At 39.7% G+C, this 288,358-nt stretch overlaps 4 protein-coding genes across 4 annotated transcripts; 3 read left to right on the forward strand and 1 right to left on the reverse strand.

The window, feature by feature from the left end:
• The first annotated feature begins 24,786 nt into the window (after positions 1-24,786).
• Positions 24,787-26,380, forward strand: LOC149240778 (uncharacterized). Its single transcript, XM_089370310.1, has 2 exons — positions 24,787-25,126; positions 25,269-26,380. The coding sequence occupies exons 1-2, from the start codon at positions 24,787-24,789 to the stop codon at positions 26,378-26,380; spliced, it is 1,452 nt and encodes a 483-aa protein (XP_089226436.1).
• Positions 26,381-26,413: 33 nt separating this feature from the next.
• On the forward strand, positions 26,414-229,336 carry LOC149240779 (pentatricopeptide repeat-containing protein At5g10690-like). The gene is made up of 6 exons (XM_089370311.1): positions 26,414-26,693; positions 49,651-49,751; positions 50,012-50,089; positions 109,164-109,232; positions 109,327-109,503; positions 228,747-229,336. The coding sequence occupies exons 1-6, from the start codon at positions 26,414-26,416 to the stop codon at positions 228,981-228,983; spliced, it is 942 nt and encodes a 313-aa protein (XP_089226437.1). The 3' UTR covers positions 228,984-229,336.
• Positions 125,717-126,875, reverse strand: LOC149240780 (uncharacterized). The gene is made up of 3 exons (XM_089373818.1): positions 126,736-126,875; positions 126,487-126,628; positions 125,717-126,352 (listed from the first exon to the last, which is right to left on the reverse strand). The coding sequence occupies exons 1-3, from the start codon at positions 126,851-126,853 to the stop codon at positions 125,899-125,901; spliced, it is 714 nt and encodes a 237-aa protein (XP_089229944.1). The 5' UTR covers positions 126,854-126,875; the 3' UTR covers positions 125,717-125,898.
• On the forward strand, positions 225,174-226,075 carry LOC149240781 (uncharacterized). The gene is made up of 2 exons (XM_089373819.1): positions 225,174-225,301; positions 225,433-226,075. Exons 1-2 carry the CDS (start codon positions 225,174-225,176, stop codon positions 225,926-225,928), a joined length of 624 nt encoding a protein of 207 aa, XP_089229945.1. The 3' UTR covers positions 225,929-226,075.
• Positions 229,337-288,358: the final 59,022 nt, after the last annotated feature.

A 288,358-nucleotide genomic window follows, 5' to 3' on the forward strand; every position in this document is an offset into this window, starting at 1 on the left:
CAATTATCCAAATCTATTTGAAAGAAATGAGGGGCACACATTCTTACATGTTGCACAAATTCCGAACTCTCTTTTACCGCCTCCTTTTGGTGAACTGGAAGAAATACAGGATAAGTTGAAAGATGTTTATAGATGCTGGGAGGCAATGACCACTAGCCCTGACTACTATTCCGACAGAAAGAAATGTGGGAAGAGCGAGCAACTACTTGTGGTAAGGGTGAACGACCCTGTGATGGGCACATCCAAGATGCTGCCTCCCATCGACGGTCCACACCCAGTGGGACTCAACCAATCTTTGGAGGATTTGGAAAATGAAATTCGGAAACAAAGGAAGACCAGAAGCTTGTCAAAATTAAGCAGTAATTCATCCCATAGCATGTCCCAAAGTTCTGATTGTATAGAGCTAGATGCCCATGCTATTGAAGATGACAAATCACAGGATTTGTCTGATGCAAGTAGGGACAAGCTGGGACAAGAGAATGAACGTTTTAATATGGGAACTACTGTTGTCAATTGTAGTTCTATGTAGAATATCCAACATACAATCCTAATTGGAGAAGATGGTAGGGACATAGAGGGAACGACTTTAAGACAGATTTGATGAATGTTAAAATTAAAGAGGAAATCTAGTCCTGCAAACTCCTAGAGTAAAAGTGATGGCTTTACTACTGTTGACTCAAATTGCCACATTAACATTAACTCTGATAAAAGGGATAACTTCTGTAGTTCAAAATCAGCCAAGAAGAGGAAATGTGATTTTGAAGAAGAAAATGTGACAATAGGAGAGCAAATTCAATATCCCAAAGAAGAGGGGTTTCCAGATCCCAAGCAAGGTCAGGCTTTAGGGAATCACAAACAAAAGAACCCTAATCAAAATATCATATCTTCAGAAAATGTGGTTAGTTCTAATAGTGAATGCGAATTGGGATTAGCTAACATTTCCACAGTGGTGGCTGATTGCCAACAAAATGTTGTCGGAGTGATGGAGTTAGATGCCTCTCCAAACACGAGGCATCGAATAGAAAACGAGTCTACTAAACAGAATATATAGAAGGTGCTACTTTTATTTGATATTTCTGTCACGTTTTTGTCTCGGGCCTCGACACATCAAAGATATAAACATAATTCCCAACACCCATCGCCTTGACAGACGTCATTACAGTGAAGTTGAAAGAGTCCAACGCAATCTGAAGAACGTTGTTATTTCTGACTTGACCACGACAACACCATCTGCGTCCACCTGCAGCGTTGTGACCCAACGGTGCTAGTTCCCACTTCGCTCCCCCCGTCAGCCACTATCCAACGTCCGCCACTGCCCGTGTCCTGACAGGAGCATGCATCGACCGTCATTTTGTTTGAATGTGAGTCAAACAGTGCTAACGTTTGGAAACATTGCTTATATATCATATATATAGTTACAACTATAACATTTAATTGAATTAATTAATTAATTTATATGAATTGATTAATTTAATTATTTATATAGTTACAAACTATATAATTTAATTAATTTATTTATTTAAAAAATGGATATCACTGACAAATTATACATGCGAGATGACAAACATGAAGAAAATTGTGACCTGTTACACTTATAAAAAATGACGAGAGCAAAATGAAGAAAATTGTTCGCAATTATGTTGAAGAAATTTGTCAACGATAAGCTTTGAGGACAAAGCTTTTGAAGGAAAGGGCAATGTTACGAATATAAATTACATGAAATCAAATAAAAATAAATAATGTAAATAATAAATTAATCAAAATAATGATTATGTTAAATAATCATTACTTAAAGTGAAAAGGCATGTCTAAAAGACATGCCCAATCATGAAAGGACACCTGCCTAGGTATATAAGCAGGTCCTCATTGTAACATTTTTCATTATTTGTACATTTTTATATATATAATAAATTATTATTACAAATACCTTTTGTGTATTTTTACATTAAAGTCAACAAGCTATAAGTTTTGTTGCTTCATTCAAAATATATGATGCATGATCAAAGTAACAAGTAAGCATATAATGAGGCAATGTACTCCAAATAACAAAATGTTAAATAAATGAATTAAGCTTGCCACATAAAAACATGAAGTATTTGCTTGCTCCAAGAGTGTGCATGAGATGTAATAGGTTGCAATATACAAATACTTGAGAAATATAAAGCAAGTTGAAAATGAAATTAGATGTGGATGCTATGTGAGTTAGATTAATGAACCAAAAGAACATGTAAATGAACTAAATGAGAAAATTAGAAAATAGAAATGCAAGTCAATCCACCCAAGAAAAGTCCTCCCTCTAAATGAGGAGGGATGCCATGGGTAAATTCCCAAGCTCCCACAAGAAAATTGGAATTTTTATTAGATGTTACAATGAGGAGAAGGCCTTTAGAAGGCTGCCCAAAAATGAAGGAGAAAATTTTACAAAGTAAGAACTATAGAAGCTAGAATCCCCTTCTTAGACAATGTGTAACTTGGTTGTGAAAATTCGAGAATCCCACCCGAATCAACTACTGCAACAACTGATTAAACTTCTCCTATTTGTTAATTACTGAAACAAATTATTTACTGTTTCCTATAGCAAATATCGAAGCTAATACAACTGCAACTTTAACTAAATTAATTAATTTGCCCAAAACAAGAATAGAACAATAGAGAAAAATCGACACAAGTGACAATATTTTTTGGACAAATGTCCCCGGAAAAACCCAATGCGGGAAAACTGGTGCAACAACTCTGAGGGTTTTTATTATTATGCAGTAATTTTCTGAATACAACTCTGGATACCCTCCCGACAATCCAGTTACAGAGAAATAAACTGGCAGAAGAAATCTGTGAGATTACCTCACTCTACCCGGCAAGTCCTGGCTGATCATGCAACTGAACCAATGTGTCCCCAACTATCTCTGCGCTGCCCCTTCATGGGCCCTGCGTCAGCCTCTAGGCTCTGCGTCATCTTTGCGCTGGGTCTATTTGCTCTCTCGGAGCTCTGACGTCAACCATCCCTGCTCAGATGTCAAACCCTCCAACAAATTTTGGACTTTTGCTAGGAGAACTACGCTACCTTTGCATGAGCCTGTCTGGCTCAGTGTCAGCCCCTCCTGGGTCCTGCGCTGCCTTCTCCTAGTGTCTCTCTACCTCTCTGCTGTGTATTCAGGATCAGGAGAAGATTCTCCAACCAAATTATACCTGCCCCCCACTGCACAAGCTCACTATTGAAATTCTCCCAACAGCTGCTCTACTTCAGAAAATCAAACTTCTGAACTCTCTATGTGTCTTTCCAAGTGACCCTTAAGCCACCTTAAATAATCACCTCATTGACATTCAACGACCCAGATTAGAAGCTAATCAATGGCTAAGATCATTTCAGCTTGATCGTCATCTTTTTCTAGAAGTTACATCCAAAATTTATATTAATACCATTTAATTATTTTATTTTCATAAGTTTAGACTTAAGGTCCCTTAAAAATAATTAATTATTTTAATAAAACTGTTTCCGGGTTCTTTGGAATACATGTGCCTAAGCCTCCTTGCAAAATTTGAGACTTAGAGCACATCTGATGCCATCAGAAATCAACACTCCCCCTTAGGGAGGAATGTGCTCTAGTAATGTACCCTGCTGGAGCATCACTCTGTTCTGTAACATCTCCCTCTTACCTTGCTGATGTCTGACATGCTGTCCACCAACCACTGTGCAAATCATGCATCTGTACTGCTGCTGACCCTGCCACTGTCAACATTGCATCCGTACTGTAACTCCCTCTGAAATTTTGCATCCGTGCTACTGCTGGCACTTCCACTGCACTGCAAACTGTTGCTACTATTCCATTAGCAAGGAAACACATCCCAAATTACTGAACTAACTGTGTTTAGTATGATACCATGTGAATGTTGGAACTTCACTGTTACTAGTCTCTGCGCCAACCCTCTGAACTACTGCGTTGCTGCTGACTATTGCTCTGTTCCATCTGCACTACTGCCAACTTTGCTTTGCAACTGTCTCTTCGACACTCCTCGACACCATCTGACACTAGTCCATCCTGCTACTTCTGATCTGGGCTCCTGTAGCAAGGAATTGATCCAAGAGGTGGGCTCCTCAAGAATCCTGCCCATCTGTAGTTGTTTCAAACTACAACTCTAAATCAGCTCGCCTCCCTCTTGGAGGTATCTCGACTGTCATGGCGGACGACTCCTCCTCTATTTGCGTGGGCGCATCCTTCGGATTGTGCTACTCATCTTTGTCTTTCTTCCTGAGAGGACACTGAGTTGCGTAGTGACCCATCTCAGCACACCTGAAGTACTTTATCTTCGAGACGTCCTTCTTACGTCTCCGCTGATCTTGCTGTCCCCTCGATGTGAGGGCTGCATTATCCTCCTCCTTGGGCTTCGACCCACTGCTGCTGCTTCCGTCAAGCTTACACTTAACTAGATCTCTCCTCAGCTCCTCTTGTTTGAGAGTTTCCCACATCTCATCCTAGTTTGGAAAAGTCGCCATGCCCAGGATACTCTGGACAAAGACTTGCCACTCATTTGAGACAGAATTGAGGGCCAGTCTAACCAACTCCGAGTCTTGAGGTGTAGCCCCATAACGGATAACTCATGACGGGTCTCTTGAAGCTTTGTGAAGAATGGATCCACACGCTCCCCCTTCTACATCTGAGTAGATCTCAGCTTATGCTCCAATACATCTTCCGCTATTCGGAAGATCCCTTATATAGCGTAGACAACACATACCACATCTCCTTCGAAGTTCCTATGCTAGTGATGTGACATACAACATGATCCTTCACTCCGTTGAGGATCATTCTTTTTTCCTTTGCCATTTCAGCTTGGTACTTCTTCAACGAATTTACATCTGCAGGCACAGCCACCACGCTGTCGACATTTGTCTTGAGGGCATGCTCATCTAGAAGGAATGGCATTCTAGCCTTCCAGATGACATAGTTGGATGCTCTGTCCAACCTATCTTGATCCATTAAGCCATTGGTTGCCATTTCTGCCACTGAAAAATGTCGAAAATCTCCTCTCTGGTTCTTACTGCTGCTACTCAGCTAATAAGAAAACAAACTTCTTGGCGGGAAATCTTATTGAGGAAGAACTCCCTCTCTGTGCTTCTTCCTTCTCTTATGACGTATTTCTGCCTAGCAAAACGACCTATAGAAAGGAGTGCGTCCCACCAACTTCTCCTCACACTGAGGCTTCAACGCTGCTCCCTCTGCCTCGACAAACTTTTGAACCGGGAGTCCTTCCTCTCTGTTGACTCAGAGAGAGAATTCCTTGAAGATCAGTCCTCCGGCTAGGACTGTGCAAACCCCTCTCTGGATCGAACTGCGTCCTCCTGCAGCTTTTTCGACCTCCTTTTCTGCTTAGCGTTGGGTTCTCTGGCACTGTTCTTGCTTCACCTGCACTTGGTTTGATACCATGTGAAAATTGAGAATCCCACCCGAATCAACTACTGTAACAACTGATTAAACTTCTCCTATCTGTTAATTACTGAAACAAATTATTTATTGTTTCATACAACAAATATTGAAGCGAACACAACTACAACCTTTACTTAATTAATTAATTTTCCAAAAACAAGAATAGAACAATAGAGAAAAATCCACACAGGTGACAATATTTTTTGGACAAATGTCCCTGGAAAAACAAAATGCGGGAAAACCAGTGCAACAACTTTGAGGGTTTTTATTATTATGCAGTAATTTTCTGAATACAACTTCGGATGCCCTCCCGACAATCCAGTTACAGAGAAATAAACTGGCAGAGGAAATTTGTGAGATTACCTCACTTTACCCGGCCAGTCTTGGTTGATTCGACAGCTGAACGAACGTGTCCCCGACTATCTCTGTGCTGCCCCTATGTGGGCCATGCATCGGCCTCTAGGCTTTGCGTTGGGTCTATTTGCTCTCTTGGAGCTCTGACGTCAACCCTCTCGGCTCAAACGTCAAACCCTCTAGCGAATTTTAGACTTCTGCTGGGAGGACTACGCTACCTCTGCGTTGTTGATTTTGGGTAGCATCGGATGTGCTCTAGCTTCAAAATTTTGTGGAGGGGCTAGAATACATGAGATCTCCAAGACCCAGAAATCGTTTGGAGAAATTCCACCCGATTGTGAGTTATTAAAATAATTAATATTTTTAATGGGGTTCTTAAGTCTAAACTTACGAAAATAAAAATATTAATGGGTATTAATAAAAGTATGGGTGAGAAGCTTCTAAGAGACAAGGATCAAGTCTGTTTTAATCTTAGTCGTTGATTAGGGACTTAATCTCAACCGTTGATTCATCAACAAGAAAAGTATAAGAGCAGGCTTGAGGGTCAATTGGAGATACACTAAGTTGATCAGTCAGTTCGATTTTTCTGGGGCGTGGTTTGCTGAGAAAATCGAACAAGTGACCTGAGGTGTAGTGAGAAGGGCAGAAGCAGAGATTTGGATCGGAAAGGAGTTCTGAGCCAAAGAGTACCAAGCAAAGAGGCAACAGTAGCATCAGAGAGGCAACGCAGAGGCCTACGCAACCCAGGAAGGGGCTCACGCAGTGCTGACGCAGGCCAAGAGGGTCTCTTGCAGTGGCAGTGCAAGGTATTCATCAGAAGTTCGAGATTTTGCTGGAGAAGCGAGGTTCTGAGCCTGGAGGGCTGAACAACAGTCTTGCTCTAGCAAATCGATCTAGCAAAAGGAGTGACATAGTCTCCCAGAAGCAAGACGTTGGCCGGAGTCAAGCCACTTAGTGAATCAGTTGCGACTTGGAGAACGAGGTAAACTCTCGTATGTATTTCTTGCTGCTGAGGTTTCTTTGAAAGGTTAGCTGGTGTGAGAGGCAACCTGTTGTACTTAGATTTTGCATGCTTAATAATATAAACCCTCTATATGCTGCACCTGTTTTCTTGCATTGTATTTTTCCGTGGACGTGTTGTCCAAAAATAACGGTGTCACTTGTGTTTTTGTCTCATATATTTTCAATTTATGATTTGTATGTCAGTGTAGTCTGCAATAGTGTTTTTCTTCATTGTTTATAAATTAAATAACTTGTTGAATGTAATAACAAGTAGGAGATGATAAACTCGTGATTGCAGTAGGATTTCTGATGTGTTAGATTCAGAAATTTTCACATGGCTGAGCCCTTCTGGATCAGCATCAACCCCTCCTCGGTCCTGCACTGCCTCCTCCTGCGTATTCAGGGTCAAGAGAAGATTCTCCAACCGAATTATCCCTGCCCTTCACTGCACAATCTCCCTATCAAAATTCTCTCGGTAGCTGCTCTGCTTCAGAAAATCGAACTTCTTAACTCTGTGTATTTTTCCAAGTGAATCTCAAGCCTCCTTAAATAATCTCCTCATTGACATTCAGCGGCCCAGATTAGAAGCTAATTAATGGCTAAGATCATCTCTGCTTGATCCTCGTCTTCTTCTAGAAGTTACACCCACAATTTATATTAATAGCCTTTAATTATTTTATTTTGCTATGTTTAGATTTAGGGTCCCTTTAAAAATAATTAATTATTTTAATAAAATTGTTTCTGGGTGGAATTTCCCAAAATGCTTTCTGGGTTCTTTGGAATACATTTGCCTAAGCCTCCTTGCATAATTTGAGACTTAGAGCACATGTGATGCTAGTAGAAATCAACATTAGCAACAATAATAGCCAATGGAAATTCCTCATATCTGAAAATTACGAAGAGGGAAATCAACCTCAAAGGGCCCATGACCTAGCTATTTTGCTGTTGCCCTCAAGTAAACTCGACCCTTAGAAATTGCTCACAGTGTCCTTGAAATTCAATCCCCACGTGTGTCAAAGGTCTTACAAACACTTGTTAAAAGTTTCAAGCAATTTCCCCTAAAAAGCTATCACAAGATGAGTTAGCAAATACTTCAACTATGGGATGCAAAACAAAAGGAATGTTAGTGGAGAGAGCATGCAAAGAAGACAAATTATAATACACGCTAATATACAAGAAACTAAACCAAGTGATGGGAGTGAAACCCCATACTTGTCTAGTCTAGAAAATTGCTCTTAATTAGCTTATGTAATCTTTGGAAGCTCTAAATTTAAATACAAAAAATATGAAATTTAAATTTATAAATGATTCAAGTAGAATATGGGAAAGAGAACTCCCCTCTTGCTTCTCTTTAGATGAAAGCCTTGAAGTTAAAATCGATGGGTTTTGAGCAATCTTGAATCTGGGAGTGAGTTGATCTATTTGAGACTTCTCCCATGCCCAAAAATGATCCTACACACTTAGGGAAAAATATTAGCTTACAAAAGGAGTTAGAGCAACACAATGGGTGAAATAAAACTAAAGATTCCTCCAAAAATCAATTAGCAATTTCACTCCTAGAATATCACTCTAAATCAAAGATATGTGCAAGATAGCTTGCACATATCAATCCAAAATAAATGGCAATAGAAGCTAATACAATTCAAATGCATAAGAAATTGAAGCACAATAACAATAGTATGGAGATAAATCACCTCAAGATAGCCAAGATAACACCACCAATGATATCCCAAAGTCTTTGTTTTATTAGCAAAATGCAAGTGTACAAAATGGCAGAGTTTCCTCGAGCCCGTTTGCTCATAACATAAATACATAGTGAGAGCGCAATGGTCAATTAAATAGAAATTTGGGAGCAAATCTCAATGAGAGAACCAAGTGACAAGTGGTGTTGGAGAAGATCCCAATAAGAGAAGTCGAATTCCAAGTGGAGAGATGAGATGACATGTGTGGAGCTTCAACCAAATCGAACTCTTTAAGGTGCCTATCGAATTCTTCGTCAAGCAAGTCAAACATCCATAAGTGAAGCAAAGAAATGCCAAATGTGCAACAAGAGGGAGTTAACTCCGCAACCATCAAGCCAAGAAGTGCCACATCAAATTGATGTTCCCAATGTGCCATGCGTTGGAGCTTCTTGAGGAAATGCATGGGCCTTCCTTGGGGAACTTATTGATCCATGATGATGCCAAGTGTAGAAGTAATGGAGTTATGTTGGAGACAAGCCTCCACTAAAATTTCAATCAAAAATCCATCCAAATATTCCCTCATGTGCATTTACTCCAAAAAAATTCGATTTTCCTAGTCAGCACATTGAATTCCCTTTTTGTAGCAAGAAAATCGATTTTCCCATGTGATAAATGCTTTGATGATGTCAGGTGCCAAATCATCTCTCACTTGTCTTTTAACCTAACTCTTGGCTTGGGATAATTTTCAAGTTATTTCCATGTTATCTTCTCACATAGAGTTATTTTTTTCTCTCCATCTATTTAATTTCTGGGCTAATTTATTCCCACATTTTCCACTAAACTTAGGAAATGTGGGTTTTGAGGGTCTAGAACTTATTTTTTACCCCTCAATGTGTGTCATAGTAGAAAGCTGAGGGTGAGAAGTGTGATTTTGAGTACACATACCCCATACAACTTCTTTAGGCATCAATTATAACATTTTACATTCAAAATTTATTCAAATTTTCCCTTGCGGGAAATTTAAAAAATTAAAAAACTGACCCCTAGACGTATTCAAATTCCACGAAATTTTATAAATGATCTAGTATGGTAATATGCAATGACTCTAGACACTAGGATTTACCCAAGGCCTCACCATCAAGCGACACTCCAGCTTTAGGGTTATGCTTGAAGGAAAAAACTCAATTAATTATTAAGTCCTCGAAAGCACCTAATAGTTAACCAAGTAAAAAAAACCTCCCAAAGTAAACTGATTTGGTGACAATGTCTCAAGTTACCTAGGCTTGTTACATGACTCAACTTCTTCACACTAGCATCACTTTACAATGTTACATCATCCTTGCAGCGCTTGTGGAATCTGTGTACATCATGATAAGATGAGAAAAAGAAATAGAATTAAAAAACTTTGATGATATAGTGAACTCTGATGGTACATGAAGCCTCTGACATATCCTCAGGCATGGAGTTGTCAAATTTTTTTTAGTTGCAACTTTAATGGTCAACAACAATGATCACATGACATATGGCATTATCTCTTGTGTATATGACAATATTGGATGGTAGTGTTGGACAGTGTTGGATGCTATTATCTCCATACAACGTGAGACAATATATATGGCCTTGATATGACAATTAAGTATTACAGTTTCTTATGACAATGAAGTGTAATGGTGACTAGGATGCCCATGTCTCTGATATGATAACAACACTCTTGGACTTATCTCGTTCAGTGCACAAATGAAGTGTTGAATTGAATTGGGTTGGCCCCAGGCGGCCGGATGTGATTATCTCATTCTCATTGCAGTTTGTATCTCAGTTGAATATTTGATGAATATCTAATAGAAGAAGAATATGGTTGGGTTTTCCCCCTTTGGGGTTTTGCCCTGGTCTCTGATCTAATTCATGGTGTCCCTATCTGTGCATACTTTCTTTTGTTGTTCTTTATTGTTTCGTTGCATTGTTGATGTTATTGTTCTCTTTACATAATTGCTGATAATGATATAATGTTATGGGATTAATGTAATGTAAAAATGTTGAAAAGTTTTAAATGCAATTATCTACCACACAGAACAATATAGCCCTAAGAAAAATTAACATACGCCAAAATTGATTAGCTTGTTGAGACAAAGAAAACCCAAGTGTCAGAATTTTGAGATCAACAACCAGTGTTGGAGATCAGGGACATGGCAATATGATGTGGCAAAGTGATGATGTGTCAATGTCCTCATAGATATGAGGAAATAGAGATAGACCAAGTATAGATTAGGACATGTAGAGCAAGACCCAGGTTCCAATTTTTCTAGGAGGGCTAAGGCTTTGGAGATATACCACTGTGGGGCCAAGTCGAATTGCTAAGGGAATATTCAATGCCAAGTCAAAGTCAAAAAATAGTTGTTGGGTCAAATCTAGTTAGTAGAGAAAAGTCTACTAGCCGTTGTAACTTGTAACGCAATTGGACTGAGAAGTTAGAAGATGGACATATGTACTAGCCGTTATAACTAATTTTTTCTAAAGGGGCATTTATTTTCTTTTGGTCAATTCACACTCTTTTATGTAGACAAATCAACTCATTCATGGACCAAAAATGCTAGACATTGGGGGGAATCTTGGTACTACTTCACTTTTTGACCATTGAAGACCATTTTCAAAGGGAAATCATGAATTATTTTGGGCTATGTGGAAAATTTCGACCCCCTTAGGGAAATACATGCGATTTTGTAATATTTTAAGAAAATAAAAAATTGCTAAGTCCCAGATTTTAAAGAGTAGCAATATTTTTATGAGGAGAAGTCAACTAGCTATTAACTAGTTGTTAGAAATTTTTCTATAAAAGGGTAGACTCTCCTCCATTGTAATTGTTGTTGATCATTTGTTTGTGTGTCCAAGTGATCAAAAGTTCAATCCCCGGACATGTCTCACCAGCTGACCTTAAGAAATTTTTTTTGCAACAATCGCTATCATAAATAAAGAGTTCATTTTTGCAAACTCCTGTAATTTTTTATAATTGTGGGATGGTTTTCATCTCTGTTATTTTGATGGTTATGATTATTGGGCACAATTTATAACAATTCTAACTTATTTCTGCATATAAGTAAATCTTTCCAAAGACTAATAATCTCTGCCATCGAGGAGCTAATATGTTACATGGAGACAAACAATTAGGGTTTCTTCTACTTATTTAATTTTGCATGTAGGTGAATCAATCCAAGGGTTTTGACTGTTGAGGGAAGGCTTCATTACTCCAAGGATTTTGTATTTCACCAGACACTGAGAATAGAGGTTGGAAACGCCAAAGATAGGCCACTCCTAAGGAGGGTCAAAATTTTTGCGGGTTAAGTAGCAGTGGGGATGATTTCCTCTCGGACCACACCCACTTCCTTGACACAAGCTGAACCTAACAAATTAGAAGGGCTTTGATTTCACATCCCAATAATAAGTAAGTTCGTAAGAGTCTGTTAAAATTATGCAACTGCAGTCAAATTCCACTTTGGACAGCTCATATGATGAAGATAATAATTGCAATAGATTCCTCTTTTCGAGAGGACCAAAATCAACCTAAAGATCACTTCATTTGGACAAGCAAAAGTTGGTTTTTGAATTTATGTTCACACTCATGCATATTGGACTAGGTTGGCCCAATGCATATCTACAATTGGATAGGTCGGCCTCAACATCAATTGGACCTTCATGGAAGCCTATAAATATAAGAGACCTCAAGCTCATTTGGACACATTGAGGAAACCATCTTCTCTCTCTTCTATTGTCTTGGTTCGCATAGGTCTAACTGAGAAAGTTCGCACAAGGGTTCGAATCTACAATGTTGAAGCTCGCACGGATATAGTGTTTATGTTTCTTTGTCGCACGCACGTAACTGAGTATTTTCAAACCCAGACGCACGCACAGAGTAGTCAAGGGTGCGATTGGGAAATCTTTGTCGCCTGCACATAATCCAGAAGGGAGCGACTAGGGTTTCTAAAGCAGATCGGGTAATCTAGTCCACAGACGCACACACATAGTGGTCAAGGGTGCGACTGGGCAACCTCAGTCACTCGCACAGTAGCCTGGAGGGTGCGTCTAGGGGTTTGAGGCAGATCTGAGATAATTTGTCCCCAGTCGCATGCATATAGTTCACCGGGGAGTGTCCCGAACCGCCATAGTCGCTCGCACAACTCCTTCGTGTGACCGGGACGAAAAGATGAAATTTCAATATTTCGAAGACTCCGCTTAGTGACAACAGTATTCAGCAATTGACTAAAGACTATGATGATACATTACAGTCCTTAGGGATCAGGGTTTTGATTATAAGCATGGGTAGGTTCATTTCATGGATGTAATAGTTGTTTGACTGGTTAGCTGCACAGATGAAGGCATGGATCATTGTACTCTCTTTTGTTGAATCATTTGATGATGATATAAGAAGAAGAAGTTGCAAAGGTTTTCCCCATAGTGGGTTTTGCCCTGGTCTTGGACCAATCCTAGTGTCTCTCTGTGTGCATGCTTTTCTTCTATTGTTCCTTTATGTTCTACTGCATTGATGATAATGATGTTGTTTTTTCTACATAGTTGCATATGTTGATAAATAATGATGTAAATTTGAATAATGTAATGATGATATGGGGTGAACTTAATGGGTTAATGAAGAAATGCAATTATCCAAGCAAAGAACAATATAGCCCTAAAAAAAATTAACATGGTATTAGAGCTGGGTTGAAGAAAAGCCATGGAGATCACCCCGATGACGACACCATTGATCGAATCAAGAAGATGATGGTGGAGACCTAAATGAATTCTAGGGTTTGAAGAAAACCTTAGACAAATTGTGTATTAGGGTTTGATGGGTATTATGAGGAGAGGGTTTGAGATAAACGTTAGTTTATGGAAAAAAATATGAGATATGAAACCTAGTATGGTCAATGTAAAGATGCTCAACCACTTGTGAAAACCTTGATGAAGCCCTAGATGGGATAATCGCTAGTAGGCCTGGTTGGTTGATTAAAGGTAACATTGTTATGTGTACTATGGATGGTGATCGCTGGTTCAAGAGGGAGAGGATCACCTCTCTTTGAAGATAAGTATTTATTGACTTATGATGCCTCTTACTTTTGTTTAGATTTGATTATTATGTTTATTGTTTATACTTCGTGCATATGTATTTGAGTATATGGATGTTTCTAACCTCCTTGATGAGATGTGATGAGTGGATCCTTCTTGAGGATCATTTGAAATGCAGGAAGGATGGATAGAATTGGAAAAGGTAAAGAGGCACTATATGAGCACGTGACACAAGTTGCCTATGTCTAATGAGAAGGTGCACATGTATTTGAACACTACAAGGTATTGTTTCAATGTTATGTTTAAGCTATTAAGCCCCTAAGGTATGATGAGAATGTCTCCTTCTCAAATGATCCATGCATATGAAAGTGACTTGGATTTATGTTTCCTATGATGAAATGGTGCACCTGGTGTTGAGCATTTTGATCTTCTTGAATTCTATGAGACCACCTAATGTTGATACATTGATATACTTGATGTTTGGCTAACATCTATTTGTTGAATATCTTGATCCTATAAAGAAGGCTAGTACCTTGACTCTAGTAGATGATACTCTTGATACTTGTCATACATAAGTCATGATGGATTTCATATTAAAGGATAACACATTGACGCTTTATATTGCTTGTGAACATAATGAAAGTATGGGACAAAGAGCTGAAACTCTTGTTATGTTGATGAAGTTCTATTGAATGACATTACTTGATCCTATTGATAATGAAAAGCATGGTAACCTTGATGATAGAGGTATAACTATGAGGTTGATATTCTAGATCATGTCTTGATATGATGAGTAACTATGAAATTGAATGCCCTAACTTGATGGATTGACTTGATAGAAAGTGTTATTGTGTTCATAATCTTTGAGATATGATGTTACATCTGTCTGCTGCCTTGAGTCTAATCACTTGATGAAAGATTGATGTCATGGATATATGTTTGATTTGATGATCTAACAAATCTGCTATTACAAGACATTAGTAGGTTGATGACATGAATGAAGAGGAATGAAGTGGATTCCCATTCAGAGGGAGAATCTCTCCTCAAGATTCTTACTCATATTACCATTTGCATTATATATTCTGTACTGTTGAAGTATGATTGATATGCATCTGACATTGTTGAACTGCAACAAAGTTTTGATCTAATATAATAAGAGTTTTCTCTAACTTAAAGCCTCAGTCACACGGAAGAAAGGCTACAGGTGCGACTATGGCCTCCCAGTTGCACGGATACAAGCTTAAGGGTGCGACCAAGGCTCTGAGATAAGTTCTGGGCTGATTCGACCACAGTTGCTTGCATAGCATCTTGAAGAGTGCGAATGTGGGTCCTAATCGCATAGAGGAAGGCATATGGGTGCGACTATGCTTGCATAACACAAAAAAATGAAGTCTTGTGCAAGAAATCAAATGTTCACCTGGAGGATGTTAGTACTATAGATGTGTTGCAGATAACATAAAGATTTTAAAGAAGGAAAATCTTGAATGATTGCTATAATATGAACATATAAACTGAACTTGTGTTTGTAGGTGATTGGGATACAAATATGTCATTATGTTTATAGTTTGTGTTACAAGAGTTTGACTAGATTTGGTTGATTGATATAGATGAGCAATGTTTGGAGTTTTGACATGATGCTTGACAATGACTTAGAACTTGGACTTGATGATTAAGATATGTTTTGGACTACAAATCTCTCTATATAACAAATTTGGTTTTGATCTGATGATTAATGATTCGATTTGAAGACTGATGATTCTCCTTGATGACAATGATATATGAGCATAATGATTTCCAATGACTTATATGGGTATTCGAAAATGGTTTGGTATTGGCCTCCTTGTTCCTTGCACAATTGATAGTTGTGATTCAATATGGATCTTGCATATGCCTTTGTATCTAGTGACATAAATGACTTGTATTATGATTAATAGAATGAATTGATGAAGTTTGGATTGGAATTGCATGATAGATGACAACTTGTTGGCATGATAATAACTGAAGTCAAAGCTTGATGTGAGCTCTACTTGTCACCTGGTTGAAAGAATTGACACTGTGATATTGATGACTTTGATAATGGTTTTGATCTGGCTTCTAATCTTCGATGAGCTAATGGTACAATATTGATTTATGAAAAGCTAAGCAAGTTGGTTTGGTAAAGTGTTATGTTTGCAGATAGCATTGCATGAAGCAAGCTCCCCAATCCAGATATGTCTGTATTGACTATTATTTAGTCAAGCCAGGATGATGTGTTCCAAGGTATGGCTTTGATTTTGATTATGGTATTGGTTTTATATATTGATGGTCTACTCTTGACAGGTGATGAGCCTCTGATGATGTAAGTAAGAGGGAGATGGCTTCTAAAGCTCGAAATGATGTATCATGGCATGATGAATCGATTTATGAAATTGGGAAAAGATATTCTATATTGCGAAGCTATTGAAGAAGTATTGGAAAGAGGAAATGCAAATCCTTGAACACTCTGATTGAATTGACAATCGATAGTTGATTGAAGCATTGATGTTCCGTTTTGAACATCCGTCTATATATATACATGATGTGCATAGAACTTGAATAAATTCATGATTGAGCCGCTTCATTCACATAGAGTTGCCACTGAGCATCCTTTGAAAATTTTGCATGAGATGTTCTATTTTTGAGTCTGAGATATTTCTCCTATGATATGTGATTGCATGGATGTATTGTTGTTGATAGAGATTATTGTTGATGAGCACATATGAGTGCTGCCTTAATATGAGATATGCCATGATATTATTGATGAAAATTCCATAACTTTACACTCAACCGAGATTGAGTATGATGTTGCTAGCATGACTAGCTGCGAGGAAAGATGTAGAAGCTCCTTAGAGATCTGTCTGATCAGGATTTGAATATGACATGGATACATTGTGATGACAAAGAATCCCATATATATAGTTGGGACTGAGATACTTTCATATATTGAGACAGTGTAGCTATTCGAGACAAGCTTAGGCTTGTGATTGGCACCTCCTTGAGAGGGAGGATGATTATGGTATCCCTTTTGTGATTTATATGATTATTTATGATCTAACATGATATTTGATTTGATATGCTATATGGACAAGAAACAATTGCTATTGAAACAAGCATATACTAGATTTGAGTATGATGAGAGCAACGCTGATCGAGGACACTGAGCCAACTCTTCCTCCCTGTTTGAGCTCCCAGGGTGAAGAATTGAGATAGAGGGCTCTTGGGGTTGAGAGAACTCTAGAAAATAGAGTATGACCCCTATCTGTTACCCATAGGGTTGGAGATATTTCTCCCCTATCTTCGTAGGGTCAGAGAATGCTGCTCCCTTGTCTGGTATTTGCAGAGCATACCCCAGTTGGCATGATACCCACAAGCAGGGCATGTCGAGAATACCGCTCCCCGTTTGGCCAATGGGTTGAGAGTGAACAACCCAAGTTGATTATGATGCAAGTGTTCTACCACATGACTATTCAGGGTCATTGATGGGAAGATCAGTAGGCAATAGGATGGGTTGAGATAACTCTATGTGGTTCTAGGTTGAGATTGAGCTCCCCAATGTGATCCCAGGGTCGAGATGTGCTCTCCTGTGTGTTTGGATATCTTGTTGCTTGACATGGGGTGAGAGTGTCCCATAGGACCTTCCCCACTATCATGGACATGAGGTAAGAGTGTCCATTAGGACCTTCCTCATTGTCATTGGTTTGCAAGTGGAGATGTGCTCCCTGATGATATGCTCTTCGATGATGATTGATGATGAGATTTTGGGTAGTAGCCCATTGATAGAGATTTCGGACCATAGTCCGATGACAAATTCTTCTTCTTTTAGATTCGAGAATGTTTAGCATATGAGCAAGAACAATCAAGAGATAAGTCAGAATAAGCAAGTGATAGATTGAGATGTACATTGATGATTTGTGATGATGAGATACTTGAGATGGTCATGGCATGACGACTACATGACATAGATGATCAGTGACGATGCGTGATGACACTTGAATGGCAACAAATATCGGCGGGTGGAATTCTCCTTAGTTGAGAGGAAGTGTTAAAATTATGCAACTACGGTCAAATTCCACTTTGGACAACTCATATGATGAAGATAATAATTGCAATAGATTCCTCTTTTCGAGAGGACCAAAATCAACCTAAAGATCACCTCATTTGGACAAGCAGAAGTTGGTTTTTGAATTTATGTTCCCACTCATGTATATTGGATCAGGTCAGCCCTATGCATATGTACAATTGGATAGGTCGACCTCAACATCAAGTGGACCCTCATGGAAGCCTATAAATAGAAGAGACCTCAAGCTCATTTGGACACATTGACGAAGCCACCTCTTCTTTTCTATTGTCTTCGTTCGCACAGGTCTAACGGAGAAAGTTCACACAAGGGTCTGAAACTACAGGTTGAAGCTCGCTCGGAACTAGGGTTTCTGTGTTTCGGTCACATGCACGTAATTGAGTATTTTCAACCCCAGATGCATGCAAAGAGTGGTCAAGGGTGCGACTGGGAAGTCTCAGTTGCTTGAACATAAGCCTGAAGGGAGTGTCTAGGGCGTGTGAAGCAAATCGGGCAGTTTGGTCCCCAGACGCACAGACAAAGTGGTTAAGGGTACAACTGGGAAGTCTCAGTCACTCACACATAATCCTGAAGGGAGCCACTAGGGATTCTCAAGCAGATCGGGCAGTTTGGTCCCCAGATGCATGCACATAGTGGTCAAGGGTGCGACTGGGCAGCCTCAGTAGCTCACACAGTAGCATGAAGGGTGTCTAAGGGTTTGAGGCAGATCTGAGTGTATTTGTCCCCAGTCGCACACATATAGTTCATCAGCGAGTGTCCAGGACTGCCATAGTCGCTCGCAAAGCTCCTCTGTGCAACTGAGACTAAAAAGATGAAATTTCAATATTCCGGAGACTCTGCTCAGTGACAACAATGTTCAGTAGTTGAGTACAAACTGTGACAGTACATGACAGTCCTCAGAATCAGGTTTTTGAGTATAAGCATGATTAGGTTCATTTCATGGATGTCCTAGTTCTTTTACTGGTTAGTTTCATAGACGAAGACATAGATCATTGTAATCTATTTTTCTGAATCATTTGATGATGATCTAAGAAGAAGAAGAATTTGCAAGGGTTTTCCCCATAGTGGGTTTTGCCCTGGTCTTGGATCAATCCTAGTGTCTTTTTGTGTGCATGCTTTTCTTCTATTGTTCTTTTATGTTCCGCTGCATTGATGATAATGATGTTGTTCTTGCTACATAGTTGCATATGCTGATGAATAATGATGTAAATCTGAATAATGTAATGATGATATGGGGTGAACTTAATGGGTTAATGAAGAAATGCAATTATCCAAGAAAAAAAATATAGCCTTAAGAAAAATTAACAAAGTCAAGACACAAGTATTCCAGCAACCAAAAAATCTCTAAAAGATATTCAAATTCTCTTTTATTTTCTGCATTAGGGTAGGATTTTTCTTGTTGGTTATTATTGTTAGATCAGTTTTAGCAAGCTATTTAGTAGGAAGAAGTGTCATATTTGTAGGATCTGAGCTTCCACTTGGATGCAAGTTTCATTTCCCATATTGACTTGTATCTAGTCAATTGGGTGCAAATCTATAGGTGGAGAGGGTTTTTCCTTGTTGGAAAAATCGTAATAATCGGGAAAAAATCGTAACATACAAAAATATTCATTTTTTTAAATTTTTTTTAATATCTAAACCATCTACAACATAAAATAAATACATTGACACATAAATATGATAAAAGAACTAATATATAAGATGTTTAATATCATTTCTAGTGCTACATCACACATAACAGTGAATCATGTCCTGAATAGTAAGTCTTGACTCCTGAGTCCCAACTCAGCCTCAAAATATCAACAAAAATATAATAATGTATCTCATGAGTCATAATGTCATATACAATGAAATGAACAAAATAACTAAAGTCTAATACCATTGATTTTCTCTGCCCCTCTTGCGAGAAAATGCCATAGATTTCCCTTTCCCTCTAGATGTAGATGCTGGTGCTGGTGGAGTTGGCATTGGAGTCTGTTGTGCTAGAGAAGCTGAAGAACTAGGAGTAGGAGCTATAGGAGGTAGAAAACATCTTCTACTAGTGGCAGGGGTAGCCCGGGCAGGTGGTGTCACCTCCTCCTCCTGTTGCTCCAACTCCTCCTCCCCCCCTCCACTACATCCTGCACTAATCAATCATCAGTAGACTCCATGAGAGGCCTCTCGGCGTCAACCCTCCATGCAACAGTGGTGTCAATCCCATCCAATGAGATGGCCTCCATATCAAGTGTCCTCTCAATTTGCCTCACCCACAATTGAAGATTGTAGTAGACGTAGACCATGTGATTAAGTCATTGGGACTCCAACCTGTACAAAGATCATGAAATAATAATTATGAAAAAAATATTGTTTAATGAATTCAAAAATTTATTTGGAAATTTGCTATATTTTAAATTTTTAAGTTTTAACCTGTTGCGCTTCTTGTTGTGTATTTTTTCAAATATACTCCAGTTGCGCTCACATCTTGAGGAGCTACATGTTTGGCCGAGGATTCGAATGGTAAGCTTTTGCAGAAGGGGTACCTTGGCACCATACATTCTCCACCATGCATCTCCAACAAAATTACAAATAAAATTTTAGATAAACATAAGAAAAAAATGGAATTTGAAGAGACAATGAAATTTGAAACAAACTAAAAAATACCTGGCATTCTAATCGTCCTATCAGTCACAGCCACGTCAAAGCCAAATGTGCCACCTTCTATCCTATATGTGTCAATTTCGTTAGAGATTTCTGTACATTCTGCTGGAGATCACACCATCCTCTAGACACAGGTTAAGAATCCATCCATGATCTCAGCATCAAATACGAGCCCACATGCGTAAGAAAATGCGGGGTTCAGGAATATCCCAGCAGCATGAATGGGACGATGGAGTGTGTTGTTCCATCGTTCATCAATCACTCCCCATAGAAGGAGTTGTCTTTGAAACCCCTCATCTCCCTTATCACCATAGTAGGCTTGAATGGATTCTTTCGCCCTGTCCATGGCCTCATACAAATAGCCCATTGCGGGCTTCTTACCATCAACTAACCAAAGAACCTTTACCAAAGGTTCAGTAACGATGCAGACCTCCTGCACTCATGCCCAGAAGTCTTCCTGGTATGAAACTAGTCTGCATATGGCCTCTCCCTCTAGTTTGCGACTCATTGGCAAAGCACGCCACTCCTCTGAAAGAAACATTCTCTTCACATCCCACATAGAATTCAAGAGGGATTGAAGAGATATGAAACTGGTGGCAAACGGTGTAATGGCGGGGTGCACCAACTCTTTGTTGTTGGTGAATCTTCTCATCAAGCTAAGCACAGATGTATGATTATATATTAATTTTGTAATGCTTTTGGATGACTCAACAATATCTTTGACAAAGGAAATTTTCCCTATGTCCTCCAACATCAAATCAATATAGTGTGTAGCACAAGGTGTCCAAAATAAAGTAGGATGCCTTTCCATAAGCATCCTGCCAGCAACAACATAATTTGTAGCATTGTCCGTTATGACTTGGAGAACATTTTTGCACCCACCTCCAAAATAAACACATCCAGAAAATCACATAAAGTTCTTGCATCTTTGATTTGTGCAGATGCATCAACAGATTTGATAAACATAGTTCCCTTGGGACAACTAACCAAGAAGTTTATAAGGGTTCTCCCCTTTTGGTCAATCCAACCATCTGACATCACAGTGCATCCTGTTTGTGCCCATGATTCTCTAAAATCCTCCAATCTTTTGGTGCAGTCAAGCTTTTCATTTTGAAGAATCCGGCCTCTAATGTCATGATAAGAAGGGATTTTGTACCTTGGGCCAACAATTGCAATAGCATCAATAGTAGGCTGGAGAAATGGATTATTCCTTACAATGCTGAAAGGAATATCACTCCAAAGGAGAAATTTGGCCAACAACTTGTCAACTTGTTCTTTCTTAGTTTTTTTTAGCATTGAACTTATAGATGGCTGTGAACCAGGTGAGGTTCGAGGAAAAAAAATGATGAGGCAGCGACCGGGTTGGTTGATGCTGCAGTAGAACCACTGGCACTTCCTTGTTCAACTGACTTTTTTAATTGCCTCTTCCTCTCTGCTTTGGCCTCTCTAGTGTGGTCTAAAGTTTCCAATGCTTTCATGGCTCTTCGGATGATTTCAGGATTTGTCTCTGTGCAAGGCTTTACATCAAAACTAGGGATTTGTGCAAGGTGATACTTCAATCTGTACACCCCCCGGACATATGTTGCCGACACAACTTTCAAGTCAAGTTTAGTCTATCATTCGGAGCATCAGGTTCACCAAATTCCCAGAAAGGGTCCAATTTCCTTGGCATGTTTGATTTTGAACTTTGAAGTTGAAAACTTGAATGGTGTTTCGGCGAACCTATGGGAAAATAAGGATTACAATTTACAAGTTACAAACTTACAATTTAGTATTTTACTATTTACATTGTACAAAAAAAAAAAAAATTACATACAATTTAAGAAACTCCATTCCAAACCTAACAAAAAAACTAAAAAAAAAATACATTGGACAAATGTCAAAAACCCCATTCCAAACCCAACCAAAAAACAAAAAAAAATTACATTAGACAAATGTCAAAAACCCCATTCCAAACCCAACCAAAAACCAGTGTTCCACGGGGATTCGACCCCCCCTCCCCCCCAGGGGTCTAGTTTCCTCGCTCCCCCGCGCTCCGGGGACTTGGGGACAAGTAGGGGACATTTCCCCACGCTCCCAAAATGGAGGAAACTCAGGGGGACGTGCCAGGGAAACGTTTCCCTTGAGGGGGCGTTTCCGAAAAGGGGGACGTGGGGGGGCGTGGGGGGATGTGGGGGGTCGAGAGGGGACGTGGGGGGACGTGGCACACCTTTAATGCATTAAAAACCATTTTAAATTTTTAATTAACTAAATGCTGAACTTAATCTTTAATTAAGAGTTAATTAACGTTTAGGGTTTTTGAAAATCGTTGTTTCATGTTATAAAACCGGCACCCTGAACCATGAACAACACACTCACAGCGGCACAACCTTTGCAAGTTCGCTGAGCGCTCCACTCACAGTGTTGGATTTCATTGTTCGGATTCATCATTCTAGAACTCCTCCCTCCCTCTGGTCGAGCGTCCTACAAGCAGCAACTGACAGCTCCCATTAAGCACCGTGCGAGCAGCGCCTCCCTTTAAGTATCGTTCGAGCAGTGTGCGTGCGAGGAGCGGACTGCTACAACTTAACAGGTTAGTAACAGACTACAGTTCATTTCATGAGCTTTTTCCACTACCGCCTGCGTAACTGCGTAAGAAGCAATGAAATGTTGTGCTTGAAATGTCTTATGATTGCTTTTATCTTTTGACTGGTTCCACTGTTGATGGGTGGACAGTTCACTTGAAACTTTGGGCTTAAAAGTTAAAATCTCTTATGCAGTTATATCCAAAAGTCTCGTAGACAATATGTTCAGCTGTGGATATCTGCATACTAATATGATTAAGATATCAGAACTAAATTCCAAATGGGAATTGCCATGAAATTAATGATTTTGTAATTCTTAAAGGTTACATAGTATTATTTAATAAACAGTGCCTGTGTCATTATTGATTCAAGACAACTCATTTCTACGGAAAAGCAGGCCACTAAAAACTAAACATGCCTCGAGATATTTGAACTTTGGTACCCTGTCTTGCTATCTAACCATGTCTAACCACATCCCCGTTGATGCAGCTTTACACTTTACACTTGGCTATGGGCCACGCTTAGGTTTGAAATTTGGTAGTCAGCCTTTCACGTCATCCCAATTAGATCTAGCTTTAGTACCATTGTTGCTCTTCAGTTTTAGTTCGAACGAAAGTATAGCAGCCTCTGTGCAGGCGACTTCTTATTCAAATCTTTCCATGCACAGCGTTCTCTATCGAAACAATTTTTTTTAGAAAATACTTGAGGCAGGTGACTTTATTCAAAATTTTAAGACCCTATTCAACAGCCAATGTGGACGTGCATTCCGTTTGTCAAGTATGGTCGGGGACATTTTAAAGTTTATTTGATTGCCACAAATGACTTGGATTTTCTCTTGAAATAGCTTATGAGGTATTTTGATAGAAATTACAGAAAATTATTTTAATGGACCATGAATAAATTGGATTTCCTGGGAGGTTAATGTGTTTAAAATTTGATTGTATTAGGAATTGTATACAAAAGGTAAATTACCTAAAAAAAGTCAGTGAATTAATACAGTTTGTTGAAAGTGCAAGCTAGGAAAACCAAGACCTTGAATCGGTTCAATATGGGCTCTCCCCGTTCATGGTGATAGTAGGTTTAGGAAAAGAGCCTATTGTCACATGTTCTGAAAAGTGGATCTGACTATTTTGTTTCCAGGAACCAATTAACCACAAGTATGGGTGAAAAATCCGACTTGTAAAAACTTAAAACACTGCCTCCTTGACTACCATGCGTTGTGTTGATGAGACCTGACTGAAATATAATATTGACAATTGTTGATATAATAAGACCTGATTAAAATACAGAATGGCAAATGTTAATATTCCACTAGCCACCCAACTACTTTCCTATATGATTTCTCAAAATTCTGCCCTGACATCTAATCTTGATCCCATGAGAACTTAAAGGGTTCAAAATATACATTCGCTCAAAGAAAGAAACCAGCAGGATCTGTAAAATGGAAACTAACTAAGCAGTCTAACAACATGAAAAGAAGAAAGTAACTTCGACTTACGTGTCTATCATTTAACTTAGCAGTATCTAAAACAGAATTGTGGAGGTATATCAGACCTATATATCAGTTGAAAATCTACGGCCTGCCTAACTAATATGTCAAGAACTTAGAAGTCCAGTTTCTCAAAATCATTATACATAATCCAGTAATCCACTATAGTTCTGAGTTCTCTCTATGTTTAAGTTTTCTTCTAAGAAGGACAGTTTTCTCTTTGTTTAAGTTTTCTTCTAAGAAGGATTGTGTAAAATTGAAACTGTTTTTGTTTATAATTTTTGACTATATTAAAATTTAATTTCTATTTTAATTTTTTTCTTGTGAATTAAAAAAAAATCAGTGTTCAAAACTTGAAAACTTCAATGTGTGTGGCATGTGCTGTAGCTGTAATGTTTCTAAATTTTTTTTTTCATTTCAGGTTGCAACCTACAGGCTGCAACTTACATTTTGACTTGTCATTCAACTTGCAACTTACAAAGTTACAACTATGAGTCAAAGTCAAACTTCTTCTAGGAACAGTGAGAACAGTGACAGTAGCTACCACTGTAGTGAGCCACATGATGCACAAGAAGAAGTTGAAAGCGGTCACAGGGGGGCAAGATACCAGAATAGGCATGGTGTAGATTCTGGAGGCCCGCCAAGAGAGCTGGAAAAATTTGCAAAGGGGACATTTAATCCTTTAAAACCACTTCTAATCTATGCAACTAGACTGCTGAAAAAGAATCCAAAAGTTGGTGGTGGCTCACGTGATTGGGTCTGCAATATTTGTGGGCATCACTTTGTTGGCAGCTATACCAGGGTGAAGCAACACATTTTGGCTATTACAGGTAAATGAGTGAATATGTGTCCCTCAAAGAACCTGGATTCAGCTCTAAGAGAGCAACTTTGGAGGCTAGAAAGGGCAGCCACTGGAAAATGATTGTTCTCTAGTAGACATATTGATCCATCTACAAATATTCCTCCATCCAGTGCTTCATCAAAAAAGACAGGTTTCCACTGGTGCATCTCGTTCTTTTGCAATGGGTGGTACTGGTACAGTGTCTGGGATGTACAACATTCTAGATCGAGATGACACAGATGATGCAATTGGCAAATTTCTTTTTGCTAATGGGATTCCCTTCCATGTTGTTCGTTCTCCTTATTACAAGGAAATGGTCCAAGCAATTGCAAAAATAGGGCCTTCATATGTACCACCCGGAGAACATAAACTACGAACAACAATTTTGGATAGACAAGTGTCCAAAATTAATGTGCAGAAAGAGAGAATGAGACAAACATGGTTGAGGTTTGGTTTCTCTATTGTTATGGATGGATGGACTGACATCCGAAAATGCCCACTAATCAACATCATAGTCACATCTTCAGAAGGTCTATTCTTTCTTAAAGCTGTTGACTGTTCTGGAAAGCGCAAGGATGCATCTTTCCAATTTGAGATTCTTCGAGAAGCTATAGAGGATGTTGGGCCTGATAGTGTGGTGCAGGTTGTGACAGATGCAGCAACAGTTTGTAGATCAGCTGGGTTATTGATTCAAAACAGGTATCAACACATTTTTTGGACTCCTTGTTGTGTGCATGCACTCAATAATGCACTGAAGGACATTGGCAAGATTCAGTGGATATCAGACTTGGTGTCAGCGGCAAGAGATGTGCAGATGTTTATCTGCAACCACCACACCTCCTTGGCTATGTACAGGGCTCACACGAGGAAGGAATTCCTCAAGCCCACTAATACTAGATATGCTAGCTATTTTCTGTTATTGGAGAGGATGATAGAGGTACAAGCACCTCTACAATCCTTGGTTGTGAGTTCAGAGTGGGGAAGGTGGTCAGAATCAAAGACAGACACTGGGAAGAAGGTCAGGCTTCAGGTGTTGGACAATGATTGGTGGGCAGATTGTTCTTATTTGGTGTCATTCTTAGGCCCTATTGTGGAGGTCATTCGTTACACTGATTCAGATGCTCCTAGTCTTGGAGAAATTTATGAGACCTTTGATAGCATGTTGGGTCATGTGAAGGTAGCCATTCAACAGAGGGAGCCCTCATTAGAGTTCTATACTTCCCAGATTCAACCCATCATTTAGCGTAGGTGGGATCGCATGAACACACCTTTGCACATGGCAGCATATGCATTAAACCCAAAATGGTATGTTGAGAGACCTGGGAGGGTGCCTCCTATTGATGATCCAGAGGTAAAGAAAGGCTTCCTAGATGCAATTGCAAAGATGTACAGTGAGGAGGAGGGGTCAAAATTTCGAAGACAATTTGTTCAGTTTGCATCTCTTAGTGGGCCCTTCAACACACGTGGTGCTTGGGCAGATCTAGCCCAAGACGACCCGATTGGTTGGTGGAGGATGCATGGGGATGGTTCTCCAGAGCTCAAAGATCTAGCCATGCGTTTGTTGTCTCAGATTGCTAGTTCCTCTGCAGCAAAAAGGAATTGATCCACATATAGCTTCATCCACTCTATCAAGAGGAACAAGCTTACCTCTAGAAGAGCGGAGAAGTTAGTTGCTGTGCATAGTGCCCTACGTCTTGAGCATAGGAAGACACCTGAGTATTTGAAGGGACCAGCAACACGATGGGATGTTGATCCAGAGGATGATGCACAAGTAGATATGGAGGAGAGACTTGATGAGAGACAGATGGGGTTGGTTGGTGTGCCACTTAGCATGTTTGAGAATGCTAGTGATTCAGATTCAGATGGTGATATGGTTGATCCTGATTTATTCATGCAGCAGCTGGATGCAGAGACTAGCAGGGCATTACCTTGAGGCTTGAGCATTACCTTGGGGCATTACCTTCAGGCATATTTTGCATTATGCTTGTTTATCTTTTGATATGTTGATGTGCTCAGTTCTTATCATTTGTGTTATCAGTTATTCAGATTCTCACTCTATAAAATTTTGACTCTTGATGTATCAGACTTGACTTTAATCTTTTATAATTCTATAAAATTTGGACTCTTGATGTATGATGTATCAGGCTTTACTTTTATAATTTTATGTTAATATTGAATATTCGCTGTTCAATATTCAATGTTCATAGTAGGAAGTGGAACATCAATATGGTTTAAACTTTAAACTTTAATCGTAATGTATGATCATTGATGTATGATTTTAAATTAGAATTTTAAATTTATTAGTTTATATGATATTATAAATTTGGATAATGTCAAATGATATTCATATCAATGATCATGCTTTGCAGCTTTTCAATTCAAACCAAATTGTCATAGTGGACTCAATACATAAATTATATTTATAAATTTTTAAGACCCTGACGCTCCCCCGCGTTTCCTAAAAAATGGTAGGGAGCTTTTGCATAGGCCGCTCCCGTGCCCCCTCGCTCCCTCGCCCCCTCGTCCCGGAACTTTGGTGGAACACTACCAAAAACATAGAAAAAAACAAAAACAAAGTTAGAAAACAGTGAAAACGCAAAACGTTGGTGCCCATACCGGTTTTATGGAGATAATGTGTCTCCTCCTTAGCTCACTCTTCGTTTTTCTCCTCCAGTTAGTTGATTCAACTCCAAAATCTCCAAGTCTCCAAGTCTTCAAACCCCAGTCGCGCTCCTGTCCGTTGTCAAAATGACAAGTTAAATCGTGTTTTTCCCTCTTAAAATTGCGTTGCCCGACGGTCCTGCGATTTTTTGAAAAAATTGGCTATAAAAAAAAACTTGCGATTTTATCGCCCGATTTTCTCGTTGTTTTGAAAAAATCGCGTAGAAAACGATAATATCGCAATAATTTGCCGATTAGTGCAACACTGATCCAAAGTAAGTTCTAAATGCCTACAGGTGAACATCTTAAATTAGGACTTACTATTTTAAGCTCTGTAATTATTTATGGTTATTATCTTTGTGAAAGAGTTGAATTTCCATTATTTTCCAGCTATAAAAATCGACTATTTAAATTCTGGAAAATTTCTATGTAAATAAATATAACCAAAAATTAAAGATACAATTGTGAAAAATCAGCTATCCGATTCCTACTGCAGCAACTGATGTTAATTCTTCTAATTGTTAATTCATTTAACCAATTTACTTGTTGTGTGCTATGACAAATATTGAATTAAATACACTGCAACCTACACAAATAAAAATTGCGGAGACTAAATTTAACACAGGAGAGAAATAAACAACACACACATCTACACAGTTATTTTTGGACAAATGTCCCCGGAAAAACCCAATGTGGGAAAATTGTTGCAACAACTAAGGGTTTGTATTTAAGCTATAGTTTTCTGAATACAATCTCTGGATGCCTTGCTGGCTATCCAGTACAGGGAATGTGACTGACAAAAGATTAATGAGAAATACCTCACACTATCACTGGCGATCTTGACTGATCCAGCCACAGAATGGCGAGTCCCTTGCTGCCTCTACGCAGTCACTGCATAGGCCCAGCGTCATAGCTTCTAGGGATAGCGTCACCGTTTCTGCTGATTGATTTTCCTCTGAGACTTCGATTCTATCAATCCGGTCCCACATGCTGGCTTCTGACTTGAAAAATCGACCTCTCCAGCAAAAGTACGAATCTCCTCAAGGCTTTGCACTGCCTCTGCGTCAACATATGCTGCCTAGTGTAGCCTCTGCGCTGTCTCTCCCAGATCTCTCTCTGCCTCCTTTGCTGAGTATTCCCGGATCAGGAGAAATCTCCAAACGAAACTATCCCTGACCCTCACTGCAAGAAATCACTTCAAACTTCTCTCCGACAACTGTTGCACTGCTCTCTTCAGAAATTCGATCTCTGATTTCCCACTCGATGTGTTTTCCAAATGCCCATCAAGCCTCTTCTTATAATTCTTTTGTTGAGAACCAATGACCCAGATTAGATTATAATCAATGGCTCAGATCATTTTGGCTTGATCCTCATATTCTTCTAGAAGATTCACCCACAATTTGATTAATACCCTTTAAATGTTTTAATTCCCTAATTTTAGACTTGGGTATTCATTAAAAATAATTATTTATTTTAATAAAACTGATTCCGGGTGGAATTTGCCAAAACGATTTCTGGGTATTGTGGAATACATGTGTCCAAGCCTCCCTACAAAATTTGAGGCATAGAGCACATCTGATGCTACTAGAAATCAACAACAATTTCCACTTAGCTGGAAATTACATTTCTAGCAAAAGATTTGATAGAGGGGAGGCCCTAAAGCCTCCAAAGTAGTCTCTAGCTTTCCCTCACTTTAGGGTGACTCCCTAGAGGTGTCTTGCACACTTTGGGTTGGCTGTAATAACAAATAGGCTTTCTGCCCCCACGTTTTACACAAGTTTCACAGTCTGCCCCATAGGACAACAAGCTGTTTTTACTCACAACTCTTAATCCATGTATCTAAATAGAGAAATAACTCTATAATCGTTTAGGATGGATTCCGTAGACCAAAATCCATGGGTTACACTACATAACTTGAATGATTTGGCTACTCATAGTTTGCTGTTAGAAATATGCACTAGTACATATCTTGAATGATTTGGCTACTAATAGTTTGCTGTTAGAAATATGCACTGTTTTATTAGCAGGACAACAAACAAATCTAGAACATTGTCGCCCCATTGACTCCATATAAGGCATTGATCACATACCAGAGTGTTGGGGATATTTTGGGAAGCTTCCCTTGGCTGTTTAAGAGTTGTTCGGCCTATATACCAGGGGCTTGGATCAAGGTGATAGTGGGTTCCTGCCCTATTTGTGACAATCTAGATTGTCAGGACCTTAGGAACCTTGCTAAAAAGATCGGTAGCAACACTAATTATCTTTGATGAAATATCTTGGAGTGAGGAGCTTGTCACCTTGCTTGATGGAGATGCTCATTTATAGAGGATGATATCATGTTTGAGAGATAATTCTCCCACATATGGCATTTTATTATTATTTATTATTTTGTAAAGCTATCTTTAGCTTGGGTAGAGACCTATTAGCCTTGTTGAATGCATTGAGCAAATCTGTAGGGCTTTTGATTGTAAATAAAGGAAAATTGACTTGGTTACCCTCATATAAGTAGAGGCGAGTCAATTTGCTTTGGATCATCATCACACACACTCATCGTTCTTCTCTTTATTGAGTGCGCACTAGTGTTCTATATTTTCTATTGGACACATTGGCCAAGTAGAGTGTGAATTATTTTGGGGAGGATATTTATTACATTGGAGAGGCTTTTTATGGATTGCTGAAGTGATTCTTGCTTGAATGGTGCAAATTTAATGCTTTCTTTTTCCACTTCACCTATAATTTCTGAAATTAGGGTTTATCTTGTGCCATGTTTAAAAGTGTAACATCTTTTATGAACTCTTGTTTCTATGTGTTTATGCAGAATTTGTCTTCAAGAATCCATCAAAGAAACATGTTTCATGCATCCTTTGAACTTAATTCTCTTACGAATGAAAGTTGCTAGGTTTTGAGTGAAACGAATTGTTTTACACCCTTCTTCATCCAAGGTCCTCCTATCTTGACTTCACCCTAATTGACTCCATTGCCCAATTGGATGAAGACACTAGTCTTGTGTTGATCACTCTAAATTTCCTCTTTTCTCTATTTCATGGTAGCTAGGGTTAGGGTTTGGTCGAAATCTGCATTCAATAGCAATTTTGCTCCTATATGTTATTGTCCTTTAGGTAGGAATCACCTTCATTGATGTTCAAAATGGAAAATCCATCATTTATTGCATATTTTACCATTTAAATTAGGGATGACGTCTAGGTATTTGCTGCTGTTTTGTCCATTTTCAGCTATTAAAAACTACTTGTTAACCTATCCCTTGCCTACCTGTTCAGGTGTTCTCAAGCCTTTGTTGGGATTATCTTTTGTAGGTTTTTCTTTGGCTGTTTTATGGTTTTGCATGTTGTAAATATGCATATTATTGAAACCTTAACTTATAGCTGCCCTTTCTGAGTTTACTTGGTCTATAAATCTTGGCCTTCAAGGCTTTGCCAGTACCTTCTTCCATAACTATTAGCCTTTGATCACTTTGGAACCTTCCTTTGTTGAATATATTTCTAGGTGATTTATCTGCATGTTCCTTAGAGAGTCATTTGGCTTGGAACCTTAGTTGCCTAGCCTCTAAATCTGGCAAGGGAAGACTCCTTGCGGGTATAACATCCAACCACAAAACAATAGGAGAGAGGCCGCTGAAATGACAATGGTGGCTAATGCTTTGTTGCTATAAGACCTAGGTTGTCTAGTGAGGCTTTGCACTAGGCCTGCTTGATTTTGTGGTAACAGATCCAATGCCCTTTTTGTGGGGCACCAATTAAAAATATGGCACAAAAGGAATGGAAATCAACACAAAAGAATGCTACAAATAAGAAATCAAACCTATATAAGTTATATTTTTCTCGTTAGAAATTGGGAAGCATGGGCAAATCTAGTGGACACTGCATACTGTATGCCAAATTTTGAACAAAAAGGAAAATGCAAGCATAATGTTTTATACATACCTGGGAATATGGAAATGGTAGATTGGAGTCAATCCCTGCTCCACAATACCTCAGCTAATATAATAAAAACACTGGATATACTCTTGTTACATCGATGAAAGATAATGACAAACTCTTTTGCTCTCAATCCTTTCCTCTTTTCTCCAAAGTAGGGGTCAAGAGGCTAAAAACAGGTCTTAAAGCATAATTCCTGCAGACAGCAATAGTTTCCATTGATTGGTGATAATATCAAAACATATTGTGATATTTAACGGTAATAATACTGGTTCTTTCAAAATCATTTGATATCTCACGATATTCATGATATTATGGTAATATTGGCAACAGTGTTACATTGTTAAATATGTAGGCCAGTATTTATAAACGCATATATGAGCATAAGTATACTAGGCTACAGGAAAGATTCAAAAGATATGCAGGTTCTGTCATTCAATGTCTTAAAGGTCATAAATCAATTCTGTTTTAGCATTGGAAAAGTTCAGTGCCATGATTATAAGCCAAATAAAATAACCTGCCAAACTTTTGCATTTTTGGTCTGTGGTCTACTATACTTAGTCTCATATGCATTTATGGAAAGTGGCCTACACATTTAGAACCCAGACTGCAGCATGGATTCATGTTTATAAAAAAATGAGTCACAAGTGAATGCTGTTTTAGCATATGAGAAGTGCAATGCCAGGAATATAAAAGAAAAAAAAAACAAAAATCAATCCAAATGGAGCTTTTTGCTGTCACAAAAAGGTTGCTAACCTTCTTCCTCAGTACCCTACTAATCATGGAATGAGGCGTATGAGGGTGTGTTTATAATATATGGTACTTGTGGCACATGTGAACAGATTCTCAGCCTATTTACCATTTATTTACCCTTCCCCAAGGGAACCATTTTCTATAGAGGGGTGGACTTTTGGTGGTGTCTAAGTGAAGGGGTTCTTTTCCAGTTTGTGGCCTCTTATACTTGTATCCAACTGCGTATTAATCATGGGCCCTTTTTTTTCTGTTAGTATGTCCGCAAACAGGACTAACTTGTGGCTTGAGAAATCGTGACCAGAGGCATCTAAACCATCAAAATTGCTTGGGGTTTGAACCCAGCCTAGGCCACACCAACCTGTAGTCATGGCTGAATTTGTGCCCATGGGTTTTGAACTTGTAACCTTTTCAATGTAGAGTCCTTAATAGCACACCCTGCCACCAACTGCTCTATGCCCTGGGGACAACTATCGTGGGGCTTTAAAACTATAATTGTGGTTCTTAGTTCAGCTCTATTAAATTATGTTTAACAGTTGATCCATAGTGTTGAGATTTGTTGCTTGGGAGGTACTCCAAGCCCTAGGATTTGGGGTTTTGGAGGAATTGGCACCACAAATGGACTTGTGGGCTAAGAACCCAAGCATGCGGGCCTTGTATGTTGATTTGTGGTAGCATCAGATGTGCTCTAGCCACGAAAATTGGTGGAAAGGTTAACGCACATGAGATCTCCAATACCCAGAAATGGTTTTTGCAGATTCTAAACAGTTTGGGAGATATTAAAATAATTAATATTTTTAATGGAGTCACTAAATCTAAATTTAGGGAAAATAAAATATTAATGTGAATTAATATAAAACTGTGTTAGAATGGTCCAAAAGTCATGGATCAAGCTAGATCTAATCTTAGCTGTTGATTAGGGACTTAATCTCGACCATTGATGTGTCAATGAGAAAAGTATAAGAGGAGGCTTGAGGGTCACTTGGAGAATACATTGAGGGAGACCAGTCAGTTCAATTTTTGGAGCAGGGTTAGTTGTGAAATTGAACCAGTGGTCTGGTGAGCAGTCAGGAGGCAGCAATTACGAAGCAGAGAGGTGGGATCAGCCACTGAAGATCAGCGCTGAGGCATGAGAGGCAGACGCAGGGCTTTTCAGGCAGATGCAGAGGCAGCAGAAGACTGCGCAGTCACTAGTTGGTCCTGCGTGGGTAACGCAGAGAGGCCCAGGGCTAACGCACTCAAGCAAGGGCTGACACAGAGGGTTGGAGAGCCATGCAGAGGTCAGCCGGGCTGATGCTAGGATTGGGAGAAGTGTTGGAGAATTATTTCTCTCTGTGGGTAAGCTAGTTTGGCACCCTGTTGTACTGAAGAATTGCTAAATAATAAAAACCTCCCTTGCTACATCGGTTTTCCCACATTGGGTTTTTCCAGGGATTGTTGTCCAAAATAACTGTGTTAATGTGTTGATTCTTGTGCATATGTTTGTTTCTGTATTACGGTGTGATATCTGCAGCAATATTTATTTTAATGTTTATTGAAGTAATTTCATAAATAACTTATTGTGGAATAAGTAGGAAAAGTAAATCAATTGCTGCAGTGATAGAAATTTCACATGGTATCAGAGCGAGTAATCAGAGACAAGAAGAGAAAATCAGTTATGGGTCGAGACCACGATGCAGAGGCATCCACGTCAGGGGACTCCCACAGATTTTCAGAGGATTGCACAAGAGAAAGAGATGTCGATTTCTCTATATTAGCTTCCAGGCTGGAAGAAGAAGTGGCGTGTATGACTAGTGCTGCATCATTAGAAGTATGGTATATAGATAGTGGAGCCTCATGGCATATGATGGGAATCAGGGAGTGTTTCTCAAAATATTGAGAAGAGAAGATGAACTTTCAGATCACCATGGGGAACAAAGCAAAGTGTATGATTAGTGCTGCATCAGTAGAAGTATGGTATATAGATAGTGGAGCTTCATGGCATATGATGGGAATCAGGGAGTGTTTTTCAAAATATTGAGAAGAGAAGATGAACTTTCAGATCACCATGGAGAACAAGGCAAAGAGTACTTCAGTAGGGAAGGGTACCATAGTCTGTTAGATAGAATCGGTAGAATGGTTCCGTGCTACAAATATGTTGCATGTACCAGGATTGGGGATGAACTTACTTTCCGTGTCGCAACTACAAGGCAAGGGCTATGACGTCTACTTCATCAAAAAGAATGTATACATTAAACACCCAAGCTAGAAAAAGAAAGTGCAGATTGGAATCAAAAGTAATCGGTTGTATAGATTACAACTAAAATCAACAATGGCACTAATAGGCAGTCATGGAGACAAGGACTTGAATGAACTATGGCACAAAAGAATGGGTCACTTGCACCATGGAGCTCTTAGAATTCTCAGGAGCACTATAACAGGAGTTTCGGATCTGAGTACGGAAGGAGATGATGTATGCAGGGGATGTGCTCTAGGAAAGTATGCCAAGGCAACATTTCCTAGGAGAAAACACACAACCAAGAGTGTACTAGGATTGATACACTGAGATATCTGCGGACCTATGTCCGTCAAAGCTCTCAGTGGTGCCGAGTATTTCCTTACCTTCATTGATGACCACTCAAGGAAAACTTGGATTTATTTTCTGAAAACCAAGGATGAGGTTTTCTGTCGATTCAAGGAGTTCAAGGCTCTGGTGGAGAATCTGACTGGGAAGAAAATAAAAGTTTTGTGCTCAGATAATAGTGGAGAATAAGTCGATAAAGACTTCATTGATTTTTGCGCTAAGGAAGACATCAGAAGAGAGTGGACAACTCCCTACAATCCGGAGCATAATGGGGTAGTAGAAAGAAAGAACAGGAATATTGTAGAAGCAGTTAGGGCCATGATGTATGATCAAGATATGCCAAAATTCCTGTGGGCGGAAGCATGCAACACAGTAGTCTATGTTCAAAACAGGACTCCTCATTGGGCATTGGGCAAGATTACTCCAGAGAAAGTCTTCACAGGGAAGACACCTGAAGTCAGTGATTTTAGGATATTTGGGAGTTTAGCATATTGTCGCATACCCGAAGAAAAGAGGAAGAAGCTGGATCAGACTGCGGAAAAGGGATATCTGGTGGGATATAGCGAGAACGCTAAGGCATACAAAATCTATCTTCCAGGGAGCAGGAAGGTAGTAGTACGACGAGCTATAAAGTTCATGGAGGATAGGGCTTTTAGAAGATGTCGTGAGATGCCTTCCGAGGAGCAGTCGAAAGAGGAGCCGTTGGTTAAGCCTCTTCAACCAACAGAAGCAAAGAATTCTTCCTCATGACAGGAAGATTCTCAGGATGAGGAGGAGGAGCGAACTAAAGCACCTACTGGAAGAGGAAGAACTAGTAGGGAACTTCGTCAGATTTTGCGAGATGCAGAGGACTTCATATGTGCGCCAAGAAACAATAAGAGGGAGCAAAAACAACCAGATAGATATCAGGCATTAATAGCTCAGGAAGGAGAGCCCGCCAGTTTCAAGGAGGCAACTCAACATCAGGTTTGGCTTGATGCAATGGTAGAGGAAAACAACTCCATAATGGTAAACGATGTCTGGGAGGTGGTGCCAAGGCCCTAAGACAGATTGGTGGTAGGTTCAAGATGGATCTACAAGATCAAATACGCTGCAGACGACAGTGTTGAGAAATACAAGGCCAGGTTTGTGGCTAAGGGGTATGCTCAAAAGGAAGGGATTGACTATGAGGAGACCTTCACCCCGGTAGCCAGGTATACATCTATTAGGACCGTGATATCTCTTGCAGCCCAGATAGAATGGGACATCTATTGAAGTTTCTAAGTCTACCAATTAGAAACCCTCCATGCACTTTATCTGATTTATTCCTACCTACTTGTTTCGTTTCTTAACAAGTTATTTACAATGTAAATATTGAAAATAAACACTAGTGCATGCTCAACATATTACAGATCAACAACCGAAGGAAACATAAACAATCACACCAAATGACACCGTTATTTTTGGACCATTGTCCCCGGAAAAACCCAATGTGGGAAGACTGGTGCAACTATTTGAGGGTTTTCTTATTAAGCAATATCAGAGTACAATCTGGGTGCCAAAACTAGCCTACCCAATAGAGAATTTCCTTGGTAGTAATACCTCTCAGTTTGAGACAAATATCCTGGCTGAAATGCCGGATAATCCTTCCGGCAGCTCCTCAGCACCAATCTGCCCCGGAAACCCCAACGTCTGCCCTTTCTGGACTGCTTCAGCCCCTCTCTGCCCAACGTTGGCCCTGCGTCACCTTGAATGGGTCTGCGTCAGCCTTCTGGCCCTCTGCGCCAGCAACGCTGGCCTCTCTGAGGCTCTGTGCAGCTCCTGGATGCCTCTGCGTGGCCCTGCCTGAGCCCTGGCGGCTACTACATCACTCTCTCTGGCTACTTGCTGCTCTTCCGAAACTATCTCTGCCTCTCTGTCTCTCTGAACTCAATGCCCCTCAGCTGCAACACCCGATCACTTATTCTATGTCTCTTAGCAAACCCTGCTCTAGAGAATAGAATGACTGATCACTCTGGTGTGTTCTCCAAGTGATCCTCAAGCCTCCTCTTATACTTTTCCTGTTGACATATCAACGGCCGAGATTAAGTCCCTAATCAACGGCTAAGATTAGATCTAGCTTGATCCATTCCTTTTGGACTATTCTAACACAGTTTCATATTAATACACATTAATATTTTATTTTCCCTAAGTTTAGACATAGGGACTTCATTAAAAATATTAGTTATTTTAATATCTCCTGAACTGTTTAGAATTTGCCTGAACCCTTTCTTGGTATTGGAGATCTCATGTGCCCCAACCTTTCCACCAAATTTCGTGGCTAGAGCACATCTGATGCTACCCCAAATCAACAAGATCCATCAGATGGATGTCAAAATGACATTTCTGAACGAGGTAATAGAAGAGGAGGTATACATTGAACAACTAGAGGGCGTTGAAACTCATGAGAAGAAGTCTCATGTATGCAGATTGAAGAACGCCTTGTATGGGCTGAAGCCTGAAACAGGCACTGGGAGCATGGTATGGTCGAATAGATGGCTACTTGCAGAAGATGGGGTTTGTCAAGAGTGATGCGGATCCGAATCTCTACTATGTGGTTGTAGAGAATGAGTTGCTAATCTTAGTATTGTATGTGGATGATCTCTTTCTGACATGATCATCCAGACTCATTGGGGACTGCAAGAAGAATCTAGCCACAGAATTTGATATGAAGTATTTGGGACAAATGCACTACTTCCTAGGGTTGGAAGTTTGGCAGCAGAAGGGAGAAATCTTCCTTGAGCAAGTGAGGTATGCTACAAAAATCCTGAAAATATTTGGGATGGAGGACTATAGATCTGTGGCTATGCCAATGATCACCAATTGGAAGAATATTGATGCATCAGAAGACAAGGATGTCGATCCTATTAGTGTCAGTCTTTCCAGCCTTCCTCCAGTGATCAAATGTGCTCTTACAAAGTGGTCTCAGAGTGTCAAGGTAAAATTTTGTCATTTCAGTGAGTCTTCAAGCAAAATTTGGTCACTAGGCATTAGGTCTAGGCTTTGCCCAAATGTCAGTCCATGTCATCATTCAGCTGAGCCTATCATCATTCAGAGGGTTGTCATTATCATGTCAGTGTCTAATGAGTCATTTTACATCTTGTTCATGCTTCAGTTGTGCCTAGGCAAGCTCATTTCCCTCTCCTAGGGTTTTGAAGGCAATTTCTCTTGGATGGTTAAATCACCGGCAAAACTTGTTTCCTGATGTTCATACACCTTCCCCTATCCTTAAAATACCTTATCAAATACTTCCCATCACTCAGATCCCCCAAAATCCTCATTTTTGCACAAACCCTAGTTTCTAGCTACAACTTGGCAATTTTCTAGGTTTGGCCTGTGTTTTGCCCTTTTGGACCCCTTCCCCTCACTCAATCTCTGAGATTCCACTTTTCTCTGCTTCCTAACATCCCTCCCCACTTCCAAAAATTTCCCCAAGAATTTAGAAGCCCCCTATCCCCTTCATTTCGCTTCATTTCGACAAAATTCCTTGTTTCACACATCGGGACAAGTTTCACTCAAATGATGTTCCAGAGCAATAAAAGATGAATTTTGGGAAACTGAGAGAGGTTTTTGTCCACAACATGCCAAGGAAGAAAAACCTCCTTCACTTTTTGCACAGGTGTCATGGTTTTAGAGAAATGTCAAAATTACAATCGCCGGATCCAAGGCGGTTGGCCAAGGCACAAAAAAGGAGAAAGAGGCCCGATCCCCTCCGTATCTTGGCTGAGGCTTCACTCAAGGATCATGGCACTCATTAGCCTAGCCACAGCTCAAATCCCAATTTTTTTTGAGAATTTTGGGTAATTTTGGTATTTTTGGGAAATTTACAGGTTTTGGCTTCTCAACGGGTCTCACCCCCGGTGAGACCCTTTGTCATCGTAGCTCCGTTTTGCGAAAACTCAGCATTGATGGATTTGTCATGCAAAGTTACATATGCCCATGCATTACCTTGAGTTTTCATGGAGTTTTGGGCCTCCAAAAGGTCAAAATACAGCCAAATTTTGACTTTCTGCCCCTTTTTTGAGCTGCAGAAGTAGTCTTGGGAGAATTGACTTTTGACTGGGAAAATGACCTCCAAATCCAAAAATTCTGGTTGGGTTGGAAAGTAGACTCAGAGACCTTTCCAACGAGCTATCCTGCACCTCATTCTGACACTGGGAAGGCCTCCAAACAGGGCTCCAAAGTGCGCGACCCGTTGAGGATGATGTGCGCGACCCGTTGAGGAATTTGTGCCAGATTTGACTAGTTCAGCCCAGAATTTGCAGTTTAGCTCCAGTTTGACTTGCTGAGGTCGATGGTGGTCCTTTTGACTGTACTTGTGGCACTTTTTGGATGTTTTTACTCTTGTTTTACTCTTCTAGAAGTTTCTCTCATGTAAAAGGGTAAAATTGACTGTATGAACTGGTTTCCAAGTTTTTAGAGGCAAGTTGTTTTGACTGCCTATTTTGTAGTGCTTAGTTTAGAAGTTGTTCAAACAGCTCCTAGGATAGTGAGCTCGACCCATGGAGGCAGGGAAAGAGGTTAGATCATCTATATTATGTACTTTCATGCTCATTTTCATGGTTGGACTCTTGAGGGAGAGGCTATCATTGTATATTTCACTTGTATCTCTGCAATTTTTGGCTAGGGAAGACCAGGGTTTTGCAGTCATCTTTGGGATTCTTGTGGACTCATGTGTTGATGGTGTGTTTCTTCATGTTATTGTAAGCTTTGTTATGTGATTCATTTCCTTTCTATACTGCTGCATATTAAACAAATGAAGTGATAAAGTTAGAATTCATGCCTGCCATGCTCTACTTTTAAATTTGTTTAATTTCTATGTTTTCTGCTGTCTAAAGAGAATTCAAATCCATTGTTTGCTCTCTTTGGCCTTCTTATTTTTCTTCCTAATCATCCCTTTCAGCTAAAGACATCAATACAGCTTCCTACCTTGCCCCAAAGACCCCCCTGCAGAAACTGTGTCCAATCCCCGCACCCTAAATTGCAGTTCCTCAATTTGCCACCAAAAACCCCAAAAACCCCAAATCAATCCTTCAAATCAGTTTACTAGCCTAATATCAGTGTTACCTTAATTGGTCATCTCTTCCTATTGAAAATTTACCGAGATTGACCGGAGAGAGCCTTCTCCTGCCCCGTAGGGCTAGCTACGAGGCTGAATGGTTTGATGTAGCCTTGAGGTTTACCTTTCTCAGCCTGAGGTGAAATTTCAAGCGCTAACAGATCCCACCCTATGCAGGCAGCTCATAGGGTCCCTGATGTATTTGGTCAATACCAGGCTAGACATTTGCTACGCTGTCAACTCCCTCAGTCAGTTCATGGTAGAACCGAAAAGGGCGCACTGGGTAACAGCCAAACATGTTCTTAGGTGTTCACAGGGAACAATCAATTATGGACTCTTGTACACCAGGAGTAAGGATATCAGATTGAGTGGATTTACTGATGCAGATTGGGCAGGAAGTTCAGTGGATCAGAAAAGTACCTCTGGGTACTGTTTCAACATTGGATCGAGATTGACTTCCTAGTGCAGTAGGAAACAAAAGTCCGTGGCTCTGAGCTCATCTGAGGCATAATATATGGCGGCAAGCACAACTTCGTGTGAGCCCATATGGCTTAGAAAATTGTTTGTGAACCTATTAATAAGGAATATGGAGGCGATCAAGATCAGGTGCGATAATTAGAGTTGCATCAAGCTCTCTGAGAATCCAGTGTTTCATGATAGGTCGAAGCATATTGATATTCAGTGTCACTTTGTCAGGGACTGTGCCCAACGAGGAGTTGTACAATTGAGCTACACTCCTACAGGAGAAGAGGTGGCGGACATCCTCACTAAGGCCCTTGGAAAGACAAAATTTGAATACTTCAGGCAAAAGATGGGGATGGTAAAGAACCCATTTCAGTAGCAAAAATAGGAGTGATAACAACAATGATGCAGAGGGAGTTGCAATGCGGATGCAGTGTTGGGAGAAAGGACTAACAACAACACAAATGTAGAGGGAGTTGTCCTACAGATGTAGTAGTGGCAGTAGCAGAGCCATGGAAAATAGTCCAAGATGCAGCAGTGCAGAGGATGTTGGGCAGGGAGGCTTAGCATCAGCACAAGCACTGATGTCGGATGATCAGGGTGATGCTCAGTGAGGAATATTAATAGAGCACAATCCTTGCTAAAAGGGAGTGTTGATTTGGGGTAGCATCGGATGTGCTCTAGCCATGAAAATTGGTGGAAACGCTGAAGCACATGAGATCTCCAATACTTAGAAATGGTTTGGGCAGATTCTAAACAGTTTGGGGGATATTAAAATAATTAATATTTTTAATGGAGTGCCTAAGTCTAAACGTAGGGAAAATAAAATATTAATGTGAATTAATATAAAACTGTGTTAGAATGGTCCAAAAGTCATGGATCAAGCCATATCTAATCTTAGCCGTTGATTAGGAACTTAATCTCGACTGTTGATGTGTCAACGAGAAAAGTATAAGAGGAGGCTTGAGGGTCACTTGGAGAATACACTGAGGGAGACCAGTCAGTTCAATTTCTATAGCGGGGTTAGCTGAGAAATTAAACCAGTGGTTTGGTGAGTAGACAGGATGTAGAAAGTACGGAGTAGAGAGGCGGGATCAGCCACTGAAGATCAGCGCTGAGGCAGGAGAGGCATAGAGACAACAGAACACTGCGCAATCACTAGCTGGGCCTGCGTGGGTGACGCAGAGAGGCCCAGGGTTGACGTAGTCAAGTAGGTGCTGATGCAGAGGGTTGGAGAGCCACACAGAGGTCAGCCGGGTTGATGCTGGAATTGGGAGAAGTGCTGGAGAATTATTTCTCTCTGTGGGTAAGTCAGTTGGCAGCCTATTGTACTAAAGAATTGCTGAATAATAAAAACCTCCCTTATTGCATCGGTTTTCCTACATTGGGTTTTTCCGAGAACTGTTGTCCAAAATAACTATGTCAATGTGTTGATTCTTGTGCATATGTTTGTTTTTGTATTACGGTGTGATATCTGCAACAATATTTATTTTAATGTTTATTGAAGTAATTTCATAAATAATTTGTTGTAGAATAAGTAGGAAAAGTAAATCAGTTGCTGTAGTGATAGAATTTTCACATTGTGCCCAAGGTTGTGGGTGTGAAACCACAAGGAGTTTTGAACACTTAGCACTTGGATGCTGTAGGGCATCCTTAAAGGAGCAAGGAGCTACTTGTAGCACTGAGATAGGCCATGTGTATCACGAGATATTAATTTTATATGTTTATGTGGGTGAAAAAGGCTAGAATATTCAAGATGGCGTTAATTGACGGACCCTCTTAGAAGGGCTAACCCTCATTCTTCATCAACCAAGTGTAAATCATCATAGAGAAGACATTTGAAGCAACCGAGCACAAGGAGGACAAGGACGAAGAATGTTGAGGATTGTTTTGGGTCTATTTCATGTCTATTGTGGTCCAAATGGAGCATAAGGGTAGCCACATTAGTTTTGGTTAGATTTATGCATGAGATAAGGGTAATCTTCCTTAAGGTCAGGGTCGAGACTGTTTAGACTTGTCACAGGTAGGGACGAGCCCTGTTTGTGTTATTAAACAAAGTTTTGAAAGAGTAAACGGATGGCCAAGTATATCTGGAAGGATAGCAAGGTTGGATAAACCTTGTAGAAGGGAGAGTGAAGGGATTTAAGGGTTGGTTTAGGGCTAGTCTGTTGCCCTAACCAGGCCGAAAAGTGCAGACCTGTAGTATGCATAGATAGTGAGCAACAAAAGAAGAAATTGACTTCAATCAAATGTATGTTCTTATAAGTTGATGTGATTGCTATGTGATTGATGGTCCTAGTTTAGGATAGTTGTTGGAGCAGCCAAAAGAGCAGTTTTTAGAGGGATGTAGTGGGTTGCTTCAAGCCTCAAGTACAATCACTTAAGGACTTTAAAGGTTGTTAGAAGGGCAGAAGAAGTGATGCTAAATATTGATCCTTGAAGGACGAAAGAAGGAGGTTAAGGGAGCAATTTGACTAGCCCTAAGTTCATTGTTGAAGTACTTTTAGCAGTGATAGTGGGTAGCCCTCCGTGCCCTAGGTTTGTCTTCATTGGGCAACACAGGAAAGAAATAACAGGAAGAACTCCCTAAGATTTGCGTCCTTGAAGGACTTGGGAGCAACTAGTGGGAAAGAAGTCCCAAAGTATTGACTCCTTGAAGGACAAAGGAGAAGCTAGTGGGAAAGAAGTCCCAAAGTGTTGACTTCTTGAAGGACAAAGCAACAACAAGTGGGCAGATGTGAAGACTTGAGGTGTTGAGTAATTGATGGACGAATGATTAGCTAGAGGGTAGATTGGAGCTGTGTTCAATGACCTAAAGGAGCAGGACTATTGACAAAGGCAGAGAAGTGTTGCTGCAGAGCGGGAAAGGACTAGGCAAATGAGTGCAGCATACAACCAAGGAAGCTGTGATGGTGCACTATATTAGCTAGATGGTCAGTGTATCTTGTTTAGGGTAGATTGGTGATCATAGTTGGTGACATTAAACCCTAGTTTGTATCTTGTATTAGTGGATGTATGAGGGCCATTATCCCTGTTATGGGAGCCCTAGACAATTGTATTACAATTTATTAATATAATGAAGTTGGGTTGAAAATTGTAAAAAGTTGTCTATTTTCTGTACTAGTTAATTTACTGCTATTTACATTCCACTGTGCAAAGTATTTTATTGTGGTATTTGGATTGGTAGTGTTAGAGATTCTAAGACCCTAACCTATATTCCAGTGTCATGGAAAAACAACATGGTATCAAAGCTACTTTGAAGGGCAGTGAATAAGAGTGTGCACAATGAAGCGGCTCAGAGGGAGCTGAGATTGTCTAGAACATGGAGCAGAGGGTTTAGCTGAAGACATGGAGATATGGTCTTGAATGGCTTGGCAATAAGATAGGATGGGAGTTCTGGTGGATTTGTGGTGAACCTGATGAACAATAGTTTATTGTAGGACAGATAGCTGATCATGGACTTCCTTTGATTTGCCATGGATCGTTGAGACAACTTGAGGATTGTTTTGGCATGGATGAGATGGGTATGATCGAGTTAGCTTTATGTGATACGCAGGATGTCGGCAAGCTAGTTTCTTCATTGGACCGTGATGTTGCATATCCAAGATTGGAGGGATGTGCACAAGTTGTGTTTGATCAAAGAGGATGAGTGCTTGTAGGACTGGGTTGCGTGATGATGGCTCATGTTCGACCACAACTTAGACTGACTTATAGGACACGAGATCAGTACCAGGTTGAGCCAGTGGAGATTCTATAGACTCAGAGGGTGTAGCCCTATGGAAGTGTTGAGGTCTTCAGGTTCAAATGTGATGAGGCAGATGCACTACCGAGATAATGTGGTTCATTCTACAGAGTATGCTATAGTGATGGACATCAGATGAGCTAGTGTCTCCGATGACGATGATGGAGACTTCCTAGTGTTGGAAGTACCTCCCTCGCTAAGAGGGAGTATTGAGATTTGTAGCTTGGGAGGTACTGCAAGCCCTAGGGTTTGGGGGTTTTGAGGAATTGGCACCACAAATGGACTTGTGGGCTAAGAACCCAAGCATGTGGGCCTTACACCCAAGGTTGTGGGTATGAAACCACAAGGAGTTTTGAACACTTGGCACTTAGAGATTGTAGGGCATCCATAAAGGAGCAAGGAGCCACTTGTAGCACGAAGATTGGCCATGTGGATCATGAGATATTAATTTTATGTGTTTATGTGGGTGAAAAAGGCTAGAATATTCGAGTCAGCCTTAGTTAAAGGACCCTCTTGGAAGGGCTAGTTGTTTTCCCTAGAGAAAGGTATAAAATGAGGAGAGGAGGAGCCTCATTCCTCATCAACCAAGTGAAAAACATCATAGAGAAGATATCTAAAGCAGTTGAACTCAAGGAGGATAAAGACGAAGAAGGTTGAGGATTGTTTTGTGTGAAAATTTACAACTCTACTGCAGCAACTGGAAATTATTCTTCTAATTGTGGGTGAAACTTCTAGAAGAAGACGAGGATCAAGTCATTATGATCTAGGCCATTGATTATAATCTAATCTGGGCCGTTGAATACTCAACTAGAGGACTATAAGGACTTCGATGGGCATTTGGAAAATACACCAGGCAAATACTCAATTACCCTAGTAAAATCGATTTCCTCACTGGTCGAAGTTCGGCAAGAGGAAATCGGTTCAGAGGGAGAGTTGCGGGTGAGGAGGAGAGAGGTTATTGGCGGCAATCGAGAGGCAGGAGCAGAAGAAGTAGAACAGGGAAGAGACAGTGCATAAGCTGTGACGCAGTGGGACAATGCAGAAGTTGAGACGCTGGGACTGCGTAGTCCTTACGTAGAAGCTGACACTGTGACTAATAGAGGGGGCAACAGGTCCTCTCCCAGATCAGAATCTCGCCAAGGAGTGTGAGAAAGTTGTCTATTAAATTTTTACAGAGATATCTTTTCTATTCTGCTAGTTGCATCTTGTACATGAGATTTTTGCTAAAGATTAATAAAGAAACCCTCATTTGCTGCACCGGTTTTCCCACATTGGGTTTTTCCGGGGACGATTGTCCAAAAATAACTGTCATTGTGATTATCCTTGTGCTAGTATTTTTCTTTGCATTTACTTTTTGCAGTATTTTAATTGTGAAGATTGTAGTAGAATTTATTTCGATATTTGCCGTAGAAACACTGTGAATAACTTATTTCTGAATTAATAAGTAGAAGAAATAATATCAATCACTACAGTTGGATTTCTATTTTGAAATTTTCACAGTAGTAAAGGGTTTTATTATGATGCAACAGTGAGAAATTCTAAGTACAACTGGATGCCCAAAATTGGCAATCCTCTAGAAGATAAACTGACCTCAAACTTAGTGGGACAAATCTAACTCCACGATTGGCACAAACAGGGCACACGAAAGCCCTTGCGTTAGCCTTTGCGTCACCCCTACGCAAGCCCTCAAATGCTCTGCTTGGAAGCTGTAACTTATCTGTCTAGCCAACTCAACCTTTGAGAATGACTCATTGGCCCCTCCGGAAATTCTCTCGGCCTCCAGCAACTAAATCGACCCTCTGTCTGGCCAAATCAAACTCTGCCTTTGAAGCTTCTACGCATGCCCTACGCAGCCCCACTGAGGAAACTCGTCCCTCCTGTAGCTAACTCTTCGGAACTAGAAAACTTCCTTCAGACGCATTGCATTTTCCCCTCACTATCTCTGCATCCCTTCTCTAGATCGAATTATTTCGGCTAAATCCTGCTCTCTGGACAATTGAACTGCCAAGGAAACTCGCTCAGCAAGTGTGTTCTCCATGAACACCATCAACCTCCTCTTATAATCTCCAGTTGAGACTTCTATGACCAAGATTAAAACTTAATTGATGGTTGAGATCATCTCCAAATCGATCCCTTTGAGTTTCTAGAGAATTCTCACATTTCTCAATTAATTACTATTAATTAACCAATTTTCCTAAGTTAGGAAAACTTGAAAAGTTTAAATGATGGTCAATTAATTTACTTGAGCTATCTCTAGTTGGAATTTTGAGAAACGATTTTTGGGTTTTGGAGATCTCCTATGTTTTAGCCTCTCCACAAATTTTGAGACTAGAACACCATCTGATGCTACAAAAACTAACATTTTGGGGCTATTTGATGTCTATTGCTTGTCCGAATGGAGAAGAAGGGTAGCCGCATTAGTTGTGGTGTGATTTGTGCATGAGATAAGGGTAATCTTCCTTAAGGACAGGGCCGAGATTGTTTAGACTTGTCACAGGTAGGGTCGAGCCCTGCTTTTCTTATTAAATAGAGGTTTGAAGGAGTAAAAGTGTGGCTGAGTATATCTGGAAGGATGGCGAGCTAGGACAGACCTTGTGGAGGGAGAGCAAAGGGATTTGAGGGTTGGTTTAGGGCTGGTTTGTTGCCCTAACCAGGCCGAAAAGTTGCAAATTTGTAGTATGCACAGATAGTGAGTAACAAAAGAAGAAAGCAACTTCAACCAGAGGTATGTTCTTCTAAGTTGACGTGTTTGCTAAGTGGTTGATGGTCCTAGTTTAGGACAGTTGTTGGAGTAGCGAAAGGAGCAGTTTTGGTGTTGGAATTTCTAAGTCTAACTGTTAGAAATCCTTCATGTGCTTTTCTGATTTATTTCTACCTACTTGTTCTGATTAATTAACAAGTTACTTACCATGTAAATACTGAAAATAAACACAAGCACATGATCAACACATTACAGATCATCAATTGAAGGAAACAAAACAAGCACACTAGTGACACCTTTTTTTTTGGACCAATGTCCCTAGAAAAACCCAATGCGGGAAAACCGGTGCAGCTATTTGAGGGTTTTATTATTATGCAGTTTCTGAATACAATCTGGGTGCCAAAACCGGCTCACCCAATAGAGAATAATCTCGTTAGTAGTACCTTTCTACTCGGAAGCAGATATTCTGGCTGAAACCCCGAATAAACACTGCTATAGTTCACAACTTCAATATGCCCCATGAAAACCCCAACATCAGCCTCTAGGGACTGCGTCAGCCCTTTCTGGCCCAATGTTTGCCCAATGTCACCCTAGCTCGCCCTGCGTCAGCCCTTAGAGCCTCTGAGTCACCCACGCTGGCTCTCTGAGGCACTGCGCAGCTCTTGACTGGCTCTGCGTGAGCTCTGGTTGGCTCTGGGTGAACCTCTCGCTGGCTCTGCGTCCCTCTCTCCCGGATTTTGCGCTGATCCTCCCCTTACTATCTCTGCCTCTCTGCTTCTGTATTCACTGCCTCTCAGCTGCAACTTTGATCACTCCTTCGATTTCCTTAGCATGCCCAGCGCCAGAAAATCGAATTCTTGATCAACACGGTGTGTTCTCCAAGTGACCCTCAAGCCTCCTCTTATACTCTTCTTGTTGACAATTCAACGATCGAGATTAAGCCCCTAATCAACGGCTAAGATTAACTCTGGCTTGATCCATGACTTTTGGACCCTTTTAACACAGTTTTATATTAATTCACATTAATATTTTATTTTCCATAAGTTTATACTTACTCCATTAAAAATATTAACTATTTTAATATCTCCCAAACTGTTTAGAATCTGCCCAAACCATTTCTGGGTATTGGAGATCTCATGTGCTTTAGCCTCTCCACCAATTTTCGTAGCTAGAGCACATCCGATGCTACCTCAAATCAACATTTGGGAGGGTTGTAGTGGTTTGCTTCATGCCCTAAGTACAATCACTTAAGAAGGACTTTAAGGGCTATTAGAAGGGCAAAAGAAGTGATGCTTAGGACTGATCTTTGAAGGACGAAAGGAGGAGGTCACGGGAACAGTTTGACTAGCCCTAAGTTTGTTGTTGATGAAGGACTTTTAGCAGTGATAGTGGGTAGCCATTCGTGCCCTAAGTTTTTCTTCATCGGGCAACACATGAAGCAAATAGTGGGAAGAAGTCCCTAAGAGTTGTGTCCTTCAAGGATTAGAGAGCAGTAGTGGGCAAGAGGACCCAAAGTATTGAATTCTTGCAAGACAAAGGAGCAGCAAGTGGGCAAATGTGAAGACCTGAGGTGTTGACTGTTGAGACATTGGTGGATGAATAATCAGCTAGAGGGCAGATTGGAGCCGTGTTTAGTGACCTAAAGGAGCCAGGCCATTATTTGAGGCAGAGAAATGTTGCTGCAGAGCAGGAGCCAAAGGATTGGGCAGATGAGTTCAGGATACAACCAAGGCAGCTGTGATGGTGCACTATATTAGCTAGACACTCAGTGTATCTTGTTTAGGTTAGATTGGTGATCACAGTTGGTGACAGTAAACCCTAGTTTGTATCTTGTATCAGTGGATGTATGAGGGCCATTATCCCTAATATGTGAGCCCTAGATAGTTGTATTATAGTTTATTAATATGACGAAGTTGGGTTGCCAATGGTTCTTAGCTCAAGTGGTTGGGATTGTGGCTTGCCACCCCACCCACCTAGGTTCAAGTCTCTGGAGGCATGTTGTAGCCTGTATTGATTAGGCTCAAGGAGTAGGCGGCCCCAGGGAGTTCTCATTCCATTCTTTGGTCAATACGGGATGTCTCGGCTCTCTCTTAGTCATTGGGTTTTTCTTTTTAAAAAAAATATAACGAAGTTGGGTTGTTGAAAATTGTAAAAGTTGTCTATTTTGTACACTAGTTGATTTATTGCTGTTTATATTCTGCTGTGCAAATTAGTTTGTTGTGGTATCTGGATTGGTATTGTTAGAGATTCTACGACCCTAACCTAGATTCCAGTGCTGTGGAAAAACAACACATGGTCAATTTCACATCTAAGCAAAACACTTGCTTGTATATGTGAGCCAATGCCTTATTGTGGACCAATATATTTTCCTATAAGAAAATAATTTGCATTGTACATATGGACTTCTAAAAGTAAGCACAAGGCAAGGACTGCAATTTCATGGACCATAACAACACTCCTCATCTCTGTTGTTTGTCTGTGCTGTTTGTCAATTTTCTACCCTCTATGTCATAAACACACTCCATAAAATTTTGGGCTTTCTGGTTCCTATTTAATAGAAAAAAAATGAATGGTGTTTGCATGCCAAAATAGTAATCCTGCTGTTTCGAGAATCACTTACAGGTTTTGGGCTTTGTGTAACTAAATTGGCACTAGTAGACAGTGCTTCCCATGAACAAGGTTCTCTAAAGGACTGGATTTCTGGAAGCATAAACTTAATCATTGTGAGTCGTGACATCAGTTCTATATGATTTGGATAGATCCTTCCATTTATTGCAATAATTTTGTTCTTTAATTATGATTCATGGAAGTAAAATGTTTTTGTCCTTTTGTAAAGTGTCCTGTATATCAATGGCAATCATATAGTGTTGCTCTGTCAGAAAGAAATAAACTACTGTAAAAAGAAACCAGTACAAAGGCTTCGGAACCCTTCAACTAGTACAAATAAACTGAAGCGATATGTTATATTTAATTCATTTTGCAGGTTGCTCTAGCAAAGCAAGTTCTTGACAAATTGATTAGGCTGAAAAAAGGCATACCCTTGAGTGATCGTGCATTTCTGGTAATCCTTTTATTTATTTTTCGGGTTTGTGTAAATTAACTCTTTTCAGTACCCTTTCTTAAATATAATGTAAATTGTTTCTGTTCTGCTTCTTTACATTAATTTCCTTCGATCAGTGGGATGTTGCATTTTCTGCTTTTTGGTAATGACTAGGAAAGCTATTGCACCAACCAGCACTCATGCGCCTGTGGTAACCAATTTTAAAAGTTCTAGATTGAGTAAATTTGAAACAGCAGAAAGGTAGAATTCAATAAAATTAAAACGTCAGAATGTACCAAATTCATATAGAAGTACAGATTCCTAGTTGGTTGAATAATTACTAGAAGAAACTGTCTGTCTTTATCATGTCGTTTATGATGCCACTGAAATGTTTCACAAGTTGAAAATACACAATTACAAAATTTTATTCAAGATCTCTATTTATCTCACATTACATAAAAGTAACAAGGGTGAAGTTGATCCATTGCTTTCTAATTTTGTGCACATAACTAGGTATTAGAACAAGTAGCATATTAGAAGGTGTGAATGATTAACTCCTGTGTGGATATTATATGACCACTGGCCTTCTAATGGCTTTCCCTTTGCGCAGAAAGGATAATTATTGCAATGTTATATGTTGAAGAAAGTCATAGACTGATCACGAGGTTGTAGGGACAGTATAGGCATGCAAAAATCCTTTAGGATCATATTATCTCAATTCTGGCTGTAGATGTTGTCACTTTCATGCAACAATTCTTCTTGAGGGTATTGTTACCCCATCCGTCAGCAGGGGTACTTATACTTTTCAGTGCAGCATAAATCACCATTGTAAGCCCAAAGTCATTGTTGCCTCGAAATATAGCAGGTCTTGTGAGATGCCTCACAAAGCAAAAGCTAGACTAGGGCACAACAATGACGTGGATGCCACTGTCACCTCAACAATCCTCCTTGTTCTCTTTAGTGGAATTTCACCACATGGGAGGCTTTCCAATTTAGGTCACCTAAAGGATATTCTAGGTCTATGGTTCAAAGGTGGCATTTCAATAAGCTTACCCAAGGTACTTGTTGCCACTCAAACCAGCAGGGGATCTAAAGGGGTTCCTAAGAGGGCAACTGCTAGGTTAAGGGCAACGGTGGAAGTTTAGCCCACTGTCACCATAGCTAAATCTCCCTGCTCTTTACCAACTTTCACCGATGGGAGGAGTCTCGGTAATGTAGGGATCACTTGTAAAGTATATGTCAATGGATAGGTGAGAAGTGACCCTGAAAATACTTTTCGAAGGATGGAACTTGCTTGCTCTTTAAGCAAGGGACTTGGTCCACCAGGGGTAAGGGTTGAGGATTGGAGGGTTGAGGGAGAAAGGATAGGCTTCTAAACAAGGATCCGGGAAAATGATGTGAGTTTCATAAGAGCTCCACTCACAATACAGGTGAGTGCTGGGCCAAGCAGTCATTGATGGCTGAGCTGAAGGCTTCCGAATCAGACGCCAGTTTCGACTCTGAATTAAAACCCGATAAGGGCACTGACAAAGGAAAGCAGATCATTGATGTAGAGCCCAGTGCCACCCTGGCCACCACAAAGATCCAAAAAATTGAGCTTGAAGATCCAGAGGAGGGGAAACGCCTCTTCCACTCACATATGTGGGTGAAGGGTTCTTTGTTGCAGTTCATTATCGACAGCGGGAGCCAAAAGAACCCCATTTCAGCAAAAGTCATGAAGTGGCTGGGCCTAAAGACTACAACACATCCACAACCATACACCATCAGGTGGCTTCACTAAGGACGAGATCTTCGCGTCAGCGAATAGTGTCGCCTTCCCTATAGCATCAAGCTCTTCAAAGATGAGGTATTGTGTGATGTTGCTCTTGATGTTTCTGATGTATTGTTAGGAAAACCATACTTGTGGAAGCGACATGTTGAATATGTGTCTAGACTTTGCTCTGTGATTATTACTTTGGCTAATAAGTTGTACAGAATACTGGAGGTAGCCCCGCCTACCGCCATCTCTTTGATCACCACAAAGCAATGCAATAATATCATTTCCCAGACTAGGAAATTCGTTTTCTTTATGATTCACCCCAAAGGCAAGAAGAAGGTTGTGGCCACAGCTTCCAAGCAGGGCTCCTTTGCACAATAACGACAGATGGACAAGGTTGTGGAGGAGTACAGGGACATTTTTCGCCTCACCAATAAGGGTACCTCTACACTGTCAGGTCAAGCACTACATCGATCTAACCCCAGGCGCGCTGCTGCCCAAAGGACCGATCTATCAATGCTCTGTTCTAGAGAATAATGAGATCAAGAGGTAGATTCAGGAACTATTGCAGAAAGGGCACATCAGTCCAAGCTCATCACCCTGTAGGAGAACGATTGTATTGGTACAGAAAAAGGATGGGACTTGGAGGCTCTGTATTGACTATCGGGCACTGAACAAGATCACTGTCCGGAATAGGTACCCAATCCCGCGGATTGATGACCTTCTGGACCAACTCAAGGGGGCCAAATATTTTAGCAAGATTGACTTGAAATCAGGTTATCACTAGGTGCCTATCGAACCATCTAATGTGTGGAAGACTGCCTTCAAATCCAAGGAGGGCCTTTTTTAATGGTTGGTCATGCCGTTTGGATTGACGAATGCCCTTGCAACCTTCATGAGATTGATGGATGACATCTTGCGGCCCTTCACCAATGCATTCGTGGTGGTGTATTTAGATGACATCTTGATCTTCAGCCAAAGTTGGGAAGAGCACCTCCACCATATTCAACAGGTCCTTCAAACCCTTCGATAACACAAGCTGTGTGCTAACTTGGAGAAATGTACCTTTGGCCTGACCTAGGTTCAATATCTGGGGTACATCATTAATGATCAGGGTGTACATGTGGACCCATCCAAGATACAAATCATTCGAGATTGGCCAGCCCCAACCACTCTAACAGAGCTCTGCAACTTTTTGGGTCTTGCCAATTTCTACCGTAGGTTCGTGTTGGGGTTCTCTCATATCGCTTGGCTTTTAAGTCAAGTCACCAAGGGTGGAGCAAAAGCCAAATTCTTTTGGTCGGAAACCTAGCAGCGAGCATTCTCCGAGTTGAAGAATTGCCTCTGTTCTGCACCAGTGCTCACATTACCAGACCCGCAACAACCATTTGAGATTAAGATAGATGCTTCCGACTATGCTATTGGTGCAGTTCTTACTCAACATGGGCATCAATTGGCTTACCACAGTGAGACACTTTCAAACACAGTCTGATAGTACCCCACTTACGACAAAGAAATGTATTCAAGCATTACATTATGGGGAAGGAAACGGTCATCCACATAGACCACCGACCTCTACAGTTCATACAAATGCAAGGGAAGTTGCAGAATGATTGTCATCAGAAATGGTCCACTTATCTGCAACAACTCCATTTGAACATTAAGTATAAGAAGGGCAACCTAAATAATGTCATTGATTGCCTCAGCCGACCACCGGTCATGGCGCTAATCACTGTGCTCGATTCTTGTGGGCGCGAGACATCGGGGTGGCTGCATCTTTACAAGAGCAATCCAAAATTCGGCAGCATATACCAGACACTCCTGGAAAGGAAGAAAATTCCAAATTTTCAACTTCAGGATGCACTGTTGTGCCACTTGGGACACGTGTTCCTTCAAGTGAGCGTGCCAAGATGATTTGGGAGGCACACTATAGTCGGGTTGTTGGACATTTCGGAGTAGAGAAAACCGTGGCGGTATTGTAGAAGTATTTTTATTGGCCGAAACTTCGTCAAAATGTTGGGAAGTACATTAGATCCTGCACCGCTTGCGTCATTGCCAAACCAACCATCAAGAAGCAAGGCCTGTATATTCCTCTACCTACTCTTAGTCGGCCTTGGGAATCTATCTCCATGGATTATATGTTGGGCCTTCCTTCTACTAAGCACAACACTGATTGCGTTTTTGTGGTCGTTGACAGATTCTTTAAGATGGCCATCATGGCGGCCTGCAAGAAGAGTATCACAACAGAGGCCATTGCTAAGCTCTTCTTTAAGTGAGTGTGGGTACACTTTGGGATCCCACAGTCCATTATCTCAGATTGGGACAGTAGATTCCTGAGTGCATTTTGGTCAAGTCTCTGGTTGATGCTGGATACAAAACTCACTAAGTCCATGGCTTTCCATCCCCAAACTGATGGCCAAATAGAGGTTGTCAACAGGATGATCGTACACATTCTGTGCATGTACAACTCGAAGCATCCACGCACATGGGATGAAAGTTTGCCTTATGTCCAACATAACAACAACATAGCTCTCCACAGCTCAACAGGCCACAACCCCTTTCAAGTAGGGTTGGGATTTCAACCATTATGCCCCATTGATGTGGCCATACCATTTGCAGCCACTTAGGTAGATTCGGCTGACGTCTAGTCTGAAGCTGAAAGGGCTAACAACTTTATTCAACGCATTCAACAAATCCGCCAACAGGTCCATGATATATTGGATAGATCCAATGCTAAGTACAAGTAGCACCATGATCAACATTGAGTGCCGCACAAATTCCAGGTGGGCGACAAAGTTTGGCTACATTTGCAGAAGGAGCACCTTGCTAGACCCCACTGCAAGCTTCGCTCGCTCTGATATGGGCCATACACCATCACCAAGGCCGTCGGGGACAATGCCTTCAAGCTCAACATCCCACTGTTCCTTGGTCTGCACCCAGTGTTCAATGTAGATCGCCTTCGACCATACTTTCCACCATTGTTGGACACATCTGACATTGCAGAACAACTCACACCAACAGAGCTCAACCTAGACTGCATGGAACAGGCCACAACTGATCAAATCATGGACACACAGATCAAGAACACTCGACAATAGAGGATACAACTATATCGAGTTGTCAAAGCAGGTCAACTCCTTCACCAAGGCAAATGGCTCACCAGGGACCAAATTCAGCATAAGTTTCCTCATCTCACGGAGGAACCCAACGCAATGGGGACCATTGCTTCCTAAGGGGGGAGGACTGATGCAGGTGGATATTGGTGGCCACCCGCCTATTCCACTTGGACCCTCACCATTGTTTCTTTCAGTTTTTCAGTTTCCTTAATTGTAGCACAGTTTACTAGTTTTGGCAGTTTTTTGAGTCCTAAACTTTTGAAGAATTTTTGAGGCCCTAAACGACATTTTTTGGCAAAATTCCTCTGGCGATTACTAACGTAATTGCGCCGACAGTTGTAGTTCTCGGAGAGATCTTTCCAACGAGGTATCATATGCATTAAACGGAGAGAATATGACCAAGTTACGACCCCGGGAAGCTGGTTGCCCAACTAACCTCGACGGGGCCCATAAACTCTTGGTGTTACATCTCTTCGGGTTAGGGTTTTGGTTGTTTAGTTTTTTCTCTTATTGTTCAATAATAAAAAGGCCCTTGAGCCTCATTGTAACTCAATTCAGAGGCATGTAGCCGCCACATCTCTCCTCAGAGATAAGCTACCATCACCTGAGCTATCTTATTTCCATTCTATTTGTAAGCATAGTTCAATATTTTTCTAGTAATGAAATGAAGTGTTTTTCAGTTGCATCTTTGTTTTTATGAGTATATCTATAAGTTGTTGCGTTCTTGTTTAAGTTCTGATCAGGCTAGGATATCCTACCTTCTGGATGAGCATAATCTCAAACGCTATGTCGATAGTGTGGTAGTTGAAGCTGGAGATCTAGATCCACTCGAGAATTTCAAGGCTGATTTGGCGAAGGCAAAGCGGTTGATCCTCAATGGAGTGAGGGATCATGTTGTATGTCACATTGCTGGCAAAGGGACTGCCAAGGAGATGTGGGATGCCTTAGCTATGTTGTATCAGGGATCTTCCGAGCAACGAAAGATATACTTGGAGGAGAAAATGAGATCCACGAGGATGCAAAAGGGGGAATGCATTGATCCGTTCCTATTGAAGCTTTAAGAGGTCCGAGACTCATTGGTAGCTGTAGGATCAACCCCTCAGCCCACCTAGATGGTGAGGTTGGCCCTGAATTCAGTCTCAGAAGAATGGAAAGTGTTTGTCTAGAGTCTCTTGGGTAAAGAGATATTGTCGGATTGGGAAGGGATGTGGGTTGCTCTTAAGCAGGAAGAGATGAGACGAGACTTAGTCAAGTGTAAGCTTGATAGCAGCAGCAGTAGTGGGACGAAACCCAAGGAGGAGGAAGAGAATGCAACCCTTGCATCAAAGGGGCAACAAGTGCAGCGAAGGCAGAAGAAGGACGTCTCAAAGATCAAATGTTTTTGGCGTGGTGAATTTGGTCACTACGCTACATAGTGTCCTCTCAAGAAGGAGGACAAGGATGAGAAACATGATCCGCAGGCTGCAGCTGCTAAGATCAAGGAGGAAGAGTTTGCCATGATTGCCCAAATATCTCCAGGGGAGAGGTGGGGTGATCTAGTATTGTAGTTCAAAAGAACTGCAGATGGGCAGGGTCCTTGAGGAGTCCACCTCTTGGATCAATACCTTGCTACAGGAACCCATATCAGAAGTAGCAGGATGGACCAATGTCAGTTGGTGCAGAGGAGTGCCGGAGTGATAGTTGCAGTGGCTAGGAGCGCCAAAGACTGAGCAACGCAGAGCAGAGTTGGCAATAGTGCAGTTGGCACAGTGCAGAGTCAGCAACAACGCAGAGGCTTCAGAGGATCAACGCAGAGACTAGCAGCAGTAAAAACTCCAACAACAGATGCATCATGCTGAACATCTGATCAATATTTTGGATGCTTTTCCGTTGTTGTTGTAGCAACAACAATAGTTGGAGAGAGTTGCAGTGCAGAATCAACGTTGGCCTTGGCTGGGCTAGCATCAACACAAATGCAACATTTTTGTAGTAGTTGGTGGGCAGAGATGTTAGACATCAACAGTGCAGAGGGAGATGTTACAGAGTCAGGGTGATGCTTCAGCGGGTTGCATTACTAGAGCACATTCCTCACTAAGAGGGAGTGTTGATTTCTGGTGGCATCGGATGTGTTCTAAGCGTCAAAATTTGTAGGGAGGCTAGGACACATGTATTCCAGAATACCCAAAAATCGTTTTGGGAAATTCCACCCGGAGACAGTTTTATTAAAATAATTAATTATTTTTAATGGGTGCCTAAGTCTAAGCTTAACAAATTAAAATAATTAAAGGCTATTAATGAAACTAGGTGTGAATTTTCTAGAAGAAGACGAAGATCGAGTCAATATGATCCGAGCCATTGATTAGAATCCAGTATGGGCCGTTGATTACTCAACTGGAAGATTATAGGAAGGACTTTGAAGGGCATTTGAAAAATACATCGTGTGAGAGATTAGAGATCGATTTTCTCAAGAGAGTAGCACAATAGTTGTCGGAGAAGGAGATCAAAGAGATTTCTTGTAGTGAGGGGCAAAGATAGTTTCCGGAGGAAGTTTTCCTGATCTGGAGAGTACAAAGCAAAGAAGGCAGAAAGACGTCCAGAGGGGTTGATGCAGGACCATGCAGAGCTACGCTGTGGCAGCACAGAGCTTCAGAGGGAGTTCAAAATTCTCTTGAGGAACTGTCGGGATCTAGTGACGGAGTCGGGGTGTGAGACCGGGAGGCCAAAGGGCTGAAGTTTCCAGCTAGCAGAGGATAGAGAGGAGGTGCAACATAGTCCCAACTGGCAACAACAGTGACTGCATGGGTGTGACACAATACTATGCAAAGACTGCAGAAAGGCAATGCAGAGGCTCATCTCCAACACAGATCAGTGCCAGATGTTTCAGTGACAAGGTGAGATCATCTCACTATTTTTTTGCCCAGTTAGATCTCTATATAGGATTTCTAGTTTGGGCTTCTGAAGAATCGTATTAAGAAAACTACTACTTAATAATACAAACCCTCAGCTGCTACATCGGTTTTCCCACATTGGGTTTTTCTGGGGACGTTTGTCCAAAAACAATGATGTCACTTGTGTGTGCTATTTCTTTCTTGCTCAGTTCTTGTTTCCGCATATTATTTAAGTTGTGAAGGCTGCAGTTGTATTTATTTCGATGTTTATCGTATAATACTATAAATAACGTGATTGAATAGGAGAAATATAATCAATTGTGGCAATAGTGATTTGGGGATTTTGAATTTTCACAACTCATGCGTCCATGAATGGTCCCTCCTCACATCTATACACTTAGGATGTGGAAACCCCCATTAGTTGGTCCCTTAGACCATGGCACTTGGCCATGCAGTATTCTCCCCTCCTTTACCGCATTATTATTCACTAATACCTATCAATTGAAGGGTCGAACAAATAATTGTTACTTCCCCTAAGGGTTGGAAGCACCTAATAGGGTTGACCATTAGCCACCCCTACCTAGGGAGAAAACACTTTTGCGAGATCTTGGTCCTGATTTTGGAAGGGGATCCTTGTTTGAAGTATTAATATACACTTAGCATTCAATTTTGGTTCACTTAGATGCATTATTGATCTTAGTCTCTAATGGATGGCTAGTTTCACTAGAATCCTTGTTGTTTTTTGTCAAGTGGTTTAGAAACCTAGGTCTTGGGCAACCACTCTATAGGTACCTAGGCCCTTTAGAGAAGCGCATTGGCCCAAGTAGGTGTTGTTGAAATGTGTAACTAGGTCTGGTCTTCATAATGACTTATGTAATCTTCATTTTATGGATTTGATGTAAAAATAAAAAGAAAATTTATTATTGTTATTTTGTAGAATGGGTTTCATGCTCTAGGTCATTTTATTTATAGGTCAAGCACCCGTTGTATGCTTTTAGGGATTTGTCATGAAGAAGTCAAAGAAGTCATTGTCATATGTAAAGACCCTATTGGGCATCATGTATCAAGTCAAAGAAATTTATTATGTGTCAAAAGACTCCCTCCAAGACTAGGCATTGTTCTTGGTTGATAGTACACTAGCTCTGATACAATGTGAAAATTCCTTAAAGCCGAGAATTCCTACTGCAGCACTGATGATATTTCTCCTACTTGTTAGATTTACATAACCAAGTTATTTGCAGTTTCCTACTGCAAACATCAAAATATATACATTGCGGCCTACACCAATTAAATTATATGCGAAAACAAGAACATAACAATAGAAAAAGATACACACAAGTGACACAGTTATTTCTGGACAAATGTCCTTGGAAAAACCCAATGTGGAAAACCGGTGCAGCAGCTCTGAGGGTTTTTATTATTATGCAGTAATTTTTTGAATACAACTCTGGATGCCCTCCTAACAATCCTATTACAGAGAAATAAACAAGCAGAAGAAATTTGTGAGATTACCTCACGCTACTCAGCAAGTTCCGGCAGTGAAACTGTGAGTTCCCCGACTACTTCTGCGTTGCCCATGTGTGGGCCTTGCGTCAGCCTTTAAAGCCCTACGTCAGCTCAACTGGGAATTGATTTGCCTTCTGGAGCAGTTTCTAGCCCTCCCAGCTCAGAAATGTCAGCTCCCTCAGCAAATTCAGACTTCTTCTTGGAGAATTGTGCTGCTTCTGCGTGAGCACTTCTGGCTTAGTGTCAACCCCTCTTGGGTCCTGCATTGCCTTTTTCTGGTGTCTCTTTGCCTCTCTGCTACATGTCTTGGGCTCTGGAGAAGATACTCCAACCCAACTGTCCCTGCCCCTCACTACACAAGCTCACTATCGATATTCTCCCAACAGCTGTGGTGCTTCAGAAAATCTAACTTCTAAACTCACTCTGTGTGTCTTTCCAAATGACCCTCAACCCTCCTTAAATAATCTCCATGTTGACATTCAATGGCCCAGATTAGAAGCTAATCAATGGCTAAGATCATTTCTACTTGATCCTTGTCTTCTTCTAGAAGTTACACCCATAATTTATATTAATACCCTTTACTTATTTTATTTTCCTAAGTTTAGACTCAGTGTCCCATAAAAAATAATTAATTATTTTAATAAAACTGTTTCTGGTTGGAATTTCCAAACCGATTTTTGGGTTCTTTGGAATAAATGCGCCCAAGCCTCCCTGCAAAATTTGAGACTTAGAGCACATCCGATGCTACCAGAAATCAACATGCAACACTGTGAGTTTGAAGGCTGAGATTGAGGTCGTGTCTCTGTGGTATAACTCTATGGTATGGTGCGAGTTCTATTGCTGTCCTAGAGAATGTTTCTTGACCTTGTTGCAGAACTTCTTTGGTGGATGACCATCTTGCTGGTTAGTTGACTTTGATGAATTCTTTGTTGCGTTGACTTTGATGTAATATCGCACGTTCTGTGTGGCTGTCTCTTTATGATCCTATTGTCTTATTTGCTATATGTTTGATGTCTTTTGTGTAATTATTGAGTGATGGAATCAATGAATAAGAATGTGAAAAAGACCATAATCATCAAAGATAATTATCAGTTAAGAAGACCACACAAAAATCAACAACATTGTCAAACATGTTTCAACTTTCACCTAGGTGACATCCAACAAATGTTACAATATCAAGTCATATTACCTAGGGAAATTCCCACCAAGGCAAAATGCATAACCACAAGATATCCATCTAACCAGTTCAACATCATATGAGAAGGGGACAATAGAAATACTAATCCAACCAATCATCAAGAATGTCCCCACCACACTGTTGAAAAGTGTAACTAGGTTCGGTCTTCATAATGACATGTAATTGTAATGATGTGATGGAGCTAAAATTATTTTTGTAAGCCTTGCTTCATGCATTTCATGAGCAAGTGATTTGATTTTAGCTCCCATTGAGAGCCTTAGGATTTGTCATTAAAAATTAATGTCATGTATGAACGACTTTTCTTGAGCATATGTAAAAAGCATATGAGTCTATTTCTATGTCTAAAGAGCCCTCCAATGACAAGCATAGTCCTCCTCCTCATGTCGAGTTCAAGTAAGAATTAGAACTCATGTCGGTTCACAGTTAAAGGGACACATCTCTTCATAGTTCATGTCGGCTTATTATGCAGACAAACTACTATATATACCTTGCTAGATCTTCGCATAAGAACAGTTCAGGAATTCGGATCCTCTGCAATTTTTAGTGGGTAATTATAGTAATCAGAACTCGGACCAAATTACAGAGAACATGTTTCAGATGACCTCAGACAGGAAGCTTAGATATATTATAGTTAAATAATTCGGATTTCAGTTCAAAGTTTAGAGCTTGGATTACTCTGAGTTCATTACTATGAAAATTTCTAATAGAAAATTCTACTACAGTAATTGATTTATTTCACCTACTTATTTCTCACAATAAGTTATTTACGAAAACCCTTAAGTAAACATTAAAATAAATTCTACTGCAATTATCACATATTTACATAGAGAAAATAACAGTGATATACAAGCACAAGAATCAATCACATCAACAGAGTTGTTTTTGGACAATTGTCCCCGGAAAAACCCAGTGTGGGAGAACCGGTGTAGCAGATGAGGGTTTTATTAATCTTAAGCAACAATCGCTTTACAAGGAACGATTTCACAGAGAAACTAAGACTACTAAGAGAAAACACCTGAGACAAAGTTTCTCCTCTTCCTAGAGAAGTTTTGACACCTTGGAGACCCTTCACCCTCCTCCGCGTCACTTCTGTGTTAGTCTGCGTCAGTCTGTGTGATGACTGTGTCTCCAATGGTGTTTTCTGCCTGCTCTTCCCTATGCGCTGTCTCTCGAATGCCCTACGTCACCTCCTCCTTAGTCACTGACTGTTGTTGATGCCCTCCTCTTCTTCCACACTGCAACTCTCCTTCTGAAAATGAACTCCTTCTCCTTGAGAATCGATTTCCCTCGGGGTACTGAGTATTTGCCCAGTATGTCTCCAAATGACTCTCAAGTCTTCTCTTATACTTTTCCTGTTGATGAATCAACGACCGAGATTAAGTCTCTAATCAACAGATAAGATTAAAACAGACTTGATCCTCGTGTCTTAGAAGCTTCTCACCCATACCTGTATTAATACCCATTAATATTTTTATTTTCCTAAGTTTAGACTTAGGAACCCATTAAAAATATTAATTATTTTAATAATTTCTCATCTCGGTGGAATTTCTCCAAATGATTTCTGGGTCTTGGAGATCTCATGTGTTCTAGCCCCTGCACAATATTTCGGAGCTAGAGCACATCTGATGCTACCCAAAATCAACACTCTCTCTTAGCGAGGAATGTGCCCTAACAATACTCCCCAATAGAAGCATCACACTAATCCACGACATTGGTCCTCTGCGCTATTGATGCTCAATGAACTGCCCCTCATCCGCTGCGTTGCTGCAACCTGTACGGCTGCCCATGACAGTGTAACTGTCAGGGCTACATCTGTACCACAACTCCCTCTGAATATGCTGCATGATGCTGCTCATAGCACTGTCATTGCTAACTGCTGCATTGCAACTCCTTATACTATTTGCTTCTGCTACTGAAACAGGTTCTTCACCATCCCCATCTTCTCCCGGAAGTAAACAAACTTTGTTCTTCCTAGGGCCTTGGTGAGAATGTCTGCCACCTATTCTCCTATTGGGGTGTACCTCGAGTGTACTGCCCCTCGTTGGACACAATCTCTAATAAAGTGACACCTGATATCAATGTGCTTCGACTGATCATGAAAGACTGGATTCTCAGAGAGCTTGATGCAACTTTGATTAACACACAAAATACTGGTCGCTTCCATCTTTCTCCTGAATAGATTCACAAGCAATTTCCTAAGCCATATGGCTTTGCACGAAGCTATGCTAGTTGCCATATATTCAACTTTAGTTGAGCTCAGAGCCATGGATTTTGTTTCCTACTACACCAGGAAGTCATTCCTGATCCAATGCTAAAACAGTGCCTAGTGGTACTTTTCCGATCTACTGAACTTCGAACGCAATCTGCGTCAGTGAACCCACTCAACCTGATGTCATTGCCTTGGGTGTACATCAGTCCATGCTCGACTGTTCCTCGTATATATCTAAGAATATGCTTGGCTGCTACCCAGTGCGCTCTCTTTGGTTCTACCATGAACTGACTGAGGGTGTTGATAGTGTAACAAATGTCTGACCTGGTATTAACCAGATACATCAGGGACCCTATAAGATGCCTGTACAAGGTGGGATTGATTTCTTTATCTTCTGATGCATCAATCTTCTTCCAGTTGGTGATCATTGGAGTAGCCATAGTCTACAGTCTTGCATTCTGAACTTTTTCAAAATCTCTGTAGCGTATCTCCCGTGCCCAAGGAAATTTTCACCCTTCTGCTGCCAAAGTTCCAACCCTGGGAAGTAATGCATCCGTCCCAAATCCTTTATGTCAAATTCTGTGGCTAGGTTCTCCTTACAATCTTTGATGAGCTTGGATGATCTTGTCAGAAAGAGATCATCCACATATAAAACCAAGATTAGAGGCTCATTCTCTACAAGCAGATAATAGAGGTTAGGATCTGCGTCACTCTTGAAGAATCCCATCTTTGCAAGTAGCCATCAATTTGATTGTACCATGCTTTAGGTCCTTGTTTAAGCCCATGCAAAACCTTCTGGTTGTTCAATGCATACTTCTTCTATCACCCCGTTCAAGAACATTGTCTTGACATTTATCTGGTGAATCTCCCACCCTGTCTGAACTGCAAGGGTTATCACGGATCTAATAGAAGTATACCTAGCTACTGGGGCGAAGTTTTCTTCGTAGTCTATCCCTTCCTTTTGAGCAAACTCCTTAGCCACAAACCTGGCTTTGTATTTTTCTACATTGCCATCTGTAGTGTATTTGACTTTGTAGAGCCATCTCAACCCTACAACTGACCTGTCCTGAGGCCTTGGTACCACTTCCCAGACATCATTGACCATTATGGAACTGTATTCCTCCACCATAGCATCTACCCATACTTGATGCTGAATGGCCTCCTGAAAACTGGAGGGTTCTCCAACGTGAGCCACCAAGGCTTGGTATCTGTCTGGCTCTCTACACTCCCATTTCTCATTCCCAGGCACCTCGACAAAATCCTCTGCATCTTGTAGTATCTGTCGAAGTTCCCCGCTTGCTCTACCACTAGTAGTGGGTATATCTATCTGCTCCTCTTCCTGAGGCTCCACCTCTGGAGTTTTGTCTTTAGGAGAAATACTAGCGCTAGTTTCTGCTGGTTGAAGTGGTTGTACCAACAGATCATCCTTTGACTGCTCTTCAGAAGGCATTTCTCGGGATTTTTTGAAGGCTCTATCCTCCATGAACTTCACATCCCGTTGAATTACGATCTTCCTATTCCCTGGAAGATAGATTCTATATGCCTTAGCATTCTTGCTATATCCTACAAGATATCCTTTCTCTACAGTCTGATCCAATTTCTTCCTCTTCTCTTCGGGTACACGACAGTATGGAAAACTCCCAAATATCCTGAAATTACTCACCTCAGGCTTCTTACCGGTGAAGATACTCTCCGGAGTAATCTTACCTAATGCCCTGTGAGGAGTCATGTTCTGCATATACACTGCCGTGTTGCATGCTTCTGCCCATAGAAACTTGGGCATATCATGATCATACAATATTGCCCTGGCTGCTTCAACAATAGTCCAGTTCTTCCTTTCTGTTATTCCATTCTGCTCCAGATTATTGGGGGTTGTCCACTCTCTTCTGATGCCTTCCCTTGCGCAAAAATCGGTGAAGTCCTTGTCGATGTATTCTCTACCATTGTTTGAGCGCAATATCTTTATCTTCTTTCTTGTGAGATTCTCAACTATAGCCTTAAACTCTTTGAATCGACCAAAAACCTCATCCTTGGTTTTCAGAAAGTAGATCCAAGACTTTTTGGAATGGTCATCAATGAAGGTGATGAAATATTTAGCACCACTAAGAGCTTTTGTGGACATGGGTCCATAGATATCTGTTAAGATTGGCAACTGGGGCCAAACTCCATGTGTGTCATCTTATCTATGGCAGCTGATAATTTTATTGGATCCCTCTCATCAAGAGGTGTAGGATTGATCTAAAGATCATCCGATTCCAATAAGTATTTATGAAGTTATGAATTTATTTATGTTATGGACAAAATTGTTAAGTGGGCCAGCATCTTACATAGGCTCAGAAGCCCAATAGACATGTCTATTCATCATCTACGTTTTTAGTATAAATAAGTGTGGACTTGAAGTCATTTACACACACATTCTTCATGTGATCTCCTCCTCTCTACGTCTTGGGATTTTGGAAAAGGAGAAGACACAAAAGAATACGTTGGATGCCCTAGCTGTAGATGTTCTAAACGCAATCAAGAGTAGCTGTAGTAGAAAGAGCCGCAGTCATAATCCCACAGGCATAGATGGTGGCCGCAGTAATAAAGAGAACGCTGCAGTCAGGTAAGATAACTGTAGGCATGCATGAAGGAGCCACAGTCAATCTGCTGTCCAAACAACCATTAACTTATCTGCTGTCCTAGCAACTTTACACGCAGTTCTCATTCACAGTCAGCGTGATCTGCTCCATTGTCATATGGAAGAGAAGAAGCCGCAGTTAAAAGGAGACCTGTAGCTGCCAAACGCAGTGTGAAGGTGTCACCATTAAGCTATAGCCATGTGGCCCTAAACGCTGTAATCATACGCAGTCATGGCATTAACATATACACTGTTATGTATACATAAAGACTGATATAGTATACGCAGTAATAATGCAGTCATGGCATTAACATATACGCTGTTATGTATACGCAGAGACTGATATAGTATATGCAGTAATAACTCAACGCTGTTATGTATACGCAGTACTGATATGGTAGAGGCAGTAATAACGCAGTCATGGCATTTCCGTTGTGAAAGGTGACTGATATCTGCACCATGGTATAAGCACAACATGGAGACTCTATACATGATATACACATGGAGAATACAACATAATGCCACTGTCAATGCATGAAGCCGCAGCATGAACAATGCATGGAGCCACAGTAAAGGCATGAAGCTGCTGAGAGCCACAGTCAAGCAAATTACTGTCTTGCTATGACTCAATGATGAGACAAGGATTCAATGAGGAGATCCTTGGCTTATGTATCATCAACGCATTCCTGTGGCAAAGAGGATCTATGAAATCCTTCAGCAGCATTATCATGATCTGGGCAGCATGATAGATGAGATCATGGGTAGCAGCATGATAGATGAGATCATAGGCAGCATGAATTATGGGCAACATGATTCATGGGTAGCATGATGTATGAGATCATGAGTAGCATGATGTATGGGCAGCATGATGAATGGGCAACATGATAGATGAGATCATGGGAAACATGATGCATGGGCAACATGATGTATGAGATTATGGACAACATGATGTATGGGCATCATAGTGATCATGAGCAGCATGATGATGCATGATGCAGAATGATGGTGCTACACGGTAAGGTGCAGCAAATGGACGAGATGCAACACTAAGATAGGTGAAGGAGTCACCTTAGAGAATCAGTTGAAGCAATATGTCTTCAACTGATCTCATGCGATATCAAAAGTCAAGTATGGACATATATTGTAAATGTACTATCTCTCTCGCTTTCTCTGTTGAACTTTGAAGAACATAAAAGAAGAATTGATCAAGGGTTTCCCCACATTGGGGTTTGTCCCTCGCTGGCGCCACATCGTGTCCTCTTGTCTTCTGCAATTTATATTTATGTTCTATCTGCAGTTTACTTTAATGCTAATGTGATTGCTAATCTAGAAAAGATATTGGAAAATTAAAATAAATTGCTCTAGCATAGAACATATCTAAACTTAACATGGTATCAGAGCTGAGGTGAAGACAATGCCCAAGCAAGAGTGAAAGAGCAATCACCAAAGGCAGTTAGGACAAGATAAAAGGATCAATAGGATTCCTCATCCCTCTTCAAATTCACCCTGGGTGAAGTCGAAGCTGAGAATATTATCAGTATGGCACAACGGAAGTTTCTGATGGCCTTCGTGAAGATCACTTCATTGGGAAGTATGGATCTAAGGGTGGAAGGAAAGGCAGATGCCTTGGTTGCAATAAGTTCGGCCATCATGTGAAGGAGTGTCCAAAGGACAGGGGCATATCTCTTGATAAAGATAATAATCATTCCAGGGACATCTTCAATGATCAGAGGAATGATAAGTAATGCAGGTCATCAAGGAAATGGTCGACTCTTCAAAGAAAGCAAGGAACCTTAGAATCTCTTTTATATACCTGATCGCAAGAAGAACCTAATGTCCATCTCGGAAATGGAAGTCAAAGGTTTCAGGGTGGCACCCATCGATGGAAAGGTACATATTTGAAAATAGATTTTTCAAAGATGTTTTTGAGTTTAGGGTTGTATCAAGTTACCGAAAGTCCATTGGGGACCATGTCCATTGACACATCACCGGAGGTCTGTGAATCGGATGGTGACAGGGATGCCTGAATTCAAAAAGAACATGAGGGTACATGTTTGAAATTTACCAAAGGAAAATCTTAAAAGGGGACCATTCCCCTCATGCAGCAGGTCCACAGGTTTGGAACAACCCGAGGAGTTTTGAGATTCATGATCGGGAATCTCATGTATATAGGTGGAAGAAAGCCCTCTATGGCTTGAAGCAAAACACCCCGGGCGTAGTATGAAAGGATTGATAGCTGTTTGATGAAGTTGAGATTCACTAGGAGTGAAACTAGACAAAACCATTACCCGAAGGTTGTGAATGATAGACCTCTCATACCGGCACTTTATGGGGACGGACTATTTCTAACAAGTGCAGACCCTTTCAGTTGCAGAAGTAAGAGGGAGTTGGATTCCGGACATATGTTTTGTAGTTAGCATGGTGAGCTCATATTTGGTTGAGCCTCACTAGATGGGTGCCAAGAATCTTCTGAGATATCTTCGAGGCACAATCTTTCATGGATTGAGATGCACTGTCTGAAATATGAAAATTGCATGATTATTCGAACGCTGACTAGGGCAGGCAGTGTGGAGAATCACTAGAGCACTTTTTAGTGCTGGTTCTTTTTGGATTCTACTTCGGTATCATGGATGAGCAGGAAGCAGAAGTCGGTTGTTATAAGTACCGTCGAGACCGGATACATAACTACGAGTATGACCTCGTAAGTTGTGGAAACTCTTCAGTGAGTACACATGATGAATACCACTGTGATTCTCTGTGACAACCAGAGGTGGGATTCGATTATTGAGGAATCCCGTATTCAATGATTGCTCCAACAGATAGACATCAGATACTGCCTTATCTTGGATATGGTAAGTCGATGAGCAAGGAGGCTCCATTGCACTGAGATGATGTACAGGTCACTACACTTTGTCAGAGCCTCGGGGAAAGATCAAATTTGTGATTTTTCCGAACGACTTGGAGTCGTCGAGAGAGCCTTGTAAAAGGGTCCTGCATGTTGTATACATTGAGCTCTGGCAGCTCTGGGGGCTTGCGGTTCTTATTGGAGCAACATACAACCACAGGGTGACTCACCCTCCCTTGGTGGTGCGAACTGGAACAAGATGATTCGCTCTCTTGTGGGACAGGATGATTCACTCTCCTGTGTAGCAGGATGATTAGTTCTCCTGTGAGGCCTGGATGATGTGTTCTCCATGACAAAATGTAGTAGGATGATTAGTTCTCCTGTGAAGTCTGGATGATGTGTTCTCCATGACAAAATGTAGCAGGATGATTAGTTCTGCTGTGAGGTCTGGATGATGTGTTCTCCATGAAAAAATGTAGCAGGATGATTAGTTCTCCTGTGAGGTCTGGATGATGTGTTCTCCATGACAATTATAGCAGGATGATTAGTTCTCCTGCGAGGACGGGATTGATTAAGTTCTCCCATCGAGGCATCTTACCCATGCAGTCAGGGACTCATGGGAAGTACCTCTTATCTGATAAATGAGCAGGGAAATGAAGATAGGGACCATAGTAGTACCGATGGACGCATCACTGTATCTACCGTACTCCCTACGCTAGGATGACCTTCATTGATCTGGGATCAATGATACTGGTTTGGGACCAGTTGTAGGAGTTGTACATACTATGACACTGACTTCGGGTCGGTTGAGACTGGTCTGGGACCAATGGTACATACTCTGAGGCTGACTTCGGGTCAGTGTAGGACTGGTTTGGGACCAGTGAAAATGGTACATACTATGTCGCTGACTTCGGGTCGGTTGAGACTAGTCTGGGACTAGTGGTACACACTCTGAGATTGATGATACTGGTTTGGGACTAGCGGTAGGAGTGGTACCCCCTATGACGCTGACTTTGGGTTGGTTGAGACTGGTCTGGGACCAGTGGTACGCACTATAAGACTGACTTCGGCTTAGTGGAGAATGGTATGAGACATTCTCGATCAATTCTTCTCCTTCATGGTTTAGCAGAGCCAAGCTGAGCTGAGCAGAGCCAGCAGAGCTGAGCAGAGCAGAGCCGAGTCAGCAGAGTTGAGCAGAGCATAGCAGAGCCAACAGAGTTGAGCATAGCAGAGCAGAGCCAACAGAGCTGAGCAGAGCCAGCAAAGCTGAGAAGAGCTGAGCAGAGCAGAGCAGTGCAGGGTACTGATGGCAGAGATAGTACAGCCGGACATATGGATCAACGGATGGAGTTCTCCCTAGTTGAGAGGGAGTGTTAAAATTGGCAACTAGGGCCAAACTCCATGTGGGTCATCTTATTTATGGCAGCTGATATTTTTATTGGATCCCTCTCATCGAGAGGTGTAGGATTGATCTAAAGATCATCCGATTCCAATAAGTATTTATGAAGTTATGAATTTATTTATGTTATGGACAAATTGTTAAGTCGGCTAGCATCTTACGTAGGCTCAAAAGCCCAATAGACATGTCTATTCATCATCTACGTTTTTAGTATAAAGAAGTGTGGACTTGAAGTCATTTACACACACATTCTTCATGTGATCTCCTCCTCTCCACATCTTGGGTTTTTGGAGAAGGAGAAGACACAAAAGAATACGTTGGATGCCCTAGCTATAGATGTTCTAAACGCAGTCAAGAGTAGCTGTAGTAAAAAGAGTTGCAGTCATAATCCGGGAGGCATAGATGGTGGCCGCAGTAATAAAGAGAAGGCCGCAGTCAGGTAAGATAACTGCAGGCATGCATGAAGGAGCCACAGTCAATCCGCTGTCCAGACAACCATTAACTTATCTGCTGTCCTAGCAACCTTACACGCAGTTCTCATTCACAGTCAGCGTGATCTGCTCCGTTGTCATATGGAAGAGAAGAAGCCACAGTTAAAAGGAGACTTGTAGCTGCCAAACGCAGTGTGAAGGTGTCACCATTACGCTACAACCATGTGGCCCTAAACGCTGTAATCATACGCAGTCATGGCATTAACATATACGCTGTTATGTATACGCAGACACTCATATAGTATACGTAGTAATAACGCAGTCATGGCATTAACATATACGCTGTTACGTATACGCAGAGACTGATATAGTATACACAGTAATAACTCAAGGCTGTTATGTATACGCAATACTGATATAGTATAGGCAGTAATAACACAGTCATGGCATTTCCGTTGTGAAAGGTGACTGATATCTGCACCATGGTATAAGCACAACATGGAGACTCTATACATGATATACACATGGAGAATACAACATAATGCCACTGTCAATGCATGAAGCCGCAGCATGAACAATGCATGGAGCCACAGTAAAGGCATGAAGCTGCTGAGAGCCACAGTCAAGCAAATTACTGTCTTGCTATGACTCAATGATGAGATAAGGATTCAATGAGGAGATCCTTGGCTTATGTATCATCAACGTATTCCTGTGGCAAAGAGGATCTATGAAATCCTTCAGCAACATTATCATGATCTGGGCAGCATGATAGATGAGATCATGGGCAGCAGCATGATAGATGAGATCATGGACAGCATGAATCATGGGTAGCAGCATGATAGATTAGATCATGGGCAACATGAATCATGGGCAACATGATGCATGGGCAGCATGATGTATGAGATTATGGACAGCGTGATGTATGAGATTATGTACAGCAGGATGCATGGGCAGCATAGTGATCATGAGTAGCATGATGATGCATGATGCAACATGATGGTGCTACAAGGTAAGGTGCAGCAAATGGACGAGATGCAGCACTAAGATAGGTGAAGGAGTCACCTTAGGGAATTAGTTGAAGCAATATGTCTTCAACTGATCTCATGCGGTATCAAAAGTCAAGTATGGACTTCTATTGTAAATGTACTATCTCTCTCACTTTCTCTGCTGAACTTTGAAGAACATAAAAGAAGAATTGATCAAGGGTTTCCCCACATTGGGGTTTGTCCCTGGTTTGCGCCACATCTTGTGTCCTCTTGTCTTGACTTGTCTTCTGCAATTTATATTTATGTTCTATCTGCAGTTTATTTTAATGCTGATGTGATTGCTAATCTGGAAAAGATATTGGAAAATTAAAATAAATTGCTCTAGCATAGAACATATTTAAACTTAACAATATTTGAGTGTATCAATCCCAGAACACTCTTAGCCCTATTGTTGCTTTTGGAGAATGCTGCCTTGGCGTACTTGCCTAGTGCGCATCGTATGCATACATCATCTTGTTTGGTACTTAATTCTGGAACTCCTGATACTATTTTCCCAAGAATTCTTAGAGCCCCATGTTGTAAGTGTCCCAGCCTCCTGTGCCGTAGTTCATTCAAATCTTTATCCCCATTGCTGCCTATCAGTGCCATTGGAGATTGTTAAGTTATGGTATGTTCTATGCTTATAACAGTTTACTTCTTTTGCTTATTATATTCCAAAGATTAGCAATTACATGTACATAAAGTAAAGTGCAGATAGAACAGTAAATGATCGACAGAAAACAAGCTAAGACAAGAGACACAAGATGTGGCCGCTAGCCAGGGACAAACCCCACAATGTGTGAGGAAACCCTTTGATCAAATCTTCTTTTATCTTCAATAATTCAGCAGAGAAAAATAGTATAATAAATCTGATTTATATCAGCAGTGGCAAACCGTAGATTTGCAGCATCAACATTAGCGGCTTCATCATCAAACTAGGGCGGATGATATCTCACAAACCGACCATCGCATTGGATTGATTCCACCACCAAAAGTTGCGGCTTCCAGAGGAGGTTCAGATTAACCTACAACACAGTGAAGATGAGGAGATATTCTGGTCCACGTAGGTCAAACTTTACTTCTGCAGTTTCAGCTTCAGTTTCAGCAGCTTCCGGCTTCACATATGTGAGGGAGAGACCCTTTTCTACGTAGTAGAGAAAAGACTCTTTTCTCCGCAGTAGAGAGAGAGATGTGATGAGATGAGTGAGTTCAAATGAGGAAAAGTCCTCCTGTATTTATACACAACGTTGGTGTTTGAATAGATATGACTATTGGGCTTCTGAGCCTACATGAGTTGTAGGTCGGCTTGATAATAATTCCATAATCAAAATAAATTCATATCTCCATGAATACTTATTGGAATCGGTTGATATTTATATCAATCCTACACCTTGCGACGAGAGGAATCTAATAAAAATATTATCAATCATGAATAAGATGACCCACATGAAGTTTGGCCCTAGTTGCCAATTTTAACACTCCCTCTCAACTAGGGAGAACTTCATCTGCAATCTGTCTATTGGTCGTTATTATTCATCCATCAAAGGCATTGCCCTGTACAGCCTGACCCTTGCCCTGCTTTGCTCTATTTTGCCTGTTTTGCTTTGTCTTGTTCTGCCCTGTACTGATCTGTACGACTCTGCTCTGTTATGCTTTGCTCTGCTTTTCTCTGAATTCTGAAGAAGAAGAAATGATCAAGGATGTATCATACTGACTCAAAATCAGTCTTAGAGTATGTATCGCTGGTCCGAGACTAGTCTCAACCAACCTGAAGTCAGCGTCATAGTGAGTACAACTCCTACCACTGGTCCCAGACCAGTAACATCCTCCATTGACTCAAAGTCAGTGTTAGAGTGCGTACCACTGGTCCCAGACTAGTAACAACCGACCCGAAGTCAGTGACACAGAATGTAGCACTCCTACCACTAGTCCCAGACCATAAACATTGATCCCAGATCAATGGAGGTCATCCTAGCGTAGGGAGTATGGTAGATACAACGATGCGTCCATCAGTACTACTATGGTCCCTAACTTCATTTCCCTGCTTATTAATCAGATGAGAGGTACTTCCCATGAGTCCCAGACTGCATGGGTAGGATTCCTCGACATGAGAACTAATCAATCCTGTCCTCACAGGAGAACGCATCAATCCTGCTACAATCGCCATGGAGAACACATCAGTCTAGGCCTCATAGGAGAACACATCAATCCTGCTACAATTGCCATGGAAAATACATCAATCCAGGCCTCATAGGAGAACACATCAATCCTGCTACAATCGCCATGGAGAACACATCAATCTAGGCCTCACAGGAGAACTAATCATCCTACTGCACAGGAGAGCAAATCATCCCGTTCCACAAGAGAGCGAATCATCTTGTCCCACAAGAGAGCGAATCATCTTGTTCCAGAGCGCACCACCAGGGGAGGGTGAGTCGCCCTGTGGTCATATGTTGCTCCAGTAAGAATCGCAAGCCCTCAGAGCTCCCAGAGCTCAATGTATGCAACATGCAGGACCCTTGTACAAGGGTTTCTTGACAACTCCAAGTCGTTTGGGAAAATCACAGATTAGATCTTTCCTCGGGGCTTTGACAAGGTGTATCGACCTGTACGTCATCTTAATGCGATGGAGCCTCCTTGTTCGTCGACTTACCATATCCCAGATGATGTCTATCTGTTGGAGCAATCGACGAATACAGGATTCCTCAATAATTGAATCCCACCTTTGGTTGTTACAGAGAATCACATTGGTCTCCAATGTAAATCCAAACAGCTCACTGAAGAGCTTTCACAACCAGACTGCCTTACAGGAGGCCATGCTAGTAGCAATATATTCTGCTTTGGTGGTGCTCAAAGCCACTGACTTCTGCTTCCTACTTATCCAAGATATCGAAGCAGATCCCAAGGTGAAACAACACCAGGAAGTGCTCTTACGGTCCACCACATTGCCTGCCCAATCAACATCAGTATATCCAAGTAGTCTCACATCTACGACAGTGTATCTTAACCCATTAGTAATTGTGCCACGAAGATATCTCAGAAGATTCTTGGCATCAATCCAGTGAGGCTCAACGAAATATGAGCTCACAATGCTAACTGCAAAACATATGTTCGGATAGAGGTTCACCAAGAACATCAGTGCGAATGAGTTTATGAAACTCAGAGGGATTTCCCAAATCTGGTCCGACATCACTACCATATAACTTCTAAAAGTTAAGGTCCTCGAGGTAGTTACTGGCTTGCAGTGCATCATACCGAATCTTTCCAATATCTTTACCACATATTTTCCTTGAGATAGGAAAATTTCCCTTGGCTTCTACCATACTTCAAGTCCTTGGTCCTTCATTTCAAATTCAGAAGCCAAATCCCTCTTACATTTGAGAATGAGAGGGTCTGCACCTGTTAGAAAGAGGTCATCCACATACAACACCAGTATGAGAGGTTTGTCATCTTCAACCTTAAAGTAAAGGTTAGTATCGACTTCACTCCTAGTGAATCCCAGCTTCATCAAGTAGCTATCGATCCTCTCATACCATGCTCGGGGTGCTTGCTTCAGCCCATAGAGAGCCTTCTTCAACCTGCATACATGAGATTTTCGATCATAAATCTCAAATCCTTCGTGTTGCTCCACGTAGACCTCTTCTTTGATCGAACCGTGCAAGAACACGGTCTTGACATCCATCTGATGTAGGTTCCATCCTTGTGAAGCCACAAGGGCTATGATCGAGCGGATGGTCGTATATCTGGCAACAGGTGCAAATATCACATCATAGTCTATACCTTCCTTCTGGGAGAAACCACGAGCAACAAAACGAGCCTTATACTTTTCTGTACTTTCATCTGCTGCATGCTTTATCTTGTAAAGCCATTTAGAAGTGACAATTGTCTTGTCCTGGGGTCTGGGAACTACTTCCCAGACATCATTCTCCATAATAGACTCATATTCTTTGGTCATAGCATCCTTCCATACTTGATGCTTGACGACATCTGAGAATGATGGAGGCTTATTTTGTATGATCGTGCTCATGATGGTCAGGTATCCCTGATACCTTTTAGGTTTCTTACTTTCACGGAAGGTTACTTGGGGTGCCACATGTCTTTCAGCATCATCAAGTATCCCCCTAAGCCATGAAGGCCTCTTCCTAGAAGAGGGAGGCTCAGGTGGATAAATAAGATCCATGGGTTCCTCCACATCAGGCATTGTTACATCATCTACCCATAGAGACAACTTCCACAATCGTACGGTTCTTCCTTTCTGCCACACCATTTTGCTCAGGAGTATGTGGTGTAGTAGTCTCCCTGTTAATGCCAGCCTCAGATATGCCTGAGTGAACCAACTGTAATATATCAGAGGTCTTGCTTTGGCTTGAGGGGAATGGTCCCCTTTTGAGCTTTCCTTCGGCACATCCTGGACATACACCTTCTTTCTCTACTCGGAATTCGGGCATCCTTGTCACCATTTGTCTTACACCAGGTAGAGCTTTATAATGAAGGTGGGCAAACCTCCGATGCCAAAGTTCGGACTGAAGAGATGTGTCATAATATATGACACCTCGCGGACTTTCATCGACTTGACATAATGAATCGACATGAAACCCAAGAGTAAAGGCATCTTTAACATTATTTTTCCATATACATACCTTGCCATCGCTGAAGGTTATCTTGTAGCCTTTGTCTTCCACTACCGAGATAGACACCAGGTTCTTTCTGAGGTCAGGTGCATTTAATACATCTTGGAATTTCTAGCCTTCTTGAATGGTTGTCCTCTTCCTTGATTCCCAGCTCTCCTCTTACCTTTGCTATTGAATTTGTCATTCTTTTGATTGCCATCAGAGGGATTTTGATCATCGTCCCGGTGTGAGTCTTTTCTATCAGGGCACTCCCTTGCATAGTGACCTGCCTTATCACAGATGTAACATTGTCCTTTTCTTCCACCCTTAGGTCCAGCCTTTTCTTTTGATTTAGTCCCGAAATTATTTATTTTCTTAGCATGAGAAGAAAAGGCAGCAGGAGGACCTTTAGGCATGGGCATTTCTTGCTCTTCTACCCTTGTTTCTTCTTGAATGCATCTGGCCATTAATTCCTCGAAACTAGGAATTACATTATTGTTCAGAAAAGTAGTCCTGAACACGTACCATTCGGATGGTAATCCTCCAAGAGTCGTGAGTGCCATTTCCCTGTCAGTAATAGCCTCCCAATAGATAGGAGATCGTTCCTGATTTCGGTGATCCTTAAGAAGTATGCTTGCATACTCTCATCTTTACCCTTCTTAATTTCCTTCAGCTTATTTCTAAGAAACAAAACTTGATTTGCAGCATTAACTTTAAATAAACTCACCAGTCTATCATAGATTTCCTTGGAGGTGTCCAATTCAGAGATGTAGGCCACCAAGTGCTTGTCGATAGAGTCCCAGATGATCTTCTTTGTTTTTACTTCTCTGGTTTTCCATTTGTTCCAGGCAGCAGCGGATGCATTTGATGGAGGTTCAACAATATTGCCTCTTACATGGTCTAGCACTCCTTGATCTTCTAGGGTTAGATCAATAGACATCTTCCATCCGTGATAGTCAACTTTCTCACGGAGCTTGTCTTCGGCAGGAAAGAGTGTCGAGGACCCCATAGTTCTTTTAGGATAGCTTTGCCAATCTTCTCTTCGGTGATTGCTCTTGCTTTTGCTTGGGTTTTGTCTTCACCTCAGCTCTGATACCATGTTAAGTTATGGTATGTTCTATGCTTATAACAGTTTACTTCTTTTTCTTATTATATTCCACAAATTAACAATCACATGTACATAAAGTAAAGTGTAGATAGAATAGTAAACGATGGACAGAAAACAAGCCAAGACAAGGGACACAAGATGTGGCGGCTAGCTAGGGACAAACCCCACAATGTGTGGGGAAACCCTTTGATAAAATCTTCTTTTATTTTCAATAATTCAACAGAGAAATAGTACAATAAATCTGATTTATATCAACAGTAGCAAACCCTAGATCAGCAGCATCAGCATTAGCGGCTTCATCATCAAACTAGGGCAGACAATATCTCACAAATCGACCGTCGGATCAGCTTGATTCCACCACCAAAAGTTGCGGCTTCCAGAGCAGGTTCAGATGAACCTACAATGCAGTTCAAATGAGGAGATCTTCTGGTCCATGCAAGTCAAACTTTACTTCTGCAGTTTCAGCTTCAGTTTCAACAACGTCTGGCTTCACATGTGTGAGGGAGAGACCCTTTTCTGCGCAATAGAGAAGAGACTCTTTTCTGTAAAGAGAGAGAGAGATGTGATGAGATGAGTGAGTCCAAATGAGGAAAAGTCCTCTTGTATTTATACACAACGTTGGTGTTTGAATAGATGCCACTGTTGGGCTTATGAGCCTACATGAGTTGTAGGTCGGCTTGATAATAATTCCACATTCAAAATAAATTCATATCTCCAGGAATACTTATCGGAATCTGATGATCTTTATATCAATCTTACACCTCTCAACGAGAGGAATGTAATAAAAATATTATCAGCCATGAATAAGATGACCCACATGAAGTTTGGCCCTAGTTGCCAATTTTAACAGAGATTCTAGCTGTAATCTATACAACCTGTTTGTTGATTTAGGGTAGCATCGGATGTGCTCTAGCCACAAAATTTGGTGGAGAGGCTAGGGCACATGAGATCTCCAATACCTAGAAAAGGTTTGGGCAGATTCTAAACAGTTCAGGAGATATTAAAATAATTAATATTTTTAATGGAGTCCCTAAGTCTAAACTTAGGGAAAATAAAATATTAATGTGGATTAATATGAAACTGTGTTAGAATGGTCCAAGATACATGGATCAAGCCAGATCTAATCTTAGTCATTGATTAGGGACTTAATCTCAGTCGTTGATATGTCAACAGGAAAAGTATAAGAGGAGGCTTGAAGGTCACTTGGAGAATACACTAGAGTGATCAGTCATTCTATTTTCTAGAGCGGGCTTTGCTAAGAGAGATAGAATTAGTGTTCAAGAGTTGCAGCTGAGGGGCATTGAGTACAGATAGACAGAGAGGCAGAGATAGTGCCGGGAGAGTAGCGCAGTAGCCAGGGAGAGTGACGCAGAGCCAGCTAGGGCTCATTTAGGGCCAAGCAGAGGTAACTGGGATATGCGCAGAGCCTCATAGAGGCCAGCGTTGCTGATGCAGAGGGCCAGAAGGCTGACATAGGGCCTCCTAAGGCGACGCAGACCCATCCGAGGTGACGTAGGGCCAGCACTGGGTAGAGAGGGGTTGACGCATTCCAGAAAGGGCAGACGCTAGGGTTTCTGGGGCAGATTGGTGCTGAGGAGCTGCCAGAAGGATTATCTGGGGTTTGGGCCGGGAGATTTATCTCAAACTGAGAGGTATTACTGCCAAGGAAATTCTCTGTTGGGTAGGTCAGTTTCGACACCCTGATTGTACACTGATATTGCTTAATAAGAAAACCCTCAGATCGCTGCACCGGTTTTCCCACATTGGGTTTTTCCGGGGACATTTGTCCAAAAATAATTGTGATATGGTGTATGTAGTGGCCAATCTAGGGTGCTAGATTAGACTAGATTTATTATCAACTAGGGTAAGTAAACTTCGAGGCATGTGTCTAAAGTCTATAGACATAAAGGATTCCTAACTAAGTGTTTATTGTGATAGGCTACAATACTCCTTTATAGAAGGTTAAGATATGTTTCCTCTCACCTTAACACTCAGATCACCTAACTTATCTAACTGTCTTAAGGATACAACGTATTGCTAGACTGAGATTTTAATCCTCTTACAAGGATGCTATGCACAAAAGCTCTGTCTAGTTAACACTTAAGCATTCATGAAAAATCAAAAGCACACTAAAGTTTAAATGCATGAAAACATAGTCTATGGAGATGCTTTAAAATATAATGATGGATCAAATCTGTTACAAGATATGGTTCAATGATCTAACAATAAAATCTTCAAGCTATCACCATAAATACCATTTGTGAGAATTTCCAATCAAATCGACAAAGTCATAAACATGGAAATAACACTAAACACTATGCGTTCTATTCAAATTCAAAAACTGCTAAGGAAATGAAATTAACAGTATACCAATCCACATAGGGCCCGTCCACGTTTCAATGGTACACTAAAGTAAACTCAAGCAACGAGAGTATTAACGCATAAACACTGCTGGAGTAAAACCGTGACTATATTTAAGTGCTGAAGATTGCAATCACATACAAGAGTTTTGTTCTCAAACGATGCACAAAGATAATAATCGTAACTGTTCTTGAAAACAAAATAATACGCAGTGTTTATCTGCTTGTCCCTATCTGAATTGAATGTACATTCATTAAGCAGATGTTTCTGCTTTTACAATGGAATGATTTTTGGTCATTTCTAATCTAAACCGATTTCCAAAAAAAAACAAAACGAAACCGGTTTGGGAAACCATGGATTTTATTGCCTTTGTAACCAAAAGGCTGGGGTTTGACCAGCGTGGACCGCATAACTAGGAGCTTTTGATTTGCTGTAGAATCGATTTTTCACCATGCATGTACATTCCAGGTCTCGTTCCTATCCATTGCTTTGGCTTGCCTGTCATGCCACGTGTTAGATGATAAACCATTTATAGGATGTTATGACTTCCTGTAATATTTTTTTATTGAAAATTCCTAATTTTTAACATAAAAATTCATAAATTAACTTTAATGCAAACTAACAACTATAATGCTATTAATTAATCAATTTCGATGGATATAAGGGGTCTATGGAGGAAAAAGGTAGACAAATGGTGGTGTTTCTAGAAGAAAAAGATGGTAATGGAATGGTACCAACATCTCCCCCAAGCTCAATTATTTAGCATGTCCTCATGCTAATCCTGATGTACTTCCCCTATACTCTGTTCCTGCCTTTACCTCTGCTGCTTTTAACAATGTATCTATGTTCTTCTTAGCTTGGGCATCTTTCTGAATGTGGAGCTCATGTTTCAAACTCTTGTATTTCTCCTTGAGGGCTTTCTTTTCGGTATACCATTTGGTTGCCCACTTGCAAATGTTAGTTTGTTCAGCCTTGAGCTCTTTGATTTGCTCCTTAAGCTTCTCATTCTTCTGCTGGGTTTTCTTACTGTGAGTTCTCAACATTTCGTTCTCCCTTTTAATGACTTTCTCCAGCATGTTGACCTCCATCAGTTCTTCTTTTAACTTTTCAATTTGCTTTTCCAGCCTCCTTTGTTTCTTGATTGTAGGTGGTGACTCTTTTCCTTGCCTATTGTTGCTCTCAACCTCCATTTCGGCTTCTGGTCCAGGCTGTGAGTTAGCACTGCTCTCGATGTCCATCGATGCATGTGCATTTAATTCTGGTTGATCTTCTTGTGGCTGGGTCTTTTGTGCTCTCCTGGATCTTCTTGTATATGTAGTGAAAATTTTATCTTGCTCCATTTTCTGGGCATCCTCTTGTCTCATCTTTCTCGTCCTCACACTACTACTGGGTGGAGGGACATTGCTTGATTTGCGCACAGGGATCTCTTCATCAATGTCAAGCATAAATCCTGAGTGCTCTTGTTGTTCTTGCTCATCCTCTCCATCTTTGATTTGATTGGCAACCAGAAATTCCTTCCATGTCTTTCCCTTTTTCTGCACTTCAAATTCAATGAGAATTTTAATTAACCCGAAATGATACAAGCTTTTGTCTCCATTACCTTTTTGCTTTTGGATAGTTTTTGACATCTTGGTCAAGCTTTGTAAGAGGAAATATTGTAAACTGATGGTGCACTGCCCTTTTAAATGTAACAGGAGTTTGATGTGGTATAAATAGACTATGCTGTAACGACCCTCACACGTAACAAATTTTTGAATGATATACACCAATTCGTCCCATGGATGCATCAGCCAGCTCCTAGGGACACCCTTCTTCCAGTTAACAAATGAAACCCTCGACCTGGATATGAATTGGGTCCATGATTTTTCTTTGAATTGTTTTGTTTTGAAGTATTTTTCTCCTTCTAGGCTGATCCCCAAGGATTGTGCTATGGTGTCTTCTGAGATCCTAAATGAGAAATTGCCTATCAATGCTTTCTCCCCATTAAATGTAAAGGCAAACTGTTTAGTTACTTCCTCATTGCTCCCATTAAACTTCTCCAAAAAGGGTAGCCATTGGTTTTCTCTTAAAATTGCAATACAGTCATCGTGGTACTAAGAACTATCAAATGTGTTTGGCTCTACTCTATTAGTCATTTTGACAGAGAAATTCCTGGTCTAACCCTCTTCGTTTATGCTTACTAATTTAACAAGGGTATTTTGGTTTGTTACCTTTGCTTTTCGCTCCACACAACTGACCTGGTGGCGCCCTCTGTTCTTCGAGATCAGCTCCTTCAATGGCTTAAGCAGTGACCGGATGACTGTCCTTGAATTATGGCGGAGGTGGAAACTTGTGAGCCCAATTACTGTGCTTTCCTCTCATAGCACTTGCTGTTCTCGGTCTTTGTTTTTTGAAATCACAACACTTGAATTGCTAGTATGGAACGCCCTTTTTACAACTGAGAATGAAATGGAATTTTAACAACCGACTTGACCCAATTCACTATAATAATAACAGAGCGTATTCATATTTCAATGATAGAGGAGTAGTTGTACTGGGTTGTATGAGTACCATCATGAGAACGTCGTAAGCATGTATGGAGTACTGGAGTATAATAACGGATAGTTGTTTGCATGAGTCGACTTGGTCGAACGATCATGTTATAACTTAGCCGATTCAAAAACAATGAATGAAACCGTGTAACATTTGGCTTTGCAATAGTTCACCACCTGCCCTTTGCTCATTGGTACTTGGCCGAATAGGGAGATGTTGGACCGATAGTAAAGTTTGATGGCCTATAAGGAGTTAATAATAAGGCTGGGAGGGTGGTATAATAGAGGATTTAAAAATCGTAGGAGGAGTACGGGGATAGGCTGGAGTGTTGGGAAATGATAGGAATTAGGGAATATGACAAGGGTGATGGATATGTGGGTGTTTTTGAAATTGATCATAAGTAGTCATAGTCATCACATTTAACACTAAAATAATCTAAGAATTTAAATGTTAAAAATAAAAATTACAACAATACATTACATTTTTATTGGTTGATCAAGAGTTGAGTTGGCATGCATAGGTAGGACTAGTCTTTCTTGTTCAGATATGACTAATCTTTGTTGTCCATAATAGGTCCCTCTGAGATGAATTTGGATACAATAGGTCCCTCTGAGATCTGGAGAATGTTTGTGCAGCGTATTTGAAATCTGGAAAAGAACTATATGTGTGTAGCTTCTTTGATCTTTGGTGTTTGATGGAGCCTCGATGACGAGCAACCTTTGAATCTCTGTTGAAACTTTGTTGAAGCTTTGCTGAAGTAACTTGAGATAGCAGTCTCTAATAGGTCCCTTTTATGTTTGTTGAACAGGTCCCTCTAATGTTGGTGCTGGTAACATGGTCTTCTGAACAGGTCCCACTGCATAGTGCTTAAACAGGTCCTCTGATTAGAACAAAGACAAAAACAACTTCTTTATTGAAATACTGAAGTGCTGAAACAAACTCTTTGAGAATTTACAATGAGGAGATGAGATAAGAAAAAGCAAAAATGCTGATGCTTCCCCCCCACTAAAGCTTTGACTTGTCCTCAAGTCATCGATGAATCAAACAGGAAACAAAAAGAAAAGGAATTCTTACCAGCCAAAGAATTGGTTTTCAAGTAAGAATTCTGGGTTAGAGTGTGCCAGAGTCTGGTTTTCACATCTAAACCATTATTATTTTTATTTTATTTTTTTAATTTTTTTTATTATTATTATTTTTTAACTTTTTTTTTTAATTATTATTATTATTATTATTTTTTTTTTTTAATTTCTAAATTGAAATGAAATGAACTAAGGTAGAGATACTACAGCTGAAGGCTGCAATATCTCAACCTCCCTTTGCTGAGATACAGTTTGAAGAAAATCCTCCTTGGTGATGGGCTTATGATAGAGTTTCAACCTATGGCCATTGACAAGAAAGGGGTGACCTTCTCCATCAATGGTAATAAGCTGGATTGATCCGTTCTCATAAACTTGAACTATTTCATATGGGCCCATCCAATGTGTGGTAAATTTGGCTTTATGATCTCTGAAATTAGAGTCAAAGAGTAAAGCCTAGTCTCCTTCTTTAAACTGTTTCTTTTTGATATGTGTATCATGCCACTGTTTCCTTTGTTTCTGCATGAGGAGTGTTGTCTCCTCTGCTTGCTGCCTCATATCATCCAGCTGGTTCAACTGCTGAATTCTTTCTTGTTGTGGTTCATTAAGATCAATTCCCAAATCTGCAGCCATCTTAAAAGTATGTATTTGAAACTCAATAGGAAGCATTACCTCTTTGCCATACACCAACTGATATGGTATAAATAGACTATGTTGTAACGACCCTCACACGTAACAAATTTTTGAATGATATACACCATTTCGTCCCATGGATGCATCAGCCAGCTCCTAGGGACACCCTTCTTCCAGTTAACAGATGAAACCCTCGACCTGGACATGAATTGGGTCCATGATTTTTCTTTGAATTGTTTTGTTTTGAAGTATTTTTCTCCTTCTGGACTGATCCCCAAGGATTGTGCTATGGTGCGTTCTGAGATCCTAAATGAGAAATTGCCTATCAATGCTTTCTCCCCATTAAATGTAAAGGCAAACTGTTTAGTTACTTCCTCATTGCTCCCATTGAACTTCTCCAAGAAGGGTAGCCATTGTTTTTCTCTTAAAATTGCAATTCATCGTGGTACTGAGAGCTATCAAATGTGTTTGGCTCTACTCTATTGGTCATTTTGACTGTGAAACTCCTGCTCTAACCCTCTTCGTTTATGCTTACTAATTTAACAAGGGTATTTTGGTTTGTTACCTTTGCTTTTCGCTCCACACAACTGACCTGGTGGCGCCCTCTGTTCTTCGAGATCAGCTCCTTCAATGGCTTAAGCAGTGACCGGATGACTGTACTTGAATTATGGCGGAGGTGGAAACTTGTGAGCCCAATTACTGTGCTTTTCATTTCGTAGCACTTGCTGTTCTCGGCCTTTGTTTTTGAAATCACAACACTTGAATTGCTAGTATGGAACACCCTTTTTACAACTGAGAATGAAATGGAATTTTAACAACTGACTTGACTGAATTCACTATAATAATAACAGAGCGTATTCATATTTCAATGACAGAGGAGTCGCTGTACTGGGTTGTATGAGTACCATCATGAGAACGCCGTAAGCATGTATGGAGTACTGGAGTATAATAATGGATAGTTGTTTGCATGAATCGACTTGGTCGAACGATCATGTTATAACTTAGCCGATTCAAAAACAATGAATGAAACCGTGTAACATTTGGCTTTCCAATAGTTCACCACTTGTCCCTTGCTCATTGGTACTTGGCCGAATAGGGAGATGTTGGACCGATAGTAAAGTTTGATGGCCGATAAGGAGTTAATAACAAGGCTGGGAGGGTGGTATAATAGAGGATTTAAAAATCGTAGGAGTATGGGGATAGGCTAGAGTGTTGGGAAATGATAGGAATTAGGAATATGACAAGGGTGATGGATATGTGGGTGTTTTTGAAATTGATCATAAGCAGTCATAGTCATCACATTTAACACTAAAATAATCTAAGAATTTAAATGTAGTGGCCAATTTAGGGTGCTAGATTAGACTAGATTTATTATCAACGAGGGTAAGTAAACTTCGAGGCATGTGTCTAAAGTCTATAGACATAAAGGATTCCTAACTAAGTGTTTATTGTAATAGGCTATAGTACTCCTTTACAGAAGGTTAAGATATGTTTCCTCTCACCTTAACACTCAGATCACCTAACTTATCTAACTGCCCTAAGGATACAACCTAAGTCACCTGACACAGGGATTCGGGACACGTAGGATTCGGGATTCGTGGTGTCGGATTCGGGACACGCTGACCCCCCGGAACAGGACACGTTATATATTATTTTATTAAAATATATATATATATATATTAAAAATTAGATATTATCATATTTCTTACACAAATTTTAATTAATGATACAAATTTATTGATTTCAAACATAGATCTTCATCTATAGCTATTAGCATGCATAGTACATACAAAATTCAAATAAATGTCAGTGGTACTGGTCACATAAATGATAAATCTATTAAAAATTTAAATCATGATTCATAATTCATAACTGAAAGACAACTTACAACTACAAGATAGTAAGATAAACACACTGACAACTGTAGTTTTCTCATTAAGTCATCAAATCAAAATGTGTTACATAGGTAGTGTTGGTGCAATGCCAATGGCAAATAGAAATAGAAAATATAAAACAACTACAGGTATACAAGCCTCAAGGCATCAATCAACATCAGAATTAGCATCACTGTCCCCATCATCATGGTCCCCACTGCTCTCCTCTGCATCCTCCTCCTCTCCTGTATCCATAGTCGCCTCTGCATCTGCTGGTATGGAGGTTGACTCCTCTAAGTCATCAAATCTAACAGGCTCAAGCACTGGATCACTGAGATCCATGTTGGCCAATGCCAACTCAACAGTGGTGTCCAGACCCATATCATCAGGAAAGACATCCCACATCTTTGTCTTTCCCCTCAACCACTCTTCCCTCTGCCTGTAAATAAGACGAAGGTTGGTGTGCACATACACCATTGTCTCTGCCCTGGACTGCGCAAGCCTGCTCTTCTTCACATTATGCAAATTCCCATATGTGCTCCAATTCCTCTCGCAACAAGAGGATGAAGTCACCTGAGAGAGGAGCCTCATGGCTAACTGCTGAAGAGGAGGGCTTGTTGCCCCATGATTTGCCCACCAAGAATAGGGCTTCTTAACCCCCCTGTCTCTAATCACATCATAACCTCCAAATCGACCAGTTCCAGTGGAAAACTTTGCAAAGGCATCCTCCACCTCAGCAAGCAATGCACTATCCTGATAAATCCGCCTCAATGCCTTTTTCCTCCCCTGTGAGATTTCACCATCCATGTGAGGAGGAATTTGTGGGAAGGTCCACCATTTAGCCACTCATGGCTGTAGTATTTGGGGTTCAATGAGTGAGCCAAACAATGTAAAGGTGTACAATTCGTGTCCCATTTGCGGACAAGAATATCATGTATGGTATCGCAGAAGGCCTCTGGTGATGTCTCATACTGGGGGCACTCACTCTGTAGAATAATGCTCCTCACAGACTCAATCATGGAATCCCATCCCTCATAAACCTCTCCTAGGATGGGTTTGTCTGTATCTGCAACTCGAAGCAAAGAGATGATAGGGCCCATGATCCGAATAATTAGATCTACCCTCTCCCACCAAGCATCATCTAGTACCGTGTCCTTCACTCTTTTAGAGGCTGCCTGATCTGTCTTTCTCCAAAAAGACCAAAAATCAGAAATAACCATGGACCCAAGAGCAGTATTGACCTCCCTTAACGTCTTCAACATCATGAATGAAGATGCAAACTGCGTATCAACAATCTTCAACAATGATAGATTGCTGTACTCCTTGTAGATAGTGAGGGCATTTGTATGATTTTTCACAAAGTTACGGATATGTCTTGCATCCTCAATAATGCTTCCAATCCAAAGCACATTAGAAGCAATGGGTTTCAGTGCTAAGTTCAATGAATGGACAATGCAAGGTGTCCAAAACACTTGTGGATATTTAGCTTCCACAATCATACCAGCCGCCTTGCAAACAGGTGCATTATCTGTAATGATTTGCACCCAAGATTCAACACCTACATCTTCAACAACTTTAATAAATAACTCACCCATAAATTGTGCATCCTTGTATTCGCCAAGTGTATCCACTGCTTTCAGGAAAACTGGACCATTCAAGGAAGACACCATGAAGTTGATGATTGGGTGTCGTGTTGGATCTGTCCATCCATCAAAAACAATGCTAACCCCATTTGTTGGCCATGATGCCATAATAGGCTCAAGCATTTTTTGCACCTCTTTTTTTGCCTTCGTCAACAATGTGGTTCTCAGCTTCTCTGACCCAGGAGGCACATACCCTGCTGGAGCCCCTTGAGTTAGAGCTCAACACATCTCAACAAATAAAGGTGAACGTGCAACATTAAATGATATGAAGTTTCGATAGAAGAAGAAGGCAATGGTGAGATCAAGCTCTTCCCGTCTCTTTTTTTGGAAAATCTTGTCCATTGGAACAAGTGATCTTCTTTTTAATGCTTGTCCCCTAGTAGAAGTAGAACCCTCAAATGGAAATTTGGTGGTGGCTTTCCTAAAAAATGGAAGGGGGTCTTCATTCTTGCCCTTGGGTGTTTTTGATTTTGAAGCCAGTGCCACATGTTCCATACCAACATTGGCCTCCTTTTCCAATTCTTTTCTCTTTTGTGAAGTAATAGCTCTATAAGATCCAATCCCACAACTAGGTATAGCCAACAAATGTGATTTCACACGGTAATATGTGCTTTTGAAAGAAATGTTACAGAAGTTGCAGTTCCATTGCACATTGCCTCCTCCCTTTCCCTTGTTGTTTGGCCCATCCTCTCTTGTGACATATTTCCACAATGGATATTTATCATTGTCTTTAAGTCCTCTTCCCTCAACATTACTTGCAACAGACTCTGATGATATTGGGGGAGGAAGGGCATCTCTACCCCTGACATTCTTGCCCTTCCTTTGCCCCCTAACTGCTGCCTTTGATTGAGCCATGAACACTGTTACCTCAACCTGTAAAAAAAATGAACAAACTGCTGTAAAAATTTAAAAATGCAAAAAAATGAACAAGAATCAACACTAATTTGAATTGTAATTTGTTACCATTACCAATTTATTGCATAGATGATGTGCAACTGAGTTTTCAGTGGCACATTTCATCAAACAGTTTATAAACACACTGCTGTAGGTGCTCTTCTTGTATTTATTTCAAATTTCAATGTATTATAAATATTAAATTTATACACAGTACCACAAGAATGCTTATAACTTTGTCTATCTGCATAAATTTAAGGTAACACTAATAACTTATAACTTTGTCTATCTGCCTTTGGCTTTTTCAGCAGCGGAATACTTTTTTCACTGAATTTCTGTGCTTAAATGGTCAAAGGCTAATACATTGCTGAGGGTAGGGTTATAATTAGTTAGAATGTTGTCTAAAGAACTTATATGGGCAATTCCATTGCATAGGAACTGCTTTTTATGAGAATAACATGGACGTTTAAGTTCATTACGTCTGGCTGAAATTCAACGGGACACATTTTTGACAATTATGGCACATAATACCTACAAATAACATGTCTATTGCTATGCATATAGCTTGTTTCTCACTCCAAACAAGCATGGCACTGTTATAAACTTATAAACTTATATGAACATTGAATATCAATATTATTATGGTTGATGGCAGTTGCCTATAACTGGTACGATATTTTAAGAGATGCGAAGTACATTCAAGCTCAAGTAGCCTGGAATAATTATGCAACGGTGGCATATTCAAAGACAACTAATGTATTCAGAACTCCAAAAACGATTGATGCTGAGGAAAACGATAAAGTTATAAACTGTAAGACTACTGAGATGTCTTTCTAACCAATTCAAGGGCCCCAAAATAATGTTACATTAGCATTCAAGTCTGATTTCAGAGCAATAAAAATGATTACAATGCGTTGCCAGTTTGATCGTTGATCCAATGATCCACCATAACCACGGTCCACTTGTGTTATAATTTATAAACTGCGTTATCTGGTGGACTACTTACCTCAGACCTGGTGGACTGTGGACGTTTGGTGGTCGATTCTCCTTGCTGAGAGTCCGCTCCTCGCTGCAACAGCACAATGAGTTGCCAAATGACTTGCAAAATGAGCCTGTCAACGAGCAAACACGCCCCTTTAACCTAGCAGCTGGAAACGAGTCCCAGAAACAGGACACGTCCCAAAAATCGCGACACGCTGTGCAAATTCGGGACACGTTATAGGACACGACGTGTCATAAAGGGACAAGACGTGTCATGCAGTTTGGACACGAATCCGTATAGAATCGTGTCGGATTCGCTGGATTCGCGATTCGACAGGACTTTTGGACGAATCCAATCCTAGGATACAACATATTGCTAGACTGAGATTTTAATCCTCTTACAAGGATGCTATGCACAAAAGCTCTGTCTAGTTAAAACTTAAGCATTCATGAAAAATCAAAAGCACACTAAAGTTTAAATGCATGAAAACAGAGTCTATGGAGATGCTTTAAAATATAACGATGGGTCAAATCTCTTACAAGATATGGTTCAATGATCTAACGATAAAATCTTCAAGCTATCACCATAAATACCATTTGTGAGAATTTCCAATCAAATTGACAAAGTCATAAACATAAAAATAACACTAAACACTCTGCGTTCTATTCAAATTCAAAAACTGCTAAGGAAATGAAATTAACAGTATACCAATCCACGCAGGGCCTGTCCACGTTTCAATGGTACACTGAAGTAAACTCAAGCAACGAGAGTATTAACGCATAAACACTGCTGGAGTAAAACCGTGACTATATTTAAGTGCTGAAGATTGCAATCACATACAAAAGTTCTGTTCTCAAACGATGCACAGAGATAATAATCGTAACTGTTCCTGAAAACAAAAATAATACGCAGTCTTTATCTGCTTGTCCCTATCTGAATCGAATGTACATTCATTAAGCAGATGTTTCTGCTTTTACAATGGAATGATTTTTGGTCATTTCTAATCTAAACCGATTTCCAAAAAAAACAAAACGAAACCGGTTTGGGAAACCATGGCTTTTACTGCCTTTGTAACCAAAAGGCTGGGGTTTGACCAGCGTGGACCACATAACCAGGAGCTTTTGATTTGTTGTAGAATCGATTTTTCACCATGCATGTACATTCCAGGTCTCGTTCCTATCCATTGCTTTGGCTTGCCTGTCATGCCATGTGTCAGATGATAAACCATTTACAGGATGTTATGACTTCTTGTAATCTTTTTATTGAAAATTCCTAATTTCTAACATAAAAATTCATAAATTAACTTTAATGCAAACTAACAACTATAATGCTATTAATTAATCAATTTCGATGGATATAAGGTGTTTATGGAGGAAAAAGGTAGACAAATGATGGTGTTTCTAAAAGAAAAAGATGGTAATGGAATGGTACCAACATCTCCCCCAAGCTCAATGACTTAGCATGTCCTCATGCTAATCCTGATGTGCTGCCTCTATACTCTGTTCCTGCCTGTACCTCTGCTGCTTTTAACAATGCATCTATGTCCTTCTTAGCTTGGGCATCTTTCTGAATGTGGAGCTCATGTTTCAAACTCTTGTATTTCTCCTTGAGGGCTTTCTTTTGGGTATACCATTTGGTTGCCCACTTGCAAATGTCAGTTTGTTCAGCCTTGAGCTCTTTGATTTGCTCCTTAAGCTTCTCATTCTTCTGCTGGGTTTTCTTACTCTGAGTTCTCAACATTTTGTTCTCCCTCTTAATGACTTTCTCCAGCATGTTGGCCTCCATCAATTCTTCTTTTAACTTTTCAATTTGCTTTTCCAGCCTCCTTTGTTTCTTGATTGCAGGTGGTGACTCTTTTCCTTGCCTATTGTTGCTCTCAACCTCCATTTCGGCTTCTGGTCCAGGCTGTGAGTGAGCACTGCTCTCGATGTCCATCGATGCATGTGCATTTGATTTTGGTTGATCTTCTTGTGGCTGGGTCTTTTGTGCTCTCCTGGATCTTCTTGTATATGTAGTGAAAATTTTATCTTGCTCCATTTTCTGGGCAGCCTCTTGTCTCATCTTTCTCGTCCTCACACTACTACTGGGTGGAGGGACATTGCTTGATTTGTGCACAGGGATCTCTTCATCAATGTCAAGCATAAATCTTGAGTGCTCTTGCTGTTCTTGCTCATCCTCTCCATCTTTGATTTGATTGGCAACCAGAAATTCCTTCCATGTCTTTCCCTTTTTCTGCACTTCAAATTCAATTAGAATTTTAATTAACCCAAAATGACATAAACTTTTATCTTCATTACCCTTTTTCTTTTGGATAGTTTTTGACATCTTGGTCAAGCTCTGCAAGAGGAAATATGGTAAACTAATGGTGCACTGCCCTTTTAAATGTAACAGGAGTTTGATGTGGTATAAATAGAATATGCTGTAACGACCCTCACACGTAACAAATTTTTGAATGATATAGACCATTTCGTCCCCTGGATGCATCAACCAGCTCAGGGATACCCTTCTTCCAGTTAACAGATGAAACCCTCGACCTAGACATGAATTGGGTCCATGATTTTTCCTTGAATTGTTTTGTTTTGAAGTATTTTTCTCCTTCTGGGCTGATCCCCAAGGATTGTGCTATGGTGTCTTCTGAAATCCTAAAAGAGAAGTTGCCTATCAATGCTTTCTCTCCATTAAATATAAAGGCAAACTACTTAGTTACTTCTTCATTGCTCCCATTAAACTTCTCCAAGAAGGGTAGCCATTGTTTTTCTCTTAAAATTGCAATACAATCATCGTGGTACTGAGAACTATCAAATGTGTTTGGCTCTACTCTATTAGTCATTTTGACAGAGAAACTCCTGCTCTAACCCTCTTCGTTTATGCTTACTAATTTAACAAGGGTATTTTGGTTTGTTACCTTTGCTTTTCGCTCCACACAACTGACCTGGTGGCGCCCTCTGTTCTTCGAGATCAGCTCCTTCAATGGCTTAAGCAGTGATCGGATGACTGTCCTTGAATTATGGCAGAGGTGGAAACTTGTGAACCCAATTACTGTGCTTTCCTTTCGTAGCACTTGCTGTTCTCGGCCTTTGTTTTTGAAATCACAACACTTGAATTGCTAGTATGGAACGCTCTTTTTACAATTGAGAATGAAATGGAATTTTAACAACCGACTTGACCCAATTCACTATAATAATAACAGAGCGTTTTCATATTTCAATGACACAGGAGTCGCTGTACTGGGTTGTATGAGTACCATCATGAGAATGCCGTAAGCATGTATGGAGTATTGGAGTATAATAACGGATAGTTGTTTGCATGAGTCGACTTGGTCGAATGATCATGTTATAACTTAGCCGATTCAAAAACAATGAATGAAACCGTGTAACATTTGGCTTTCCAATAGTTCGCCACTTGTCCCTTGCTCATTGGTACTTGGCCGAATAGGGAGATGTTGGACCGATAGTAAAGTTTGATGGCCGATAAGGTGTTAATAACAAGGCTGGGGGGTGGCATAATAGAGTTTAATTTAATGTCAACCCGGGAAGGTAAACTTAGAAGTGCTTATCTAAAATATATAGATCTAGAAAGATTTCCTAATTTGTCCAAGATCTTAAAGTCTCCTTACAGGAACATATTCATTAAGATCTCTTTCAATAACTAATCAAGCCTAGATCTAACAATTGTTTGAGATCTATGATTCCCTTACAAGAACATATTCTACAAGATCTCTTCCAAAATTAGATCATCTAATTAGAACTTAAAAGCGGAAATGAAGTAAACCTAGATCTAATCATTGTATGAGATCTTATGGTTCTTTTACAAAAACATTTTCAAATAATATCCTTCCAATATTAGAACATTTAATAAAACTTGAAAGCTGAAATCAAACAAAAACATAGAGTAAATTGTAAACAAATAAGCATGCAAGTGAGGCCATGGGGGCCCTCCATAACACCACCAGCACACCACTTCAATGGAGACTCAGAGGTAGAAGCAAAATTGAAGTATGATCCTTTATTTCAAAATCTTCATTACAAACCAACTCTAAGATTACAACTCTAAGCTTCTAAGATTACATACTCCAAAAATCTAAGATTACAAAAACTTCCAGATTACAAATGGAGGAGATTGTACTCCTATTTATACAATGGGATGAGTAACAAACTCATAATGATCATCCACTAATCTACTTTCCCATTATTACAAAATATGATCCCACAAATCTCTCAAGCATTTTTAACTACTTTTCCATTATTACAAAATATGATCCCTTTGAATCCTCCATAAATCTCTCACATATCTTGGATAAGATATGCCAACCAAATCCTCCATGATCTTCTCCTTAGGAATTGGATAAGATATGCCAACCAAATCCTCCATGATTTTCTGCTTAGGAATAGGATAAGATATGCCAACCAAATCCTCCATGATTTTCTCCTTAGGAATAGGATTGCATAATTATCTCCTTAATATGGTGGAGGAGATATTAATTCTTCACATATTTCTTACACATCACAAACCTCACATATTCTTGAGATATATATAAAAATATGTATATTTTCTAATATTTAATCATAAATTCACTTGTAATACAAAAATGAATAAAATGGAAAATAAGAAGGTGAAACCCAAATGTATTTATGAAAATGATATGATAAAAGGTTAATGGGATGATGAAATGTAAGGAATAGTGAAAAAAAAGGTGGATGAAAATATGACATTTCTGAGTCCCAACATCCTCCCCAACTGAACTTGTTACATGTCCTCATGCAACCATGCATGGGTCTCTTTAAGAACATTTGGCATCTTGAACAACTTTGGCTTTACATGATGATGTCTTTAATAATGAATGTTTCCAGGATATGTGAAAGACATGAGTAACAACTTACATTTTCTTATGGTTGGTTCTTGTGTGACAACCATGAATAAAAAGAATGTTGGTTCTTGTGTTAACAACATTCATTTCGTTTTCTGTTCTCTTTTCTTCAATAATAATGTAACACTCACTGGAAATCATAAGCTATCAATGTGCATAAGAAAACCCTTTTGTAATATTAATGAAGCATGCCAATATTACGTATGAAGCAAAGTGCAACAAAGTATCATTGGAAAATAAATGTTGGTGAATGGCAAATGAGAAAAAATGGAGTGATAGTGGTGAAGAAATGGAATCATGGAAGTGAATATGTAGTGTGATAAAGAAATGGAATCATGGAAGTGAATATAGTTCTCCCCCCCTCAACTGAATTGGTTGCATGTCCTCATGCAACTTGACATGGCTCATGAAAGGAAATGTAGTATGGTGAGGGAATTTTCCAAAATATTCAAGTTAGCATATAAGGAATTGCATAATTAAAGATTAGAAAACAACATACCTCTACTTACCCAATAATGATGAACTATGCAAGAGGAATGTAGCTGCTACTGGATCAGGAAAATGTGACTGATGTTGTTGTTACTGGATCCTGGGAAATGAAGGAATCTAAACTGCTGATGCTGAATCATGGAAAAGATAAATGCTGAAAGTGGAACTGTGGTACTCTCATAGATCAGAATTCATGCTGCTGTAACTGCTGAGGGAGTCGTGAAAAAGTGTATAGTCTTCACCTGCTACTAAACTTCTTGGTACAATTTTAATCATGCGAAAGAATGTGTCGATGTCAAGCATGAATAGAAATCATTGGATTACCAACCATTGATGTATGCCATTAACCAATGCGAGGCAACTCACCATTGATGTCAATGAGTGCCAAGGTACCCGAGTACATCTTGCGAAGTGCGAATGGATGTGTTGAGGTTGAGCCACTTGCAAGATCTGAAGATCAAGGGACATTGATGTATTCCCATGATCGTCAGCGAGAGAACTTGCCATTAAGGCATGCAAGCCTCTAGGTACTCAAAAGGAACTCTAGTCTATTTCCCAAATAAGGTGCTGATGTCGATGGGGCAAGACTTGTTGAAAGGTGGGCCTTAAGGAATCCCACATCAGTCAACGCGAGTTTGTACAAAAAGATTTGGTAGGACTATAATGGAAAGAACTCACGAACAAGCAGTGTGGATCAGCATGGCGAGGAAAACAAGGCAATGTAATCATGGAAAGGGAATGAGTTTTATTCAAAAGGAAAACTAGAAGGCAAAAATAAACTGAAAAGGATAAAGGAATGTATGCGATTCAGAAAAATAGGTGTGCATGAAGTCGTGAAAGATAAGGTAATGGAAGATGGCTGCAACATAGGGATGGTCTAGGCGTTTGGAAGGAAAAAGGGAGTAATCATGACGCAAAAGGATCGTTGTGTAGTGGAAAATGTCATGATATGTGCAGTGAAGAATTAGCTCCTTCGAGCGTCCAAAAATGGATGTAAGGAAATGCATGGTGTATGAAGATGAACTCTTGCTGTGAAAAATGGATATGGAAATGTCATGCTTTATGGATTTACAATTGGTGGAATTCAAAATCCGCTTCTAAAAGGGAGGTGCAAAGTAGTGGTTGTGGAGTTGGATTTGTCTTTAGAATTTTTCATGAATTGAGTCTTTGGAAGACCAATTGTCGTCACAATGTAATCTCCTTATGATCACTTGATTATCCTGTAACCTGTAAAAAAAACTTGGCAGAAAGAAAACATAAGTGTGTTTAAGAAGAAATGGCCATTTCCTTCATGATTCTTACGCAAAAATTTCATATCAAATAAAACATATTAAGGACAATCAAAGTGTTGAAATTGACTTAATCATGATATTAAAATCAATCCATTCTTAAAATAACCATGAAAAGTAATACTCCCTGTTTGGGTTAGATGAAATATGCTTGGCAAAAAGATTGGCATTAGAAAGATCTGTTGTGGTCTGCATATTAGTATGTGATATAAAAGCATTCAACAGAAATATGTTATGCCAACTTGAAGCTATTGAAACAAGATAATCATCATTTATAGAATCCTCCAAATGTTTGATAAATCAATCCTCAAAATTTGTTTCCAAGTGTTCCATTTTTTTATTTTCAAACCTGCATGAATTTTGTGAAATTTTATTTATTTATTTTTTTATATAAAAAAAACAAAAGAATGAAAGTCAATTTTTTTTTTTTAATAACAAAATTAAAAAATCATTTTTTTTTAATAAAGAAATCAACAAGAAAATTTCTAAAAATAAACTAACACTAAAATGGGTTTTTTCTCAATATCCTAAAAAAATGCACAAAATCCTCTAGAATCAATGAAAAATCTGGCTTTTTGTCTAGAAAAATTAGGAGAAGATAATGCGAATGCCAAATCTCTCCAGGATAAGTCAAATCCAATTTTATTATATATATATATATATATATATAGATATATTATGTGGGAATTTTTTATTTTTTTATTATTTTTAAAAAAACTAAAATTTAAAAAGACTAAGTTTTATCTAAAAAAAATTTTTAAGATGATTTTTCACTCACTCACAAAATTCTTTATTGTCACATTGCAGATTAGTTCTACAACAAGAGTATTTTTATTTGAAATAAATCAATAGATTTTCTGATCTTCCAGATCGCACGAAGCGCGGGAAGAGAGCATACTAATCTCTTGATTTTTTTTTTTTTATTTATGCAGGTTAGCGTGGATGGATAAAACACTATTAAAATCTGCGACCAAAAAAAAAAACACAATTAAGATCTGCGACAAAACCTTGCATTATCTACACTCTTTCTGCAATGTCGCGGGGGCATTTAGACTCTCGGAAGACAAATCTTTCCGATAATCAGGCTCCTGGCTCACCCGTGATACAGAAACAAGACATAGAAATGCAAAGATGAAGCAGTTCTTTTTATTCATGATGATTTATTTTTGGAAAACAAAACTAAAAACTTCTAATGATAACGACTTCTAATGACTTCTAATGAGATCTCATTTTTATTTTTCTAATCTATTCTATATTAACTTAAAAGATGTTTTATTTTCTAAGTAAAAGAATGCTTCCAATGAAGCCATCTACGGACTAAAAATTCGAACATGCTGACATCAAGATTTAAAAATTTTACATTACGTTTTGCAAGTATGTGAGAATCCTATCTTAGAGTTGGCTCAAGGTTATTGTCCTTGCTCCTCTAAAAAATACCTGTTCAACATTGTCAAAGCCCTCATCCGTAGATGGATTAGTGAGAAATGGGGGGTTTAAAATAAAAACTGAATTTAAATTATCTATGTGCGAAAATGAAAAAAAAGAATGCTCCAAACTTTGAACTCCTTTATGAACCTGCTTTCACCAAGTTCCACAAATTAGCCCATTAAAGCAAATGCATGAAATAATTACTAAATCTAGTGCCAATCTAGGGTGCTAGATTAGACTAGATTTATTATCAACCAGGGTAAGTAAGCTTCGAGGCATGTGTCTAAAGTCTATAGACATAAAGGATTCCTAACTAAGTGTTTATTGTGATAGGCTATAATACTCCTTTACAGAAGGTTAAGATATGTTTCCTCTCACCTTAACACTCATATTACCTAACTTATCTAACTGTCTTAAGGATACAACTTATTGCTAGACTGAGATTTTGATTCTCTTACAAGGATGCTATGCACAAAAGCTTTGTCTAGTTAACACTTAAGCATTCATGAAAAATCAAAAGCACACTAAAGTTTAAATGCATGAAAACAGAGTCTATGGAGATGCTTTAAAATATAACGATGGATCAAATCTCTTACAAGATATGGTTCAATGATCTAACGATAAAATCTTCAAGCTATCACCATAAATACCATTTGTGAGAATTTCCAATCAAATCGACAAAGTCATAAACATGGAAATAACACTAAACACTATGCGTTCTATTCAAATTCAAAAACTGCTAAGGAAATGAAATTAACAGTATACCAATCCATGCAGGGCCCGTCCACGTTTCAATGGTACACTGAAGTAAACTCAAGCAACGAGAGTATTAACGCATAAACACTGCTGGAGTAAAACCGTGACTATATTTAAGTGCTGAAGATTGCAATCACATACAAGAGTTCTGTTCTCAAACGATGCACAGAGATAATAATCGTAACTGTTCTTGAAAACAAAATAATACGCAGTCTTTATCTGCTTGTCCCTATTTGAATCGAATGTACATTCATTAAGCAGATGTTTCTGCTTTTACAATGGAATGATTTTTGGTCATTTCTAATCTAAACCGATTTCCAAAAAAACAAAACGAAACCAGTTTGGGAAACCATGGCTTTTACTGCCTTTGTAACCAAAAGGCTGGGGTTTGACCAGCGTGGACCGCATAACCAGGAGCTTTTGATTTGTTGTAGAATCGATTTTTCACCATGCATGTACATTCCAGGTTTCGTTCCTATCCATTGCTTTGGCTTGCCTATCATGCCACGTGTCAGATGATAAACCATTTACAGGATGTTATGACTTCCTGTAATTTTTTTTTTGTTGAAAATTCCTAATTTTTAACATAAGAATTCATAAATTAACTTTAATGCAAACTAACAACTATAATGCTATTAATTAATCAATTTCGATGGATATAAGGGGTCTATGGAGGAAAAAGGTAGACAAATGATGATGTTTCTAGAAGAAAAAGATGGTAATGGAATGGTACCAATAGTGTAATTGTTTCTGTTTCCTTCAATTGTTGATCTGTAATATGTTGAGCATGCACTAGTGTTTATTTTCAGTATTTACATTGTAAATAACTTGTTAAGTAACATAACAAGTAGGTAGGAATAAATCAGATAAAGTGCATGGAGGGTTTCTAACTAGGTAGACTTAGAAACTTCAACATTGTTACTTCTGATTCCAATCTGGGCCTTCTTTTTCCAACTCGTGTGTTTGACATATACTTTCTCCTTAATGAAGAAAATGTCATAGACCTTGTTTTGAAGCTGCGATATAGAGAGTAAGTTCATCCCCAATCTTGGCGCATGCAGCACATTGGTTGCTCAGAGCCGATCCCCTGCTTCTGTTTGAAAGACTACAATACCTCTTCCTACATGGGTACACTTTGCCTTATTTCCCATGGTGATCTGAAAATTCATCCTTTCTTCTTGATAATTCGAAAAACATTCTCATATTCTTGTCATATGCCAAGAAGCTCCACTATCTATATACCAAACCTCAGAGGAGGCAAAACTTTCTAGGCAAGCGACTTCTTCTTCTAGTCTGGAAGCTAATATAGAATAATCGCGATCCATGTTCTTCGTGCTCTCATCTTTCTCTGGAGATCTGCATGAGTCCCTCTGAGTTGATGTCTCGGCATCATGCTCCTGACTCATAGCAGTTTCTTCTATCCTGTTGTCAGATCTCTGCTCTGATACCATGTGAAAATTTCTAATACGAACTTCTACTACAATAACTGATTTATTTCACCTACTTATTTATCACAATAAGTTATTTACGAAAACCCTTCAGTAAACATTAAAATGAATTCTACTGTGATTATCACATAATTACATAGAGAAAATAACAGTGATATACAAGCACAAGAATCAATCACATCAACATAGTTGTTTTTGGACAATTGTCCTCGGAAAAACCCAATGTGGGAAAACAGGTGCAGCAGATGAGTGTTTTAATCTTCAGCAACAATCGCTTTACAAGGAATGGTTTCATAGAGAAACCAAGACACTACTGAGAGAAAACACCTGAGGCAGTTTCTTCTCTTCTTAGAGAAGTTTTGACCGCCTGGAGACCCTTCACCCTCCTCTGCGTCACTTCTGCTTCAGTCTGTGTTAGTCTGCGTGAGGACTGGGTCTCCAATGGTGTTGTCTGCCTGCTCTTCCCTTTGCACTGTCTCTCAAATGCCCTGCGTCACCTCCTCCTCAGTCACTAACTGTCGCTGATGCCCTCCTCTTCCTCCACCTTGCAACTCTCCCTCTGAAATCAAACTCCGTCTCCTTGAGAATGATTTCCCTCGGGGTATTGAGTATTTTCCCAGTATGTCTCCAAATGACTCTCAAGTCTTCTCTTATATTTTTCTTGTTGATTAATCAACGATCGAGATTAAGTCTCTAATCAACGGCTAAAATTAAAACAGATGTGATCCTCGTCTCTTAGAAGCTTCTCACTCAAATATTTATTAATACCCATTAATATTTCTATTTTTCCCAAGTTTAGATTTAGGAACCCATTAAAATATTAATTATTTTAATAACTCCTCATCCGGGTGGAATTTCTCCAAACGTTTTTTGGGTCTTGGATATCTCATGTGTTCTGGCCCCTCCACAAAATTTCGGAGCTAGGGCACATCTGATGCTACCCAAGATCAACAATTATAGGTAATTAAGTCTGGATTTGGATCACAGAAATGAAGGCAACTTGGATAAGGATAGCGAAGGTCTGTCATATGAAAAGAAGGATAGTTCGGATGTGTCAAGGGACAACAAGAAGTGATGAAGGAACAACAAAGTTGTGTCTAGTTAAGGAACTATTGTTTAGTGATGTATCACTATGTTTTGGTGATATTGAAGAGGTCACATTTTGATGACAATACATTGACAAGTCTCGGTGCCAAGGCTAGTACATCTACACTGTACAGTTTGTTGAAGAGATGATCTCAGAGCGAAGAAGGTCCATGAAAGGAATCGAGAAGAAGAAACAAAGGACTAATGTCTTGGTCTTGGAGTGGGTAATAGGTCAAGGGTCTTGGTCTTGGTATTCGCCAATTGGAATCTCTATAAGAAGAATTTGTGCGGGTTTTCCTCTCAAAGAGTAAGAGGTTTTGGCCCTGGCTTACAACCTACATGATGTGTTTCTTGTGTATTTATGTTCATGCATTGGTTACTATTTGATGAAGAAAGAACACTAATAATCTAACGAGAAGAAGATACTAATCTAAAGAAGTAAAAAGCATTCACAAACAGTCACTAATTGTTGAAGTTTCTAAGTCTACTTAGTTAGAAACCCTCCATGCACTTTATCTCATTTATTCCTACCTACTTTTTCTGTTACTTAACAAGTTATTTACAATGTAAATACTGAAAATAAACACTAGTGCATGCTCAACATACAGATCAACAACTGAAAGAAATAAAAACAATTACACCATATGACACCATTATTTTTGGACCAATGTCCCTGGAAAAACCTAGTGTGGGAAAACTGGTGCAGTTATTTGAGGGTCTTCTTATTAAGCAATATCATAGTACAATCTAGGTGCCGACATTGGCCTACCCAACAAAGAATTTCTTTGGTAGTAATACCTCTTAGTTTGAGACAAATCTCCTAGCTAAAACCTCGGATAATCCTTCTGGCAGCTCCTCAACTCCAATCTGCCTCAGAAACCACAACGTCTGCCATTTTTGGACTGTGTCAACCCCTCTCTGCGCAGTGTTGGCCTTGCGTCACCCTGAATGGGTGTGCGTCAGCCTTAGGAGGTCTTGCATCAACCTTTTGGCCCTCTGTGTCAGCAACGCTGACCTCTCTGAGGCTCTGCGCAGCTCCCGGCTGCCTTTTCATGGCCATGCGTGAGCCCTGGCGGCTACTACGTCACTCTCTCTGGCTACTTGCTGCTCTTCCGACACTATCTCTACCTCTCTGCCTCTCTGTACTCAATGCTCCTCAGCTGCAACTCCCGATAACTAATCCTATCTCTCTTAGCAAACCTCGCTCTAGAGAAGAGAATGACTGATCACTCTGGTGTACCCTCCAAGTGACCCTCAAGCTTCCTCTTATACTTTTCTCGTTGACATATCAAAGACCGAGATTAAGTCCCTAATCAATGGCTAAGATTAGATCTGGCTTGATCCATGTCTTTTGGACCATTCTAACACAGTTTCACATTAATTCACTTTAATATTTTAATTTCCCTAAGTTTAGACTTAGTGACTCCATTAAAAATAATAATTATTTTAATATCTCCTGAACTGTTTAGAATCTGCCCAAACCCTTTCTGGGTATTGGATATATCATGTGCCCCAACCTCTCCACCAAATTTCGTGGCTAGAGCACATCCAATGCTACCCCAAATCAACACTCCCTCTTAACGAGGACTGTGCTCTAGCAATACTCCTCACTGAGTATTACTTTGATCATCCGGCATCGGTCCCTATGCTGATGCTAGGGTTGCTGCCCACCATCCTCTCCACTATTGTATCTTGTACTGCTGCCCATGGTTTTGCCACTGGCACTGCTGCATCTGTACGATAACTCCCTCTGCATCTGTGCTGCTGCTGGTCCTTTCTCCCAGCACTGCACCTTCTCTCATCATGTTGCATCGTGCTGCCCACTGCTGCACTGCAACTCAGTTACTGAGAAGTAACTAATCTCCCAACTCTGACCTCTTTGTTGGGCTAGAGACCCTCCTGATGCTGAAGCTTCCTTTTCCGCTGACAAGTGCTCCCTCTCTGACCTCTGCGCTCCTGCAACAACTCCCTGCATCTCGCATCGTTGCACACTTCTTTGTGCCATCTTGCACTGGTGCAACACTCCTGAGCCTCTCACACTGTTGCAGCCTACTAGCCTGGCGCTGTGTTGGGACTCTTGCACTGTAGCTCTCTCTGCTGCTCCATCCGCATCCATCTCTACCCGACTCAGCCAATCCTGCTACTCTTCGGGGCTCCTGTAGGAAGGTCTAATCCAAGAGGCTGGGTACCTCGAGGATCCTGCCCCTCATTGCTTGTAGTCCGCCTGACTACAGCTTGATGTCTCCCCACTTCTGCTCAAGTGGTGCATGTGCACTCATGGCACAATCATCGTCTGTCAGAACTTCCTTCTTTGCCCTTGCTGGCGCTGCCTTAGTCTCGGAAGACTCTCCCTTACTCTTCTTCTCTGGACAGTAGGTCGCATAATGACCTAGCTCCCCACAATGGAAGCACTTGATCTTGGAGAGATCTTCCTTCTTTCGCTTTTCCTACTTTCCCTCAGATGCTAGGGCAACATCTTCCTCCTCCTGCTTGACTTTGATCTCCTTGCTACTGCTATCTGTCTTCGATTGCCGTCTGATCTCTTCCTGGCGAAGAGTCACCCACATCTCATCCCAAGCTGGGAGAGTCCCTCTCCCCAGTATACTTTGGACAAATACCTTCCAGTCTTTTGAGACAGCATTCAGGGCTGTCCTCACCATCAACTCCTGATCCGACGTGGCTTCTATAGCAGTCAACTGATCTCGGATCTCATTCAGTCCTCCGAGGAAGGTGTCAATCGGTTCTCCCTTCGTCATTTGATACGACCTCAACTGGTTCTCAAGTAGCATTCTTCTCTGCATAGAAGTATGCTGGTACAATTTCTAGAGGGCCTCCCACATCTCATATGCCATTTCCTTCTCGGCAATGTGCTTCACTACATGGTCCTTAACCCTGTCAAGGATGACGCTGTTGGCCCTCACCATTGCCTCCTTGTACTTGTCGTTATCATTGGGGTCAACTGGGATAGCTATAACCTTCAAGGAAAAGTTCTTGACACGATTTCTGTCAAGTACGGATAAGATTCTAGCCTTCCAAATTGCGAAGTTCGATGCTCCGTCCATTCTATCTCGGTCTCTTACTTCGTGTAGTGCCATGATGCTCTTCTACTTCCCTCCTGGAAGTTCTCTTTTCGACTCTTTCGAGTCTCTACTTCCCGTCTGGAAGTTCTCTTCTGGACTCCTTTTGAGTCCCGATTTCCCTCTTGGAAATCCTTCTACCGCTGTCGAGATGCCCCCTACTCTGATCGTCTTGTGCAATCGCACCACAGATCCAGGTTCCTCGGCTAGAAACCCTTGATAGCAACTTCCTCCTCTTGGCCTTGCTCTGTCAGGCACTGTTCTGACTACAATACCTCACCAGCTCCACTCTGCAATATTCCCACAACCTTCTAAACCTCAACGACCTGAAGGTGAGAGCTCCTAGGGTCTACGCAATCCTGGCACCAGTAACCTGACCTCCTCAGCCAACTGCGTCAGCCCTCCCAGCTTCTGCGTGGCTCTACGTGAGGCTCCCTTTGCGTTCCTTAGCCTCTGCGCTGCCTCTTCTCGGCTCACCCTTGATGACTGAGGCACTGCGTCACCCTTCCCTTGTTGTTGCTCTGCTAGAAACAGCTTTTGCTGCCTCGGGACCACTGTTTTCTGCTGCTATTGTTCCGCTTGGCTGATGTCCTTAGTCCTCCTTTGATCTGCAATCGCCCTCTGATACCATGTTGAAGTTTCTAAGTCTACTTAGTTAGAAACCCTCCATGCACTTTATCTGATTTATTCCTACCTACTTGTTCCGTTACTTAACAAGTTATTTACAATGTAAACACTGAAAATAAACACTAGTGCATGGTCAACAATTGAAAGAAACAGAAACAATCACACCATATGACACCATTATTTTTGGACCAATGTCCCCGGAAAAACCCAATGTGGGAAAACGGGTGCAGCTATCTGAGGGTCTTCTTATTAAGCAATATCAGAGTACAATTTGGGTGGCAAAACTTCCTACCCAACAGAGAATTTCCTCGCCAGTAATACCTTTCAATTTGAGACAAATCTCCTGGCTGAAACCTTGGATAATCCTTCCGGCAACTCCTCAGCTTCAATCTGCCCTAGGGGCCAGAAACCCCAGCGTCTGCCCTTTTTGCACTGTGTCAGCCCCTCTCTGCCTAGCGCTGGCCCTGTGTCACCTTGAATGGGTCTACCTCAACTTTAGGAGGCCCTGCGTCAGCCTTCTGGCCCTCTGCGTCAGTAAGGCTGGCCTCTTTGAGGCTCTGCGCAACTCCCGACTGCCTCTGCGTGGCCCTGCGTGAGCCTTGGCAGCTACTGCATCACTCTCTCTGGCTACTTGTTGCTCTTTCGACACTATCTTTGCCTCTCTGTTTCTCTATACTCAATGCCCCTCAACTGCAACTCTCGATCACTAATTCTATCTTTCTTAGCAAACCTTGCTCTAGAGAATAGAATGACTGATTACTCTGGTGTACCCTCCAAGTGACCCTCAAGCTTCTTCTTATACTTTTCTCGTTGACATTTCAACGACCAAGATTGAGTCCTTAATCAATGGTTAAGATTAGATCTGGCTTGATCCATGTCTTTTGGACCATTCTAACACAATTTTACATTAATTCACATTAATATTTTAATTTCCCAAAGTTTAGACTTAAGGACTCCATTAAAAATATTAATTATTTTAATATCTCCTGAATTGTTTAGAATCTGCCCAAACCCTTTCTAAGTATTGGAGATCTCATGTGCCCCAACTTCTCCACCAAATTTCGTGGCTAGAGCACATCCAATGCTACCCCAAATCAACACTAATGAAAGAGAAACCACTAACACTTGCCCTATATTTCTCAACATGGTATTAGAGCTAAGGTGTTGTAGTCAAAGGAAGGGCATCTAATCAAGAGACATTCAAGGTTCAATTTTAAAGGAAAGGCATCAAAGCAAGTTGAAGGCTATCAAAGCAAAAGAACAAGATCTACATTGAGGAATCAAACTCTAGATCAAAGAAGTAGTCTACAACAACAAAGGCTTTTGTTTCTATAGCCATCATCAAAAGGCCACAAAAACCCTCATCAAGTTGGCTGCAAGGCAAGATAACTTGAAGGACCTTAAAGAAGAAGATCACATCATCTTGGAGGAAGTCGAAACCCTAGAAGCATTTCTGATCTACACTACAAGAGAAATCGAAGTAAATTGAAGACAAATGGGCATTGTCATCATCTTCAAGGCTATAAAGCAAGCAAGGATCTTCACCTTGTCCTTGAATAAGTTCATCCGAAGAAGCAACAAGTCATCCTCATCAAAAGGAGCAACCTTCTCTCTTGAAGAAAGGCTTTTTCATTTGGAAGAAGATCATCCAAGAGGGAGCACTGGTACATCTTCAACCTTCATCAAAGTGATCAAGTAGAAGAGTTCATCTTCACTTGTCAAGTAAGTATCTTTCACTCTTTAATTAAATTTGGTAAAATGACTTCATGTTTTCAAGGAGACCTATAAATTGGTTGGGTCATCAAAATTCCTTGCATGAAAAAGAAAAATAGACATAGTCCTCTAAGAATTTGAACCCGGGTGGGGTATGTTCTGAGAGAACCCAAGTGGGGTATGTTATGAGAGAGACAATGATGAGGGTGTCTATAAATCATTTGTCTCTCCAGCATTTTGCTCTTGATGAGATAGAGTTGTTAGTCAAGGCCTTGCTATATAAATGTTGGTTGGTATGATACTATACAAATGAGTTACAAATCCGAATTCTTCTTATGAGAAATTTGTCAGATTGAGAATGACCAAGTACCGTTATGAATACCTCCCTAGTTAAGAGAGAGTGTTGAAAAGTGTAACTAGGTTTGGTCTTCATAATGACATGTAATTGTAATGATGTAATGGAAATAAAATTATTTTTGTAAGCCTTGCTTCATGGGTTTCATGAGCAAGTGATTTTATTTTAGATGGCTCCCATTGAGAGCCTTAGGATTTGTCATTAAGAATTAATGTCATGTATGAAGGGCTCTTCTTGAGCATATGTAAAAAGTATATGAGTCTATGTCTATGTCTAAAGAGCCCTCCAATGACAAGCACAATCCTCCTCCTCATGTCGGCTTCAAGTAAGAATTAGAACTCATGTTGGCTCACAGTTAAAGGGACACATCTCTTCATAGATCATGTCGGCTTATTATGGAGACAAACTACTATATATACCCTGCTAGATCTTCGCATAAGAACAGTTCAGGAATTCGGATCCTCTGCAATTTTCGGTGGGTAATTACAGTGATCAGAACTCGGACCAGATTACAGAGAACATGTTTTCGGATGACCTCAGATAGGAAGCTCAGATATATTATAGTTAAATAATTCGGGTTTCAGTTCAGAAAACAGAGTTTAGAGCTCAGATTACTCTGAGTTCATTACAGTCAATTAAGCCTGGATTCGGATCACAGAAAGGAAGGCAACTCGGATAAGGATAGTGAAGGTCTGTCATATGAAAAGGAAGGACAGTTTGGATGTGTCAAGGGACAGCAAGAAGTGATGAAGGAATAGCGAAGCTGTGTCTAGTTAAGGAACTATTGTTCAGTGATGTATCACTGTGTTTTGGTGATACTGCAGAGGTCACATTTTGATGACAATACATTGACAAGTCTCGGTGCCAAGACTAGTATATCTACAGTTCGTTGAAGAGATGATCTCAGAGTGAAGAAGGTCGAAGAAAAGGAGGAATCAAGAAGAACAGAGGACTAGTGTCTTGGTCTTGGAGTGGCTAATAGGTCAAGGGTCTTGGTCTTGGTATTCGTCAATTGGAATCTCTATAAGAAGAATTTGTGCGGGTTTTCCTTTCAAATAGTAAGAGGTTTTGGCTCTGGCTTACAGCCTACATGATGTGTCTCATGTGTATTTATGTTCATGCATTGGTTACTGTTTGATGAACAAAGAACACTAATAATCTAACAAGAAGAAGATACTAATCTATAGAAGTAAAAACCATTGACAAGTAGTCGCTAATGAAAGAGAAATCCCTAACACTATTGCCCTAGATTTCTCAACAGACACATCAAACTAGAGGACCATGTAGAACATCCCCTCCTAGTGACACCAATAATACAACATCATCTTGCAAAAGTCACTAGGAAACTCTAACAATACCATGAAATATCTACCTCTTTAACACCATCATCATTTAACCCTTCGTGGGGCTAGACCCATCATCCAATAGCAAGGTATAGCACATCAAAGACGAGCATATATACCAAAGCGAAATCATAATGAGATAGCATGCTCCAAGATACCAGCAATATGTAACCAAGTGGTGATTAGCAAGGCAAGCACACGTGAGAATACCACTGAACCAGAAAGCACTATCGTCCAAAGACCCTCATCAAATGATCCAATGCCAGAAACAGAAGGGGCAACGTAAAGATGTATCACCACAAGTGAGTCCGATGCACAAAGGTACCAGCTGCAAAACTCCATCAACGTGATGAAAACCACAATGTGGAGCCTCATACAATATGAGGTGTAACACTGCATTTTAGTCTGGGTACTCTACTCTTTCTAGAAATTGTGCTCAAAGTTTTTTTTGGAGGAGTTTTAAGTTTTGTTGCTGCCTTTCTGAAATTGGCGTATGATGACGTGTGCAAGACAAAGGAATGGGTGTTTTTGTCATCCATGATGGTAATAATCTAGGTCACAGGACATGTCCTCCAAGGTCCCGTGTCCTGTATTTTACGTGTCGGACACGAAAACGGCCCTAAAACGTGTCGAAAACGTTTTTCATCGTGTCCTGTAAAATATAAAACATATTCGCCGGTTTTCGTCGTGTCCTGCATCTGGAAAACGCGTATTCCGTTGATAGAAAACGTTGCTTGCATAAGCTGCAATTTTTTTTTAAAGAAACAAATAATTTTTGAGTGGGGCAGCTTAATGATCAAGTCTAGGCCCTAGTATTGATATGCTATTCATGGTAATGGTAAATTCCTAAAGTAAAAGTGGCATTCTCCTTAATCTTCATTTTCATCATTTTACTTAAATTTTTAACATTACCATGAAATGACTCAGGATGTTTGAGAGTGGTTCCAGCTCATTGGATTTCATATGGAGAAAGTAGAATTTTAAATTTCATTCAAAATGCAGCAGACTTATCAGTTTTTCAGGATTTCAGGATTGGGAGACTGTAATGTTTCTAGGTGACACCACCTGCTCGAGCTACCCCTGCCACCAACAGAGGACATGGTCTACCTCCTATAGCTCCTACTTCTAGTTCTTCAGCCTCTAGAGCATAGCAAACTCCACTGCCAACTCCACCAGCACTAGCATCTACATCTAGAGGGAAAGGGAAAGTTGTGGCATTTTCTCGCAAGAGGGGCAGAGGAAATCAATAGGATTAGACTTTAGTTATTTTCTTATGTGCTTGTAAGTTGTACATGAACAATGAACATTGAATATTCAAGAATCAAGACCAAGCATATCACATTCTAATTTCTAAATAGTAAGTTTTGATTCTATTTATTTTTTTAAAGTGAATTATGAACTTTGAGAAGTAATTATATTTTAATTTGATTAGATAAGCTGCAACCTGCAATTTAATATGGATAAAAAACTGTATTTCGGTATATATATATATATATATATATATTTTATTAAATATATATAAAACGTGTCCCCCATGTCCTATTTCCAGGTCACTGCTTTTCGTATTGAATACTCGTATTTACCTGTCCTCCGTGTCTCGTGTCCTCGTGTCATGTGACTTAGGTAATAATGTATCCGCCAGTGCATGTTCAGAGTCCAGACCTTATTGCAGCTTTGATTGCAATAAGGTAGCTTCCTTTCTACTCTAATTTTGAGTTGCTGTATAAATATAAGAAATATTTTCTCCAAACCTGAACAAAGAAACAAGTCATTTCTCACTTTAATGCTGTAATATTGTCAATTCTTTGTGGTAATAAATATTCTCACGGGGCTTAATACTATTTCATTTAGGATCTCAGAACACTTATTATCTGAAGTTAAGAGGACAGGATGTGTATATCTAATACAACTGTATTTTTTCAATGTTTTCAGGCTATTGTGCGTCTTCAGGTCATCTCTGGATTCACTGATAACCACCTTAGTCCATATATTCTAGAAAGGGTATATTTGTTTGTTTTGTCCTATTTAAATTGTTTAATCAGTAGATGTGGTTGGTTTTGGAAACAGATTTCCTTAGAGTTTGTCAAATTTTCAGGTTTCATTTGAGGATCCGGTAGAGAAAATAATGTTACCATACCTGGAAGCAAATCCATTACCTGCTAGTCTGCAGCTGCGCAAAATTGTAATGCGTTTTTTCAGAGAGAATGTTGTACCCGTGACTGATCAGTGGGGACACTGTATTGGTGTTGTATATCGTGAAGATTGTAATGAGGTTAGTACCATTTGTTAGCGTTTTCCAAGGTCCTGCCATTCTTTAATCAAGAATCATGTCACTTATAACTCAAATGGTTTTACATTTTGAGTATCTAGAAGCAAATTTTTCCCACAAATATACAGACATCGGAATGTATGCCTGTACTCTGAACTGCTTTTTCTATTTTGATCTGTCTCAACCTTCTTCAAACTTTCATAAACATCTAATAAAACTATTTATGTCCAGGAGCTTCTTGAGGTGGTGACTGCTGTACCTCTTATAATATAATAAAATGTTTTCTTCTAATATACACTTAGAAAGTGAAATTTTCTAAATGTCCATGAATGCCAAAACTAGGTCAGTGGGAATTGAGAGTGCAACATGCACTAGCAGCAATAAAGGGAGTGCAAAACATATCTCTCGGCAACATGAACAGCATAAGAGAAGATAAATCGAAATAACTGTAAAGAATAGCTGGTGAATAATGGCCTTAGATGAATGCCCTCAAAAATGCTCATGCTAGAACTGGAGAAAGATGTCAGAGAAGCAAAGACACTCCTAGTATCCAAGGCTGAAGAGTTTTTGTAGTATTAAAGAAACTATTTATACATCTCTGGTATAATAACCTATGGCAAGGCTTGTGCGGAGTGTCAGTTGTAGCTGGTGTAGAAAAATATGGTCCCTGTAGCCCCTCCGGTTTAGTTTGTTTTGCACATAATGTTTAGTGCCCACAACCTTTGTCAATTAGCTGATATATAAACATAAATGTGCATTCAAAGGAAAACACTGCTAGGCTACCTCTGATCTTTACACACATTTCAGCTGATAATAAAATCACACAAGCATACACATAAAATGAACACACTGTTTTTGGTCAATCTCTGACCCTGGAAAAACCCACAAGGGGAAAACCAGTCAAGAAGGAGATCTATTATTTGCTTTTCTTAGAGAATTTATTACAGCATTAAAAACTCATCAAGGGTACTCATCTCTCCCTTGAATAACTCTGTCCAGCTCCTAGAAATTCGTGTCACAAATTTGGAAACTCATGTACAGGTTCAGCAATCACTGCGTAGGAGTTTGTGCCACTGTCTGCTCCTCTGCTCAGAAAATCAGACATCTAGATTTTGAATTTTGTGTCACAGAACCAGCATTAAATTCCTTAAATTTTGGGCCACCTTCAGCAAAGTCAACCTTCGATTCAGTGCAAATACTGCCTAGGAAACAGCGCTGTCAGTGCATCAATTTCAGTGCTCAGATTCCTAGGTTTTCGGGCCTTTCCAACCACAGTTACTACCCTCTATTTCTGCGCTGAAGGACCTGCAATTATTGCACTGGAACCTCCTTGAAAAGCATGTTGTAGCATTTTTTGGTTTTGATAAGATAGAGATTTTAAAAAATGTTAAGTTAGGATATGGACATAATAATAGTGAATAGAATGTTTAAAAAAGAAAATATCTTGATGATGATGTCCATATCAAAGAAAATGTTAGGTTAGATGTCTTAAAAAATAAAGACAAAAAGAAAATGTTAGATTAGAAAGAAAAGAAAACAATAAACTCTGAAAGTGAGCAAGTCTAAATGCCACTACTATTGTTTCTGCAAAATAATGGTTGTCTGTAGCTTGTTTTAAATGCCACAACCCATGACAGTCAAATAATTTAATCTTGACTGTTTCATGCTTTAAATTTGATGTTATAGTTAGAGAATAAGGATCTGGCCAAACTGTTTAATCTTGGTAGATCAGTAGTTAGGTATAGAATAATAAGGTGCTCATCAGTTTAATCTGAGCCTTTGGAGGTTATAAAGTTAGAATTAGATAGTTTGCATTTGTAAAATAAAAGAAAGGAAAAGAGTTTGCTAGCTTAAATGCATCCATTAAGTGAAGAAAAAATGATAGGATAAGCAAAGGGTAAGTAGAGAAAGGTTGCAGAAGTATGATCATTGACTGGACAAAATGTACATTTATCATGTTTTACTATATGTTTCTGTGTCCATGAGGCAATTACACAAAGCAAATGAAGATCTACAAGATCAATTAATTAACTTCCTATTCATCTCCATTCATCCCTATATTCACTAATTTTCCTTTCCCACCTTCATATATTCATTTCATTCATTTTCCATAAAAACCCCTTTTCCTAAGGTCAAAATCCTTTTTGCCTAGGAAAAAGTGAAAATCCCATGTTAAATTCCCTTTTACCCGAAAAACCCACAAAAGATATTTACCCTAAGTATTAATGGCAAATGCATATACGAAAAGCAAATAACTCATAAAAAGAATTATACTTAGTATATTTCCCCTTTTTGCGTATATTTTCCCTTTCCGCTCATGTTTTATATTAATACTAACTTATAGTATTAAACCCCAAAAATCCCTTTTCCCATATATTATTAAATCCCTTTATTAAATAACCCGAAACCCTTAGTTTTATAATAAAACTATGTATTTTATAACATATCGCATAATCGCGGATGGCAAGCCTTTCAATGTATATGCACCCTCCGCCATTGCGATATGCGATGCGCGATAGACCCAGACCCGACGCATATATATTTCATATTTCATGCCATATCGCATCCGCCTCCATCGCAAGTCCCGCTAAAGCAATAAACCTCCACCGTTGCGATCTCCGATTACGATGGGAACTCGGACCTGACACAATATATATCATAACTCATTGCCATTTCGCATCCGCCCCCATCGCAAGTCCTGCTAAAGCATATACCCTCCGCCATTTGCGATCTCCGATTGCGACGGGAACCTGGACCCTACGCAGTATTAACCATGATATATTTCTGCGTCGCATCCGGCCCTTATCGCATTCCTTTGCGATGGGCCTTCCTTTGCTAAACCCCGATTGCAATATGCGATATGAACCCAGACCCGATATCAATTATCCGCCCGAATTCATAAAATTTCAAGTCCGCCATATGGGTTTTGCGAAGGTTTTCTTTGTTAAAATGTTTTTTACGATTTTAACGAAGAACCAACCTAAACCTTTGTTTAACTATAAAACACCACTAATCTGGGTTTTTAACCATAATAAAGCCCATAACTGGCATAATTAATCATTGGGCCCCTCTGCACTGTTCTTTCACTCCTCCACCATCCGATCATGACCATTGAAATCCAACGACCCTTAGTGATTTCAGGTTGGCTCTATGTATGGGCATTACCCACCTGAAAAGCGGTATTCCACTGACCTCCCTTGCTACGTGTCAAGCTCAGATCATTTCGGGTGACCCCCTCCCAAAACTGCCCACGCCTTATAAGCGGTGCGATGAAAAACAAAACCGCCTCCCGCATAACGACAAAATAGCCACTGTTCATTTTGCGCCATAATTCAAATAGAAGACTGTTCTTCCATTTAAACGCAAAAATCACCATTTTGCTCTGTTTTGCCTGTTTTCACAGTGAAACCTCCATAAAGCCTCTGCGACCAATAAAACCATCATTTTACCTTCCGATATGCTCTGGACTCCTTCCAATATCCCTTCAACCTCTATAAAGCCATTGAAGACCTTCTCTGTCACCTATGTTTTTCTTAACAGTTTCTGTGTTTTGCAGGTAAAAATTTTGTTCCAGGCTTACAAAGAAAAAGCTTGCATATAGTTTGAAGACAAATCTAAAAGGATTTACTGTTGAAAAACACAGTAAAAGCCTGAAATGCACAGTAAAGGTAAAAAGGAACACAGTAAAGGTTAATCAACAGGGTCAAATGATTTTCACAGAGTTTAAAGAGTATCAGATGAAAGATCAAATGAAGAAATCAACCAAGCGTAAAGGATTCAAACAGTCAAGCAGCTTAAAGGGGCAAAATATCAAACAACAAAGCCAACACAACCTAAATAAAAGGGACAACAAGAAGCAGTTCAACAGCTGCCCCTATCTTCTTGTATGAAGATCTTTCCTTTCCTAGAATAAATCTTAATCAGTTTTAGGATATTTCCTTAGTTTCATTATTGTATAAATAACTCCTTGAGATGCTATGGGTTCGAAGTTCAAGGTTTATTACTCATTGCTTGTTAAGTAGTGACTGTTCATTCTACTTTGTACCTGGTTGCACCTGTGAACGAAGCTTTCGTAGACACTTGATGTACTCAGTTTTTCTAGAACCTTAATACAAAGCAGAGGATTCTGAATTTGGTTTTACACAGTTTGTGCTATCCTGTAAGTTTTTCCAGTTATCAATCATTATTGCTTTTTTCATATGCTTATGACTTATAGAGATATCTAGGTAGGAGTAATTGTGTCTCAATTAATTCTTATAAGCTCTTGAAGTGATCATCTATTAAGAGAATGGATTAATGAACTGTCTGTTTAGCTAATCCCCTCTAATCAATAAATCATCAACATCTTATGTAAGCTTAAGTATATTGCCTTGAACCTTTGGAACGTAGTTTAGAAGGTTTTCACTCTTATGATTGTTTTGTTTTACAGTCTAGAAACTGTGATAATCATATTATTTTCTGTCTTTTTCTCACCACTATTTTGATTTATATCACTGTGTAAAGCTTTTTAGCAGCCCTTTGCTGAAATATAAATATTATCCAAAGGATTAAGTATTTCAATTCCACATCTGTCTTCATTCATTGGTCTTCCAAGACTAAAACCAAAAAACCCAAAAACAATCATTTTAGTTTGTCTGGCACTGGTAGCTGACCTACTACTATCTCAGAGGTACAACAAAGCACACTGAGACTCTCTCTCAGCCCCTCAAAACTGTGTTGAAACTTTGCCTTCAATTTCTGGGAATGCATGCCACTGTTAAAACGTGGGCCTGATCTCCTCGATTTGTGTGCTAATGGTGTTCTCTCCAAGCTGCTGTAGATTCTCTCCTTGGAAAATGGCTGTCACAACCTCAAACTCTTCTCCTCTTTCTCTTCTCTTCCACAAATGGACATGTAGAATGAGCCTCTAATCTCCTTGAAGCTCTCTCAGCGTCCTTGAAACTCTCACAACTTCCTTGCTTCTCTTCTCCAACAATGCTCATGAAGAATGAATGAGCTTTCATGCCTTTTTCCTTTTCTAGTTATCATTAAGATGAGAGAACCCTAACCCTTTTGATCAAGGGTTGAGATTAGATCTCAGCCCTCTAGATCAATGGTGGAGATATTTTCCTCACTTGACCCCCTTTTTCATGTGTCCCCCCTCATTAATGAGTCTCCCTAGTCACTTTATAACTTTAAGTTGTACCTTGTACCTTTTTCTCATAAAGTCACTTTAAAAACATAAAGTGACTTTAATAATATAAAGTACATAGTATTAAAGTACCTCATAAAGTGACCTTAAGTCACATGACTTTAATAATTCATATAGTTATTTAGTAAAAAGTGATTTAATGTGTTTTCCTAAGAAAAAAGGGAAAAGCTCTAGGAAACACTTCCTTGGTACCCTTTTCCTCAATAGATGGGCTATGATACCATATTTTCGCATCCCCAACAATCTCTGTGCATTGTTAAGGCTACAGGATACATCAACAACCACCAAAACCCACATAATCTCATTTTGATACCAATTGAATTAAATAATGCATGCATGCTTATGCAAACTTAATGCAAGAATAAAAGAACACTTATCCAAGGAGGAATCCATAATTAGGAGTGCGGATGAAATGCAAGCATACAAAACTTAACAAACTAGAAAATGAATAAAGACAAAACAAGAACATCAACAATTTCTGCATAATTATGACACAATAGAAGAGCAATTATATTTCTGAGAAAATAATCCTTGAACTTGCTACAAACAAAGGATGTTCCACCCAGTGATAGACTCCATTACACTTAATCTTTCTATAACAGAGGCCAACAATGAACTGAGGCTATCAATCCACAAGCATGAAGTGCTAAGGTCTTGCTCTAAGTCTTCAAACTCAACCCATAACCCAAAAACTCTCACAAGCGAAGAATCTATTTAAAACTATCCCAATGGACCAACACTCTTCTCCCTTAGCCTTCACAACACCAAGATTAGGATCCACTTCTTTGCTAAACAATCACTCATGTGATCCCAATTCCCCTCTAGTATTCTAACACAGTTTGGCCTGGGATTCGTAGATGTAGGACAGACTCCTCTCTGCCTCAGCGATTAACAAAATTATCTATTGGATTCACAAAAATTTCTATCACTGTCATACTTCACAACTCTCTCTCATAGTGGCACTGTAATCTTTATTTTACTACAATGGAACTCTTGTAGCAAAATCGTGCACTTCTTGAGATCAAGTTCAAAATCTCAAGTGAGAAACCTACTACACTTCAAAGGGGGCCACTATCACCTCACCAACCCTTTCTTTCGGTTTTGGCCAACTCTCCTCTACCTCAAGTGGGGTTCTCCTTGGGATAGGATTGCTAGGACATGGTAGCTCCAACATTTGAGTTTGAATGCTCTTATGGGTGAGCTTAAATGTTTAGATCAACCAATAGATGCTCAAATAGGTTCCCAAATAGACAATCAAGGGATTACTGGATGATTGTGGAGAAGAAGCCCTACCAAAACAATTTAAAGGATTATAAAGAAAATGGGTGATGGAGGATAGAAGATCATTGCCGTAGTTTGCCAATATATATATATTTTGTTTTCTAAGGGGTTATATTTAATTTTCTGTAGCATCAGAGGTGTTCTAGTCTTGAAACTTTGTGGAGTGGCTAAAACACAAAAGTTCTTCATAACCCAGAAATCGTTTCCAGAAATTCCACCTAGAAGTGTCTCAATTAGATTATCAGCATATTTTTAATTATTTCATAAGTCTAAACTCAGGAAAAGGAGTTAATTAATCAAAATTAATTGAGATAAGGTACAAATCATCTAGAAACTCACACAAATTGCCTTCAATATGATCTTAGCCCTTGATTAAGTTTTAATCTTGGCCGTTGGAGTCCCAACAGAAGATTATATGAAGTCGATAGGTAGATGGAGAATATACACACAGAGTTTGATTTCCTTGCAGAGTTTGATTTTCCAGAGAGCAATAGTCAATTGCAGGAAGAGTTTGAGCTTTAGAAGGGAAGAGGAGACAGAGAGGGGCAGGGACAGTGATCCAAAGGAAGTTTTCTAGATCCGAAGAGGCAACATCAAGAGGCCGAGTTATTCCTAGTGAGGTAGCGCAGAGGACTGCGCAATCAACTTCAGAGGGAAATTCGATTTAGATGTCGGAAAAATCAATTCAGCTTCCAAAGACCTAGAAAGTTTGCCAGAAGGCTGAAGAATCATTTTCCTTAGTAGAGATAGGCAGAACGACTGGATCAAAGGTAATTCCGGGCTAGATGTCTAAGGGTCTGCATAGAAGCTAGTATGAGGGGTCCAGGAGGAGGAGTTTCTAAAGCAAATTTATGTCGGGGTTGCTTGTGGAGGAAGGGAAATTCCCTTAGATAATTTTGGCTAGATTTTCTTGCTATTTGGATTGCCAGTTGGGCATCCATAGTTCGTACTCATAATTTCACTATTACTTAATAATAAAAACCCTGAGCTGCTGCACCGGTTTTCCCAAGCTGGGTTTTCAAGGGAGATTTGTCAAAAAATAATTGTGTTAATTTTTATATGTGTGTGCTAGCATATTTCTCAGTTTCCTGTGCTATTATTTTTCGTAGTTTTGTTTGTGAAGGTTGCATTGTGATTTATTCGATATTTTCTATAGCAAATAAATTGTTAATTAATTAACAATTAGAAGAATTAATTCCAGTTGTTGCAATAGGATTTCAGACTTGAAATTTTCATAGCATATGGAGTCAAGGAATCAAACAATTCTAGGGTTTTTGTTGGAGTGATATCTAGACCCAAATGAACTAGGGAAAATAAACTCACTTACCCTAGGGTTTGAGATTAGGTTCTCAATTTTTTTAGATGATTAAATGAAAGAAAAAATTATCTCTAATCCTCAAATACATGGAAGAAGGGTTTAGTTTAACAAGTGATGATGAAGCAAGTACTAAATAAACTAAGTTTTTTTAATCATTATGTATTATTTGGATTGATTTCTTTTTTATCGTTATGTGTAATTTGGGAGGTGACATTTTGGTGATCTTGTGGCTTCTACAAAAGGAAAATTTTTAGAAGATCTGTTTGCTCTATTAAACTTTTCCTTTGTTCCAAGATATCAATATAAGTTTCATTCGGATACATGGACTACCCATGTTGCAAGTTTGATGGAAATTGTTGGTTGTCTTCAAGGCACCTTGCATATTCAATACAAGGAAAAATTGCATGAGATTGGTTTTGTATTTCATTCCTAAAGAGAGAAAATCATTTCCATATTTGATGAAAAAGTTTCAAAAACATTGGATTTATGTTTATGAAGTTGAAAATGTATGTTTTCATGATGATATTCAATATAGAATAGGGTATTAAATGGATGATTTGATGACAATGTATGATGATAATCCTTTAAGTGATCTTCTTATGAAAATAGAAAAGGCAAATATGCATATCTTTTCTTGTATGATTATATCAAAGCAAAATATGATGAACCTACACCATCAAAGCTTGAAAATGAGTCGCATGAGGATTGTTTAAATTCTATGTCAACACACTGTCAAACTCGGTCAAACAGATTTGGTCAATGATGGTCAAAGGCTTGGTCAACTTCAATCAATGTGCCCTGGTCAACTCATCCTTCTTCCTCCCACGTGCGGCTGTCTAAGAGAGGTATAATGATGATGAAGAAAGATGAAGATGATTCTCCAAAACAAATTTCTCTTTTAGCTGAAATTTCTCCTTCACTAGAAAAGATCAATGATGTTGAAGTTTCTAAGTTTACTTAGTTAGAAACCCTCCATGCACTTTATCTGATTTATTCCTACGTACTTGTTATTTTCCTTAACAAGTTATTTACAATGTAAATACTGAAAATAAACACTAGTGCATGCTCAACATATTACAGATCAATGACTAAAAGAAACAAGAACAAACACACCATATGACACCATTATTTTTGGACTAATGTCCATGGAAAAACCCAATGTTGGAAAACCGGTGCAACTTTCTAAGGGTTTTCTTATTAAGCAATATTTTGTACAATTTGGGTGCCAAAACTGGCCTACCCAACAAAGAATTTCCTTAGCAGTAATACCTATCTGTTTCAGACAAACCTACTGGCTGAAATTCCGGATAATCCTTTTGGCAGCTACTCAGCACCAATCTACCCCTGAAACCCCAGTGTTTGCCCAATCTAGATTGCGTCAGCCTCTCCTAGCCTAGCGCTGACCCTGCATCAGCCTCTCCTATCCCAACGCTGGCCCTGTGTCAGCCCCAGGAGGCCCTGCATCAGCGCTCTGAGCCTTTGCGTTAGCTACGCTGGCCCCTCTGGTGCTCTGCACAGCACTTAGCTGCCTCTGCGTGGCCTTGCGTGGGCACTGGCTGCTCTCGCGTCTCTCTCGCTGCTCTGCTGCTATCCCGGCACTATCTCTGCCTCTTTGTCTCTCTGTACTCAATGCCCCTCAGCTGCTCTCCCGATCACTAATTCTCAGTGTTATCTCGGCGATATTCGGAAATATTGCGATATTTTCGACGAGCCGAAATATCGCCGACCAAATATCGCGATATTTTAGGGTTTTGAAAAGCTCGCGAGATTTACGATATTTCGGCGATATCTCGGAAAATATCGCACGACGACCGAAAATATCGCAGGTGACACTGAAATCATTCTGCGCGACCTATATAATTCGATTTTTGTTTTTTTCAAGTCATTTTGTTTTTCTGAGCGTTGGAGAAGGAATGTGGTTGCTGCCAAGGAGGGTTTGAAGCCATTATTGCCAATTTGCCACCAACAACGAAGATTTCTCTAAGCTGCAAGTGCCAAGAACAGTAAGACAATCTCGATTCTCATTCTTCCGGTTCCCTACAATCATTTTGCTTGGTTTTTGTTTTGCATTTCAAATTGCAAGGGTTTGCATTGAGCAATACCACACATATTTATAGAAAATAACTTCATATTGATATCACTGTCAAGGTAAACCGTAATACAATATTACAAATACAAAAGTGGTCACCTACAGCAGTGGTATCACCTATAGCAGGTCTAAATTATAAAGTTATAAACCATTTGCAAACTACATAAACCATCAGTAATGTGATGTCAAGTTTATGAATGGAATGAAAAAGTGTATAAACCATTTGCAAACTACGGACAACGTTTAGCTAACTTGTACGCCTCTAAAACCTCTCAATAGGTATAATGCTGGCCCATGGGGATATTGAACCGTCAAATATTTGATTACCCTCGAAGAACAAAAATTTCAGGCCTATACACTTTAATAGAATGCCCACAATTATCTAAGTTCCTGACTTCTTCTATTTTCAACATACTTCAAGAATGTCTACCTGATGGATCTTAGAAGCCAATGATAACGCTTACAAAAACTCAGATGAAGAGAAGGATGATGATATTCTCAAAGATCCGAACCTTTTCAACTGCTAAAAACATGTTGTCATGGATAAGTATCAAAGTTTTAAGAAATACTGTTGGAAACCTCATCTTTTCTCTCCCATATCAATGCAATCATCAAAATCCTCCCTCCATCAGCTCAAAAGGTGCTGCCTTCTTCTTCAAAGATTGCACCCTGCCTTGCTGGTTAAAGATGTAACTTTCTCTGTGCTATGAAGTCTAATAATGCATTATGCACCTACAACAGTGGTATAACAGTTATATATTTTTCCCATGCTTGGCATAATTCTGAAAGAAATTGTTCTCATTCCGTGCCAATTTGCTATGTGTTTCATTTTCCATTTGGATACCTCACGTTACAACATGTTCATACTCTTTTGTTCAAGAGTATTCAACAGTCAACTTGTATTACACTTCTATGACTAGGCCTGGTTATACTATAACTATAATTATTAATTAATAATTAATTATTATTAATTACGTAACAGTGATATACAGTCACCTCATTTCCTTGGCATATCATTTGCATTGTTAGAACTTAGGCTCTTTCATTGCTTGGAAGTTGGCATCTTTGGTTAAAGTGGCAATTATTGCATGATACAAGCTCACTGCCCTCTTAACTTTTAAGTCTGCTCTTTTTTCATGCCCATTGCAAAATTGCAAATTTGCAAATAATGTAGCAAAAAAAGTTAAAACTGTTTTGTAAAATGATGTGGTTATTTGTAATTTGAAAATTTCATATTACTTATTAAGTTACTAATTCCAAATATTTTTTGCTGCTCTAGGTTTCCTTTTGAGTTAGCCCACTACAAAATACAAATATGCCAAAAGCCTTGGACCCATTTTGGGAGTATGGGAGCCCTGATGGTGGGACAAATCGTGCATATCTTACATGCAAATTGTGTGGGGACAAGATGACAGGTGGGATTACACGACTGAAATACCATCTTGCTAGACTCAGTGGACATGATGTTGGGCTTTGTACAGTTTCTAGTCTGGAGCTTATACAAAAAGCTCTTGAGGCAATTGAAGAAAAGGACAGAAAGAAGGAAGAGTGTGGAAAGAAACAAAGCTGAACGTGCAGGTAGATCTTTCGGGATATCTTCTCCTGATTTTGGTGTTGAGGGTAGTGGGCCTAGTGGCCCTAGTGGGAGGGGCTCCACAACTGGCACACCATCACATGCTACTGCTAGTGTAAGTGCGAGGTCATCATTTTTTGTTCCACGAACAGGAGCTGGAGCACAACCTGGCATAAAATCGCTTGTTAAAAAAAAGAAGCAAGAAGCAGATAGAGTCATGGGAGGTGTATTTTTTGGAGTGACTTACCTCTTAGCATCACGAAAACCAATCCATTTTGGCAGCCAATGTGTGATGCTATTGCTGTTGTGGGCCCAGGGTACAAAAGTGCCACATATGAGGAGTTGCGGGGGCCAATTCTTCAAGTAGAAAAACAGGACATCAACTCTAGATTGGCGGAGTTGAAAAAGACATGGGAAGTCACTGGATGCATAGTGATGTCTGATGGTTGGACAAATAGGAAGGGTAGGACCCTTCTAAATTTCTTGGTACATTGTCCTAAAGGTACCATGTTTATTAAATCGTTGGATGCATCGGAACATATCAAAGATGCAACAACGATATGTGAGTTGTTAGATGGGTTCATTTGGGAGATTGCTATGCAGAATGTGGTGCAAGTCATAACAAACAATGCAGCTAATTATGTGTCTGCCGGCATAATGCTTATGGAGAGGCATCCCACATTGTTCTGGACTCCATGTGCAGCGCATTGTCTTGATTTGTTGCTTGAGGATATGGGGAAACTCTCCTTCATCAAGGAGGCAGTTGATATGGCTAGGAGCATCCCCAAGTTTATTTATAACCATGCTTTTGTTCTTAGCCTTATGAGGAGGTTCACTAGAAACAAGGAGTTGCAGCGTCCTGCCATCACACGTTTTGCCACAACCTTTATTACTCTTCAGTCTTTGCTTCGATGTCAGTTCGAGTTGAAGCAAATGTTTGTGTCTGATGATTGGCGTAATTGTAGATACAACAGGAGACCTGATGGGAAAGCCACTGCAATAATGATGTACTCTGACACATTTTGGCGTGGAGTAGAAGAAGCATGTGCAGTTAGCGAACCTATAGTAAAGGTTCTTAGATAGGTGGATGGAGAGAAGCCTGCAATGCCTTATTTGTATGAGGGCATGGATAGGGCCAAGGAGGCCATTTGTTCCTATTATGCAAACAAGGGTTCTGCTGGCCTTGATAGGCAGATGATGTTATGGGATGTGATCGATAGTCGTTGGACAGGGATGCTTCATCGACCCATTCATGCAGCAGCACTCTTCCTCAACCCCGCATTTTCGTACAAATGCAACTTTGATTTTGATGGCGAGGTGATGGAAGGGCTCCATTCCTGTATTTAGAGGATGGTACCTGATCCTGAGTTTCGTAGCAAAATCAATCGCGAGATACAGTGTTATCAGGATTGTGTTGGCCTATTTGGCTTTGATGATGCCATTAGGGAAAGGGCCCTCTTCATGCCACGTAAGTGACAAGTCATCACTCATTAGAAATTAGAAATTTGAATTTAATTATGTTTTAACTTTTAAGTTTTTGAATTTTTTATTTCATTATTTTGTTGTAGATATTTGGTGGCGAAGCTATGGTGCAAGGGCACCAAATTTGCAAAAATTGGCTATACGAATCTTGAGTCAAACATGTAGCTCTTTAGGGTGTGAGCGCAATTGGAGTGTATTTGAGAAAATACACGCCAAAAAGCGCAACAGGTATAACTTTGAACTCAAGCCTTCAGTTGAGCAATTACACTTATTGTAATATTTAATTTTTAATTTATGACCTTCAAGTGTCAAGAGTCAAGAGTCAAGAGTTATTACTTTTTTTGACACTCTTACAGGTTGGAGTTCGCATGCCTCAATGATTTGGTGTATGTGCATTACAACATCCGACTTCGAGTGAGGCAAATAGAATCACCAATGGATCCAGATGCCATTTCCTTAGACAATATTGATGTATTGTCTCCGTGGAGGGTGGAGTCTGAGGAGCCCATATTGGAGGAGTCACCTTCATGGTTAGAGCCAGTGGCAGATGATCCATTAGAGCAGGGGCAGCAAGAGGAGGACTCGGAGTCAGAGGAGAAGCAGCACTTAGAGGAGGAGCAGGAGGAGGAGGACACTGCGGGAGCATCAGCATCAACACCATCTACTATAGATATAGGAGAGCATAGCTCCATGCCTAGCGCTCATTATTTGACATTAGGTGCAAAGGCAGGGTCAGGGCCTTCTACTACTAGGGGCAGGCCTGGCAAACAGCCCATCATGTTTTCCCGTAAAAGGGGGAGAGGGCAGTAGATAGATAGCTGCTAGTTTTATTTGTTATGCTACTTGTAACTCATGATGATGAGATACTTTTATATATGTGATGTTATTTTGTATTGGTTCTCCACATTTGAGTCCTTGAATGGACAATTATCAGGGATCAGCAGGATTTGGTATCGCCTTTGATATATCATTTCTATTTGACATCATATATATCAGTGTTTTCTTCATATTTATGTGCCAATGTGTTTATTTCATGTTGTTATTTCTTTATATGTTTAAAAATCTAAAAAAAATGAATATATTATGCATTTTTTATGCTTGCTGATATTTGCCGATATTGCCGATAAGATATTTTCTGGACCCTTGCCAATATTTTCCCGATACCGATATTATCAACACTGCTAATTCTATCTCTCTTAGCGAACCCTGCGCTAGAGAATAGAATGATTGATCACTCTGGTGTATTCTCCAAGTGACCCTGAAGCCTCTTCTTAAACTTTTCCTATTGACATATCAACGACCGAGATTAAGTCCCTAATCAATGGCTAAGATTAGATCTAGTTTGATCCATGTCTTTTGGACCATTCTAACACAATTTCATATTAATCCATATTAATATTTTATTTTACCTAAGTTCAGACTTAACGACTCCATTAAAAATATTAATTATTTTAATATTTCCTGAACTGTTTAGAATCCGTCCAAACCCTTTCTGGGTATTGGAAATCTCATGTGCCTCAACCTCTCCACCAAATTTCGTGGCTAGAGCACATCCGATGCTACCCCAAATCAACACTCCCTCTTAGTGAGGACTGTGCTCTAACAATACTCCTCACTAAGTATTACTCTGATCATCTGGCATCGGTACCTGGGCTGATGCTAGGCTTTCTTGCCCAACATCCTCTGCACTGCTGCCCATGGTTCTATCACTGCCACTGCTTCATCTGTACGTCAACACCCTCTGCATTTGTGTTGCTATTGGTCCTTTCTCCCAGCCCTGAATCCACACTGCAGCTTCTCTCGTCATGCTGCATCGTGCTTCCCACTGCTGCATTGCAACTCAGTTACTGAGAAGTAAGTAACTGAACTCCCAATCTGACCTCCCTGTTGGGTTAGAGACATCCACTGATGCTGAAGCTCTCTCTGTCGCTGACAAGTGCTCCCTCTCTGACCTCTGCGTTGTTGCAACAACTCCCTGCATCTCGCACCATTGCACACCTCTCTGTGCCATTCTGCACTGGTGCAACACTCCTGTGCCTCTCGCACTACTGCAGGCTACTAGCCTCGCACTGTCTCGGGACTCCTGCACTGTAGCCCTCTCTACCGCTTCATCTGCATCCATCTCTACCCACATTAGCCAGTCCTGCTACTCCTCTTCGGGGCTCCTGTAGCAAGGTCTAATCTAAGAGGTTGGGTACCTTGAGGATCTTGCCCCTCATCGCCTATAGTCCGTTTGACTACAGCTCGATGTCTCCCCATTTTCGCTCAAGCGGTGCTTTTGCACTCATGGCACAATCATCGTCTGTCAAAACTTCCTTCTCTACCCGTGCTAGCGCTGCCTTAATCTCGGAAGACTCTCCCTTACTCTTCTTCCTTAGACACTGGGTCGCATAATGGCCCAGCTCCCCACAATGGAAGCACTTGATCTTGGAGAGATCTTTCTTATTCCGCTTTTCTTGCTTTCCCTCAGATGCTAGGGCCACATTTTCCTCCTCCTGCTTGACTTTGATCACTTTTGCTGCTGCTACTTGTCTTCAACTGCCGTTTGATTTCTTCCTGGTGAAGAGCTGCCCACATCTCGTCCCAAGGTGGGAGAGTCCCTCTGCCCAGGATGCTCTGGACAAATACTTCCCAATCTTCTGAGACAACATTCAGGGTTGTCCTCACCATAAGCTCCTGATCCGGTGTCGCCCCTATAGCAGTCAACTGGTCTCGGATCTCATTCAGTCCTCCGAGGAAGGTGTTAATCGATTGTCCCTTCTTCATCTGATACGACCTCATCTGATTCTCAAGTAGCATCCTTCTCTGCACAGAAATATGTTAGTACAACATCTTGAGAGCCTCCCACATTTGAAATGCTATTTCCTTCTCAGTTATGTGTGGTACTACATGATCCTTGAGCCCATCAGGGATGATGCTCTTGGCCCTCACCATCGCCTCCTTCTACCTGTCATTATCACTGGGGTCGACTGGGATAGCTATTACCTTCAAGATGAAGTTCTTGACACAATTCTTGTCAAGCACGGATAAGATTCTAGCCTTCCAGACCGCGAAGTTCGATGCTCTGTACCAGTGTTGATAATATCGGTATCGGGAAAATATCGGCGAGGGTCCAAAAAATATCTTATCGGCAATATCGGCGAAAATATCGGCAAAATATCGACAAATATCGGCAAGCATAAAAAATGCATAATATATTCATTTTTTTCAGATTTTTAAACATATAAAGCAATATCAACATGAAATAAACACATTGGCACATAAATATGAAGAAAACACTGATATATATGATGTCAAATAGAAATGATATATCAAAGGCGATACCAAATCCTGCTGATCCCTGATAATTGTCCATTCAAGGACTCAAATGTGGAGAACCAATACAAAATAACATCACATATATAAAAGTATCTCATCATCATGAGTTACATGTAGCATAACAAATAAAACTAGCAACTATCTATCTACTGCCCTCTCCCCCTTTTACGGGAAAACATGATGGGCTGTTTGCCAGGCCTGCCCCTAGTAGTAGAAGGCCCTGACCCTGCCTCTGCACCTAATGTCAAATAATGAGTGCTAGGCATGGAGCTATGCTCTCCTATATCTATAGCAGATGGTGTTGATGCTGATGCTCCCGCAGTGTCCTGCTCCTCCTGCTCCTCCTCTAAGTGCTGCTGCTCCTCTGACTCCGAGTCCTCCTCTTGCTGCCCCTGCTCTAATGGATCATCTGCCACTGGCTCTAACCATGAAGGTGACTCCTCCAATATGGGCTCCTCAGACTCCACCCTCCACGGAGACAATACATCAATATTGTCTAAGGAAATGGCATCTGGATCCATTGGTGATTCTATTTGCCTCACTCGAAGTCGGATGTTGTAATGCACATACACCAAATCGTTGAGGCGTGCGAACTCCAACCTGTAAGAGTGTCAAAAAGAGTAATGAGTCTTGACTCTTGACTCTTGACACTTGAAGTTGAAGGTCATAAATTAAAAATTAAAAATTACAATAAGTGTAATTGCTCAACTGAAGGCTTGAGTTCAAAGTTATACCTGTTGCGCTTTTTGGCGTGTATTTTCTCAAATACACTCCAATTGCGCTCACACCCTGAAGAGCTACATGTTTGACTCAAGATTCGTATAGCCAATTTTTGCAAATTTGGTGCCCTTGCACCATAGCTTCGCCACCAAATATCTACAACAAAATAATGAAATAAAAAATTCAAAAACTTAAAAGTTAAAAGTTAAAACATAATTAAATTCAAATTTCTAATTTCTAATGAGTGATGACTTGTCACTTACGTGGCATGAAGAGGGCCCTTTCCCTAATGGCATCATCAAAGCCAAATAGGCCAACACAATCCTGATAACACTGTACCTCGCGATTGATTTTGCTACGAAGCTCAAGATCAGGTACCATCCTCTGAATACAGGAATGGAGCCCTTCCATCACCTCGCCATCAAAAACAAAGTTGCATTTGTATGAAAATGCGGGGTTGAGGAAGAGTGCTGCTGCATGAATGGGTCGATGAAGCATCCCTATGCACCGACTATCGATCACATCCCATAACATCATCTGCCTATCAAGGCCAACAGAACCCTTGTTTGCATAATAGGAACGAATGGCCTCCTTGGCCCTATCCATGCCCTCATACAAATAAGGCATTGCAGGTTTCTCTCCATCCACCAATCTAAGAACCTTTACTATAGGTTCGCTAACTGCACATGCTTCTTCTACTCCACGCCAAAATGTCTCAGAGTACACCATTTTTGCAATGGCTTTCCCATCAGGTCTCCTGTTGTATCTACAATTACGCCAATCATCAGACACAAACATTTGCTTCAACTTGAACTGACATCGAAGCAAAGACTGAAGAGTAATAAAGGTTGTGGCAAAACGTGTGATGGCAGGACGTCGCAACTCCTTGTTTCTAGTGAACCTCCTCATAAGGCTAAGAACAAAAGCATGGTTATAAATAAACTTGGGGATGCTCCTAGCCATATCAACTGCCTCCTTGATGAAGGAGAGTTTCCCCATATCCTCAAGCAACAAATCAAGACAATGCGCTGCACATGGAGTCCAGAACAATGTGGGATGCCTCTCCATAAGCATTTTGCCAGCAGACACATAATTAGCTGCATTGTCTGTTATGACTTGCACCACATTCTGCACACCAATCTCCCGAATGAACCCATCTAACAACTCACATATCGTTGTTGCATCTTTGATATGTTCTGATGCATCCAACGATTTAATAAACATGGTACCTTTAGGACAATGTACCAAGAAATTTAGAAGGGTCCTACCCTTCCTATCTGTCCAACCATTAGACATCACTATGCATCCAGTGACTTCCCATGTCTTTTTCAACTCCGCCAATCTAGAGTTGATGTCCTATTTTTCTGCTTGAAGAATTGGCCCCTGCAACTCCTCATATGTGGCACTTTTGTACCCTGGGCCCACAATAGCAATAGCATCACACATTGGCTGCCAAAATGGATTGGTTTTCGTGATGCTGAGAGGTAAGTCGCTCCAAAAAATACACCTCCCCATGACTCTATCTGCTTCTTGCTTCTCCTTTTTTTTAACAAGCGATTTTATGCCAGGTTGTGCTCCAGCGCCTGTTCGTGGAACAAAAAATGATGACCTCGCACTCACACTAGCAGTAGCATGTGATGGTGTGCCAGTTGTGGAGCCCCTCCCACTAGGGCCACTAGGCCCACTACCCTCAACACCAAAATCAGGAGAAGATATCCCGAAAGATCTACCTGCACGTTCAGCTTTGTTTCTTTCTGCCTCTTCCTTCTTTCTGTCCTTTTCTTCAATTGCCTCAAGAGCTTTTTGTATAAGCTCCGGACTAGAAACTGTACAAAGCCCAACATCATGTCCACTGAGTCTAGCAAGATGGTATTTCAGTCGTGTAATCCCACCTGTCATCTTGTCCCCACACAATTTGCATGTAAGATATGCACGATTTGTCCCACCATCAGGGCTCCCATACTCCCAAAATGGGTCCAAGGCTTTTGGCATATTTGTATTTTGTAGTGGGCTAACTCAAACGGAAACCTAGAGCACCAAAAAAAATTTGGAATTAGTAACTTAATAAGTAATACGAAATTTTCAAATTACAAATAACCGCATCATTTTACAAAACAGTTTTAACTTGACTGTTGAATAGAAGTGTAATACAAGTTGACTGTTGAATAGAAGTGTAATACAAGTTGACTGTTGAATACTCTTGAACAAAAGAGTATGAACATGTTGTAACGTGAGGTATCCAAATGGCAAATGAAACACATAGCAAAGGAATGAGAACAATTTCTTTTAGAATTATGCCAAGCATGGGAAAAATATATAACTGTTATAACTTATAACTTATACCACTGCTGTAGGTGCATAATGCATTATTAGACTTCATAAGTTCATAGCAGTGAGCACAGAGAAAGTTACATCTTTAACCAGCAAGGCAGGGTGCAATCTTTGAAGAAGAAGGCAGCACCTTTTGAGCTGATGGAGGGAGGATCATTAATAGCAAGGATCAAAGCCATTGTGGAAATAATTTTAGCAATGTACTTGACTGCCTTTCAAGACAACAAAGCTTGTTTATAATATATATTGATGTTACCACCAAATCATGGATTTGTTTCTTTTTCAACCTAGAAACATTTTTTTCCCCTAAACAGGGACAACTCTATGGCACTAGATTTGGGGAGCATGGGAAATGGTCATGTTTGAGTTAATAGGTGGAGTTGAGGGAGGTATTGGTCATCCTACCTTGCACCCAAGATTGGGTGCAATGATGTATGTGGTTATCGAGAAGCTTATAATCAAAATAATTGTGTAAGCAACTGTGGAATTGGTGAGTTACTCGATCATCCCTTTTGTTGTGTAACTACTAGTCATTTGTGCATTTTTTTTGAGAAAATACTACATTTATACAACAAATAATCATGTACGAACAGGAAGCAGCTATCTTATTGCATCCATCCCACATGTTGGAGTTGTGAAGAAAGGTCACATTGTTGAGGGGTTTACAAACTTTGTTAACAAATATCATTTAAATTTCTTCAACTATCCTTCATATTGTTGGTCAATGTGTACTTCAATCCATGATGTCCTTCAAATGTTAACAATTTATTCTCAAACTTGCACATTATTTTACTTCCCTTTATTCCAAACAGCTGGTGCAACAACATGACACTATGGCAATTAGTAAGGTGGATGCAATTGAATCACCAATTAAAATAACATTCATGAGCTATCTTTTTATCACTATAAAGTTAATATATCTGGGGTTAAGATGGAATTTGGATATATAATAGTATGTTAAAAATCTCATGTGTGCCATTGTGGGAAGGCAATGGTTAACTGATGAGGTTAACAGAGTGTTAAAGCTAAAGCCATTTACCTAAGATCCATAGACTTTGAGCTCTTGGAGTTTTTCAATTCCTCTCAATGCATAACAGATAAGGGGATAAAATGGATTTCTGTTAGTTGATTAAAAATAACTCACGGTTCACCTGTGCCAATTAGGCAGGGCAATGATTCACTGAAGACGTAGACGACTTAAGTGATTCATTGAGGACGTTGACGAAGTCTTCAGCTGTCTACAAGGATTCCATTCTTGCTGTGGTCTCTCTCCCATATGTCTGGTATGAGTTTTCAAGTAAATGAGGCTGGGTGAAATTCCGGGTGATTCTGGCAAGCCGCAAGAGTAGTGTATAGTTTGTTTTCTTGTCAGGCAAGAACCGCATAGGCTGTAAAGTTTAAACTTCTAAAGTCCTAAACAAACTAGGTATGTAGTTTCTCAACGTTCATTCATACAGAAAAGGAAATCAGAAATCATATAGTAAATGGCATTTGAAAATCGAGTTTGTCTTACAGTTGATGGCATATTGGCTTCAAACCCTCCTTGGCAGCAACCGCATTGGACTTCCAGCGCTCAGAAAAAACCAAAATGACTTTAAAAAACCAAAAATCGAATTATATAGCCCGCGCGGAATGTTTTCAGGGTCGCCGGCGATATTTTAGGTCGTCGCGCGATATTTTCCAATATGTCGCCGAAACATCGTAAATCTCGCGCGATTTTCAAAACTCGAAAATATCGCGATATTTGGTCGGCGATATTTCGGCTCGCCGAAAATATCGCGATATTTCCGAATATCGCCGATATCTCGGCGATATTATCAACACTACTCTGTACAGTCTATCCCGATCTCTTACTCCGTGTAGTGCCATGACGCTCCTCTACTTCCCTCCTGGAAGTTCTCTGTTCGACTCCTCTGAGTCTCTACTTCCCGTCTGGAAGTTCTCTTCTGGACTCGCTCTTGAGTCCTGATTTCCCTCCTGGAAATCCTTTTGTTGCTTGTCAAAATGCCCCCTACTCTGATCGCCTTGTGCAACTGCACTGCTGATCCGTGTTCCTCGGCTATAAACCCTCGGTAACAACTCCTCTGGCCCTACTTTTTCAGGTACTGCTCTGACTACATACCTCACCAACTCCACTCTACAATATTCCTGCAACCTTCTAGACCCCAGCAACTGCCTCTCTGTGAACTGCGTCAGCCCCTCTCTGCCTCACGCTAGCCCTACGTCACCCCGGATGGGTCTGCGTCAGCCCTGGGATGCCCTACGTCAACACTCTGACCCTCTGCGTCAGCAATGCTGGCCTCTTTGAGGTTCTGTGCAGCTCCCTGCTTCCTTTGCGTGGCCCTGGCTGGCTCTACGTCAGACTCCTTGGCTTTTGCGTTGGTAGAAACAACTTCTGTCACCTTAGGACAACTGTTTTCTGCCACTATTGCTCCGCTCGGCTGATGTCTTTTAGTCCTCCTATGATCTGCAATCACGCTCTGATAACATGTTGAAGTTTCTAAGTTTACTTAGTTAGAAACCCTCCATGCACTTTATCTGTTTTATTCCTACCTACTTGTTATTTTCCTTAAAAAGTTATTAACAATGTAAACACTGAAAATAAACACTAGTGCATGCTCAACATATTACTGATCAACAACTAAAAGAAACAAGAACAAACACACCATATGACACCATTATTTTTGGACTAATGTCCCTGGAAAAACCCAATGCGGGAAAACCGATGCAACTATCTGAGGGTTTTCTTATTAAGCAATATTAGAGTACAATTTGGGTGCCGAATTGGCCTACCCAACAGAGAATTTCCTTAGCGGTAATATGTCTTTGTTTCAGACAATTCTACTTGTTTCAGACAATTCTACTGGCTAAAACCCCAGATAATCCTTTCGGCAGCTGCTTAGCACCAATTTGCCCCTAAAACCCCATCGTCTACCCAATCTGGACTGCGTCAGCCTCTCCTAGCCCAACGCTGACCCTGCGTCAGCTCTTTAAGCCTCTACGTCAGCTACGTTGGCCCCTCCGGTGCTCTGTGCAGCACTTAGCTGCCTCTGCGTGAGCACTGGTTGCTCCTGCGTCTCTCTTTCTGGATGCTCTGCTGCTATCCCGGCACTATCTCTGCCTCTTTGTCTCTCTGTACTCAATGCCCCTCAGCTGCTTTCCCGATCACTGATTCTATCTCTCTTAGCAAACCCTGCTCTAGAGAATAGAATGACTGATCACTCTGGTGTATTCTCCAAGTGACCCTGAAGCCTCTTCTTAAACTTTTTCTGTTGACATATCAATGGCCGAGATTAAGTCCCTAATTAATGGTTAAGATTAGATCTGACTTGATCCATGTCTTTTGGACCATTCTAACACTTTCATATTAATCTATATTAATATTTTATTTTCCCTAAGTTTATACTTAGGGATTCCATTAAAAATATTAGTTATTTTAATATCTCCTGAACTGTTTAGAATCCGCCCAAACTCTTTCTGGGTATTGGAGATCTCATGCACTCCAGCCTCTGCACCAAATTTCGTGGCTAGAGCACATCCAATGCTACCCCAAATCAACAAATGAGCTTACCATGTTGATTGATTTTCCTCTCACATGTCTATCTATTTGTATATAGCTCTAATGTGAGTGCACACCCATAGAGGTGGCTCTTCACCCCCTCACTTATGGAGCATGCATGAAAACTCAACATTAGGCTGGAATTGTTACCCCACTAAAGGGTAAAAACACCATTAGATAAACAATTTAAACCTACTCTATAAAATAGATTACTCCACCCCGGAGTTAGCAATGTGAGTACCATGGGTCATTTAGCCCTATCCAAATCAACATGCCCCTGTGGGTTAATGTATCAATCTCCCCTAGTCAAATCAACATGACCCCATGGGAGATGTTTCCCCCTGGGCCATTCCCCCTTAGTGAAATCGACATTGCCTAGCCAAATCAACATGATTTCTTTAAGTGAATGCATCATTTCCCCACTAGTCAAATCAAGATGACCTTGTGGGAGAATGTTTGCCCGATGCTGCAAAAAACATCAACACTCCCTCTCAGCGAGGGAGATATTCTGCATCATGCCAAGCTTGTCTCTAAAGTATACAAACTTCTCTCTAGACAGAGGCTTGGTGAGAATGTCTACAATCTACTCATCTGTGGATATGTACTGGAGCTTCACTGCTCCCTTCTGCACCATGTTTCAAATGAAGTGATATTTGATCTCAATGTGCTTCGACCTGTCATGAAATACTGCATTTTCTGAAAGCTTAACATAGCTTTGATTATAGAAATGTATCAAGGTTGTCTTTAGCACCTGATCAAATAGCCTTGCAAGTAGCTTTCGAAGCCACACTATTTCTTGACTTGTGGCACTTTCTACAATACTCTGCCTCTATTGTACTGAGCGCGACAAAACTCTGCTTCTTGCTAAACTAGGATATCACAGTTAATCCCAAGTTGAAGCAACACCTCGAGGTGCTCTTTCTGTCCTCTGCATTTAGACCAATCTGAATCTTATATCCCTGCAGCATCACTTCACCACCTGAGACATATCTGAAACCATATCCAACTGTACAAGACAGGTACCTCAACACATGCTTCATTGCAACCCAACATACATGGCTCGACTCAACCATATACTTGCTCAGGGTGTTCATTGCAAAGCAAATATATAGCCTAGTGTTAACTAGGTACATCAAGGATCCAATCAATAACTTGTACATCATGGGATCCACCAAATTTGAATCTAAAGCAGAATCACTCAACTTCTTCAGATTTGTTGTCATAAGTGGAGCCATGGACTTGCAGTCCATCACATCAAATCTCCTCAAAGTCTGAACAATGTACTTACCCTGTCCAAGGAAGATCTCATTCGATCTTTGCCACACCTCCAATCCCTAGAAATAATGTATCAAGCCAAGATCCTTTATCTCAAACTTTGAGGCCAACTCCCTCTTGCACCCGAAAATGAGCCTTTTTGCTCTAGTAAGGAACAGATCATCAACATACAACACCAAGATCAAAGGATCACCATCAACAACTATGAAGTAAAGGTCATGATCTGCATCATTCTTGGGGAAGCCCAAACTCCTCAAGTATCCATTAATCTCTGAATACCATGCCATAGGTGCCTTCTTGAGTTTGTACAAAGCCTTGTTCAATCGACAGACATGGGACTCCTTCCCATGTACCTCATAACCTTGAGGTTGCTATATGTACACTTCCTCCTCAATCACACCATTGAGGAACGTGGCCTTTACATCCATCAAATGTAATCTCCAACTCATAACCAATGCAAGAGAACCAATAGTCTACCTAGTGACTTGACCATCATAGTCCACTCCCTCTTTCTTGAAGAAACCTCTTGCCATGAACCATGCTTTGTACTTCTCGATGGTGCCATTTGCTACATGCTTGATCTTATAGATCCACTTGGAAGTCACTACTGACTTCCCCTCAGGTCTTGGCACTATCTCCCACACATCCTTCTTCATGATGGACTGATACTCCTCCATCATGGCATCCTTCCAACCGGTTGGCCTATTGCCTCCTCATTACTAGAAGGCTTGAAATCAATGATTTGGCTCGTCAATGCCCTATAGGTCGAGCACCTTTGTGGTTGTCTAATCTCTCGGAAAGTACCATGGGGAGCTAAATGCCCTTCTACATTAGGCAAGGTGTCACAAAGCCATGTTGGCCTCTTCTTGGTCACGACAACATCTCTAGGTAGATCCACTGGCTCTGTTGGCTATACTGGCTCCTCCTGATAGTTTGAAGAATGATCAACTATAATGGAGGGACCTGTACACCTGCATCCTTTGGAGCCTTCTGCTCCTCACTATCAATCTCCTTGTGGGATTCTCTGGACCTACTCCTCATCAAAGGTAACATCCCGACTATCGTCAATTTGATGTAGTCCTAGAATGTAGATCCTGTAGGCCTTCGAAGTCTTGTTGTATCCCACAAAAGTACACTTCTTTCCAGAGGTTCTAACTTCTTCCTCTTCTCCTTGGGCTTGTGACTGTATATTCAACAACCAAAGATCCTCAAATGACTAACCTCTAGCTTCATTCTTGTGAATGCCTCCTTGGGAGTCTTGTCCTCCAATATCCATTGAGGACTCCTATTCTGAGCATAAACAACTGTGTTTGATGCCTTTGCCCATAAGAACATGGGTAGATCTTGATCATGAATCATCACCTTCACCGCGTCCACAATGGACTTCTTCCTTTCGGCTACCTCACTTTGCTGAGGGTTGTAAGGAACTATCCACTCTTGTAATAACCCCAATTTTGATTTTTCATCTAATGGGATTAAAGGAGTTTATTGGGGAAGTGCTAAGCCTAACACAATTTTGTAACATTTTGGGTACATGGGACTTAGGAGAAATCCAAAATTCCAACCTTAGTGGAATGTGGGGGCCACCCCTCATGGAATATGAACCCCTTGGAGGAAAAGTCAATTATGTCGGAAGGGGGTCGAATTAGTTGGCTAAGGGACCCACAACAAAAAGGGAGGCAACAATTATAAATAGGAGGTTGAAGGCAACATATAACGCTTTTGATAATTTGTCATTTTACACATTGTTGCTCACGTTGTTTAGTTGAGTCATAGGTGTTGTTTAGCACCAGAGGTTTCTAAAGGGAAATCTCATCCTCTTCTTCCGTGGACCACGAGTGCCACCCTAGGGAGGCAAATTCCACTCTTCTTTGGTAGCTCGGAGGATACCACACAGTAGTATGAATTCTTGGCACTAGTGGGACGCAAAAAAAGGAGCTATGTATGGCTGGGAGATGTATTGGGCCGGAGAGAAGAAATTTGTTGTTGTTGGGTCGTTTCCCCACATAAATACTTGTTGGAAGGAGGGAATTTCTAGGAGAAGAGGTGTTTTTCTTAGCAGAACGAATTGGTGTGGGTGGGCCTACGCGTTTTCCCTAGGTCTACGCAGAGGGTGGTGGAGTTATTTGTGGGGAGGCTTGGTGAGTGGGATTGAGGAGTTGGAATTGTTTGGGATTTGATTGAAGGGGAATTGGAGGAGAGTTCTTAGCCTACCTTTGAGGTGAAAAAAACAATCCCACTATCACAGATGACATTTTCCAGCAGCAGAAGAGGGCCAAGCGTTTTGGGGTCAATTTTGGAGTGTCAAAATATGGCAAACCCTTTCTGGTTTTTTTGGGTTTATTGAGAGGCCAAGTTTAATTTGGAAGAATTTTCTGGGCAGATTTGAGGGGTCAAACAGGGGTGCCAACTCATTCAGCAGCTGGAGGAGCTAGTGGATATTGGGCCGAAATTCGGCGGTCAACATTTGGCCAATTCATTCATGGGTTTTTGTGGGTTATTGGAGGAGAGCCCGGGGTTAATTTCCCAAAATTTTCTGAGCACCAGAGAATACCCTAGTAGTCATTTCTTTCTAGCCAGTAGTGTAGATTTCAGGGGCAGCACAAAGCATAGAGGAGAAGTTACTTCCCATCATCTAGGCACCTTGTTTTCTCACCTGGGATTTGTTTAGCTTGTCTTTGGCAAGCCTAGGTTCACCTGTTCTTGTGTATTGTACTCCTACCATGGAATATGATAAAGTGGCTCAACTTCTTTGGGGATAAATTGTTAATGTGCTGTTATTTTGCAGTCTTTTGATCTTTTGGTTGCATTTAAGAAATTTATGGTTGTTATTACTTAATATTTCCATTAGGAATATTACAGTGGTATCAAAGCCATGATCTTGGCCAGCTGTGGGGAAACCAACTAGATCAGGGAAGATTTGTGCATGTATACACAGTGACGGGTTTAACCATAAATGACCCATGGCTCAAGGGGGATTTAATATGCGCGAATTCTTGACCCAGTTGATGAAGGTGTCAAACGAGATCTATCCTCTTCCTTACAGAAAAGACACTAGAGTTGCACAGGTCGTGGGGGTGCAACCATCTACACAGGATTGTGGGGAGCAAGTAGATACACCCAGTATGGCGCAGAGGTCACTTGTGTTGGAGACTTCCTTGATCGTGCCAGTTGACATCTTAGTGGAGAGAGTAGAGCATACCCCAATAGTGCCATCTGTTGAGGTGGTGACCAGGGTCATGTTCGACTTTTTGGGTGATAGTAGCATACAGCAGATGGGTAAGGTGCTAGGAGACGTATCCACCCTTAATGAAGCGCCAGTAGATACAGAGGTATTGGATGATGGTTGCACACATCAGTGTCATTAGTTTCAGGCTGACCTTCTAGCATTAAAAAGGAAGGCCACATCAGTACGAGAGGCTATTCTATTGCAGAACGAGGAGCTGGAGGGTATGAAAGTGGTTTGTGCCAAGCCAGTTTGGGGAATGGTTGGATTGCCTAATGGTACAGTTATAGGGCACATTGGAGAGTCAAAGGAGCCCTTTTCAGGCATACATAGACATGGCCATTAACACTGTTGGGTCACCTTTGCCCATTGGAGGGAGAGAGACAAAGCTACCTAGTTAGATCTCATGTGTTGACCTGGATAGTGGGATGAGACGATCGGAGTTGCACAGGGTGCAACATCTGCGTGTTGGGGTTATTCTATGTGCGGGAGTTCGTGCATTCGGTCCCTCTCTTGGGGTTGGATGTCAAGAGATTCTGAGTTGGTACCTGGTGGAGTGGTCTATGGAGATGGTGGTGGACTCAGGTGTAGCTCAGTAGGAGCTTCCAGACAGTGGGGATACCGGAAGGCCAAACTAACATTGGGATCTGGGTGGGACTACCTATAATTTCGCAGGTATGCCGGTTGACTATGACTTGGATGGTACAGTTGACCTAGCAGTTGAGCGTGCACATTCGCTAGCAGAGTTTTGATCAGAACGAGTGGCCAACCAGTTTATGGATAGACTCCTTGGGTATGATGATTGTACACGAGATGACAGGGTGATCAACATACTGTGGCAAGAGTTTGTCGGACGATGTGGCATTGGCAGGCCACCAGATGATGCCTTGTATGGAGCTGGGGATTCTTCATGTTTGTGTGGGGCACAAAGGACGCAGAGGAGTAGAGCAATGGTGGCATCACTACTGACACATAGGGAGATTCACTTCCTCGATCCCTTAGGGACGATTTGGAGTAAAGATCCATTCATCGATGGGTATAGTGATGCGATGGTGGTGGTGATGATATCGATTGGGTGGAGGTGCTGATACCGATTGGGTGTGGGCCGATACGTATAGACACAGCTCTAGGCCATCACATCATGTGATGTGTGGGAGCATCTAGTGTTGAGCAGTGGTCTATAGGTGGACATGGAGATGCATGGTGGTGTACCATAGTGTGTTGGATTGCGTTTTGGAGTAGGAGTGTCTTACATCACATTGAGTACACACAGGGATTGATTGGTGCCTGGACACAGACAGGGCATGAGATGATACGGGGTGGTATAACGGTAGCTGGGGATATCCTGTGGTGTACAGGGACAGGTTGCGACATACAGTGGCATGTCGAGGAGTGTGGTGGTACTTGGTGCTATGCAGTGGCACGATGAGCCCTTGGAGCGTTGCCTTTAATGAGACTTGTGGACAGGAACATTAATGTACCATTAGGTGCAACTCACCCGGGATCGATGAGGATGCGGTTGAGCTCATGGGGACGCCATATTCAGCAGAGATAGGTGTTCGATCGGTTTACTAGCAGATCCAAGGCAGAGAGACATGCATCCATAGGGTTGTTCCTCAGTACCCCTGCAAACTCTTGATCCTACCCTTGGGGACCAACCCACCCATGACTCTCTTGTTGAGACATTTGGTGGAGGCATGCACTAACGGATACAGGCTTAGGGACGACGTGGCTTATTGTTGAGGTAGCATAGGTTCCACTCCTGGGCTCACACATGGGGAGTTGATTGCGAGGGAAATGCATGATGCACTTCTAGCGAGACAATTTGAGGTGTCACACAGGAGTCTGAGGGATGGTAGACTTCATCTACATGAGGGCACCGAAACTCTGAGCAGTATCCAGGTGTATCGTCAAGAGTTGGGATAGCGGATTTCTCTGCGTGGTCTGGTAGGAGCAAGGTAGGTTGGCATTGTGGGACAAACTCCTGATACTTGGGGTCCACCCATGGGATACATACAGGGGTTAGAGATGAGGGCCAGATGGGTTCTAGCCTATAGCAGTGCTACACAACGACATCTCGTGAGGAGTGGGAGATATGAGCTCCCAGTATGGTTGTGGGATCCAGAGATCCGGTTGGCGGGTGGATCACTCCACTTTGTGATGAGAAGGGTCATGGCAGAGGGTGATCCAATTCACCTTGGGTTTAACGCATGGGGGACCACTAAAACCTCCACTGCATGGCAAGACAGACTTATCTTGTTGTTGCTCAGGGTCGAGATTGTCAATGGAGAGGTAGATATTGGCATCATGGAGATGCTAGGGTAGGATGAGCTTGGCTCTCAAAGATTTTTCGCCACTAAGCCTCATGAGAGGAGTATATAGTTTGTGCACAATGGGGAGTATGTCATAGTTAGAGTAGCGCAACTTCAGCATGGTGGACCAGTGTGGGATTAGTGGGGGACTTGAGCATCACAACTCTTCAGAGCTCAACAACCTTTAGGGATGAGCTAACTACTATAGGGGGAGATCATGCAGATCTTCCATTGGGCTTTAACGAGTCATTGATGGAGTGGGGGACTTCATTAGCATGGTAGGTTGGTCAGCGGGCTGATATCAAGAGAAGCTCACGTGAGCGAGACGCTATCTCTGTAGGGCTTCGGTGGTATCTTCGATAGTATACTCTTGGAGTGCATGGGATGGCCTATGTGGTAGGACAACTTCCCGAGGAGTTGGGCATAGTGCCACATTATCATGATCCCCTACTCATTGATGGTATGCAGGGGACTTCTGGTACTTATACCGAGTAGGATAATGAGTGAAGCAAGGGGATCTTCATGTTGGACAGGATGACTTGGGATCGTGGTATTGAGGGATTCATGTTGATTTCTAGTAGCATCGGATGTGCTCTAAGCCTCAAAATTTACAGGGAGGCTAGGACACATGTATTCCAGAATACCCAGAAATCGTTTTGGGAAATTCCACCTCAAGACAGTTTTATTTAAATAATCAATTATCTTTAATGGATGCCTAAGTCTAAACTTAGGAAATTAAAATAATTAAAGGGTATTAATTAAACTGGGGGTGAAACTTTGAGAAGAAGATGAGGATTAGGTGAAAATGATCTGAGCCATTGATTAGAATCTAATATGGGCCGTTGATTGATCAATGAGAGGATTATAAGAAGAGGCTTGATGGGCATTTGGAAAACACATCGAGTGAGAGATCAAGAGATCGATTTCTCAAGAGAGCAGCGCAGCAGTTGCCGAAGAAGTGATCGAGGTGATTTCTTGTAGTGAGGGGCAAGGATAGTTTATGGAGGAAGTTTTCCTGATTGGAGAGTACAAGGCAGAGAGGGCAGAAAGACGTCCAGAGAGGCTGACGTAGGGCCACACAGAGCTACGCTGTGGCAGTGCAGAGCTTCAGAGGGAGTCTGAAATTATGTTGAGGAACAGTCAGGATCTAGTGCCAGAGCAGGGGTGTGAGATCGGGAGGCCAAATGGCCGAAGTTTCCAGCTAGCAGAGGATCGAGAGGAGGTGCAGTGCAATCCCAACAACAGTGACGTAGTGATTGCATGGGTGTGACGCATTGTTGCGCAGAGACAGTGCAGAGGCTCATCTCCAGTGTAGATTAGTCCCGAATCTTCTAGTGCCAGGGTGATATCATCTCACTACCTTTTTTCCCAGTGAGATCTCTGTATAGGATTGCTAGTTTGGGCATCTGAAGAATTGTATTCAAAAAACTACTGCTTAATAATACAGACCCTTAGCTGCTGCACTGGTTTTCCCACATTGGGTTTTTTCTGGGGACATTTGTCCAAAAACAATGGTGTTCATTGTGTGTTGTGTATTTCTTCTTGATCAGTTCTTGTTTCCGCATATAATTTAATAAGTGAGGCTACAGTGTATTGGTCTCGATATTTACCGTGAAACACAATAAATAATTTGTTCAATTATTTAACAAATAGAAGAAACTTAATTAGTTGTTGTAGTAGAAGGTTGGGGTCTCCAAATTTTCATAATTCATTCATGTTAGGACAATGCAGAGGTCAGGGACAATTCAATGATGTGTCTGGGACCCTAGCACATTTTCAGTGAGAGTGGGGAGCAACAACTAGAGAGGATGCTTGTTCAGGCATTGCTTGAGGACAAGCACTTTTTGGTAGGAGGACTGTAATATCCCCAATTTTGATTTTTCATTTAAGGGGATTAACGAAGTTTATTGGGGAAGTGCTAATCTTAACACAATTTTGTAATCTGGGCATTGGACACATTTTGGGTACGTGAGACTTTAGGAGAAATTAGCACAGTTTTGTAATCTGGGCATTGGACACATTTTGGGTACGTGAGACTTAGGAGAAATCCAAAATTCCAATTATGTCAATTATGTGGGAAGGGGGTCGAATTAGTTGGCTAAGGGACCCACAATGAAAAAGGAGGAAAAAATTATAAATAGGAGGTTGAAGGCAACATAATGCACTTTTGATAATTTGTTGTTTTACACATTGTTGCTCCTGCTGTTTAGCTGAGTCACAGGTGTTGTTTAGCACTAGAGGTTTCCAAGGGGAAATCTCGCCCTCTTCTTCAGTTGACCATGGGTGCCACACTAGGAAGGCAAATTCTACTCTTCTTTGGTAGCTGGGAGGATACCAGGCAATAGCACGAATTCTTGGCACCAATGGGACACAAAAAAAGGAGCTACGCAGGGCTGGGAGAGGTATTGGGTTGGAGAGAAGAGATTTGTTGTTGTTGGGTTGTTTCCTCACAAAAATACTTGCCGGAAGGAGGGAATTTCTAGGAGCAGAGGTGCTTTTCTCAGCAGAACGAATTGGTGTGGTTGGGCCTGCATCTTTTTCCCCAAGAATGTGCAAAGGGTGGTGGAGCTATTTGTGAGGATGCTCGGTGAGTGGGATTGAGGAGCTGGAATTGCTTGGGATTTGATTGGAGGGGAATCGTGTTGGAAAATACTGAGAGGGGGGGTGAATCACTATTCCTTAACAATTAGCACTTTTAAATCTTTTCAGAGCATTAGTTAATCTTCAGTTATTATTAATGTTTATGCAGTAATAACAGTAAATAAAAGAACACAAGAAGCACAAAAAGTTTAGGTGGAAAACCCCCTCCGGGTCAAAAACCACCAAATGCTTTTCTAATAAATTCTTTAATCTTCAGCCCCAACTGAAATGAAAGCAACAACTTCCTGTAATTCTAGAAAAGGATTCTTCTCCAACTCCCACGGGAAGGACGCCCCAATGTTGATTTGGGGTAGCATTGGATGTGCTCTAGCCACGAAATTTGGTGGAGAGGTTGGGGCACATGAGATCTCCAATACCCAGAAAGAGTTTGGGCAGATTCTAAACAGAGCAGGAGATATTAAAATAATTAATATTTTTAATGGAGTCTCTAAATCTAAACTTAGGGAAAATAAAATATTAATGTGAATTAATATGAATATGTGTTAGAGTGGTCCAAAAGACACATATCAAGCCAGATCTAATCTTAGTTGTTGATTAGGGACTTAATCTCGACCATTGATATGTCAACAGGAAAAGTATAAGAGGAGGCTTGAAGGTCACTTGGAGAGATAGAATCAATGATTGGGAGAGCAGTTGAGGGGCATTGAGTACAGAGAAACAGAGATGACAGAGATTGTGCTGGGAGAGCAGTGCAGTAGCCAAGGAGAGTGATGCAGAGCCAGCAAGGGCTCATGCAGGGCCACGCAGAGGCAGGCAAGTGTTGTGCAGAGCACCAAAGAGGCCAACGTGTGTGATGCAGAGGCCCAGAAAGCTGACATAGGGCCTCTTGGGGCTGACGCAGGCCAAGAAAGGTTGACTTAGGGCCAGCGTGAGACAGAGAGGGGCTGACGCAGTGCAGATTGGGCAGACGCTAGGGTTGCAGAGCAGTTTTGTGCTGAAGAGCTGCCGGAAGGATTTTCCGGGGTTTTCAGCCACAAATTTCTCTCAAATTGTGAGGTATAGTTGCTAAATAAATTCTCTGTTGGGTAGGCCAGTTTCGGTACCCAGATTGTACTTTGATATTGCTTAATAAGAAAACCCTTAGATAGATGCACCGGGTTTTCCGCATTGGTTTTTTTGGGGGACATTGGTCCAAAAATAATGGTGTCATGTGGTGTGTTTGTTCTTGTTTCTTTAAGTTGCTGATCTATAATATGTTGAGCATGCATTGCTATTTATTTTCAATATTTACTTTGTAAATAACTTGTTAAAGAAAAATAACAAGTAGTTAGGAATAAATCAGAAAAAGTGCATTAAGGGTTTCTAAGTAAACTTAGAAACTTCAACATGGTATCGGAGCGTGATTGCAGATCACAGGACTAAAAGACATCAACCGAGCGGAGCAATAGTAGCAGAAAACAACTGTCCCGAGTTGACAGAAATCGTTTCTAGCAGCACAAAAGCCAAGGAAGTGTGACGCAGAGTTAGCCAGAGCCACACAGAAGAAGTTGGGAATTGCATAGAGCCTCAGATAGGCTAGCATTGATGATGCAGAGGGCCAAAGGGTCGACGCAGGGCATCCAACGCTGACGTAGACCCATCCGGTGTGACGCAGAGCCAACGTGAGGCAGAGAGGGGGCGACGCAGTTCACAGAGAGGCAGTTGCTGGGGTCTGGAAGGCTGCAGGAATATTGCAGAGTGGAGCTAGTGAGGTACTATAGTCAGAACATCACCTGACAGAGCAGGGCCAAAGGAGTTCTTACCGAGGGTTTCTAGTCGAGGAACCCGAATCAGAAGTGCAGCGGCACAAGTCGATCAAAGTAGGGGGCATCTCGACAAGCGACAGTGTTGGAAATAACACTGAGAGGGGGTGAATCAGTATTATTAGATCTATAATTTTATTTCCCAAACAGTTTTATATACGCTACTTCAGTAAAGTGAACTAGAGTATACACGCGACTGTACTTAAAGCAACCAGTGTATATGTAGAGAACTTTTGATTTAGACAATTTATCATGTATTGAGCTTAAACCAGTATATCAAAGATTTATTAGACAGTGCAGTAAAAACAAAATAAAGCATCACACATAAGCAACACACATGAACACTAAGATATAAGGTGGAAACCTAATGTGGGTAAAAACCACATGTTGTTGTCGTCTTTGTCTTCTTTTAATAATAAGAAAATCTGTTTACAATCTTGTACTGGTGTAGACTCATACCAGTACGCAGGCACCCACTTGCAGAAGGCTACAACCTTCTCTTGTTCTCCAGCTACTACTGGAAAGGAGCTACAACCCCCTAGTTCTTGTACTAGCCAATATGTTTACTAGTACGTAGGTGCCAGCCTACAGAAAAATCCACTCTTCCACTAGGGACCACGTTTCATGAATTTTCAAACTGGATATTCTTGAAACACAACACCACAATCTGAAGGCCACGTTTCATCCAATTTTCATAATGGACCCATCAACAACATTGAAACTCAGAAAATCACAATTGCAATACAACCATCAAATACATCTGCATCAACCAATCACTGAAACTTAATCATCACTTTTTGAATCAACCACAACTGAATTAATCAATCACTGACAACCCATCATCACTGAAGCAAATCACAATCAATCAATCTGATCATTCAAAACATTATTACCAGAATACAATCACCAGAACACAAAGCAAAACCTAGAACTATGCAATAGCAAAGAGAAACGACTGAAACTTTAAACATCATGCTTCATAAGGTATACGCTACTTCCATGTGTCGAACTGGCATGTATATGCACTTTTACCTAAAGGGAACCAGCATACAGATCTGCAAATTTCAATTTATGATGTATATGCTACTTTGATATGTTGAACCAGCGTGTATACGCTCTTTTACTAAAGCGAACCTGCATACAGATCTGTAAATGCTAACTTAAAACATCACAACTATTCCAGACTTCAGTCATACCCAGATCATCATATTTACAGAATAAAACACGCATCAGTATTCAGATCTAGACTGTTCAAGATCAAACCACATAATGATAATACTTTTAAGCCTTTATGATCCTGGTCCATCAACCTTCATCAGCCATATAGGTGCCTCCTTAGATTAGATCAAGCAAACCATCAAAAGCTCATTAACCTGCATATATGATCCAACACCTCATAAGATATTCAAATACTTGCACATTTGGCCTAATGATCTTCTCCTCCTTATATAGTTTTAGGCCTTTCTCAATACCATGGACCAAAATTACTTAGGACCAATACCTTGGACCAAATACCTTGAGGCTTGGACCAATTACCTTGGGTCAAATACCTTGGACCCAAAACTTTGTTTTTCCAAGATATATGCGCTTTTCATTCTGTGAAAGTGCGTGTGTACGTATATGCTCCTTTTGTTCAGTAAACTTGCGTGTATACGCAACTTGGACAAGGTGAACCTGCGTATACCTCTCTTCATTCTTTGTAGTTTGATCTGTAATTCTTTGACCTGTTTCACTGTGAGCTTTCATCTGAGTGAGTTGCCATCAAGGACAACACCTGTATCATAATGCCAACAATCTCCACCTTTGGACTTGATGGCAACAACAACACCAAGACACTCTTCCCCTTTGACATCAAGGGCAAAGGGCAGACCAATATATTCTCTCCTTTTGACATACATTTTGCTGTTCATGCTCCCCCTGAGTACATGTTGAATTCTCTGATTGAGCTCCCCTTTTGTACGTGTTGAGATGCACTGAAACCGTCCATGCTCCCCCTGAGCACAAGCAGAGTATGGCTTAAGCAATAAAAGGTATAAATATTTGAAGCCATAGCTGGACTCAGCAACCTTAATGCCAACAATGCAGAATGCGAGTGAAGGTTAATGCTCCCCTTGAACCTGTGCTACCTGTGCATTGTTAACAAGTCAATGACCAAGACATCCTTGTCAGTTAGATAAAAATTAATGAACAGAGCATATCAATAGATTGTGATCATCAACATCAGACAGAGCACCCATATCAGAGCCTGCCCCACTGTTTTTCTTGTCTGAAAAACATATACGCTCCTTGTCCCACAGAAACCCGTGTGTGTATGCGACTCAACTTCATGAAACACGCGTATAATAACCTTTCTCTGAAAAAATTAGATTTAACAGCAGGATGATGTAGCAACTACTTAGGGATTTTGTCTGAGATATTCAAATGTTTCTCTGGGCAATGTTTTAGTGAATATATCAGTAACCTGTTCTTTGGAGGGAACATACTGCAATTTGACTTTTTGTTCAAGCACTTGTTCACGTAGAAAATGGTATTTGATGGGTATGTGCTTGGTCTTGGAGTGCATGACTGGATTCTTTGAAATATTGATGGCACTTGTATTATCACATAGAATGGAGATGGGTGGAATATATGTGATCCGAATGTCTTGCAAGGTTTGCATCATCCAAAGTAGTTGTGTGCAGTGAGAGGCAACAGCCACATATTCTGATTCAACTGTAGATAAAGCAATTGAACTTTGTTTTTTTGCTGAACCAAGACACTAACCTAGAACCCATATAGAATGCACCGCCACTAGTGTTTTTTCTGTCATCAACACTTCTTGCCCAATCTGCATCTGTTTATGCATGAAGAGTAAGATCTGCATCTCTAGGATACCATAAACTAAAGTCCTGAGTTCCTTGAAAATATTTGAAAATTCTTTTGACTACCTGAAGATGTGATTCCTTTAGATTTGCTTGGAATCTTCCAACTATTCCTACTGCATGCATGATGTCAGGTCGGGTACCTGTTAGATAAAGCAGACTGCCAATCATGGATTTGTAAGTTGGTTGATGTACTGCTGCTGATTCATCATTTGAGCTGAGACTGCATCCTGTTACCATTGGGGTACATATAGGTTTAGAATCTTCCATTCCATACCTTTTCAAGATCTGTTTGAGATATTTGGTTTGTGAAAGAAAAATACCATCTTTATTTTGTTGAACTTGTAGACCAAGAAAATAAGTAAGTTCACCAAGCAAGGACATTTCAAATTCTTGCTGCATTACTGAAGCAAAATTCTGACTCATGGATTCTTCATTGCTACCAAAAATGATATCATCAACATAAACAATAATAATTAGCAATTTATCAGTTTCAATCTTTGTATATAGATTGTTATCTGCTGAACCTTTTGTAAAACCTTGTTGGTGTAGATATTTGTCAAGGCGGTAATACCAGGCCCTTGGAGCCTGTTTCAGACCATAGAGGGCCTTTTTGAGTCTGCATACAAGTTTTGCATCATTTCCAAGAATGAATCCTTCTGGTTGTTCAATATAAACTTCTTCTAAATCTCCATTCAGGAAGGCTGATTTTACATCCGTTTGGTATACTTTGAATTTCTGAAAGTTAGAAAGAGCAAGAAACATCCTCATGGCTTTAAGTTTGGCAACATGTGCAAAAGTTTCTTCAAAATCTATACATTCTTGTTGAGCATACCCTTCACAAACAAGTCTGGCCTTGTTTCTAATGACTTCTCTATTTTCATTTAGCTTGTTTTTGAATATGCATTTAGTTCCTATAATATTTTTATCATGAGGTCTAGGAACTAATTCCCAAGTATCATTTTTTTCAATTTGCTCAAGTTCTTCATCCATGGCCTTGACACAGCATTCATCTTTGCATGCTTCTTTTACATTTTGAGGTTCAGTGGAGGATAGTAATGCTAGATAGCTTTGAGGTCTCTGTAATAGTTCTTCTTGTTTGTGCACCTGCCTTTTTTCCCCTAAAATTTGAGTTTTTGGATGATTTTTCTGAACATACCTGGACGAAGTATTTTCTTCTACCATTATCTCTTCTTCTAGTGCTTCATTGGTTTCTTCTTCAATATGATTTTGATTTGATGTGGGAAAATAATCCCCATTTTCTTCATCGTCATAATCTTCTGTTGATTTTATTTGTTTTGGATTTTTACAAGCTTCATCAACTACAACATCAATGCTTTCAACAATTTTTCCAAGTCTTTTATTATAACATTTATATCCTTTACTTCTGGAAGAATAACCAAGAAGAATACCTTCATCTGCTCTGGGTTCAAACTTACCAAGTTTTTCATCAGTCCTTTTGATATAACATTTGCTTCCAAAAACTTTAAAGTATTTTACAATAGGAGTCTTACCATACCAAAGTTCATGTGGAGTTTGAGTGCTGTTTACTCGAACATTTGCTTGGTTGAGAATAGTTATGGCAACGAATGCAGCTTTGCCCCATAAGATTGCAGGAGTTCCAGATTCATCTAGCATAGCTCGAGCCATTTGTTGAACAATTCTGTTCATTCTTTCTACCACTCCATTTTGTTGAGGAGTCCTTGCGGTGGAGAATTGCCTTTTTATTCCATGTTGTTCACAAAAGTCAAAGAATCCATTCGAGGTAAATTCCCCTCCTGATCTAAGGCATTTGATTTTTCGATCTGATTCATTTTCAACCAAAGCTTTGAAGGCTTGGAACTTTTCAAATGCTTCATCTTTATGCTTTAGAAGACCTATCCAACACATTTTGGAAAAATCATCAATGAACAAAATAAAGTATTTCTCTCCACGAGGTGACTTTTTCCTTGATGGTCCACATAAATTAGTATGGACAAGTTCAAGAGGCTTACTAGCTGACCCTTCCTTTTCCATGAAGTGAATTCTGGTTTGCTTGTCGAGTTGACATGGTTTGCATATTGTATTTTCTGGGATGTTGATATCTGGAAGATCACGAACAACCTTGAAGCTGCATGCTTTTCTTATTTGAGAAAAGCTTAGATGTCCCAATATTCTATGCCACAACTAGTTTTTATCATTTTTTCTTAGATAGCACTGTTGTTGTGCTCCCTTGAGTATGTATAAGTTGTTTGGAGTTTTTGTACCTTTGATCACAGTCTCTCCTGTATCAAGCTCACGAACAACACATCCATTTGATCTAAACACCACTTCATTTCCTTGATCACACATTTGACTGACACTCAACAGGTTATGCTTTAAACCGTCTACATACATAACGTTTCCAACTTTAACCTTTCTTTCAAGAAAACAAAGCCTTTACCTTTTATGATAGCATGAGTGTCGTTTCCAAATGAGACATTCTTTTCCTTTTCTAAGGCATTATATGAATGAAGTTTTTCTTTGTCACTTGTCATGTGTTTTGAGCATCCACTGTCGATATACCACTGATTTTCTTGTCCTTCTGCATACAGGGCTATACCACATCTTTCTGTTTGAGATTCTTTTCTTCTCCATATCTTGGGATGTAATAGAGTTTGCTCCTTTTGAGATGTTTGCCGAAATTTGCTCCTGCGTTCATATTCTTCATGACCAAAGTTGTTACAGATTGAGCATTCTATTTCATTTTCAAGAAGAGAAAAGTTATTATAGGAATTTTTCTTGATCCCTGTTACATTCCTTTAATTTCGTGCTTCTCTAGTCATGATGGTTTTATAAGCAACAAATTGAGCAGCTTTGTGTCCAAAATTATGACATGAAAACATTGCCCATTAATGAAGTTCCTACGACTATTGAATCTATTAACCTGGTGATTGTAGTTTCTATTGGTATTCATCTTTAGCGCAAATTGAGTATGATTTACCTGAGGTTGGTTGTGGCTTCTATTCATCCTTGGAGTAAATTGAGTCTGATTTACCTGGTGATCTGCTTTATGCCTTTGCTGACGATTGTCATACTGTTCACTGGTTTTTGCTGCATCAAGATAGCTTTTGGTGGAGGTTGACGGCTTTTGTGATTGAGATGCTTCTTCATTATATCCAAGACCTGTCTTTATCATAGGAGAACGCTGAACTTTGATAATTTCATTTAAAGTTTCTGATCCTTTAGCAAATCTAAGATTGAGAGATTTCGTTTTCTCAAGATCCTTTCTTAGACCCACAATTTCACATTCTAGTTTTTCATTGTGTTTTTCTTTTTCAGTAAGTTGGTATGTTAAGGTATCTATTATCATATTCTTTTCTTCTAAGCAGATTTTGAGTTTAGATATTTCTTCATGAAGGTCTTCCTCTTCTAAATCATCCCAAAAATTATCATTGTCATAAGCCATGAGAAGTCTGTAATCTTGTCTAGTTTCATCTTCATCACTATTAGATAAACCATCACTATTTTCATGAGTATAGTAACTCCTTTTATTCACAACTTGTTTTCTATTCCCTTTTGCATATTCCTTTTCTTTTTCAAATTTATCTTAATGGGGACATCTGGTAGCATAATGACCGACTCTGCCACAAGAAAAGCATTTGAAGGGTAACTTACCTCTAAACCTTCCAGAACCCCGTTGAAGCTTTTTGACAAAGTTTACCTCGTCTTCTTCTTTTGAAATATGTCCTGATTCATTGTGTTCTTTTTTTTTGCTGAAGCTTTGAATGCGGCTTCTCTCATATCTGATGGTCGTCCTTTTCTCATCTCAAAGGCAGTTAAGATTCCGTGACGCTGCGTCATAGTGATATTCTGTAGATCCTGTATTTCTTCTATGGCAGACACTTTGGATTCAAATTTAGTAGACAAGAATCTCAAAACTTTCTCAACTAAGGTAACTTCCTTAATTTCTTCACCCAGATTCTTCATACAATTGACAACCTCATCTATACGTAGGAAGTAACTAGCTATGCTTTCATCACTATGCATCTTACGAGTTTCATATTGAATTCTGAGAGTTTGAAGCTTAGCACGTTTTACCTGAGAGTTTCCTTCGTAGCTCATAACGATTTTGTCCCATATTTCTTTGGCTCATTTGAGTTGCATGACTTTGACAAACTCTGATTGTGACAGACTTCCCAATAAAGTATTGACAACTTTGACATTTGTTTCATATTGCTTTTTACCTGCCGTATCTGTAAGAATTCTTGTTGAAATTGTATATCCTCCTTCCACAATTTCCCAGACATCCGTTCCAAGCGATTGTAGATAGGTTGTGGTTCTTATTTTCCAATAAACAAAGTTGCTCCCATTGAAGATTGGCGGTCTGATGGATCCCAGGCTTTCTTGATTAGTCATGTTGATGGATCTCCCTTCAAGTAATCAAGCTTCTTTTGAAGGACCTGCTCTGATACCAATTGTTGGAAATAATACTGAGAGGGGGGTGAATTAGTATTATCAGATCTATAATTTTATTTCCCAAACAATTTTATATGTGCTACTTCAGCGAAGTGAACTAACGTGTACACACAACTGTACTTGAAGCAACCATCGTATATGCAAAGAACTTTTGATTTAGACAATTTATCATGTATTGAGCTTAAACCAGTATATTAGAGATTTATTAGACAATGTAGTAAAAGCAGAATAAAGCATCACACATAAGCAACACACATGAACACCAAGATATAAGGTGGAAACCCAATGTGGGTAAAAACCACTTGCTGTTGTCGTCTCTGTCTTCTTTTAATAATAAGAAAATCTGTTTACAATCTTGTACTGGTGCAGACTCATACCAGTATGCAGGCACCCACCTGCAGAAGGCTACAACCTTCTCTCGTTCTCTAGCTACTACTGGAAGGGAGCTACAACCCCCTAGCTCTTGTACTAGCCAATATGTTTACTAGTACATAGGTGCTAGCCTATAGAAAACTCTACTCTTCCAACAGGGGCCACGTTTCATGAATTTTCAGACTGGATACTCCTGGAACACAACACCACAATCTGAAGGCCATGTTTTATCCAATTTTCACACTGGACCCATCAATAACATTGAAACTCAGAAAATCACAACTTCAATACAGCCATCGAATACATCTGTATCAACCAATCACTGAAACTCAATCATCACTTTCTGAATCAACCACAACTGAATCAATCAATCACTGACAACCCATCATCACTGAAGCAAATCACAATCAATCAATCTGATCATTCAAAACACTGTTACCAGAATACAATCACGAGAGCATAAAGAAGAACCCAGAACTTTGCAACAGCAAACAGAAACAACTAAAACTTTAAACATCATGCTTCATAAGGTATACTCTACTTCCATGTGTCTAACCAGCGTGTATACGCACTTTTACCTAAAGGGAACCAGCGTACAAATCTGCAAATTCCAATTTATGATGTATACGTTACTTTGATATGCTGAACTAGCGTGTATACGCTCTTTTACTAAAGCGAACTTGCGTACAGATTTGTAAATGTTAACTTAAAACATCACAATTATTCCAGACTTCAGTCATACCTAGATCATCATATTTACAGTATAAAACATGCGTCAGTATTAAGATCTAGACTGTTTAAGATCAAACCACATAGTGATAATACTTTTAAGCCTTTATGACCCTGGGCCATCAACCTTCATCAGCGATATAGGTGCCTCCTTAGATCAGATCAAGCAAACCATTAGAAGCTCATTAACCTACATATATGATCCAACACCTCATAAGATATTCAAATACTTGCACATTTGGCCTAATGATCTTCTCCTCCTTATATAGTTTTAGGCCTTTTTCAATACCATGGACCAAAACTACTGAGGACCAATACCTTGGACCAAATACCTCGGACCAATTACCTTGGGTCAAATACCTTGGACCAAAAACTTTGTTTTTCCAAGATTTATGCGCTTTCCGTTCTATGAAAGTGCGTGTGTATGTATACACTCCTTTTGTTCAGTAAACCTGCGTGTATACGCAGCTTGGACAAGGTGAACCTACATATACCTCTCTTTCTTCATTCTTTGTAGTCTGATATGTAATTCTTTGACCTGTTGCACTGTGAGATTTCATCTGAGTGAGTTGCCATCAAGGACAACACCTGTATTATAATGCCAACAGGCAGAAGGATTTCCAGGAGGGAAATTAGGACTCAGAGGGAGTCTAGAAGAGAACTTCCAGACGGGAAGTAGAGACTCAGAGGAGTCGAACAAAGAAATTCCAGGAGGGAAGTAGAGGAGCGCCATGGCACTACACGGGGTAAGAGACCTAGATAGATTGGACGGAGCATTGAACTTCGCAGTCTAGAAGGCCAAAATCTTATCAGTGCTTGACAAGAATCGTGTTAAGAACGTTGCCTTGAAGGTAATAGCTGTCCCAGTCGACCCCCATGATAATGACAGGTACGAAGAGGCAATGGTGAGGGCCAAGTGCATCATCCTTGACAGGGTCAAGGACCATGTAGTTCTACACATTGCCAAGAAGGAAACGGCATATGAGATGTGGGAGGCCCTCAAGAAATTGTACTAGCATACTTCTGTGTAGAGAAGAATGCTACTTGAGAATCAGTTGAGGTCGTATCAGATAAAGAAGGGAGAACCGATTGACACCTTCCTCGGAGGACTGAATGAGATCCGAGATTAGTTGACTGCTATAGAGGTGACAGCGGATTGGGAGCTGATGGTGAGGACAACCTTGAATGCTGTCTCAGAAGAATGGGAAGTATTTTTCCAGAATATATTGAGCAGAGGGACACTTCCACCTTGGGATGAGATGTGGGCATCTCTTCGGCTGGAAGAGATCAGACGACAGTCGAGGACGGGTAGCAGCAACAAGGGGATCAAAGTCAAGCAGGAGGAGGAAGATGTGGCCCTAGCATCTAAGGGAAAGCAGGAGAAGCGGAAGAAAAAAGATCTCTCCAAGATCAAGTGCTTCCACTGTTGGGAGATGGGTCATTATGCAACCCAGTGTCTAAGGAAGAAGTGTAAGGGAGAGTCTTCTGAGACTAAGGCAACGCCAGCACGGGCAAAGAAGGAAGTTTTGACAGACAATGACTATGCCATGAGTGCACATGCGCCACTTGAGCGGAAGTGGGGAGACATCCAGCTGTAGTCAGGATGACTACAGGCGATGAGGGGCAGGATCCTCGAGGTACCCAGCCTCTTGGATTAAACCTTGCTACGGGAGCCCTGACAAGGAGTAGCAGGGCTGGCTGGGTGGGTAGAGACGGGTGTGGATGGAGCAACAGAGAGAGCTACAGTGTAGGAGTCCTGAGACAGCGTAGAGTTGGTAGGCTACAGTAGTGCGAAAGGCACAAGAGTGTTGCACCAGTGCAGGAAGGCACAAAGAGGAGTGCAATGGTGCAAGATGCAGGGAGTTGTTGTAGCAGCGCAGAGGTCAGAGAGGGAGCCCCTGTCAGCGGTAGAGGGAGCTTCAACATTAGTGGGTGTCTCTAGCTCAACAGGGAAGTCCGTTGGGAGATCAATTACTTACTTCTCAGTAACTGAGTTGCAGTGCAGTAGTAGGCAGCACGATGCAGCATGATGAGAGGAGGTGCAGTGCTGGGAGAAAGTCCAACAACAACATGGACGCAAAGGGCGCTGTCGTATAGATGCAACAGTTGCAGTGGTAGAACCATGGGCAGTAGTACATGAGGCAGTAGTGCAGAGGATGTTGGGCAGGAAGGCCTAGCATCAGCACAGGTATTGATGCCGGATGATCAGAGTAATACTCAGTGAGGAGTATTGCTAGAACACAGTCCCTGCTAAGAGGGAGTGTTGATTTGGGGTAGCATCAGATGTGATTTAGCCATGAAATTTGGTGGAGAGGTTGGGGCACATGAGATCTCCAATACCCAGAAAGGGTTTGGGCAAATTCTAAACATATCAGGAGATATTAAAATAATTAATATTTTTAATGGATTCCCTAAGTCTAAACTAAGGGAAAATAAAATATTAATGTGTATTAATATGAATTTGTGTTATAATGGTCCAAAAGATATGGATCAAGCCAGATCTAATCTTAGCCGTTGATTAGGGACTTAATCTCGGTCATTGATATGTCAACAAGAAAAGTATAAGAGGAGGCTTGAGGGTCACTTGGAGAATACACCAGAGAGGTTAGTCATTCTATTCTCTAAAGCGGGGTTTGCTAAGAGAGATAGAATCATTGATTGGGAGAGCAGCTGAGGGTCATTGAGTATAGAGAAACAGAGAAGGCATAGATTGTGCCGGGAGAGCAGCGCAACAGCCAAAGAGAGCGACACAAAGCCAGCAAGGGCTCACGCAGGGCCACACAGAGGCGTCCAAGTGCTGCGCAGAGCACCAAAGAGGCTAGCGTGTCTAATGCAGAGGCCCAGAAAGCTGACATAGGGTCTCCTAGGGCTGATGCAGGTCCAGTGTGAGACAGAGAGGGGCTGACGCAGTTCAGATTGGGCAGACACTAGGGTTGCAGAGCAGTTTTGTGTTGAAGAGCTGCCAGAAGGATTTTCCGGGGTTTTCAGCCAGCTAATTTCTCTCAAACTGTGAGATATAGCTGCTAAGGAAATTCTCTGTTGGGTAGGCCAGTTTCGGCACCCAGATTGTACTCTGATATTGCTTAATAAGAAAACCCTCATATAGTTGCACCGATTTTCCCGCATTGGGTTTTTCTGGGGACATTGCTCCAAAAATAATGGTGTCATGTGGTGTGTTTGTTCTTGTTTCTTTTAGTTGTTGATTTGTAATATGTTGAGCATGCACTGGTGTTTATTTTCAATATTTACTTTGTAAATAACTTGTTAAAGAAAAATAACAAGTAGGTAGGAATAAATCAGAAAAAGTGCATGAAGAGTTTCTAACTAGGCAAACTTAGAAAATTCAACACAACGCCCTAGTTTCTATGGTAATCAACTTAATGGATGCCCCAACACCCTAGACCAACCTACCACCCGGAAGTGTTCATAGGCTCCAACCTGTAGGTGACTTCATGCACTTGCCTAGCACCTCCAGGCCACCCTATAATGACTGAAATGAGAGAAGAGTGTGGATTCCCGTACCAGGGGCAATGATCCACAATACAATATGATTTACAATGATTTTGACCAAACACCCAATCACACTATGACTTGCAACCCAACCATGACATCATCCCAACAGAGACTCCTATACCTCCCAACAATGCCTTTTCTACTCTAGGCAAATTGATTCTTTTACAATAATGACTCTTCCAATGATGACACTTTTACAAATGACTCTTTTACAACTTTAGAATGATGACTCTCGGCCTTGACACTTCTTCACAATATACGAATGGTTGTCATGTCTCTAAAGGATGTCTCGCTGCAATGCTTCCTTTGATTTGATACTTCAGATCTTTAATGCTCGCTTGATGCTGTCCTTGAATCTTCTTCTACTTGAAATGTTCTTGTCACTTTTGTTGTTGACTTGTTGGAGCAGTAGACAAAGACTCCCACTCTTGATATAGGCTTGGACTCTATGCAAGACTATATCCAAAACTGACCTAAAGATATATACAATAGGAACTGATGACAAACCCTAGACTTGTGATGAACCAAGTTCTAGGTACAACAAGATAGACCATTCTATCAACTATGACAAGACAAGTAACATGAACTTATAACATCATATAGATTTAGCAGACTTGGTGTAGCATCAAATGTGTAGTATCAAGAATAGGACATCCGAAATGTGGTATCAAAACTAACTGTGACATGTAGAGACATAGAGATATAATCGAGATCCTATATATACCTATGTTGTCCTGCAAAAACATATGTCAGTGATGATACTCAAAATTCAAATTTAAACACTTAATCATACATAACTTGTTGTAGGAGACTTACCCTTGACTGTTGATGTGTGGTCCTTACGGTAGTGATCCTTGAATGCATGCTTTTTCTTGCCTTCTAGGAGCTTGATATTGAGTTTGTTGTATCTTTGTCATTTCATATCTCTAGGGTCTGAAATTTCATCTTATGGTAGCCCTCTGAGTCCTCTTTGCAAGCCCACAGGTTTGATCAAGATTGGATTTTTCAAGAATGAGGTATGCCCAATCTCTCACAATGACCTGATTATAGCCTGGTTTAGTAGAGCAAACTTGTACGAAGTGTTGTGCATCACTGTTGCAACCTTTGCCCCAGAAAATGTTACTCAACAAACTACAGTGCGTCCTCTTTCTGTGACTATTTACGAAATTTGAATCCAATGCTCAGAGAGAAAGGTATGACAATTTTCCCAACATCACTTGTTTGACATGGAATTCGAGAGCCTGCAAAAACCCTAACTTCCTCTGATCATATCTCCGAAAATATAACGAACCAAGATCTGAAATTCAATAACGAGGTTCATCAAGATTTCGGCTCAAATGGGTTTTAATTCAGATTCTGAATCTTCGTAGAAAAAAAGTTATAGCGAAAATGCCACGATGACCTGTTTGAAGCCACAAAATCCCTACAAGAGGAGGATATGAGGGTCATTATTTATATGAATGTCTTGAGTTGAAAGGGTCCTTAACAAGTGAACATTGGAGGGATTTTAGGAGCAAAAAAATATTATTAATTATTGACTATTCAGTGACCACAACCAATTATGAGTGCCATGCCACAACCCCATAGGGTTTTAGCCCACTAATTGGGGTTACTAACTTCAAATGCAACTAACTCTCAAACCGTGAAGAATTGGGAGGCATATCATATATCAATGGAAACATCTCGATGAGTAGAATCCATCAAGAAGATCTTTGATGCAAAATGATATGAGTTGTCAAGTCAAAATGCCCTTGCAAGATCAGGGTAGCCCTTGGTGCTGCTTGGGTTGACATCAATGACGACCACTGATCAACAATCTCCCCCTTTGGCAGTGATGGCAACACAAGTACTCCCCTTGCGATCATGACACCTCTTCCTACTGCCTTCTCTCCCCCTTTGTCATTAATGGCGAGGGTAACTCCCCTTGACAAAGAGCCATCCTGCGGACTTGTACACATCTCCACTCCCCCTTTCTACTCGAGTAGTTAAAAGAAAGAGTCCAATGAAAACTTGGGAGAATCCCAAGCTTTTGGCGAAGATATTCAAATGCTTCACGAGATAATGGTTTGGTAAAGATGTCAACGATTTGTTCCTTTGTGCCAACATATTGAAGCTTGATATTCCTTTCGGCGACCTGCTCTCTAACGAAATGATATTTAATCGGAATGTGTGTTGTTTGGAATGCATCACAGGATTCTTGGAGATACTGATGGCATTGGTGTTATAGCAAAAGATGGGAATAGGCTCATCAAACTTGACTTGAAGATCTTGCAAAGTTTGCTTCATCTAGAGAACTTGTGTACAACAAGCTGCTGCCACGATATATTCTGCTTCTGCTGTGGATAACGAGATTGAAGACTTATTTTTACTTAACCATGAAACAAGACAGCCACCTAGATAAAATGCTGCTCCGCTGGTACTCTTACGATCATCAACACTTCCTGCCCAATCTGCATCTGTATAAGCTTGGATAACCAGATCATTTCCTTTGGGATACCATAGACCATATTCCACTGTGCCCTTAAGATATCGAAGAATTCTTTTGACAACAATAATATGAGATTCTTTTGGTGCTGCTTGGAATCTTGCTACTTGTCCAATTGCCTGCATCACATCAAGCCGGGAGGCTATCACATATAGGATACTACCAATCATGGATCTATACAATTTTTGGTCCACATCCTTTGACGAATCTTCTAAGCTTAACTTACAACCTGTTATCATGGGGCTAAGGATTGGCTTGCAATCTTCCATCTGGAATTTTTTGAGCATTTCCTTGATGTACTTGGTTTGATATATGAATATTCCTTTATCCTGCTGAGAAATCTGAAGCCCCAAAAAGTATGTCAGCTCGCCAAGCATAGACATTTCAAACTCACTTTGCATTTTTGTGGCAAAGTCTTTACTTAATCTGTCATCATTGCTTCCAAAGATTATATCATCCACATATACCTCAATAATTGTTAGGTTATCTTGATCCACTTTCACATAGAGATTGTTGTCAGTGCTTCCTTTCTTGAATCCTTGTTGATGTAGATACCTATCAAGATGATCATACCAAGCCCTAGGAGCTTGCTTGAGACCATATAGTGCCTTCTTTAATCTGCAAACATAGTTTTCTTTGTCAGTGAGTAGAAAACCTTCGGGTTGTTCAATGTAAACTTCTTCTTCCAATTCACCATTTAGAAAGGCTGACTTAACATCCATTTGGTAGACCTTGATTTTTCTTAAGCATGCATAAGCGAGAAACATCCTGATAGCTTCCATTCTGGCAATGGGAGAAAATGTTTCTTCAAAATCGATTCCTTCAACTTGTGCATATCCTTTGCAGACTAATCTTGCTTTATTCCTGGTAACCTGTCCGTCCTCATTCAATTTGTTTCTGAAGACCCATTTAGTTCCAATAACATTTTTATTCTTTGGTCGTGGAACCAATTCACAAGTGTCATTCTTCCCAATTTGATCCAGTTCTTCATTCATAGCTGCTACCCAGTGTTCATTTTGACTAGGTTCATCAAAATTGCTAGGCTCAAAAGTTGCTAAAAGGGCAAGATGGGCTTGCTGTGATGAATGAAGTTGTTGACTTCTTCTGGTTCCAATTCCTTCATTTATGTTGCCAATGATTTGATTTGACAGATGATTCTTTTGATACCATTCTTTTGAACCTTTTGGAGAAACTTCTTGTACATCCTACTGATCATTTCTTATTTCTTCTTGGTTGACTGGTGTTTCCTTATTTGATTGGTCTTGTTTTGGAGCTTCTTCTTCATCCTTCACAGATTCTACCTCAAGCCCCTCAGATTTGCTTGAAGAGACGATCTCATTGTTATCCTTTAGAACACAGTCTTCGTCAAAAGTAACATTTATACTTTCAACTATTTGTTTTTGCCTTAGATTGTAGCATCTATAAGCCTTTCTTTTGCGCAAATAACCAACGAAAATACCTTCGTCAACATGGGAATCAAACTTGCCCAATTTTTGGTCTTCTCTTTTAATGTAGCATTTACTTCCAAATATTTTGAAGTATTTGACATTAGCTGGTCTTCCTTTCCATAGTTCTTACGGAGTTATGTTACAATTGTTCTTGAGCAAGGCTCTGTTTATAATGAATATGACAACATCAATTGCTTGAACCTAGAATTTATCGTCTAAGTTTGAGTCTTTTAACACGGTTCTAGCAATTTCCTATACGGTTTTGTTTTTTCTTTCAGCTACTCCATTCTGCTATGGTGTTCTCGCTGTTGAGAATTGCCTTTTTATTCCATGTTTGTCACAATATTGCTGAAATGATTTGGACGTGAATTCTCCGTCATTATCTGATTTTAGACATTTGATCTTCAAATCGGTTTCATTTTCGACCAATTCCTTGTAGATTTTGAAACATTTGAATGCCTCAGACTTTTTCTTCAGAAAATTGACGGCTATCATTCTAGTGTAATCATCTATCATTAACATAAAGTATAATTCACCGTCTAAACCTTTTGTTCTCATAGGACCACATAGATCAATATGTATTAATTCCAATGGACATGACACAAAATGTTCCTTTGTCTTGAACTCGACTTTTGTCTGTTTGCCATGCCGACAAGATTCACATATCGTATTGGTAGGTTTTGAGATTTTCGGCATTTCTCTAATTGCTTCCTTTTTGCTAATCTTAACCAAATTGTCGAAATTTATATGTCCCATTCGTTTGTGCCATAACCAACTCTCGTCTTCTTTTGCCAAGAAACACCCTTTAGGTGTCTCATCCAAAATATATATGTCGTTTGGAGCTCTGCTTGCTGTAGCCACAATTTTACCAAACTTGCCTTTCCTGATTTCACATTTCTTCAAGTTGAATAACATCGTGTGTCCTTGATTGCACATCTGTCCAACACTGAGCAGATTGTGATTCATATTTTCAACCAGCAACACATCCTTTGCTAATGCATCCTTGCTTCCAAGAGTGATTGTACCTGCTCCTATGACGTTTGAAGACCCGTCATTTCCAAAAGACACTGTTCCATCCTTCTTTTCTTTCAAGGATATGAACTTATTTCTATCTCCAGTCATATGCATTGAGCAACCACTGTCAACATACCATACGTTTCTGTTGCTTTGAGCCTTGAGAGCGAGAGCACACCTTTCAGTCTTCCTTTTCCATACTTGTTCATTCTGATTTTGCGAGAATTCCTTTGAAGAACTTCCAAGTCTACAATCTTTGGTCAAGTGTCCAAAATTGTTACATTTGTAACATTCGACATCATCTCTCAAATGATCAAATTTGTTGATATTCTGCTGAGTTCTGGAATATCCATTTCTGAGAGATCTCCTAGAATTATATTCATTCCAAACATACATGCGACATTCTGAAGCTCTATGTCCAAACCTTCCACATGAATAACAATGACCATAAAAGATAGGTTGATACCTGGGAGGAAATCTTCTTCGAGGAATTGTCTTCCAAGGTTCTTCCTATGAGTCTTGATCTCTCGATCTAGCTGGGAGATCTACCTGCTTGGTAGATTTTGCATATCCATCTTCTTTAGTTGTCATAGAAGGACTTGACTGCTTTTCGAATTTTTCTTTGTAACGAAGACTAGCCTTATTGCTGCATGATTGTTGGTTGTTGATCAGTTCGTCCAAAGTCTTTGAGCTGTTGGCGTTTTTTTGAAGAGTTTTTCCATTTTTTACTTCCTTTCGTAAAGAAACGATTTCAGCTTCCAATGCTTCTCTTTCCTTGTTGCTTTCCTTTAATTCTTTCCTAAGCGATTCTTCAATTCATTTGTATTTTTCAACCTTGATTTTAAGATTTAGGACTTGTTCCCTTTCTGTCTTTAATTCGTCTTCAAGAGTGTTGACATGCTTCTTCTCGGCCTTGAGCTCCTTGATAACCCTGATTGCTTCGTTTTGAAATTCAACCTCAGTCATTTCTTCTTCTTCGTCTCCTTTTACGTCAGGTGCCTCTTGCTTATTGTGCTTGGTCATAAGCAATACTCTTCCTTTGAATTCTTCTTCGTTATCATTGTCTTCTTCGGATGAGGAGTTATCTTCTTTGGAGAAGAAACTTTTCTTAAACCATTTCTTCTTGCCTTGCTTGTTGAACTTCCTGGGACTTTTATTTCCTTTCGTAACAACCTCATTTTTGTGAGGACATTTGGCTGCAAAATGCCCAACCTCACCACAATCAAAACATATTAATGGAAGTTTACCTTTAAATTTTCCCATACCTGTTCTCATTTTCCACAAGAAATAGGAAAACTCTTTATCTGAGAATTCTTCTTCATCTTCTTCCTTTTCCTCATCCTTACAATTGCAAGTTTTTGCTTTCGGAGTCTGCTTGTCCTTACTATTCTTCTTGGATGCGGCAAATGTTGTTTCTAAGTGAGATGTGTCATCCTCTTCTTCAATCCTCATTTCATATGCCATAAGAATTCCATGCAATTCATCTATGTTGAGATTGGTCAGATTTGATCTATCTTCCAAGACAGATACCTTAGGGTTAAATCTTGCTGGCAAGGTTCTGAGGATCTTTCAGACAACAATTTTTGTTTCAACAGGTTCTCCCAAACCTTCCAATGTATTTGTTGTTTCATCAACACGCTGAAAGTATGCAGCAATATCTTCATCTTCCCTCATTTTGAGTTGCTCAAATTTTGCCTTAAAAATTTTGAAGTTTTGCTTCTTTCACCTTTGAGTCACTTGCATATATATTTTCAAGCTTGCCCCATACCTCTTTAGTAGTTTTGCAACTCAATACCTTAAGATAAACAGATTCGATAAGCCCACTGATAATAAGATCTTTAGCCTTTGCATCATATACCATATTTTTCTTACCTTGTTCATCCTGGGTCGATGTGAAGCCTTTGTCAACAATTTCCCATACTTCGTATCCTTGCACTAGCAAATGAACTTGCATTCTTCCACTCCAAAGTGCATAGTTATTTCCATTGAACAAAAGAACTCTATTCTTAGTATACTCCATGATCTCCTTCCAGTTGTTAGACTGCTATTGAAGGAACCAAGCTCTAATACCAATTGTTGGAAAATATTGAAAGGGGGGGGGGAGAATTAGTATTCCTTAGCAATTAGCACTTTTAAATTTTTTCAAAGAATTAGTTAATCTTCAATTATTATTAATGTTTATGCAGTAATAACAGTAAATAAAAGAACACAGGGGGCACAAAAATTTTTGGTGGAAAACCCTCTCCGGGTCGAAAACCACCGAACGCTTTTCTAATAAATTCTTTAATCTTTAGTCCCCACTGAAATGAAAGAAACAACTTCCTAGATTTCTAGAAAAACATTCTTCTCCAGCTCCCACTAGAAGGACGCCCCAACACCCCTGGTTTTTTCAGTAATCAACTGAATGGATGTCTCAACACCCTATAACAACCTACCACCCTGAAGTGTTCACAGGCTCCAACCTGTGGGCGACTTCATGTACCTGCCTAGCACCTCCCTGCCACCCTATAGTGACTGAAATGAGACAAGAGTGTGGATTCCCGTACCAGGGACGATGATCCACGATACAGTATGATTTACAATGATTTTGACCGAACACACAACCACACTATGACTTGCAACCCAAACATGACATCATCCCAACAGAGACTCTTATACCTCCGAACAATGGCTTTTCGACTCTAGGCAGATTGATTCTTTTACAATAATGACTCTTCCAATGATGACACTTTTACAAATGACTCTTTTACAACTTTACAATGATGATTCTTGGCCTTGACACTTCTTCACAATATACGAATGGCTATCATGTCTTTAAAGGATGCCCCGCTGCAATGCTTCCTTTGATTTGATACTTCAGCTCTTGAATGCTCGTTTGTTGCTGTCCTTGAATCTTCTTCTACCTGAAATATTCTTGTCACTTTTGATGTTGACTTGTTGCAGTAGTAGACAAAGACTCCCACTCTTGATATAGACCTGGACTCTATGGAAGTCGATATCCAAAATTGACCTAAAGATATATACAATAGAAACTTATGATAGACCCTAGACTTGTAATGAACCAAGTTCTAAGTACAACAACAGAGACCATTGTATCAACTATGACAAGACAAGTAATGTGAACTTACAACATCATATAGATTTAGCAGACTTGGTGTAGCATCAAATGTGTAGTATCAAGAATAGGACATCCGAAACGTGGTATCAAAACTAACTGTGACATTTAGAGACATAGAGATATAATCAAGACCGTGTATATACTTACGTTGTCCTGCAAAAACATTTGTCAAGGATGATAGTCAAAATTCAAATGTAAACTCTTAATCATACATACATCGTTGTAGGAGACTTATCCTTGACTGTTGATGTGTAGTCCTTACGGTAGTGATCCTTGAATGCATGCTTTTTTTTGCCTTCTAGGAGCTCGATATTGAATTTGTTGTATCTGTGTCATTTCATATTTCCAGGGTCTGAAATTTCGTCCTATGGTAGCCCTTTGAGTCCTCTTTGCAACCCCACAGGTCTGATCAAGATTGGATTCTTCAAGAAAGAGTTATGCCCAATCTCCCACGATGACCTGATTATAGCCTGGTTCAGTAGAGAGAACTTGTACGAAGTGCCACGTGTCACTGTTGTGACCTTCAGCCCTGAAAATGCTACTCAACAAACTACATTTTGTCCTCTTTTTGTGACTATTTACGAAATTTGAATCCAATGCTTAGAGAGAAAGTTATGACGATTTTCCCAACGTCACTTGTTTGACATGGAATTCGGGAGCCTGCAAAAACCCTAACTTCCTAAGATCATATGTCTGAAAATATAGTGAACCAAGATCTGAAACTTGGTCACGAGGTTCATCAAGACTGCGAATCAAATTGGTTTTAATTCAAGATTCTGAAGCTTTGTAGAAAAAAGTTATAGCAAAAATGCCACGATGACCTGTTTGAAGCCACAAAATCCCTACAAGAGGAGGATATGAGGGTCATTATTTATATGAATGTCTTGAGTTGAGAGGGTCCTCAACAAGTGAACGTTGGAGGGATTTTAGGAGCATAAAAATATTATTAATTATTGACTATTCAATGAGCACAACCAATTATGAGTGCCATGCCACAACCCCATAGGGTTTTAGCCCACTAACTGGGGTTACTAACTTCAAACGCAAATAACTCTCAAATCATGAAGAACTGCGAGGCGTACCATATATCAACGGAAGCATCTCAACAAGTAGAATCCATCAAGGAGATCTTTGACGCAAAATAATAGAAGTTGTCAAGTCAAAATTCCCTTGCAAGATCGGGGTAATCCCTGGTGCTGCTTGGGTTGACATCAATGACAATCACTGATCAACAAATTGGAGGAGAGTTCTTAGCCTTTGAGGAGCAGAAAACGCTCCCACTATCACAGACGACTTTTTCTAGTAGCAGAAGAGGGTGTTAAGTTATGGTATGTTCTATGCTTATAACAGTTTACTTCTTTTTCTTATTATATTCCACCGATTAGCAATCACATGTACATAAAGTAAAGTGCAGATAGAACATTAAACGATCGACAGAAAACAAGCCAAGACAAGAGACATAAGATGTGGCGGCTAGCCAGGGACAAACCCCACAATGTGTGGGGAAACCCTTTGATCAAATTTTCTTTTATCTTCAATAATTGAGCAGAGAGAAATAGTACAATAAATCTGATTCATATCAGCAGTAGCAAACCCTAGATCAGTAGCATCAGCATTATCGGCTTCATTATCAAACTAGGGCAGACCATATCTCACAAACCGACAGTCGGATTGACTTCATTTCACCACCAAAAGTTTCGGCTTCCAGAGGAGGTTCAGATGAACCTACAGTGCAGTTCAGATGAGGAGATCTTCTAGGCCACGCAAGTCAATCTTTACTTCCGCAGTTGCAGCTTCAGTTTCAGCAGTTTCCGGCTTCAAACTAGGGCAGTCGATATCTTGCAAACCGTTCGTCGGATTGACTTCATTCGACCACCAAAAGTTGCGTCTTTAAAAGGAGGTTCAGATGAACCTACAGCGCAGTTCCAAAGAGGAGATCTTCTAGGCCACGCAAGTCAATCTTTAGTTCTGTAGTTGCAGCTTCAGTTTCAGCAGTTTCCGGTTTCAAACTAGGGCAGTCGATATCTTGCAAACCATTTGTCGAATTGACTTCATTCCACCACCAAAAGTTGTGGCTTTCAAAGGAGGTTCAGATGAACCTACGACGCAGTTCCAAAGAGGAGATCTTCTAGGCCACGCAAGTCAATCTTTACTTCTGCAGTTGCAGCATCAAATTCAACAGCTTCCGGCTTCACATGTGTGAGAGAGAGAGACCCATTTCAGTGCAGTAGAGAAGAGTCTCATATTTGCGCAGTAGAGAGAGAGAGATGTGATGAGATGAGTGAGTCTAAATGAGAAAAAGTCCTCTTATATTTATACACAACGTTGGTGGGTGAATAGATGCGACTGTTGGGCTTCTGAGCCTACATGAGTTGTAGGTCGGCTTGATAATAATTCCATAATCAAAATAAATTCATATCTCCATGAATACTTATCGAAATTGGATGATCTTTATATCAATCCTACACCTCTCGACGAGATGAATCTAATAAAAATATTATTAGCCATGAATAAGATGACCCACATGAAGTTTTGCCCTGGTTGCCAATTTTAACACTCCCTCTCAACCATGGCGAACTTCATCTGCAATCTGTCTATCGGTCGTTACTATTCATCCATCAAATGCACTGCCTTGTATAGCTTGACCCTTGCCCTGCTTTGCTCTATTCTGCCTATTCTGCTTTGTCTTGTTCTGCCCTGCACTGATCTGTACTGTTTTGCTCTGTTCTGCTCTACTCTTGCATTATTCTGTTCTGCTCTGCTTTTGTCTGAATTATGAAGAAGAAGAAATGATCGAGGATGTATCATACTGACTCAAAGTCAGTCTCAGAGTATGTACCACTAGTCCCAGACCAGTCTCAACGAACCCAAAGTCAGCGTCATAGTGAGTACAACTCCAATGGTCCCAGACCAATATCATCCTCCACTGACTCAAAGTCAGTCTCAGAGTATGTACCACTGATCCCAGACCAGTCTCAACCGACCCAAAGTCAGCGTCATAGTATGGTACAACTCCTACCACTGGTCCCAGACCAGTATCATTGATCCCAGATCAATGGAGGTCATCCTAGTATAGGGAGTACGGTAGTTACAACGATGCGTCCATCGGTACTACTATGGTCCCTAACTTCATTTCCCTGCTCATTGATCAGATGAGAGGTACTTCCCATGAGTCCCAGACTGCATGGGTAGGATGCCTCGACAGGAGAACTAATCAATCCTGTCCTCACAGGAGAACACATCAATCCTGCTACAATTGCCATGGAGAACACATCAATCCAGGCCTCACAGGAGAACACATCAATCCTGCTACAATTGCCATGGAGAACACATCAATCCAGGCCTCACAGGAGAACACATTAATCTTGCTACAATCGCCATGGAGAACACATCAATCCAGGCCTCACAGGAGAACTAATCATCCTGCTACACAGGAGAGCGAATCATCCTGTTCCACAAGAGAGCGAATCATCTTGTCCCACAAGAGAGCGAATCATCTTGTTCCAGTGTGCACCACCAGGGGAGGGTGAGTCACCCTGTGGTCGTATGTTGCTCCAATAATAACCGCAAGCCCTCAGAGCTCCCAGAGCTCAATGTATGCAACATGCAGGACCCTTGTACAAGGGTTTCTTACCGACTCCAAGTCGTTTGGGAAAATCACAGATTAGATCTTTCCTCAGGGCTTTGACAAGGTGTATCAACCTGTACATCATCTTAATGCGATGGAGCCTCCTTACTCATCAACTTACCATATCCAAGATGATGTCTATCTACTGGAGCAATCGACGAATACGGGATTCCTCAATAATCGAATCCCACCTCTGGTTGTTATAGAGAATCACAGTGGTATCCAATGTAAATCCAAATAGCTCACTGAAGAGCTTTCGCAACCAGACTACCTCACACGAGGTTATGCTAGCAACAATATATCTTGCTTCGGCGGTGCTCAAAGCCACCGACTTCTGCTTCCTGCTCATCCAGGATATCGAAGCAAATCCCAAGGTGAAACAACACTCGGAAGTGCTCTTACGGTCCACCACACTGCCTGCCCAATCAACATCAGTATATCCAAGTAGTCTCACATCTCCGGCAGTGTATCTTAATCCATGAGAGATTGTGTTTTGAAGACATCTCAGAAGATTCTTGGCATCAATCCAGTGAGGCTCAACCAAATATGAGCTCACAATGCTAACTGCAAAAAATATGTTCGGACGGAGGTTCACCAAGAACATCAATGCGAATGAGTTTATGAAACTCAGAGGCATTTCCCAAATCTGGTCCGACATCACTACCATATAACTTCTAAAAGTTAAGATCCTCGAGGTAGTCATAGGCTGCAGTCCATCATACCAAATCTTTCCAATATCTTTACCACATATTTCCCTTGAGATAGGAAAATTTCCCTTGGCTTCTGCCATACTTCAAGTCCTAGGAAATAGTGCATCAGTCCTAGGTCTTTCATTTCAAATTCAGAGGCCAGCTCCCTCTTACATTTGTGAATGAGAGGGTCTGCACCTGTTAGAAAGAGGTCATCCACATACAATACCAGTATGAGAGGCTTGTCATCTTCAACCTTAAAGTAAAGGTTAGGATTGGCTTCACTCCTAGTGAATCCCAGCTTCATCAAGTAGCTATCGATCCTCTCATACCATGCTCGGGGTGCTTGCTTCAGCCCATAGAGAGCTTTCTTCAATCTGCATACATGAGATTTTCGATCATAAATCTCAAACGTAGACCTCTTCTTTGATCGAGCCATGCAAGAACGCAGTCTTGACATCCATCTGATGTAGGTTCCATCCTTGTGAAGCGGCAAGGGCTATGATCGAGCGGATGGTCGTATATCTGGCAACAGGTGCAAATATCTCATCATAGTCTATACCTTCCTTTTGGAAGAAACCTCGAGCAACAAAGAGAGCCTTATACTTTTCCGTGCTTCCATCTGCTGCATGCTTTATCTTGTAAAGCCATTTAGAAGTAACAATTGTCTTGTCCAGGGTCTGGGAACTACTTCCCAGACATCATTCTCCATAATAGACTCATATTCTACGGTCATAGCATCCTTCCATACTTGATGCTTGACGACATCTGAGAATGACAAAGGCTCATTTTGTATGATCGTGCTCATGATGGTCAGGTATCCTTGATACCTATTAGGTTTCTTACTTTGACGGAAGGTTCCTCAGGGTGCAGCATGTCCTTTAGCATCATCAAGTAACCCCTTAAGCCATGAAGGCCTCTTCCTAGAAGAGGAAGGCTCATATGGAGGAGGATCAATCGGATCCATGGGTTCTTCTACATCAGGCATTGATTCATCATCCTTTTCTTTCGGTTCCTTGGTGTCGGCTTCTTGAGAGCTCCTCAAAGTCGGAAGATTGATCACCTTGCTGAGAGCCATATCTTCGTCAAAGGTGACATCATGACTAATTATGACTTCCCTTTGACCGGCTACATAGATTCTATAGCCTTTAGTATTTTCACCATAGCCCACGAAAATTCCCTTCTTTCCAGATGCTCCCAATTTATTTCTTTTCTCTTTCGGCACATGAAAGTATACAGGGCTTCCAAAAATTTTAAAATGAGAAACATCAGGTTTCTTACCGGTGAATTTTTCTTCAGGAGTCTTGGAACCCAATGCTTGATGAGGGCATTGATTTTGTACATATACGGCAGCGTTTGCAGCTTCAGCCCATAGAAACTTAGGAAGACTTTGATCATGTAGCATGGCCCGGACAGCTTCCATAATTGTGCGGTTCTTCCTTTCTGCCACACAATTTTGTTCAGGAGTATATGGTGTAGTAGTCTCTCTCTTGATGCCAGCCTCTTTACAAAAATCATGGAACTCATTAGATTCATATTCAGTCCCATTGTCAGTTCTTAAGATCTTCTTTTCGGTTTGATTCTCGATTAGGGCTTTGAAGTGTCGGAACCAAGGGAACACTTCATCCTTCTTTTTCAAGAAGTATATCCAGGTCTTTCGAGAATGGTCATCTGTAAAAGTGAGATAATATGAGTATCCTCCCAAGGAGTTCACAGGCATCATACCTGATATGTCTGAGTGAACTAGTTGTAATATATCGGAGGTCTTGCTTTGACTTGAAGGGAATGGTTCCCTTTTGAGCTTTCCTTCGGCACATCCCTGACATACACCTTCTTTCTCTACTTGGAATTCAGGCATACCTGTTACCATCTGTCTTACATCGGGTAGAGCTTTGTAATGAAGGTGGGCAAACCTCCGATGCCAAAGTTTGGACTGAAGAGATGTGTCATAAGACATGACACCTAGTAGACTTCTATCGACCTGATATAATGAATCAACACTAAACCCAAGAGTAAAGGCATCTTTAACATTATTTTTCCATATACATACCTTGCCATCGCTAAAGGTTACCTTGTAGCCTTTGTCTTCCGTTCCCAAGATGGACACTAGGTTCTTTCTGAGGTCAGGTGCATTTAATACATCCTGGAATTTCTGGCCTTCTTGAATGCTTGTCCTCTTCCTTGATTCCCAGCTCTTCTCTTACCTTTGCTGTTGAATTTGTCATTCCTTTGATTGCCATCAGAGGGATTTTGATCATCGTCCTAGAGTGAGTCCTTTCTATCAGGGCACTCCCTTGCATAGTGACTTGCTTTATCGCAAATGTAACATCGTCATTTTCTTCTAGCCTTAGGTCCAGCGTTTCCTTTTGATTTAGTCCCGGAATTATTTCTTTTCTTTGCATGAAAGGAAAAGGCAGCAGGAGGACCTTTAAGCATGGGCATTTCTTACACTTCTTCCCTTGTTTCTTCTTGAATGCATCTAGCCATTAATTCCTCGAAACCAGGAATTACATTATAGTTCAGAAGAGTAGCCCTGAACACATACCATTCAGATGGTAATCCTTCAAGAGTTGTGAGTGCCATTTTTCTGTCAGTAATAGTTTCCCCAATAGATAGGAGATCGTTCTTGATCTTGGTGATTCTTAAGAAGTATGCTTGCATACTTTCATCTTTACCCTTCTTGATTTCCCTCAACTTATTTCTAAGAAACAAAACTTGATTTGCATCATTAACTTTAAATAAACTCACCAGTCTGTCGTAGATTTCCTTGGAGGTGTCTAGATCAGAGATGTAGGCCACCAAGCGCTTGTCGATAGAGTCCCGGATGATCTTCTTTGTTTTGACTTCTCCATTTTTCCATTTGTTTCAGGCAGCAGCAGATGCATTTGATGAAGGCTCAACAATATTGCCTCTTACATAGTCCAGCACTCCTTGATCTTCAAGGGTTAGATCGATAGACATCTTCCATTCGTGATAGTCAGCTTTCTCACGGAGCTTGTCTTCGACAGGAAAGAGTGTTGAGGACCCCATAGTTCTTTTAGGATAGCCTTGCCAATCTTCTCTTCAATGATTGCTCTTGCTCTTGCTCGGGCTTTGTCTTCACCTCAGCTCTGATACCATGTTAAGTTATGGTATGTTCTATGCTTATAACAGCTTACTTCTTTTTCTTATTATATTCCACCGATTAGCAATCACATGTACATAAAGTAAAGTGCAGATAGAACATTAAACGATCAACAGAAAACAAGCCAAGACAAGAGACACAAGATGTGGCGACTAGCCAGGGACAAACCCCACAATGTGTGGGGAAACCCTTTGATCAAATCTTCTTTTATCTTCAATAATTCAGCAGAGAGAAATAGTACAATAAATCTGATTCATATCAGCAGTAGCAAACCCTAGATCAGTAGCATCAGCATTATCGGCTTCATTATCAAACTAGGGCAGACCATATCTCACAAACCGACAGTCAGATTGACTTCATTCCACCACCAAAAGTTTCGTCTTCCAGAGGAGGTTCAGATGAACCTACAACGCAGTTCAGATGAGGAGATCTTCTAGGCCACGCAAGTCAATCTTTACTTCCGCAGTTGCAGCTTCAGTTTCAGCAGTTTCCGGCTTCAAACTAGGGCAGTCGATATCTTGCAAACCATTCGTCGGATTGACTTCATTCCACCACCAAAAGTTGCGGCTTTCAAAGGAGGTTCAGATGAACCTACAACGCAGTTCCAAAGAGGAGATCTTCTAGGCCACGCAAGTCAATCTTTACTTCTGCAGTTGCAGCTTCAGTTTCAACAGTTTCCGGCTTCAAACTAGGGCAGTCAATATCTTGCAAACCGTTCGTCGGATTGAATTCATTCCACCACCAAAAGTTGCGGCTTTCAAAGGAGGTTCAGATAAACCTACGACGCAGTTCCAAAGAGGAGATCTTCTAGGCCACGCAAGTCAATCTTTACTTTTGCAGTTGCAGCATCAAATTCAACAGCTTCCGGCTTCACATGTGTGAGAGAGAGAGACCCATTTCAGCGCAGTAGAGAAGAGACTCATATCTGCGCAGTAGAGAGAGAGATATGTGATGAGATGAGTGAGTCTAAATGAGGAAAAGTCCTCTTATATTTATACACAACGTTGGTGGGTGAATAGATGCGACTGTTGGGCTTCTGAGCCTACATGAGTTGTAGGTCGGCTTGATAATAATTCCATAATCAAAATAAATTCATATCTCCATGAATACTTATCGGAATTGGATGATCTTTATATCAATCCTACACCTCTCGACGAGATGAATCTAATAAAAATATTATTAGCCATGAATAAGATAACCCACATGAAGTTTTGCCCTGGTTGCCAATTTTAACAGAGGGTCAAGCACATTGGGGTAAATTTTGGAGTTTCAAAACTAGGGCAAACCCTTTTTGGGTTTTTCTGGGTTTATTGAGGAGAGGCCCGGTTTAATTTGGAAGAATTTTCTGGGCAGATTTGAGGGGTCAAACAGGGGTGCCAACTCAGCTAACAGCTAGAGGAGCTAGGAGAAATTAAGCCGAAATTATGAGGTCAACATTTGGCCAATTCCTTCGTGGGTTTTTGTGGGTTATTGGAGGAGAGTTCGCGGTTAATTTCTTGGAATTTTTGAGCACCGAAGGAGGCCCTAGCAGCCATTTCTTTCCAACCAACAATGTAGATTTCAAGGGCAACGCAAAGCATAGAGGTGAAGTCACTTCCCATCATCCGGGCACCTTGTTTTCTCACTTGGGATTTGTCTAGCTTGCCTTTGACAAGCCTAGGTGCACTTGTTCATGCCTATTGTACTCCTACCATGAAATATAATAAAATGGCTCAACTTCTTTGGCGTTAATTGTTAATGTGTTGTTATTTTGCGGTGTTTTGATCTTTGGTTGCATTTAAGAAATTTATGGTTGTTATTACTTAATATTTCCATTAGGAATATTATAAATCCCTCTTGATTTCTCCCTCCCTGTAGAAATCACCGAAGTCCCTGGAAGTATACTATCCTCCATTATCTAACCTTAAAACTTTGATTTTCTTCCCTGTTAATTCTCTACCTAAGCCCTGAACTCCTGGAACTTGTTGAAGACCTCATCCTTCATCTTCATGAAGTAGATCCATGTCTTTCGGGAGAAATCATCAATGCACGTTACATAGTACATGTAGATTCCTAAAGATGGAGCTGTCATCGCTCAACATATGTTTGAATGCACTAGATCCAAGATCCCCTTGGATCTACTATCACTTCTAGGAAAAGAACCCTTGGCATTCTTGCCAAGTGCACAAGCCTTACAAACACCATCATGCTATAACTTTGGAAGACCTGTAACCATCTCCCTCAATGTTGGCAAAGCCCTGCAATATAGGTGAGTAAATTGTCAATGCCATAATTCACATAAAATGATACTATCATGTACCAATGCCTCGGTTGATAATCTTATCAGTCTATATAGTCCTCCCTCTCGAACACCATTGACTTCTGCTGAGTCTATACTCGAACCCTTAGGCCATACAAGAACATGACCATCTACAAATGCAACTCAGTAACCTCTATCCTCCAACACTGAGATAGAGAGCAGGTTCTTCTCCAATCTTGGTACAAACAATACATCTCTCATGTGTAGACAATCTCTGGACTCTAGCTGAAACGATGTTGTCCCAACTCTTTTCACTGCATACTTGGTTTTATCCGCAAGTTCCACTTGCAATGTTGAATCCCTCTTTGTCAAATCTATAAGGGAATCTTGAAAACAAATCTTGTTCCTAGAAGCACCAATGTCTACCAACCAAACATCATTTCCATCTGTAATAGTGCCTGTAAGAGCGAAGACAAAGAAATACTCCTTCGACTTCATATGTGGTGGATGCTCATCATTATCATCAACATTAGCTACTGATGGATGTTGGTTTCCCATCCTTTTCTTCTCAGGATACTGGGAGGTATAACGACCCAATTTATGACAATTGAAGCACTTTATATTTGACATATCCTTCTTCTGATCCTGAACTATAGTTGGTCTTCTACCTATATCTTTCTTTTCAAACTTTCCAAAATTTCTTCTTACCTTTCCTTTGCTTGCATGAGCTGCAAGGGCTTGAGTTTCTTCATCCTGAGGTCTCTGCAAGTTGTTCTTGGACAATAGGTTTGTTGATTTGGGGTAGCATTGGAAATGCTCTTGGCCTCAAATTTTGCAAGGATGCTTGGGCACATGCATTCCAAAGAACCCAAAAACTGTTTTGGGAAATTCCACCCAAACAATATTTTATTAAAATAATTAATATTTTTAATGGAGTTCTTAAGTCTAAACTTAGGAAGATTAAAATATTAATGGGTATTAATCTAATTGTGGGTGTAACTTCTAGAAGAAGACAAGGATCAAGCTAAAATGATCTTAGCCATTGATTAGCTTTTAATCTAGGCTATTGAATTTCAACGAAAAAATTATTTAAAGGAGCTTGAGGATCATTTGGAAGACACACTGAGAGATCAAGAGATTGATTTTCTGAAGTGAGAAGTTCGCAGGAGGAAATTTGATCAAGGAGATTTCTTGCAGTTGAGGGGCAAGGATAGCATTTGGAGAGAGTGATTTTCTTAGTCAAAGAATTATCATCAGAGGGAGGCAACAATGGCAGCGCTGAGCCAGAGGGGTTGACGTAGAGGCAGCATAGAAGCCAAGAGGGAGTCTGAAATTTGCAGAGGGAATTCGAGTTTCAGAAGCCGGGAGTTGGGGTGTGAGATCGGGATGCAGAAATCGAATCTCTTGGGCAGTAGATCAACCAACCAGAGGATTGACGTTGTCCTCAAAAAGCTTGACATTGGGCTGACGCAGATACTGCGTAGAGGCAGCCAGAAAAGTTGGGTGCAATCATTTTGGGGTTGGATCAGCCATGATTTCTAGTGATAGTGTGAGGTAATCTCACAATTCTTTCTTCCAGTATTTCTCTATGTAACTGAATAACCCGTGAGGTATTCAGAGATGTATTCAGAATTTGCTAGTGCTTAATAATAATAAACCCTTAGAACTGTTGCACCAGTTTTCCCACATTGGGTTTTTCTAGGTACTTTTGTCCAAAAATAACGGTGTCATATGTGTTGTATTTTCTTTCTTATTCAATATCTTGTTTCCGTATAATAATTAATTAAGTGAAGGCTGCAGTGGTATTTACTTCGATATTTGTCATTGAACACAGTAAATAACTTGTCTGGATTAACAAGAGGAGAAGTAACATCAGTGTGATGCAGTAGGGATTCTGGTGTAGGAATTTTCACATGGTATCAGAGCTGCAAGTGGAACAAGAAGAGCAGTGCCAGAAAACCTAGTGCTGAGCAGAAGTGGGAGATTGAAATAGCTTCAGGAGGCAATAGTTCGAAAGTTACCCCAGAGGGTTTGCGCAGTTTTTAGCCAGAGTGTTGAAATTTCGAAGCAGTCTCTCTTCAAGTGAGTCAACGAAGAGGACTCCCAATTTGATTTTTTTTGCCAGGGTAGAGGGAGTAGCGCTGAAGCCTCAGTGTGAGGAGAGATGGTGGGACACAAATTTTTCTATAGGTAGTGTTGTCGCACAGATTGTCACGACAATGCTCAGACCGGGGGCTATCACCCTAATTCCCGATCTCTCCATTTAAGCCTGTCTCCCGAGGCTAAGGGGGTAGACCCTATGGGACAATGGATGACCAACTTGGACTAGTTGGGTTGGGAGACACAAGGGGAAACAAACATTTAATTGATTTTATTAAGTTAATAGACTAGTGCCTTATGGAGTTAATGACTGAATGATTATTTATCAAATGCTTGCAGAAATATGAACTCATTAACAATCATTTACCATCAAATAACTCAAACAAAAATTAACTTTTACCAAATTTGAGATAATCGATAAATGCTCAATGGCTTAATGATATTCCAACAATTAAAATATGAAAGATTAAATGCTTTAAATAACCACGTAATTTTAAATGCTAACCAGTTATCACTTTCATATAGCTAATCTTCAAATGAACATTTAAGCTTGTTTAACCACATAAAAAATGATAAATATTAATCCCACATCAAAATTTTAGCCTCAGCAGAAAAGATATATTGCAAACATGACAAATCCTTGAGCCAAGACTGAATCTGGCAAAATATTTCCAAAATATTTTTATATTTTCAAATAAAACAAGACTAAGCCAACTAAAGTCTAAATAAATGAAACTTAAATCTAAATAAAATTCTAAACTATATATAACAAAATAGAAGGTCTAAAGGTTACTTTTTATGTTTTTGAGATTTTTATATCTTTTTATATTTTTTAAACTCAAAAACCAAAAAAAAGAAAATCTACAATCTAAATCAAACTAAAATCTAATCTAAGTTAAAAGAAAACTTTTTATGTTTATTTTTTATTTTTTATGATTTTAAAATTATTAAACAAAACTAACTAAATTAAAAATAAAATTAAATTAAACTAAAAAAACCAAAAACAAAGCCTAAATCTAATTCTAAATGAAATTTAAAACTAAACAAAAGTAAAAGCGAAATTTTGTATTTTTTAATGATTTATTCATATTGTATTTTTTTTTTATTGAGATTTTTTATTTAGGTCAAAATCAAACGAAACTAAATTAAAACAAAAATTTAAAACTAAAACTAAACTACATAAAACATATGTATGAATCTAAGCTAAAATGGAAATGGAAAACTTCAAACGCAAAACCTAAGATTGAAAATGAAATCTGTTTATGCGTGCAGGTGTTTGACGACAGAGTAGGGCAGGACGACGAAGAAAAGCGTGAAGGGATTTTTGAGAATACCGAAGGAGCCTAGAAGCTGCGGAAGGACGAGCAGCGAAGAGAGGATGGAAGCGCGCTGGTGATAGCTATGAATGACGGAGAGAGAGGGAGCCAATAAACGTGGGCAGCGGAAGAGAGCAGACAGCGTATGAGGAGACTGGACAGACGCAGGCAGAGATATTTCGAATGCTTGCAGTTTGCAGGTGTATGGATTAGCAGCGTTGAGGAGAAACATGTGAATAACAATGAAGGCCAAGGTGCGCAAAAGAGCAGGATGACGACTGACTGATGCAACTTGTTTGCAGGTTTGTGCAGGAAAAGGAGCGATGGGGAGTTTTGACTTAGGAAAGATAGCAAACAGGCAGTGAATGAATAGGAGTTGCTTGTTTGTAGGCAGAGATACTCGATGGGTAAGTTAATGGCTTGGAATGAGAACTACAACAGAATGGGGAAGTGATAAAGTAACAAGGCTGCAGTAGAGGGGAATGACGGCTGCTGCGTGGAGGATGAGGACTGATTGGCTTTGTACAACAGCGTAGATAGAATGGAGCTGATTGCCACAGGATAGCATGCTGAGTGGAAGGATTGACAGAGGTCCAAGGTGCAGATTTGGTTTGCAGATCCGTGGGGTTGTGATAAAAAAAAAATTGAAATTTTCAGTAAAATGAAACCCTGAGCAGCAGACAACTTTGACAAACCCTCAAATTTTTTTAGAAAATTTGGAAATCCGTTGAAGATTATCCCTGCTAGAAACCCTAAAACCAGCTAATTTTTTTTTTACAATATTTACAGATTTCTGTCTCTTAAGCAGCCAGATTTGTCAATAATCCGCAATAATATTTTCAGAATTTGAATTTGATGTGAGATATTTCAGAAAACCCTTCTTGCATTTATAAGAAAAATGCAAATGATAAGCCCAGAATTAAAACTGGCTAGGCTCTTTCAAAAAACGCAAGCTGGGAGTTGGCTGGTTTAGTCGAGAACTTCCCCGAACGCCTGATAATCTAAAAAAAAGGATTTACAGCACAGCGTAAAATCAACCATTAACATAAGGGAGAAAATAATAGCAAAATCCAGATCAAATGGAGATACCTGCCATTATATTTCAGAATCTAAACTATCATTCAAACCCCAAATATCAGACAAGATACCTGTGCCTAGATCAATCTTCATCAAGCTATTATCAATGGCTGAAAATAAAATTATGCAGAAAAATAAAACATCTTACAGCATTTTCAGAAGAGTAACACCAGCAAGATTTTCAACCCCAAAGTCTTTCTTTATTGCACAAAAAATGACTACAAGAGAGCTTTCTTTAGCACCGGACTCTTAGATCCAAATCTAATCTCAAGTGACCCCTAACACCCTATTTAAAGGAAAAATTCCCAACGGCTAGTTCGAGTGATCCATGTCAAACTAATCTCGACTGTCGATGAGGATCAAAATTCCTTTTAATCTCATCCGTCGAAATTTTAAATGCATTTTAATATATTAAAAATTTAATTTTTGCATTTAATTTTTTAAAACTTTTGACTTATTATTATTTTATTTTATTTTTTCAATTTTTTATTTACTTTTTAAATTTATTTATTTATTTTTTAATTTTAATTTTTTATTATTTATATCTTTTATTATTTTTATATTTTTTTAATTTTTTATTTTTGGATTCTCGAACTTACCCCTTTGGAAAAATCACCTAGGACCTAGGACTTAGGACTTATGAGGGGATTAAAACATTTTCTAACCCTCAAGACACTTTACATCATGTCTTTTACAATTTTACATCTCAAGGGGGAAAACCCATTTGACATAGACCTTCATAGACCACCCAGTCTTGTGACACAAATACAATCTAGTAGATCAACACACGAGGATTCCCCTAAGATTCTAATGACAAAATTCATTTCGGCTTTGGGGTTAGGCTGAAGGAAAACTCTGCCGATCATGGATCGGTGAGACAAAAAACCTTCCGAAACGTAGATTATCACTAGAAAAATAGGTCCACCTAGGCAATTTACATACAAGACTCAAATCTACTAAGATTATTTACAATTTACACATGCAGACTGGGTTTACAGCATAACATGATCAGGTCGATAATGACAGTTGAATGGCACGGACACATCGATCCAGCGTTGTCCCTTTTTGCGAAAAAGGGGGTGTACTGCTATGGGTAGTTGACACATAGTGGTCAACATCTGGCTCTACTTGGGGAGATGTTGCTGCACTGTAGGAATATGAGAATCCAGAATCTACATCCACGCAACACACAACAAAACATAAGTAGCATCCATCCAAAAATCATCATATAACATTAAGCACAGGAAAGATATAAGCTCTTCGTTTATTAACTAGTCTAACAACATGAAAAAGTAAATCTAATCCTAAAACGTAAATGAAAATGTTGAAAAAACAAGGAGTAGAGTTAGAAATACAGAGGATGCCCCATGGCATCAGATGTGTTCAATATAGTGTATACTGAGCATTTCCCTGCTTTCAGGAAAATCTGTCGGCTGCTTGTTGGATGTGCAATGTCCAATTTTGCATACGGTAGGACTTTTCCCTATCCGAAAATCAAGTTGCTCACGGCCGTTTGATGCATCAAATCTTCTTTTCGTTTTCTTTTTCTTGCGTTTTTTCTTCGTGGCAGGCTGTATCACTGATGACGTGGAACTTTCTACTTCAAAACTCTTAGATGAAGTATGTAAGATATGCGTGACATGTCTTTTTTCATTCTGCATCTACCCTGTGAAGGATGATGGATCAATCTCACAGGTGCCATGAGTTATAACTTGATCTTCTATGGCTGGTGGATTAACCATGTGAGCATCAACCTTATTATTAATTTCCCTTTTATCCAGGGCACCTTCATTTATCCACTTTTCAATGGAACAAAGGATCTCATAATAAGATGGAGCTTGCTGTAACAGATAAGGAGGATCCTGATCTATTGATGTTCCTTGGTTTCTTTCATCCTCTGACAGCTGTTGAAATTTCTGAACCTGTATTGTGATGGCATCCATCTGACTAGAGTGTTCATCCTTCTTAGCACTGATTTCCCTGGCATGGTCTTCTTTTGTGGTCAATAACTTATTTTGCATAGAATTAATTTCCCTATCATGATTAGCTTTGATGGTCGTCATATTTTCCTTTAAACCTAATAACTTGCTTTGCATAAAACTAATTTCTGTGTCATGATTAGTTTTCATGGCCTCAATTTCCTTAGCATGCTGATTTTGCATGATCTCCATCTCCTTATTACGTTTTTCCAGGTGGGTGCATAAAGTTCTCACATCATTGGCGTAATTAGTTTGATTGATCTCCATATGTTTTACCAGCAGCATTAGTTCTTGTATAATTTGCCTCTGATTTTCCTTTTCATTGATTTCACAATTTGTCCCTTCTTTTCCACTATCCTGGATTTGATCTGCAATGGTATAGGTGGATGGCACATTCTGATATGAAGAATTGTCTTGAAATCTTCATCGATAGTTGGACCTTTTATAAGATTACTTTCATTCTGTTGCACCACTTTAGGGGCACAAGGCGAGCTATCTGGATCACCATATCTATCTTTAAAAGCATCAACAATGTCTTGTAAAGAAGTGAAAGAATCTTCAGGACAACTATTAAACCAATTCAAAGCATCATCCTCTAAAGAAAGGACAAATAGACTCATTTTGAGATCTTCATGATTATACTGAGGAGATCTACAATGCATGATCATTATACGAGTAAACTTGCCTAGATGCTTTTTAACAGCGACTGAATCACCACCCGAGAACACAGGTAATTTAGAAATGGCCACTTCCGGAACATCATGGCAAATGTTAGTAAAATGACATAGTTTAAACGAATAATCCATGATGAATAATGAGGGACCAAATGGATGATAGAAAGAGATCTCTGCTCAAGAAAATTAAGAGATGAAAGAAGTGGAGTCGCCACTTGAACAATGAATCTAATTCTAGGATCCAAAAAGCAACAAACAAGCAGATATGAGGGAGGCTTCTTGCCTGGGAAAAATAAAAGAAATAGAGTCACCACCCAAACAAGAAATGAACCAAAGAGTAGGTGTTGATATGATGAAAGATAAGGTGATGAAAGGATCCAAGTGATGCCAAAAAATGTTGAATCTGCCAGCTCAAATGAGAGATGAGAAAGAAGAAAGAATTATGAGGAATGAGAAAATGAATGTTGTTGAAACACCAGGGACAAAAAAACTCCTTCCCCAGCAACGACGCCAAAAAATGTTGGCGTCACTAGGCCAGATGAAAAGATAATAAATGAGAAGGATGATTGTCGTTGAAATGTCGAGAATAAAATGTCCCTGGCAATGGCACCAAAAAATGTTGTCGCACAAATTGTCATGACAATGCTCAGGCCGGGGGCTGTCACCCTGATCCCCGATCTCTCCGTTTAAGCCTGTCTCCCGTGACTAAGGGGGGTAGACCCTATGGGACAATGGATGACCAACTGTGGACCAGTTGGATTGGAAGACACGAGGGGAAACAAGCACTTAATTGATTTTATTAAGTTAATAGACCAGTGCCTTATGGAGTTAATGACTGAATGATTATTTATCAAATGCTTGCAGAAATATGAACTCATTAACAATCATTTACCATCAAATAACTCAAACAAAGATTAACTTTTACCAAATGCGAGATAATCGATAAATGCTCAATGGCTTAACGATATTCCAGCAATTAAAATATGAAAGATTAAATGCTTTAAATAACCACGTAATTTTAAATGCTAACCAGTTATCACTTTCATATAGCTAATCTTCAAATGAACATTTAAGCATGTTTAACCACATAAAAAATGATAAATATTAATCCCACATCAAAATTTTAGCCTCAGCAGAAAAGATATATCGCAAACATGACAAATCCTTGAGCCAAGACTGAATCTAGCAAAATATTTCCAAAATATTTTTATATTTTCAAATAAAACAAACCTAAGCCAACTAAAGTCTAAATAAATGAAACTTAAATCTAAATAAAATTCTAAACTATATATAACAAAATAGAAGGTCTAAAGGTTACTTTTTATGTTTTTGAGATTTTTATATCTTTTTCTAAATGAAATTTAAAACTAAACAAAAGGAAAATCGAAATTTTATATTTTTTATGATTTATTCATATTGTATATATATATATATATATATATATATATTTTTATTTTTTATTTTTTAAATTGAGATTTTTTATTTAGGTCAAAATCAAACGAAACTAAATTAAAACAAAAATTTAAAACTAAAACTAAACTACATAAAACATACGCATGAAACTAAGCTAAAATGGAAATGGAAAACTTCAAACGCAAAACCTAAGATTGAAAATGAACTCTGTTTATGCGTGCAGGTGTTTGACGACAGAGCAGGGCAGGACAACGAAGAAAAGCGTGAAGGGATTTTTTAGAATACTGGAGGAGCCTAGAAGCTGCGAAAGGACGAGCAACGAGGAGAGGATGGCAGCGCGCTGGTGATAGCTGCGTGTGACGGAGAGAGAGGGAGCCAATAAATGTGGGCAGCGGAAGAGAGCAGACAACGTATGAGGAGGCTGGACAGACGCAGGCAGAGATATTTTGAATGCTTACAGTTTGTAGGTGTATGGATTGGCAGCGTTGAGGAGAAACGCGTGAATAACAATGAAGGCCAAGGTGCAGCAAAAGAGCAGGACGACAGCTGAGTGATGCAACTTGTTTGCAGGTTTGCGCAAGAAAAGGAGGAGCGATTGGGAGTTTTGACGTAGGAAAGATAGCAGACACGCAGTGGATGAATAGGAGTTACTTGTTTGCAAGCAGAGATACTCGATGGGTAAGCCAATGGCTTGGGATGAGAACTGCAAAAGAATGGGGAAGTGATAATGTAACAAGGCTGCGGTAGAGGGGAATGACGGCTGCTGCATGGAGGATGAGCATTGATTGGCTTTGTACAGCAACGTAGATAGAATGGATCTGATTGCCATAGGATAACATGCTGAGTGGAAGGATTGACAAAGGTCCAAGGTGCAGATTTGGTTTGCAGATCCGTGGGGCTATGATAAAAAAAATTGAAAATTTTCAGTAAAATGAAACCCTGAGTAGCAGACAGCTCTGATAAACCCTCAAACTTTTTCAGAAAATTTGGAAATCTGTTGAAGATTATCCCTGCTGGAAACCCTAAAACTAGCTAAAAAAATTCACAATATTTACAAATTTTCGACTCTTAAGCACCCAGATTTGTCAATAATCCACAGTAATAATTTTAGAATTTAAATTTGATGTGAGATACTTCAGAAAACCCTTCTTGCATTTATAAGAAAAATTCAAATGATAAACCTGGAATTAAAACTAGCTAGGCTCTTTCAGAAAACGCAAGCTGGGAGTTGGCTGGTTCAGCCAAGAACTTCCCCGAACGCCCGATAATCTAAAAAAAGGATTTACTGCACAACTTAAAAATTAAAATCAACCATTAACATAGAGGGATAAAACAATAGCGAAATCTAGATCAAATGGAGATACCTGCCATTATATTTCAGAATCTAAACTATCATTCAAACTCCAGAGATCAAACAAGATACCTGTGCCTAGATCAATCTTCATCAAGCTATTATCAATGGCTGAAAATAAAATTATGCAGAAAAATAAAACATCTTATAGCATTTTTAGAAGAGTAATACCAGCAAGATTTTCAACCCCAAAGTCTTTCTTTATTGCACAAAAAATGACTACAAGAGAGCTTTCTTTAGCACCAGAATCTCAGATCCAAATCTGATCTCAAATGACCCCTAACACCCTATTTAAAGGAAAAATTCCCAACAGCTAGTTCGAGTGATCCATGTCAAACTAATCTCAACCGTCGATGAGGATCAAAATTCCTTTTAATTTCATCCGTCGAAATTTTAAATGCATTTTAATATATTAAAAATTTAAATTTTGCATTTATTTTCTCAAAACTTTTGACTTATTATTATTTTATTTTTTTATTTCAATTTTTTTTTTAATATTTTATTATTTATATCTTTTATTAGTTTTATATATTTTTTTAATTTTTTATTTTTGGATCCTCGAACTTACCCCTTTGGAAAAATCACCTAGGACCGAGGACTTAGGACTTATGAGGGGATTAAAACATTTTCTAACCCTCAAGACACTTTGCATCATGTCTTTTACAATTTTACATCTCAAGGGAGAAAACCCATTTGACATAGACCCTCATAGACCACCCAGTCTTGCAACAAAAAATACAATCTAGTAGATCAGAACGCTAGGATTCCCCTAAGATTCTAATGACAAAATTCATTCCGGCTTTGGGGTTAGGCTGAAGGAAAACTCTGTTGATCATGGATCGGTGAGACAAAAAACCTTCTGGAACGTAGATTATCACTAGAAAAATAGGTCCACCTAGGCAATTTACATACAAGACTCAAATCTGCTAAGATTATTTACAATTTACACATGCAGGCTAGGTTTACAACTTAACATGATCAGGTCGATGATGACAGTTGAATGGCACGGACACGTCGATCTAGCTTTGTCCCGTTTTGCGAAAAAGGGGGTGTACTGCTATGGGTAGTTGACACGTAGTGGTCAACAGGTAGCATGTTGGGCAAAAAGTCGTCAGAAGAAAAAGGAGAAGCACGAGTGAGGAAATTTCTTCCTCAGAGAATTTCTAGCCAAGGAATTCAAATTCTCTAGAGCTGAGCAGCAGCAAGGGGCAGCAATTTTACTAGTTCCAATAGGGAGTGCGTAGGCTAGCTAGCAACAACGCAAAGGAGAGAGGAGATTTTCGACATTTGTGGCAGAGATGGCAGTCGCATCTCCAGGAGGGAGGTGGGTTGATTTGGAGCTGTAGTTCGAAAGAGCTACAAATGGGCAGGATTCTTGAGGAGTCCACCTCTTGGATCAATACCTTGCTATGGGAGACTAGTTTTGTAGTAGTGGGATGGACTAGTGTCAGATGGTGCTGAGGATTGTCGGGGAGATAGTTGCGGTTGCTAAGAGCACCAGAGACTGAACAACGCAGAGCAAAGTTGGCAGCAATGCAGATGGCACAGAGCAGAGGTCAACAACAACGCAGTAGATTCAGTGGATCAATGTAGAGACTAGCAACAGTCAGTTCCAAGATTCACGTGGTATCATACTGAACATAGTTAGTTCAGTAATTTTCGATGCTTTTCAGTTGCTTCTCTCTGTAACTGAGTTGCAATACGGATGTAGTGTTAGCAGTGGCAGTGCTAGCAGCAGAGCAGATGCAGCAATTGAGAGGGAGTTGTAGTACAGATATAGCATTGGTAGTGGCAGTTTCAATGGCAGCAGTGCAGTTGCAGCAACAGCGCAATAGTTGGTGGACAGCATGTTAGACATTAGCGACACAAAGGACGATACTTCAGAGTCAAAGCAGTGTGCAGCAATAGTATATTGCTAGAGCACGTTCCTCGCTAAGAGGGAGTGTTGATTTGGGATAACATCAGAGGTGCTCTAGGCCTCAAATTTTGCAGGGAGGTTTGGGCACATGCATTCCAATGAACCTATAAACTGTTTTGGGAAATTCCACCTTGAGATGATTTTATTAAAATAATTAATATTTCTAATGGAGTTACCAAGTCTAAACTTAGGAAAGTTAAAATATTAATGGGTATTAATCTAATTGTGGGTGTAACTTCTAGAAGAAGACAAGGATCAAGCTAAAATGATCTTAGCCATTGATTAGCTTTTAATCTGGTCCGTTGAATGTTAACGAGAAGATTATTTAAGGTAGTTTGAGAGTCATTTGGAAGACACATCGAGAGATCAAGAGATCGATTTTCTGAAGTAAGAAGTTCTCAGGAGGAAATTCGATCAAGGAGATTTCTATTGGAATTTCTAAGTCTATCTGTTAGAAATCCTTCATGTACTTTCTGATTTATTTCTTCCTACTTGTTCTGTTAATTAACAAGTTATTTACCATGTAAATACTGAAAATAAATACAAGTACATGCTCAACACATACAGATCATCAACTGAAGAAAAAACAATCACACAATTGACACCGTTATTTTTGGACTAATGTCCCCGGAAAAAACCAATGCAGGAAAACCGGTGTAAGTATCTGAGGGTTTTATTATTAAGAAAATACAATTTGGGTGCTAGAAATGGCTCACCCAATAGAGAATGCTCTCAGCAGTAGTACCTCTCAGTTGGAGACAAATATTCTAGCTAAAAACCCTGGAAGAACGATCCCACAGCTCTCAGCTCTAATCTACCCCACGAAATCTCCCGGTGTTTGCCTATAGGGACTACGTCAGCCGATCTAGCCCAGCATCAGCCCAACTAGCCCTGCGTCAGCCTCTGGAGCCTGTGCGTCACCCACGTTTGCTCTCCTCAGGCACTGCATAGCTCCTGGCTACCTATGCGTGGCCTCTAGCTAGCTCTATGTCCCTCTCTCTCCGGCTTCTGTGTTGATGCTCCCAGTACCCTCTCTGCCTCTCTGCTTCTGTATTCATTGCCCCTCAGCTGCAACTCTGATCACTTCTTCGATTTCCTTAGCAAGCTCTGCGCTAGAAAATCGAATTCTTGATCAACTCGGGTGTGTTCTCCAGGTGACCCTCAAGCCTCCTCTTATACTTTTCTCGTTGACAATTCAATGGCTGGGATTAAGTCCCTAATCAACGGCTAAGATTAGATCTAGCTTGATCCATGACTTTTGGACCATTCTAACTCAGTTTTATATTAATTCACATTAATATTTTATTTTCCCAATGTTTTAAGACTCCGACTCTGACTCCGACTCGGCCGAGGATCGACTCCGACTCCGACTCCGAAACGGTAATGACTCGGCCGGCTCGATTTCAATGACTCGGTCGTTGTAAAAAATACATTAAATATTTATTTTTTTTATAAAAAAACATAATTTTAAAGATTTTAAACATAATTTTAAAGATTTTCATTCATGTTTCCAAACACACCTACAACTGGAGTCCTTGCTGGCTGTGAGACTGAGGATGGTGGATTGGGATCTGCATTCAACTGAACAGCATGTTCAAGTTCAATTGATGTCTCGATATCTAAATCTAAATCAAGATCCTCATCAAGATCAAACTCTGTTGGACGACTCTCCACTACCCAATCTCATGTTGGATCAATGTCTTCCAACACAATGGGATTTGAATTAGGTCTTTTGTTCAGCAAATGGTTTCGTCTGAGCTGGAGGTTGTATTGGACATAAACTAGATCATTTAACCGTTTTTGATCCAAATGGTTTCTCTTCTTTGTGTTACTTGGGAGCAGGAGCGAAAATGGGAGCGGGAGCGACATTTTCAGAAGCTCCTGGTTTGGGAGCGAATCCCAGAGGAGTTCGACAACCAATGTCACTAACATCAAGGTACATAGAGGGATTGGTGCTCTTGATTAAATAAGAGTTCCATACCCTAATACATGACAAAATTCAATGGAAACATTGCAATCCTCCAATCCTGAAAAACTGATAAGTCTGCTGGATTTTGAATGAAATCTAAAATTCTACTTTCTCCATATGAAATCCAATGAGGCCGAAACCACTCTCAAACATCCTGAGTCATTTCATGGTAATGTTAAAAATTTAAGTAAAAGGATGAAAATGAAGATTAAGGAGAATGTCACTTTTACTTTAAGAATTTAACATTACCATGAAATTTGAATAGCATATCAATAGTAGAGAGCATTTGAGTGTGTTAAATAGGGTTTGGGAGGGGGAATGGACCCCAAATGACATTTAGCAAATTCATATAACACCTTGGAGTCCAAAACAATCAGAAATCACCTTAAAAATCCATTAAAAAAATATTAAATTGCTGTTTAACGTGTTCTGGGCCGGCTTTTTGTGACTCGGCCGAGTCATTGAATGACTCGGCCGAGTCATGGCTGACTCGGCCAAACGTACCGTTTCAAAGGCCGAGTCATGGCTGAGGGTATCGGCTCGGATCAACTCGGCCGTTTCGGTATCAAAACGACCATTTTTTAAAACAATGGTTTAGACTTAGGGACTCCATTAAAAATATTAATTATTTTAATATCTCCCAAACTGGTTAGATTCTGCCCAAACCAATTCTAGGTATTGGAGATCTCATGTGTTTTAGCCTCTCCACCAATTTTCGTGGCTAGAGCACATTTGATGCTACCCCAAATCAACAATATTTTGCAGTTGAGGGGCAGGGATGGCATTTGGAGAGAGTGATTTTCTCAGCCAAAGAATCATCAGCAGAGAGAGGCAGAGAGTAATCCAACAGTGGCAGCACTGAGCCAGAGGGGCTGACGCAGAGCCACGCAGAGGCAACGCAGAAGCCAAGAGGGAGTCCGAAATTTGCAGAGGGAATTCAAGTTGCAGAAGTCGGGAGCTGGGATGTGAGACCGAGAGGCAAAAATTGAATCTCCTGGGCAGCAGATCGACCAACCAAAGGATTGACGCTGTCCCCAGAAAGCTTGATGTTGGGTTGACGTAGATGTTGCGCAAAGGCAGCCAGAAAAGTCGAGTGCAATCATTTTGGGGTTGGATCAACCTAGATTTCTAGCGATAGTGTGAGGTAATCTCACAATTCTTTCTGCCAGTATTTCTCTCTATAACTGAATGACCCATGAGGTATTTAAAGATGTATTTAGAATTTGCTACTGCTTAATAATAATAAACCCTCAGAGCTGCTACACCGATTTTCTCGCATTGGGTTTTTTTGGGGACTTTTGTCCGAAATAACAGTGTCATATGTGTTGTATTTTCTCTCTTGCTCAGTGCCTTGTTTCCGTATAGTAATTAATTAAGTGAAGTTTGCGGTAGTATTTACTTCAATATTTATCATAGAACACAGCAAATAACTTGTATGGATTAACAAGTAGGAGAAGTAACATCAGTTTGCTATAGTATGGATTCCGATGTAGGAATTTTAACAAGGTTGACATCCTCTTGGACATAATCAATCCATAGCTTATCAAACTTGTGTAGCTTGTCTCGTGCACAAATGGATCCCATGAGGCAGGAAATCCATTGGGAGTCATTGTAACAAGCTCTACATCATCAATGGTATCTCCACTTTCTCTAATTTCCTCTCTCAATTGAGAGACTCTCATAAGTTAAGAGGCAACAAAATTTGATCTGGTCATCATGACACTAAGGAGTTGGTGACTCAAGGTTAATTTCCTGTTAGTGTTGGTACTTCCATATAATCCCACCAAAGCATCATACACTTCTTTAGCAGTCTTCAACTCAATAATGTATGGAATCAAGTAGTCCTTTATAGAATCTATGAAGATTCTCTTAGCCTTGGCTTCATTCTTCTTATACTTGGCTTTCTCCATAGCTCCCTCTGGCTCTGGAATGACTTCCTTCACATGATCTTGAAGATCATTTTTTTCCAAGATAGGGAGTACCCTGGTCTTCCAAGATCTGATATTGGAGGCACCATCAAACTTGTCTTCTACTCTAAGACTTGGCACCATTTTGACAAGATATATAAAATCCAATGAAGTTGTTGAATACTTTCTCTTAGGCTAACTTCGATGGCTGCTCTTCTGCTCTTTCAACAAAGCTTTGATACCATGTTGAAATTCTGTGACAAGTGCAGTAGAATACAATTTTCTGCTAAATAATTATTTCCTAATGATTTTCAAACAATATTTTATGCCACTGCTATCATTAAATAATTGCACTTAGAAAATCTCAACAATATATACAACGGAAATAGTAAAGATCATAGACACACAACGATGCACAATAGACACCAAAATGTTCACCTGGGAAACCCAACCTTGGGAGAAAACCCAATAAACTTTTCTGGGAGAAATGTCTTTCAGAAAGGATTACAAATTAGAATGTCTCAAAATCTGTGCCAATATCCAAGTCAAAATACTAGTCAAAACTAGTCAAAGATGTAGCAGGTCAACGTTGGTCAAACCATTCAAAATACTCAAAAGTTAATGTTGGTCAAGTAGTCAACTCTGTGGTCAAACTTTGGCATCGTGGTCAACTTGGCCTTGTGGTCAAACCGCACATGTAACTTGTGGTCAACTTATAGTTATCTCGAATGTGTTGATCCATATGACCTACAATCAAAGATGGTCAAATTGGCACAGTCAACGCCCAGTCAAACTTGGTCAAACATATGTGGGCAACACTGGTCAAAGGATCAGTCAACTTCAGTCAATGCAGCCTAGTCAACTCATCCTTCTTGCTCACACATGCGGCTGTCCAAGAGAGATAGAATGATGACGAAGAAAGATGAAGATGATTCTCGAAAACAAGTTTCTCCTTTAGCTAAAATTTCTTCTTCGCTAGAATAGATCAATGAGCTTACTATGTTGATTGATTTGCCTCTAACATGTTTGTCTATTTAGATAGAGCTCTAGTGTGAGTGGACACCCATAGAGTTGGCTCTTCACCCACTCACTTATGGAGCCTACATGACAACTCAACATTAGAGTAGAATTGTTAACCCACTAATGGGTAAAAACCCGATTAGATAAACAATTCAAACCTGCTCTATAAAATAGATTAGTCCACCCCGGAGTTACCAATTTGAGATCGTGGGCCATTTACCCCAAGTCAAATCAGCATGCCCCATGGGTAATATGATCCTAATGGTATGTTTGAAGGTGGGCAATCCGATCCTAAAGGTATGTTTTTCATTGTGCAATCAGGTACTTATGCTTGTTGTTCTTTGGGCATATTGGGCATGGATTATTGGGTGAGTTGGAAGTAGGAAGGGTTTTGACTGTAGTTTGGGGTTAATCCTCAATCCTAGTTTCGTGGGATCCCCCCTATGGCTTTAGGAAGGGCACTACTTGGGATACCCCAATTTTGGTAGCACAGTCCCGTCTTCCCATTTCACATTTTTCACTCCCCTCCACACATTACATGCCCTATTTCATCATCCTCCATCTTTGGGTACACACAGCCACTGGGTCCACAAGGCACTGGTACACCCCCTCCCCTTGTCCACATGTCTGGTTAGGCTTGGAACTGTTTCCCTGGAGGTTGATGCAACTAAAAGAACATTAAAAGCATATTATGGCCACAAGTAGGAAACAAAAGAAAAGAATATCATAAAATGCAAAAGATGGTAAGGACATTCAATATAGCACGTGGGAAAAAGCCAAACATGAGCTCTACTCCTTCATCATGGCCATCACCCTAGTTCTTGGGGCCCTTGAGTGCCCCACACTTCATTAAGGAACCCATGCATGTCCCAATACCTAGTGGGCGATGAACTGTCCCACCTATTGAAAGTGCTGGAAATTCGTCAACCAAAGGGTTCTCCCCAGTATGAAGTCCCAACTAGACCTCACATCATTTGGAGTATGAGCCCCAACTGGGAAATATGGCTGGTTGCCATTATCCTTAGGAATTTTCCTTGGCTACAATTATCAACATAAGAGATTATACAAATAATCTTTGTAACAAACAAGTTGACTTTGTTGGGCATACCATTGCAATGTATATAAGGTTCTTTCACAGAAGGGAAAAGGAAGAGTGCGCCTCTAGAAGAAAAGTAATAGTACTATCCTAAAAGAGACACATAAGAGTATGGAAAGAATTGTTAGTTAACCTGCAAAGTAGTTCACAAGATAACAATGATCATAAAAGCAAGTAACAACGCACATTCAATAAGATGCATACCAAAGCCAAGAAAATAGTTCATTTTATTAGTAAAAAGAGCATCTTATTTCGTTGGTTTTCATTTTCATTAGTATGGGAGCAGGAGCGGGAGCGACATTTTCAGAAGCTCCTGGTTTGGGAGCGATTCCGGTAGCATTTTTTATATAATATATATTTTTTATATTTTGATGCATATATGTCAACAAAAGCATGTAGAATGATGAATTAGATATAAAAAAACATAAAAAACATATATTGAACCATATAACAACAATCATGTAGAACTTATAATCTTCATCAACCATGTCCACAAGTTAGTAACATAGTAACATACAACATATTGAGTCTCATGATTCATCAATCTTAAAGTTTCAAGCTTTCAAAATTCAAAAAATAACATTTATCATCATTGATCACCAAAGTTTTACTTGTAAGCTAAGTGTAACCATTACAGCAAACAATATCTAACATGAAATGAAATGTTATAAAATGAAATGAAATGAAACAACTTTCAACTTTCATGAAGCATCATATTCATAATTCATTACAAATGAGTTATAATTGCCAACTTCAAACTTCAAACTTAAATTGTCATATATTGTTTACAAAAATATGATAATAAATATGAAAGAGTCAATTAGTTATAAAAACTACTAGAAACTAGAAAAGACAAGTAAATCTATTATCTATTGCTAATGCTTGGGCCTCTTGCCACCACGAGAAATGTCTAATTTTTTAGTCTTGTTGGAAAATTAGGATCTTTGTCATTAATATCACCCTCTAAGCATTAATATTCAGAGGTATCTTTGTCATTACCTATGGATCTGTATAGGGATCTTTGTCATTAATATCACCCTTTAAGCATTAACATAAGATAGAAAAAGCATAGCATGTCAAGTCAAGATTTTGTTTGAGTGATGCGTACATTTAAGAGGGTCATGATAGAGGAGCTCGAAAACCAATGTCACTAACATCAAGGTACATAGAGGGATTGGTGCTCTTGATTAAATACGAGTTCCATACCCTAATACATGACAAAATCCATTGGAAACATTGCAATCTCCCCAATCCTAAAATCCTGAAAAACTGATTTGTCTGCTAGATTTTGAATGAAATCTAAAATTCTACTTTCTCCATATGAATTCAAATGAGGTTGGAACCACTCTCAAACATCCTGAGTCATTTCATGGTAATATTAAAAATTTAAAGGATGAAAATGAAGATTAAGGAGAATGTCACTTTTACTTTAAGAATTTATTAATTTAACATCAACATGAATCACATATCAATACTAGGGCCATAGCTTGATCATTACGCTGCCTCACTCAAAAATTATTTGTTTCTTTGAAAAAAATTGCATTTGGAATATTACTGCAATTTTTTTTGCAAAAAAGACTAAATGCTCTCGAAAAGGCAGGGGGTGTTTTTTTTAAGGAGTGCACTCCTGAGGCGCTCCATAGCCGCTCCTGCTCGGATTGCAAATTGGGAACGAGAACGTGGGGTGGGGGGACGCTGCCCTGCAACACTATACTGGAAGGCTAGGGGACACATTGGATCTTATGCAGAATTGCAGATGGTCTCCTTTTTGGGTTTGGTCTCCCTATACAGGGTCCTAGCCCTCCAGAGGGCTACATTGGCACACATATGGTGTGTGTTGAGAGCCATGGGCCTCCAATGAAGTATACAACACTCCATGAATCCCTAGAGATGTTCAAAGATTTCTCGAGATTCACCTATTGGACAAGGAAGATGCACTTGGTTCACCATGCCTAGTCGGCCCCATAGTTGTACCATGCACTTGGTAGATAACCCAAGACTTGTATGTTGATGTGGCACCACTTACACCATCATATGAGCCCTTACAGATGGTCTACAGGCGTCTTCGACCTACTTGGAGACCCATGAGGTTACTTGTGTGTCTTCACACCCATTGTGAGCAACACAAGTTTATTATTTGGAGAACAAGGGGCTGGGATTTCACTATACTAGGGCTAATTTACTGCATCCATTTATGCGAAGTTGTGGAAATTCGGTTTCTAGATAGTGATACTTCATGTATGGGCCATGTATTATGAATGAATGTTCCTAGAGATGCTTCTTCATTGAAATTCATCTTGATAAGCCATCATTCTTGCAAAACAAAGTAAAAAGTTGTTGAAGCCGCATTTGTTGTTGTCGCAATGCTATGTGAGGTTGTCTTTGAGGCCTCCTTGACATAGAATATTCAATGTTCATAGTCATAATTACTCTTGACTCCAAATCTCCCCAAAGGATTAGGCATTGGTCCACCATAACTTGATCACCTTAAACCTATTTTCCTTCTTCCCTCTCCTCTTCTCTAGGTCTAGTCCTCTAGGTCGCCTAGGGTTTCAATTATCTCACAATCTAGCCATCAAAACACTTTGATTTTTGGTCCACAACTGCGTTGGTGTGCCCTCACGAAGCCCTCCAAATTTCATGTTATTCTGACAGTGGGATCTTGAGATATCGCAAGCCCTAGCTCGAAGACCAATTCTTCCCTTGGTTTCCATTAGGCTAGAAACCTCACTCGGATCCTTGCATTGCCTTTTATTGAAAATTCATTCCTTGATCACTTTCCCCTCCCTAATTAGGTCAAGCATATCGTTGGTTTCTAAATCCTATCCCCTTGACCTAACCTCGCGTCCACTTGGTCCCGTGTGGTCCCATACACTATTAAGGTCAATTCTTTAAAGATAACCTGGAACCTAAGTTTCCACAAGAATTCTAGGGCTTAGGGATCCTCTTTATAAGGTACATACTCAAAACTTAACCCTTGAAATTCTCTACAAGCCCTTCCTTGAGAGCCTTCCATCTTATCTTCCAAGACAAGCAAGCCACATATTTGAGCCTCTCTTTTGAATAAGCTTCCAGGATCACCCCTTGCCTTATCATTTGTCCATCCATTTCGTGATCCTTATCATAACATGTCTCCTCCCATCAGTTAAAGTCTGTAAAGAGTAGGGAGCCTTGGCCGAGGTGATAGTGGGCTATCGCTTCATTGTTGCCTTTAGCCTAGTTGTAGCCCTTCAAGGATCCCCTTTTAGGACCCCTACTAGTTTGAGTGGTAATAGTACCTTTAAACTTCTACATGACTTTAGAACTTTCTAATGAATTTTCACATTCCATGTGGAACCCTTGGGTTTCCACACATTTACATTTTCTGTTTTTGGAAAATTACATAATTACATCCACAAATGATGTGGCAAAATACAATGACACGTAAGACTCTTATAGATACTTGGAGAAATCATGACTTGGTAATGATGACATGGAACTTCATTGTGATGTGTCGATGTCAAACTTTCCTCCTTGTTGCCATCTTTGTATCTTCAGGATAGATTTCACAAGTACTTCATCTTCATCCTCCAAGAGGCTAGTTGATATGGAGTCTTCCATGTGCTATTCATCTTCAATCTTTTGTTGTGACCTAGTGTTCCTTGATCTCTTACCTTGATGACCTCTTTGTTTCTCCATCTTCACAAGTGTTTGCTTGCATGATCTCCTTGGCATCCTCCTTGAGAATCATCCTATCATGTCAAGATAACAACACCTACAAATGGAATTCACTCATGACAAGACAACATCAGTCCCAAAAAGTCCTAGTCCATATTATACCTCACGCAACATACTGATTGAGTCGGGATAGTGTACAGGACTAAGGAGGCTTAGGGATTGCGTAGTGCACAATTCCAAGAGGAAGTGATGAGGGTCTAGTCACTTGGACTGGGTAATGCATAGTGGTTGAGAGACAGGAATGAAGATTGCGCAGTTGAGGGAGTCATGGATGTAGTGAGGCAGACTTTCTCACTTTGATTGTGCAATGCACAGTTCTGGAAGAACTGGGACAATTGATTGCATAATTGAGCAAGTGAAAGACTGAGACACGTTCTAATTGTTGACTAAGAATGTGCAGTGCACAATGGAGGCCTAATTGGGAAATGGTTGCACATTGAGCAAGTGCAAGAGGCAGTGACTGCGTATTGCATAGTTCCAAGGGGCAAATATGGCTAACTAGGGCTTGTGACTGCGTAGTGCACAGTTCAAGGAGGAAGAAGAATGGGTGGCTGGTCCAACAAGTTGCGAAGACAAGAGAACTTCAAAATTTGACTAGGTGAGGGATTAGTGAGGCAAAAGATGAGACCAAAAAATGTAACAAGGCTTGAAACTGATCACACACACTTATAAACGATCAACCATATGACAATGAAACACTTAACACACAAAATCAATATGCATCCATTGAAACGACAACAAAACGACACTTATTTCTAAGTGTGATAGTTAAAATGTAGCTTTGTGACACTTAGAGTACAAGTTACGACATCCTGAAAGTGTGCTGAGTTGTGGGAGAGTGTCTAGCGCATATTCTTATGATATATAAGATCATCTAATGCAGAAGAGTGCTTTAGAAATGCCCCTAGCGGTGCGCCAAGATGCAACACATGCAAGAGTGCAAATAGTTAAAAGCTAAGTTACCAGATCCGTCTCTCTGGGGTCTAGGATCCACAGATTTGATCTGCATCCACCTAAATACGTCCCAGAACTGGCACCTGGCGTATTTATGTTGGTTGGAAACGGATCTTGAAATATGGAAATGGATATTGTGTAACTTTTTCTTTTTTGGAATTGGGCAAGATTCTCGCCTCACTTGGCCTCGCGATTTCGTAAATAACGACTCCATGGGACGCCCAACACCTCCAGCCTCAGGTACAAAGTTTGAATCTGGACATCCGGTTGCTATCTCTGCCACTCCCTCTCAACGAGGAGTTGTCCCCAGGAATCCAAGGTTCAGGCAATGTTCCCTACCATGTCACCCGCATGGAGAAGATTGCCAAGCTCTTCAAAGAATGGTTGCACCAACAAATGAATTCCAACACTCCCCGTGCCTCTCCAGCCTGCATCATCAGTGATATATTTAGTAGAGGATGGGTTCACAACTCCGCTGCCAAGCTTGGGATCTCATGTGTTGTTTTCCACACTACCGGGGTATATGCCGTGTCTATGCTCCACGCCTTCATTACCCGACGTTGCAGAAGATCTCGATCTTGGATTATACATGTGGAAACAGATCCCGTGTAAATTATATTTTTTATTATTTTAAATTTAGTTTTGACTTATTGGAATTTTAAAATATATTTATTATCAATTTTGATTAATCAATTTAAAATTTAAAATGGAACCATTATTCCTTGGAAACAACGGGTTTGATTATAGCAAACACCCATTCTGATATGTTTTTTACGATTCACTAGAACTGAACTTGTGCCCCCAATTCAGCTGATAGTGCCTTTAGAGCCCGGAATCACCAATCCATTTGTGAACAGATCAATCAGGCTTTAGAACATATACCCTCTATGCATGGGATGAGATTTTCTACAGTTGCATTATTACATATATAATAGAAATTTCAAATATATATATATATATAATTTTTAATTTAGTTTTGTCCAGATAATCTTAAAATATATCTTAAGTTTGCATTCATATAAAATTATGATAGCCATTATATCTTTGAAATTGCTAGGACATTTATTAGTAAAAGGTTCTTAAAGTTATCAAATAATTTGTAGGTCTCACTATATACTAGTGTATAATATATATTTTTTTAAATGCTATACCAAAAAAAGGTTATAGAGAAGTAATTGAGGTATGCATTTTAACATTTTGATATGTCAAGACAAAAATATATTAAGAAGTATATATTTTGTCTATTATTAATATTATTATATTTTTGTACTTGATGTATCCTTTATGTATCTAGATCCTGGATTTTCAAAAAACTAGCTAATCCGGATCCGGATCTGTATCCGTATCTGTATTCGTATCTGAATCCTGGTAACTTAGGTTAAAAGCGATAGTAGGAATAAGTGAAAACGACACTTGCAAAAGCTAAAGAAAGTGAAGGTGACACATGTAAGAGCTAAAGAAAGCAAAAGCGACACTTGCAAAAGTGAAAGCAACCAAAAATGACAGTTGCAGAAGTGAAAGCGACACTTATGAAAGCAAAAGCGCGCAAAAGCAACAGTTGAAAAAATTCACTGGAATGATGACACAATTGCCACTAAGAGTGAGAGAAACTATCAAATAATGTTGCGCATTAACTGTCGGCATGGATTGCGTAGTGCACTGTCCCAATCGACTGGGAAAGCACTGTTGGTAGGGCTACGTAAGGTCTATGAGTTGCGCAATGCCTATTACCAAGGAGTGCACAATCATTGTTACTAGTGATTGTGCATGCTCTATTTCCCAAGGCTGTGCAAACATTGTTCTCAGGAACTGCACAATGCTTGTCTCTAGAGGTAAACATTGACTGCTGAGCTTGCAAGAAAGGGGTGCACTTGTGAATGCATTGAAAGCTAAGCATGTGTATGCAAGTGGTTTTGACAGTTAAAATCTCGGAAGAAGGCTTAAACACTTGGAAAACATCAATCAACCATGAAGTGACGACGGACAACCTGAAATTACAGATCATAAGATCACAAGAAGGCTCCAAACTTTAAGTGTAGGAAAAAATTTGGAGGGCATTTGTCGCAACGACAACACCACCTTAAGGGGGTAATAGTTGTTGCGTATCTCTCACAACATGCTCTTATTTCTTAGAGCCCCGAGCAGTGATACAAAGAAAAATCATAAAAAGGAAAAAGAAAATTTAATGAAGGGTGGAAAAACAAAGGTCGGGGTAACTCATGTATCCATGATTGCTCCCTCTTACATTTATATACCCAAATATGTGGACATCCCTGATTCCCTCATCATTACCATCCTTGATTCCATGGCATTTGTCTTTGAGACCCCTGTGTCCCCATCCATCTCATCATTATTCACATGACCCCTATTGATTGAAGGATGTACCTTGGAGTTGTCTTTCCCCACAGGAGCTAGGAACACCTAATATGGTTGTTTATTAGCCACTCATGTTGAAAAATGTGTAATTAGGTTCAATCTTCATAAATATGAAATGTACTTTTGATTCTTGTAAATTGTAAAATGAAAGAAAATTATTATTATTATTATTTTTGGAGCATGGGTTTCATGCTCAAAGTCTTTTATTTTAGAGGTGAAGCAGCCATTGAATGCTTCTAGGGTTTGTCCCGTTGAGGAATGTAACTAGGTATGGTCTTCATAAATGTATTTGAGTTAATATGTAATGTACTTGTCAAAAGAATGAAAAATATTTTTTTTATTATTATTACAATGACTTATTAAAGCATGGGTTGCATGCTTGGGTCATCTTTTATTAGTCAAAGTCCCCATTGTGGACTCCTAGGATTTATATTGAGTCATTAGAGTCATTGTACATTTTATGAGACCCTTCTTGGGCTCTTGAATCATGCAAAAAGGATTATTATTGAGTCAAATTAGGTATGTGACACCTCCACACCAAGTCGGCCTCAAACTAGGCAATTCGACCTCACTTATAGGGTATATATACAAGTAGTTCGAATTCATTTGGATCATCTCTCTCACATGTTCAATATCCAAGCGAAGGAGGCAGAAAAAGTACGAAATCCCAAGAATAGAAGAAGAAGTGTTGGAAGCATTAAGTTCGAAGGTTTTGGGCTATCTCTTTCTTTCTTATGCAAAGTTACTGGGCTAGTCGCTGGATTGAAGTCTTACTATTGGAAGGGTCAAAATTCTGAAAGTGTTGGGTCGAAGATTCTGTTGCTGGAAGGCCAAAATTCTGGATTTGCTAGGTCGAAGTGCTATTGCTGCAAGGTCGAAGTTGCTAGAAAGAGAGGCTAACTTGCTGGTTGGAGGAGGTCTATATCTAGGTTTAAGAGTCTTGGTTATCTCAAGAAAACTATTGAAGGAAGAGATTTTGACTGGGTTTTCCCATAGATAGGGGTTTTTCCGTGGCAGTGTGCCTATATCTTGTGTCTTGTGTTTTTGTGATCTTTATACACACACAATTTGGTAATTGCTTGATGAAAGATAATATAACAAAGAAGTAAACAAAGGCAACTTAATTCACAAGTAATTATCAAGAAAGAGAAATCTAACCGCAACTCTACTACCATTGATTTCTCAACATGGTTCAAAGCTAAGGTCAAGGAAGGTTGAAGATCACGCTGTTGGCTTGAAGGAAATGGTTACTCGCTCTATGATAAGTTATATGAGAATGGGATTCAATACTACAGAACGTTGGATCAAGAAGATCTTCTACTACTTATTCAACAAGGTTAAAAGTCAAGGGCTCTTGGCTGCACTTAGAGGTTCACTTAATGATGATAATGCATGGATTATTGATAGTGGAGCATCAAGGAATATGACAAGGGAGAGTAAACAATTTCACACTCTATCAAATGAACCATCTTTTCATGCAGTGGAATTGGGAGACAACAAAAGCTATGTTGTTAGAAGCTTGGGATCAACATCTTTGGAGCTGGAGAATGGAGCTAAGCTATGTCTCAACAATATACTATATGTTCTAGGTTTGAAAAAGATTTTTTTTCAATTTCTTGCTTGGAAGATAAAGGGGATAAATTTGCTTTTGTTGATGGAAAGTTTTGGTTTGGGGAAAAGATTCAAGTATTGATAAAGCTAGGGTTATTGGAGTTCGTGAAGGAAGCTTATATAGAGTCATAACCCCATCTCCTCAAGCTCTAGTTCATATGGAAATCAATCCCATTGAGCTATGGCATAGAAGATATAGTCATCTACACTACAAGTTTATTCCCACTCTAAATCAACTGGTTCATGGCATCCCCAATATCAAAGAAGACCGTGAAAATTTGGAAGACCCAAATTTCTACTGTAGCAACTGATTAAGTTTCTTCTATTTGTTAAATTACTGAACAAATTATTTACTGCATACTACAGCAAATACCAAAACTAATACACTGCAACCTTCACCAATTAAATTAAATGCGGAAAAAAGAAACTAAGCAAGAAAGAAATACGCAACACATGACACCGTTATTTTTGGACAAATGTCCCCGGAAAATCCCAATGTGGGAAAAATGGTGCAGCAACTGAGGGTTTGTATTATTAAGTAATAGTTTTTTGAATACAATCTTTGGATGCCTTACTGGCTATCCAATGCAGAGAATCTGACTAGCAGAAGATTAGTGAGAAATACCTCACACTATCACTGGCAATCTGACATTGATCTAAGCTCTGGAAGGCTGCCCCAGGTTGGCTCTACGCAACTACTGCATCAGCCTATGCAGTTCTGCATCAACCTCTTTGGGGATCTACGTCACCTCTTCTCGGATCTCTTGCTATCTGAAGCTTCCTTCCTCTGAATCTTCGGTCTCACACCCCGACTTCTGGCTCTGGAACTCGACTTCCCAGCTGAATTTCATACTCCATTTGAAGCTTTTCGCTTTCTCTGTGTGGCCCTACTTTGCCCAGCATGACCTCTGCGCTGCCTCTTCTATATCTCTCTTTGCCTCCTCTGCGATGTATTCCCGGATCAGGAAACTCTCCAACTGGAACTACCCCTGCCCATCATTGTAAGAAATCATTTCAATCTTCTCTCTAGCAACTGTTTGCTGCCCTCTCTGAGAAATTCGATCTCTTGATCTCTCTCCGGATGTGTTTTCCAAATGCCCATCGAAGTTCTTATAATCCTTCAGTTGAGTAATCAACGACCTATATTAGATTCTAATCAATGGCTCAGATCATTTGGACTCGATCTCCATCTTCTTCTAGAAGTTTCACCCTCAATTTGATTAATACTCTTTAATTATTTTAATTTCTTAAGTTTAGACTTGGGTATGCATTAAAAATAATTAATTATTTTAATAAAACTATCTCCAGGTGGAATTTCCCAAAACAATTTCTGGGTATTGTGGAATACATGTGTCTTAGCCTCCCTACAAATTTTGAGGCTTAGAGCACATCTGATGCTACTAAAAATCAACACTCCCTCTTAGCAAGGAATGTGCTCTAGTAATGCACCCTGCTAAAGTTTCTAGGGGAATTGATAGAGTTAAATAGATTATCTCTTTAATATTTATAAGCAAAACTGATATTTGAAATAACCATCAATACATAAGATAAGCATGAAATACATAAACAACCAATGCCTTCAAAGTATTTGCTCTTTAAAAATGAAATTGTATTTTGTTTAAAATGAAGTGAAATGATTTCAAATGGAAAGCTGAAATAACCCTAAAAAGTGAGACAATAAATTGTTAGCACAAGATATTATAAATGCTTTCAAGATGAATGAGTCTACAAATCAAAGCATGGAAACTATCTTGCTCAAAATGATACAAAAAGAACTCAAATGTTAGACCAAGATGACATAATGCAATTAAGTTTGCAATCCAAAATAATAGTACTTGAAAGTGAAATCAACCATTCATGACAATAAGCAATTAAACCAAAAGATGAGTCAATTTCCAAGTACAAGAAAATTAAACTTGTTGCAAAATTAAAAGAGATTACAATGTTTGCATCCAAACTGCCTCTTGAAATAAGATTTGTATGTGAGACTTTAAACCAAAGAAAATTTGATGGAATGTTTTTCTTGGTTCATTTTATTTAATTAATGCTAAAGCAAAGTTACAATTGAACTCTGTTCCTGAGACCTCATCCTTGCCCAAATATTTGGATCTCACAATGAGGAGTCAATAGAGGTAGAGGGTCCTTAAATGTCTATTTAACCAACTTAAGTTGGAGGTAAGTTTTAGTGATGCTTGGGGCATGTAAATAAATTAACTAAACAATGAGAATTAACTTCTACTTGAAATGTACTTGCTTGACATGAAATAAAATGTTGCTTTATGGATAAAATTTGTCCAAATATTTTGATGCATGTAAAATGTGCTTAATGGTGAAGCATAAGTAAACTTAGAACTATGTTCAAGCCAAATAAGATCAAGTAAAAAGTGTTTGCATGCAAAAAATCTGAACTTGTTATGGATTTAAAACATGTAGTAAGTTAAAATAAAGTGCATGCAAAATGAGTGTGATGCATGTTGTGTTAATTTCTCAATTAGATGATATGCATGCAAAATGAAATAAACCAACAAAGTCAGACCACCAAGCCTCTCCAAAAGGTGGAGAGATAGGGATACCAATGGGTAAAACCCATGCTCCCAAAATCAGAAATTTTATTAGTTGTTACAAGAAGGAAAAGACAATGAAGTCTTCTCTTAAATCCAAGGAAAGTCTTAACAAATTGGAATCAAACCATAGACTTTTCCTCGCTGAAGATTTCTGCAATTTGAGGCCCACAAAGGCTCAACAAAATGCAGATTTTCCAAAGAAGAAGAAGAGAAGATAAGCCTCCTCTATGGCCACAGCCAAGAGAGAGCGAGAGATGGCCAAAATGAACTCGGCCTTCCTCAAGAAGAACACGGCCTTATCCAAGATGAATCTGGCCTAAAGGTGGAAGTAATCACTAAATCTAAACCCCAAGGTCTTGCATGCAAACTTGTAAGTAATTTTCCGATGATGAATCCCGCAAGTAGCTGCAAGAGAACAGATTAAAAAAAAACTACAACAACAAATGTTAGCTCAAGATAACTACAAAGTATGTTACAAAAATAATCTACAAGAGGCTAGGCCAAAGAGTATGAGCAAACTCTCCTCTTTGACTAGCCATGACTTAGCTCTTTGAAATAGCTAGATATTGATAAATGAAGTACAACACATAAAAAAAAAAAAATTCCAAGTTTGATATTTGATGCAAGAAATAAAAGCTTTAAGAAACTTGAAAGAATCCCTGCAAGACACAAATAAGATATAGATGAGACTTTGGAATTCAAAACATGCGGGTTCTCTTTGAATATTTTTTAAGAATGCGTTGATTTCTCAGAGAATTTTCCCTCACACTTGAAAAATTTGACCAAATAATGATTCATCTACAAAACTTCACCACAAATCATTAAATCGACATGAAATTAAATAAGTGCAGTGGAAAGAATTCCTAGAGATACATCTATTATCCACTAGAAAATTTCTTTTCCTAAAGCAAATAATTAATTCTTACGCTAATATGAGATAACTACATACTAACATAACTTAAAACAAGCATGAAAGAAATAATGACATGAGGAAATAAATAGAAACATAACAAGAAGTCAAGAATTTACCACACATGCAATGAGAAGAACACCATCACGCTTTACCCCAAAGATTGTTGTATTATATTGCAAGTAGTGAATACAATCCCGCAGAGTCTCCCAAGCACAATAGCTCATATTACATGAGACAATATGAGAGTCCATGGCTCTATTATATAGAGAGTTGGGAGCAAATCTCAATGAAGAATGACAATGACAAATGGCATTGGAGTCAATCCCAATGTAGAAGTGATTAAACAAGTCGCATGAGGTGACAATCCTAAAGAGAAATTCGAATTTGTTGAATGGAACTCCAATGCCAAGTGTAAAAATCAAATTTTGGCAAGTGGACATCATTTTCTTCTTCCCTTATGTGCCAAATTCGAATTTTATGATAGAATGACAAGTGTACATGGTTGGTAATCCATGTGGAGACAATTTCCCACAAAAATCTCCAAATATTCTGCCAAATCCTTCCAAATGTGCATTAACTTCACAAATTCGAATTTCCTAGTAACTTTCTCCTTTAATGCCATAAATTCGATTTTATTTGAGCACATGTCCTTTCCTTGATTTTAGGAGTCCACATCACCTTGGGACTTCACTTTAACTCCCCCATAATTTTCCACCTCGTTTCCACAACTTTTAGCATGTGTGGATATTTATTTTTCTCCATTTATTTAATTTATGGCTTAATTAATTGCTAGATTTCCCACTAAACGTAGCAAGAGTGGATTTTGAGGGTTCAAAACTCATTTTTAACCCATCAAAGTGTGTCATAGTAAAAATTTGAGGGTGATAGGTGCAAATTTCATTACTCATACCCCATACAACTTCTCTAGACATCACTTATTACATTACAAGTACAATTTTTATTGCAATTTTTGAACTGCAAGAAATCTAAAAAATTAAAAAATGACTATCTCGACCTAACCACTTCCACAAAAAAATTTGTGCGATCTAGTAAGGTAATATAAATCAACTCTATACACTAAGATGTGTTAGGGTCTCAACCTTCAAACCGTCACTCTGGCTATGGGGTAAAACATGAGTGAAGAACCCAGAAAATTATCTACCTCTGAAAAAGAAGGGATAATTAACCAGATAAAAAAAACACTCCAAGGTGTACTCGTTTGCTAATCGAGTTCCAACATCCTAGGCCTGTTACAGACTCAAAATTCATCATTACTAGTATCACTTATTACAATTCCACGTAGGGTGTGGAATATGGGTACAAGAAAGATGATGAGAAGATAGAGGTAGAGTTAAAAAACTTTGTTAACTGATGGTATCTGATGGTACAAGTGTTCTTTGGATCATCCTTGGGCATGGAGTCTTCATATAATCATCAGGTGCCACTCCAGTGGTCAACAAGACCCTAAGTCTAAACTTAGGAAATTGAAAGTATTAATGGGTATTAATCTAATTGTGGGTGTTACTTCTAGAAGAAGACAAGGATCAAGCTAAAATGACCTTAGCCATTGATTAGCTTTTAATATGGGTTATTGAATGTCAACGAGAAGATTATTTAAGGGAGCTTGAGGGTCATTTGGAAAACACACCAAGAGATCAAGAGATCGAATTTCTAAAGTGAGAAGTTCTCAGGAGGAAGTTTTGATCGAGGAGATTTCTTGCAGTTCAGGGATAGGGATAGCATTTGGAGAGAGAGAGAATTTTTCTCAGCCGGAGAATCATCAACAGAGAGAGGCAGGGAGTGATCCAACATATCTCACGCAGAGGCTGACGTAGGGCCACAGAAAGGGTGGGAGAGTCTGAGATTCTGCTAGGCAGAGTCAGTTTTAGAAGACGGGAGTTGGGGTGTTGTTGAAATTTGGTACCGGAGGACAGGTGGTTCCCTTAGGCTTTGATCTTTGGCCTAGGGAAAAGTGTCCAAAAGAATTTAATTTTTCTCCTAAAGTGACTTTATAATTTTATAAAGTTAAATCTAATTTAAAAGTGACTTTAAGTGATAAAGTTACTAAGTCTAATTTTAAAGTGACTTTTATAAAGTCAATGAAAAATTAGAAAGGAAAAGTGACTTTGGAAATAAATGACTAAGTGGGTCTTTATTAAAGTGGGGTGAATTAAAAAATAGAAAGTGAGATTTAAATGAGCATTTAATCTCAGCCATTGATCTAAATCTATTTCAACCATTGGATTTAGAGATCACCCAAAAGTCACTTGGATCACCCAAAAGTCACTTGGAGTTATATTAAAGGAGGAAAAGGAGGAAAAGGTCATTCATTCTTTCATGAGCAGATTGGGAGAAGGAGAGCAAGAGAGCAAGAGAGATTTCTGAGCAGGGAGGAGAAGGAGACAACAGCTTGGCACACATTCCAAGGCAGCAGTTGAGCAGATTTGTACAGCTGATTCAGCACATAGTGAAAGGCAGATTTTTGCACAAAAATCGAGGAGCAGTTTGCTGATTTTTCTGCACACAAAACGGAGGCCGTACAACATTTATTGCTGTCCTGTTTGCTGTAATTTCCAGATTGTTGTGAGGCACAGGAAAGGAGATAAGTTGTAAATTTGCTTGCTGAATAATTCTCACTGTAAAAAGGCAATTTTCAGAAATAAAGAAGAGCTCTCAAACTGGTTTTCCCCAAGAGTTGTAGGGGGTTTTTCCAGGGTCAAGTTGACCAAAAATATCAGTGTTTTAATGTGTTTTAATGGCTGTTTTTGATTGCTGATTTTTTAATTCTGCAATTTCCAGCATTCTGAAAAATTTCCAGAATTTGTGTTTTCAGCAATATTTATTTTTTTCAGTCTGTTAAATGTATGGTTATGGGAATGGGCATTTAACTACATGGGAGAAATAAGGAGAAACTGAAAACCGGGGTGGGAAAACAGAAATTTCTACATGGTATCAGAGCTTGAGTGCTGAAGGACAGTTTGGGACAGCAAAAGGAAAAATTACAGTTGCTGATTTTTCACTCAGAAAATTCCAGCAAGCTGATTTTTTCATAAACAACAGTTTTATCTTTATTACAGCAGTGCTATTTTTCAGTTTTAGGACAGCAGGATGTCATTGGGATTGAGGGTGGAGGATAGGTTGGATGGGCATATAAATTACAGTGTTTGGAAGGAGAGAATGCAGAGTATCTTTGAGGAGGCAGAAGTCTGGGATATCATGGTGCATACCGCACAGAACCCTGTTGTTCTGGCCACTGATGTTACTCAGTTGGCTGAGTATAGAAAGAAGAACAATAAGGGTAAGAGGCTGATTCTAGACGGAATCAAAGACCATTGCATTTCTCATGTGAGAGGAAAGAGCAATGCCCATGAGATGTGGACAGCATTGTCCAATCTCTACCAGAGTACCAATGAGAACTGGAAGATGGTCCTGAAGGAGAAGCTGAAGAACATTAAGATGGGTAATGATAGTGCAGCTGGATATCTCACAAAGATTACTAATGTGAGAGATGAGTTGGCAGCGATTGGAGAGGCCATTCCACCCACTGAGTTAGTGCGGATTGCAGCGAATGGCCTCCCCCGTTCATGGTTGAACTTTGCTGATGGGGTTTGTGCACGTGAGACCCTTCCCACATGGGAGAGGTTTTGGGATGATTGCATTCAGACAGAGATCAGGAAAGGTCAGCTTGGGGCAGCCAAGCCAGTTGAGCAGGATGAGGATGTAGCACTGGTGGCAGGAGGCAAGAAAGGCAAAGGGAAGAAGCAGGCTTCCACAAGCAGTGGTGGGGGCAAAGGCAAAGGTAAAGGTAAACAGGGGAACACACAGAAGGACTATTCCAAGGTGAAGTGTTGGAATTGTCAAAAGATGGGACACTATGCAGTTGTGTGTCCGGAGAAGAAGAAGAAGAAGGGGAAGAACCAGGACGTGGCAGCTTCAACAGAGATTGAGGACTTTGTTGGTCGTTTTGACCGAGAGTTTGCGTTCACTACGTGTGAGTCCTCTAGTGCAGGATCACCTGCCACACAGGTTCAGAGGAAGCATGCTTTTCCCTCGATTAGCGGAGCATCTTCAGGTATCTGGTATGTGGACAGTGGGGCTTCACGTCATATGACAGGAGTCCGTGAGTACTTCTCAGAGCTTTCAGAGAGTGGTACTGATATTGAGGTAGTACTCGGTGATGACGAGTTGTTAGAGCAGTCGGGGTGGGGACAGTGACATTTCAGAGGGAGTCCAAACCTCCCTTGAAGGTGTCAGAGGTTCTTTATGTGCCAGGGATGAGGAAGAACCTCATATCCGTCTCAACTTTGGAGGACAGAGGATATGAGGTACTGTTCAGGGGAGGACAGGTGTTGATGTATCCCAGGGACACTCCAACTGATTCAGCTAGAATGATAGGTGTACGCCATGCAAAGGTGTACAAGTTTGCATTTCAGCCCCTTTTGGCATTGAGCAGTAGTACCGACAGCAGAGCTAGCAGTTCTGAGCTGTGTGAGATTTGGCACCGCAGGATGGGACATATGTATCATGGAGCCTTGAGGACATTGCGGGAGATCACTACAGGTGTGCCAGATTTCAGTACTGATCACTTTGATACTTGCAGAGGTTGTGCGATGGGCAAGTTTGCCAAATCCCCTTTTCCCAGCAGTGACAGCAGAGCGACGGGGATACTTGATTTGATTCATTCCGATGTGAGCGGTCGGATGTCTCATGTTTCCTTGAGTGGATATGAGTACTATGTCTTATTCATTGATGATCACTCCAGGAGGACCTGGATTTATTTCTTGAAGACCAAGAGTGAGGTCTTCAAGCGGTTTCAGGAGTTCAGAGCTCTTGTGGAGACTCAGACAGGTCGAAAGATCAAGTCCTTGAGGTCGGACAATGGAGGAGAGTACACCCTTGGAGAGTTTGTTGACTATTGTGCGGAGGTAGGCATTAGGAGGGAGTTCACTGTTCCTTACAACCCCCAGCAGAACGGGGTTGCAGAGAGGAAGAACAGATCCATCATAGGGGCTGCCAAAGCCATGTTACATGATCAGGGGTTGCCATTGTTCTTGTGGGCAGAGGCCTGCAACACAGCTGTTTACTTGCAGAACAGGAGTCTGCATCGTGCCTTGGGGCACATGACTCCGGAGGAGGCTTTCTCTAGGAAGAAGCCTGATCTTGGTCATCTTCATATCTTTGGATGCATTACATACTCCTATATACCCAAGGAGAAGAGGACCAAACTAGAGCCCACCGCAGAGAAGGGTATCTTTGTGGGCTACAGTGAGACCTCAAAGGCCTTTCGGATTTACATTCCTGCACAGAGGAGAGTTGTTGTCAGACAGGATGTGAAGTTCGAGGAGGACAGGGCCTTTAGGAGGTCACGAGAGTTAGAGTATCTGGATCAGCCAGACCCTCAGCAGCAGTTGAGTCAGTCGCAGGGATCCAGTGGGCAGGGATCAGAAGGATCAGGAGGTACATCTATGAGGATGTCAGGTCCATCAGTGAGCAGTGGCTCACCGAGCCAGAGGGGTGGTGCTCCGAGCAGTTCACAGAGCAGTTCACTAGGGAGTCCACTGATGGACAGTTCACACGGTACCTCAGCTTCTACAGGTTCAGGTGCAGGCAGGAGGACAGCAGACAGACAGTCAGGAGTTCAGGCTACTGATGATGATGAGGAGGAGGAGTTTCATTCTCCGGTGGGAGAAGCATGCTCAGGGAAGAGGAAGCCCAAGTGGCTTCAGGACACCTTGAGAGATGCCACATCTGTTGCTGAGCCGAAGAGGCCGGTCAGAGAGAGTAGACCACCTGAGAGGTTTTGTAGCTATATGGCGATGGTTACCAGCATCCTTGACTCTGAGCCTTCTAGCTATGAGGAGGCAGCTAGCCAGCAAGTCTGGAGAGAGACCATGCAGAAGGAGTATTCTTCTATCATGAAGAATGATGTTTGGGAGGTGGTGCCAAGGCCTGAGGGCAAATCCGTGGTTACTTCCAGATGGCTTTACAAGGTAAAGCATGCTGCAGATGACAGCATTGAGAAATTCAAAGCGAGGTTTGTGGCTAGAGGGTTCTCCCAGGTAGAGGGAGTTGATTATGAGGAGACCTTCGCTCCCATGGCTCGATATACTTCGATCCGCTCCATTATATCGATAGCAGCAGAGATGGGTTGGAAGATCCACCAGATGGATGTGAAGACCGCATTTCTCAATGGCTTCATACAGGAGGAGGTGTACATTGAGCAGCCACAGGGCTTTGAGGTGCATGGGAAGGAGTCCCATGTGTGCAGACTGAAGAAGGCCCTTTATGGCCTGAAGCAAGCTCCCAGAGCTTGGTACTCCAGGATAGATACATACTTGCAGGGGATGGGTTTCACAAAGAGTGAGGTAGATCTGAACCTTTACTTTATTGTGATTGGTGAGGAGCCTCTCATTCTGGTGCTGTATGTGGATGACTTGATCATTACAGGTGCAGAGAGACTCATAGAGCATTGCAAGAGAGATCTTGCGGCGGAGTTTGAGATGAAGGACATCGGTTTGATGCATTACTTTTTGGGTTTGGAGGTGTGGCAGGAGGAGGGGCATTTCTTCCTGGGGCAGGGGAAGTATATTGTGGACATCCTTAGCAGATTCCACATGGAGGATTGTAGACCCATGTCGACACCGATGATCACCAACTGGAAGAAGCTTCATGCTTCGGATTCCGAGTTGGTGGATCCCACATTGTACAGGCAGCTGATTGGCTCCTTGATGTATTTGGTCAACACTAGACCAGATATCTGTTTTGCAGTCAACACGACGAGTCAGTTTATGTGTGAGCCTAGGAAGGTTCACTGGGTGGCTGCAAAACACATTTTGCGGTACTTGCAGGGGACAGTGGATTATGGTCTGGACTACAGGCAGGGAGATGGAGTGAGATTGGCAGGGTACACTGATTCTGATTGGGCAGGTTGTGCTTCTGATAGGAAGAACACTTCAGGGTGTTGTTTTGGGTTGGGTTCAGCAGTAGTGTCATGGTTCAGCCGGAAGCAGCAGTCAGTGGCACTGAGTTCAGCGGAAGCAGAGTATATGGCAGCCAGTCTAGCTAGTTGTGAGGCTATCTGGCTTCGCAAGATGTTGTTTGGCTTATTTGGTCAGCCGTTGAGACCTTCAGTGATTTACTGTGATAATCAGAGTTGCATTAAGCTCACGGAGAATCCAGTATTTCATGACAGGTCAAAGCATATCGGGATCAGATATCATTTCATCAGAGACTATGTTCAGAAGGGAGCTGTGAAGCTTGAGTATATTTCCACTGATGAGCAGGTTGTAGATATCCTTACCAAAGCCTTACCACGGGGCAAGCATGTCTACTTCAGAGACAAGATGGGTGTGGTGAGGAACACCTTCCTCGATGAGAGGGAGTGTTGAAATTTGGTACCGGAGGACAGGTGGTTCCCTTAGGCTTTGATCTTTGGCCTAGGGAAAAGTGTCCAAAAGAATTTAATTTTTTCTCCTAAAGTGACTTTATAATTTTATAAAGTTAAAACTAATTTAAAAGTGACTTTAAGTGATAAAGTTACTAAGTCTAATTTTAAAGTGACTTTTATAAAGTCAATGAAAAATTAGAAAGGAAAAGTGACTTTGGAAATAAATGACTAAGTGGGTCTTTATTAAAGTGGGGTGAATTAAAAAATAGAAAGTGAGATTTAAATGAGCATTTAATCTCAGCCATTGATCTAAATCTATTTCAGCCATTGGATTTAGAGATCACCCAAAAGTCACTTGGATCACCCAAAAGTCACTTGGAGTTATATTAAAGGAGGAAAAGGTCATTCATTCTTTCATGAGCAGATTGGGAGAAGGAGAGCAAGAGAGCAAGAGAGATTTCTGAGCAGGGAGGAGAAGGAGACAGCAGCTTGGCACACATTCCAAGGCAGCAGTTGAGCAGATTTGTACAGCTGATTCAGCACATAGTGAAAGGCAGATTTTTGCACAAAAATCGAGGAGCAGTTTGCTGATTTTTCTGCACACAAAACGGAGGCCGTACAGCATTTATTGCTGTCCTGTTTGCTGTAATTTCCAGATTGCTGTGAGGCACGGGAAAGGAGATAAGTTGTAAATTTGCTTGCTGATTTTTTGCTGAATAATTCTCACTGTAAAAAGGCAATTTTCAGAAATAAAGAAGAGCTCTCAAACTGGTTTTCCCCAAGAGTTGTAGGGGGTTTTTCCAGGGTCAAGTTGACCAAAAATATCAGTGTTTTAATGTGTTTTAATGGCTGTTTTTGATCGCTGATTTTTTAATTCTGCAATTTCCAGCATTCTGAAAAATTTCCAGAATTTGTGTTTTCAGCAATATTTATTTTTTTCAGTCTGTTAAATGTATGGTTATGGGAATGGGCATTTAACTACATGGGAGAAATAAGGAGAAACTGAAAACCGGGGTGGGAAAACAGAAATTTCTACAGGTGTGAGACTGGGAGGCTGAGAGCAAAGACTCTGGGCAGCAAATTGATTAGCAGACTGGGTGACGCAAGGACTGCGTGAGGACTGTGCAGAGGCAGCGTAGGGCCTACCAGAGGCACTTCATCCAATATCTGGATCAGCCGAGATTTTCTCAGTGATTGTGTGAAGTAATCTCACAAATATTTTTGCTAGTATTTCTCTCTATGTAACTGAATAACCCGAGAGGTATTCAGAGATGTATTCAGAATTTGCTACTGCTTAATAATAATAAACCCTCAGATCTGCTGCACCGGTTTTCCCGCATTGGGTTTTTCCAGGGACATTTGTCCAAAAATAATGGTGTCATTTGTGTTGTATTTTCTTTCTTGCTCAGTCTCTTGTTTCCGCATAATATTTAATTAAGTGAAGGCTGCAGTGTATATGTTTCGATATTTGCTGTAGGAAACTGCAAATAATTTGGTTGATTAATTTAACAAATAGAAGAAACATTATCAGTTGTTGTAGTAGGGATTTCGGTTGAGGAATTTTCACAAGATGGAGGTGGCCCAAAACAGACTTGAATGGCTTCGATCTTCTTCCTCTTCTTCGCTTGCTTTATTAGTTTCTTTCTTGTTCCTACATGAGCTGCTTATGTGTCCTCCCAATGAGGTCGACTATCTGGTATATAGAGGCTTCATGTGGATGTTGAATAGCCCTTAGGAGGCCAACTTGTTTGCTCCCTGTAAGTCGACATGTTTGACTGCTAGGCCAACTTGTCTTGGAGGGGTCTTATGACACTTTTTGACTTACAATATTGTTCTTGACATGATACAATTTTCCCAATAGGGTCTTTACATATGACAATGACATGTTTGATTTCTTGACTCAATGACAAAACCTATAAGCACTCAATGGGTGCTTGACCTATAAATAAAATATCTATGAGCATGAAACCCATGCTTCAAAATAATAATAATAAAATTTCTCTCTATTTTTTCATCAAATACATAAAATCATGATTACATTAGACATTATGAAGACCGAACCTAGTTACACATTTCAACACTATCTAGGGTTTACAATCCTATATATTAACAATTTTGACACAATGAAAGCTTGCAAACCCTAGAATCATACAAGCAACTAAACCTTAAAACATTTCATGCTAGACTGTTAACAAATGAACATGTTATACATACCTCAAGATTACATACCTTTGTCTTTCATGATTGAAAGATTGATGTTCCATTGAGCTTGTTGTTTTTTCTTGCAAACTGAAGACATATTGTTAGATGACTAAAACATAAAGAGTAATATCAATACTTACTTGAGTTAGATGAGGACTTCAAGCTAGTCCCAAAATGCTAGATGCTTTTTCTTGACTGTAGTAGAGGCTTCCAAGGTGCTAAGTCAACTCTTTTTACTATTATAGACGGCTTCCCAAGTGTTCCTTCTAACGAGAACTGATATAGAGTGCTTCCTTGTGGGATCCGTTTCCAGATTTAAATCGTGATCAGAATCCACCCTTAAAATGTTAAAACACATGAAAATTTGTTCAAAAATTTATACAAACAAAAAAAGATAGATGTTCAAAAATACAAACAGAAGGGTTTGATTAATGTCTTCATAAACATATTTATTTGAGCGATAATTTTCAGTTTGGTAAAGGTTTTGTTAATTGTCATTGATTTTGCTCTTGATTTCGTAAATCCCTCCAATATAACAAATCCTCTCTAGCCAACGTTTTGCCTGCATATAGTCAAGAGACCAAGTTGGCATTGAGAATATTGAAATGTTCAAATAGGTCTTATCAATATATCCCAATGATCCCATGGGCCTTTTAATTGTCATGCAAGGAAGATAGATACCATCTGCCATGCATGACATGTTCTTGAAGTAGTTGGACCCGAAAGCACAAAGGTTGTAGCATTTCTGATTACATTACTAATGATGATGAGAATATGTTGAATGTTATAATAAACACTATTGATGATGACAATGTTTATGCTGAATTGATGATGATGATTATGTATTTTTAGATATAGAATCTAGATTCTAAAAGATTAATGGTAATATATATATATATATATATATATATATCTATATCTATATCTATATCTATATCTATATCTATATATATATATATATATATATGTTGTTTCCTTGCCGTATTGTATCCAAATTTTTTGAAAATTTGTCGTATTCGTTTCAAACCCCGTATCCGTATCCATTCTTGTATCCATTTCAGTGCAACTTAGATTTATAGTCTCTTTCAAGTTGGACAAATCCCTTCATGAGGCTGACTAGACAATTGAAGGAGCCGACTTGGTGGAGGAGGGACAAGACACATTTTGTTACAAAAATAATATTTTCTTTCTTGATACAAAATTCCCAAGAAGGGTCTAGAATATAATGACAAGTATAATGACTTATGACTTAAGCCTAGAATCCTTCAATGGAGGCTTGACCTAGAAACAAAATACATAGAGCATGAAACCTATTCTCATAAAAATAAATTCTTTTATAATAAATTTTCTTTTCTTTCTTTTGACAAATGCATTACCTCATGACTCAAATACAATTATGAAGACCGATATTAGTTACATTTCTCAACACTACCATCACCTATGTAAGGTCCCTAATATTACGGCCACTAAGGTTACCACCTACAACTACCTGACCTAGGGGAACAGTATCAAAGGAGACTCCCTGAATACACACAGACCAATGCCACCAAGACCAAGTGAAGTAGGGTACATCACTCTAGTGGCCCCAATGTGACCTCGTGATTGACCCTGGTGTTAGAAGGACTTCCCAAGCAATGTGCAATTGCAAATGGATTTTCCCTCCCTAGCTTAAGATTCTATGTTTGTTTCTGTGGTCTTGGAGAGTTTACCTCACCACCCTATTCCAAGGCCCTAGCTTGAAAAATCTCGAGTAAATTTTATTTTGTGTTCATTCTAAGGGTTCTTTATTAAGTCAAAAGTGTATGGCGTGAAACAAATATGGTGTTTGTGACTTGTCTTCAAGGAAAATAGTGCATAAAATGTTCATGCAAGCTCTTCTTTTCAATGAAACCTAATTAAAGAAAGGTAGGATATTTTTTAAATGCATATATGAATACAATCCTTACACCCTCTCATTGATCACTCAAACCTACAATGTTGATCAGAATCACAATTACAAACAAACAACAAAAGAAACCAAAGGAAACACACAAAAAACGTACTCAAAACCAAGATACCGACACCAAGCAAGCATGCAGTAAAAGGGAAGATCCAATCTTTCAGACACACAAGCAAACAAAAAAGAAAAGGGCTAGCAAGAAAATGGTGGTAGAGAGGTATTTGTTCCCCAATGTCTCTGTTGGGAATCAAACCCAAGAGGATTCAAAACCCTAGAAAAGGAAAACAAATCCACTTATTGGAAGTAGATTTGAGTGTTTTACACAAGGAAGACACAAGGAAATAAATCTAAAGAGAAGCACCAATTGGGAAAAAATATATGTAGGAAAAATGAAGAATTTGCAGGAGAAAACCTACCAAAAACCCTAGTTGGAGGCTTCAACGCTCTATCACAGAAGTAATTGAGCATTGATGAGCCAACAATGCTCTTACAGAGAAGACATGGCATTGTTGAGGTAAACAACACTTTGGTCTGAACTGCAAAGGAGAATTGGCAGGGAAAAACCAATATCTTGAGTTTTCTAGCACTAGCGCTTCAGATCTAAATTTATCTTACAACTCCTAGACACTATACAATGTTGAGAAGATTAAACAAATGCTATTAAAAACTCAGACAAAGACTACAAAAAAGCACTCACTGGGACTCCCCAGTGGTGTCACCAATTCTGTTTAAGTGGAAATTTCATCTATAGTAGTAGACTACTCTAACCTTGCAAGCCTACCCAAGACTTGTCCAGGTGGTAAAGGTTACAGCCAAGGTTTCAATCAAGCCAATCTTAAAACATGCATGCATATGAGGAAATCACAAAGAAGAGGAAGGAGTCATACCTTCTATGAAGAGAAGTCGATCATTTGATGTAGCCAACCTGACAAATCATCAAAGATCTTTGCTCCGCTCTCGCTCCTATACTTAATACCTGCACACAAACAAAAAGTTTGCCAAACTATATGCTCCGCAAAAACTTGTTAGCATTAGTGATTTCTAAATTGTCGTGGACATTCCACTGGACAGTTCATCACAACAAATCTGATAAAATTATATTTAAAATCTGAAATTCTAGACTATTACAGTTTTATTTCCTTTTAGATTTTTAGACCTGTAGATAATTGTTAATAGCAATGTTACCAGACTCGGAATTGGCAATAAATCGGCAAGGCAAAAGAGCGAAGAGTTTTAATCGGATCAGGAAAAAACTGGTGAATTCAATAATAATAATAAAAAAAAAACATTTTTCATTGATATTCAATAAAGCCATGTCCAAACAATCCATAATATCAATAGATGTCCAAAATATCATGATGAATAAGTATCTCATATATGTTGAGTCCAAACATGATCCAAAGTACTGAGTCTTGACTCCTAACCAGTGACTACATAGAACCAGAAGCATATGCTTCTAAAAGTGTATAAAGCACTGCATACTAATCAGTAATCAAACAATATTTGAAATCTCTTGATTGTTGTTGAAATGATATGATAATGGTTTGCTATTGAAATCTCTGACAGAGCACACGCTGAAGCTAACTCTAGAGCACATTTCACACTATGCCTCTATTACGCAGAGTAAACTGAAACCATGCCTCTATTACCTTCTCCGCGTATGAGTTGCCAGGTTTGAGCAGTGAGAGGTAAGTTACAGGCCGACGTTTAATTTTTAACCTAACTAAAACACGTGGCCAACAATGCAACAACCCTGAATGTTAAAACCTGTGCTCATCGAGTAGAGGGTTGAAAATCACCTCAGTCACCTAAATCGCAATTAATTGGTGAGTCGTGAGTCAAACTCGATCAACATGAGTTTGACTCGCCCAGAGTTGAATCGGATTGTTTGAGGGAAGAGCAGAGTTTGACTCGTGATTAATCGTGAGTGATCGGAGATTCATGTTTCATTGGTTAATAGTGTATGCATGTGAATAAAAATTATGCAGAAAATAGAGAACGACAAAATAAAATATCACAAATACATTTAATAGATGATATAACTTGGTAAACCCTTTTGGGAAAAAAGCCCAACTAGAAGGTGAGGCTACTTGACCCTCTCTATCAATGGAAATATGGTTGGGAGTACAAAGAATTATGGCTTGTTCGAAACACTGAGAGGGAGGGGTGAATCAGTATTTCTTTTGCAATTGTTATTTTATCAATTTTAGATAACTTATAAACAACACAAAAAATGAACAATATAGAATAATAATTTTATTGATGAGAAATATCAAAGCCTCCAATCCTATTTTACAATAAATTAAATGCAATAAATGTTTAGGGCTCAAACCCTAGATAAAGACACCAATCTCCAATCCATTAGGCTCCAACTTGAACTTTGCCAAGCACCAACTTGGACTTCACAAGGCTCCAACCTCTAGGGCTCCAACCCTCTCTGTTGGCACAAGATCCAACTTGATCTTCTTGAGGACTCCTATCCTCTAGAGCTCCAACCCTATGCTTCAATTCTTCAAGATAAGTTCAATGGTTCTTCAAGGCTTCCTCAATGCCTTTTGCAACAAGCCCTGACAATATCTTCAAGTTTGCCTTCAACTATGCCCTCACTTAACTCATTAATGACAACTTTATCAATCACTGAAGGAGTCTTCAAAGCTCTTCATGATACCCAAAACAAGTTCCTTCAATGACACTCCATGATGGGCTTAACAAATGCATCATACTCTCCAAGGATGTCTCCAAGATCAGATTTTATTATGCCTCCAATTGTTTTCAACAATGCTTCAAGGTTTATGCAATAAGCTGCTACAGTTAAGGTTTTAGGTCTGCTCTCACAACTGTACATGGAGTCTTCTGCAAAGTTACTTCATGGGTACTTCACTGGGCTACACCAATGGATCTTCCATTTCCTCTTCACATAAACAAATTTTGTTTGCAACAATATTACTATCTCCAATCCTTGTCAAATGTCATAGGAATGCTAGCTTCAGAAGTATGCCAAAAACATCACTATTGTGGTTCAACGAGTCTTCAACAAATGGGGAGTTGATCCAAGTAGTCTCTCAAATAGGGAAAACAGTTCTCTAAAAAATGCCACAAGCCTTTTCAATAAATGTTCAATACTTCTTCATTCTTCAAGATCTGGTCCAATAATGCTTCAAAGGGGTTCTTCAAAGATTTTCAGAGGTTTTAGGTCTACTTCATCAAAGCTTCAGGTCTCCTTCAATAATGTTGAGAATATCTCCCAGGATCTGCTCAAATAATGCTCCAAGTTTACTACAACAAGGGTTTTCAAAGAGTGCTAAAGGGGAAGGCTTCACAAACGCTTCAGCAAAGCTCAATTTTTTTTTTTAAGCTCAATTTTTAGGACTGCTCTTAGGGTCAATTTTTATAAAGGAACGAGGTTTGTTGTCAGGGATCCCAATGGAGTTTTGAGGAGTTTCTATGAGGTCCAACAACATTTGCTTGGTATATTCCATCATCCACATAGTTTGCCTTTCGTTTCGGTGCATTTCGACAACTTTCAAAAAACTGAGTTATTAGTGGGCTTGACTCAATTAATTACGCTTAGGGTGGCATTCCAGGAGGAATATGTGGTAGAACACCTTAGTGTAATAACTCGTTGGAACTGGAACGAGAAGATCTACATGATGGGATGGTTACATGAGAATATCAATGACCTAAGGAGACATGATGGCCAATTTACCATTTTCCCACATTAAAAAGAATATTCTAATTGAAATAAAAAAGGGAAAAATGATGCATGATTAAAATAATAATAAAATAGAAGGTTCTAGAGGAGTCCATCAAATCTATAAAAGAGGAGACCGTTGGAGGACATCTTGGTTTTGATTTTGTTTCTTGTATGAGAGGTTGAGAACCCAGTTCTCTACCCCATTGGTAGCCCTAGGACAAAAACCCTCGAGTGATATAGAGAGATTGGGCAAGCAACCATGTCCCCTTGGTGGATTCATTCAGAATCCACAGGTGTAGTGATTGTTTTCCTGTTTCAGTTTGGAGACCAAAGGGTCATTCCCAACTATTGTATTGGCATTTATCTATATATAATAAAGCTGGATTTTGGTTGCCGCATTTCTCATTGGATTAGGAATGATGTCCTGGTGCAGTGGGAAACAGAAGTCCGTGGCCTTGAGCTCATCTGAGGTAGAATATATGGTGGCAACCACAGCTTCGTGTGAGGCCATATGGCTTAACCTATTCAGAAGGAATATGGGCGCGACCAGGATCATGTGCGATAATCAAAGTTGCATCAAGCTCTCTGAGAATCTAGTGTTTCATGATAGGTCGAAGCATATTGATATCCAGTGTCACTTTGTCAGGGATTGTGTCCAACGAGGAGCTATACAGTTGAGCTACACTCCTACAGGAGAATAGGTGGTGGACATCCTCACCAAGGCCCTTGGAAGGACAAAGTTTGACTACTTCAGGGAGAATATGGGGATGGTAAAGAACTCGTTTCAGTAGCAGAAATGGGAGTGACAACAGTAAGGGTGCAGAGGGAGTTGCAGCGGATGCAATGTTGGGAGAAAGGACTAGTAGCAGCACGGATGCAGAGGGAGTTGTCATACAGATGCAACAATGGCAATAGCAGAGCCATGGGCAGCAATACGGGATGCAGTAGTGCAGAAGATGTTGGGCAGAGAGGCTTAGCATCAACACAGGGACCGATGCCGGATGCTTAGGGTGATACTCACTGAGGAGTATTACTAGAGCACAGTCCTCGCTAAGAGGGAGTGTTGATTTGCAGTAGCGTTGGATGTGCTCTAGCCACGAAAATTGGTGTAGAGGCTAAGGCACATGAGATCTCCAATACCTAGAAAGGGTTTGGGCAGATTCTAAATGGTTTGGGAGACAGTAAAATAATTAATATTTTTAATGAAGTCCTTAAGTCTAAACTTAGGGAAAATAAAATATTAATATGAATTAATATAAAACTATGTTAGAATGGTGCAAAAGTCATGGATCAAGCCAAATTTTATCTTAGCCGTTGATTAGGGACTTAATCTCAGCTGTTGATTTGTCAATGAGAAAAGTATAAGAGGAGGCTTAAGGGTCACTTGGAGAACACACTGAGGGAGACCAATCAGTTCAATTTCTGGAGCAGGGTAAGATGAGAAATTGAAACAGTGGTCTGGTGAGCAATCAGGAGGCAGCAAGTATAGAACAGAGAGGCGGGATCAACCACTGGAGATCAGCGTTGAGGCAGCGGAGGCAGATGCAGGGCTTTTTAGGCAGACGCAAAGGCAGCAGAAGACTGCACAGTCACTAGCTGGGCCTGCGTGGGTGACGCAGAGAGGCCCAGGGCTGATGCAGTCAAGCAGGGGCTGACGCAGAGGGTTTGAGAGCCACGCAGAGGTCAACCGGGCTGACGCTGGGATTGGGAGAAGTGTTGGAGAATTATTTCTCTCCGAGGGCAAGCCAGTTTGGCACCCTATTGTACTAAAAAATTACTGAATAATCAAATCCTCCCCCGCTGAACTGGTTTTCCCACCTTGTTTTTTTTCGGGAACTGTTGCCCAAAATATCTGTGTCAATGTGTTAATGCTTGTGCGTATGTTTGTTTTTGTATTAAAGTGTGATATCTGCAACAATATTTATTTTAATGTTTATTGAAGTAATTTCATAAATAACTTATTGTGGAATAAGTAGGAAAAATAAATCAGTTGCTGCAGTGATAGAATTTTCACATATAAAGTTGAATGCTTCCGTTATTATATGATTTTGATATGGTTAACTTCATGCTTCTATAGATTTGGTTGTACTTGCTCTCTAGGTTGTACAAGTACATAATCTTCAAGATGGTGAAGATGATCGTAACGGAAAGTTGATATGATAAGCATGATGAAGAAAGTTATGTGAATAATGATGGTCATGATAACTCTGATAAGAAGGATGGAAGCCATGAAGGATTCTCCAATGTCATAGAAAAGAAGTGGAACTCCCTAAGTTAAGAGGGAGCTTGGATGAAAGAAATCTCCCTAAGTTGAGAGGGAGCTTGGATAAAAGAAATCTCTCTAAGTTGAGAGGGAGCGCATATAATAGCATATAATAGTCATTTTGAACACCTTGAAAGAAATTGGAGAATGCATTTTGAGGGGGTCTTGAAATAAAAAAAAAGTCGGATCTATGTTGATGCATATGAAGGACGAAAAGAAAATGTATGATTGAGGAATCTTCTTTCAAGATTCGTTTGAAAGTCCTACTGTGATAAATTGAGAAGTAATATCTAGTTGTTTTGAAGACCCAGAGGTTTGTGTTTATTTATGTACATTTGAAAGTTTGTTACTGATTAGGGTTGTGTTTGTACAAGTAAATCTCTTTGAGGTTTGATAGCATGTAGGTTACACGAGAGAGATTTGTTACCGATCTGTTTGATCGGGGAGGATTTGTTACCGATTGGAATAATCGGGAGTGTTGAGGCTTTGTGTGTAAGACACATTTCCTGGGAGGACATCTGGTCGACACTTTGTGTTGATGTCTAGTTCCCGAAGTAGGGAGGGTGGTGTTGGTCATAGAGCTCTGACCTCAGATACGCACCTAGATCCTTGGGTTGATGGTTAGCAAGTAAGCTTGATGGTACCTAGAGAGGTTGAAAGCTTTAGTCCATCTTAGTCCCACCTTGATAGATTGCCTTGGTCAAGAATCTAGTCCATGGCATTGTGAGTGCCTAAATTGTTGGAGGACCTTGGATAGATTTCCCTGGTCAGGAATCTAGTCCATGGCATTGTGGTGCCTAAACTCCTCATGGTTCATGTGTTCTTAAGATCTTCCTTGTACTTGTACTTATGAATACCTCCCTAGTTAAGAGGGAGTGTTGAAATATGTAACTAGGTTCGGTCTTCATAAATGTATTTGAGTCACAATGAAATGTACTTATCAAAAGAATGAAGAAAATATTATTATTATTGTGACTTATTAAAGCATGGGTTTCATGCTTGCGTCACCTTGATGTAGGTCAAAGTCCCCATTGAGGACTTCTAGGATTTATTCTGAGTCATTAGAGTCATTGTCCATTAAAAGAAACCCTTCTTGGGCTTTCGAATCATGTAAAATAATTGTTTTTTAGTCAAAAATAAATTTAGTCTTCTCCACACCAAGTTGGCTTCAAGAAGATCAAGTCGGCCTCAAGAAGGGTAATTTGACCTCACTAGAAGGTTATATATACAAAGGCAATTTGAATTCATTTGGAGCAATTCATTCTCTCACATAGTTCAATATCTTGACGCTGGAAGCTAGAAAGTGTGAAGTTGGAAAAGAGCTAAAAGGAGGCTGGAAAGGAGTGCGAGTTTTTGGAGGAAGATAGAAGACACCAAGACCGAAATTTTGGGCCAACTCTCTCTCACTTGTGAGCAGTGTCAAGAGAGATTGAAGTTTTCTTTGTCTAGTTGAAGCTGTTGTTGCTACTGCAAATTGATGCTGCTAGGTCGAAGTTGTTTTTGAAGGATTATCATCTGCAAGAAGGATTGAAGGCTGACTTGGTGTGGAGGAAGTGTTTGTCTAGGTCAAGAGTCTTGGACTATCTCAAGAAACTATTGAAGGAAGAATTGTTGACTAGGTTTTCCCCAAGATAGGGGTTTTGCCCTAGCTGTCCGCCTACATCTGTTGTCCCTGTGCTATTGTTTTGGTAATTGCTTGATGAACTAAAAGATAAAAGAAGAACATAAATATAAAAGTATCACAACTATTTATCTGTATAAGAAAATCTTTCTTCCTTTCTGATTTTCTAACACTTTGTTCATAACTGAGGGTTTTAGACCCCATTTTGCCAAACTAGGTTTCACCAGTAAAATGGACCTGTGGGCTGATTCCTCCACCTTTTTTCACTCTAAAAGCATTGAGACAGATGACAAACAATATAATGATCCAATCGAGATCAATTAGTGCATGATCACAATCAACACATTAGCATGAAAACCCAGTGTTGCACACATCGCGATAAAATCGGAAAATCGCGATTTTTTAAATTTGCCGATTCAAAGCGCGATTTTTATCGAAAAAATCGCCCATTTTTTTATAGCGATTTTTATCGAAAAAATCGCGATTTTTTCGATAAAATCGCGATTTTTTCGGTTAAAATCGCGGGGGGCGCGGGCAGCGGGGTTTTATATGGAAAAAACGATTTTTTTTTTATTCATTCAGCAGTCCGCCGCGGAGGAGAAGGAGAAGAAGGGAGGGAGAGGGTTGCCGTCGGTTGTGGGAGCGAATCGAAGCGATTTTAGGAGGAATCCAAGCCAAGATCGCCAATTTGTCCATAAACCAGGTATGTAGATTAATTTTTTTTTGTTTTGGTTCAATAAAAACTTTGTTTTTCATTGTTTTTAAAGAATTTTTGGAAATTTTTCATTGATTTGGGATGGGTTATTTGTTATGACTATGAGAACCAATTTTTGATTTTTATTTTCTCATTTTCTTTAAACATTGTTTATTTTTTTTGATTTTTCATTGTTTTTTGGCATTTGGTTGGGTGACTTGGGTTTAGAAATTGGGATTTTGGAAATAATTAGCTTGTAATTTTGCAAATGCTAAATTGTAATTTGTATTTACTATTATCATTTATGTAATCCTAAATTCCTATTTCCTAATCCTTATTTTTCCATAGGTTTGCAAATTCAAAATTCAAAAACAAACATGCCAAGGAAATTGGATCCTTTCTGGGAATATGGTGACCCTAAAACTCCGAATGATAGACAAAACTTGTATTGCAAGTTGTGTGGAAAGGAAATATTCGGGGGGGTGTACAGGTTGAAGTTCCACCTTGCACAAATCCCTGGACGTGATGTGGGGCCCTGTCTAAAGACAAATGCTGAAATTATCCAAAAAGCCATGAGAGCATTGGGAGAATTAGAGCACACTAGAGACGCCAAAGAAGAACTCAAAAGGCAACTAAAAAGGTCAGTTGAAGGAAGTGGGCCAAGTGGCACAGGTTCTACTGCAGCGTCAGTCAATCCGTTTGCTGCATCATCATATTTTGTTCCTCGAACCACACCTGGTTCACAACCAACTATCGGTTCAATGATGAAAAGAACTGAAAAAGAAAAAGCTGACAAGTTGATGACAAAATTTCTCCTCTGGAGTGATATTCCTTTCAGCATTATAAGGAATAATCCATTTTTCCAACCTACTCTTGATGCTGTTGCCAGTGTTGGCCCGGGGTACAAACTCCCTTCTCTTCATGATTTCAGAGGCCGGCTTCTTCAAGATGAAAAGCGTGACTGCACCCAAAGATTGGAGGATTTTAGGGCATCATGGGCACAAACAGGATGCACTGTTATGTCAGATGGTTGGACTGACCAAAAGGGGAGAACCCTTATAAACTTCTTGGTTAGTTGTCCCTTGGGGACTATGTTTATCAAATCTGTTGATGCAACTCATCAAATCAAAGATGCAAAAAATTTATGTGATTTGCTGGATGTGTTTATTTTGGAGGTGGGTGCAGAAAATGTTGTCCAAGTCATAACGGACAACGCTGCAAATTATGTTGCTGCTGGTAGAATGCTTATGGACAGGCATCCTACTTTATTTTGGACACCTTGTGCTGCCCATTGTATTGATTTGATGTTAGAGGACATAGGGAAAATTCCCTTTGTCAAAGAGGCTGTTGACTCATCAAAAACCATCACAAAATTTATTTACAATCACACATCTATGCTTAGCTTGATGAGAAAATGCACCAACAACAAAGAGTTGGTGCGCCCCGCCATTACACGGTTTGCGACGAGTTTCATATCTCTTCAATCCCTCTTGAATTCTATGTGGGATTTGAAGAGAATGTTTGTTTCAGAGGAGTGGCGTTCTTCGCCAATGAGCCGCAAACCAGAAGGAGAGGCCGTCTGCAGACTTGTTTCATACCAAGAAGACTTCTGGGCGGGAGTGCAGGAGGTGTGCGCTGTCACTGAACCTTTGGTAAAGGTTCTTCGGTTGGTAGATGGTGAGAAGCCCGCAATGGGCTATTTGTATGAAGCCATGGACAGGGCCAAAGAAGCCATTCGGTCCTACTATGATGACAAGGGAGATGATGGGTTCCAGAGACAACTCCTTCTATGGAAGGTCATTGATGAGCGATGGAACAACACACTCCATCGTCCCATTCATGCTGCTGGGCTTTTCCTGAACCCTGCATTTTCTTATGCATGTGGGTTTAATTTTGATGTTGAGGTCGTGGAAGGATTATTAACCTGTGTCCAGAAGATGGTGAGATCTTCAGAAGAACGTATGGAGATCTCTAGACAAATTGAGCAATATAAGTTGTCAGGTGGCTTATTTGGCTTTGATATGGCTGTCATTGATAGGACGGTTAAAATGCCAGGTATTTTTTAGTTTGTAGTATGTACTTTGTAACTTTGTTTCAAATTTCATTGTTTCTTCAAATTCCATTTTTTTCTTATGTTTATTTAAAATTTTATTTGTAATTTTGTTGTAGACGCATGGTGGAAGATGTATGGTGGCAGAGTACCCCTTTTGCAAAATCTTGCCATACGCATCCTCAGCCAAACATGCAGCTCCTCGGGATGTGAGCGCAATTGGAGTGTATTTGAAAAAATACACAACAAGAAGCGCAATAGGTTAACACTTAAACATTTAAAATATTGCAAATTTCCAAATAAATTTTTGAATTCATTAAAGTTTTAAACAATATTTTTTTTATAATATTAATTATTAATTATTAATTTATTATTTCATGAACTTTGTACAGGTTGGAGTCCCATAGACTTAATGACATGGTCTATGTCTACTACAATCTTCGATTGTGGGTGAAACAACTAGAGAAGACACCTGATACGGAAGCCATCTCATTGGATGGGATTGACACCACTGCTGAATGGAGGGTTGAGACCGAGAGGCCTCTCATGGATCCCACTGAGGATTGGTTAGTGCAGGATGAGGGGGAGGAGGAGGGGGAGGAGGAGGAGGAGCAGGAGCAGGAGCAGGAGCAGGAGGAGGAGGAGTTGGAGGAGCAGGAGGAGGAGGTGACACCGCCTACCCGGGCTACCCGGGCTACCACTACCACCAGTAGAGGACGTGGTCTCCGTCCACCTCAGCCTCCTATAGCTGCTACTACTAGTTCTTCAGCTTCTAGAGCACGTCAGACTCCACTGCCATTTCCACCACCACAGGCACCAGCTTCTACATCTAGAGGGAAAGAGAAAGTTGTGCCATTTTCTCGCAAGAGGGGCAGAGGAAATCAATAGGATTAGACTTTCATTTTATTGTATATGACATTATGACATGATGAGATACATTATCATATTTTTTGTTGATATTTTGAGGCTGAGTTGGACTTGGGACTCAGGACTTACTATTCAGGACATGATTCAATGTTATGTGTGATTTTAGCGCTAGAAATGATATTAAACATCTTATATATTAGTTTTTTTATCATATTTATGTGTCAATGTATTTATTTTATGTTGTAGATGGTTTAGATATTAAAAAAATTGAAAAAAATTGAAAAAAATTGAAAAAAAATGAATATTTTTGTGCCAAACGATTTTTTCCCGCTTTTTTCCGATTTTTTCCCGATTTTAACGATTTTTTCCGCTTTTTTCCCGGCGCCGATTAAATCCCGATCGCGATGTGTGCAACACTGTGAAAACCAACAAGAGAGATAGTGATGAAGTGGGGAGAAGTGTATGATGTTTAGATTGTAGCAAAGCTGGTTGATACATTGTTGTGCCTTTTGTAGTCCCTGCCTATGGTCCTCCTATCACCACAGTTCACTGTTCATATGGACAATGGTGGTGGCTCATCGCAAGGAAGCCTTTTGAGTTTGAAATTCAGCAACACTTTGGCCTATAATACTTTCCTCCTTTTTTGATCTATGGAAATATTTATTTTATAGATATCTCTAAGGAGTGATCACATTGAATCTAGACATCTTCTTGACCATTTCTGGTCCTTTGATCCTTATCCACTTAGAGTGATCAACTTTGACCCTGTTTGAGCTTATCCATGCAAACTTTCGCTCTAGTTCTCCTTTGCAATGCAACTCGTGCATTTTTAGCCCTCTAGTTCACCCTGCCAAACCACACAGAGCATTGTGGACCCTAGTAGTGCTGGCTTCTAGTGGTAAGAGAGCATTGAAGGTACCAATTATGGGTTTCTGGAGCTTTCCACAAACCAATTTCAGCATCTTGTCTTCCAAGATGTTGTTCCCTTCAAGTAGACCCAAGGTGGTGACTTTTTGAGCTATAACAGGGGAATGGCGGGCTTTTGGGTACCTACCCTTGGGAAGGGGGACTCCTAGGCATCCCCTTACAATATTTTCCCAATGACTTAAAAACAGGTCCTTTTTTTTGAAACACAAAAAAAAAACCATAAATTGAATGTGAATATCTATTTCATGACTATATTGTTCAAGTTTGTAACTTTGTCATTTTTCCCCATATATTAGACCCCAATGTTTCCTACAATTTTTGGGGTGTCTCCACACATCCTGGATGTTTCTCCATTCCTGCATTTCCCCATCCTGGAAACTTGGTGTAAGATTGCCATATTCCCTGTACGTGTCAATACTGCCTTACCGATTTTGGATAAATGAGACCATGTAGAGTGTGTGGCACTCAGGAATATTGCTTGTTTATGTCTGAAAATTTACGTTCATATTAAACCAATTGTCATCACAGAACTTCAACATGGAAAAAATTTATCCTTTTGGTTCCATGTGGATATAACTATTTCAAGCTGTGAAGCAAATGTGCCCTATTGAAATGATTCAGTGGATCATGATTATGAACCATAAAAATTTCTTTTGATAGTTAGTTTTTCTGGATGGAATTTCAGGAATCCTAAACTTCACGCTATAAAATCAGAACTGCTATAAAACCTGCTTTGTGTAAGAAATCTTGAAGAAGTTCTTGACACATCAATCGCACATTAAACAATTGAGCAATCTTTGCAACTCTGCTGATCAAGATTCAAGACAGTGTGCTGAACTTTTGAAGGGGGAAATATTCTATTGCAGTTTGATTTTGATCCACAAAAAATACCCAAATGGAATAACATTACTGTCAAACAAGAGGCAATTGTAACCGATACTTACCTTACCTTGTCGATCCTAGCCACAATATAGTTGAAGAGATGAAGCATTTTATTCGAGATAAATTTCAACTATCCATGTGGAAACTTGGAAAGGCAGCCTTTTGGTTCTTGGCTTGTTATTTTCATAACCTTTTGGCTGGCTTCTTAATGTAGTATCCCACTCTTGTCATTTCATTGTTTCCCACCTAGTGCTCTTCCAGCCCTGTGCCTTGCACTTTGGATGCAGCTTCCATTCTTTCATTTTCTTTCCATATAGGTTATTTTCTGTATTCCAAGTGGTTCACTCATTTGCTAAGATAGTATTTCTAGTACAAAGATCAAGACAATAGAGTATTTTTTTTAGCATATATAGAATGTGATCTCAGGTCATAAAGGTTTCAAAAATGGTTTTTAATATTGCAATAGGTGTGTACTCACATTAATGTATACTTTTACGAAGATGGTAATTTTGTGGTACCTCTTCTTGTATTTGATATCTGAGAAACATACACTTTATGGCTGTTCTAGAAGTACAATTTGCATCTGACGATGTTAGCACTGAGCAATAAAGGTTCTGCAGAAGCCAGCTTACTAGGAATAATGCTTCCAGTACCTGGTGTCATTTGAAACACATTATTGTCATGCTGATGCTATATTTATCTAGTAGCATTGCTTTGGAGGTCAGTTAACCAGTAACAAAAGTGTTGAATCCTCCGATATCAGAGTCTGTGATTGTATTGATATTCCTGTTTGGATTCTGTTACTGTTTCCTTTATAATAAACTACACTAAGCAAGATAAGAAATGGCCTCTATGTACAACTATTTTCCATTTTTACTGTCTATATTCATGTTAAGCTTTTGTATATGATTATTTTATTAATGTTAGGAAGTTTTCTGTAAAAGGAAACGATTTTGTCTTCCCCTCAAGAATGTGTGTATCTTGAATGTCCATTTCAGATAATTTATCTTTTGTTATACTTGAAATGCAGTTAAATGCACAACTCTCAAGCATGATGAGGAGTCCTCCCCCATTTGTGACATCTTGTACATCTATTGGTAGGGCAGTTGCTTTCCTTCTTGATCAAAAATATAAAATGATTGCGATTATCAAATCAGAGTCTAATTATGACGGTGCCTTCGGTTACTCAACGGGAAGAACAATTGGCTTCTTGACTTCTCAGCATTTATTTAGCTTGGTATGTCCAGCTTCACATATCAACAGATAGCAGGCAGAACATGGGAAAGAAGAATAGAATCAAAGAGATATATAGTCCAAGTAAATTTCATGTCTCTTTCTCATATGCCAGTAAGCCTTGTGCAGTTCAGGACATTGCTGATGCAGCACCTCAGATATTTTAGTTCTCTATGTGGCATATTATTTAAGAAATCAAGGGATTGTACTTCATTTTTTTCCCAGTGACTGTGATCTTGTATTATAACCATGAACAGCTGTAAATATAGCTCACAAATGGAAACTTCTGACAACTATGTGCAAATCTCCTAAAATTGTTGAGGCTCTTGACATTATTTTACCACTCTTGGCCAGTTGCAGAAATATATGAGATCCTTTTTCATTGCATCAAGCTAACTATATTTGAATCTTTCTTACATGTTATAGAGGAACAAGAAGTAAAGAGTATGCCACTCTATCCACTCAAGTAGATCATTTTTGCATTGAGAAAAGACTGAGTATCAAAGTTGGGTCTTGCTGCAGTAGTCAGCACTCCAATACAATATATAACTCGCCAACATTTTATAAACAATGATTATAATTTTTCATTATTATTATTATTATTTACTAGAGGAATTGGGAACTAGGTGGGTCTCATATCGTGTGACACGGGGTTGATTCCCACTGCTACCGCTATAACCTCTAGTTGGAGGTCACGCAAGTGAAACACCCATGGGATTTTGAACCAGTGACCATTACGCAAGGAGTGGCTTAACTCTGCACTCATTCATCCACTGTTCTATGCCCCATGGGTATAATTTATTCATTATTGAATATAATGTGCACATTTATGTATTTTCCTACAAATTATTTTGCTATTTCCTATTTCTCATAGCAATATGTATCAATGCTTTGATCTATCGAGCTGCAAATTTCTCACCAATTTACAATTGCTTTCTTCGCATCCCATGTCCTACTTCCTTCCACCAACATTCGAAGTGCAAATCAAACACGACACACTTACAAATATACGTATATTAGTTTTTCTCAATGACAATGGCTTGTTTCTTCCACCCCTCATCATTTTGTCTTTTCTCTTGCTTTTCACTGCTTGTCGTCCACTTCCAATGCCCTATCTATATTCCTTTACAAGTTCGGTTTTTTTCATTTTCCAACACGAATCAGAAGTCAAAGTGGATATGATGGTGAAGAATAATAAAAGTCAACTAATAAAGAGTTATAACCTTGTTTCGATTAATTAAATACTTAACCAATCAACGATAAATTCTTCTCGAATGAATCAAACAAAGTAGAACATTTTAATTAGTGGTTCAAGTCATTCATAAGCCTTTCACTTCTAAGTTAAAATGGCAAACTGTTATGGTAACTTCCAAGCATAAGTCCTCAAGAAGTATCGACATTTACAAGTTGTCTAGTTTCTTTTTGCACATGTCTAACTATTGGAGCTAAATTATTATTATGTAACATAAAAACTTTTTACTTTCTCTTGAAAAATGAGATTTTGGAATATAGATATTGAGATAAGATGCTTGGTAAGGAGACACATTCTTACAATGGAACATAGCAATGAAAAAACAATGATAAGGATGAAATGAAGCTAGAAATTGTTGTATCATTAAATGATTAAATGAGTTCTTAGCTAAGTCACCTGACACAGGGATTTGGGATTCGTAGGATACGGGGATTTGAGGGTCGGATTCAGACACGTTGACCCCCTAGAACAGGACACGTAGGATTTGTTATATATATATATATATATATAATAATAATAATAAAAATTAGATATTTCTTACACAAATTATCATTAATGATACAAATTCATTGATTTCAAACATAGATCTTCATCTAGATGTTAGTTTTATTGTTTACAAAGTAAGTTAGTAACATTATAGCATCCATAGTACATACAAAATTCAAATACATGTCACATAAATCATGATTCATAAATGAAAGACAACTTACAAGATAGTAAGATAAGACACTAACAACTGTAGTTTTCTCATTAAGTCATCAAATCAAAATGTGTTATGTAGGTAGTGCAATGCCAATGGAAAATAGAAATAGAAAATATAAAACAACTAGAGGTATACAAGTCTCAAGGCAATCGGTAGCCCATGACTCATGAGTCAATAATCCTCATAGTCATCATCAGAATCAACATCAATGTCATCATCATCATGGTCACCACTTCTCTCCTCTACATCCTCCTCCTCCCCTGTATCCATAGTCGCCTTTGCATCTGCTGGTGTGGAGGATGACCCCTCTGAAATATCACCGTCATCAAATCTAACAGGTTCTAGCACTGGAGCATTGAGATCCATGTTGGCCATTGCCAACTCAACACTATTGTCTAGACCCATATCATCAGGAAAGACATCCCACATCTTTGTCTTTCCCCTCAACCACTCTTCCCTTTGCCTACAAATAAGATGAAGGTTGGTGTGCACATACACCATTGTTTCCGCCCTGGGCTGCTCAAGCTTGCTCTTCTTCACACTATACAAATTCCCATATGTGCTCCAATTCCTCTTGCAACAAGAGGATGAAGTCACCTGAGAGAGAAGCCTCATGGCTAACTGTTGAAGAGGAGGGCTTGTTGCCCCATGATTTCCCACCAAGAATAGGGCTTCTTAGCCCCCTGTCTCTAATCACATCATATCCTGCAAATCGACCAGTGCCAGTAGAAAACTCTACAAAGGCATCCTCCACCTCATCAAGGGATGATCTATCTTGGAAAACCCACCTGAATGCATCTTACCTCTTGTTGACCACTGCCGGTCAACTGCCCATAACAGTACACCCCTTTTTTTTTCTTTGCAAAAAAGGTAGCGCTTGATCAACATGTCCGTGCCATTCTACAGTCATCGATAGCTTGATCAATATATGTTGTAAACCCACTCTGCACGTATAAATTGTAAATAATCTTAACAGATATGAGTCATGTCTGTAAATTGCCTAGGTGGACCTAATTTTCTAAGTGATAATCTACATCCTGAAAGGTTTTTCGTCTCACCGATCCATGATCGGCAGAGTTTTCCTTCAGCCTAACCCCAAAGCCGGGATGGATTTTGTCATTAGAATCTTAGAAGAATCCTAGTATGTTAATCTGCTAGATTATAGTTGTGTCGCAGAACTGGGTGATTTATGAGGGTCTATGTCAAATGGGTTTTCCCCCTTGGGATGTAAAGTTGTAAAAGTCATGATGTAAAGTGTCTTGAGGGATAAGAAATGTTTTAATCCCCTCATAAGTCCTAAGTCCTAGGTCCTAGGTAATTTTCCCAAAAGCTAAGTTCAAGGATCCATTTAAAAATAAAATAAAAAATAATAAACAAATAAAAATAAAATATAAAATATAAAATATAAAAAATAAAAATATATATATATATAATAAAGTAAAAAAACCTAAAAATAATAAAATAATAATATTTTGAGTAAATAAATGCAGAATTTCAATTTTTTAATACATAAAAAATTCGACGGATGAGATCAAAAGATATCTTGATCCTCATCGACGGTCGAGATCATTTTGACATGGATCACTTGAACTAGCTGTTGGGATCTTTTCCTTTAAATAGGGTGCTAGGGGTCATTTGAGATCATTCGATCTTGGAGTCTTGTGCTGAAGAAGCTCTCTTGTAAACTTTTCTGGTGCTAATAAAAAAAGACTTTGGGGTTCAAATCTTGCTGGTGTTACTCTCTGGAAGTGCTGTGAGCTATTTTATTTTCTGCATATTTTGATTTTCAACCATTAGTAACAGCTTATTATAGAGTATTGTTGAGCACAGGTATCTTGTTCACATGCTAGGGTTTGAATGGTATTAGGTTTTCTGAAGTAATGGCAGGTATCTCCATTGCTGTTGAGATCTAGTATTGTTTTTTCTCTCTTTATTGACGGTTGAAATGAGCTGTGCAGGAAACCCTTATTAAAGAAGACCAGTGGGCGTTTGGGGAAGTTCTCGGCTGAACCAGCCAACTCCCGCAAGCATTTCTTGCAGAGCCCAACTAGTTTTAATCCTGGGTTAATCATTTAGTTTATTTTTCTAAATTGCATGAGAGATTTTCTAAAAAAATTTATAGTAAATCCGAAATTTTGATCATATTACTGCTGTTATTGATAAATCTGGCTGTTCAGGAGTCGAAAATCGTAAATTTCAGGGCTGGTTTAGAGTTTCAGTTTTTTTTTAGGCACGTCTTACTTCTTGGTGTTTTTCTGTTTGTATTTCAGGATGCAGGTATAGGTCTCCAAAGTTTAAATTTTTTTTTTTTTTTTTTTTTTTTTTTTCAGGGTTTTCTTTTTTACAAAGCCTGAAGCAGCCAGTGTCCAATGCTGCCCAGCCATCTGCGTGCGTTTCAAAATTTTATTGCTACCGTCTGAGTTTGTAATCATCGTCGTCCAGAGGCATCACACGCAGGCCAGTGGCCCTCACATTGTTCTCCATCCACGCGGGCCCTGCAGAACTCACGTGCATGATTGGATTGAGTTTCATATTCCCCCTCACGCTTTCTAACTTTGCAACTGCAAGCAAAAATAAATATAATAAAAAAGCCCACGATCAAAACGTGTCTCCTGCGTCCCTAAGGCTGCAATCATTTGCATCAAGCCATTCCAGAAATCGTTTTGCATACGCTCACTGTCCATTACCCAATTCAAACGTTGCATCGCTGCCCTCTGAACTACGGTTTCATTCATATCATCTCCACACCTCCAGGTTTCCCATCTCTTTGTTGAACCCGCATCAAAACCCTGATTCAGTATTTTTGCTGACCACCTGCATGCTGGATCGAGCTCCATTTTCAACTTGCGTGCTAGATCGAGGTCCATTTTCATCTGCTTTTCTACCGCCGACCTGCGCAAGCCCGTCGAAGCTCTCCTCATCCGTCAAGGTTTGGACATTCCACGCATGCTTCACGTGTTAGGCTGAGTAAATTTCTGTGGATGTGTGTTAAAGTCATTCCGCGCAGGCATCAGGTGAGATGTTCTCAGCTCCAAATACGATTTTCTGAAACGCTGGTAAGTTTTCGTTAAGATATCATTTCTCCTTTACGTTTTCGTTTTAGTTTGATTTTATTTGGAATATAAAAAAAAATATAAAATATAAAATAGATTTAGGTTTAGGTTTTGTTTAAATGTTAGATTTAATTTAATAAAAATTATAAAAAGATTTAATAAAGTTTTCGTTAGATCTCTTTTTTTAGTTTAGATTTAGTTTTAGTTTTATTTCTTTTTCTTTTTTTTTTATGAATCTTTATAAAAATATAAAAAAATAAATTTTTGTTTTAAATTAGATTTTATTTGGTAATTTTTTTTTAAGATTTCAAAACCATAAAAAAAAAATTTCCTTTTATTTTAGATTAGATTTTTGCAAGTTTTGTTTTAAGTTTTAATTTAGATTAAAGTTTAGTGTTTAGATAGATTTTCAAGTTTTGTTCTGCTTTAGTTTTAGTTTAGATTTTAATTTTAAATCTTGTTTAAAAAAAAATAATAATAATAATAATAATAAAATATTAAAAAAAAAATCATAAAAATTACAAAACTTTAAAAAGCATTGGTTTTTTATAGTTTAGATTTAGTATCATTCAGATTTTTTTTAGTTTAAAAAAAAAAAATTTGAAATATTTTTCGGTCCTGGCTCAGGGGTTTATCACGCTTTATTATCTTTGCTAAGGCTAAGAAATTTTGATGTGGAATGAATGATTATCATTTTATGTGAGTTGGCATGCATGAATGATCATTTTGAAGATTAGCTATATGAGTATGATATCTGGTTAACATTCGTAATTGTGTGGTTGTGTATTCAAGCATTTATCTTTTCGAAATTTTTAATCACTGGATATCGTTATTGAGCTTTAATCATTATGAGAACATTATGGTTTTACTGGCTATCTTGCATCGTTCAGGTTGTTTGATGATAAATACATCTCTGCAACATCTAGCAAATAATTGTTTAAACATCAAACCCACAAGGCACTGGTCTTTTAACTTAACTAAATCAAATTAGTGCTCGTTTCTTCGTGTCTCCCAACCCAACTGGTCGACAGTTGGTCTCCATCACCTCATAGGGTCTACCCCCCTTAGCCGCGGGAGACAGGCTTAAACGGAGAGACCGGGGATCAGAGTGACAGCCCCCGGTCTAGCGTTGTCGTGTCAATCTGTGCGACAACACCTCCCTTGTGAGATTTCACCATCCATGTGAGGAGGGAATCTGCGGGAAGGTCCACCATTCAGCCACTCATGGATGTAGTATTTTCGATTCAATGAGTGAGCCAAACATTGTCAAGGTGTGCAATTCTTGTCTCATCCACTGACAAGAATATCCTCTATAGTACCACAGAAGGCCTCTGGTGATGTCTCATACTCGGGCACTCACTCTGTAGAATAATTCTCCTCACAGACTCAATCATGGAATTCCACCCCTCATAAACCTCTCTTAGGTGGGTTTGTTTGTATCTGTAAATCGAAGCAAAGAAATGATAGGGTCCATGATCTGAATAATTAGATCTATCCTCTCCCACCAAGCATCATCTAGCACTGTGTCTTTCACTCTTTTAGAGGCTACTTGATCTATCTTTCCCCAAAAAGACCAAAACTCATAAATAACCATGGCCCCAGTAGCGGTCTTGATCTCCCTCAACCTCAGCAACATCATGAATGAAGAGGCAAACCGTGTATCAACAATCTTCAACAATGATAGATTGTTGTACTCCTCGTAGATAGTGAGGGCATTTGTATGATTTTGCAGAAAGTTCCGGATATGTCGTGCATCCTCAATAATGTTACCAATCCAAAGCACATCAGAAGCAATGGATTTCAGTGCTAAGTTCAATGAATGGACAATGCAAGGTGTCCAAAACACTTGTGGATATAGCTTCCACAATCATGCCAGCAGCCTTGCAAACAGGTGCATTATCTGTAATGATTTGCACACAAGAATCAACACCTACATCTTCAATAATTTTAATAAATAACTCACCCATAAATTGTGCATCCTTGTATTCTCCAAGTGTACACTGCTTTCAAGAAAACTGGACCATTCAAGGAAGACACCATGAAGTTGATGATTGGGTGTCGTGCTGGATTTGTCCATCGATCAAAAACAATGCTAACCCCAAATATTGGCCATGATGCTTTAATAGGCTCAAGCATTTTTTGAACCTCTTTTTTCGCCTTCGTCATTAATGTGGTTCTAAGCTTCTTTGAACCATGAGGCACATACCATGATGGAGACCCGTGAGTTAGAGCTCGGCACATCTCAATAAGTAGAGGTGAGCGTGCAACATTAAATGATATGAAGTTTTGATAGAAAACGAAGGCAATGGTGAGATCAAGCTCTTCTCGTTTCTCTTTTTGAAAAATCTTGTCCATTAGACCAAGTGAAATTGCTCTTCTTTTTGTTGCTTGTCCCCCAATAGAACTCTCAAATGGAAATTTGGTGGTGCTTTTCTTCAAAAATGGAAGGGGGTCTTCATTCTTGGTTTTTCTTGATTTTGCATCTACATTTTCCATACCAACAGTGAACTCCTTTTCCATTTCTTTCCTCTTTTGTAATGGAACAACTTTACAAGCTCCAATTCCACAACCTGATAAAACCAACAAATGGCCCTTCACGCGGTAATATGTGCTTTTGAAAGAAATGTGGCAAAAGTTGCATCTCCATTGCACATTACCTCCTCCCTTCCCCTTGGTGCTTGTCCCATCGTCTCTTGTGACATATTTCCACAAGGGATATTTCTCAATGCTGTCTTTAGGTCCTCCTCTTCCCTCAACATTACTTGCAGCAGACTCTGATGATATTGGGGGAGGAGGGGCATCTCTAATGGATACATTCTCCCCCTTCCTTTGCCCCCTAACTGTTGCCCTTGATTGAGCCATGAATACTACAAAAAAATTAACAAAACATGCACAAATTTGTAAAAAAAATTCATATACAAATTGTTGTAATAGAAATGCAAAAAAATAGAGATGAAATGCACTTACCTGGTGCTTGAATCTCCTTGCCGAACACTCCACACCCTTAGCTCCTTGCCCCAAACCCTTAGCTCCTTGCCCACAACTCAATGTATGCAAAACTGAAAGAGAGAAATGGTAAATGACTGATAGAACAACGCGTTTTTATGCCTGCGGGTTTCCCTTTTTTGGGATTCGAATCCCAAAACTGTGACACGTTGTGTCCTAAAGTGACACGTGCGAGATTCGATCGTGTCACGTTAGGACACAACGTGTCCCATTCTAGGATTGAATCTCCACATAATCGTGTCTGATTTGTGGGATTGGGACACGTAGCCCATTTCTAGCGAATCTGGTTTCATAGGTTCTTAGACATTCACAAAGTTTGAGATCATTTTATTATAAGTTGTCTTCCTTATCTACTAATGGGTTGTAGTCACTATCTACTAATGAGGTGTCAATGAGATCTAAATCTAGAGATGGTCTGATACATCTACTATAAATTGATATCAATTGTTGAACAAATAAGTTGAATATGGATTAAAGCCTTTTCTACCAAGGTATTGTCTTGGGTTGTGCTTGCTTTATTTCTTAGCATGGTATCAAAGCTCTTTAGTCTAAGGGCTTGGAAGCTCCTTCATTGTAGTGATTCATTTAAGGTGAGGTTTTGTGTAATGTTCCTAACTTAAACAAACAGTGATATATAAAGCAAAAATGATTCTCAACACAGAAAAATTTAACAAACGGTACATGCTCATAAAAACTCCAAAAGTAGAACCAGCTGAGCCATTTTATTAGCCAATGGAGCAAGTAAAATAGTATGGATGAATGCACCTAGGCTTGCCTCAATGGCAACTGTGACAGAATCCAGGTGGTGAGGAAATGATATCAAGTACTGGAAAATCTCTGCTCCTCTAATGCTTTGCGCTGCCTAGAAAATTACACTATTGGCTGGAAAGGAACTACAAGAAACTCCACTTCCGCTGCTTGGAAAATGATACAAATTCATCCCCAAGCTCCTTGACCAAAACCCAGAAATGGTTTTGCCTGATTTTATGCATTATTTGCTATAAAGATACGGCTGAAAAGCCCACCTTCAATGCTTCGAAAATGTTGAAACTTTATATCTAGGATCCTTGTCGGAAACCCAGTAAAACCTAGAAATGGTTGGGCTTAGTTTTGAACTTCCAAAACCGACCCCCAAGAGGCCCTACGCCCTCCAAGACTACTAAAGCACACAACCCGCAAGTATGCCAACAAAATCCTCCTCCAATACTCTGGAAAAACAACAATCACCTCTACTAGTGTTTCCCTTGTCTCTCCCGACAAGGATTAGCCTCAATAGCTGACCTTCCACCTCCCATGTGTGCACAATATTCTTCCTTTGCGCTGCCCAAGAAGTGTGAAAACCCCACTGAATAGAAACCCTCTCTCCCAGTTCCAAAAACTCACCCAAATGGAAACAAACACCCAAGCCTCCTTTTTAGAATTTCTCCCAACCAAAGCTTCTCCGAAAGATACCAAAATCACAACTCAGCCTCTCCTCACTTCGTCCTCCAAGGATATGCACCACCTGGAGATACTGGAATAAAAATGTTGGAAATCACAATGAAAACCTCCTCTGAAAGAATGAAGATGAACCTCTCTAGGGTGGCACTCGAAGTACCCCAAAGAAAGGGTTGAGGTCTTCGCTTTAAGAACTCTTGCTAAACAACAAGTGACTTGGCTAAGCAGCTCGAGAAACCAAAGAGAAAATTGGATATGCCAAAGATGAATGAAATGAGGATAGTTTCCTTCCTTATATAGATTTTGTGGAGCACTTTTCCCTCCAATTTTACCTCCATCTTGGGCCCATACTTAATCACCTCCCTGCAAAAATTTAACCACCTCCATGCAAATCGAACTAGGGAGTGCGTATTTCCCTAGTGTGGGTAGCCCCCATGCGTAATTTAACCACAACAAAAATAACTTTACCCTAGTATAATCTCCTAATAAAATCGAATGGGCCCCACTATCTCCAAAATTAGCCCCAAAATGCAATAATTAGTCTTGTTCCAAATTAATTTAGGAAGGGACATGACAATCCTCCCCTCCCAAATGTTGTTTGTCCCTGTGCAGCTTCAATGTTGGATGCTCAAGTATGTGCTCGCCCTCCCAAGTAGCATCCTCATCCAGCAAGCTCCTCCTATGCACCAAAAATTGCTTATCGTCAAGCAGTGATTGAACAAGCGCCCTCTTTGACTGTGGATCCCCATTGTCGCTGCAAGCTTCACCAAGGTCCCAAATATGCCATTGGATCGTCCCTTATCATTGTACTATCTTATAGAGAAGGAGCCCCTCGATACTAGGATCCCAAGCCAACCTAGTCAACGCGGAGCACCCCTTGCTCCACTGACTATCCTGTTAGATAGGGGAATTAGTGTTGATTTTGGGTAGCATCAGATGTGCTCTAGCTTCGAAATTTTGTGGAGGGGCTACAACAAATGAGATCTCCAAGACCCAGAAATCGTTTGGAGAAATTCCACACGGATGTGGAGTTATTAAAATAATTAATATTTCTAATGGGTTTCTAAGTCTAAAATTAGGAAAATAAAAATATTAATAGGTATGAATAAGAATATGGGTGAGAAACTTCCAGGTGACAAGGATCAAGTATGTTTTAATCTTAGCCGTTGATTAGGGACTTAATCTCGACCGTTGATTCACAAATAGGAAAAATATAAGAGGAGGCTTGAAGGTTAGTTGGAGATACACCATATTGATCAGTCAGTTTGATTTTTCTAGGGCATGGTTTGCTGAGAAAATTGAATAGGTGATCTGAGTTGTAGCAGAGGGGTAGGGATAGTTTGGGTTGGAGGATCTTCTCCGGGAACTCGAATACACAGCAAAGGGAGGCAGAGATAAGCCAGAGGAGGCAGCGCAAACTAGGTAGGCTGACGTTGGGCCAGGATAGCCCATGCATTGCTTGACGCAGTGCCAGTGCAAGGGAAAAGCTCCTGCAGAAGTCTGAATTCAGCCAGGGAGCTGCAAGATCAGCCTTAGCAGAAAGGTTGACGTCAAAGCTCCATGAGGCAAAGGAAGCAGCGCAGAGTTGGCGCATTGTCTCAGAGTGCTCAACGCAGGCTCACGCAGCTACTGCAGGGGCAACATAGTTGTAGCCAGGGATAGTCAGTGGAGTTGTCAGATCGGAGAGATTTTGCCGGGTGAAGTGAGGTAATCTCACTTAGGTTTCTGCCAGTATATTTTATCTCTATAACTGGATAGCTAAGAGGGCATCCAAATTTGTATTCAAAACTACTACTTTATAATAGAAAACCCTCAAAGTTGTTGCACCCATTTTCCTCACATTGGATTTTTCCAGGGACGTTTGTCCAAAAATAACGGTGTCCCTTGTGTGTTCGTCTCATATCTATTTCAGTTTATGATCTGTAAGTCAATGTAGTCTAAAGTAGTGTCTCTCATCACTGTTTATAAATTAAATAACTTGTTGAATGTAATAAAAAGTAGGAGATGATAAACTAATGATTGCAATATGATTTCTGATGTGTAAATTCATAAATTTTCACATGGTATCAGAGCATTGCAAATCACAGGACATTGAAGACATCAACCGGGAGATCTAGTGAACTTGTTGCAGAGAAGCAGTTGTCCCGAGTGATAGAGTTGTTTCAAAGGCAGAGGAGTAGCTGAAGAAGTGATGCAGAGGTTCACACAGTGCCTACGTCAGCATTTCGAGCCTATAGAGGGTGACGCAGTACTCGAGAGGAGCTCACACAATCATTGTGTCAACTCTCTGGTCCAACACAAAGCCTGAGACGCTCAAAATTAGTCAATTGTCAGGGTCGGAGGAGCGGAGAACATTTGATCAGTGGAGCTGGTGGTACACTATTGTTGTTGGTGCAGAACAATGTCTGTGAAGACAAAGTCGAGGTAGAGGGGATCATTGCCTTGACATCTTTGTAGCCAAATAAATCTAGATCCGGGTTGCAGCAACAAAGGTAGATTGGAGAGGAGTGATTCGACATTTGGCCAGAGGATTTCCATGAAGGAAATCAAGACTCAGAGGGAGTCTAGAGGAGCTTGTTCCTTAGAAGATTTCTAGTGCCAAAGAAATCCAGATTTGAGTCTTGTTGGATTAATAGCAGGAGAGGGAGAAGAGAACCAGCCCTATATTTGTTGAGCAAAGATGGCAGCCAATGCACTGAGGGATCAAGACAGATTGGATGGAGCATCCAATTTTGTCATCTAGAAGGTCAGAATCCTGGCAGTCCTAGACAAGAATCACATCAAGGACTATGCCTTGAATGTAGTTGTTGTTCCAGTCGACGTTGATCCACTGAAGAAGTATGAGGAGGCCTCGACGAAGGCTAAATGCATGATTCTAGACGGGGTCAATGATCATGTGGTCCCACACATTGCTAAGAAGGAAACAACAAGGGAGATGTGGGAGACGTTGACCACCTTGTATCAGAGGACTTCTGTTCAACGGAAGATGCTATTGGAGAATCAACTGAGATAGTACCAGATGTAGAAGGGAGAAGAGATCGATCCCTTCCTTCTCAGGTTGCAAGGGATTCGAGACCAGCTGACTTCCGTGGGGTCTACACTAGATCCTGAGTTCATGGTCAGAATTGCCCTGAATCAATCAACGAAGACTAGGAGACATTCGTCTAGAGTATCTTGGGCAGGGCTTCTCTCTCCAGTTGGGAGGAAATGTGGGAAGCTCTTCGACAGGAATAGATCAGGGGGCTGACCAAGGCAGGAAGTAGCGACAGAGGAGCCCAAGTCAAGAAGGATGAGGAGGAGGATGCAGCTCTCGCATCATTGGGATAACATGGGCCGTAGAAAAGAAAGAAAAAAGATATATCCAAGGTCAGATGCTTCAAGTGTGGTGAACTAGGACATTTCGCCACTCGGTGCCCCTTGAATAAGGGCAAGGAAGTGGATTTTAACTCAAAGGTTGCTCCAGTGAAAGCTGACAAGGATGATGATGATGAGGATTGTGCCATGGGTGCTCATGCACCTCTGGAGAAGAGGTGGGGCGACTTCGAGTTGTTGTCGGAAGGACTACACACGGGTAGGATCCTTGAGGTGCCCAAACTCTTGGATCACAAACGGCTACAGGAGCCCTTAACAACAGTATAAAAATGAAGGGTGTCGGTTGGTGTGAGGTGTGATGGAGCAACAATGACAGAGCTAGAGTTCCAAAGTCTAAAGCAGCGCAGTGGATGTTGTAGCAGTGCGAGAGGCACAAAACAAATTGCAACAGTGCAGTAGCAACAGAGGGTCAACAAAGATTAGCAACACAGGTAGCTTCAAGCATCATGAGGCATCTGTACTGACCAGCATGTCAGTCTTTGGGTGAAGTTTTAGTTACTTACTTCTCAGTGACTGAGTTGCAGTGCAGCAATTAGCAATGGCAGTGCTATGGGCAGCATGATGCAGCATTTTGAGAGGGAGTTGCAGTACCGATGTAGCAATGACAGTGACAAAGTCATGGGCAGCAATACAGGATGCAGCGGTGTAGTGGATGAAGGGCAGTAGGCCAAGCATCAACAACACAGAGGACCAATGTAGTGGATCAATGTAATACTTCTATTGGGAGGTATTGCTAGAGCACATTCCTCACTAAGAGGGAGGGTTGATTTTGGGTAGCATCGGATGTGCTCTAGCTCCGAAAATTTGTGGAGGGGTTAGAACACATGAGATCTCCAAGACTCATAAATCGTTTGGAGAAATTCCACCTGGATGAGGAGTTATTAAAATAATTAATATTTTTAATGGGTTCCTATGTCTAAATTTAGGAAAATAAAAATATTAATGGGTATTAATAGGAATATGGGTGAGAAACTTCTAAGTGACGAAGACCAAGTCTGTTTCAATCTTAGCCGTTGATTAGGAATTTAATCTCAGTTGTTGATTCATCAACAAGAAAAGTATAAGAGGAGGCTTGAGGGTCAATTGGAGATACACCATATTGATTAGTTCATTCGATTTTTTTGGGGCATGGTTTGCTGAGAAAATCGAACAGGTGATCTGGGTTGCAACAGAGGGCGAGGGATAGTTGGGGTTGGAGGATCTTATCCGAGACCCCGAATACACAACAGAGAGATACTGAGATAAGCCAAAGGAGGTAGCGCAGAAAAGGGACGCTGACGCTAGGCCAAGAGGGCCCACGCATTGCTTGACACAGTTCCAGTGTAGGGGAAGAGTTGCCCTCCTGCAGAAGTCTGAATTCAGTCGGGGAGCAACAAGATCAACTGAGAAGGCTGACGCCAGAGCTCCAGGAGGTAGTGGAGGTAGCACAAAGCTGACGCAGTGTCTAAGAGTGTTCCACGTAGCTACTTCGAAGGGGCAGCACAGTTGTAGTCGGGGATAGTTAGTCCAATTGCCGGATTACAGAGATTTTGCCGAGTGAAGTGAGGTAATCTCATTTAGGTTTCTGCTAGTATATTTTATCTTTGTAACTGGATAGCTGAGAGGGCATCCAGAGTTATATTCAAAACTACAACTTAATAATAGAAAACCATCAGAGTTGTTGCACCGGTTTTCCTGCATTGGGTTTTTCCTAGGATGTTTGTCCAAAAATAACGGTGTCCCTTGTGTGTTTGTCTCATATCTATTTCAGTTTATGATCTGTATGTCAGTGTAGTCTGCAACAATTTTTTTCATCACTTTTTATAAATTAAATAACTTCTTGAATGTAATAACTAGTAGGAGATGATAAACCAGTGATTACATTAGGATTTTTTACGTGTAGATTAAGAAATTTTCACAATTAGAACCCCTTTGTCTATTGCCAATAAGTAGAGCATCCTGACGATGTAAAACTCTGTCCAAATCCACATGAAGTTTCCCTACTAAATAGTCCACCCTATGCACTCTAATTGTGGGCCCCTGAAGATACAACTCAATCCCCATGCAAATGAAGCCTCTCCTGCATGAGCTCCTCCTGAAATCATCTTGCTAGCCATCCTACCATGCTGATGAAGCCTCCCACACCATCAGCAAATTACGGAACCCGATGAAAAATCTCGATGACCCTCTCCTATATAGACCAACCCACCCTTATGGGTAGTTTATCCACTAAGTACTGTGATGCTAGGGCCCCCTGTCCAGCATAGCAAGAAACTATCTTGTTGACCCTGTGACACCTTGTTCATCACTAATTGTCTAGCATGCTCGTACCATAACCTCCTCTCACATAACTCTTGGCCACAATCTATTCGATGATCGATGTTAGGCCCAACCTGCCAAAGTGCCTCAATAGTGCCAGTGCCTATCGTCCCATGGTTGGCCCCAATCCTGAGCAACAATCTGCCTCGCCCTATGTTGAGGGCTTTGGTGACTCCCCATGTGTCTGTTTGTGAATGAATCAATTTTCCTATTATTCTGACCAAGCTTACTGAGGAGTGGAGTATCCCAACAATCCACTAGATCTCTGGATCCCATAACCATACTAGAGGTCCACAGCCCCAGATCCTCTCTGCCTGTTGTTGTGTTATGATGCTAGTTGTTGGGACCCCTATGTGCCTCGTCTCTATCTCCTGTAGGTATCCAATAGGCAGACACCGAGAATCAAGAACCTATGTCGCAAATATCCAATTGCTCTGTCCCTACAAAATCACATAGTGAGATATGTTATCCTAGCACCTGATGATGTGCCTGGATACTGTCAGAAGCCTAGGCATCATCCTGCCAACAAGGATTGTTGTCCTCCACACCTCATACTCACCTAATGCCTCGAGATGTGCAACTAAAAAAGCACCACGTAACTCCCTCCCAGTCACCTCCCAAAGTGTGAGCCTAGGGGTAGAACATATGCTACCTCGAAAATCAACCATGCCATCCCTAAGCCTGTATTCGTCAACTCGTGCACCTACCAAGTGTCTCAACTGGAGAGTCTCCTCTCGGCTCATGACATGTGGTGTCTCATCCAACTACCTAGGTTGAGCCTCCCAAGCACTGTTGCCTGAATGGAGAGTACCAAGGGGCAACAAACAAACACTCTACAACTGTAAACAATAATGGAGGAGGATGGGTATGATCAAGAGTAATCCTATGAATGACTCCCTCTATCTCATATCTGCTGATAACCCCCTCGAAACCCTGTCTCCACTAAACATGGTGTCCCCAGATGCTCAACAATTTCCACATCAATCCTAGGTGGGTTGCATCCAATGGTACATGTAGTGCCCCTATCCATAAGTCTCCTAGGAGGAAACACTCCAAGCGCTTATTGCACCACATCATCTGCCACTGCATACTACCAAGTATGGCCGCACTCCTTGACATGCCACCGCAACCTGTCCTTGTACACCACTAGATACTCCTAGCTATGACTATACCATCTTGTACCGTCTTGTGTCACTGCACCTATCACTCCCCGCATGTACTCAATGCAATGTGAGGCACTTCCACTCCACAACGTAGTCCAACATACTATGACACACCCCCATGCATCTCCATGCCCATCTGCATACCATTGCTCCACGCTAGATGCTCCTACTCATCCCTGGATGTGATGGCCTAAAGTTGTGTCCATATGCGTCGACCTACACACGACCTGTGTCATCACCTCCACCATCGCATCACTATGCTCTCCGACGAGGGGAACTCCCCTCCAAATCCTCTCTAAGGGACCCAAGAAGTGAATCTCCCTAGGTACCAATAACAATGCCACCACTTCTCTGCTCTCCATGTGCTCCATGCCCCACACAAATGTTAAGAATCCCCAGCGCCATACAAGGCACTATCTAGTGGCCTTTCAATGCCACCTCCTCCAACAAACTCCTGCCAGAGTATGTTGGTCATCCTGTGATCCCATGCACGACCATCATGCCAAAATGACCTAGGGAGTCTTTCCATAGACGGGTTGGCCATTGGTGCTCACTGAGACTCCCCTAGCGAATGTTAGGTCAACTACACCACCACAATCATAGTCAATTAACAAATCCAGGGAATGATAGGTAGTCCCACCTGGATCCCAATTCCAATATGGGCTTACAGTATCCCTAATGCTTGAAATCTCTTGTTGAGCTTCATGCCAGTCCACTACCATCTCCATATCCCACTCCACTAGGTACCAACTTAGAATCTCTCGCAATCCAACCCCAAGAGAGGGATAGAATGTATGAAATCCCATACATAAGACAAGCCTTCCATCTTGCAAATGTTGCACCTTGCGTCGTTCATGTCGCCTCATCTCATCACCCTGGTCAACACATAAAATATGTCGAGGTGGCTCTGCCTATCCCTCTCTAAAGTGCACAGTTAAACTAATGATGCTACAAGCCCCATCTATGTATGTATGAAGAGGGTTGCTCTGATGCTCTAATATGCACTCTAGTTGTACCATTAAGAAATCCAATTGTTCCCCAACGTGAGTCAATTTGGCCGCTGGCTCGACACAAACCACTCTCATGCCCTCCAGCTCCTCGTTTTGTTGTAGAATGGCCTTTCATACTGTCATGGCCTCCTCTCTTAATGCTAGAAGGTTGGCCTGGAACTAATGAAATTGTGTTAAAATTGGCAACTAGGGCCAAACTTCATGTGGGTCATCTTATTCATGGCTGATAATATGTTCATTAGATTCCTCTCGTCGAGAGGTGTAGGATTGATCTAAAGATCATCCGATTCCGATAAGTATTCATGGAGATATGAATTTATTTTGATTATGGAATTATTATCAAGCCGACCTACAACTCATGTAGGCTCAGAAGCCCAATAGTCGCATCTATTCAAACACCAACGTTGTGTATAAATATAGGAGGACTTTTCCTCATTTGGACTTGTTGTCGCGCGGATTGGCACGACAACGCTCAGACCGGGGGCTGTCACTCTGATCCCCGATCCCTCCGTTTAAGCCTGTCTCCCGCGGCTAAGGGGGGTAGTCCCTGTGAGATGATGAGACCAACTGTCGACCAGTTGGTTGGGAGCCACGAGACACGATTAAAAGCACTTGATGGATTTGATTAATTTAACAGACCAGTGCCTTAAGAGATTGTGGTCAAAACGATTACTTGTTAAATGATATAAAAATATGGACCATGAACAGTAATCATCTATCATCAGCTAAATCACAATGCTCTTAGAATGACCAAAACGATATCCAGCAATTGAGAATTTTCAAAAAAAGATGAATGCTTTAAACCACCACGAGTCATAAACCATTTAACCAGATATCAATTTCGCATCTCGACTTGAAAATTCAGCATGAAAGATATAACATGAAAACCATTGAATCTGGCAAAATAATTTTCCACGAAATTTTTATATTTTTTCGAATTTTTTTTTTTTTTTTTTTCTTTATAAAATCTAAAAAAATCTAAAACTAAAAAAAATAAAACTAAGCCCAAAATCTTTTTATTTTATTTATTTATTTATTTATTTTTTTTATAAAATTAAAATTAAACTCTAAATAAAATAAATCCTAAAACATAAATCTAAAATCTAACTATAAAATAAAACCTTGGCTAAAATTTTATAAGTAAATATTTTTTTTATTTTATTTTTCATATTAAAAGCAAATTTTAAAGTCCTAAAAAATTAAATCTCAAACTAAAAATAAAGAATCTATTAAAATCTAAAACGTAAATTATGCAAATATATAAACCTAAACTATAATCTAAAAAACTAAATCAAAATCTTAAAAAAAAAAACCTAAAATCGTAACTATATAAAACAAATTAAAATCTGAGACATCTACGCTAGCCTATCCAAAATAATCAAACAAAATACGATTTCACTTGTCCGCACACGCAAATAAAACCTTGAGCAGAAGAACGACGCAACAGTCTCACCCATACTACAAATAAAACCGAAACCTAATCCCGAAATCATGAATCACTGAAACGCGGATTGGTTTGAAGCTTACCTGAGCCGCAGATTACCTGGACAGCTTAAAAAAAAATCGATTTTGGTTTGCGTATTTTTTGCAGGTTCATGTGCGGTTTCGATAGGAGGAGCTTCGGATGCGTGGAGAAGCTGGACGACGGTGGAAGGGACAGCGAATAAACTTGAAAAACTCACCGACGCCGGATTCAAGCGATTGAAGCACAGTTTGAGCGGACAAGATTTGCGATCATGCTGTAGCGACAACCAAAAATCCTAACTCTATCTGCGGGTTGAATATTCTCAATGGCAGCACATTGATAAGCTGGACGGCGGATCTTTATGCAGCAATGTGTTAGATAGAAAAATTACGCCAGACTTATGAATGTGCTAAATGCTTTTAATTCTCGAACCGCAGATTAACTATATTATCGCTGCCGCTGCAGAGTACTTTGGTGATCTGAAGGAATTGAAGTGGGTTTCTAATACCAGGCAGCCAAAAACGCCTTTGCATTCATGCTTCTCCAGCGGTGATCAATAAAACGCGTGCTGATCCATAGGCTCTCACAGGTTCATGTCATTGTTTTTTTGGCAACCTGAAAAGGACAAGCTCACTGAAAACCCTAATCAAATCTTCAGAAGAAACCCTAATGAAAACTGCAAAAAAAAAAAAAAATTGAAACCCTAGAACAGCCTACTAATGTACAAACTTGGCCCCTTAACAGCCAGATTCAGAAATAAGCACGAAAATATTTTAAAGAACAGAAATTTTAGGTTTTCACTGTAAAGAACTTCAGAAAATCTCTCATGCAAATTTAAAAAAATAAACCGAATGATAGACCCAGGATCAAATCCAACTGGGCTCAACACAAAATGCTTGCGGGAGTTGGCTGGTTCAGCCGAGAACTTCCCCGAACGCCCACAAAATTTCCTTCAATGATGTTTTCTGCACAGCTCAAAACAACCATCAGTAAAGAGGGCAAAAATGCTGCTAGATCTCAGGAAGTAATGGAGATACCTGCCATTACTTCAGAAACCCTAACAGCACCCAAACCCTAGCAAGTGAACAAGATACCTGTGCTCACAATACTCTACAAAAAGCTATTATTAACGGCTGAAAATAACATATGCAGAAAATTAAACAATCTCACAGCATTTTAAGAGAGTAACACCAGCAAGATATGGACCCCAAAGTCTTCTTTTATTAACGAGAAACAGATTTACAAGAGAGCTTCGTCAGTATCAGACTCACAGATCCAATGATCTGAAATGACCCCTAGCACCCTATTTAAAGGAAATGATCCCAACGGCTAGTTCGAGTGATCCATGTAGAAATGATCTCGACCGTTGATGAGGATCAAGACATCTCTTGATCTCATCCTTCGATTTATTCACTTAAAATATTATTATTTTATTAGTTAGGGTTTTTACTTTATTTTTTTTAATTTTTTATTATTTTTTATTATTTTATTATTTTTATTCATTTTTTTATTTTTTTAATTCATTTTAAAATGGATCATCGAACTAAGCCTTTGGAAACATCACCTAGGACCTAGGACTTAGGACTCATGAGGGGATTTAAAACATTTTCAACCCTCAAGACACATTTCATGATGACTTTTACAATTTACATCTTAAGGGAGAAAAACCCCTTTAACATAGACCCTCACAAATCACCCAGTTCTGCGACACAACTATAATCTAGCAGATCAACACACTAGGATTCTCCTAAAATTCCAATGACAAAATCCATCCCGGCTTTGGGGTCAGTTTGAAGGAAAACTCTGCCGATCCATGGATCGGTGAGACGAAAAACCTTCCGGGACGTAGATTACCACTAGAAAGTTAGGTCCACCTAGGCAATTCACATACACGACTCATATCTGCTAAGATTATTTACAATTAATATATGCAGACTGGGTTTACAATTAACTTGATCAAGCTGCTGATGACTGCAGGATGGCACAGACACGTCGATCAAATGCTGCCCCTTTCTGCTAAGAAAAGAGGGGGTGTACTGCATGGGGAGTTGACCGGTAGTGGTCAACATCTGGCTCTACTTGGGGACACGTTGCTGCTTGCAGAAATGTGAGAATCCAGAATCTGCATCCATACAACACAAAAATAAGTAGCGTCCATCCAAAAATCAGCATATACATTAAGCACAGGAAAGATAAAAGCTCTTCATTTATTGACTAACTAACAACATGAAAAGTAAATCTAATCCTAAAAACAGAAATGAAATGCTGAAAAGACAAGGTGTAGGGATAGAAATATGATACAAAAGATGCCCCATGGCATCACATGTGTTCAATAAAGTGCATACTGAGCATTTTCCTGCTTTCAGGCAAATCTGTTGGCTGCTTGTCGGATGTACCATGTCCAATTTTGCATATGGTAGGACTTTTTCCTATCCGAAAATCAAGCTGCTCACGGCCGTCTGATGCGTCAAATCTTCTTCTCATTTTCTTTCTCTTGCGCTTTTTCTTTCTGGCAGGTTGAATTACTGATGATCTGGTACTTTCCGTTTCAAAACTATCAAATGAAGTATGCGTGACATGTCTGTCTTGCATCTGATCTTTATCATTCTTAAGTCTGTCTGGATCACCTTCAATCAACCATCTTTCAATCGAATCAATAACCTTCTCATAATAAGACGGAGCTTGTTGCAGCACATGAGAAGGATCCTGATCTATTGATGTCACCTGGTTTCTTTTATCTTCCAATTGCTGAAACCTTTGAACCTGTATTTTAATGGAATCCATCTGACTAGAGTGTTCAACCTTTATAGCATTGATTTGTCAGACATGGTGTTCTTGCATATCTTTTATTACTTTAACATTTTCTTTCTTTATGTCCATCAAGCAATGCTGTATGGAATTTATTTCTTCTTTGTGATTCGCTTGCATGTCAGCCAACTGATTATTATGATTGAATGTCATGATAGTCATTTCCTCATCCATAGTTAATAACTTATTTTGCATAGAGTCAATTTCCCTATCATGATCAGCTTTAATGGTCACCATATTTTCCTCTAATCCTGAGATCTTACTTTGCATGTTTCCAATTTCTGTTTCATATTTAGTTTTCATGGCTTCAATTTCCTCAGCATGCTGATTTTGCGTGACTTCAATCTCCCTATTGCGTTTTTCCAGATGGGTGCATAAAGTTCTCACATCATTGATATAACTAGTTTGATTGCTTTCCATATTTTTCACTAGCATCATTAGATCTCGTATAATTTGCTTTTGTTCTTCCTTTTCATGGTCATTTGTCCCTGATTTTTCACTATCATGAACTTGATCTGCAATATTTTCGGTTGATGACACATTCTGATCTTGAAGACTTTCTTCAACATCTGGATTTTTTACAAGATTACTTTCTTTCGTTTGCACAATTTTAGAGGTAGAAGGCAAGCTGTTTGGACTATCATATCTATCTTTAAAAGCATTGAGAATGTCTTGTAAAGAAGTGAAAAAATCATTAGGAAAATTATTAAACCAATTCAAGGCATCACCCTCTAAAGAATGGACAAATAGACGCATCTTGAAATCTTCATGATTATATTGAGGAAATCTACAATATAAGATCATTACACAAGTAAACATGTTTAAATGACGTGTAACAGCGACCGAATCATCACCCGAGAACTTAAATAATTTAGATATGGCCTCTTTCGGAAGATCATGGAGATTATTAGTAAAATGACATGGTTTACATGAATAATCCATGATGAACAGTAAGGGATCAAATGGATGGATAGAAAGAGATTTCTGTTCAAGAAAATTAAGAGATGAAAGAAGTGGAGTTGCCACTTGAACAATAAATCTGATTCTAAGATCCAAGAAGTAATCAACAAACAGATATGCGGCAGGCTTCTTGTCTGGGAAAAAATAAGAAAATGGAGTCGCCACCCAAACAAGAAACAATCCCAAGAGATGCTGCTGATATGGGATGAAAAGATGCCAAAAATATTGAATCTGCCAGCTCAACTGAGAGATGAGAGATGAGAAGATGAATGTCGTTTGAAACACCGAGAACAAAGTATCCCCGGCAACGGCGCCAAAAAATGTTGGCGTTGTCGGCTCAAACGAATGATAGAAAGATGAACGATGAATGATGAAAAGATGTTGAAAAACCAAGGACAGAAAAACTCTATCCCCGGCAATGGCGCCAAAAAATGTTGGCGTTGTCGGGCCAGATGAAAAGATAAAAAATGAGAAGGATGATTGTCGTTGAAACGCCGAGAAAACAATATCCCCGGCAACGGCGCCAAAAAATGTTGTCGCGCGGATTGGCACGACAACGTTCAGACCGGGGGCTGTCACTCTGATCCCCGATCCCTCCGTTTAAGCCTGTCTCCCGCGGCTAAGGGGGGTAGTCCCTGTGAGATGATGAGACCAACTGTCGACCAGTTGGTTGGGAGCCACGAGACACGATTAAAAGCACTTGATGGATTTGATTAATTTAACAGACCAGTGCCTTAAGAGATTGTGGTCAAAACGATTACTTGTTAAATGATATAAAAATATGGACCATGAACAGTAATCATCTATCATCAGCTAAATCACAATGCTCTTAGAATGACCAAAACGATATCCAGCAATTGAGAATTTTCAAAAAAAGATGAATGCTTTAAACCACCACGAGTCATAAACCATTTAACCAGATATCAATTTCGCATCTCGACTTGAAAATTCAGCATGAAAGATATAACATGAAAACCACTGAATCTGGCAAAATAATTTTCCACGAAATTTTTATATTTTTTCGAATTTTTTTTTTTTTTTTTTTTTATAAAATCTAAAAAAAATAAAACTAAGCCCAAAATCTTTTTATTTTTTTTATTTATTTATTTATTTTTTTTATAAAATTAAAATTAGACTCTAAATAAAATAAATCCTAAAACATAAATCTAAAATCTAACTATAAAATAAAACCTTGGCTAAAATTTTATAAGTAAATATTTTTTTTATTTTATTTTTCATATTAAAAGCAAATTTTAAAGTCCTAAAAAATTAAATCTCAAACTAAAAATAAAGAATCTATTAAAATCTAAAAAGTAAATTATGCAAATATATAAACCTAAACTATAATCTAAAAAACTAAATCAAAATCTTAAAAAAAAAAACCTAAAATCGTAACTATATAAAACAAATTAAAATCTGAGACATCTACGCTAGCCTATCCAAAATAATCAAACAAAATACGATTTCACTTGTCCGCACACGCAAATAAAACCTTGAGCAGAAGAACGACGCAACAGTCTCACCCATACTACAAATAAAACCGAAACCTAATCCCGAAATCATGAATGGCTGAAACGCGGATTGGTTTGAAGCTTACCTGAGCCGCAGATTACCTGGATAGCTTAAAAAAAATCAATTTTTGGTTTGCGTATTTTTTGCAGGTTCATGTGCGGTTTCGATAGGAGGAGCTTCGGATGCGTGGAGAAGCTGGACGACGGCGGAAGGGACAGCGAATAAACTTGAAAAACTCACCGACGCCGGATTCAAGCAATTGAAGCACAGTTCCTAACTCTATCTGCGGGTTGAATATTCTCAATGGCAGCACATTGATAAGCTGGACGGTGGATCTTTATGCAGCAATGTGTTAGATAGAAAAATTACGCTAGACTTATGAATGTGCTAAATGCTTTTAATTCTCGAACCGCAGATTAACTATATTATCGCTGCCACTGCAGAGTACTTTGGTGATCTGAAGGAATTGAAGTGGGTTTCTAATACCAGGCAGCAGCGAAAACGCCTTTGCATTCATGCTTCTCCAGCGGTGATCAATAAAACGCGTGCTGATCCATAGGCTCTCACAGGTTCATGTCATTGTTTTTTTGGCAACCTGAAAAGGACAAGCTCACTGAAAACCCTAATCAAATCTTCAGAAGAAACCCTAATGAAAACTGCAAAAAAAAAAAATTTGAAACCCTAGAACAGCTTACTAATGTACAAACTTGGCCCCTTAACAGCCAGATTCAGAAATAAGCACGAAAATATTTTAAAGAACAGAAATTTTAGGTTTTCACTGTGAAGAACTTCAGAAAATCTCTCATGCAAATTTAAAAAAATAAACCGAATGATAGACCCAGGATCAAATCCAACTGGGCTCAACACAAAATGCTTGCGGGAGTTGGCTGGTTCAGCCGAGAACTTCCCCGAACGCCCACAAAATTTCCTTCAATGATGTTTTCTGCACAGCTCAAAACAACCATCAGTAAAGAGGGCAAAAATGCTGCTAGATCTCAGGAAGTAATGGAGATACCTGCCATTACTTCAGAAACCCTAACAGCACCCAAACCCTAGCAAGTGAACAAGATACCTGTGCTCACAATACTCTACAAAAAGCTATTATTAACGGCTGAAAATAACATATGCAGAAAATTAAACAATCTCACAGCATTTTAAGAGAGTAACACCAGCAAGATATGGACCCCAAAGTCTTCTTTTATTAACCAGAAACAGATTTACAAGAGAGCTTCTTCAGTATCAGACTCACAGATCCAATGATCTGAAATGACCCCTAGCACCCAAACCCTAGCAAGTGAACAAGATACATGTGCTCACAATACTCTACAAAAAGCTATTATTAACGGCTAAAAATAACATATGCAGAAAATTAAACAATCTCACAGCATTTTAAGAGAGTAACACCAGTAAGATATGGACCCCAAAGTCTTCTTTTATTAACCAGAAACAGATTTACAAGAGAACTTCTTCAGTATCAGACTCACAGATCCAATGATCTGAAATGACCCCTAGCACCCTATTTAAAGGAAATGATCCCAACGGCTAGTTCGAGTGATCCATGTAGAAATGATCTCGACCGTTGATGAGGATCAAGACATCTCTTGATCTCATCCGTCGATTTATTCACTTAAAATATTATTATTTTATTAGTTAGGGTTTTTACTTTATTTTTTTTAATTTTTTATTATTTTTTATTATTTTATTATTTTTATTCATTTTTTTATTTTTTTAATTCATTTTAAAATGGATCATCGAACTAAGCCTTTGGAAACATCACCTAGGACCTAGGACTTAGGACTCATGAGGGGATTTAAAACATTTTCAACCCTCAAGACACATTTCATGATGACTTTTACAATTTACATCTTAAGGGAGAAAAACCCCTTTAACATAGACCCTCACAAATCACCCAGTTCTGCGACACAACTATAATCTAGTAGATCAACACACTAGGATTCTCTTAAAATTCCAATGACAAAATCCATCCCGGCTTTGGGGTCAGGTTTGAAGGAAAACTCTGCCGATCCATGGATCGGTGAGACGAAAAACCTTCCGGGACATAGATTACCACTAGAAAGTTAGGTCTACCTAGGCAATTCACATACACGACTCATATCTGCTAAGATTATTTACAATTAATATATGCAGACTGGGTTTACAATTAACTTGATCAAGCTGCTGATGACTGCAGGATGGCACGGACACGTCGATCAAATGCTGCCCCTTTCTGCCAAGAAAAGAGGGGGTGTATTATTTTTTATTATTTTATTATTTTTATTCATTTTTTAATTTTTTTAATTCATGGAGATATGAATTTATTTTGATTATGGAATTATTATCAAGCCGACCTACAACTCATGTAGGCTCAGAAGCCCAATAGTCGCATCTATTCAAACACCAACGTTGTGTATAAATATAGGAGGACTTTTCCTCATTTGGACTCACTCATCTCATCACATCTCTCTCTCTCTCTCTCTCTACTGCGCAGAAAAGAGTCTCTTCTTTACTGCGCAGAAAAGGGTCTCTTTCTCACACATGTGAAGCCGGAAGCTGCTGAAATTGAAGTTGCAACTGCAAATCCAAAGTTTGACCAGCGTGGACCTGAAGATCTCCTCATTAGAACTGCGTTGTAGGTTCATCTGAACCTCTTGTGAAGGCTGCAACTTTTGGTGGTGGAATCAAGCCAATCCGACAGACAGTTTGTGAGATATCAACTACCCTAGTTTTGATGATGAAGCCGGTAATGTTGATGCTGCTAATCTAGGGTTTTCTACTGTTGATATAAATCATATTTATTGTACTATTTCTCTCTGCTAAATTATTGAAGATAAAATAAGATTTGATCAAAGGGTTTCCCCACACATTGTGGGGTTTGTCCCTGGCTAGCTGCCACATCTTGTGTCTCTTGTCTTGGCTTGTTTTCTATCGATTGTTTAATGTTCTATCTGCACTTTACTTTATGTACATGTGATTGCTAATCTGTGGAATATAATAAGAAAAATAAGTAAACTGTTATACGCATAGAACATACCATAACTTAACATGGAATCATAGCTGAGGTGAAGATAAAACCCAAGCAAGAGTAAGAGCAATCACCGAAGAGAAGATTGGCAAGACTATCCTAAAAGAACTATGGGGTCCTCAACACTCTTTCCTATCGAAGACAAGCTCCGTGAGAAAGCTGACTATCACGGATGGAAAATATCTATCGATCTAACTCTAGAAGATCAAGGAGTGTTGGACCATGTAAGAGGCAATATTGTTGAGCCTCCATCAAATGCATCCGTTGCTGTCTGGAACAAATGGAAAAACGGAGAAGTCAAAACAAAGAAAATCTTCCAGGACTCTATCAACAAGCACTTGGTAGCCTACATCTCTGAACTAGACACCTCCAAGGAAATCTATGAAAAACTGGTGTGTATATTTTAAGTTAATGATGCAAATCAAGTTTTGTTTCTTAGAAATAAGTTGAGGGAAATCAAGGGTAAAGATGAGAGTATGCAAGCATACTTCTTAAGAAACACCGAGATCAAGAATGATCTCCTATCTATTGGCGAGACTATTACTGACAAGGAAATGGCACTCACGACTCTTGGAGGATTACCATCCAAATGGTACATGTTCAGGACTACTCTTCTGAACAATAATGTAATTCCTGGTTTCGAGGAATTAATGGCTAGATGCATTCCATAAGAAACAATGGTAGAAGAGCAAGAAATGCCCTTGCCTTAAGGTCCTCCTGCTACCTTTTCTTCTCATCCTAAGAAAAGAAATAATTCCGAGTCTAAATCGAAAAGAAAGGTTGGACCTAAGGGTGGAAGAAAAGGACGATGTTACATTTGCAAAAAAACAAGTCACTATGCAAGGGAATGTGTTATAGATCTAACCCAAGAATATTATAGATCTGACATGAAAATATGATATAATGCAAATAAACCCAAGAATAAGATGAAATGATTCTTTATTGATCAAACCTTTAAGGTAGGGCAACACCATACATTCACTCCTTAAGGAAGGAGAACACTCCACAAGCCATATGCCTGTTCATACAAGAATACTTCTCTTCATATCTCTCCATGTGGAGTCTCTAGCTTTTATATAGGCCTCATACATACAATACCATGCATCATTACCATGGTTCCCTCATACCATCAACTAATACCATGAGCCCATTACATTATTATTAACTACTTGTGGTCCCTTACATGACATGGGTTAACCACCTTATTTATTACTAAGGCCCATCCCATTATTACATTATTACCTTGGGTACCACCCTTGGTACCCCATATTATCCCCCCTAGGTATATAACATTCCACCCCCCTAAGCATGTTTCGTCCCCGAAACATGGGAAAAACAAAAATAATAAGATCTACTCAAAAGAGTAGTCCAATGGTACCATGCACGTGCATTTAGCCATCCAAGAGAAAGGTGAACCGTCGATCTCGCTGGTGCCTCGCTCGCTTGAGATGGAAGTTGACCGTGGCAGCTCTTCTGTGTTGATGTGTAGTGGGTGGATCTTCTCTCCTCGCTATCCGTCATGTGACTACTTGGTTTCCATTTTGATGGTTGTCTTGCGGGGTGATGTGGGTGATGATATGTTGAAGTTTTAACCCACGATGTCTTTTTCTTTAATTCACCCTGCTGTGGTGCCTGTTGTGGTGTCTTCTTTTCCAATATGACTTCAACCACTGAACCCTCATCAGATGTGTCAGTACCTGTAACCTGTTCTGCTTCAGCCTCTGTTTGTGTTTGATTGTCGACCATCAACTGCTCATCATCTGATATGTCAGTCCCTGGAACATCTTCTGCGTCAACCTCCTTGGACTCTACCTGCTTATTAATGGAAATATCCTGTAATGTAAGTTTCTTCTTTTTATACCATAGCTTCAGGAATTTCTTCTGCACATTAATATTGATTGTACCCGCATATTCCATCCAAGGATATCCCAAAACAACATCCATATTATCCATATCTGAAGCATAAAAATCACCATGAAGCACATACTTATCCATAGAAAGCTTCAAATCCTTATAAATTTGAACATCCTCATCATCAACCTGTGTATTTTCAATTTGTTTTGCTGGAACTTGCAATTTTTTCGCCAAATTAATATTGATGAAATTGTGCTTGCAACTAGGATTTATAGAAACAATGATTTTCTCCTTCTGAATCAATCCATGAACCTGCAATAAGGAGATACCAGTAGGAAATAACCCCACATGTTTCCCCTTATCTTGTTTTCTAATCTGAGACCATTTGTCCATAAGAAGTTTTTCCATTTCTTCATTCGAGAATTTAGACAAGCCTATAGTGCCTAGTGAGTTCCACCATATGGCGGCCTCTTCTTTCAAAAAAAGTGGTACCATAAACTTCCATAGCTCCTCTTTATATATTTCCTTCAGTTTTTATATGAATTGTTCAATAGTAGGGCTATCATCTTTTCCAGTAAAATTTTCCATGAAGAGGGTTTGAAAAAATTCACTTACTTTGGCGAAAATTTGAAATTGTCACAGTTTCGTCAATATTGCTCAGAATCTCTATTATAACCTGTTTTTAGAAATCGAACAATCATTCTGCATCGGCCCATGTGGTAGAAATCTTGATCCAGGCACTTGGAATTTCAGATTTGTGCTGCTACTCTCCCGCCGTCACCAAAATTTCTGCAAAAAAGAGCTGATTTTAAATCAGCGATATCTCCCTCATCCGGACTCCGATTCGACTGATTTTTTTTTGAAGTTGGGTATTTTTTCCCAAAGAATCCAGATCTGCAATTAGATTTTGCAGATCTTGTACCAGGATGTCTAGATCTGCGCCGCAAAATCACTGCCCTGAAAATTGTCTGCAACCCCACTGATTTTTAAATCAGCGATATCTCCTTCATCCGGACTCCGATTCAATTGATTTTTTTTTTGAATTTGGGTATTTTTTCACAAGGAATACAGATTTGCAATTATATTTTTCAGATCTGGCACCAAGTCGTACAGATCTGATCTGCAAATTCGCCGCCCCAGAAACCCTGCAAAAATGAAAAAAAATTCTCCACGGTTTGCCCAAGAAAGTGCTCTGATACCAATTGTTGTAGCTCTGATACCAATTGTTGTAGATCTAACCCAGAATATTATAGATCAGATACAAAAATACAAGATAGTGCAAATAAACCCAGAGATAATATGAAATGATACTATATTGATCAAACCCTTAAGGTAGGGCAACACCATACATTCACTCCTTAAGGAAGGAGAACACTCCACAAGCCATATGCCTGTTCATACAAGAATACTTCTCTTCATATCTCTCAATGTGGAGTCTCTAGCCTTTATATAGGCCTCATACATACAATACCATGCATCATTACCATGGTTCTCTCATACCATCAACTAATACCATGAGCCCTGTTGACCACTACCGGTCAACTACCCATGCAGTACACCCCCCTTTTCTTTGCAAAAAGGAGCAGCACCTAATCGATGTGTCCGTGCCATCCTGCCATCATCAGCAACTTGATCATTTTGATTATAAACCCAGTCTGCATGTATTAATTGTAAATAATCTTAGCAGATATGTGTCGTGTATGTAAATTGCCTAGGTGGACCTAACATTCTAATGATAATCTACGTCCCGGAAGGTTTTTCATCTCACCGATCTACGATCGGCAGAGTTTTCCTTCAGCCTGACCCCAAAGCCGGGATGCATTTTGTTATTAGAACTTTAGGAGAATCCTAGTGTGTTAATCTGCTAGATTATAGTTGTGTCGCAGAACTGGGTGGTTTATGAGGGTCTATGTTAAGTGGGTTTGATCCCTTAAGATGTAAATTGTAAAAGTCATGATGTAATGTGTCTTGAAGGTTGAAAAATGTTTTAAATCCCCCTCATGAGTCCTAAGTCCTAGGTCCTATGTCATGTTTCCAAAGGCTTAGTTCGATGATCCATTTAAAAAAAAATGATTTAAAAATTAAAAAAAATAAAAATAAAAATAATAAAATAAATAAAAATTAAAAAATTCATAAATAAAAAATTATAAAATAAAGCAAAAACCCTAAAATAATAAAATAATAATATTTTAAGTGAATGCATGCAAAATATTATTTTTTAATAAATCGACAGATGAGATCAAGAGATGTCTTGATCCTCATCAACGGTCGAGTTCATTTCAACATGGATCACTCGAACTAGCCGTTGGAGTCATTTTCTTTAAGTAGGGTGCTAGGGGTCATTTTCAGACAAATAGATTAGATCTGTGAGTCTGGTACTGAAGAAGCTCTTTTGTAAATCTGTTTCTGGTTAATAAAAGAAGACTTTGGGGTCCATATCTTGCTGGTGTTACTCTCTTGAAATGCTGTGAGATTGTTAAATTTTCTGCATATTTTATTTTCAGCCATTAATAATAGCTTATTGTAGAGTATTGTGAGCACAGGTATATTGTTCACTTGCTAGGGTTTGAGTGTTGTTAGGGTTTCTGAAGTAATGGCAGGTATCTCCATTACTTTTTGAGATCTAGCAACATTTTTGCCCTCTTTACTTATGGTTGTTTTGAGCTGTGCAGAAAACCCTTTCTGAAGGAAATCTGTGGGCGTTCGGGGAAGTTCTCGGCTGAACCAGCCAACTCCCGCAAGCATTTTTTGCTAAGCCTAGTTGGATTTGATCCTGGGTCTATCATTCGGTTTATTTTTCTAAATTGCATGAGAGATTTTCTGAAGTCCTTCACAGTGAAAACCTAAAGTTTTTATTCTTTAAAATATCTCTGTGCTTATTGCTGAATCTGGCTGTTAAGAGGCCAAAATCTGTACATTAATCAGCTGTTCTAGGGTTTCAAATTTTTGCTTTACTCAGTCTTCATTAGGGTTTAGGGTTCTTAGGTTTCATTTTATCACATGAAAATTTTTGAAATTATTTTTAGCAGGTAAATCAGATTTCACCCGTGGCTCCCATGCCCTGTCAGCAGCTACTGCTCCATCCACCATCGAACCTGCAAACAACATCCAAATCCCTCGATTTAATCGAATATGGCAGGCAGATTGAATGCACATCTTGAGGCCATTATTATTACAAGAGCAGTGTGAAAATTTGCCTCTGCGTCAACTGTCGAAAAGTTCCAGGCAAAAGAATAAAAAGAATCACCCACGCATTCTGAATAGGCTGCCGACATTTACAGCTACGTATGTCAAAACGTGGCGCAAACAAATGCCAGGTTTAAAATTGAAGTTTCTCCGACTCATTTAACGCATAACTGGATCAGATTTAGTCGACACCGTTCCAGTTACTCGGTTCACGTGCAGCATCGTGCTTCCAATATCTCGTGGGAATGACTGTATGAGGTATCATTCCGGGCCAGGTAAAATTCGAAACAGTCTTCAAACAATTTCCACGCGGATTCCTCACGAGTTCTGGCGTAAGAGCCATATTTACCGCCGGCTCAGGTAAGTTTTTACGTGTCTGCAAAATCGATTTCGAAGCTGCCGTCTGCGTATCATCAGCATATCATTGTCGACTGTTTACATGGTTTTCTTTCTGCGGCTAGGGTTGGATGCCTGTCGATTTCAGTCTCAGGCTTGACTGCGTATGCTATAGCTAGGGTTACAGCTTGGGTCTCCCTGTATTTATCGTGCCCATTTCCATTTTGCGATTTTGTTTTGATGCGTTTTGATGCAGTTCAGTCTTTCATATTCCATTCGATGCGTCTCACGTATTTTCATTTAGACGTAAGTTATTTTTTAGTTTGAAGTTTTTTTTTTTTTTTTTCATAAAAAAAATCAAAAAATATATATATATATATATGCATATAAAAGGATCCGTAGTCATAGTCTTAGGCTTGGTTAGAATTTTAATTAGTGTTTAGATTTAAGATTTTGTTAGATTTTAATTTTTAGGTTTTAATAATAAATCGTTTTCCTTTTTTTAGGATTTTTCTAATATAAAAAATAAATAATAAAAAGATTTATTTTTTGGCTTAGTTAAGTTTTAGATTAATTTTTTAATTCTTAGGCTTTGTTAGATTAGTTTTATTTTTAGATTTTAATGTTTTAGATTTTAGTTAGAATTAAATTTTAAAGTTTTAGTTTTATTTTTTATTTTTAGTCAAGTTTCATTTTAGATTCATTTTATCCAAAAAAAAAAAAAAAAAAAAAAATTGTGAAAGCATAAAAAATTTGTGGAAATTTTTCTTTGTCAGATTCAGTTATTTTCGGGAATTATCATCTTTCATGCTGAGATCTAAAATTTTCAAGTCGAGATACGAAATTGATATCTGGTTAATGATTTACGATTCTCGTGGTGGTTTTAAGCATTTATCTTCTCAAAATTCTCAGTTGCTGGATATCGTTTTGGTCATGTGATTTAGCTGATACCTTTTGATGACAAATGATTGTTGTTCACGGTTTATGTTTCTATATCATCTAACAAGTAATCGTTTTAACAACAATCTCTTAAGGCATTGGTCTGCTAAATTAATTAAATCCTTTTAGTGCTTATCTCATCGTGTCTCGTGTCTCCCAACTAACTGGTCGACAGTTGGTCTTCATCATCTCACAGGGTCTACCCCCCTTAGCTGCGGGAGACAGGCTTAAACGGAGGGATCGGGGATCAGAGTGACAACCCCCGGTCTGAGCGTTGTCGTGTCAATCCGCGCGACAACATTTTTTGGCGCCGTTGCCGGGGAAATTGTTTTCTCGGCGTTTCAACGACAATCTTCCTTCTCATTTTTATCTTTTCATCTGGCCCGGCAACGCCAACATTTTTTGGCGCCATTGCCGGGGATACTTTGTTCTCGGTGTTTCAACGACTTTTCATTCATCTTCTCATCTTTCTCATTTGAGCTGGCAGATTCAAACTTTTGGGTTTTCATTTGGATCTTTTATTGCTTTATTTTTTTCGCCATATCAGCAGCATCTCTTCGATTTTGTTTCTTGTTTGGATGGCGACTCCATTTTCTCATTTTTCCCAGACAAGAAACCTTCCTCATATCTGCTTGCGGATACCTTTTTGGATCTTAGAATCAGATTCATTGTTCAAGTGGCGACTCCACTTCTTTCATCTTTTGATTTTCTTAAGCAGAGATCTAGTTCTATCATCCATCTGATCCCTTATTGTTCATCATGGATTATTCATTTAAACCATGTCGTTTTACTCACCGTCTCCATGATTTTCCAGAGGAGGCCATTCCGGAATTACCTATTTTTTCAGGTGGTGATCCAATCGCTGTTAAAAGGCATCTAGACTTGTTTATTCGCATCATGATCATATATTGCAGACCCCCTCAGTTTAATCATGAAGATATCAAAATGCGTCTATTTATCCTTTCTTTAGAAGATGATGCTTTGAATTGGTTTAACAATTTTCCTAAGGATTCTTTCACTTCTTTGGAAGACATTATCAATGCTTTTGAAGATAGATATGGTTATCCGGACAGCTTGCCCTCTGCCTCTAAAATTGTGCAACAGAATTTGATAAGAGGTCCAGCTGAAAGATCCCAAGACGATTCTTCATGTCAGAATGTGTCATCCGCCGGAAATATTGTAGATCAAGTTCATGATAGTGAAAAATCAGGGATAAATGACAATGAAAAGGAAGAACAAAAGCAAATTATACGAGATCTAATGATGCTAGTGAAAAATATGGAAAGCAATCAAACTAGTTATATCAATGATGTAAGAACTCTATGCACCCACCTGGAAAAACGTAATAGGGAGATGGAGATTGTGCAAAATCAGCATGCTAAGGAAATTGAAGACATAAAAACTAAATATGAAACAGAAATTAGAATCATGCATAGCAAGATGTCAGGATTAGAGGAAAATATGGCGACTATGAAAGCTGATCATGATAGGGAAATTGATTCTATGCAAAACAAGTTATTAGCTATGGATGAAGAAATAACTATCATGATGTTCAATCATAATAATCAGTTGGCCACCATGCAAGCAAATCATAGAGAAGAAATAAACTCCATGCCGCATTGCTTGATGGACATAAAGGAAAAGAATGATAAAGTAATAAAAGACATGGAATAACATCATGCCAGACAAATCAGTGATATAAAGGTTCAACACTCTAGTCAGATGGATGCCATTAGAATACAAGTTCAAAGGTTTCAGCAATTGGAAGATAAGAGAAACCAGCAAACATCAATAGATCAGGAGCCTTCTCATTTGTTGCAACAAGCTCCATCTTATTATGAGGAGGTTATTAGTTTAGTTGAAATATGGTTGATTGAAGGTGATCCAGATAGACTTAAGAATGATAAAGATCAGATGCAGGATAAACAAAGACATATCACACATACTTCATCTGATAGTTTTGAAACAAAAAGTTCCATATCATCAGTAATTCAACCTGCCAGAAAGAAAAAGCGCAAGAGAAAGAAAATGAGAAGAAGATTTGATGCATCATACGGCCGTGAGCAGTTTGATTTTCGGATAGGAAAAAGTCCTACCATATGCAGAATTGGACATGGCACATCCGACAAGCAGCCGACAGATTTGCCTGAAAGCAGGCAAATGCTCAGTATGCACTATATTGAACACATCTGATGCCATGGGGCATCTTTTGTATCGTATTTCTAACCCTACTCCTTGTTTTTTTCTGCATTTTTTTTTATTTCTGCTTTAGATAGTTAATAAATGAAGAGCTTTTATCTTTTCTTGTGCTTAATGTATATGATGATTTTTTGGATGGACGCTACTTATTTTTGTGTTGTATGGATGCAGATTCTGGATTCTCACATTCCTGCAAGCAGCAACGTGTCCCCAAGTAGAGCCAGATGTTGACCACTACCGGTCAACTACCCATGCAGTACACCCCCCTTTTCTTTGCAAAAAGGGGCAGCACCTGATCAATGTGTCCGTGCCATCCTGCCATCATCAGCAACTTGATCATTTTGATTGTAAACCCAGTCTGCATGTATTAATTGTAAATAATCTTAGCAGATATGTGTCGTGTATGTAAATTGCCTAGGTGGACCTAACTTTCTAATGATAATCTACGTCCCGGAAGGTTTTTCGTCTCACCGATCTACGATCGGCAGAGTTTTCCTTCAGCCTGACCCCAAAGCCGGAATGCATTTTGTTATTAGAACTTTAGGAGAATCCTAGTGTGTTAATCTGCTATATTATAGTTGTGTCGCAGAACTGGGTGGTTTATGAGGGTTTATGTTAAGTGGGTTTGATCCCTTAAGATGTAAATTGTAAAAGTCATGATGTAATGTGTCTTGAGGGTTGAAAAATGTTTTAAATCCCCCTCATGAGTCCTAAGTCCTAGGTCCTAGGTCATGTTTCCAAAGGCTTAGTTCGATGATCCATTTAAAAAAAAATGATTTAAAAATTAAAAAATAATAAAATAAAAATAATAAAATAAATAAAAATTATAAAATTCAATAAATAAAAAATAATAAAAAATTATAAAATAGAGCAAAAACCCTAAAATAATAAAATAATAATATTTTAAGTGAATGCATGCAAAATATTATTTTTTAATAAATCGACGGATGAGATCAAGAGATGTCTTGATCCTCATCAACGGTCGAGATCATTTCAACATGGATCACTCGAACTAGCCGTTGGAGTCATTTCCTTTAAGTAGGGTGCTAGGGGTCATTTTCAGACAAATAGATTAGATCTGTGAGTCTGGTACTGAAGAAGCTCTCTTGTAAATCTGTTTCTGGTTAATAAAAGAAGACTTTGGGGTCCATATCTTGCTGGTGTTACTCTCTTGAAATGCTGTGAGATTGTTAAATTTTCTGCATATTTTATTTTCAGCCATTAATAATAGCTTATTGTAGAGTATTGTGAGCACAGGTATCTTGTTCACTTGCTAGGGTTTGAGTGTTGTTAGGGTTTCTGAAGTAATGGCAGGTATCTCCATTACTTTTTGAGATCTAGCAGCATTTTTTCCCTCTTTACTGATGGTTGTTTTGAGCTGTGCAGAAAACCCTTTCTGAAGGAAATTTGTGGGCGTTCGGGGAAGTTCTCGGCTGAACCAGCCAACTCCTGCAAGCATTTTTTGCTGAGCCCAGTTGGATTTGATCCTGGGTCTATCATTCGGTTTATTTTTCTAAATTGCATGAGAGATTTTCTGAAGTTCTTCACAGTGAAAACCTAAAGTTTTTATTCTTTAAAATATCTCTGTGCTTATTGCTGAATCTGGCTGTTAAGGGGCCAAAATCTGTACATTAATCAGCTGTTCTAGGGTTTCAAATTTTTGCTTTACTCAGTCTTCATTAGGGTTTAGGGTTCTTAGGTTTCATTTTATCACATGAAAATTTTCGAAATTATTTTTGGCAGGTAAATCAGATTTCACCCGTGGCTCCCATGCCCTGTCAGCAGCTACTGCTCCATCAGCTCCATCCGCCATCGAACCTGCAAACAACATCCAAATCCCTCGATTTAATCGAATATGGCAGGCAGATTGAACGCACATCTTGAGGCCATTATTATTACAAGAGCAGTGTGAAAATTTGCCTCTGCGTCAACTGTCGAAAAGTTCCAGGCAAAAGAATAAAAAGAATCACCCACGCATTCTGAATAGGCTGCTGACATTTACAGCTACGTATGTCAAAACGTGGCGCAAACAAACGCCAGGTTTAAAATTGAAGTTTCTCCGACTCATTTAACGCATAACTGGATCAGATTTAGTCGACACCGTTCCAGTTACTCGGTTCACGTGCAGCATCGTGCTTCCAATATCTCGTGGGAATGACTGTATGAGGTATCATTCCGGGCCAGGTAAAATTCGAAACAGTCTTCAAACAATTTCCACGCGGATTCCTCACGAGTTCTGGCGTAAGAGCCATATTTACCGCCGGCTCAGGTAAGTTTTTTACGTGTCTGCAAAATCTATTTCGAAGCTGCCGTCTGCGTATCATCAACATATCATTGTCAACTGTTTACATGGTTTTCTTTCTGCTGCTAGGGTTGGATGCCTGTCGATTTCAGTCTCAGGCTTGATTGCGTATGCTATAGCTAGGGTTACGGCTTGGGTCTCCCTGTATTTATCGTGCCCATTTCCATTTTGCGATTTTGTTTTGATGCGTTTTGATGCAGTTCAGTCTTTCATATTCCATTCGATGCGTTTCACGTATTTGCATTTAGACGTAGGTTATTTTTTAGTTTGAAGTTTTATTTTTTTTTATTTTCATAAAAAATCAAAAAAATATATATGCATATAAAAGGATCCGTAGTCATAGTCTTAGGCTTGGTTAGAATTTTAATTAGTGTTTAGATTTAAGATTTTGTTAGATTTTAATTTTTAGGTTTTAATAATAAATCGTTTTCCCTTTTTTAGGATTTTTCTAATATAAAAAATCAATAATAAAAAGATTTATTTTTTGGCTTAGTTAAGTTTTAGATTAATTTTTTAATTCTTAGGCTTTGTTAGATTAGTTTTATTTTTAGATTTTAATGTTTTAGATTTTAGTTAGAATTAAATTTTAAAGTTTTAGTTTTATTTTTTATTTTTAGTCAAGTTTCATTTTAGATTCATTTTATTTAAAAAAAATAAAAATTTGTGAAAGCATAAAAAATTTGTGGAAAATTTTCTTTGTCAGATCCAGTTATTTTCGGGAATTATCATCTTTCATGCTGAGATCTAAAATTTTCAAGTTGAGATACAAAATTGATATCTGGTTAATAATTTACGATTCTCGTGGTGGTTTTAAGCATTTATCTTCTCAAAATTCTCAGTTGCTGGATATCGTTTTGGTCATTCTTAAAGCATTGTGATTTAGCTGATATCTTTTGATGACAAATGATTGTTGTTCATTGTTTATGTTTCTATATCATCTAATAAGTAATCGTTTTAACAGCAATCTCTTAAGGCACTGGTCTGCTAAATTAATTAAATCCTTTTAGTGCTTATCTCATCGTGTCTCGTGTCTCCCAACCAACTGGTCGACAGTTGGTCTTCATCATCTCACAGGGTCTACCCCCCTTAGCCGCGGGAGACATGCTTAAACGGAGGGATCGGGGATCAAAGTGACAACCCCCGGTCTGAGCGTTGTCGTGTCAATCCGCCCGACAACAAGCCCATTACATTATTATTAACTACTTGTGGTCCCTTACATGACATGGGTTAACCACCTTATTTATTACTAAGGCCCATCCCATTATTACATTATTACCTTGGGTACCACCCTTGGTACCCCATATTATCCCCCCTAGGTATATAACATTGGCGAGACTATTACTGACAGGGAAATGGCACTCACGACTCTTGGAGGATTACCATCCAAATGGTACATGTTCAGGACTACTCTTCTGAACAATAATGTAATTCCTGGTTTCGAGGAATTAATGGCTAGATGCATTCCAGAAGAAACAAGGGTAGAAGAGCAAGAAATGCCCTTGCCTTAAGGTCCTCCTGCTACCTTTTCTTCTCATGCTAAGAAAAGAAATAATTCTGAGTCTAAATCGAAAAGAAAGACTGGACCTAAGGGTGGAAGAAAAGGACGATGTTACATTTGCAAAAAAGCAAGTCACTATGCAAGGGAATGCCTTGATAGAAAGGACTCTCACCATGACGATGATCAAAATCCCTCTCATGGTAATCAAAGGGATGGAAAATTCAATAGCAAAGGTAAAAGGAATGTTGTAATCAAGGAAGAGGACAACCATTCAAGAGGGCTAGAAATTCCAGGTATGAATCTAACACTATTAACAATAAACAAGATGAATATTATCTACCAGCTGCTCTATCTACCTCTGCTCCTTCAGACTCAATGGGAACCTAGCTCATTGATAGTGGTGCCTCAAGGCACTTCACTGGTTACAAAGAAGTTCTCCATAATCTGATAGAGAGAAACTAATCTGGAAATTTTCCTTAGAGATGATATGAAATATCCCGTAAGAGGTGTAGGAAATGTCTCTCTCAAATTGAATCAAGGAAATACGATCCACCTACATGATGTATTATATGTACCTGACCTCAAAAAGAACTTGGTGTCCATCTCCATAATGGAAGACAAAGGCTACATGGTAACATTCAGCAATGGCAAGGTACGTATATGGAAAAATAATGTTAAACATGCCTTCACTCTTGGGTTTCGAGTTGATTCATTATATCAGGTCAGTGGAAGTCCACTAGGTGTCATTTCTTGTGACGCAACTCTTCAGTCCGAACTTTGGCATCAGAGGTTTGCCCACCTTCATTATAAAGCTCTACCTGATGTAAGACAAATGGTAGCAGGGATGTTCGAATTCCAAGTAGAGAAAGAAGGTGTATGTCCAGGATGTGTTGAAGGAAAACTCAAAAGGGGACCATTCCCCTCAAGCCAAAGAAAGACCTCCGATATATTACAATTGGTTCACTCAGGCATACCTGAGGTTGGCATTAAGAGGGAGACTACTACTCCACATACTCCCGAGCAGAATGGTGTTGCGAAAAGGAAGAATTGTATGATTGTGGAAGCTATCCAGAGACTTCTGAAGTTTCTATGGGTAGATAATGTAACAATGCCTGATGTGGAGGAACCCATGGATCCTATTTATCCACCTGAGCCTTCCTCTTCTAGGAAGAGGCCTTGATGGCTTGGGGGGGTACTCGATGATGCTGAAAGACATGCTACACCCTGAGGAACCTTCCGTGAAAGTAAGAAATCTAATAGGTATCAGGGATACCTGACCATCATGAACACGATTATACAAAATGAGCCTTCATCATTCTCAGATGTCGTCAAACATCAAGTATGGAAAGATGCTATGACCGAAGAATATGAGTCTATTATGAAGAATGATGTCTGGGAAGTAGTTCCCAAACCCCAGGACAAGACAGTTGTCACGTAAAAATGGCTTTACAAGATAAAGCATGCAGCAGATGGAAGTACAGAAAAGTATAGAGCTCGTTTTGTTGCTCGTGGTTTCTCCCAGAAGGAAGATATAGACCATGATGAGATATTTGCACCTGTTGCCAGATATACGACCATCTACTCGATCATAGCCCTTGCGGTTTCACAAGGATGGAACCTACATTAGATGGATGTCAAGACCGTGTTCTTGCATGGTTCGATCAAAGAAGAGGTCTACGTGGAGCAACCTGAAGGAGTTGAGATTTATGATCGAAAATCTCATGTATGTAGGTTGAAGAAAGCTCTCTATGGGCTGAAGCAAGCACCTCGAGCATGGTATGAGAGGATCGATAGCTACTTGATGAAGCTGGGATTCACTAGGAGTGAAGCCGATCCTAACCTTTATTTTAAGGTTGAAGATGAAAAACCTCTCATACTGGTTCTGTATGGGGACGACCTCTGCCTAACAGGTGCAGACCCTTTCATTCACAAATGTAAGAGGGAGTTGGCTTTTGAATTTGAAATGAAGGACCTAGGACCGATGCACTATTTCCTTGGACTTGAAGTGTGGCAGAAGCCAGGGGAAATTTTTCTATCTCAAGGAAAATATGTGGTAAAGATATTGGAAAGATTCAGCATGATGGACTGCAAGCCTATGATTACCTCGAGGATCTTAACTTTTAGAAGTTATATGGTAGTGATGTCGGACCAGATTTGGGAAATGCCTTTGAGTTTCATAAACTCATTTGCATTGATGTTCTTGGTGAACCTCCGTCCGAACATATGTTTTGCAGTTAGCATTGTGAGCTCATATTTGGTTGAGCCTCACTGGATTGATGCCAAGAATCTTCTGAGATATCTTCATGGCACAATTACTAATGGGTTAGGATACACAGCCGGAGATGTGAGACTACTTGGATATACTAATGTTGATTGTGCAAGTAGTATGGTGGACCGTAAGAGCACTTCCAGGTGCTGTTTCACCTTGGGATCTGCTTCGATATCCTGGATGAGAAGGAAGCAGAAGTCGGTGGCTTTGAACATCGTCGAAGCAGAGTATATTGTTGCTAGCATGGCCTCCTATGAGGTAGTCTAGTTGCGAAAGCTCTTCAGTGAGCTGCTTGGATTTACATTGGATACCACCGTGATCCTATGTGACACCAGAGGTGGGATTCGATTATTGAGGAATCCCATATTCGTCGATTTCTCCAACAGATAGACATCATCTGGGATATGGTAAGTCGATGAGCAAGGAGGTTTCATCACATTATGATGATGTATAGGTCGATACACCTTGTCAAAGCCCCGAGGAAAGATCTAATCTGTGATTTTCCTAAACAACTTGGAGTCGTCAAGAAACCCTTGTACAAGGGTCCTGCATGTTGCATACATTGAGCTCTGGGAGCTCTGAGGGCTTGCAATTCTTATTGGAGCAACATACGACCACAGGGTAACTCACCCTCCCCAAGTGGTGCACATTGGAACAAGATGATTCGCTCTCTTGTGGAATAGGATGATTCACTCTCATGTGTAGTAGGATGATTAGTTCTCTTGTGAGGCCTGGATTGATGTGTTTTCCATGGCGTTTGTAGCAGGATTTATGTGTTTTCCTGTGAGGCCTGCATTGATGTGTTCTCCATGGCGATTGCAGCAAGATTGATGTGTTCTCCTGTGAGGCTTGGATTGATGTGTTCTCTGGCGATTGTAGCAGGATTGATGTGTTCTCCTGCGAGGCCTGGATTGATGTGTTTTCCATGGCAATTGTAGCAGGATTGATGTGTTCTCCTGTGAGGCTTGGATTGATGTGTTCTCCATAGTGATTGTAGCAGGATTGATGTGTTCTCTTGTAAGGCCTAGATTGATGTGTTCTCCATATCGGCCTGGATTGATGTGTTCTCCATGGCGATTGTAGCAGGATTGATGTGTTCTCATGTGAGGACGGGATTGATTAAGTTCTCCTATCGAGACATCCTACCCATGCAGTCTGGGTCTCATGGGAAGTACCTCTCATCTGATCAATGAGCAGGGAAATGAAGTTAGGGACCATATTAGTATTGATGGACGCATCGTTGTATCCATTGTACTCCCTATGCTAGGATGAACTCCATTGATCTGGGATCAATGATACTGGTCTGGGACCAGTAGTAGGAGTGGTACATTCTGTGACACTGACTTCGGGTCAGTTGAGACTGGTCTGGGACCAGTGATACGCACTCTGAGACTGACTTTGAGTCAGTGGAGGATGATACTCGTCTGGGACCATTGGTAGGAGTTGTACTCACTATGACGCTGACTTTGGGTTGGTTGAGACTGGTCTAGGACCAGTGGTACATACTCTGAGGCTGACTTTAAGTCAGTATGATACATCCTCGATCATTTCTTCTTCTTCATAATTCGAACAAAAGCAGAGCAGAACAGAGCAGAGCAGCACAAATCAATACAGGGTAGAACAAGACAAAGCAAAACAAGCAAAATAGAGCAGAGCAGGGCAAGGGTCAGGCTGTATAGGAAAATGCATTTGATGGATGAATAGTAGCGACCGACGACAGATTGCAAATGAAGTTCTCCCTAGTTGAGAGGGAGTGTTAAAATTGGCAACTAGGGCCAAACTTCATGTGGGTCATCTTATTCATCGCTGATAATATGTTAATTAGATCCCTCTCGTCGAAAGGTGTAGGATTGATCTAAAGATTATCTGATTCCGATAAGTATTCATGGAGATATGAATTTATTTTGATTATGGAATTATTATCAAGCCGACCTACAACTCATGTAAGCTCAGAAGCCCAACAATCACATCTATTCAAACACCAACGTTGTGTATAAATACAGGAGGACTTTTCCTCATTTGGACTCACTCATCTCATCACATCTCTCTCTCTCTATGTACAGAAAAGAGTCTCTTCTCTCTCTCTATGCACAGAAAAGAGTCTCTTCTCTACTACGCAAAAAAGGGTCTCTCTCTCACACATGTGAAGTCGGAAGCTGCTAAAACTGAAGTTGCAACTGCAGATCCAAAGTTTGACTAGCGTGGACCTGAAGATCTCCTCATCAGAATTGCATTGTAGGTTCATCTGAACCTCCTCTGAAGGCTGTAACTTTTGGTGGTGGAATCAAGCCAATCCGATGGACGGTTTGTGAGATATCGACTGCCCTAGTTTTGATGATGAAACCACTAATGTTGATGTTGTTGATCTAGGGTTTGCTACTATTAATATAAATTACATTTATTGTACTATTTCTCTCTGTTGAATTATTGAAGATAAAAGAAGATTTGATCAAAGGGTTTCCCCACACATTGTGGGGTTTGTCCCTGGCTAGCCGCGACATCTTGTGTCTCTTGTCTTGGCTTGTTTTCTGTCGATCGTTTAATGTTATATCTGCACTTTACTTTATGTACATGTGATTGCTAATCTATGGAATATAATAAGAAAAAGAAGTAAATTGTTATAAGCATAGAACATACCATAACTTGACAAATTGTCATGGGCATCTATCACCTGTAGACTCAGTCACAACTCTGGATACCTCAGCAACTATTGACATCTCATCCATGGGTGGCAACTCCTCAACAAATGGCTCTATGTGTGTAGGCTCTATTCTCTCCACCAAGGTGTCTAACTAGGGCTATCAAAGAGGTCTCTAATAAAGGTGACTCTTGTGCCACACTGGGTATATCAATGTGCTCCTCACCATCTTGTGGGCTCTCTGCTTCATGCTCAACCTCCTCCTCAAGCTCTTGATATCTAAAGCTAGGTCTCCACCAGCTCCTTTTCAGGAGATCCAGTGCCCAGATTCTATCAGCTTCCCCACATGGTGTAGGTGGTTGTGCTCCCACAGCTTGTGCACCTCTAATGTCTTTGTTGTAAGGACAAGGATGGACTTGGTCTTACACCTTCCTCAACTGAGCCAACCTCTTGTTGTTCCAATGGATTCCACCCCAAAATTCATGCATATTGAATCTCCCTTCAGCCATGGGTGGTGTATGGTGTAACCCATCACTGTGCATACATGCCCAAATCTCCCATGATCTTATTGGTTACCCACAGCTAGGTCAGGATCATGCTCTGATACCACTGTAATGTTCCTAACTTCAACAAACAATGATATATAAAGAAAAAACGATTCTCAACACAGAAAATTTTAACAAACAATACATACTCATAAAAACTCTAGAAGTAGAACCAGCTGAGCCATTTTCGTAACCAATGGAGTAAGTAAAATAGTATGGATGAATGCACCTAGGCTTGCCTCAATTGCTAGTGTGACAAAATCCAGGTGATGAGACAATGATATCAAGTACTAGAAAATGTTTGCTCCTCTAATGCTCTGCGCTACCCAGAAAATTGCACTGCTGGCTGGAAAGCACCTGCAAGAAAATCCACTTCTGTTGCTCGGAAAATGATACAAATTCAGCCCCAAGCTCCTTGACCAAAAACCTAGAAATGGTTTTGCCTAATTTTGACCTCCCAAAATCGACCCCCAAAGCCATTGTGCAATCCCCAACAATTATGCAATGTTTGCTGCAAAGACACGGCTAAAAAACCCACCTCCAGTGCTTCGAATGTGTTGAAACTTTATATCTAGGATCCTTGTCGAAAACTCAGAAAAACCCAAAAAAGGTTTGGCTTGGTTTTGAACTTCCAAAATTGACCCCCAAGAGGCCCTACACACTCCAAGATCGTTGAAGCACACGGCCTGCAAGTATGCCAACAAAATCCTCCAATACTCTGGAAAAGTAGCAATCACCTCTAGTAGTGTTTCCCTTGCCTCTCCCGACAAGGATCAGCCTCAATAGCTGAGCTTCCACCTTCCACGTGTGCACAATATTCTTCCTCTGTATTGCCCAGGAAGTGCAAAAACCCCACTGAATAGAAGCCCTCTCCCAGCTCCAAAAACTCACCCAAATGGAAACAAACACCCAAGCCTCCTTTCCGGAGTTTCTCCTAGTCAAAGCTCCTCCGAAAGATACCAAAATCATGACTTGACCTCTCCTCGCTGCGTCCTCCATGAATACACACCAACTGGAGACACTGGAATACAACTGTTGGAAATCAAATGAAAACCTCCTCCGAAAGAATGAAGATGAACCTCTCTAGGGTGGCACTCAAATTCCCACGAAGAAAGGATTGAGCTCTCCGCTTGAAGAACTCTTGCTAAACAGCAAGTGACTTGGCTAAGCAGCTTGAGCAACCAAAGAGAAAATTCGATATGCCAAAGATAAATGAAATGAGGAGAGCTGCCTTCCTTATATAGATTTCGTGGAGCACTTTTCCCTTCAATTTTACCTCCATCTTGGGCCCTCACTTAACCACCTCCATGCAAATCTAACTAGGGAGTGTGTATTTTCCTAGTGTGGGTAGCCCCCATGTGTAATTTAACCACAACAAAAATAACTTTTCCCTAGTCTAATCTCCTAATAAAATCGAATGGGCCCCACTATCTCCAAAATTGCCCCCAAAATGCAATAATTAGTCTTTTTCTAAATTAATTTAGGAAGGGACATGACATGTTGCAACTCATTCATGGTAGTGATCCATGAAAGTGGTCAACCTAGATTGGAGAGTATTGTATTCCATTGTCAAATGAATCAAGACATAGCTACATGTTCAGTGCGATTTGAAAGCTATGATCATCAACATAATAAGATATGCTACCATAATACATAGATCTAGATGTTGTGATTTTCCTTTTGTTGCTTGATCCACATATATGCTCACATATAACCAATGATTTCAATCTACCTAGCACTTCCTCACCCACTAAACAAGTGTTCCACACCAACAATTTTTCCACTTCTATTTTACAATTTTAACAATCATGTCATCTTAGATCTAGATCATGGCACCTAGATTAGGTGTTCCTTTCGACTATCACAATTGTGGTCTTTGAATTTGGAACACAAGCTTGGCTAGGCATAGTCATTTTCACCTTTTAGACAATGATTTGTTTTTCTAATGTTCTAGGACCATCATTGTATTCAAAATGAAAATGGAAGTCTTGCATCATTGATGGCATTTTGTGCAATTATAACAAAATATATTTTTCTACATATAAAACCAACATACCTAGTGGAGGGTTTGGCGCATGCAAAGCTCCATGTTGACCTACGAGCATGGATAATGCCAATATGAAACACAAATTGGTCTAGAAACTAATGTTTTTTTGGAATTTCATTCAATCCTTCTTGGTTCCTTTGCTATTTTTTAGTTCCTAGATACCAATAACGATAGTTTGTAATGTGTAATTGTGTCGCATTTTAATTTGCTTAATCAACTCTATAAACATTAACTCATCCATTAGTCTCGTATCTCTGAAAAGATCCACAATTTCCTATATAAATCAACATAGCAATCACAAATCTTTAAAACATCAACACTAGATGAAAGCCCATGTGGCTACATATGTGAATATTGTCCAATAGGTTGTAGGATATCAAAATTGCTAATTTGTGCATAGTCATGGCTAGTAGTGACTAACAAAACAACATAACCCTAAATCTAAGTCTGAAGGTTCAAGTCCCTATGATGGATCATGTTTCGAATCAAAATCAAGTGTGATGAAGGTTTATTGTAGATTTGTGCACCAAGTAGTGAGAGACTCCATGTACACATTTGTGAGGAGATAACACAACAACCCACATGCACATGCCCATCGCAAAGAAAGAGAGGACAAGGTATTTGCTTCTTTTTTTCACACTTTATATTTGATATAATGTATTCGATAGCTCAAAAAGTGAAAGTGGATCTATGAGTTTAGTCATTGATGAAGGATGATGATAAATTAATGCATTATTTCAAATAAACTTTGGAGATTAAAATAAATAATGTTATTAGAAATTAAAGTGCGATTTGAAATCCATAAAAGGTTTAGTTAGTATTAAATTGTGAACACATCCAATGTGAAAGTTCTATTGGTTTGTTTAAACAAACAATTTTTAATTAGGGTAAATGATTAGGTAGTTTAGGGAGCTTTGAAGTTGATACATTGATTTTCATTGTGGCCATTTGTTGAATGGTGTTGTCATTGATGCCAATGTTAGTTCTTGAACGCTCTTAATATTTGTCTAGATTGCATCAATTGGAAGCTCCAACGGAAGAAGCCCCTGGAAAACCCTTCAAGCCAGATTTTGAAGTTGAAGAATAGTGTATCTGCTTGCAAGACCATCACCAGTGAATACTCCTCGTCGTGCCAATTCCAATGGTATATTGTACGCCTCGTGGCTCTTCACAGTTGAGAGATATGCCCTGTCAAAATTGACGAATGGCCATCTTGTGGGAGAAAACCCCAATTGTGATGTGGCAAAATACTATTGGTTTGACCATGGTTGAGAAGGAAGTTTTGTTTAAGAATTAAATAAAATTGTTTTAATTGAAAGTTTTTGGCACCTAACTGAAATATTGAATTTATTTTAAAAGCCGGTGAATGGTTTTTCTCTCCATCGAATTCAAAATTTAAAATTTTGTTTCCTCCATACCTCAAGTCGGCTACCTCTCATGAAAGCCCACCAAATCTATATAAATGACCCATTTTCTCTCCAAACTGCAATGAAGAATCTCATCTCCTTGAATTAGTTTGTGGCCAACAAACTCTTGTTCACATCCTAAGGAAGGCCTGAATCATTGTAGGAATTTACAGGGTAAGTTCCTCAGACAGAACACCAAAGGACACCGCTCACAACCAGATCGCAGATCAATACACCAATATTTTTGACGTGGTTAAAACCCTCAAAGAGGGAAATAGTCCACGGCCTGAGCCAATGCGGCCACTTCAGACAATTTATTAATAAAAGAATGAAAATTTACATATGCTTCTCTCATGCACGGATTACCCTACAAATGACCCTCCATGCGCTTTAAATAGAAATCATGGACCAATCAGGTGTCAAGCCACGGATCAAGTGTCGGTAATACCGAGGAGAGAATGAACCGTCAGATCACTACATATCGTGACCGTCGGATTGTAAGTTACAAAATGTACAACGGTAAAGAAACACACTTTACCTAACTCTATACTAGACCAAGTTGTACTTAATGATTTCCTATGTGTCGGAATATCCTAACACCCCCCCTTAAGAACAACTTGGGATAGGATTGAAGGATTTACAAATATGACACAATAGGAGAAGGAAGGAGGCACTAGAGCCTATCCCCCCTTAGTGACAACTTCCTGAACACCAACCATAAATTGAAGTTTAGTGAACTTCGCCTCTGTGAGAGCCTTTGTGAAGATGTCTGCAACTTGATCATCTGTTGAACAATATTGCACTTCAAGAACATGGTCATGAATGAGCTTTCTGATGAAGGCATGTGCAGTTCAATGTGTTTGCTGCGCTGATGTTGGACTGGATATTTGCATAGCTGAATGGCACTTTGATTATCACACCAAAGTGTAGTCGGATGCTGCTACTGAAAGCCAAACTCTGACAGGATCTGACGAAGCCACAAGGCTTCCTTACTAGCTTCTACAGCACCACGATACTCTGCTTCTGCTGATGAAAGAGAAATGGCAGCTTGTTTCTTACAAGCCCATGTAATAGGTCCTGAACCAAGAGTGAACACATAACCGACAGTAGACTTCCGATCATCAGGGTCACCAGCCCAATCAGAAACAGTGAAACCAACCAATAGAGGAGCTGCTTTGGCACTGTAATGAATCCAAAACTGAACTGTACCTCGAACATAACGAAGTATTCTTTTAGCTGCTTTCCAATGACTTTCACGTGGGTTTTGCATAAACCGAGCAACAAGGCCAACAGCAAAGGAAAGGTCAGGACGAGTATGGGTTAGATACAAAATTTTTCCTACAAGTTGACGGTATAAGGTAGCATCAACTTCAGGAGAAGTACAAATGACTGAAAGTTTGACTCCAGACTGAAAGGGAGAAGGGGCTGGCTTACAATCTTCCATGTGAAAGTGGCGTAGAATATCACAGGCATACTTGGACTGAGAAAGGGAAATACCTTCCTTGGATTGCAAGACTTGAAGACCGAGAAAATAACATAAATGTCCTAAGTCTGTCATTTCAAACTTCCTTTTAAGGCTAGACTTCACATGGTTTATAAGGTTGGGATCACTACCGGTAAGGATAAGATCATCAACATAAAGAACAAGAATGATAAGAGACTTGCCCACTTGCTTGGTGTAGACAGTATTGTCAGAATGACACCTAGAAAAGCCAGATTCTAAAAGAAAGCTATCCATTTTGGCATACCAAGCTCGAGGAGCTTGCTTGAGACCATAAAGGGATTTCTTAAGCCGACATACAAGGCTGGAGTCTGTTTTTATGAAGCCAATGGGTTGTTCCATGTAGATTTCTTCATGCAAGTCCCCATGCAAGAAAGCAGATTTAACATCCATCTGATGGACTTACCATTTGAACGAGGCAACAAGGGAAAGAACAAGACGGATAGAGTTCATTTTGGCAGCAGGGGAGAAGGTTTCAGTGTATTCAATGCCTTCAACCTGTGAAAAACCTTTAGCAACAAGACGAGCTTTATGTTTATCAACTTTCCCATCTGGTCCATACTTGGTTCTGTAAACCCATTTGCATCTAACAAGTTTTCGTCCCTTTGGTAGAGGAACAAGATCCCATGTATCATTTGCCAATAATGAATGATATTCTTCATTCATAGCTGCTTCCAAATCTGGATGGCCTGAAGCTTCTGCAAAGGTGTCAGGATCATAATTTACTGGAGCTTGAGCCAGTAAAGAAGAGGCTCTGTCAAATTGAGAATGTGTGCATCGCTGATCTATAGGATCACCGGCAAGATCACCTGTTGCATCTCGAGTAGCACGAACCCATTTTGGAAGCTGAGGAGCTGAAGGAGGATCCTGAGATGGTGGGGGAGGATTGTCATCCTCACTTTCATCATCTGAAGAAGAAATGTTTTCAAAAGTAGAAGAGATAGGAAGAGGTGGCACATCCGCCAGACTAGGCTCGCAGGCCGATATATTTTCATCAAATTTTACATCTCTTCTAATGATAACATTTTTGGACTTAAATGGAATAAGTCTATAGCCTTTGACATCTTCAGAATATCCAACAAAAGTACATTTTTCACTCTTAGGTTCTAAAGCTTTATGCTTTTCATCTGGAATATGGGCCCACGGTTCACTTCCAAAAACACGAAAGTGACTTGCATCTGGTTTGATTGAGCTCCATGCTTCTTCTGGAGTGATATTCTTTAAAGCCTTAGTAGGAGTGCGATTTATTATTTAATTTGCACAGTTAATGGCTTCTGCCCAAATACTAAGACCAAGTCCTTTAGATTGTAGCATACAATTAGCCATTTCCTTTAAGGTGCGATTCTTCCTTTCAGCTACACCATTTTGTTGTGGAGTATATGGAACAGTATGTTGCATTTGAATTCCATTCTCAATGCAAAAGTTGATGAATGTGTTTTTAACATATTCTCCACCATTATCAGATCTTAGCTTAAGAATTTGATGTCCAGATTGTTTTTCAACAAAGGCCTTGAAGGCCAAAAATGTGTTAAATACTTCACTCTTGAGTTTTAAGAAGTATACCCAAGTGCGTCTGGAGAAATCATCAATGAAAGTTAAGAAATACTTGCAGCCAGAGAATGACACAACTGGAAGTGGACCACATAAATCACTATGCACAAGCTGTAAAGGGGCTGAGGCGTGCCAAGAGGCACGTTTTTCAAAACTGTCCTGATGATGTTTTCCGAGTACACATCCGGAACAAACACCATCTCTGCAAGATACCATAGGAAGACCTGTCACCATATTTTCTTTACATAGATGCTGAAGGGAGCGATAGTTTAAGTGACCAAATCGCTCATGCCAAAGTTTGCTCACTTCATCGTTATGAGCAACAAATACTGAGGGAAGATTTGATGACCCAAAGTTGTGAAACTTATACAACCTTGTAGAATCATCAATAATGCCAGTAGCCAAAATCTTTTTAGGATCTCTTAAGTCCTTGATTACAACATCATGAGGTGAAAATTCAATGATTTTACCTTCACCTGAATGAGTTATCTGATATATAGATAGAAGGTTGCAGGATAAGGTTGGAACACATAATACATCATTAAACTGACCATTGTCTAGATGAACAGTTCCAGTCCCTACAACACTAAGAGATCTATCATCACCAACATATATATTTTTGGTCTTACAATCATTTAAAGAAGAAAACATGGCTTTGTTTTTGGCCATGTGATAAGAAGCTCCAGAATCAATGAGCCACTCATGAGAATGAGAAGAAGAAGATACATTTAATGCATAACCAGACCGAGATGAATGACAACCACATGCAGAAAATGCCATTCCTGAAGATGAAGTTGAAGGTGAAGAATGCTCCAAATGGATGTTATGTTTCTTCATCGCTGCTTCCAAGGCTTCCATCTTCTTAAAGCATTTGGATTCTAAGTGGCCATCTCGATTACAAAAGTTGCAATGTCTATCAGTCTTCTTCCATTTGTTTTTATTTGTCTTATCATTTTGTTGAAATGATTTTTCATTTTGAGGCTGAGATTGCTTAGGACCCTTTTTTGGTTTAGGACCATTCTTTTTAGGATATGACTTCTTAGGATTCTTTGAATTTGGTTGCTGCTGGGCGGCTAACGCTTTCTTGGAAGATTTTCCAAGATTAAGAAGACCAAGGTGTAAGAGTTTTTCTTGTTCTCTTATTAAAGAATCACAAAAAGAGTCAAAGGAAGGGGACTTGTAGTCTGTTCCTTGAGAAATGAAGGCTTCTCTTGTAGAATGGAAGGTGGAAACAAACACAGAGTAGGCTGGTCCCAACTTAGTAAGAATGGAATAGATAAGATTACTATCTTTTTCTTAACTTTAACACCTTCCAAGAGATATCTAAGGGTCTTGAACTTGGACAAGAAATCTTCAATGCAAGAAAAATTATTAGGGTCCAATGTAAGCAACTCATTTTCAAGTTGATGGGCTCTAAGTTCATTTTTAATTTGTTTAGAAAAATCTTTGGCGAAATCACATAATTGATCATTTGTCGACGCGTTTCGAACCAACTAGTGTGGTTCATCGTCAGGACAAGTTGAAGATACAGATCCAGTATAGCGAGTTAAATAGTCCAAGCAGAGACTCCAACGGCTAAAAAGACTAACGGCTATTTTTCAACTTAAGGACCCAGTCAAACCCCTTTAACTAAATTAATATTAATATTCTTTATAATTATTATTATACTACTAGAGCTAAGTAAACTGGGTAAAAATTAACTAGATCAGAGATTATTAATCTATTTATATATTTAATATATAATTATATATAATATTTTTCAATACCTAATATAATACTATATTTAATATTTAGTTTTTAAATTATTAGAAAACTATAATTTTTACTAAAAATTGAATTAGATCAATGGTTAGTTATCAAACTAAATCATTTATTTATTTAAAATATTATATATATATATATATATATATATATAAAAGTATATATATAAATTAATATATTACCATACCTAACATTCTAATAATATTATATTTAATGTTTGAATATATATATATATATGTGTGTGTTTTTTTTTTTTTTTTAATTATATATATATATATATATATAAATATATCAATTTAAAATTCTTTAATAACTAATCATTCTAATAAAATTTTTATTTAAAGTATAGATATTAAAATATTATATCAATTTCTATTTATATAATTAAAAAACTTTTTTTAAAATTTTTATCCTACACTATCTCTTAAGGTTAGTTCAATTAACTAGAACTAACAAAAAATCAAAATTAATCAAATGAATAAATGAAAAGTAATATTGATTAGTTAAGAAAAATGCATATTTTAATTATACATGTATTTATAGCATAAGGATGTTAAAAATATAAGGTTAATAAAAAGTAAATAATTACCGTACAATCTAAGGATAGTTCAATCATATATTATGTTAAATATTCCCAGGTTGCCAAATTTAATAATCTTCGAATATAAAGGGAAAAAGAGGGGACTAAATCAAGATCATAAGGGCGATAATTAAAAGGAGAACAAATCAAATCAAGAGAAAAGCAAGCAAATAAACCACAAACACAGAGGAAACAAATCTTAAGGAAAGGAAACAAGAAACACAGAGACCATACCAAGCAAGGACCGTGGAGGCTAGGAAGATAGGGCTGGGACCCAGCAGCTGCTGATCTTCCAGCCATCATCCCTATTAAGATTATTCGGCCTTTTTTCGATTTCCAGGGCCTCCCTAAACTTGCGATGGTGAAACTGAGCAACTCTAGCAATGACTTAAGCCTCTTCGATACATACATGATGCATCGTCTTCTCGGCATGCTCTGCCAAGGCTGAGGATTTGGTCCTACCATGCCTCAGGTCGGCTGAATGCTCGCTAATCCTTTGATTGATAGAGCGTCCTGTCTCACCAATATATGGAATCCCACAAGAACAAGGGATGACATAGACGCCCTTCATGTCTTTAGGGTCAATAGGATCTTTTACAGACCTGAGGGAGCTACGGATAGTATTAAGAGGTCTAAAGGTTGCGGGCACATCAAATTTTTTCAGAATCCTCGCAATCCTATCCGTGGTCCCTTGGATATAAGGAAGGTTAACTCCCATGACACGATCATTAGGATCCCTACGGATTGACGGCTCCTTTTTAGCCTTGAGGAAGGCCTTTTGACCCAGGTGCCTATCATAACCATTTTCCAAAAAGACATCAAGGAGATGAGCCTTCTCCTTTTCCAAGCTCTCTTCATCAGAGATTCTAACAGCACGGGTGGCAAGAGTGCTTAGAACACCTAACTTTTGAGCTGGGAAATGATGGGAAGAAGCATGCAAGTATTGCTCAGTATGCGTCTTCTTCCTAAACACTTGATGAGAAAAGGAACCATCCGCTTTCTTAGAGATGAGAACATCCAAGAACGGAAGACAACCATTGTCTTCTTTTTCCATCGTGAATTTTATGGCGGCGGACTGGTTATTAAGATGATTGAAGAAATGATCAAGCTCATCAGGACCATGAGACCAGACAACACCAGTGTCATCAACGAACCTTTTCCAAAGCTTCGGAAGGAGACGAGACGAGGCCAAAGCCTTAGACTCAAAATCCTCCATAAAGAGATTGGCGACTACCGGGGACAAGGGGGAGCCCATGGCAACCCCACAAGTCTGCTCATAGAATTCTCCTTCAAAGCTGAAAAAGGTGGAGGTAAGGCAAAGCTCAACCAATTTCGCCGTATCATGGTCGGTGAGCTTATAAATCACCTTCATGGCCTCATTGATAGGAATACAGGTGTAAAGAGAGACCACGTCGAAACTTACCAGAATGTCCTCGGGCTCAAGCTTAATCCTTTTAAGATCATCAATAAAGGAAGCTGAGTCTTTGACGAAGGACTCAGTCTGACCAACCAAGGGCCTCAATTTAGCGGCAAGGAACTTGGCTAGGAGGTAAGTCGGACCACCTATGGTGTTGACAATGGGTCTCAAGGGGACCCCCTCCTTATGGACCTTTGGAAGGCCATAAATCCTAGGAGCAATGGGGTTTCCCTCAATAAGCTTCTGGGATAGAGGAATAGTGGAATTGCACGATTTGATCGCAAGAGCGACTGCTCTGGATACCTTCTTAAGGGGATTCTTCGACAACTTCTTGTAACTTCCACTATTACAGAGATGATCGAGCATCTTATTTCTGTAATCACTTCTATCCATAATGACGGCAGCCCCACCTTTATCAGCTTTCAAGACCACGATTTCACGATTCTTGTTCAAGGCCTTCAAAGCCTCAAACTCAGTCTTGCTGATATTGCTACGGGGAGGCTTAGCTCTCCTAAGGGCCACGGCACAATCTTGCCTGATCGTGTCTTTAATCTTATCCGGAAGGTTCTTAATGCCAAATTCTACATCACAAATGATGTCATCCACCGGGATTTTCCTGGGTGCTAAGGCAAAGTTAAGACCCCTTCCTAAGAGACTAAAGACCGCAGGCGGAAAAGAAAAACTAGACAGATTTAATACCTTATTGCCCTGACTCGAAACACTCTCAGAACTACCCTTGTTTCCAATACTATCAATACGGCTACTATTCCCATTTACAGCTCTATTATTACGACCCTCTTTATTAATCTTAAAATTATTAAATTTACAACTCATGTTATCAGTGACCAAACCATAATCATCTTTATTACCTTTCTCATAATATTTACTAAGGCAATCTTCATTAATATTATTAACAAGCCTATCTCCAATAGTATCATCGCCCTTATCTTTACCTTTAGTATTATAACCCTCTTTATTATCATACTCTTTAATAAGGCAATTCTTATTAATATTACTAATGCAATTCTTATTAATATTACTAACGTAATTCCTATTAATATTGTTAACGTAATTCTTATTAATATTACTAACACAAATCTTATTAATATTACTAACATAATTCTTATTAATAATAACATAATTCTTATTAATAATACCATTACCTTTAATATTATAACCCTTTTTATTATTACTATCACAATCGTTAATAAGATAATTCTTATTAATATTATTAACACATTTCTTATTCATATTACTAACGCAATTCGCATTCATATTACTAACACACCTATCTACGTTAATAAGGCAATTCCTATTAATATAATTACCATAACAATCTATCATAGAATTTCCGCCCCCACCATTCAAGTTAGAAACATACGCATGACCTGAATTGCAACTTACGGCCTCATCTATTAACTTACCAAAACCGTCACCTACCGCGGTGCTCTCAAGGGATAACCGACCTCCATCCTCCGCAACCTGCTCCTGGGAACCCGCAAACTGAATAGAACGCGCCTGTGGCTCATTGAAACCGTCCCAACTGGAGCCTACGGGGGCTGAAATGCCCGGAACCTTCACACCTGCGCATAACTGATCTACCTGTTCTTTCTTTCCGGACGCATCATCAACAACCACCGCGGAAACACTGGCCGGAGAGTTCTGAGACTCGACCAGAGGGAGCTCGACCGAATCCGCAGACCTCTCATCTGATACTACAGCTAAACTTGCCGGATCTTCCTGACCAGCCGCGTTTAGAACTTCTGAAGACTGGTTCAGACCCATTGTAAACCCTTGGGACTGTTCAACCACGATAGAATCCTCAGCGTTCTGGCCGTAATCAGCCACAACCTGCGGAGGCCGCCATCCAATGCTGAATGAGGAAAGAGCAATAGGACCAGCACGCAGACTTTCCACGACATTGTCCACATCAGAATTGCCCTTCAGCCGATCGGAGCCTGAGGAGGGCGGTTCATGACATCCCGCATACGAGCTGTTTAGAACCCAGGACCTCAGAGAGGCGACCTGCTTAACCGAGATCCGACTCCCTGAACCCTCATCGGAAGAACGACCTGAGTACAGATCAGAGCAACCAGAGAGTTTATTAAACTTGGCAGACTGCCTCATCCTCAGCAATTCTTCCAATCTCATGGACTTCAAAGCCGAACATGCATCAATTCTGGACCAGAGAGAAGCCGGGAAATTATTTGACAGCTCCAGATGAGCAGCCAAAAGAAGCCTGGACAGATGATCCAAACCCTTCCTTACCCTGCAAATCTCAGATCTAACCAACCCTAAGCTAGCCTTCAGAAAAACACCCTGATTCCTAGGCACATTCAGGCTATGCTTAATCCTGGCAAAACCAGGAATAACCGAAGAGTCTCTGCACCGCTTAAGAAATACTAGATCAGACTTCAACTTTGTGACCTGCATGCGTGTCCGCTCGAAACGATGAACCTTTTTAGCAGCGGCTTCTCCGTGCAGGGAAATTATCAAGGAATTTAGACTTCTGTGATCCATAACGTTTGTTTAGAAAAATCTTTGGCGAAATCACATAATTGATCATTTGTCGACGCGTTTCGAACCAACTAGTGTGGTTCATCGTCAGGACAAGTTGAAGATATAGATCCAGTATAGCGAGTTAAATAGTCCAAGCAGAGACTCCAACGGCTAAAAAGACTAACGGCTATTTTTCAACTTAAGGACCCAGTCAAACCCCTTTAACTAAATTAATATTAATATTCTTTATAATTATTATTATACTACTAGAGCTAAGTAAACTGGGTAAAAATTAACTAGATCAGAGATTATTAATCTATTTATATATTTAATATATAATTATATATAATATTTTTCAATACCTAATATAATACTATATTTAATATTTAGTTTTTAAATTATTAGAAAACTATAATTTTTACTAAAAATTGAATTAGATCAATGGTTAGTTATCAAACTAAATCATTTATTTATTTAAAATATTATATATATATATATATAAAAGTATATATATAAATTAATATATTACCATACCTAACATTCTAATAATATTATATTTAATGTTTGAATATATATATATATATATGTGTGTGTGTTTTTTTTTTTTTTTTAATTATATATATACATATATATATAAATATATCAATTTAAAATTCTTTAATAACTAATCATTCTAATAAAATTTTTATTTAAAGTATAGATATTAAAATATTATATCAATTTCTATTTATATAATTAAAAAACTTTTTTTAAAATTTTTATCCTACACTATCTCTTAAGGTTAGTTCAATTAACTAGAACTAACAAAAAATCAAAATTAATCAAATGAATAAATGAAAAGTAATATTGATTAGTTAAGAAAAATGCATATTTTAATTATACATGTATTTATAGCATAAGGATGTTAAAAATATAAGGTTAATAAAAAGTAAATAATTACCGTACAATCTAAGGATAGTTCAATCATATATTATGTTAAATATTCCCAGGTTGCCAAATTTAATAATCTTCGAATATAAAGGGAAAAAGAGGGGACTAAATCAAGATCATAAGGGCGATAATTAAAAGGAGAACAAATCAAATCAAGAGAAAAGCAAGCAAATAAACCACAAACACAGAGGAAACAAATCTTAAGGAAAGGAAACAAGAAACACAGAGACCATACCAAGCAAGGACCGTGGAGGCTAGGAAGATAGGGCTGGGACCCAGCAGCTGCTGATCTTCCAGCCATCATCCCTATTAAGATTATTCGGCCTTTTTTCGATTTCCAGGGCCTCCCTAAACTTGCGATGGTGAAACTGAGCAACTCTAGTAATGACTTGAGCCTCTTCGATACATACATGATGCATCGTCTTCTCGGCATGCTCTGCCAAGGCTGAGGATTTGGTCCTACCATGCCTCAGGTCGGCTGAATGCTCGCTAATCCTTTGATTGATAGAGCGTCCTGTCTCACCAATATATGGAATCCCACAAGAACAAGGGATGACATAGACGCCCTTCATGTCTTTAGGGTCAATAGGATCTTTTACAGACCTGAGGGAGCTACGGATAGTATTAAGAGGTCTAAAGGTTGCGGGCACATCAAATTTTTTCAGAATCCTCGCAATCCTATCCGTGGTCCCTTGGATATAAGGAAGGTTAACTCCCATGACACGATCATTAGGATCCCTACGGATTGACGGCTCCTTTTTAGCCTTGAGGAAGGCCTTTTGACCCAGGTGCCTATCATAACCATTTTCCAAAAAGACATCAAGGAGATGAGCCTTCTCCTTTTCCAAGCTCTCTTCATCAGAGATTCTAACAGCACGGGTGGCAAGAGT

This window comes from Pinus tabuliformis, chromosome 8 (assembly GCF_031772625.1).
Source record: "Pinus tabuliformis cultivar Carrire ecotype Pingquan chromosome 8, CPIR1, whole genome shotgun sequence".
NCBI lineage: Eukaryota > Viridiplantae > Streptophyta > Pinopsida > Pinales > Pinaceae > Pinus > Pinus tabuliformis.

Bases quoted from the DNA above. Each gene is read 5' to 3' on its own strand.
- LOC149240778 (XM_089370310.1), top strand. From the start codon at position 24,787: ATGAGTCAAAGTCAAACTTCTTCTAGGAACAGTGAGAACAGTGACAGT. The intron at 25,127-25,268 runs GTAAATGAGTGA...TCCTCCATCCAG, and splicing joins ACACATTTTGGCTATTACAG to TGCTTCATCAAAAAAGACAG.
- LOC149240779 (XM_089370311.1), top strand. From the start codon at position 26,414: ATGGCAGCATATGCATTAAACCCAAAATGGTATGTTGAGAGACCTGGG. The intron at 26,694-49,650 runs GTTTGTTGTCTC...AATCACTTACAG, and splicing joins GCTCAAAGATCTAGCCATGC to GTTTTGGGCTTTGTGTAACT. The intron at 109,504-228,746 runs GTTAGTACCATT...CTTGAAATGCAG, and splicing joins ATCGTGAAGATTGTAATGAG to TTAAATGCACAACTCTCAAG.
- LOC149240780 (XM_089373818.1), bottom strand. From the start codon at position 126,853: ATGGTACCTGATCTTGAGCTTCGTAGCAAAATCAATCGCGAGGTACAG. The intron at 126,629-126,735 runs GTAAGTGACAAG...ATTTTGTTGTAG, and splicing joins AAGGGCCCTCTTCATGCCAC to ATATTTGGTGGCGAAGCTAT. The intron at 126,353-126,486 runs GTATAACTTTGA...ACACTCTTACAG, and splicing joins CACGCCAAAAAGCGCAACAG to GTTGGAGTTCGCACGCCTCA.
- LOC149240781 (XM_089373819.1), top strand. From the start codon at position 225,174: ATGTATGGTGGCAGAGTACCCCTTTTGCAAAATCTTGCCATACGCATC. The intron at 225,302-225,432 runs GTTAACACTTAA...AACTTTGTACAG, and splicing joins CACAACAAGAAGCGCAATAG to GTTGGAGTCCCATAGACTTA.